General features: G+C 50.7%; 10 protein-coding genes across 11 annotated transcripts; 3 read left to right on the forward strand and 7 right to left on the reverse strand.

Annotated features, from left to right (window-relative positions):
- Positions 1-31,972: 31,972 nt before the first annotated feature.
- Positions 31,973-35,314, reverse strand: SOST (sclerostin; the record flags this gene model as incomplete). Its single annotated transcript, XM_079905284.1, has 2 exons — positions 35,083-35,314; positions 31,973-32,394 (listed from the first exon to the last, which is right to left on the reverse strand). The coding sequence occupies exons 1-2, from the start codon at positions 35,297-35,299 to the stop codon at positions 31,973-31,975; spliced, it is 639 nt and encodes a 212-aa protein (XP_079761410.1). The 5' UTR covers positions 35,300-35,314.
- A 7,821-nt stretch (positions 35,315-43,135) lies between these two features.
- DUSP3 (dual specificity phosphatase 3) lies at positions 43,136-56,252 on the reverse strand. Its single transcript, XM_079905828.1, has 3 exons — positions 55,991-56,252; positions 52,848-53,074; positions 43,136-47,051 (listed from the first exon to the last, which is right to left on the reverse strand). The coding sequence occupies exons 1-3, from the start codon at positions 56,113-56,115 to the stop codon at positions 46,846-46,848; spliced, it is 558 nt and encodes a 185-aa protein (XP_079761954.1). The 5' UTR covers positions 56,116-56,252; the 3' UTR covers positions 43,136-46,845.
- A 1,275-nt stretch (positions 56,253-57,527) lies between these two features.
- On the forward strand, positions 57,528-60,000 carry CFAP97D1 (CFAP97 domain containing 1). Its single transcript, XM_079904653.1, has 4 exons — positions 57,528-57,814; positions 58,314-58,384; positions 58,656-58,774; positions 59,768-60,000. Exons 1-4 carry the CDS (start codon positions 57,691-57,693, stop codon positions 59,943-59,945), a joined length of 492 nt encoding a protein of 163 aa, XP_079760779.1. The 5' UTR covers positions 57,528-57,690; the 3' UTR covers positions 59,946-60,000.
- Positions 60,001-70,035: 10,035 nt separating this feature from the next.
- MPP3 (MAGUK p55 scaffold protein 3) lies at positions 70,036-96,974 on the reverse strand (the record flags this gene model as incomplete). Its single annotated transcript, XM_079905226.1, has 19 exons — positions 70,036-70,386; positions 72,616-72,738; positions 74,107-74,215; positions 74,432-74,525; positions 77,849-77,929; positions 78,024-78,188; positions 79,341-79,382; positions 79,929-79,949; positions 81,362-81,426; positions 83,259-83,455; positions 86,701-86,775; positions 88,143-88,228; positions 89,952-90,033; positions 93,077-93,214; positions 93,451-93,531; positions 94,798-94,875; positions 95,013-95,131; positions 95,375-95,431; positions 96,626-96,974. The coding sequence occupies 19 exons, from the start codon at positions 96,972-96,974 to the stop codon at positions 70,210-70,212; spliced, it is 2,139 nt and encodes a 712-aa protein (XP_079761352.1). The 3' UTR covers positions 70,036-70,209.
- Positions 96,975-110,705: 13,731 nt separating this feature from the next.
- Positions 110,706-119,668, forward strand: CD300LG (CD300 molecule like family member g; the record flags this gene model as incomplete). 2 transcript variants are annotated; one of them, XM_079903715.1, is made up of 7 exons in its annotated part: positions 110,706-110,787; positions 111,743-112,069; positions 112,670-112,754; positions 113,445-113,557; positions 116,064-116,116; positions 118,963-119,064; positions 119,555-119,668. In XM_079903715.1, the coding sequence occupies exons 1-7, from the start codon at positions 110,742-110,744 to the stop codon at positions 119,666-119,668; spliced, it is 840 nt and encodes a 279-aa protein (XP_079759841.1). In that variant the 5' UTR covers positions 110,706-110,741. The 2 variants fall into 2 exon arrangements, with proteins under 2 accessions (XP_079759841.1, XP_079759842.1); XM_079903716.1 differs by lacking the exon at positions 118,963-119,064.
- Positions 119,669-131,808: 12,140 nt separating this feature from the next.
- MPP2 (MAGUK p55 scaffold protein 2) lies at positions 131,809-150,573 on the reverse strand. Its single transcript, XM_079905891.1, has 12 exons — positions 150,443-150,573; positions 148,770-148,888; positions 138,524-138,676; positions 138,265-138,414; positions 137,686-137,913; positions 136,772-136,903; positions 136,572-136,677; positions 136,422-136,490; positions 136,041-136,202; positions 135,219-135,421; positions 134,762-134,890; positions 131,809-133,484 (listed from the first exon to the last, which is right to left on the reverse strand). Exons 1-12 carry the CDS (start codon positions 150,522-150,524, stop codon positions 133,308-133,310), a joined length of 1,710 nt encoding a protein of 569 aa, XP_079762017.1. The 5' UTR covers positions 150,525-150,573; the 3' UTR covers positions 131,809-133,307.
- A 23,257-nt stretch (positions 150,574-173,830) lies between these two features.
- PPY (pancreatic polypeptide) lies at positions 173,831-174,463 on the reverse strand (the record flags this gene model as incomplete). Its single annotated transcript, XM_079905227.1, has 3 exons — positions 173,831-173,855; positions 174,015-174,086; positions 174,273-174,463. The coding sequence occupies 3 exons, from the start codon at positions 174,461-174,463 to the stop codon at positions 173,831-173,833; spliced, it is 288 nt and encodes a 95-aa protein (XP_079761353.1).
- Positions 174,464-182,358: 7,895 nt separating this feature from the next.
- Positions 182,359-182,894, reverse strand: PYY (peptide YY). Its single transcript, XM_079905045.1, has 2 exons — positions 182,663-182,894; positions 182,359-182,573 (listed from the first exon to the last, which is right to left on the reverse strand). The coding sequence occupies exons 1-2, from the start codon at positions 182,848-182,850 to the stop codon at positions 182,417-182,419; spliced, it is 345 nt and encodes a 114-aa protein (XP_079761171.1). The 5' UTR covers positions 182,851-182,894; the 3' UTR covers positions 182,359-182,416.
- A 37,725-nt stretch (positions 182,895-220,619) lies between these two features.
- NAGS (N-acetylglutamate synthase) lies at positions 220,620-225,373 on the forward strand. The gene is made up of 7 exons (XM_079905046.1): positions 220,620-221,116; positions 221,683-221,957; positions 222,072-222,285; positions 222,586-222,766; positions 223,320-223,491; positions 223,590-223,772; positions 224,976-225,373. Exons 1-7 carry the CDS (start codon positions 220,691-220,693, stop codon positions 225,127-225,129), a joined length of 1,605 nt encoding a protein of 534 aa, XP_079761172.1. The 5' UTR covers positions 220,620-220,690; the 3' UTR covers positions 225,130-225,373.
- Positions 225,374-225,386: 13 nt separating this feature from the next.
- TMEM101 (transmembrane protein 101) lies at positions 225,387-230,070 on the reverse strand. The gene is made up of 4 exons (XM_079905047.1): positions 229,850-230,070; positions 229,343-229,523; positions 228,310-228,456; positions 225,387-227,591 (listed from the first exon to the last, which is right to left on the reverse strand). Exons 1-4 carry the CDS (start codon positions 229,984-229,986, stop codon positions 227,283-227,285), a joined length of 774 nt encoding a protein of 257 aa, XP_079761173.1. The 5' UTR covers positions 229,987-230,070; the 3' UTR covers positions 225,387-227,282.
- Between the last annotated feature and the right edge of the window lie 9,624 nt (positions 230,071-239,694).

The raw sequence follows: 239,694 nt of genomic DNA on the forward strand, positions 1-239,694 counted from the left end.
TCCGGAAGCAGGCTCTGAAGACAGGAGCTGTGGACCTGAGGGGTCAGAGCAAAGTACAGTGTTACCTGGGTCTGGGCTCTCCTTGGCGGGTAGCAGTGTATCTCAGGAGTTTTCTGACTCTCTGTCCTGCCCTCTCCCTCCCCTGTCAGATGTTCAGATCTGTGTCACTCCCAAGCCTCCGCCTCACTGTGTACCCCTCAGAGTCCCTCCTGCCAGGGCCACCTTCTGTCCACTTCTCCATGGTGAACAGCCATGGGAGGAAGACGTGGGAGCATGAACAATACTTTGCCGAGGGCTTCTGGGTCTTAGGGACAGCAATGACGCGGCCGACCCACCCAGAACTTGGTCTTGTCAGCAAAGTTGGGACCCACATTCTCTGAGTGGCTTATCCCAAGAACACATGGGTTACTACAGAGGAGAAGAAATCAAGTCTGATTTCCCTTTGCCCGATTGTCCCCTACAAGTGCTTTCTTCTTACAGTGTTGCCGGGAAAGTAACAAAACAGACCAGGATGTCAGCTGGGGTGATACCAAAAACGACTGTGGGAGAAATGACTTCAGCAAATCAGAAAGTTGGGGTGCGGACAGCAGGTGCTTTGTCTTCAGCCCCCAGTCTTGGTCTTTATAAATAAGATTCCAACATCACCGAACCTGGCAAGGACCTGGATGGGCTGTGAGGTAGATGATTTCTCCTACCTGCAAACTCCAGCACCCCTCCCTTGCCTGTCACTGAGGGGTTAGCTCTGCAGCACAGAAAACGAAAGATGACAAGAAGCCAAAAGGTGTGAATAGCTCCTGTATCATAATAACACTGGCTCAGCCAATCGTGCTACTTCAGGGCCTAGGCTGGGCCAGTTCCCAGGTGGCCCTGGCAGGAGGAACCCTGAGCGTGGACACTGAGGCGGGGGCTTGGGAGTGACAGGTCTGAACATCTGACAGAGGGAACAGAAAGGCAGGAGAGGAGGTCCAAAATCCAGGAAGCCTGGCCTTCCAGAAATTACCAACACTGGGGTGAGGACTCTCCCAGCACCCACCCATCCGGGTCCCTTTTCACCTGTACCTCTACCCCACCCCCACCTGGAGCTGCCCCCAGGGACCTACTCACTGACCCCAACGTCACGGCCTTTGTGCGCGGATAGGAAAGCACCGGGTATGCATTTGGTGAGCTCCTACTTTTGAGACCGTAAGTCATCAGACACAACCCTTTTGGAAATCAATTTGGCAATAATACCAAGTGACATAAAAGGGTTCATAGCCTTTGGCCCAATAATCTTCCTCCTGGGAATTAAGCCTAAGGAAATAATTCATCCGGAAGAGAGAACAATTCTGTATCTATAGAGACATTTACTGCAGTGTTACTTATGACAGGGAAAATTGGAGCCAACATAGGGGGATGGTCCTGTACACGATGGCGTATCCATCCAATGAACTACTCTGCTACTAGTAAGGATGGTAAATTGGAAGATTGTGTAACATCAAGAAACTGTATTTAGAAACTAAAAGCGTGTGGAAAAAGGAACACAAACTTATATACATCCCATGATTATTACAACGCTGACAAGTGTACGTGTAGGGGTGAAGATTTACCCCAACCTAGAGAAATTAAAATAGTTGTTGTGTTGCATACAGTGGATGGGGAAGGTAGATGTAACGGTACTTCCGTTGTCCTCTTCCGTGGATGTAGAGTCCTACTGAGAAATCACTTTTGTAAAATCGTAATTTGTCACCGGGCTTTCTTCATTGCCTCGTGGGAGGTGGCCGAAGAAGCCCATCTCGGACCAAGTCTTGGTTCCCCGCCCTTCTTTCTTCACCCCCATCCCTACCCCTGCCCCCAAAGGAAAGTCCCCATCGTAGAGTCTCCCACTTTACTGTGAGCCTTCCATGGCAGACAGAGTCTCGGGCCACTTGTTCATGATCATAATTCAAATTACCTGTTTAAGTCGGTCAAATGAAAAAATAGCCGCTCCGCCTGCACGGGGGCCGGCGGGGGCGCGGGAGCGCCGGGGCGGCTGCAGCGCGCTCTCCGCGGCGGCCCGGCCCTGAGCTCATTTCCTGGGGCGCGCGCGCCGGGCTATTTCAGCCTGGCGCTGTGCAAACAGGACAATTTACTGCGGCCAAAAGGGGCCCAAATTACAATCGTATCACAGACAAATATCCGCCACGCCAGGCCTCCAGAGGGAGGGGCTTCTCTCCCAGCGCGGGGGCTGGGATTGGGGGCGGCGCGGGGTCAGGCGGGTCCGCGGGGCTCAGCCCGGCCGGGACCTCTGTCCCTGCTGCGCCCCTGTAGCGTTTGCCAGCGAGGCTGTTCCCAATCTCTGGCAGCAGGAAAGGACACCCCGGGAGATGGCCCCAGTGCAGAAAACCTTGCCTCTTCGGGGAGGGGGGGTGGGGGTGGGTTCTCCATGATTTAGGGCCGCCTTTTATTTGGTTGCTTCTCTGCACTTAGGATGAAAGCATCCCTCCATCCAGCCACCCCAGGGTTCAAAATCGTATCTCCTTGCTCAGTACCTCTCTATCAACCTTAGAGAAAAGTCCCGAAACCCTAGCCTGACGGTCAAAGGGCACCCCTGTCCTGGCCCAGTTCACCTGTGCAGTAAACTCCCCGCCCCCCAACCACACCAGTCTTTTTCACAATTCCATGCCTTGTCATTGCCCTTTCACTCTGCCTGTTTCCTGTTTTCTCTGTCTGGTGAACTCTTGCACATTCTTGAAGATGCAACTCATATGTCACCTCCTCCAGGAAGCTTTCCTTGCCCTCCAGGCAGAGTCAGCCCCTTTCCCTCGCTAGCACTCTACAGAAGTATATGCTACTTCTCCCAGTCTGTAATTATTTGCTTGCTGGCCTGGGCTCCACTGTCCGTTGTTCTCAGATATTCCGTCCTCCTCCCTGGAGAAGGAAACTACTTCCCTGACTCACTGGCCTCACTCAGGCTTGGCCACGTGACTTGTACTGGCCTGTTAAGTGGGACTCATGAGTCAGTGAGGACCAGAAGCTTCCAAAGCCAAGTATGGTTCACCGTGCTCTCTTTTCCCTCTGCTGCAAAGGATTGGCAATGCCCCGGCCAGAAACCATGCTGCCAGCCTGGCACTGGAGTAAAGTGTCCAGGGAGCTGGGAACTGACTCATGACACGCATGAAGTGTGAGAGAGAACTGAACTTGACTGTGATGCTTGAGGCCTCTGGGACCTTGGAATCATGTGTGACTGCAGCATAAACCAGCTGATCTTGACCCCTCCAACCTCTGCCTCTCTTCCCCCGCTTTACCAGTGCAAAATCAAGAATCTCATCTTACTCATATTACAGGGCAGACCCTCAACTCATGTTCTTTGAATGGCTAATAATATTAATAGGTAAGGTTTACTGAGCACTGATCGTGTGCTCGCCACTGTGCTGTTCCCCTTGCCAGGTGTCACCCCATTTCATCCTTTCAACAGCACTGTATGGTGGAAACTACTCTTATCAGTATATAGAATTTGCAGAAGAGAAAAGGGGCACAGTGGAGTCTAGGAGTCTAGTCTACAATCTGCTGGAAAACTTAAAGTCGAGAGAGGTAGAGCTGGTTCTTGAGTTCAAATCCCTCTGAAGCCAGAGACCTTGAACTTTCTGCCATTCCTCCAAATCTTCCTGAGGAGGACTCTGGAGTTTGGAAAACAATGCGCAGGTTGTAACTAGTGTTTCCACCTGTCTCTTCCACGGGGCTATGTCTGCTTGACAACAGGGGAGATCATAATCACCTCTGAGAACTCATTCATTCAGTCATTCGACAGGGGTTTATTGAGGGCCTACTATGTGCCAGCCACCATCTTACGTGCTAGGGACACAGAAATAAACAAAACAGATTAAAAATCTCTGCTATTAAACTAACCTCTAGTGACAAAAGGCAGATCAGTGGTTTCCTGGAGCAGCAGCGGGGTGGGAAATGGGGGGATGATTGCAACTTTTGAGGGTGATAAAAAATATTTAGTGTCTCGGTAGTGATGGTGGTTTCACAAGTATAGACGTCCAACAAGACTCAGAATTGTACACTTGAAATGGACGCCATTTATTACATGTAAATGATACCTCAATTAAGTTGATTTTTTAAAAATCCTTGCTCTTATGGAGAAACACTCTACTAGGGGAAGTAGACAATAAACACACAGATAAAACATATGTCAGAAGGAGGTAAGTGGTGCTGAGAAAAATAAGGCAGGGCAGGGGGATCAGGAATACTGGGGGTTGCAATTTAAAATAAGGGGTCCGGGACTTCCCCGGTGGCACAGTGGTTAAGAATCCGCCTGCCAATGCAGGGGACACTGGTTCGATCCCTGGTCCGGGACGATCCCACATGCCGCGGAGCAACTAAGTCCGTGCGCCACAACTACTGAGCCTGCACTATAGAGCCCACGAGCCATAACTACTGAGCCCAGGTGCCACAACTACTGAAGCCCGTGCGCCTAGAGCCCGTGCTCCGCAACAAGAGAAGCCACCGTAATGAGAGGCACGTGTACCACAACAAAGAGTAGCTCCCACTCGCCGCAACTAGAGAAAGCCCGTGTGCAGCAACAAAGACCCAACGTGGCCAAAAATTAAATAAATAAATAAAATAAAATAAAATAAGGGGTCCAGGGAGGCCACCCTGAGAAGGACGTGTAAGCTACACCCTGCCATGATGTTCTCCCGCACACAGGGGACTGCACCCCCAGCTTAAAGTCTTTCTGAGACCACCTTTAGGGAAAAGACATGGAGAGATTCTTCCCCAGATCCTGGAAGTTTCTAGAAAAATATGGTGTCCTTCCTTAATTACCCCAAAGCAAGCAGCTTTGAGCCCAAGATGCTGCACATTAAAACATTGTTGACAGACTTCCAGAAATCTGGTGCGGGGCTCTGATGAAGCTTTGTGACAAGTCTCTGTGCTGGGCCTGGTGCAGCTCCCTGCACACAGTGAGTCCACAGCAAATGTGTGTGGGATCAAACACTCCTCTTTATCACCCGCTTTCTCACCCAGGCCACGGACCACACATCTACACACCCAATTTAGCTGTTTCTGATGCCCCTAGTGGGTATTGCCTGCTCTTCCTATTTAAAATTGCAACTCAGAGGTCCCAGTGTCAGCTCCAGGTGGACGGGGCCTGATGTTCCTTTATCTCAATACGACTCAGACAGCCCCCCACCCCCAAGCCACCAGACTACAGGTGAAATCCTGAGCCAACTTTGGTTTTTTTTATAACTCAAGACTTTCCTTTCTGTGCCTCTTTCCTCCTCTTGGAGCTCCCTTCCAGCATTTGGTTCTGTCTTCTAGCTCTTTTTACCTTCTCACCAAACCAGCATTTAGGAAAGACTCTTCTATCAGTCATTTACACCCTAGTGGGAAAAAACTTAGATCACTCTGTCTCCTCTCTCAGAGCAGTTAACACCTTCAGCCCTCTCTCTGATTCCTCTCTCTGATTATTAGGAGGAAGTTTCACCTTTTGTTCTTAAAGACATTTCAGGCTGCAGCTAGTCTGAAGAGGGGATGTATTTTCAGTGATTTCAGGGCCCTGAAGTTGCTTTGCAGACAGAGGCAGCCGTCGCTCTCCCCTGCAGGCTCTGTTGGCCACACCATCTCTGCTGCTCCTTGACAGGTGGTCTTAGCAGAGGCTGGCTGGGCTCTTACCAGCTCCTTTCAACAGAATAAGCAAAATGTGAAAAAATCCCAGACACTCAGCATTTTAGTCAGAGGAACACCCCTTGCCCCAAATCAGCATGGCTCAAGATTTAAAGTGCTCTTCCAAAAGACAAGAGATAACAAGTGTTGGTGAGGATGTGGAGAGAAGGGTTTCTTCGTGAACTGTTGGTGGGAATGTAAATTGGCACAGCTGTGACAGAAAACAGTATGGAAGTTCCTCAAAAAATTAAACATAGGGCTTCCCTGGTGGCGCAGTGGTTGAGAGTCCGCCTGCCAATGCAGGGGACACGGGTTCGTGCCCCGGTCTGGGAAGATCCCACATGCCGCGGAGCGGCTGGGCCCCGGAGCCATGGCCGCTGAGCCTGCGCATCCGGAGCCTGTGCTCCGCAACGGGAGAGGCCACAACAGTGAGAGGCCCACGTACCGCAAAAAAAAAAAAAAAAAATTAAACATAGAGCTACCATATAATCCAGGAATCCTACTTCTGGGTATATATCTGAAGGAAATGAAGTCACTATCTTGAAGAGATATCTGTACCACCATGTTCATTGCAGAGTTATTCACAAGACATGGAAACAACCTAAGTGTCCATTGCCGGGTGAATAGGTAAAGAAAATGTGGTACATATGTACACAATGGAATACTATTTAGCAATAAAAAGAAAGAAATCCTGCCATTTGCAACAACACGGATGGACTTTGAAAGCACTATGCTAAGTGAAATAAGTCAGAAAAAGAATACTGTATGATCTCCTGCAGGCGGAATCTAAAAATGTCGAGCTCATAGAAACAGAGAAGAGAATGGTGGTTGTTAAGGGCTGGGGGTTGGGGGAAACGGGGAGATGATGGCCAAAGGGTACAAACTTCCAATTATAAGGTGAATAAGTTCTGGAGGTCCAAAGTAAAGCATGGTGACTACAGTTAACAATGCTGTATTTTATATATATATAAAATATATATATTATACACACACACACACACAATGGTAATTATGTGGGGTGATATAGGTGTTAACTAATTTTGTGTGGTGGCCTTTTTGTAATATGTCTGTGTATCAAATCATCATGTTGTTATATGCCAATTATATCTCAAAAATGCTGAGAAAAAAAGATTGAATACATATACGTATATGTATGTTTTTAAGATTTCAAATGCCCTATAGAGAATCCAAGGGACGGAATTAGGAGTCCAAGGTCATTTCAAAACCCCAAAGCTAAAATCGTTTACCTCTTCCTGACCTTCACGGCTTGGGAATTTGGGCAGCCTCTTGGGGGCCTCCCTTGCCTGATATAAATTTGGCCACTAGTCATCCACAAAGCCCTCACCAGTTAGGTGCTATGCCCCAGGCAGAGAGAAAGCAGAAATGAGTAGGGTCTGTCTTCAAGGGGCTCAAAATCTATGGGGAACAAAGACCTGTGAACAAATTAGAGCACAGGGCTGTGCTGAGCGCTGTAACAGCCACGTCCACAGGCTGTTGAGAAAATACAGAGGAGGGAACCACCAGTTCTCATGGGAAGTCCAGGAAGGCACCTGGAAGAAGTTAGAGTTGAATTGGGCCTTGAAGGATGAAGAGGAGTTCCTCCCAGAGAGAAGGCAGAACAGCGTCCTGAATATGCTGAGAATCAAAACATCTAGTGCTTACCAAGCTCAGGAGCAGGGCAGGTGGGAGTAAGGCAGCAGGGGTTGTTGGAGGTGGTGAGCTGGAAGGCCCACATCCTGCCTACACGGCCTCTGCTGGGCGGACAGCCTAGGCTGCTTTCAGCCTCCATTTGCCCCATCGGCTAGGTGCCTTTGTGCAGTTCACAACCCTCACAACCTCACATGGCTGCCCTAAACTGGCCATCAGCTGCATCTTCCCCTGCTGGGAAAGAGTTTGGTTTTGCCCCATCTTGCTATTTCAAAACAAGTCAGAAACCCAGATTTTCATGTGAAATTTTCCAATTTGTCAAACCCTACTGAGGCCAAACAATATCCAACATCAGACTAGATCCACTCTAGAGTTCCAGTTTGCAGCCCCAATGGGAACCAATCCCCAGGACACATCTACTCTCTCTCCTTCCCATGGGTATCACACAACACAGTCCTTCACTGAGATATGACAGGGAAAAACACAATCATTGATGCAAACCCCCTACGGGATGCTGCAAAGATGAGATTGGCCTCAGAACAGGAGGAGAACAACGTGGGGCTGCCCGGCAGCGGCCACCCCCTGAGATTGATGGTTATAACTTTAATTTATTGATGCACCTTCTTTTGAGAGAGCTTCCCCTGCCCTCGTGGCTACCCCCACCCTCAACCCCTCCTGTCTGGCTAATGATAAATGACAAGCAGTGGACGTTATTAATTAAACTGCCCCCAGTAGCCAGTAGTAAAACCCAAGGCTGCATGCAGAGGAGGCATTCAAAGTATTTCTGCTGCCCTGGCTCAGGGCGCAGGCTCGTTCCTGTCCTGGCTAGAGCGGGCCCAGCAGATGCAGCCTCTCACAACGGGCCTTTCTAGGAACTCTCCGGGCTCCCCTCTGTCAAATGGAAATCAGTGACACAGGCCACACAGTAATTAAACTCCTGGCATTCTTTTGACCAAAAAAAATGTTTCTCTTGGGATATTCCCACAGGCCACTGAAGGACTGTTTGAGGCCTGCAAGCTCCCAGCTGATCGCCAAGAGATTTTTGAAGTTGGCCTTGACTGGGGATCAAAAGGGGATGGGAGTTCAGGGCGTAAATATGGGCGGGGGGCGGGGAATGCCTTATAATTAAGTGTATCATTTGATCGTTCAGCTCGAAGCACCAATACCTGCTTCCCCAGGACCGAGATGGGCAGAGAGATAAAAAGAGACCTCCAAGGCCCGTTTATTTATATTTCTATTGTTTGTTCAGTGATGTATCCCTAGCACCTAAACAGAGCCTGGGATGTAGTAGGTGTTCAATAAATACTTGTTGACTGATCAGCCAGAGATGTGCTGATGCCAATTCTTCACAAAAGCAACGATCCGGAATCTGTGAGCCTAATAAAATGCCTGTTGTTTTATGCCACCAAGTGTGGGTGTTCTTTTATGTAGCTGTAGATAACCTGAACAGTGTGCCGTCTTGGTCTGCCAGCTTAGAATACTCAAAAGAACAGGGAAAAAAAAAAAAGAACAGGGAAAACTAGGACACTAAAAGGTGCAAACAGGTGATTAGGCGGATAAACCATTAGACAAATTGGTTTTCAGGCTAATGGTCCCCCTCCATCCATGATATTGGGCAAGTTCCTTGTCTATTCCAAACTCAGTTCCCCACCTGTACAATGAGGTGAATAAAACCGATTTCACGGTGTGGTTGTAAGGGCATTGTAAGACAAGGAGCCAGGAGCCGAGCCGGGTAGATGGTAAACATTCAATAAATTCAACTCCCCTCCCTTCCTGACCATTCGGACCACACAGAAGCCTCCCCTGCTTTTGGCTTTGGCTTTAAGGAGCCTGTGGTCACGGAGAGGACTTCGCACTGGAAGTACATGCATTCCAAATCGACAACTAACTGTATATTTTCTGGTGTAAACTATATGTCGACTCTAACTTTAGCCTGGGGGAGCGTTATTATTTGTTTCCCTTCCATGAAAGCTGTAATAGAGGGAGAGAAAACCCTGCCTCATACATTCCAATTCCTAAATACACAATTTGCTGGGATATTATTTAAGTTTATTTTAGTTCTGGAGTCTTGCCATCCTGGTAGGATGCTTATTTAAGTTCTGGGTGGGCTCCAGAAAGGCCTGGAATGTCTCAAAGGTGAGAAGGAGAATCTTGCCATTCATTAAATAGCATGGTCTGGGGGGGGGGCGGTCTCTGCAGGTTCTAGAAGGTTCTGGATGCTTCCCTGACATCAGATGAGGGATCCCAGCCGTGGGGCTGAGCTCACACCAAGCTCTACTTCTCATGACCTGAACCTTTGACATGACCTGGGCTTCTTTCTGGCTTTACCATCCTCTGCTTTGGCTGGAAGCTCTAGCTTCCTCCCTTTCTGGAGACGGTCATAGGACCCAGCTGGGCCCCCACGTGTGAGAAAAGACCTGTCACCCTTATCAGGTTCTCAGAGGGGCCCAGCCTCCAGAAGGATAAATGTCATCAGCCAGATGGTCAGTGTCTACCTCCCTCTACTTATTTCCTGCCCTCAAGTGCTGTTCTTGGGACAAGGCCATCCCTCACACTCAATGGCAGGTCCCCGAGAAGGTCCCAGACTTGCTAAACATCCTCCCCAGAGGACTTTTGCTCCTGGCCCTGTAGCCAGTGCTGTCCTTAGCAGTGGAGGGTGGAATGCGGCAGCATGCTGGGGTTCTCCCTGCTTGTTCTGATTACAAGTTGTAAACTCCTGTTCTGGAGTTCCACACTAGGGTTCTCCAACTTCAGAAGAATCAAGAATGCCAAAGAATCAAGTGTGTTTTTCTTTCCTTCTTTCTTCCTTCCTTCCTTCTTTCCTTCCTTCCTTCCTTCCTTCCTTCCTTCCTTCCTTCCTTCCTTTCTTTCTTTCTTTCTTTCTTTCTTTCTTTCTTTCTTTCTTTCTTTCTTTCTTTCTTTCTTTCTTTCTCTCTCTCTCTCTCTTTCTTTCTTTCTTGGCTGTGCCACGTGGCTTGTGGGATCTTAGTTCCCCGACTAAGGGGATTGAACCCAGGCCACGGCAGTGAAAGCGCTGAGTCCTAACCACTGGACCACCAGTGGAAGTGAGTTTTTCAAAGCATCCCAGGGGATTCTGATGCAAGAAGACATTTGGAGAAACACTGGTTGATAAAGTTGCTAGAAAGCTGTTCCAGGTTGCTGGGTGTCTTTGAATTATTCAAAGTCAAAAACAAGTAAGCATCCTTTAAGAAGGCAGACTGTGAGGTAGAGGACCCGTTCCCAAGGAGGACAGGCCTCTGAGCATGTTAAGAGCAGTAGCAGCTAACTCAGAGCAGCACTGAGCGCTGGGCACTGTTCTACGTGCTGATGAACCACAGCCCCAGGAGGGAGGTGCTCTTCATGTCCTCATTTTACATATGAGGAAACAGGCACAGAGAGGTTGAGTGGTATATATACAAAGGCCCACAGTTACCCTGTGGGAGAGACACCAGCAATCTGGCCCCAGAATCCCTGTTCTTTCCTACGCTCCAAAACAGACTCAGGAGTCAGTGCCTCTACTTCAGGAAAGGCCATTCGGACCCTGCAGGAGGGTGAGAGGGTGAGGGCTAACGGAGTCCGGGTAGATGAAGAGGAGGACTGTGAGGCTGGAGAGAAATTAGGAGCATCTCAAGATCAAGAGATGTGATCGGCAGAATAATGCCCCTCCCTCAAAGGTCCACAGCCTGATCCCTGGAACCTGTGACTATGTCACCTTACATAGCCAAAGGGACTTGCAGATGTGAGGAAGGATCTTGAAACAGGGAGGGTATCCTGGGTTATCCAGGTGGGTCCAATGTGATCACAAGGGCCCTTAAATGTGGAAGAGGGAAGCAGAAAGGGTAAGAGTCAAAGGAATCTCAGACAGTCGTTCCCAGCTTTGAAGAGGGAAGGGGCTACAAGTCAAGGAATGCAGGCTGCCTGTAGGAGCTGCAAGAGGCAAGAAAATGTATTCTCTGCAGATAGGAACACAGCCCTGCTGGCGTCTTAATATTAGCCCAGGGAGACCCATTTTGGACCTCTGACCTCCAGAACTCTAAGGTGTGTGTTGCTTTACGCCACTAACTTTGTTATAGCAGCTGTGGGAAACTAATAACAGAAAGAAAAGGAGCTGTTAAGAGAGATATTGCACTTTGCTTTGAACAGTGGGTGAAAATAGATGAGAAAACAGGGAGAAGATGCCCCAGAGTAGAAAGCGGGAGAGACAGTCTCCTCCAGGACTGAAAAAGAGTGGGGCTTCCAAACAGCTCTTAGGAGTTCATGTAATAATGCCTTTCAAGGGAGAGTAGAAATAAATCAATCTCTGTGCTGTGTCTTCATATAGAATATTTGTTGGGGAAGATTTATGATAAGTCATTTGTATTTTTTATGAATACTTGCTTCTCCTAGTCTTCCAAATACCTGTTGGAAGCCTGGAGTTCAAATCTCATTTAAAAACCGACATGATTTACTTGGCACACTCTCTAAAATGCACACAAAATTTCTAAGAAGACTTCATCATGACAGTTAATAGCAATCAATTGCTAACATGCAGTGAGTACTTGCTCTTTGCCAGACACTCTACTAGGCACATCACATGTTTTGTTTCATTTCATTTTGTTTTTTGGCCACACCTCAAGACTCATGGGATCCTAGTTCCCCACACAGGGATCAAACCCGGGCCCTTGGCAGTGAACGGGCAGAGTCCAAACCACTGGACCACCAGGGAATTCCCTCATTTCAGTTTTGAAGTGAGGGCAGTCTTGCGGGGGATGGTGCCCTTAACTTGTGGAGTCTGCACTAACTCCAGGTAGTGTCGAATTCATTGCAACATTAGAGCGCTAGATTCATGAATGCCTGATTCAAGACTTAGACTTTATTTGGTTGGTGGCTGGAAGTCGTAGAAGGTTTATGAGAAGATGAATGACAGGATTACTAACTGGGATTCTGGAAGAATAATCCAGCAGAGATGGAGGCTGGCCAGAGTTCTCCCTGAGTCCAAGGGCCCTGGGGTCATGCGGTTTCAACCTTGACCTGTAGTGCTAGGCACCAAAGATGATAAAGAGTAGCCGTCAAGCATCCCTTATATGTTCGTAGGATTGGAGCCATCCGAAAGGAAGCAGCTAAGGAGCTGCAGAAAATATTCACTCCCGGGAAAAGAAGTCAATTTGTTCTTCCTGGCTCACCCTCTGCAGACACTGGGGGGCCTGGAGCCCGATTTCTTAAACTCCTGTGCTCGGACTTCCCTGGTGGCTCAGTGGTTAAGAATCCGCCTGCCAATGCAGGGGACACGGGTTTGAGCCCCGGTCCGGGAAGATCCCACATGTCACGGAGCAACTGAGCCTGTACACCACAACTACTGAGCCTGCGCTCTAGAACCCACGAGCCACAACTACTGAGCCCACGTGCCACAACTACTGAAGCCCGCATGCCTAGAGCCCATGCTCTGCAACAGGAGAAGCTACTGCAATGAGAAGCCCGCGCACCGCAAGGAAGAGTAGCCCCCGCTCATCGCAACTAGAGAAAGCCCGCACACAGCAACGAAGACCCAACGCAGCCTAAATAAATAAGTAAAGTTTAAAAAAAAAAAACTTCCTGTTCTCTCCAGCTTGCTTCTTTCCAGCAATAGTTAAACACTGAGAAAGTGTATTTTGACATTTCTTGAACATCCCCTGCAGGCTCGGCACTGTGCTGCTTGCTCTCTCTCTCTCTGGATCTGATTTAGCCTTCACCAAAACCCTACCCGGGATGATGACTTAATCCCTGGGCCGAGTGACTGGAGCCATGAAGTTCAGATGGATTTTGCAAGACAAAGACCTAAATCTATTTTGTGGCTGCCGATACACATTCTGACTTCACCACATCCGCGGTCATTCCAACCACAAACACAAAAAGTGCTATAAATTCTTTTCCATGCGGTATTTGATTGTTTCTGGCATTATCCACTTCTTGATAAGTCAGCCAGTCAAAACAGCCAGCCCAGGTCTGTCACGGATCCCGAGAGCTCCAACGTGGTGTCCTTGACGGTGTCCTGATGCGTTTAGGTCTTAATTGTTAGCAACAGTTTGTTTTTTTTTTCATAAACTCTGTTTTCTCATTGACTTTGATGAGAAAAAAAGTTGAGAGAGATACGAATGAAAAAGTGTAATTGCACTCCACTCAGAGAAGCAGCAGTCTTTCTTCTTTTTTTATTTAATATTTTTATTAAATAATGGGCATTAGAGAAAAGAACACAAAGTACCCTTAATGTCATAACATTTTGGTGTGTTTTCTCCCAGTCTTTTTACTCTGCACCCACACAGGCTTGAACTTAACTGGGATTATCTATTATATGGTTTCACCAGCAAGTAGCAGAGGCAACACTTGGAGCTTGTCAAAATTTGTAGACATTCTTTTTTTTCTTTTACATAATTGAAGTTTAATAGAATATTGATACAAGGGCAGAAATTAACTAAAAGGTAAAGTATAGAAGCTTAGGAAGCTTTACAAACACTTCCACAGAAACACAAGGCTCACCTTACTGCTTGTCTAGTCACTAACTACACCGCTGTCATATCCAGTTGGTTGGATTATCATATTGGACAATCCATTATCATATCCAATGTATAATGTAGATCCGACATCGTCAATAACATTTTCTGAGAACTAGTTCTAGATTATGTCAGATGTCATGTGTTATGTATTTCATTTATTTATTTTACTGAGATGTAATTCATATACCATAAAATTTTTAAATGTACAATTCAGTGGTTTGTTTTGTTTTGTTTTGTTTTTTTGCGGTACCCGGGCCTCTCACTGTTGTGGCCTCTCCCGTTGCGGAGCACAGGCTCTGGACGCGCAGGCTCAGCGGCCATGGCTCACGGGCCCAGCCGCTCCGTGGCATGTGGGATCTTCCCGGACCGGGGCACGAACCCTGCATCGGCAGGCGGACTCTCAACCACTGCGCCACCAGGGAAGCCCCAATTCAGTGTTTTTTAGGACACTCACAAGTTTGTGCAACCATCACCATGATCTAATTCCAGAATATTTTCGTCACACCAAAATGACACCCCGTACTCATCAACAGCCACTCCCCACCCTCCTGTCCCAACTAGTTAGTGTCAATAACTAACCTACCTTTTGTCTCTATGGATTTGCCCCTTCGGGACCTTTCACATAAACGGAATCATACAATACGTGGCCTTTGGAGTCTGGCTTCTTTCACATAGTATAATGTTTTCAAGCTTCATCCACATTGTGGAATGCATCAGTCCTTCATTTCATGGCCGAGTAATTTTCCATTGTGGGGATATACCACATTTGTACATCCATTTATCGATGAATAGACACTGGGTTGTTTCTACTTTTTGGCTATTAAGTATAATGAGGTCATGAATATCTGTGCACAAGTGTTTGTATGAACATATGTTTTTAATTCTCTCGGGTGTATACTTAGGAGTGAAGTTGATGGGTCCTATGGTAGGGCTATGTTTAACTTTTTGAGGAGCTACCAAACTGCTTTCCACAGTGACTGCACACACCCTTTTACGTTCCAACCAGCAATGTATGAGAGTTTTAATTTCTCCACATCCTTGACAACATTTATTATTGTCCACTTTTTTGGATTATAGTCATCCTACTATGTGTGAAATGGCGTACCGTTGTGGTTTTGATTTATATTCCCTTAATGTCTAATGATGTTGATCATCGTTTCATGTGCTTATCGACCATTTGTGTATCTTCGGAAAAAATGTCTGTTCAAACCCCTGCTCATTTTTAAATTGGGTTATTTGTCTTTTTATTGTAGAATTTTAAGAGTTTCTTATATATTCTTGACACTAACCCTTATCAAATATATGACTTGCAGATATTTTTTGTGGTTTGTCTCTTCACTTTCTTGATTGTATTCTTTGATGCACAGAAGCTTTTAATTTTGGTGAAGTACATTTATCTATTTTTAAATTTTGTTGCTTGTGCTTTTGGTGTCATATCTAAGAAACTATTATTTAATCCAAGGTCACAGAGATATACACCCATGTTTTCTTCTAAGAATTTTATACTTTGAGCTCTCACATTTAGGTCTTTGATCCATTTTTTAGGTTAATTTTTGTATATGGTATGGGGTGCAGGTCCAAATTTATTCTTTTGCATGTGGCTATCTAGTTGTCCCAGCACGGTTTGTTGAAAAGACTATTGTTCCCCCATGAAATGGTCTTGACACCCTTCTCAATCAGTTAATGCAATAGCATTGAAAAGAATAAAATACTTAGGAATAAACTTAACCAAGGAGGTGAAAGACTTGTACACTGAAAGCTACAAAACGTTGCTGAAAGAAATTAAGGAAGACACCAATAAATAAAAAAAAAATCTCATGTTCATAGATGGAAAAGCTTAGAATTATTAAGATGTCAATACTACTGAAAGCAATCTACAGATTGAATGCAATCTCTATCAAAATCCCTATGGCTCTTTTTTTCAGAAATGGAAATACCCATCCTAAAATTCATATGGAATCTCAGTGGACCCTGATAAGCCAAAATAATTTTGAAAAAGAAGAACAAAGTTGGAGGTCTCACACTTCCGGATTTCAAAAGTTACTACAAAGCTACAGTAATCCAACAGTGGCATAAAGACATATAGCCTAGACATCTAGACCGATGGAATAGAATAGAGAGCCCAGAAATAAATTCTTACGTATATATGGTCAAATGAGTTTTAACAAGGGAGCCAGGACCATTCAGTGGCGAAGAACAATCTTTTCAACAAATGGTATTGGGAAAGTTGGATATCCATATGCAAAAGAATGAAGTTGGACCCTTACATTACACAATATACAAAAATTAACTCAGATCAAAGACTTAAACGTAAGAATTACAACTATAAAACTCTTAGAAGAAAACACAGGGGAAAAGCTTCATTACATTGGATTTGGCAATGATATATATTTTTTTTGGATATGACGCCAAAAGTACAGACAACAAAGAAAAATAGATAAATTGGACTACATCAAAATTTAAAACTTAAGTGAATCAAAGGACACAATCAGAGTAAAATGACAAGACAGAATGGGCAAAAAAAAAAAATGGATGAACAAAATGAACAACAGATGAATGGATAGACAAAATGCAGAATACAATGGAACATTATTCAGCCTTAAGAAGGAAGGAAGTTCTCACACATGCTACAACATGAATGAACCTTAAGGATATTACGTTAAGTGAGATAAACTAGTCACAGAAGAACAAATACTGTACGATTCCACTTATATGAGGTACCTAGAGTAGTCAAATTCATAGACTTAATGCCATAGAACTGGACACTTAAAAATGGTTAAGATGGTAAAGTTTATGTTATAGGTATTTTACTACAATTAAAACATTTAAAAAATCAAGTGGCCATACTTGCATGGGTTTATAATGCTTTCAAAAAATACTTTTAAGTACTTCTTTCAGATGCACAAAAGAAAATGCTATCCTTAGTTCAAAATGAGTCACAAGAACACATCTGAAGTGAAGGTCTAGAACTGTGGTGGTCCTTTCTAGAACTTCACTTTCAGGATTGCATTCTTGCCTCCTTCCCAAGGTGTGCCTGTTGGAGCCTCATTGCTTAAAGTGTCATTTCTGGACTGGCAGCCTCAGCCTTACCTGGGAGTTTGTTAGAAAACCTTGGCCCCAATCCTGACCCACTGAATCAGAATCTCTGGGGCTGGGGTCCAGGAACCTATTTCACCAACCCTCCAGGTGATTCTATGATCACCAGAATTTGAGAAGAACTGCCCTAGAGCAAGGAGCAGTAAATTTTTCCTGTAAAGAGTCAGAGTGATCATTGATTGAGTCAGAGTAAATACTTTGGGCCTTGTGGGCCAAGAAGCAAAAATCAAGAATGCTACGTACGCACTTTTGTAACAAGAGAGTGAACAGATTTCCACCAATTTTTACTGACAAAATTTTAAATATAATCATAATATTCAGGGAAATTTTTTTGTAATACAGGTTTACTGATGAGAAGAATGGATTTTTTGGGATAACGTCTCACTGAATTGGAATTCATCAAATCGATTCCAAATGTTCATCTGGAAAAACCATTCTTAGCTCGCAGGCTGTTAAAAAAAAACAACAAAAAACAGGCAAAGGCTCAGATCTGGCCTGTGACCATACTTTGCGAACCCATCCTAGCACATGGCAACCTCCAATGTTTTACTAGCTTGGCTAGTGGCAAGCTATTGTTTTGCTTTCATCCTCTTTTAATTTGAGCAGTTACCTCGCTCCCATTCCATGCAATCCTGATGTGACTTCAAGGGCACTGCTGCCCCAGCTAGAGCAATCAGACTTGTCCCCCAGGAATTTGAATCTGGAGGGAGTCATCAGTGGACTCTCACAGAAGACTTCTGATGCCAGGGCCCTGAATTAATCCCTGCCACGAGGATCACACTGCAGTGTCAAGGCCTTGTGGGATTTCTGAGAATTACACCCCATCTGCCCCTGCTCCAAGACCCGCAGAGAGTGAGCTATATCCATTTATCGATTTAGTTTAGCAACATCTACTAATGACCCTTAAATCCTGTGCAAATGTATTTGAAGCGGCCCCAGGGGTTACAGGTCTGGATGTTCTCTCTCCAGCAACAGCACCACTGCCCCACCACCTGCGGGATTTTCCGTTCCACTTGCTATTAAACATTTATTTATTGCATAGTAATATGCGCCAGAAAGGGGACCTTTTCTCCGCCTGTTTTGGTCGTGAGATTGTAAACTGGTACCTATCGACTGGAAAGCAATCAGGCAATATATGTCAGGAGCCACAGAAATGTCCCTTTTCTGGAAAAATAAATAATCCTAAATAGAGAAAAATCCATCTGGGCAAAGATGTTCGATGTCCAAGGTGGACACAACCACCTGCCTTGCATCCCCTCTGTCCTTTGAGTGGAGGACCCTCAACATAATCAGCCTCTCTGGTTACGGTGGATTCTCAAGGTATCACTCTAATGATTTATCATTTTAAAAGATTCCCTCTCCAGTAGGGATGAGGACAGAGAGGGGAAAGAGGCTGACAAGGCCAGAGAACCCCATCCATCATATCTACAATAATAAAAAGATTATAAATCATTAGTTGTTTCAAATGCCTGCTTGCACAGCCAAAGGCATGACCCGGGGGCTGGGCCTGGTGGAGGAGGTACTCCAAGCAGAAAGGCATCAGATCTGAGGATGGGTGCTATACTCAGCCTTAGGAGGTAGGACAAAGGCCAGTTCTAGAGAAGCATTTTGAATTATCTTGGGTTTTTTTTTTTTAACTGGGTGTGAGCTTGGAGGCCGTCTGGAGGGCCATTGTTGCGGGTCTAATATTCTCAGTGGATCTCAAACTTAGACTTCGACTGTTATTTTCAAATGAAGTTGCATGCTTAGTCCCAGAGAGCAACTGTGACAAGACCAAAAGAGGACATTTGTCACTTGGCCTTGATCTTATCTCCCACCCCTGGACAGTCAGTACCACCTGTGATGCCTTATGAATTTATACTTTTCTGGTGAGTTTCATGACAATGTTTCACCATATTATTGTCTGATAAGAGTATTAATCTGTTCAGTGTAAACATTAAAATAGCTGGCAATCTTTATAACCTCCTTTTGGCATAGCTGTATTTTATAATATACTAGCAGCCTCAAAAATTGATGGGAAATCAGGTTTTTCCAGTCTTTGAGATGGCATTCTCTGAGTTGTCAGTTCTGAGGGGTGTGTGTGACATACCAACTGGGAGACGAATTCAGGAAGAGGTCAGGGAGTAAGGGACTGGATTGAGAGGGCCAGGATTTGGGGCTTGAACAAGATAGGACATAGTGGATAATGGGTGGGTCAGAGGACAACGGCCAATCCTTAAAGGCTGCCTTCTCCGGGTGTCTCAGCATGGGTTCCCAAGAAAGCAAGGAGATTTTCTTGGGGCCAAGGCATTGCTGGGCCTCTGTGCCCAGGGCGGACTCCTGGCAGGGCTCCACACCTATACTCTACACTTTTCCCCATTGCCTTCTCCTTGGCGCCCCCCCCAACCCTTTAGGAAATGTGGGAAGTTTTATTTTTAATTAATTAATTAATTAATTAAATTAATTTATTTTTGGCTGCGTTGGGTCTTCATTGCTGTGCGTGGGCTTTCTCTAGTTGTGACGAGCGGGGGCTACTCTTCGTTGCAGTGCATGGGCTTCTCATTGCAGTGGCTTCTCTTGTTGCGGAGCACGGGCTCTAGGCGCGTGGGCTTCAGTAGTTGTGGCATGTGGGCTTCAGTAGTTGCGGCTGTCGGGCTCTATAGTGCAGACTCAGTAGTTGTGGCGCGCGGGCTTAGTTGCTCTGCGGCATATGGGATCTTCCCAGACCAGGGCTCGAACCCGTGTCCCCTGCATTGACAGGTGGATTCTTAACCACTGTGCCACCAGGGAAGCCCTGTGGGAACTTTTAAATCCCATAGTCTGGGCTTCAGGGATTTCAATGAAAGCAGAATATGACCTATAGGGACTTAGAAATATTTTGACAGTAAGTATTGTTAATAAACTATGTAAAAGTCATTTGTTTTTCTGTTAAAAGAAGCAGAACTTTCCTCTATAAAAGAATCAGACATAAACTGTTTAAAAAAAAAAAAAAGCTCAGCCCAGTCAGAGTCAACCTCCCATGGTGGGTCTGCCTGCATCAGAATCACTCAATGTGTTTGCTACAAAATGCAGGGTCCTGGGCCCAGCTCCAGAGCTACCCAGCCAGAACTCAAGGAGGTGAATACGGGGAACCTGAATTTTGAACAAGCTCCCCGGGTCACTCTGAAGCACAGCAAACCAAACCAGTGGTTGAGTGGCTTCCGTGCTGGGGAGGCCGGCTCCCCCCAGGAGCCCCCCACCCCGTGCTGGGCACTGGCTGGCACTGCAGGCTCCTTGTTCCTTAGATATTCCGTGACCTGGGGATGAGGAAGACATGGCAGGCGACGGCAGCTGCAAAGTAGGTTTGTACCAAGTCCTCTGGGAGCCCCAAGGGGAGCAGGGCTCTCAGAGAGGAAAGACTTCTCAGGGAACTTCAGATCCTGAAGTGGAAGTAGAGTTGACCGGCTAAAGAAGGGAGCAAGGGCATTGCAGATAAAGGGCAGAGCATGGGCGGGGCACAATGGGGAAGTGTAAATAGGGCCAGGGCCCGGGAGGAGGTGGAGGAGAGGGAGGTTGGGGAGATGAGGGGCAGGTCCTCGTGCTGGTTTTGTATTATGCCAACTTGGTTAGTCTGGGAATGACACTTCCCAGAATCCCTTTCTTCACATGGGTCTGGGGTAGAGTTGGTCAAAAGGGGAACTTCCGCGACATTCGGAGAAGTAAAGTGAAGCCGCGCTGACTCTCAGCACCGTGACTGTCAGATACCATGAGGGACAGGGGCAGCGGTGTCCTGCCTGCCCCAGCTTGTCCTCGCATCCTCTGCTCCCTGTCCTGCCTGCTGGCCTCGCGGAGCAACGGCTCCTACAGATGTTTCCACAAGCTCCCTTCACGGCCCCCCTTGGGCAGCTGGACACGCTTGGTTTCTCAAATTTCCTTGCAAGCTGGAACTTGTCACCCGTGGCAAGACTGGTGAGTGACACTTTCTCTGATGGTCCAAATCCCCTTTCAGGACGTCACTTCCCCAGCTCCTCCCACTGTGGGGTAAAGTCTATAATAAATCCCTTATTCCCATATACGCTGCTTCCCTGCCTGGATCCTGATCAATACAGTTTTTTTATCATGAGTCCCTTTTTAAGAGAAAAAAAACTCCATAAGCCTCCCCCCACCCCGCCTCCACCCCCGCCACACACACGGTGCATCTGGTAGACCTCTTAAGCGCCAGGGCTGGAGAGGAACAGGCACTCTTACACTCAAATGTTAGGAGAGCTGTGCCCTCTTTCAGGCCACCTGCCAGGAGGAGGGGGAGGTGTGTCCAGACTTCCGTCTAGAAGTCTCATAACTGCTGGAACGCAGTTATGCCTGCTTGAAGACAAGATCAGACCGCAGCATGCCTGGGGCTCCTCCTTTCCCACGGGTCTCCAAACTCCAATCCTGGGAGGTCAGATCCTCCTGGCTGGGCTCCTTTGCTGAGGCAAAGTTGGGTCAATTTATCTCCTTCAAGTTTGGCTACTCTTGCACATCCACGTTACAGAATTTTCAAACCAGGGTCTTCTCTGCAGCCCTGAGCAGGGCAGCCAGCCCCTGTCCTCATGAAGCTTCCAGTCTAACAGAGAATATAGACTGTAAATTGGTGATGAAACGGCACCATGCCAAGAGCAAAAGAAGGGAAGGTATGACCTGCCATGAGAGTACGGGGGGGGGGGTCCTAGCCCAGGCCGGGAAGCTCAGTGGGAGAAGTGATGTGAGCTGAGACAAGAGTAGCAGGTGACGCAGGAAAGGCTTTTAAGTGAGGGACCAGCTGCCTAAAGGCTGGAGGTGTGAGAGAGCGTGGGTCTTGGGGGAAGTGAGAGATGCCCAGCGAGGCACCTGGGAGTTTGCCAGGCACTGGGAGAAGAAGGAGCTGGAACTGGGAGATCTGATCAGGTCTGGCCCAGGGCCCGGTCGAGGTGAGGGCTCACCATCCTGAGGCCACAGTGCTAAGCAGAGGAGGGGCAGGATCCGGTTCCACTCCTTTGGGAAGACTGGCTTGGAGGAGGTAAGTCCAGATGCCTGGAGAACCTTGGAGGCAGGGACAGGGGAGAGGGTGGCTGAACCAGCGGGTGGCACTGGAGAGAAATGAATGGATTCAAGGGACATTAGGCAGATAGAAGAAGGTAGAAATCACATACATGGTGGTCAGTGGGTTGGAGGTAGGGAATGAGGGGACGCGGGAGTCATCGGGAATCCCAGGTGTCTGGCTGCAGCCCCCGAGGGGCTGGGGGCACGCAGCCGGTCAGCCAAGCAGAAGCTGCGGAGTGGATGAGCCCCACTGTGACTTCAGAGGTGCGCCTGGGTCTCCCCAGACAGCACGACAGGACCAGGAGAACATGAAATGGATTCTACAAACGGTATTGTTAGCAAAATGAAGTCTCTGATGAAGGTGTGAGTACTGGGGAGGGGCAGGGTGGGGGGTGACAGGGCAAAACAGTGATTAAGGAAAGGAAGGCTTCTTGTGCTAAAGAAACAAAGGATGAGAAATAGAAAAGCTCAAAACATTTTTCCAGGTCTGGAGTCTCTTATCCCCTCTCCAGGAGGAGGGCTGTGTGAGCTGACCGCAGCTCCGCTGTGTTTGTGATCCAGTGTTTAAATGACACCTGCAATGGTCCTATTAAAATCAATAGTAGAGGGCGTGGGCTGGTGGCCCCTTTGCTCCTTCGCAGTTCATTCATTTACAAACATTTCCTGAGCCCTGCTGTGTGCCAGGCTCCTGGGTCTCAGCACAGGGCACAGGGTGGAGAGGAGGCCAGCTCAGCCCCTGCCTAATAGAACTTACGATTGGGCAGCAGAAGCAGACACGACGTGACACTAATGCAAAATGACAAATTGTGACAAGCGTTGGGAAAGAGAATGGTAGAGCCCTGTTTCAGATGGGGAGGTCAGGGAAGGCCTTGGAGGAGGTGATATTTGAGCTGAGATTGGAGGGCAGAGAATTCAGGAAGAGCATTCCAGGCGGAGGGAACAGCATTGCCATAAGCTACAAACTGGTGCTTTCGAGGAACTCAGAGAGCAGCGTGGGTGGAGGGGGGAGCCAGGATCGGTTAGGGGTGAGGGACACCAACAGCAGACAGGGCTGGAGAGGAGGTGGGGACTGGCTGTGCAGTAATTGGAATACTTCCGCTAAGTCCAGAGCAAATGACTTCTCAGGACCTGTGTTACCCCAGGTTTCAGTGACATTTTAAAGAGCCATCCTGACCCGGTTGGTCATAAAAGGCTCGGGAGTCTGTTTCCATCTTCAACTCTCCTTTTAAGACAAGGGCACCCAGGCTCTCCTGGTAAAGGTGATCCGGAAGACGCCCTTGGTGCCCTACGAACTGTCCAGCAACATTTTTAGAAAATGCTCCCTTTTAGATCCAACTTCTCTTAGCCAAATTGACCAGGGAAAAATAAGTCCCTACAAATAGCGATCACCAGCCAGCAAAGAGAGTCATTATCTTAAATTGAGGCTGGTTTCTAAGAAAAAAGAGAAGGGGGGGGGAACCCAAATGCCACTAGGCTAAAACCTCACCCGCACCCACCCCCAGAGCATACGTGAGAACGGTGGCTCCAGCACCCTCCTTGCAAGGACAGGGCTCAACACCGACCTCTGTGTGAAGGGAAGGAAACGGGCAAAGGAAGGCAGGCCAGAGATTAGAGAAGCTGACAGATGTAAATAGCCTCAGAGGAGCCACGCTGTCCCGGCGCTTCTCCCCAGGGAGCCTTTTGTACCAAGGAATCTGGTTGCCTGAACGAAAAATGATATCATTTATTTCTTTAGTCAGAGCTGAGCTGTTTTCTTCAGACATAGAAATAACCTCACACCACAACACCAAATTGTTGGCCAAGTGATAGAGGTATCTGTAATTTGCACGCGTGATAATGTCCTGGGTAAACAACCACGGACTTGGTTTTCTTGGGAGGGGCCCCACTGCCCCCAGCAACACTGCAAAGCTATAGAAGGACTTGAATGAAAGAAATGCATTTGGAAAGGTAGTCCCAGAGCTCTTGCCTGCTGCTGAGCTAGAAGGAAGCCGGAGTTTTCATTGCTGCTCAAATCACGCCCTACTGTCCAAACATCCATTAATTCAATAAACAGTTATTAAGCACTGACTCTGACCAAGCCTGTGCAAAGGCACTGGGGTTACACATGTGCAAAGGCTGGGACTCTGCCCTCCCTAGGCTCACAATTGGTAGGGGACGTAGCCAAGTTCAGCCCGTGTGATGCCCTGTGATGCAGTAGGTACATGATAGCACAGTGGTCTGCTCCCACAGAGGAGGCAGCATTTGAGACTTGAAGACGAAGAAAACTTTCCAGGTCAGAGAAGTGGAAGGAGGGTGTCCTCGGCAGACTGAACAGCATGTGTGCAAGCGCAGAGGTTTAAAACTATCTGGACTTTTTGGAAATTAAAAGAAACATAATATTGCAGGGAATAGAGTGTTAAGGAGGCCAGTGGTCTAATGAGTGGCTGGAGAGGTAGGCAGAAACCAGAGGCTGAGGAGTTTAGAGTTTATCCTTTAGGTAATAGGGTGCCATGGAGGAATTTTGAGCAAGGAAGCAACATGATTAAATTTTTATATTAGAACACTCACTTCTTTCTGTCTTGAACAAACTCTGTTATATAGGAAAACAATGCAGGCAACTTCCTTATAGCATTGCTTGTGAAAACTCTGGAAACAAAATAAACGTCCACTATTTTCTTATCCATAGGAAAATGTAGATAAGCAAATAGTGACATAGTGAGAAAATGTTATAGAGTTCAGTAGTTAAAAATGATCCAACACGGCTAGATCTTTAAAACATAATTTTGAGTTAAAAAAAAAAAAGGTGAGTTTCAGAACATGTATAGTATGATAAAATGCATGTAAAATTTAAAACCACACATTTGTATATGGTTACAGATAATATATGTAGAAAAGCATGGGGAAGGGGAGAAATACAGAGAACTTTGTCTATAATGTTCTATTTGTTTTTATATATAAAAGAAGTAATGGAGCAAAGTTTTTTTTTTAATTTGAACTTCGTTTTTTAAAAAGCAGAGAAAGACCCATCTGGTAGTGGTGTAGAAGATGGAAGGAGGGAGATTGAGAGAAGGGACCCCAAGCTGGCCTCTTTGTCTCCACACAGCTTCTCCTGGATGGAGGAGGCAGATCTTGGGGGGCCCCCGAGGGCAACACATACAGAAAACACCCCACCTTCTTGGGTGGCTTTTGTCCTCTGGGCAGAGCTGTGGTGCAATCCTGGCCTCTTGTCTGGTGTCCCTGGAAGACAAGGGGCTCTGTCTTGTCCATAACTGGCCACGATTGTGATCTGATGTGACTTCTGGGTCTCAGCATCATTCGCAGCCCCCAGATGCCAGTACTGTTCTTGGACACCTGCTAACGAAGGGGCAGAAACAGGAGGCCTGTAGAATACCTGGGAACGTTTGACATTATATGTTCAGAGTAAAGACGGTGTGTGTGCACACGTGCACGCATGCACCCACGTGTGACCACATGTGCAAAAACCAAAGAGCAGACTGAAAGCCAGTCTTCTAGGAGGGGGTTTGCAGTGGATGCTGTCACATGAGTGTGCTCCTTGATGGGAACGTTCTTATCCAGTTCCGAGAAGTAAGAATGAATCTTTCCAGGAGAAATTCATTTCTAGACTCCTGCTTACCCTTCAGATCTCCATCCCTCGATTCAGGGTCTCATAATAAACATGTATACTTCTACATATATGTATATGTCCAGGCTAGAGCCACGGCAGGAAAAAACAGTCAACACATCCATGTTTGCATTTTCCCAAGCCGAGCTAATCCTTGCTTCCATCCCCAGCTGGATTTTGTGGGCATCCACTAGAGGAAAACTGCAGACTTTTCTGCTCTTATATATGAATTTCATAACATATGTGTGTCCTAGAAAGAGGACACCTGCCCGATGCCCATGACCTTATTTAAGCAAACCTATTATGTGCTTTAAGAATAAAGGCATGCGTTATATGCGGAATCTAGAAAAATGGTACAGATGAACCGGTTTGCAAGGCAGAAATAGAGACACAAGTGCAGAGAACAAATGTATGGAGTCCAAGGGGGGAAAGGGCGGGGGGATGGTGGTGATGGTGGGTTGAATTGGGAGATTGGAATTGACATATATACACTAATATGTATAAAATAGATAATTAATAAGAACCTGCTGTATAATAAAATAAAATTCAAAAGAAGAGAATAAAGGCATGTGTAGCTACCTAATTAATAATATGCAAATTATTCTTTTCCGGAGACCACTTGGTCTTTAACATACAGAGACAGAAGAACATACAAAGAGAGACTCTGTCTTTTACACACACACCCACACACACACACACACACACACACACACACACACACCGCGCGCGTGCGCACCTCTCCCCACTATAATTATAATTACCACTCTGGCTTCCAGATCAGGGGTTAGCAGCCTTGGCACAGAGACGCCTGAAAGCCACCCAAGGCAATTAGTGGTGTCGCTTCTCCACCCCCTCCTTACCTTCAGGGCCTTTGCACTTGTCGTTCCCCCTCCAGGCACACACATCCCCTGTCCTTGTGTGGCTCACGCCCTCCCTGCATTTAGGTTTCATCTCAAATACCACCTCCTCAGAGAGGCGGTATGGCTCTCTGTCTGCTCACCTGCTTTGTTTTTCCTTACAGAACTTTTCATTCCTGGGCATTATACTGTGCATTTCCTTGTTATCTAACAGCCATCCCCCTGCCAGCACTAGACCATGAGCTCTGAGAGGCTCCGTGATGGTGACCACGTGCCTGGAGCCTAGGGCATGCAGCTGGCTCTCGGTCAGTTTCAGTGGAATGAATGAATGATTATTCCTCTTCTTTCCATGTCCGTCTTCTCCTTGCTCCTACTTCTTCTCCTGCCTCCGCCTTCAAACTGCTGGCAGGAGGAGACCTCAGGAAGTTGTCGAGCAAGGGAGGTCTGTGGTCTGGGATCTTCGTTGTCCATCTCCCTTTCCCACTCTCTTTCATGGGTACCCATCTCCTACCTGCAGCTGTCCACTGCCAGCTCTGGCCTTCTCGGTGGGCAGGACCCAAGCTCAGACAGCCCAGGTGATTGGAGGGAAATTGGGAACTAGGGCCGAGGGAGGTTGTAAGAAAGACAGGACTTAGTCTCCAAGGCAGCCCTGCCAGGTTGGTGGAGAACGGAGCGTCGTTTGGGGCGCCCCTCGGCACCTGCAACCCAGCTCCTTGTCTTGCTCATGGGAGTCAATGCCACCCTTATGGGCCTCAGCCCTTCCCTCCTTGCCGGTTGATGCCCCCTCTCTCCTGCCGTGATTGACAGTCTCTCCCCCCACCCCACCCTTCTCTCCTTCCTGGCTTCTGCTTCCTTCTGTCATAATCAGAGAGAGAGAGAGCCTGTTGCATGCCGGGTCCCGTGCAGACATCACCCCACCCCACCCCACCCGATATGGGCCCCCCTTGCTCCCTTTCTTTCTGTTGCCTCTCCTCTCGCCCCTCTGAGTCCTGGCAGCCTTGAAAGCTCAGGACCCCACTCCTGCCTTGTTCCCTCAAGCTCCCACCCTCCCCTGACTATCACTCTGGTGACAAATGGTCACATACTCCACAGTTGTACCTAGTGCCCTCATTTTCCACTTGACCCTCAGCAAGATTATAAACTGCTTGAGGGTAGAAGCTGTGTCTTATCCTCAGAAACCTAACGTAAAACGATCCGGGCAAACAGCTTCTTTGCACAGAAATCAGATCTTCGCCTCCCCCCTCTCACCATCATCCGTACATCCCGGTCTATTCCACCCACCTGATCTCACGAGGGAAGAAATCCTAAATAAACTGAACAACAACTATGCGACCGCAATGCATATAAGTCGCCTACTGCATGCTGGGTACTTGGGGTGCCCTGGGGAGCAGCAACAGACAAGAGTCCCTGCACTAAGGAGCATCCCAGGCAGAGGACCAGCATTTGGAAATGGGTAACTGGGCTCCAGCCAGTCCAAAGAAAGTTGCATCTTTTAACAGCAAGGGAACCGTATAGTTTATTGCCCAAACCAGGACATTTTTGAGAGTAAAAGTGGGAGTTGTTAATAATTACGCTGCGCCAATAGGTGTCCTGGACAAACCAGGTGCGTGATTTCATTAAGAGCGACAGTCCCCCTGCCTCCTGCCCCTCTGGCCACAAAAGGAACTTCAGCTATTGGTCAAAGCTGCCAGATCTGCGCCTCTGCCTGCCCTTGGACAAGGGAGGAGACAGAGGATGCACTCCAGGAACGGGTGGGGGAGGGGAGGGCAGGAACGACTGCAGGACCCAGAGCTAGAATCAATGGTCAGGAATTAGGGCAGGCCTGCGTCTGGGATCAGGTACGAGGGGTGTGGGATATGGTACCAGCCTCCAGCTGCTGTGTTTCTGAGCTCGGCTCACAGGCAGGTGGCTTTTGCAGGCTCTCCACCCTCCCAAACTGCCCAAGTCCTGCCTGCTTCGAGGAGAATGGGGACGTTTGGTTGCCGTTTGGCTTCTTTGAGTTTCTTTCACTCTACCTCCTTGGGCAAAGGTGGTCGGGTTTGTACTTGCAGTCTAGGTGGAGCCCCTTGGAGTGTGTGTGTGTGTGTGTGTGAGAGAGAGAGAGAGACAGAGACAGACAGAGACAGAGAGACAGAGAGACCTATTTCCTTCTGTCCCTCTGTCTGTCTGACTCTGACTATTAATACAAGCCGCACGTCTGGCTGCACCCCCAGAGCATATGCTCCTGCAGCAGAACGCTGCCCCTCCCAGCTGAGCCTGTTGTCTGTTCCGTTTCTGATCGGCGCCAGGCTCAGAGACCCCATGTAGGTAGAATATAACTTTCCATAAATAATTCCCAGCCCGACCTACAATTTAGATTTGGGTTGTTTTCCCCTCGTGGTAATGGGAGTGTAGCCTGGGCTCATCCCTCCTGGATCTCCGGGTCCCAGAAGCCGACCCTAGGTGTATCTCGGGGTTGGGGCATTGGTTTGAATCCCACGCTACCTTACGCACGACGAGGACTCAGTACACGTTAAGGAATTGAGTCTCCTCTGCCCACGAACCTTCAGCCTCAGTGCCTCGGCTTGGGCCGTGCCCTCTACCTAGAACGTCCCTGCTCCCTTCTCCACCTGGCGAACCGCTAAGGAGCACACACCTCCGTGAAACCCTCCCTGAGCTTTATCCCTCATCCCCACCCACCACAGAGTAAATCACTGCCGTCCTTGGTCCTCGTAACACTTTGTACAGGACAATGTGACCTGATGATTTGCCCACGTGCCCACCCAACCAGGCTCTGAGCAGCTCGAGTGTCAGGGAGAGGAACTCAGCCCATGGCTCAGATTCAAACACAAACCTGGCTCCAGAGCCCGTGTCCCACCCACCTGTGCCACACTACAGCTGGGGGCTGGACGATGTATCCATTTCCTACCTGCTCTCGTGTTCTGGACCCTGGGACACTCCTGACGATGCGTGGATTCCCTGTAGGGTCTCACTAAGGTCTCCTTGGGCCCTGGAAGCGGCAACACCCACTGACACCTATCAAAGACTTGATGATGATAATGAATTTCGGAGCGCTCATCGGGAGTTAAAGGGAAAAGTTAGGGGGAGGACCTCAGCTTACTTTGGGGGTGGGGTTACCCCAAGATGGGCTGGACTTCATTCAAAGTTTTGCAGTTGATCATCCCTCCTTATGGCAATGGAAGAATATTTCTTGATTCTCAGCTAGCGTCCAGAACTATTAGGCGAGGTAAGAGTTTTGAGAGAAGCACAAGACATTGTCCCTGCTTGTGAAGGGGTTTACGAGTTCACCGGGGAGGCATAAAATTCACATTCGGGAAAAAGCTTGACTGAGCTCCTGTGAGCTGGTCCTAACATGTACTTGGCTTTGTGTCTATCCCAGTACTACTCACAGCTCCGCCAGGTGAAACAGGCGGTCCATGAGTGAATGTCCAATGGAAGACACAGAATCAGAAACCAAAGGAGTGGCACGGACGAAGGGGCTGGACATCTGAGGAGAGAGGGATCATCGGGGATTGGATTATCTCTGGAAGGTTCACGGTAGAGGTGACAAAGAACATGCACCCCAGAGAAAGAGCAGGAGTTGTTGGGGGTGGTAAGCAAGGGCGGTAAGCCGGGCGGGCAAGGATCAGGACAGTCTGCGGCCACTTGGGAGTAATTAAGGGAGTTTGGGAGAATGGGGGATGGGAATCAAACCGACTTCCGTGTCAGAGTGAGAAGCCTGAACTTGATCCTGGGCAAGGAGAAGCTATTGAGGGATTTTTGAGCAGGGGTAGGATGTGATGAGAACAGTGTTTTTGGAAGACAGTGTGAAGGGCAGGCTGCTAAAGGGACACCAGGCTGAGGTTAATACAATGGCCGAGGTGAAGGGATGAGGTCTCGGTTTGGAAAGGAAGGGATGAACATGACCTTTCAAAGGAAGGACATAATTGCCACAAGGGCCACCATAACACAATCAAAGGTGCCTCCCAGGTTTAAGCTCTAGTGACCAAGAGAAAGATGTTAACGTTGACAGAAATGACCACGTGTGGTTGACAAAACAAGACCACATCCTTTCCGTAACAATTCATTGTCTTTATTAACAATGTTTCTGGATTCTGAAAGAACAGACTGATATTTCATAAAGCAATATTAACGTTGTCATTCTCTACAAGAAAAACGTTTGCATAAATAACTTAAGTGAGAAAATAAATATGTAACTTAACTTTTTTTTAAAACTGCTACTTTCATTCTTGTGGACAAATTCCACATGAAAAGATTGCAGAAACGACCAGCTGGGCAGGCTTTCACATGGCATGTGCTTCTGTTTAAAAAAAAAAATTTTTTTTTTTAGCAATTAAAAACTGCACAGAAAGTAAGTGGTGTCTGGAAATGATTTTCCAAAAGATTTTTGGATGGCAGCATTAAGCTTTGCAGCTTCTCAGCATATATACAGCACTTGTAATTTCTTCCCCAATAATATTATTTTAACGTAAGCTATGCCATCACACATAACAGCAGTGAGAAGCTCTTTTCCAGACAGAAATGTGTCCGTGAGTGGTAGGCAGGCGGAAGTGCCTTGGAAGGGACCCATTGGCCTTTGAATGGGTGGTGGCTACTCTCTTGGGCCCGGAAGCCCAGGGTGCTGGGACCTTGAGCTTCTCTGCAGAGGGTGATATGGCCATGGTGGCGGGGGGGGGGTTGTTGCTCTTTGGGAATAGGGGGTGATTTCTGTGCCTCCCACCACCCTTGGGACCTTCTTCTCTACCCCAGGTGACGGTGCTGTTTCTGCATCCTTTGAGATGGAGGGGTGGAGGTGGCCAAACATCTGGGAGGCCAGGCTGGGACACACCACAGCTTCTTGCACGAGTTTGTCAGCCATAAATAGACTCGTTTCTCTTTCCCTGCTTGTTTTTCATCTTTGGCTGTCAGATCAGAGGATTACAACTCCGAATTCTGGAAGCGACCACGTCAGTGACTCAATCCAAACGCTCTCTCCTCTGCCCATTCAAAGGGCACCCGAGTCCTTGGAATTATATGACAGTAGATTCCTCCAGATGTTAATTCCTCCAGATGTTAATCCCACCCCCACTTCCATTTTACAAAGAGGAAATCAAGGTCCAGAAAGAGAAGAGTGTAATAATCCGAGGTCACCCGGCACGTTAGTGGCAGAGCCAGGACTAGAAACCCTATCTACGGACCCCAGTCACGTGTTCTGGGCACAACTTGCCAGGCAGAGAGGCGGGGGGAAGGGGAATCTTATCGAACTTTCTTAACCAGTCCCTGGACTTTTCTCCACTGCTCCCTTAAAACTCCAGGGCAGTAAATGCTTCCTTTTCTGCCTCCTCTGAAGTGGGACCAGCAAAGGTAGGCGGCCCGGAGGGCGGGGTTGCGTGGCTCAGTGTCTGTGACTCTCAGCTCCCTCCCATGCCCCTGGGGACCCCCTCTGCAGGCGGGGGTGGGGGGGAGCGCTTTGCTGACACCCGGATCCCCAGGGCCTGCAGCCGGGAAGGTTTCAGCTCCCGGCCCTGGGTTGCAGGTATTTAAAGTGAAACACAAACGATCAAACCGCGCGCGCAAGGGGCGGAAACCTGGGGCGCCTGGGTCGGGAGCGCCCGCTGGGGGCGCGGCACGGCGGGCGGGCTCTAATAGGCGTTCTCCAGCTCCGCCCGGTTGGCTTTGGCGTCCCGGGCGCGGGGCCGCGGCTTCCGGCCCTTCTGTGGCCGGGCGGCCTCGGGCCCGAAGTCCTTGAGCTCAGACTGGTTGTGGAAGCGGGTGAGGCGCTTGCATTTGCACGAGGCCACCAGGCGCACCTTGCGCGCGCGCGGTGCCGCGCCGCCGGGACACAGCAGCTGCACCCGCTGCGCGCGGTAGCGGTCGGGGATGCAGCGGAAGTCGGGCCCGCTCGGGCGCCACCACTTGCCGCGGCCGATGGCGTTGGGGAGCAGGCGCGCCGGGCCACACTGGCCCGAGCACACTAGCTCGGTGACCGGCTTGGCGCTGCGGCACTGCCCGTCCGTCACGTAGCGGGTGAAGTGCAGCTCGCGGCAGCTGTACTCGGAAGCGTCTGCGGAGAGAAGCGCGCGTGAGGGCGACCATCCGTCCCGCCTCCCTCCAAACCACTCCGCCTCTTCCAAACCTGCCTCTCCCTTGACGCTTTTGCCTCTGGGGATCTATTACGGGAGGGGCCCAGGTACTCTGGAGTTGGGGGAAAGATCTCCGATCCACCCTCTCCCCCTAAAACTTTGGAGCCAAGTGATTGCTTCAGTTCAAATATCAGCTCCATGACTGTGTGACCTTGGACTAGTTACTTAACCTCTCTGTGCTTCCTATCTGTAAAATGGGTTGTCTTGAAGATTCAGTGAGCTAATCCATTACATCTATAATGCAGAGGACACTGCCTGGAACATACTAAGAGCTGGAAGTGTTGACTGTTATTATGTTATTATTATTCCTCTCCAAGGGGGCCCTCTTTGCCAGACTTAAGTCACATCTGTGCCACAGGGCCTCAGTAGGGTAGGTATTAGCCACATTCTCTGAATGGCTCTGGCTTCTCCCAAATTCCTTTTCCAGCCTGTTGGGAGGGGAGACTGGGAGTCGGGGGATGGAAAAAGGAGTAGGGGTTAATTGAAGATAATGAAGCAGGGCAGCTACTGAGAAGAAGGATGGACGGGGAGGTGGAGAGGAGACTGAAGTCGTCAGACTTGAAAGGAGCCAATGGCAGCATGTCCAACCCCCTCATTATCACTGTGGACACTGAGGTCCAGAGAGGGAAAAGCTCTTTCCAGGAGCTCCTGACTCTGCTCCTCTGGGGTCCCAGAGCTTCTCAGCTCCCACAAGGGTGGAAGCTGTGTGCCCGAGCACCGAGGGATGCTGGGTGGGGGACAAAGGCCTGCTTTTTACTATTTTTACTATGGTTACTTCCCTACCAGAGGGAGACCAAGCTCTGACTGAAAACCTACAGCTTTGGCGGCCACAAACATTTATTAAGCACGTGCTGTGTACCAGGCACCGTGCCGGGCGAGTCTCTTCTGTGACATTTGATGGACAGCCAGTGGTGGCACAGGCTTGCTCCCTGGGCAGAGAAAGTTTGGGCTCTAAGGCCTGGCTTTGTCCCCGAAGACGCCTTGATCATATCTCCTAGTGTGGGCTTAGATGGGTGGGAGCTTTTTTAAACAGCTTGTCCTTGTGTGAGCACTTGCCCATCCCCAAGGGTCTCATAGGGACAGTTCCAATGTGACACAAAGGGATGAAAAATAGTCCTAAGTCCAAAACCAGAGAGGAGGCAAAGAAGGCCGACCCCACCCCCCCGCCACCCCCGTGAGAACAAGCACAGCAGCGGAGAGGTCAGGGTTCCCTCGCCCATGGCTGTGGCCTCCTGGCTTCTGGGTTGGTTTGGCATCCTCACCTCCGCTCCCAGGCCCCAGGGCTGGTGTGTGGGCGTGGCCTGTTTGCCCAGAAAAGGAGGCTTTGGGGCTTTCCAAGAATAGTACCCCTAGGTTAGGCGCTTCCTCTGCAAAGGGCGACTTTGTTTTGAGCACGTGGCTTCCTCCCAGCCTGTAGCTCTCATGGGAGCCCAGGGAGGACGTCTTGTGCTTGGGTCCCCTACAGTCCATTGCTTGAGCTTAGTTGACCTTCCCTGGGCAGGAGCAGGGGAGAGGCCACTTCGGGGGGGTGCCCTTTGCAGACCCCCATTCCCAGCTGGTTGTGAGGCAGGGCAGGATGGGATGCAGGGGCCTGGGCAGTGGACTCCTCTCCCACCCGGACCATAGCCAGAGGGCCTCACTCTGAAGCGTCATTCCAGCCCCCGCCCCCAGCCATTCCTGCCAGCTGCAGAGCCAGCTGTGCACACTGCCCCCCAGGCTTCTATGTGCAGGCCTGACCAGGAACCCAGGTGTGCCCTCCACTGGGACCACTGCCTTTCCGCTAGGGTCAGTGTCCCTCCCAGGAAGGAGGCAAGTCAGGGTCTGGGGTGGGGATTCAGGACAGATGGTGCCACCTGTGTCCACACCCTGCACAGAGGATGCTGCCTCCCCTCCAGGGCCTGGACCCAGGTACCACCCAGGTCAGAAGCTAAAACTGCCTGCAGCTCCTATTCCCTCGAGTGCCAGCTCACTGGGTAGACCATGGGTGGTGGGAGCTGAAGGGGTGCCTCTTTGGTGTCCCTTTCCCACTGCTTTGCAGGGATCTGCTCTGGCTTTCGGCCTCCGATGCCCCCCACACAGTCCCCCACCGGGGCTGTCTTGAAATTGGATCCAACTGGCTTCAAATCTCAGCTCTCTACTCACTAACAAGCTACTTGTTCTCTGAAGCCTCCGTTTCTTCACCTTCCACTTGGGAGCTCCCCAGGGTGTGGTTCACGCACAGCCCATGTAGTATCTGCACCCAGCAGGCGCTCGTCGACGTGAGGCCCCCTTGCCTTAGTTCCTCCCCAGTGGTGTCAGCAGCTGGACCCTGCTCCTCTCTTCTCAGGAGGGGATTCTTTGAAATCTCCTTTCTGAGCCCCTGAGGCTGTCCCTCTCCACCTCAGCCTCCTTCCTGCTCTGGGCTCTCGCTGCCAGCCCCCTACCAGCCCCACACCCTTGCACTTGAATTCCAGGGCTACGCTGGCATGCCATCCTCACCCTGTCTACAGGCAAGATGGTGCCTTCACCGGTGCTGGCAGCGGCTGACAGTCTACCCCAGTCTTCAAAACCTCCCCAAAGAGAACCCTCCCAGGACCCTTATGCTAAAAAGGCTCTCCTCCATCCCATACCTTTGGTCTCAAAGGGGTGGTGGGGAGGCCTCCCTCCGTTTTCTGCCCGGTTCATGGTCTTGTTGTTCAGCTCTGGCGGAGGCTCGGGGTACTCGCCCAGCTCGGGGATGATTTCCGTGGCATCATTCTTGAAGGCCTGCCACCCCTGGCCCTCCACCACACGGAAGGCTGCGTGTACCAGCAGGCAGACGAGACACAGGGCAAGAGAGAGCTGCATGGTGCCAGCTGGAGGGGGGCACCCGGCCTTCCAGCAGCACAGGCTCAGGTCCCCAGCTCAGACACGTTTGCCTTTTTAAAGCCCCCTCTGCCTCATGCCAGCCAATGAGGACAGGCTGGGGCAGGGCTGGTCCCATGCTTCCCTCAGCCCAGGGGGAGGGAACGGGGTGTGCTCCGAGCAAGCCCTCCCCAAAGACTCCTCCTTGAGCTCAGAAATCTCCCAAATTGCTGCTGGTGCTCCCAGGTGACCCACAGTGAGGGGGCGTGTGAGGCAAGCCTGCTCTCAGAGCCTCCCACGTGCAGGCGGCTGCGGTTTTCAGATATCAAAATGAGCTCCTAGTCTCTACCTCCCTGGGTCCCTCGGGCTTCCTCCAAGCAAACTTTGGACCAACTTAACAAAGAAAACAGCAGCTCTGAGTCCTCCACAGGTCTTAGCCCAGCCGATCCCATTTCTCAGGCCAAGTTCATTTGTCACCCCACCAAAATAAAACAGCCCTAGGGGTGTCTCTTTGGCCCTCACAGACCCAGGCAGAGGCAGAAGGCTACTTTTTTTTTTTTTTTTTTTTTTTTTTTTTTTGCGGTACGCCGGCCTCTCACTGTTGTGGCCTCTCCTGTTGCAGAGCACAGGCTCCGGACGCGCAGGCTCAGCGGCCGTGACTCACGGGCCCAGCCGCTCCGCGGCATGTGGGATCTTCCCGGACCGGGGCATGAACCCGCGTCCCCTGCATCGGCAGGCGGACTCTCAACCACTGCGCCACCAGAGAAGCCCAGAAGGCTACTTTTTAAGAAATCTCATTGGTCCCAACCCCATGCAGCTCAGCATCAATTATCCTGACCAAGAAAGCCCCTCTTGTCATCCCTCTGGAAGGCAAGAGGGAAAACTGGAGGATCACAGCTGGGGCTTCCACTTGGCTGAAGGGGCAGGGATTCCGGTTTCAAGGCCAGGATGAGACGTCAACAGGCTCTGGTGATGGAGACAAGGAGGAAACCTCAGCTCATGCTCCTCGGGGATCCTGTGCTTGGTGACAGGCACTTGTTGGCAGGCTGATGGGCCATAGTTATTTCCTGGACCAGGCTGTGGGTAGGAGTGGAGAGCACAAAACCCCTTTTCTTAGCAAAAGTGAAAGCCGGCATTTTTAGTGCTGATATATATATTTTTTTCTTGTCTCCCAGCCCATTACATTTTTCAGAACCAGCTTTGAGTCCTATATGGAAAACCTTATTGGTGCATAGCACAGGTGCCTTCTGTGAAGCCATCCCAGGTCCAGCTAGTCACAGAGAACCCAAAAGGAATTGCTACCTTGGCCCCAGAGAAGAAGGAGGGGCCCGGGCGGGAGGAATGTTCACACCTGAGATGCAGGACAAGGAAAGACGGCCAGCGGAAGCTTTCACTGCAGACAGATTGTTTGAGGAGGCGCACCCACTCCTGGCCCTGAAGGAGGCTGGGAAGCGGGCTGTGGCCCAGGGCCCTTGGTATTTTCAGTGGGCAATGAATCAGTGCACCCCACCTGCAGAGCCTCTGCAAAGCCTCTGCCACCTGCCTCAACTTGTAAGTCGCCGTGTCCATCTGCGGCCTTCTGTCCCTCCTTTCCATCATCCATCACTTGACACATGAATGCAGCTGCTCTGACAGTTTTACAAGCCAGACAGAAGCCCCTGCAGGAAGGGCCCTCTCTGATACCTGCTTCCTAAGTCAGTTTCCTTCAGGGCAGACGAAAACAGCTGTGGCCATTGTTGCGGGTGATCTATCTCTCCCAACAGAGCCGGTGATGTTGTGAGAAGGGGGCCCTCGGAACCCTCTCCCTTTGTCTGTGACCCTCCAGCCTCCTTTTCCCTTGCCCTGGAATGTGGACCGTTAACCCTGTTGTGGCCGGACAACTGCCTTCTTGCCCTCGATTTCGGAGAGGGCAGTTCTGATGCCTGGATTCCTTGAGCTGGCGGGACTGATGCTGGAGCCCCACCTGCTGTTGGGGTCTGCAGCTCATCCACAGGAAACGGAGACCGTGGGGACCATCCTTGGAATACTTCTGCCACCTGCTGGAGACGGAAGGAGAAGCCAACGATCGGAGGATGGCAAAGCTCAGGGTTTCGTTTCATTTTATTGTTGTCATTTTATTTGAAACTGAAGTAATGTTTAAAGAGAGAGCGAGAGGTAGAGAGAAGAAGAAGGAGAAGGAGGAGGAGAAAGAAAAGAAGGATCCAGTGGACTTGAACTTCTGAATTATCTCCATCCTTTTGAATTAACTCTCTGCCAAGGTATAGCCGTGCTTTTCACAAAATGGCTCAGAGAGAACCTGCTGTGATGCCATCTGCTTTTTCACTTAACACTAATTCGCTTTTGTATTTATTCAGTCCACAAACTTGTCATTGTTCAGAGCTAGACGACACTCCCCAGAGTTAAACCCTCAGGGCTTTAGCTGACTTCTGTTGTGGGTAGTTTAGGTCATTTCCAATGCTCCTCTATCCTCGGATAGGGATGCTGTGAACATCCTTGGACAAAGTCATTTTTTTGAATTAAACTTTTTATTTTGGGGTCCTTGTAAATTCACATGCACTTGTAAGAATTAATACAGAGAAAACTCCCTGTTCCCTTCGCCCAGTTTCTCTCAATGGTAACATCTTGCAAAAACCAGGATAGTAACATTGATACAATCCACCAGTCTTATGCAGATTTCCCCAGTGTTATTTGTACACGTGTGTGTGTGTGTTTCTATGCAACTTTATCACGTGTTGGTTCAAGTAACCACCATCACAGTCAAGACAAAGCACAACTCTGACTACAAAGATCCTCTCATTGCCCTTTTATAAGCATGCCCTTCCCCTTCACTCCTGACCTAGGGTACCACTAATCTGTTCTCTATTTCTACAGTTCTGTCACTTCAAATAAATATGTTATATAAATGGAATCAGTCATGATATAACCTTTTAGGACTGGCTTTTTTCACTCAGCGTCTTTCCCTGAAGATTCATCTGAGTTCTTGCCTGTATCAGCAATTTTTTCCTTTTTATTGCTGAGTAGTATTCCACAGTCTTTTATTTTAACTGTAGGGTTATTTCCGAAGTGAATTCTGGGTCTGAGAGGATAAACAGTCCCCAGGCCCGTGAGCAACATACAAGGCATGTGCCTTAGTTTGCTAGGGCTGCTGAAACAAAGTACCACAGATTGGGTAGCTTAAACAACAGAAATTTATTGTCTCATAGTTTCTGGAGGCTGAAGTCTGAGATCAAAGTGTTGGCAGGGTTGGTTCCTTCCGAGGGCTGCGAGGAAGAGTCTGTTCCGTGCCGCTCCCCTAGCTTCTAGGGGCTTGCTGGCAAGCTTTGGCATTCCTTGGTTTGCAGAAGTTTCGCCCCGATCTCTACCTTCATCTTCACATGCTGTCCTCCCTGTGTGCACATCTGTGTCCTAATTCTGCCTTCTTATGAGGACATCAGTCATATTGGATTAGCGCCCACACTCATGACCTCAACTAATTACATCTGCAACGACCCTACTTCCACATAAGCTCACATTCTGAAGTCCTTGGATTCAACATATGAATTTTGGAGGAACACAGTTCAATCCATAACAGCATGTTTCTCCACAAGGCTGCCAACCCTGGGTTTGGGCTGTTAAATTGTTTTTATTGAATTTATTTACATATTTGGCCATACCACGTGGCATGCAGGATCTTAGTTCCCCGACCAGGGATCAAACCCAGGCCCTCTGCAGTGGAAATGTGGAGTCTTAACCACTGGACCGCCAGGGAAGTCCCTTAAACTGAATTTATTTATTTATTTAAAAAATATTTATTAATTTGGTTGCACCGGGTCTTAGTTGCGGCAGGCAGGCTCCTTAGTTGTGGCTCCAGGGCTCCTTAGTTGCAGCTCACCAGCTCCTTAGTTATGGCATGTGAACTCTTAGTTGAAGCCTGCATGTGGGATCCAGTTCCCCGACCAGGGATCGAACCCAGGTCCCCTGCACTGGGAGCGTGGAGTCCTATCCAGTGTGGCACCAGGGAAGTCCCCCTATTGAATTTTTTTTTAAATAAATTTATTTATTTATTTACTTATGGCTGCATTGGGTGTTGGTTGCTGCACGTGGTCTTTCTCTAGTTGTGGTGAGCAGGGGCTACTCTTCATTGTGGTGTGCGGGCTCCTCATTGCAGTGGCTTCTCTTATTGTGGAGCATGGGCTCTAGGCACGTGGGCTTCAGTAGTTGTGGCACATGGGCTCAGTAGTTGTGGCTCACGGGCTCTAGAGCGCAGGCTCAGTAGTTGTGGTGCACAGGCTTAGTTGCTCAGGGGCATGTGGGATCTTCCTGGACCAGGGCCCGAACCTGTGTCCCCTGCATTGGCAGGTGGATTCTTAACCGCTGTGCCACCATGGAAGTCCCCCCGCCATATTGAATTTAATACTTTAGTAGTTGCACCTAAACTTCTAGCAAGGCTGTTTTTCTATGTGATGATTTACTGGGTTTTGTTTCTACCAAGCTGCCTGTTTATAAGTCCACCTGTCAAACATTTAATGAAGCAAGGCCTCCTATCAGGCACGATGAACTCATACACGCTCTCCACCAAGGAGCTCTGGTACCAGGGAAGGAATAAATTCTTCACCCAAATAACTCTAATGCCGGGTAGAAAGTGATTGGTGCCACTAGGAAATCTTCAGATACATTCTTTAAACAGGATAAAGTGTTATGGGCCTTTAGAGAAGAGAACAGTCTCTTCCCCCTGGGGTGGTTCTGGGAAGATGTGGCATTTGGACCAGACTCTGAAGGACAGGCCAAATTTGGAAAGTAAGTTATGCTTGTCTGACTCCTCGGGATTGTAGAATGTTTGATCTGAAAGGGACCTCAAAGGTAGGTTAGTTTCACTCTCTACTTGGTTCCCAAGCTCCCGGTCTCTAATTCATGGAAACTGAGGACTCTTATTAGCTGCATTTTTAAACAGATTTTGCTGCCACAGATGAGTGGTAAAAATGGAGGATCTGGATTTGGAGGGCAATCTCTTTTTGTAGGCAGTTGCCTACCCTGAGGGAAGTCCAAATCAGCCTGTCTTTATTCACAGTTGAGAACTTGCTCTCTGTAGAGGGCAGGGTCTCAGCACAGGTGGAAATCTACTTGTTGGTTCAGCAGCTTCTGAGGAACAGCCCCAAAGAGCTTGTGTCACTCAACCTCCCGCTTACAATGGGCTAATGGCTCCCCCAGCCCCAACATGATAAAACCTCTGCTTCCTTCTGCCTGGCAGACCAGGCCTTTTAGGTTGGGGGGCCCTGACCCATCCCCAGAATCTCGCCAACTGCTGTCCAAACTACCACCCTCTGCCTGCAGGAGGGCCCCTGTCTGCAAATCCTTGTTTAAAATGGTAAAGAAGACTTTATTCAAGGGGGTACCATCATGGCAGGGATAGGGACCACCGCAATGGGGTCGTGTAGTTGCGGGGAGAGAGATTGGGCTCAGCAGATGGAAAATTACTGAGGAAACATCAGGGGTGAGGAGGATTCTGGTGAAATGGACCTAACAGGATTCTTGCTAAAGGCAGGCCAGGGTGGTCAGACATCACCTGGGGGATGGTGGCGGGTGAGGAACCCGATTAGGTATTGAGGGTGATCAGATATGGAGGGAGGGGGATTCTGCCTAAACTGACTTGGCAGGATTCTTGCTAAAATTAGACAACACAGAGATGAACATGGAAGTCCAAAAGTCGAGGCCCAGTTGAAGAAGAGCTCAGAGGGGCTTAAGCTGACAAAGAAGACTGTCATCCTCTATGTTCAGAGGCAGATGCATACTACATTACCTAAATGTGGTATGCCTCTGCTTTTTTTTTTTTTTTTTTTTTTTTGCGGTACGTGGGCCTCTCACTGTTGTGGCCTCTCCCATTGCGGAACACAGGCTCCGAACGCACAGGCACAGTGGCCATGGCTCCCGGGCCCAGCCTCTCCGCGGCATGTGGGATCTTCCCGGACCGGGGCACGAACTCGTGTCCCCTGCCTCGGCAGGCGGACTCCCAACCACTGCACCACCAGGGAAGCCCTGTGCATCTGCTTTGAACGAACTGGAGATGACCCACTCATGTTGTTGCCTCCAAATTAACTCATTTTGGTGTAGACTTCAGAAATGGTATTTCCGTGCATTTGAACTTATTATACATGGTCATCAATACAGAAGGCCATAGCTCAGAGACTGTCGTTTTAAAAATTAGGCTTGGGCATATCCACGCCCATGAAATTACACAAGGGAGCACAGGCCATCCCTCCTTAGTTAGCTCTGAGTATCAGGATGTGCTTGACACTGTACCACCCCCGCAGATGACAGAAATTAACTGCATGCAAAGCAGATCAAATACTGTGATTATCATTCATGAGTCTCATTGTATATCTGATGCTCATTAAAGCAGACTGCACCTTTAAAATAAAAGTATACAGAAATCACAGTATGTCCATACACAATAGATGCTAGGCAGCTGGCAAAATGAATGGGACTATAAGAAACAAGAGGGTACAACCTAGCGAAGTGCCAAACATTCTCCACTTACGGGGAAAAGGCTATATCTCTCCATACACACGAGTATCCATATGTGTGCACTTACACATGAACATCACTTTTCTAGAGGGACATACTTAGTAGTGGCTTCCTCCGGAGTAGAGGCATTGAAGGTTTGGGGTAGGAGACTCACTTTTTGTTCTAAGCCTTTTGTATTGTTTGAATTTATTACTGTGTATATATACAGTATTGCCTTTTTAATTAAAATGTTTTTTAAGTGTAACTTACACTTAAAAAAACATGTTACCAGTTTTATATATCAGTGCCCTGCCTTAAGATTTTGTGTGAAAATGTAAAGATTATGTTGCCAAAGAAGCTTGACAAATGCTGAGCTAGTCTAATTGCCTCCTGCTGCAGATGGGGAGCTGGAGACCAGAGAGGCTCTTTTTCTGCCCAGGCTCTTTCTGTCTGGAGAAAAGGCACCCAATTTTCTCTAAGTTTTTTATTCAGGGGGAAAAAAGGCAATGCTTATCATAAAGGAGCTTACTGCTACGGGAGGAATTTATAAGACATCTGGAGGGAGGGGATGTTGGGGACTGCCTGCTTGCAGGATGACTCAAATCCTAAAATGTCACCCAGTCATCTTCATGTGAGGCCACCTTGAGACTGTCACCCCTGTCCCCTGCTTTCAGAACATAAATCTTACCTCCCTCATTTGCAGTGGACTACTCTAATCAAGAATATTCCAGTCAGGACTTCCCTGGTAGCGCAATGGTTAAGAATCTGCCTGCCAATGCAGGGGACATGGGTTCGAGCCCTGGTCCGGGAAGTTCCCATATGCCGTGGTGCAACTAAGCCCGTGCACCACAACTACTGAGTCCATGTGCCACAACTACTGAGTCCATATGCCATAACTACTGAAGCCCGCTTGCTTAGAGCCTGTGCTCCACAACAAGAGAAACCACTGCAGCGAGAAGCCCTCGCATTGCAACGAAGAGTAGCCCCCGCTCATCGCAACTAGAGAAAGCCAGCGCGCAGCAACGAAGACCCAACACAGCCAAAAATAAATAAACTAATTAAAAAAAAAGAATATTCCAGTCAATTACACCACAATAAAGCTGAAATTTTTTTAATTAAATTATTTTTAAGGATTATTCCTAACACAGGAAATTTCTGGTACTGGAGAGATGTTCAATAAATATTTACTGAACGAATGTAATCATCATGGAACCTGTAACTAATCAGGAGGGCTAATTTTTAGATGATTACTTTAAAACGTTAGAAAAAGCAAACAAAAGCTAAGCACAAAAGTATAAAAAAAATAAACTATGATAAGAAGGACAAAAAGACCATTTCTTTGTAATGTAAGACATTTATTTTGGTTACAGTTTTAGTGTTTTAACACTGATTTGTGATAGAACAGACATTAAACTTACTTTTTTTAAAACCAATTTAATACCTTCCCCTTTTCTGTCCAGAAAATTCACACTTTCACAATCAAATTACCCTAAAAGCTGACAGGAGGTAAGTAAAGCTTCCAAACAATCTGCTCTCCCAACCGGAGATGGCCTCTCTTTCCAATCAGGATAAAATCTTGACTTGGAAGGACCATCGTTGTTGGCTCTTCAGTGATTTTTGTGCAGGTTTTATGACAGAAAATTTCCTGCGAGAAAAGCTAATATGTTCACATTTTAAGATCAGTGCTTATTTCGATTAAAACATTAGCATCTTATCATTAACTTGTGACACAAAAGGCACCAACATTCCTTTTCCAAGCATCCATCACCACAGGTGGAACACAACGCCACCTGCTGGTCATCATATTGTTACACACCCTATAATTTCCAGATGGCGGTCAATATCAATGCGGATTCTTAAAGAACCCCACGGTGTCAGAGCCAAAAGGGACCTTAGAGGTCTTCAAGTTGAGTCCCCTTGCTTGACAGATGGTGATTGCTGCTCTCCAGCTCACTCAGAGTGGCAGGGAAACAGACCAGCCTGCGGAAGGTGTACTGCTTTAGAATCTAGAAGAAAACTGTTTGGTGCTCTCATCTGGCCTAGATGGGGGTTTGCTAGTCAAAGAAAGAGATCAGGTCAGAGGAGGGGGTAGAGGCGTCCTGAGTTCCTATCCCATCACTTCCCAGGGGTAGAAAGCTATCCAGAAACAGCTTTCCACTCACAGCTGGGCATGTGTTGGCTCAAACAATAGAATTTGATTTTGAGGAGCTATAGCTCGTGAAGTAAATACGGCGTTTCCGGGACTAAAAACTATCAAGAAAACCCAAGTTATCAGCAAAAAAGTAGCCCCAAAGTGAAGGCATTAATTCTCCCCATGGCCTTTTCTCCAACATACCCCTAACAAAGAGTCCTTCAAGAGATCCTGTCAGCCGGCCTAAGCAGCTGTGGCTGTCCTGTGCAGGGACCACTGCCTGGGTGTGGGACGGGGACCCCCGCCCCAGCTCCTGGGCCTCTTCCGGAAGTGGAGCAGAAAGCTCTGACTTAGGGATGCTACATGTTTCCTAGAAGAAGAGCCACACATTCTAACCCGGCTGGGGACCCACGCTTTTTACTTCCTTGTCCTGGAGCAGAGTCCCGCCGCCCCCAACACCACAGCTTAAACAGCTGTCCTCTGGCCACAAAGCTAACTGGCTCTTGTGCACACGAGCTGGGTCACGGACATGCCCAGGGGCTCATTTCTTGAGGAGGAGTGTAGTAGGGGAGAAAGAATTCAGCTTCAGAGAGCAGCCACCCTGAAATCTCGCCTCAGCTCTGCCTTAGAGCTGGGCAGCCCTGAGCACTACACCCCTACTCACTCTGAACCCCGGTTCCTTTCCTGAAAGGTAACAATACATGAATAAGTCCTACCAAGTTAATAGGTTATTGTGAGGATGAAGATAGATTAAGTGCGAGAGTTATCTGGGCACTGCGAGGGACGTGGTGGAGAGGGTGGCCGTGTCACTTAGGTCTATTGGGGCAGCCTCGTAGCTGAAAAAGAAGACAGATTCTAGTTTGTTCGGGGCTGCTGAGGTCACAAAGCAAAGGGGACATCCAGGCTGCGGAGGTACTGCTTCTGCCAAGACAGAGACCATGACACCTGGGTGTGAGGCCCAAGGCACGCCTGCTTCTCCTCAACCTAGCTGGAAGCTTCTGGTCAACTCTGGAAAAGGCACATTCCCCACCTCCATACAGTAATGACGCTGCCTGAATTGCAACTTAAAACTGAATTTTAAATATTCAACAAAAGTCCCTGATATTTCCTTTCAGGTAAGACTCCTTTGCAGATCCTTGCAAGTGATCCTACCACCAAGTCAGGCTTCTGGGAGCTTGATACACCCCCCAGAACAACACCCTGCATATATTTGGTGCTCAAAAAAAAAAAAAAAAGTTTAGGGCTTCCCTGGTAGCGCAGTGGTTGGGAGTCCGTCTGCTGATGCAGGGGACACGGGTTCATGCCCCGGTCCGGGAGGATCCCACGTGCCGCGGAGCGGCTGGGCCCGTGAGCCATGGCCGCTGAGCCTTCATGTCGGAGCCTGTGCTCCGCAACGGGAGAGGCCACGGCAGTGAGAGGCCCGCGTACCGCAAAAAAAAAAAGTTTAATTCCACAAACTTTTATCAGACATCTATGTGCTAAGCGCTGGGGGCAGAGCTGAGGACCACCTCTCTGCCGTTAGGGAACCTGAAGATGACAGCACTGCATCGGTTGCCCTGATGGCAATCACGTCAAGTGCTAAGAAGACTGTGTTCAAAACAAAACGCCTATATTCTGACAAATGTGCGCACACGCACACGTGTGTGAGTGCTTGTGCGTTCCGACGTCATCCTAAAAAAGTCCTTACAGAGGCTGTTTCTTTTTGTTTCCTCTACCACCAGTAAAGGCTGCATTTGGACGTTCCGCCATGTTTCCTTTCTGCCTGGTTGAGTCATTTTTTGCTGCCAAGGCTCCTGGACCTTTTCTGGCAGCAGAGAGCTGGAAGAACTACCTGTGAGTGGGCAGGATGTGAGCCTGGGCCCGTTCAACCCCTTGCTTGTCCAGCCACTGGCTGTGTTGCTCTCTCTCTCTCTCTCTCTCACACACACACACACACACACACACACACAGATACGCACACGCGCGCACGTGCACGCACGTGCTATAATTGGCCAACTTCCTCCTCCTGCTCTTGGAATAGTAACCGAGACAAAAAGCAGTGAGCACGAGTGGCTTGGGCTCGCCAACACTATAATTCAGGACAAAACCCTTGTAATTCTCCAAATGGTGGGGTTTTTAAATAGGCTGGACTTCAACACCCTGTTTTCTAAAAAAGAAAAATAAAACCCTGCCCAAGGCATCGCTCTTCTAACCGACCAAGTGACCTCTGAGAGCCGGGTACCCCGAAGAGGTGGATTCTGAACTCAAGCCTTCCAAGAAGTCACATTTTTTAAACAATTAATTTAGGAGAGCCCTCCAGGGACATGTATGTGCCCACTCAAAGGCTTCTTTGTTTCGGTATCTTTAATCCTAAGGAAATCATTAAAATGCAGTCTCTTCATGGGAATTTCCACCCACGGACAACTGACCCTGAGCCAACTTCAGACCTCACGACGTGCCTCTGCCTACGAGCAGGGTGTGGACAGCTGTGAGGGGACAGGGGAGACAGACACGGTGGGGGGAGAGGGGCCCGCGTTTGCATAGTTCCTTTACAGGGCTGGGGTCCCCACTCAGGAGAGGGCCCAGGGGTGAAGGGTGGGGAGGCGGGGAGGGGTCCCTGTGAGCATCTCAGGCCTTACACCTCCACACACCCCTTGCCCTGGGCCATCCAGGAGAAGCACGCCCGTCACAGGCCTGCGCCCCCTCTGCGCCCCCTCCTCAGGGTGAGGACATCATAAATTGTAGGCACCAGGGAGCAGGAATGCCCTCCTCAGCAAGCTTCTTCATATGCTCCCCAGGGGGAAAGTGGCCCAGGGCTGTGTTGGGACAGACTTGTGGGCAAGTGCCTGGTGATGCTGGGAGCAGGGTACACTGTGTTTCCTAAACATGGCAGCTTGGGACACCACAACCAGGGCGCCTCCCTCCATCCGACCTCTAGAGAAGAGGCAGTGAGGGCGCCCTAGAGTTTCAATTTCCCCTCCTTGACTAGTCTATCATTGAGCTGGCAGAGCTGGGCCAGGAAACCATCGTTGGGGCCGATCTCACGGTTCTGCCTGACGATGCTCAGGGCAGACTTGACATCCATCTTCTGACGCATCATGAGATACGCGATGACGAGAGTCGGGGAGCGGCTGTAACCCTCACGGCAGTGGACGAGCACTCGGCCTGTGAAAGATAGGGACACAGTGAGCTGGGGCCGTCCCGTCACACCTCGACTCCAGTCAAAACCCTTCCAGGGGGCTTCCCTGGTGGCGCAGTGGTTGAGAGTCCGCCTGCCGATGCAGGGGACACGGGTTCGTGCCCCGGTCCGGGAAGATCCCACGTGCCGTGGAGCGGCTGGGCCCGTGAGCCATGGCCGCTGAGCCTGCGCGTCCGGAGCCTGTGCTCCGCAACGGGAGAGGCCACAGCAGTGAGAGGCCCGCGTACCGCAAAAAAAAAAAAAAAAACCCTTCCAGGAAATATAAATGAAAATTATAACGCGAGGCCATTGTGTGCCCACCAGAATGGCTAAGATGAAAAAGATAAATACAAAACACACAGCATTAGTGAGAATGTGGAGCAGCTAGGACTTTGATCTGTGGCTCGGGGACGGGGTGTAAACTGGCGCACAGCTTCGGAAAGCCGTGTGGCGGGATCTGCTCAAGCTGAACACATGCATTCCCCAGGGCCTGGCAGTTCCATCCCAGACCCATGGCCGGCAGGAGTGCACGCACACGTCTGCTAAAAGACTGCAGGCAGCACTGTTCACGGTAGCCCCAAGCTGGACACTCCCAAAGGCCCGTCAACGGCAGAGTAGATAAATACTAAGGATGAGCAATCTCCAGCTTCCCAGATACAGCATGGAAGAAACACACAAACAGGATGTGTACGATCCCATAGGGTAGAAGAGCCAGGGGACTCCCCTGGTGGTCCAGTGGTTAGGACTCCACGCTGCCACTGCAGGGGAACTAAGATCCCGCGTGCCGCAAAGTGTGGCCAAGAACAGAAACAAAACTTTAACAACAACAAAAAAGAGCCAGCAACACTGAACTATGCTGTTAGAAGTCTGGATACTGGTATGCGAGGAGGGAGATGTGACACTGGGAGGGAATACGTCGGGGGGTTTCTGGGGTGCTGGTCGTGCTTTCTTTCTTGATCTGGGGGCTGGTACATGGGTGTGTGCAGCGCACTGATACACTGTGATATGGGTACTTCTCTATGTGAATCTTCTATTTCAAGCAAAAGCAAAAGATGACAACCACCCAAATGTCCATCAACAGGTAAATGGATAAACAAACTGTGGTACGTCCATCCAAGAGAAGGCTACTCAGCGTTAAAAGGGCATTCCTGATACGTGCAACAGCGCGGAAGAAACTGAAAGTAATGATGCTGAGTGAAAGAGGCCAGACCAAAAATGTGGACATACCGTGCAACTTCATTGATATGAAAGTCTACAAGATGTGCACTAACGTCTAGTGATAGAAAGCAGATGGGTGGTTGCTGAGGAACAGAGGGAAGAGAGGGGTGGAAGGGAGAGGTCACAAAGGGACATGAGGGAAATCTGCGGGGTGACGGAGAAGCTCACGATCTTGGTTGTGGTCACGGCTTCACAGATGCATACATGTGTCAAAACTTACCAAACTCAACTGTGTGTAGTTTACTGAACGTCAGTTATGCCGCAATAAAGCCATTTAAAAAATAAAAGGTACGTGCGTGTCAAATAAAAACACAAGAAATCAAAACAAACACACAAACAGGGCTTCCCTGGTGGCGCAGTGGTTGAGAGTCCACCTGCCGATGCAGGGGACGCGGGTTCGTGCCCCGGTCCGGGAAGATCCCACATGCCGCGGAGCGTCTGGGCCCGTGAGCCATGGCCGCTGAGCCTGCGTGTCCGGAGCCTGTGCTCCGCAACGGGAGAGGCCCGCGTACCGCAAAAACAAACAAACAAACAAAAACCACACAAACAAAAACACCCTCTCGTGGTCCCCCAAATGTCCCACGAGGCTCTACTAAATCTGCCCCTCCCCCCGCCACTGACGTCATCCCCTCCTCCCTCTCCTCCCTCCCTCCAGCCGTCTGGCAACACCAGCCCGCTACCCATACTCCTTCATCCCCTTCTCCCTGCTTTGGTCCACCCACCCCCTGACGGGCCACATATCTTTTTCACTTGTTTGCTGTCATCTTCCCCCAAAACATAAGCTCCACGAGGGCAGGGATGTCCGTCTGTTTTGCTCCCTGCTGCATCCCCAGCGTTGGGTGAAAGAAGGAAGGGATGGTCAGGAGAGGTCAGAACCTTGTCAACAAGGTTCTTGCAGCCTGAGCTACAAGCCTCGGCTTCTCTTATCCCCACCCCCTCCTCACACAGAGTGCTCAGTTCAGGTCCCTGTCACCTCCCACCTCTGCCCCGTCACCTCCAAACTGAGTTCTCACTCTATCTTCACCACCACCAACCCCCACTCCAGCTGGAGGGAGCTTTCTAAAATATAAAAACGTGACCTGCCACCATTAGCCGGGTAGTCTAGTCCCCAAGGTGTGACATACCAGGCCAACCGCCCACGGCCCCGACACCTTTCCAGGCTTTTTCTCAGCCTTTGCACATGTTTTTCCATCTACCTGGCACATCCTCTCCCTCTTGGCTACTTGGCAAACTCCTGCTCATACCTTAAGACCCCAGCTCAAGTATTTCTTTGTCAGCATCGGGACTTAGAACCCAAATCTTTGAAGTCATGTGAATCTGGGTTTAAATTTTAACTTGCTGGTTGTGATGGTTAAACTTGTCAACTTGGCTTGTCTATGATGCCCAGTTGCTTGGTGAAACACTAGTCTCGAAGAGATTTTGTAGATGTAATGAATATCTCCCATGACTTGACTTTAAATAAAGGACATCACCCTTGATAAGGTGGGTGGGCCTCATCCAATCAGTGAAAGAGCTTAAGAGCAAAAAACTGAGGCTTCCTGGAGAAGGAATTCTACCTCCAGAAGTCCTGCCCGCGTTTCCAGCTGCAGGTCTGCCTGACAGATTTAAGCTTTGCCAGCCCCTATGATTACGTGAACCAATTCTCTGAAATAAATAATAGCTATATTCTACTGGTTCTGTTTTTCTGGAGAACCCTGGCCAATACACTGGTTATTACTCTGTGACCCACCTAAGCCCACTGTGCCTCAGTTTCCTTGTCTGTTCTAATAGTACTCATGGCACAAGGTGGTTGGAAGATTAAAGGAAGTGACATAAAACCCTTAGGCTAGGGACTTACCTGGTGGCGCAGTGGTTAAGAATCCTCCTGCCAATGCAGGGGACACGGGTTCGATCCCTGGTCCGGGAAGATCCCACATGCCGCGGAGCAACTAAGCCCGTGCACCACAACTACTGAGCCTGCGCTCTAGAGCCCACGAGCCACAACTACTGAGCCCGCGTGCCACAGCTACTGAAGCCTGCGCACCTAGAGCCCATGCTCCACAACGAGAAGCCACCGCAATGAGAAGCTTGCGCACTGCAATGAAGAGTAGCCCCCCCCCCAGCCACAACTAGAGAAAGCCCGTGCGCAGCAAGGAAGACCCAACGCAGCCAAATAAATTAATTCAAAAAAGAAAGACTTAGGCTAGTGCCTGGCAGATGGGAACATTCAATAAATAAATATTAGCCAACACTACGAGTCCTCTGCTGGCACCTGGTACATCCTCTTCTACAGCAGCCTGGCTCTGTGTGAGCGTCGGCCACACAAAGACCGACCCTCCTCTGCCAGAGTGTGAGTTCCTTAAGGGTAAGGACTGTGGGGTACCGATTTTAGATGCCTTACAATCTCCAGCATACAGTAGGTGCTCAATAAATATTTGCTGACCAGCCGAGTGAATGAATACCCACCAACACCTCTACACGGGCATTATTCTGAAGGAAATCTGCTGGCCCAGAATCAAACAGAGTGTCTTCCGTTCCCGTTAACCTATCCCCAAAACACAACCCTATTTTCCCAATGCTGATGAGCAGGAATGGGGAGTCCTCCACTTTCCTGCCCATTCACTCTCTGGCCAGTGGACCCAAAGTATTCAGAGTGGGGCTTTCCCTGCCCCCGTCCTGGCAACGGGACCCTCTGCAGAGCAGCTGCCTCACCACCTGGAACCAGGAACAGACTCAGCATGCCCAGGGCTCATAGAGCCAGTGTGGAAGGGGAGGGTTCAAAGCCCATCCTTCCAGGCCCCGCCCAGATGCCACCTCCTCCACAAAGCCTCCCTTGATCTTCCCAGATGGAAGTGACTGCTTCCTTCTCTGAGTGCCCCTGGCCACTCCCCTCCTCTCCCCTCTCCAAAGTGATGGGACCCCAGCTCCCCCGAGCCCGGCACAGTGTTGGAGGCCAGCGCATTTCTGTTGACTCACTTGGCCAGTCAATCCTGGAGGCATTTACACTGGGCATTAGAACCCCTGGAATTCCTTTTTGTCACTGGTTCAGTAATCCAGTGTACCTGCTATGTGCCTGATCTATGTCAGGTGCTAGGGAGACCAGACAAGGGACACAGCAGACCCAGCCTGAGGGCAGGCTTCATGGAAGAGAGGACACTATGCCCAGTACTCGAGCACGAGGTGGAGTCTGCCAGAGGACAGGGCAGGGAGAGGCAGAGAGAGCCTTCCAGACTCATGACCCAACCCACGCGGGCTAAGGCAAGAGGTCACACAAAGTCAGGGTATGTTCCTAGTTGTCTGGAAAGAGGAAACCATCAGAGGGCTCTAAGTTCCCTGAATGGATGACCTGTCAACACACAGGAAGAGCGAAATCCATCCCCTTAACTGGGCCCCTCGGTCTCGTCTATACAGGAGCTCAGAACAGCTGCAGAGGAGGTGGGTAAGGTGTACAAGGCAGTGGAGGACCACGAAGGGCCTGATGATAAAGTCTGCAGATTCCCCAGGCAATAAATCTTCCCTTCTGGGCCCCAAACGTGCGCTAACCAGCAGCTAGTAAACTCTGTTCCCTGGAAATCATTCCAGTGGGGAGGCTGCTGGGACAAGAAGCATCAGGGTAGCAGAGACAGGCTAGAATCAGGAGAACAGGGCTGATGACGCCTCAGTGGGGGTCACTCCGCCTGGGAAGGTTTGGGGTGGGGAGGAAGGAAGAGGCTGGAGGAAGCGGCAGGAAGGTAAAGGCAGGTGCTGAGAGAAACAAGCTAAAAGCAGAAAGGGCAAGCGGCCCAGCCTGCTCAGCGGCTGTCCACCCTCTGGCCTTCTAGGATTTCTCTCTGGTACGCCTCGCCCCACTGCCAGCACCTCAGCAGTTCTGCTTCGGTCTCACCTTATATTTGGGAGTTGCAGGAAGCATTTAAAAACTGGGCCAAAGTTTGCTGACTTTGGGCCTGAGCCGATCATGACTGGCCCCCTCCCCTTGCCAGGTATTCATGTGACCCAACTGTAGCCAGTGAGATGTGAGGGGGGGCTCCACTGGGGGGTTTCCAGGGAATGTTTCACTTGCTCTTAAGAAAAGAGAGAAACATGAGGAAGAGAGGGCTGCCTCATTTTTGCTGCACTTGGTCCTGTCGGGAGGTGGTAACCAGATCGGCCGCAGCCATCTTGGGACCATCAGGGGAGTCCCCACCACGAAGGGTGGCAGAAGAGTCCTGAAGCCACCACAGAGCTGCTGAATCAGCAAGCCCTGGAGCCCCTTCGCCTCAGGATTTCTTATCACGGAAAAGAACAGATCTTCATTATTGCAGCTCTCTGAATGGGGGGAGGGGCTGGCAACTGACTCCCAGCCAAAGTCAGATCCAACACAGGGAGCCCAGGGCTGCCACTGTGTGATGGGTTCGTACATCTCGTGTCATGTGAAGCCACTTGACGGGCAGCCAGCTGAGCGGAGAGAGACCCAAAGCTCTCAGTCATTCAGCACAAGACACAGGAAACAACAGGTTTTCCAAGAAGAGGCCTGTCGTGGGCCTGTTTTCTAGAGAAAGTCCTGTCAAAGGTGCCTCCCATAGTTTCCTGGGTGGCAGGTCCCTTACCGTTCTTCTGAGCCAGGGCCTGGTCGATGAAGTCTGCCGCCTTTTCAAAGTAGGCGCTGAGGTTGAACTCCTGTGTGTCGTTGGCCTTGATGCCCAGGTAGGTGATGCCAGAGTCCTTGTAGAAGTTGGCACTGGTATTGACGTGCATGAAGGACCTGCCCTCGGCTGCATTCAGGACATGGGTGATGCCCAGTTTCTGCAGCTTGGGGATGTCTTGAGCCACAGACCTGGACAGGAGACAGCAGCAGGGGGGTGATCAACTGACCACCTGGCAGCCCTCGGGGGAGAAAGATGGAGAAGATCCCAAGCCTCCTGGCCCAGCAAGGACCCTCCATGCTCTGGCCCCTGACTACTTCTCCAGCCCCAGCTTATGACCCTCTGCCCTCACTCCAGCCAGATCTAATTACCTGCCCCAAATAGCCTGGGCACTTTCATGCCCAGGCTGTTCCCTCTACCTGGAATGCCCTTCTCCACCATCTTCATGGAAACGTACCCTCTCATTTCTCACCACCCTTGGCAGTATTTCCTGATCTCCCCTCCATTCAGCATTGTGCTCCCTATACTGTGGTGGTGGTATCACCACGGGGCTAAAATGGGCTCTGGAGCCAGACTGCCCGGGTCTGATTCCAGCCCTGCCACTTACCAGCCAGACAACCTTGAACAAGCCACTAAACCTTTCTGTGCCTCAGTTTCCCCATCTGTAAAATGGGGGTGATAACAGTACCTACCCCTGGAGTTGTTTTGAGTGTCAAATGAGCTGTTCTATAGACGGAACCTGACACCGTGGTCACTGCCACTATCCTAATGCTTGACTGTGCTTATTTGTTTAGCTGTCCAGGCTGTGAGCTCCTTGAGGGAGGAACCATGTCTACTTCATGTCTGTATGCCCGGCACGTCCTACGGAACCTGGCACACAGTAGGTGCTGAATGTGTGGTGAATCAGTGAAGAATGAACTCAGCGCATCCCAGGCAGCCTTCTTCCTTGGATTCTAAAGTGCAGCAGCCCCCTCCCATCCCCCAGAGGGATCCTTTCTGCCATAGTCCACTAGCCACGTCTCTGAAGCTCTCTTGGGTGAGTAAGCACTTGGGGAGCAAGTGGCCTCAACAGAACTCTGGGGGTTACAAAACATTCGATCTGAATAGTCAAAGGGCTCCTTTATTTCATCTCACAACAACGTCCCAGTTCAAACAGCAGTTTATACTTTACAGAACGCCTTCTCCTGCGTGATCTTGTTTGCCTGTCACAGCAGCCCGGGGAGGAAGGACAGAGCTTAAGCTCTGGCCCGACATGACAGCGGAAGGATGTGCATATGCTCACATGGGCTGCTGCGCAGCAGGGCTGGGAGAAGGCCTCCTTTCTCCTCATGCCAGCCCTGCTGTCTTCCTCCTCACCCTGCCTCTCATGCCCATATCAACTGCAAATCTCAAGAGGCAGAAAATGTGGCTCATCCAGGCTCCTCTCTGCCCTGTGAGCCCTGATCAGGAGCCCTGATTTTCTTAAGGCGCTCCCAACTGCGCGGGGGAGGGGGGGCTCGGTACTCAGTCCATCCTCCCTGCTGAGCGCCCCCCACACCCCTGGCTCTGTCAAGGGCAGAGTTACTTGTTCACAACCTTAGTTTTCACTTGGGAAGCGGTGACAGCCCAATGTGCCAAGCCGCCCAAGAGAGCGGGTTTCCGAGAAGGCCGAGGCCGCTTGCTGCTTGGGTGGCTGGAGAGGGGCTTATCCTCAGAACTTGGCAATTACCGAGGCCTTTGGCTGAGATTCTGGGACCCTGTTTTAGCTATCACGACACTGCACACAATTGTAAAGCAGTGGCTCATTAAAAAGGCACTAAAATAACTAACTTTGAAGAGTCACTACCATGCATCTTCCTTCTCTAAGTCAACATTCAACAACTTTACCATTATCATTGTCATCAATACTGTGAATACTTGTTCAACATCTGTCACATAGTGATGCTTCAAGTGGTGAATGAGTGATGGATGGATGAGACAAGCCCCCACGAGGCCCAGCCTGCCTGCCAGACCCCCTGGCTCCGTGATGGCCCCCATTTCTGTGGCAGTCCTATGCCAGGACCTGGGATACAGACATGAACAAGACATTGACCCTGTCTTCACAATCCCTACAGTGCTCTGGGCCATCATTTCTTCCTGTGTAAAAGGAGAGAACCGGATTAGACATGCAGTCCCTGGGCCCACGGAGCTTAGGGCCTTGGTAACTGGGTCTCAGAAAATCCAACCTACACCCTCCCAAGGCTGTACAGGCATGGGAATCTATTTTTTTTTTTTTGCTTTTGGCTGGTATTTCAGCAACTCTCTGAATGGTTAACACTGGTTTTCTCCTGCTGCTGAGAAATTCTTACTGGTAGTTTGACTATGAGAAAATCAATTTGGTAAGAACTCCTCAGTGATAAATAATAAATGCACTTCCTGGTGGTGAGAAGGTCGGCAGCCTTTTCTAAGTGATGGCTCAGGTCCTTAGGGGGGCGTTATTATTGGATCGTTCTAGAATTCTAGATAAATCAAACCCTAACTGGAAGGCAGGGGGAGGAGCGAGGAAGCCCGGGCCCATGTCTCTGGACCCCTAGTTTGCGATATTTCAATTCCCACATCTGGGCCTGCCCGGCCGGGAAAGTTCCACGCCCGAATTGTGACGTCATCCCGTTGCCATGGCAGCGAAGGCAGACATTCCGCGGTGACCTCACTGCAGAACCAGGCAGCTGTCACATGACGAGCGGGCCGGAGACCGGCCGGGGGACAGAGGGCCACCTGTTAAGTGAACCTGGTAGCCCCGACACGGCCCAAGGCCGAGCCCCTAGAGGGTTGTGGCTTCGGGCCTGACGCCCGGCTGCCCGAGCTGCGCCCGGGTCTCTGCCACCCAGCGAAAGGAAGAACAGAGCTGGGGCGGGGCGGGGCGGGGTTCAGCCCCTCCGCCCTAAGCGCGAGGGTGGGCGGTGACTCCAGCCCCCGCCCAGCCCCCGCCCAGCCCCCGCCCAGCCCCCGCCTCGGCTTCCGGAGGAACGACCCCGCCCTGGCTCCCCCCACCCGCGCCCGCCGACGCCCCCACCCCCAGCCCTCGGGTGGGCGGGGCAACCCGGGGAGGGGCCTTTGGGGTGTCTCGGGGCCCGGGAGCGGCGACTCACGCGTTGCCCACGTAGATCCTGGGGGTGACCTCGTTGCAGGGCTGGCTCGGGAGGCTGTAGCAGCCGCTGCCGTCCGACAGCAGGTCGTTGAGATCCTGCACCGAGAGCTCAAACGGGCCCGACATGGCGGCAGCCGGGCCCTGCACGCCCGGGCAGCAGCAAGCTAAGGGAGAGCGGCCGGGTCAGCTGGGCGGGCGCTCCGGAGCCGGGACCCGCCCCGTCCCGCCCCGGAGGCGGGCCCGCCGGGCACGGGAAGCGGCGGAGCGCCCGCGGCCAGGCGCGCTCCGCTCCCGGGAAGTATGCGCGTCGCCAGGCGCCAGGCGGACGCGGGGACAGACCTCTGGGCGTGAGTTAGGGGGCTGAGATGCCGCTACTCCGGAGTTTTGGGGGGGGGTCCTCTTCCCACCCCCCGTTAAGGCATGGAAGTGCAGTAACTTCACTGGACTAAATGCAGGGCGCAATAAAAGTTTCTCTTGACCGGGGTACACCCTAGTGTCGCTGAATTTTCTCAGGATTACAGGGACACCCGGGTTCCGTTTGTGAGCTCTGCCTGCTGCGGACCAGCAACGTTGGCATCACCCGGGAGCTGGTCAGAAATGCAGAATCTCCGCCCCAGCTCAGACCTGCTGAGTGAGAATGTGCCTTTTATACGCCCTGCTGGGGATCCCTACGAAGGTTTAAAGTTTGAGAAGCCCAACTCGGGGGCACATTTCTTCCAGCCTTCAGTGAGAGTTGGCATCGTGCTTAAAGCTTGGGCTCTATGCAAGCAAGCATGGCATTCTGGCCCTGGGCAATGACTTAACCTCTCTGAGCCCGTTTACTGCAAAAATGAGGGTAATAAGAGCACCTAACTCCTAGGGTGGTTTGAAAGATCAACATGCCAGGAAAGCGCCCAGCTCTACATAGTGAGCACTGGATAGGCGTTCTCCCTCTCTTGATCAGCAAACGCGTAGCGCACCCACTAGGTGCTACACCCTGTGCTACTGTGGACGCGAATCCCTCTCCTTTGCAGCCCTTCCTGGAGCAGCTGCCAGCCCACCGTGAGCCACACGATGTCAGCAACTCATCATTTACTGAGGTCCAGCTGCCAGCAAAAGACCGTCTCTGTTCTCCTCCACTGCCATGAAAATGGCAGCTACCACCTCTCCAAAAAGCACCTGTGGTCCTGGGAATTCAGGAAACCCACATCCTGAGCCCAGTTCTGCCGTTAACTTGTTCTACAGAAGTTTGGCTGTTGCTCTGGACTTCAGTTTCCTCATCTGCAAAATGAAGAAATCGGATCAAATTATCGTTAAGGTCTTTTACTTCTGCAAACAGCTGTAGTCTCACACCTTCAGGGAAACCATTGCAGTGGAGACTAAACTTAGAGCCCAAGGTGTGTAACCAAGGCTGGATGTCTCCCCATCCCACCCCGTGCCTTCCCACCCCTCCCAGACACCACACCTTTTCCTGCTGCTGTTGGTGGTACGTGCATTCCAGACAGCTGGGAAAGCTTCTGAGCCTCTGCCTTCATCTTGACTGGGTTAGCTCTCAAAAGAGAAGCCCAGGGACGGCCAGGCATGCTCTGGGGCTCCTCCTTCTTCCGGGGGACCTGTCCCTGATGTCATAACTGGGTAACTGACAACCCGTCATGGGGACAGCTAAGTACCTCACAGAGGAGCCTGGGTGCCTCATTTCTGAAGTGAGACTAGGAAGAGAAGATGAACAATTCCCCGGATTATCTAGCCTACCCTGTGATCGTCTCTAATCATAGACAGAGCACATCATTCAGGAGGAAACTGGACTTTGGCCACTACGTATTTCATCAGAATAGACTACAAATAGGTACGTGGGGCAATTTGAACGGGACACTGCGATTAGGGTTCTGGAAGGGCCCACCTTAGAGATATTGACGGTAAACCAGACCAGTACATGGCTTTGCAAATTTATCTTCCACCAGGGAGTTTATTTGATGGATATGCTCATTTAAACTCTTTAAAGCCAAAGTAAGGTAGACAGAGGATAGGGCTTTCAGCATCCAGTAGCCAGGCTAGTCGTACTGGGAAAGGGTGGGAGAGAGGTTTCTTTCATTAGATTCTAAGGATATTTATGTCTGTAAATTTTACTTTTCATAGCCCTCACCATTCTCTCGTGTCTGCTCAAAACTCTCCAAAAGATGTCAGTTTGGGAAACTCAACTAAACCAAAATTCCTGACCTGGATTAGTTCAGAATTCAAACTTGTAATGTTTTAATCAGGGCCGTTGTCTAGAATGTGAGCAGATTTTCTAAGGCTACTAAGAGGACACCTGTGATGTAACATTGCTCTCTTTCCCCCCTCTCTAGTGAAGCCTACTGTTGATACCAAGCTTCCAGTGGTGCACACACATCACATTTTAAAACTGAGCAAACTACAGGTACTTGTTCCTGCCATTATTGATTTTATCTATGTCCTAAAGAGGGCCAGTTTCCCAGAGCTTTCTAAATACCCCCCTCACCAAAGATTCGTTCACCCTTCTCCTCCCCATACACACCACCCCTGGATTCCTCAGCTTCTCTCCCAGTCTCCACTGTGGCCCCCAATATGCCCCTTTCGCACAATCCCAGAGGAGGGGGATGCTCAGCGATTGTGGGATGGAGGGCCATGTAGCAATGACGTCACCACGATGGGGTGGGGTTTCTCACCAGGGTGAACAGAAGAAATTCGACAAAATCGAATATGAAAACAAGCAACTGTGTCAGAAGATCGCCAACGCCCACCGCGGCCCCGCCAAGGTGGATTGCTGGAACGAATATTTCTCTAAGAGGTAGTGTTCTTTCTCTTCATTTCATTTTCCAAAAGTCAAAATTGACTTCACCCTTTTTGGGTTTTAGTGCCAGAGGAATTCTCAAGGAAAGTTATCTTGAGGGATAACCAAAGAGACCAAGTTAAGGAGAAAGAAAACCACCCCGAACAGGGACCTTTCTCTAGCGTTAAAGAGCTTTTTTTCCCTCTAAGAGACTCTTCAGGGTCCTATTTAGAGTTTGACACAAGAAAGCACTTTTGTAAAATGGTGACCATGGCTGGGACTACAGCACTCTTAAAATCATTTCCGCAAATATTTCCTGAACTACCACGTGCTAAGCACCAGGACTATAGAGGTGAAACGAGAAGTGTATTTCCTAACTCCAAAGAACCCAATGTCAGGTAAGGGGGACATTTATGTAAATAGTTATGCAGTGTGATCAGGGCTCCAAAGGAGTGTCTGCAGGGAAAGAAGAGCGGTGTGTGTGTGTGTGTGTGTGTGTGTGTGTGTGTGTGTGTGTGTGTGTGTGTGTGTGTGTGTGTGTGTAGGGGGGTGGGGAGTGTCAAGAAGTCTTTCCTAATCCTTGTATTCTGAAATCGAGTTGACAGCTGAGGGGAGTGAGGTGAACCAAAACTTGTCATCAGCCATTTGTGATGTATCTATAGGCAAGACCTTCATCCTCTAAGCCAGAGATTCTCAATCCTGGTTTCACATAGTAATGCCTGGGAAGCTTTTGCAAAATGCCAATGCCCAAGCTCCATCCCAGACCAATAAAGTAGAATTTTCTAGTAGGCAGCAGGGCTGAGAACCACTGATCTTAATCTGAAAAGGCTTTGCACGTTTCCCAGAGCGTGGTCTGGTTCAACAGGCATACGGGGCCTCAGGGCTCTGCGGGACAGCTGGTTCCCTGCACTTTGGCAGCCTGGATTTATGACATCACGACTTCATCTCCCCCACTCCCATCCAGGAGGAGAACTTTATTCTTCACGCATCTTGGGATTTTGTATTTTTCAGCTTAAACAGAGAAACAAGGAACCGGGAGCTAGTGAGAATCACCATGGAAAACCAGGGCATTCTGAAGAGGCTTGGTGATCGCAAACCCCACTATGACCGCAGGTCGTTGGAGTTAGACTGGCAGGCACGTGGGTACTCTGATATTCGTACGCACGCACAGAGTTTGCGTTCAGAGTAGAGCCAATCTCAGGAGAGACCCCTAAGCGGCTGAGGGTGAAATCATGAGAAATGCAACAATCGTTGAAAGAAAAACTACCCAGAGCCTACAAAGCTAACAACAGGAGCAAACCATCCAGCAGCTTGGTAGCAAAGCCATCATGTGTCAGCTTCAGAGAATATCTGGTAGCATCTTCCCTCATCCCTTAATTCATTCAGGCTGAATGGACAAGCAAAGGGGATGAGGGTATACAATTCAGTATGTGGTTGACTTGCTTCTTTTAGGAATGGCTCTTCAAGAAGGAAAACAAAAAGCCATCCGCAGTGCTTTTATAAACTTCCACTCCCTGTCTTTGGTCTGAAAGCCTTTTCTAAGCCACCCGTAGGACTTAGAACTTCAGCTTTCGCATCAGCACCCTGGCATTGACATAAATCTTTCTGATTCTTTTCCTTCAAGAATTCAAGGCGCTATATCAGAAATACAACCAAATATCTTCTCTCCTGAGATGAATAGGTATGTCTTCACACGGCTGCTCTTTATTAGAGAACACGGTGATCACAGTCGATGCCAAAGTCCTGAAAACCGTGTAGATGGAGAACGAGGGGCCCAACTAAGGGGTGGATTTTGCTCTTCTGTAATATTGATTGGCCATCCAGTCAGGGACTAGAGCTCTGTCTTTGTTTCCTCTCTGCATACAAGTAGGAAATGACTGCCTTTTGTCATCAGCTTTGAGGCTTTACGTGAGTCTAAGGGGAAGTGATTTGTTTCAATAAGACGTAAACAGGAGGTCTTGTGGCTTTAATATTATGCTAAACTTATATTACAGATCTCTGTCACTGTTCAAAAGTAATACTGTGTTGGCATTTTGTATTATTTCATATTTTTAGTAGTGACTAAGTTTCCCCGCTCTGCCGCTGCCCCTGGGGAGAAGGATAAATGGACGCTCAAGCTTTCCAAAGAACAGTTCTGTATAATTGATGGCTCTCCATTTCTCTCCCTGTCCTCTCCCTGAATACAAGGTTACTCACCATGGAAAAGACAAGAGAAGGCCCTAGGATTTCTTAGCTGCTTAGGATTTCAAGACACTGCTAAGTGGCTGAATGCTCAGTCTTAAGATGCTACAATAAAGCTTGGAACATAAAATGAGTAAGTTACATTTAAAGTACCCAAAGGCTTTAAGTCCCATCTCCAAATGGAGACAGAATGGGGCAGGCAGAAGGAAAGATGCAACAAGCATTTTTATGGGGGCTATGAAAAGTTTTAATGAGAGAGAAAGAGACAACTTTTTAAACCATACACCGTCACCACCACCCCGGGGGAAAGAATAGGTGGGGTGTGATGATCCAGCCACAAGTTCAGCTCTGTCAAAATGGAAAACAAAAGCATATGAACCCATGACAAGACAGTGCTGCATGTCTTCTGTAATTGGTCTAATTATTTTGAAAGAGAGTAGATCTTACATGTTCTTATCGCAAATAAATAAATGTTTTATTTTAAAACAATTAGATTTACAGGAAGTTGCAAATAAATGTACAGTGGGGCCTCCTGCGCCCTTCACCCAGTTTCCCCCAATGTTAACATCTTGTGTAAATACAGTACAGTATCAATCTAGGAAGTTGACATTGCTACAATCTATAGAGCATATATAAATTCACAATTATACATGCACTCATTTATATGTAGGTGTATAGCTAGTTTTATGTAACTAGCATGTCTAGTTTTGTATAAGTACAACCGCATTCGAGACAGTTAACTGTACCATTATGGAAATACTCTACTGTACTCCCCCTTTTGGCCACAGCCTCCCTCTTCCTCCAGCCCTAACCCCTGGCAATCACTAATCTGTTTTCCATCTCTGTAATTATGCTGTTTCATGAGTGTTACATAAATGGGGTCATGCTTTTCAGATTGGCTTTTTTCACTCCATATAATTTCCTTGAGGTTCATCCAGGTTGTGTATACCAATAATTCATTCCTTTTTATTGCTGAGTAGTATTCCATGGTAGGAATGTACCACAGTTTATGAATGTACCATTCACCTACTGCAGGACATTTGGGTAGTTTCCAGTTTTTTGACCGTTTTGAATAAAGCTGCTGTGAACTTTTGTGCACAAGTTTCTGCATGAAAGTAAGTTTGATTTCTCTTGGATAAATGCCCAAGAGTGTATTGGTGGGGTTGTATGATAAGTCCATTTTAAAAGAAACTGTAAAGCTATTTCCAGAGTGGCTGTACCATTTACATTCCCACCAGCAATGGATGAGTGAGCCAGTTTTTCCACATCCTCAGCAGCAATTTGATGTTACCACCATTTTTAATTTTAGGCATTATAACATGTGCGCAGTAGAGAAACTTGCATTTCTCTAATTAATGAAGTTGAACATCTGTCATATGCTTACTTGCTATCTGTATATCCTCTTTGGTAAAATATTGGTGCATTTGCCCGTTTTCTAATTGGATTTTTTTTTTAATTGAATTTTCAGAGATTTTTACATATTCTAGATCCAGGCCCTTTGCTGGATATGTGATCTGCAAAATATTTTCTCTGTAATTTATCTTTTCATCTTTCACAGAGTAAAGCATCTTAATTTTGATGACATTCAATTTATCAATGGTGAAACTGTTCTGTATCCTGGCTCTCTCATATCAATATCCTGGCTGTGATACTGTGTATAGTTTTGTAAGGTGCTACCACCTGGGGAAACTGGGTAAAGGGGACACAGGATCTCTCTGTATTATTTCTTTCACACATGTCAATCTACAATTATCTCAAAATAAAAAGTTTAAAGAAAAAATCAATATGTCCAAATGTAAATTCATTTTTAAACTGGTTCCAGTTCATCTCGGTTTGAGGAACTATTCTTCTAGACATCCAGGTGAGAAGTCTGGCAGTCATCCTTTACTCCCTCTCTTTCATCCCTTCCTCCTTCCTGCTTTTTTTTTTTTTTTTTTTTTTTTTGCAGTACGCGGGCCTCTCACTGTTGTGGCCTCTCCCGTTGTGGAGCACAGGCTCCGGACGCGCAGGCTCAGCGGCCATGGCTCACGGGCCCAGCCGCTCCGCAGCACGTGGGATCTTCCCGGACCGGGGCACGAACCCGTGTCCCCTGCATCGGCAGGGGGACTCTCAACAACTGCGCCACCAGGGAAGCCCCTTCCTGCATATTTTTAATCTACCAGTCCTGCTTCTCAGTCTTTGTATGTGCTACTGCCCATTTCAGGCGCTTGTGATTTACAACCGGTATTATTAATGCAAAAATATGCCCATATCACTTTCTAGCTTAATACACCTTCAATGATTTGCCATTCCTTCCAGAATGAGCCACACTTCTTAATATGGCCCCCCTCAATCCTGTTCCTCCTGTCTTGGAAGCCTCTATCAACAGGAATTCTTAGTTCAAGCAACAGAAATTGACTTTAAGTAGTGAAATAATTTATTGAAAGAATATGAAATCGTTAACAGTATTTGCTAGAAAACTGCGGAACCCAGCTTCAAGCGGCACATCAAGGGACAGCGCTCCAAGTCTTGCTGTAGAACTGGTCTGTGGCGCTGTGGCTAGCACAGCTGCCCTTGCTCTATCTAGAACTGGATCTTGCTGACCTGCTAGTGCCGCCTCTGAAAAGTCTTCACCGTCCCCGCCATTTTGTGTCACTATCTCCCAATTCCAAGTCAGTGAAGGTCTATCTGATTGGTGTAACTTAGATCATATATGCCCATTCCTTATCTGCAAGGGTTGGGAGAATGAGTATCTGCCTTTTTCCAAGTCTGGACATGAGTTCTGCTTCTCATTCTCACCAGAACAGGAAATTTCCCCCCAGTTAGAATGAGGCTCAGATACTAGAATTTCACAAAAATGACAAACGTCTGCAAACTTATATCTCATCATTCCTTGTCTTTTTCAACTAACAGAAGACATGTTTTCTTCTCATCCCATTCATCTGTTGTCCCCTCTAGCTGGAAAATCCATAGTTCTATGTCTTTACCTGGAAAACACCTATACATAATTTATACAAGCGAGTCCATTCTCTAGGAAGTTTCCATGAACTGCTCAGGTTATATTAGGTATTCTTTTAAATGTCTGCAGATTTTCCTGTTGTCCTTCTTTTATTGATTTCTAGTTTGAGTCCATTATGGTCAGAGAACATACTCTATATTTCCAATTCTTTTAAAATTTATTAATATGGCCTATCTAGGTGAATATTTCATGGACATTTGAAAAGAATGTATATTGTTCTGCTGTTGGGGGGAGTGTTTTAAAATGTCAATTAGATCCTGTTGGTTGATGGTGTTCAGTTCTTTTATACGCTGGATAACTTTCTGTTCTAGTTCTATCAATTGCTGAGAGTAGGGTGTTGAATTCCCCAATTATAACTGTAGATTTGTCTATTTCAACTTTTAGCTCTATCAGTTTTTGCTTCACATATCTTATTTATTTATTTTTAAAGCAACTGGTGCTCAAGCTGTTTTTTTTAATGAATTTATTTTTTATTTATTAATTTTGACTGTGTTGGGTCTTCATTGCTGAGCGTGGGCTTTCTCTAGTTGTGGCGAGCAGGCGCTACTCTTCATTGTGGTGTGCGGGCTTCTCATTGTGGTGGCTTCTCTTGTTGCAGAACATGGGCTCTAGGCGCACAGCCTTCAGTAGTTGTGGCTCGCGTGCTCTAGAGCGCAGGCTTAGTAGTTGTGGCACATGGGCTTAGTTGCTCCGCGGCATATGGGATCTTCCCGGACCAGGGATCGAACCCGTGTCCCCTGAAATGGCAGGCGGATCCTTAATCACTGCATCACTAGGGAAGTCCCTGCCTCATGTACTTTAAAGCTCTGGTGTTTGTTGCATACACGTTTAGGATTTGCTATACCTACTTGGGGGGGTGATCCTTTTTACCATTTTATAATGTCCCTCTTTGTCCCTAGTAATTTTCTTTCTCTGAAGTCTACTTTATCTGATAATAATATAGCCTTTTAAAATGATGTTTTTAAAAAAAATTGTTTGCATAATATTTAAGTTTCCATCATTACTTTCTGTCTACCTATGTACACTTGTATATGACGTATAGTTGGGTCAAGTTTTTTTAATCCACTCTACCAATATCTGTCTTTTAATTGGTCCCTTTATCCTCCTCACTTTTAGAATATAATTATCTTATGTATTTCCTCTGCATACACGGAGCATCACATCAGATGGGGTTATAACTTTTGTTTCAACCAGAAAATATGGATAAAGAAACTCAAGAGGTGAAGAACAATCTATTATGTTTACTTCTATTTTCACCTTTTCAGTTGTTTTCTTCCTTTCTGAAAGTCCCAGCCTTCTGCCATTTTGTTTGCAAAGTTTTCTTTAGCCATTCTTTAAGGGTCAGTCTCAACAAATTCTGTTAGTTTCCCTTCTTCTAAGAATGTCTTTATTTCCCCTTTGTTCCTGAAGGATAGTTTCCTCACATATAGGATTCAAAGTTGACAATCTTTGCTGTCAGCACTTGATAAATGTTGTGTCACTTTTTCTGGCCTCCACAGTCTGCTTGATAGTAATACTAAAATAGTATTAGTAACAGTAATAGTATTAGTAAAACAGTAAAATAGTAACACTTGCGTTAGTGTTCCTTCCCATTGTTTCTCCCTGTTCTTAATATTTTTTTTCCTTGGTCTTTAGTTTTCAGAAGATTAATTATGATGTATCTTGGTATGGATTTCTTTGGGCTTATCTTATTTTGAGTTTGTCACCTTCTTGAATATGTAGATTTATATCTTTCATCAAATTTGGGGAATTTTCAGCTATTATTTCTTTGAGTACTTTTTGGTCCCACACTTTCTCCTCTCCTTCTGGGACTCTGATGATACAAGTGTTAGCTCTTTTGTTATTGTCTCATGGGTCCTTGAGGCTCTCTCTTTTTTTTTTCCCAGTCTGTTGTTCAGATTGAGTAATTTTTATTGATCTGTCCTCAAGTACCCCGATTTGATCTTCTGTCATTTCTACTCTACTATTGAGTTCATCTGAGTTTTTAATTTTACAGTAACTTTTCATTTCTATAATTTCCACTTGGTTATTTTTCATAGCTTCTATTTCTTTGCTAAGATTTTCTGTTTAAACAATTTTTTTTCAAGGGAATTTGTTATTGATTGTTGAAGCATTTTTACTACAATTGCTTTAAAATCCTTGTTAGATAAATTCCAACATCTGAATCATATCATATTGGTATCGGTTGATTTTTTTTTTTTTTTTCTTATTTAGATTGGGGTTTTCCTGGTTTGGGATATGCTGAGTGATTTTCTATTGTATCCTAGATATTTGGGTAATTATGTTAGGAATCTCTTAATGCTATTTACATCTTCTATTATAGCAGGTAGGAGTCCTGTTTAGGTGTAGTGTATAAGTTTCTGCTTCTTTTATGGGTTTTATTTCCAATGACATTATAGTTTTCTGAGCTTTCACAATACTATTCTGGTCTGCTTGTTCTTTGGATGCTTCCAGGACTCCCACTCAATCCCTGCTGGTGTCTTCTGCAGTGTAGGAAGGTGCTTCCCTGGGCTGCACAGTGTTGCTGGACCACCTTCTGCAGAGGGGCAGGCAGACACTGCTGGGCCTGGGTCTCCTAATATCACTGGGTGGAGGACAGGGAGACATAGGGCTTCAATCCTGCTCTGAATGAACTGGGCCACCTGCTGGTACCCAGGTGTGGAGCTAGGGCTGAAGCTCCCCAGTAGGTCTCTACTAGGCTTCCCCTTCCCTGTCCTTTGGCAGAGAAAGCAAGCTTTTCTCCCTTCCTCTCTCCCTTTCTCCCTCCCTCCCTTTTTTCCTTCCTTCCTTTTTTCTTCCCTGTCTCTGTCTATTGGTGGTTCAGGGTTGCAGGCCTCTCCAGAGCCCAGTCGGGTGTAGGAGATGAAAAGAAAACCCAGGAAAGTCACCACATTGTTGTTCCTCAAGTCCTGAGATTTCCTAATCAATCCACCATCTTCTCTCCAGCTTTCAGAGTCCTTTTATCATTGTCTTTTTAATAAATTTCCAAGGTTTTAAGTTGTATTTAGAGTTGAGGAGGAGGGAAAAATGATTCTACATCATCTTGTTCTGAAACCACAAGCCTGACTTTTAAAGGAAGCAGTTTGAGACCGTATTCAAAGGGCAGGAAAAAAAAAAAATCCATGTCGACTCCACCAGTTAGAGAAATGCTGCTTATTAGTTCTAAACTATATGATTCAAGAATGGGTTTTGTGCATATGTTGCTCTGTAGTTATTAAATAAGTCACCAAATGCTTCCATATTTTTGGACACATGATCCTGTGATTGGTGGCATAAATGGTGTAACCCTGGGTAAGTGGATGTAAAACTCTGATGGGTCACATGTCTTAAAGCACGTATGTTTTCAAACATACAATGGTAAAAGCACAATTGGCTAATGTTTAACATAGCTAAGCATTGCCTGTGAAGGACAGATGGTTATAATTTTCTTAAACCCATTTCCTTCAGGGAGTGGAGTGGATGGTAGAGAAGATTACAAATTTATGGATCAAGGATGGCGAACAGGATAACTCACTTGCCAGTTGTGCTCAGTTGAGACTGGATACTGTATCCTGAAAGATCCAAAGCAGTGCCTACATTCAGCAAGAGAGTACTGTGATCAGTTAGTGCTGTCTGCCACGGATATAAGAATGGTTGGTGGCAGCACATATGCCCCACCCGTCTAACATCCTTGACCTAGAAGAGCCCTCCAGAGCTCACATTCTCTCTGGTTGTAGACACAGGCAGAGAGCTTACCGGCATTTGAGGGCCCAAGGGGGGAAAAAAAGGTACATTTTGAGAGGTATGAAATAAGCAGATTTCTTGGTGTGAGGCCCAGAGTGATGGACTTTTGCAAAAATTTTGCCCAGGGGGTCAGAACATGTGCTACTGGCTGGAATGGGACTGAGAACTGAATTTACACACATTCCACCAATATATATCTGTAAACAGGTGCTTTTTTTTTTTTTTTTTTAAATAAGACTTTTCTTTTTACGAACAGCAAAAACACTTTACAAATGACCTGTCTCTGGGGCCCTGTCCATTCTACTCACAGATTTTGTAGCAGCCAAACAGCTGTCAACACAGCTTGCCTTAGAGGGTGAGAAGGCTATTTTGACAGGAAATAAAGCAGGCATCACATTTTAATACCTTGCTTCACAATACACATGAAGGGAACGATTACTATTTCATCTGACAATTGTGCGAAAATATTAAGAAGCGGAAAATGTCTGTTGTAGTATGAAATATTAAAAAAAAATCATCTGTTATTCAACCACTGTGCTCCTACAATGGGAGAAAAACCACCCAGATGGGACTTCAGAGTTGGTGAGGATCTCCACCAAGGGGCCTCCCTAGGTGATTTTTCTGGAGTAATTTTAACTTATGTGTTTTTTGCCTGAGAGCTGAGTTTAGATCCTGGCTCTCCTGAATAATACACACAACTTGGCATATGCCATTCCACTTCAAAGGGCAGCTGCCCTCCCTGTGCTGGTTCTGTGTGGAACAGCTCAAGACTAATTTCACTTGATAAGAATCCAGTACTTTGGAAGTGCAAAGAGGTCCTCACCCTTTTGCTAGAAAGGTCTGAAGAATGTGATCCTGTTAGGTGGACCTACCAGGTTCATGAGCTAGAAGGTGGCATAGGTATCCTTGTGTAAGAAGGCAAAAATGGAAATTTCTAAATGGGCAACAGATCTTCTCCCTGGTGCTTCACCCTTCACCTGGCCTCCTTTTTTTTCTCATGAGGAAAAGAGCTTGAAAATTTACACATGTAAGCAGCCTATTTTCAGTCTTAGAAGCTGCAACCACACTGCATATTATTGTAAATTCTAGCTGAGAACACATTCCTCACTTCTAAGCCCATAATTTAACAGGTAGCCTCAATTATGGGACCACAAAAGAAACAGGCAGTATAGTGATTGATGACCATCTCTGGTATTAGGAAGACCTGGGCTCAAATACAATGGCTCTGCCATTTTATTAAAGCTGTGTGAGCTTGAACGCATTATTTAAACTTTTTAGCCTTGTTCTTCTCGTTTGTATAATAGGGATGATAAGAATCCTACATCAGGGAATTCCCTGGTGGTCCAGCGGTTAGGACTCGGCGCTTTCACTGCGGTGGCGAGGGTTCAATCCTGGTGAGGAAACTAAGATCTCACAAGCCATGTGGTGCGGCCAAAAAAAAAAAAAAAAAAGAATCCTACATCATAGGCTTGGTGCATCTGTCAAAATCACGTATGTAAAGGCCTTAGCATTGCTCCTGGCACAGAATAAAGCTTTACATGCATTGGCTATTAATAAGAAATACAATTCTCTGAAGCTGAGATATATCACAAATCCTGTGTGACACACTTTAAGCACTTTTGCTCAGAGACAACCCATCAGGCCCACACTCAGAGTCTATGTACTTTGATTTTGATGGTCAGGACTGATTTATTGTGAATTAGGCATAGTTATGACAGGGGGGAATCATCTGGTTTCCCATGATGTAGCAGGATAGGAGCCCCTATAATCTGAAGGTAGGGACAGGTGAGAACCAAGAGAGCTGTCAGTAACAAGAAAGACAAGTGATGGAATAAAATAAAAGCAAGCACGCATCCAGTTTCAGAGTCTGAGAATATTTAGAAAAGGCACAAGCAGCCTGACATTCCGCAAGTCCCTGAAAACACCACTGTGTCATGGAAGAGTACAGTAAATCATGGTGACAGGGAAGGGTGCCTTAGTCTGCCAAAAATGTTGATGAATGCTCACTATTTAGGAAGGCAGAGAACCACGTTTTCCATTGCCAGGCAAACACACACTACCGAAAAGGTTAAAATCAACATTTTAGTGCCTGAAGACAGGGGAACTTCAATTGCATGGAAAACCCTCTTGGGTAAAACAACTCAACTTCCAACGAAGCCGGATCAATGAAGTGTCACTCTGTTTATAAAGCTTAAACACCTCTGCAAATTGGTACTGTATACATTCACCACCACCAGCCCCCAAAAGACAGTGGCTACTCAACTTCGGTACAGAGAATCAAGGTCAACTTGCCTGTGATACTTTAATGAATGACATGTGTTATTTTGTGATATGCTCCCTTTCGACTTGTATGTTCGGCTCCAAAGGGGTGCAGTGAAAAGCCACAGACAAAAACCAGCAAAAAACAAGACTCCCCACATAGACTCTTCTTGATAATGGAGTTTATGGAAAATTCTGCCCTTCTCGCTCAAGATTCCTTGATGGTAACATGGGGGAGCCTGGACCAGGTGGTCTTCCGGGTCCCTTCCAACCTGGATGTTCTAGGATACAGTTACCTGACCCAACTAATAGGTACCCAGTGAGTTTCCTTGCTCAGCCTCTCTAAGAGCATTCTGAGCTGGCTGTACGCACTCTGGAGGTCCTCCTTCACCAGCACAGCATCTACCAGGTGCCCGTAATGCTGGTCTATGAAGGCAGCAGAGGCGGCCATCTCTCGCTGCTCCTCATCCTGCAAGGAAAAGGGGCAGTTAGGGAACAACTGTGTTGTTCTCCCCCCAAATAAGAAACCTACAGCCTTGGGCTTCCCTGGTGGTGCAGTGGTTGAGAGTCCACCCGCCAATGCAGGGGACACGGGTTCATGCCCTGGTCTGGGAGGATCCCACATGCCACGGAGCGGCTGGGCCCGTGAGCCATGGCCGCTGGGCCAGCGCGTCCGGAGCCTGTGCTCCGCAACGGGAGACGCCACAACAGTGAGAGGCCCGCGTACCGCAAAAAAAAAAAAAGAAACCTACAGCCTTTGTCTTGGGCAGTATCCAACCTCTCACTTTTAGGTGATGAGCGGATGACTATGGCCCTTGAATAACCAACTGGGTACACAAGAACAGAGCACAGTGATGCTAGCCTACCAAACTTCCAAGAAAGTTCATGGGCGGCAGCCATAATCATTGTTCAGTCATTCACAAGGTATCTACTGAGGACCTGTCAACTGCGAGCCATGCTTTGGGCAGATGCTGATTCTATATCTGTGTGTCTATATATGTCAGTATCACACTTCCTGTCCGAAGGTATTTCCAAACTAGCAGTACTATTGTGTTGCATGGCAATTTGGTTAAATAATTACAGGAAAGAACTAAAAATAGTAGTCACTATATAAAAGCAAAGCAAGCATTTCTGGAATCAACTAGGGGAAAAAGAAGAAGAAGAAGTAACTCAAATGCCCTCTGAGGACTCCTAAATTCATCATGTAGAACTCAGTTCTTCTTTTCATTTCCTCAAACCAGAGCCCAACATTAGCACAGCTGACAAAGCAGAGATATTTAAGAAAGTGCTGGGACAACCCTGACCCAATCCCTCATTTCCTTAGGACACCTGGCTTCTTTAATCAGACTGCTTTCCTGACACCTAACCCTAAGGTCTAGGCAGCCAATGATACCTCCTTTACCCAACTTACCCAGTGTTTTGCTTGCTGCTTCATTCAAATATACCTCTAGTAAGTAGAATTTCAAGCAGGTAGTTCACTGACTATTAGCTTGGGTTTTGGAAGAAAGGAAAGCGGCAGGATCCACTCTGAGTAAAACTGCAAAGTGAAATTTGTGGCTGGTATTCACCCACCTCCCCTTCTATCTCCTTCCAGTCCTCTGCTGCCTTCTCGCCTCTGCTTCTAGGGGCTCTGTTTTTATGCTGCCATGGAGGGGGTGAGCTGTCTTCCCCTAAAACGACCCATATTCCAAAATGTTCTCTGTCACCAATCAAAACCAGATTCCTACTTTCGTGAGAGCATCCACACTTTCAGAAAATATGTTCTAAAGGTCTAGGAAACAGTTTTTGCATGCTACCGCAAAGACAGAAGAGACCTTAGATAACTTCTTCTTACTTCTTTCCCCCGGGAGGGAAAAACCTAGATTAAATTGGGCAGAGCTTTCCAACTCTATATGGCATCTTGCAGGGCTCCTCTCCTACTCAAAACCACCCTGCAGTGTCCCACTGCTGCCCCTGGATCTTCCATCCCACTTCCCCCACCCCCTTACACACATATATCCTATAGACTGTCTGCCGCTACTGGAGTTTCCCCTCCTCCAGGTACCTTCATTGTTCATCCTGGAAGCGTTTATCTATTTAAGAAATTAGAGAAGGAACATTCTTTTGCCCCTAAATCCCTCCAGCTTCCTAATAAATATCTGCCTCTTGAAAGAACTCAAGTAATCTCTAATGGAGTAAAATGTGTGACATTTGTTTTGAAGCTGTCAGTCCCCTGAACCCTTTCCCTGCCCTGTAAAGGTGGAACTCAACCACCTGCAGCTTCAGCAAGAGAGTCACAGTCCTGAGCTGCACATAGGAAAGATTCCCCCATGATGCCCCTTGCCTCCATCTTGGACTAGCTTGCTGGGTCTGAAGTTGGTGTTTCAATTAAAAATTATTTGGGTTTGGCTTAGGAGTTCAACAAATTCTTGTGGTATGTCACACTCAGATCAGGTGCCTGATAGATGTCAGTCCCTTAACTTTCCAACGGGGTGCTTATGTGAGGGAGTGGAGGGTGGGGAACCCAGGCAAAGCCACTCCGGTGTGAACTGGGAGGCACTTCTGGCTGCCCCACCCTGAGTCTTCAGATCACATGACCATCTGAGTCTGGCCAACAGGCAAAATGGAAAGATGGTCTTGTGTAGAAGGTATGGGCACCCACATGCAGCTAACGGCCCTTTTAGGCCTTCGGAAGAGAAATGATCAACTTTAAACTTACAAGTGGGGCCGCTGCATCCTCACAAGCTGGGGACGTGGGTGGCGTCTTCCTCTTTTCCTGAATTGCAGGCTTTACAAATATAACGTAGGGTTTAAACTCTGAGGTCCTCAGTTGTTGCAGTGCCTGAGAAAGAAAGTTCAGGAATATTACATACTTTGAAAATATTTTATTGTGAAACACACTTCTTGAATTCTCAGTAATGGTGTGCTTCATCACATAACCCCGATGGCAAAGGTCCTGATGATATGGTCACGTGACAATGGCCTTCATCCGTGCAGACCACCTGTTCATTTTCCCGCTGGCCTCAGCTGGACCCTGAAGGCTCACTTGCCGAGAACAGAGGTTCCAAAGCCTCAGCTCCGAGAGTTGCCATCTTACTTAGCTCTGACTACCCTCCAGCAAGCTCTAATTAGCCTTCGCACACCCTCCTCTGCCTGCCTAGTCCTGATGGAAGAACCAGCAGGATTTAATGTGTGTATCTATTTAGTCAAACGTCATCAATTCGGACTAATGCAAAGTTTGTGCTGTCACACAGCCTCCGCACGATATTCAAAGAAGAAAAGGTTTGCCAAGCAAATGAAGAGACTAAGAGATTCCTTGAAGCAAATTGCAAAGACTTTCGAAGGTTTTCAGTATGCAACTCGTCCTGTTAATTAGTGCATTTTATTTATGATGTAAGGGCCTGTATTTGGAAACACTGGTATTAAACTGCTATGTGTACAGCTTGCATCCCCTCTAAACCAATAAAATCACTTTTCAAAACAATTTTTGAAATTCAGACTTTTAATTTCCACTACCAACTCCTCACTAAGTCCAAATTAGTGAGGGTTTTCCTTTCTGGACGTAAGGTGCTTTTTGGAATCCGTTTCAAGCCAACTTCTGTAACATAAAGCCTACAGTGTATGTCATAAAATCAGAGCTCAGCCCCTATTGAGTTCCAGGCTTACACATTTTTCTCAAAGACAAGGTTAAAAAGACGGTTAAGCCCCTGTGGGGTGTGCAGGACTGGAAATGTCTCTGAAGCACTACACAGGGTCAAGTCTGCCCTTTTTCCCTTTCAAACTGCTCTCCTGACCACCCCCCTCAGTGGTTCTCTAGGTGGTTCTCTGATTTCACTCGTCCTCGTCGGGGAAGGGATGGCCCAGCCTCCACTGGTGCATTTACATCTAAGTCCCTGACTGTCAGGTCACAGTGGACCAGTCGATGCCACTGTCTCCTGCATGATTTACTCCACGCAGAGGTTACTATCTTGGGCCTGTGGGCCACCAACAGGGTCCCTCCAATTCATGTCATTTTTGTGTACAGAGGTGCACGTTTTGGGGTACAAAAGCTTTCATTAGATTCTCAAAGGGAGACCCAAGGAAATATTAACCTCCAGTGCTCTGGAATAAAAAGTCCCTGGACTAAGGTCGAATGTTCTGTGAAATGTACAACCCCCTAGTTTATAAAAATTCCATTAACAGGAAATGCCAAACTGGCCCAGGAACTCACATCTGGCTCCACGTCCACCAAACACACTTTGTTTTTGGCCATCACAACCTGAATGGCTTCCAGGCTGGTTCCATAGAGGTTTTCCTTATATTCACCATGCTCCAGGAACCTAGAATAGCACCACAGGGGAAAAGGCCTTCAGCTGCTGAGTTTGCCTGAATTAACACAGAAGGTGAATGGCCCACCATGACTCCCCGCTCCTCCTCCCATCCTCTGCTTCCCCTGACTTTTCCAGAAGCCCTCCCAGGAGGTCAAGTGGAAGACTGGACAGATGCAAAGACACACAGCTGCACGGAGGCCCCACTGGTCCATCAAGGAAACGTACTTGTTGTGATGCAAGTCGGCCTCAAACGCTTGCTTAGAGACGAAGTGATATTCCACCCCATCCTCCTCATGGCTCTTCCTGGGCCTGGTGGTATCTGTGAAAGAGAGGAGGGTAGCTGGGCAGAGATGTCACAGCACAGCGAGCCTGTGCCCTCATTCCTGTCCGGAGCTGGTCACGGATTTGTGTACAAACCACCCACTTCCCTCCATCGAGAGTCCCTGTGTGCAGGCACGTCACTGACTTGCACAGCTCTGTGATGTAGGCAGAAGGAGCCTCTGGTTTTGCAGGTGAGGAAACAGAGGTGCAGAGGTTAAGCACCATGTGGATGTCCCACGGCTGGGAGCAGAGCTGGGTCGGAACGCTCTCTGTCTCAGGCCAAGCGTATGCCCTTAACCACTCTGCCAAACTGCCTCACTGATGCTGGGCTTTTAAAGAATCGCCTAAGGAATTCCTAGTCCTCTAGGTTTTATTTCCTAATTGTTTTTCTTTTTGAGAGCCAAGGGGGCAAAAACTCAGTTGACCCTGCTGTGTGTTTTAAATTTTTTATTCAATTATTTCTCATCTGGGGAGAAAAGGCATGAAGACAGACGGTCCCCTCGTGGACTAGATGTTTCCGCAAGGCTGGCTCTCACATAATTTTTTTTAATTAATTTATTTATTTATGGCTGTGTTGGGTCTTTGTTGCTGCACGCGTACTTTCTCTAGTTACGGCGAGCGGGGGCTACTCTTCGTTGTGATGCGCGGGTTTCTCACTGCGGTGGCTTCTCTTGTTGCATAGCACGGGCTCTAGGCGCGCGGGCTTCAGTAGTTGTGGTTCACGGGCTTAGTCGCTCCGCGGCATGTGGGATCTTCCTGGACCAGGGCTCAAACCCGCGTACCCTGCATTGGCAGGCGGATTCTTAACCACTGCGCCACCAGGGAAGACCCCCTCACACAATTTTTAAACACATAGTGTTTTCCCTCTGATTTCCATAATAGAATCAAGGCACGCACCTCTGGGGAAAATCAGATCCTCCACAGAACAAGAGCACACGCGAAGCAACACACAGCTTTTTCCAGAGCATTCCAAAAGAAAAGAGGGGGTCTCAGAGGACAGTGTTTTCTCCCTTGTGGGCCACCCAGGGGATGCTCTGTGCGCCATGTGACATCTGTGTCCAACCTCTGGCAGAGCTGCTAGGGTCACCTTTCCTGACCATGTCCTTGCTTTAAAACTTTTATTCACCCACTGATTACATTCTAAACACCTTAGATGAGTATATGAGACCCTCTTAATCAACCCAGCCTCCCACTCAGCTCATCTCCCCCCACATCACCCACACTAACTTCCCCAGTCCCTCCCATTGCTGTACTGGGTCATATTTTGTCCCTTTGCACATGTTGTTCCCTTGGTATAGAGAACTCTTCCTTCTCTGCCTGAAAAACTCCTACTTACTCTTCAAAACCCAGATAAAAGTCACTGTTGCTGGGAAGCCTTCCCTGACTCGCCTGGTTCCTTATAGCAGGGAGAAAGTCACCTATCTGTGGGATGTCTGGAAGCAGGTAGGTCTAGCCATCCAGGTACCCCACCCCCAGAGGATGGGTCTGGAAGTTTCTGAAGGATCCATGTGTGAACAACTTCCACACGCCCTGTTTCAGTCCATCCTTTCAGCCTGGAAGGCTGTGGGCCCCCCAAAGTTCTCCCAGGTCCATCACAGGTGCTTCCAGAATGGCCTCCCCAACTCCCCATGACCCCGCCACCACATCCCTACCACGTCAGGTAGGATTCTGGAAGACAGTTCTCATAACCCATAGACTGAGCTATGAGCCCTGAGGCCCAGGGGAGTGACACGGCAAAAGAAAGAATACGTAGGTGCGCTTCCTCAGAATCCTCCAGAAAGGTCCCATTACTGCCACCACAGCATCCCTTCTCAGTGGCCATCACGTGCCCACATTGTATCCCTCTGAGGAAGAGGACTGAGAGTCTCAGAAAGGAACAGCCAAGGACAGGAAGTGGCAAGCAGCAGGTGAGAGGCTGACGTGTGGCCTCAGTAAGAATGTGACTGTGGGGGGCTTCCCTGGTGGCGCAGTGCTTGGGAATCTGCCTGCCGGTGCGGGGGACGTGGGTTCGAGCCCTGGTCTGGGAAGATCCCACGTGCCGCGGAGCAACTGGGCCCGTGAGCCACAACTACTGAGCCTGCGTGTCTGGAGCCTGTGCTCTGCAACAAGAGAGGCCACGATAGTGAGAGGCCCGCGCACCGCGATGAAGAGTGGCCCCCGCTTGCCGCAAATAGAGAAAGCCCTCGCACAGAAATGGAGACCCAACACAGTCGAAAATAAATAAATAAATAAACTACAATGGTTTATTTTAAAAAAAAAAGAATGTGACTGTGGGGACTTCCCTGGTGGCGCAGGGGTTGAGAATCTGCCTGCCAATGCAGAGGACATGAGTTCGAGCACTGGTTCCAGAAGATCCCACATGCTGAGGAGCAACTAAGCCCGTGCGCCACAACTACTGAAGCCCACGCACCTAGAGCCTGTGCTCCACAACAAGAGAAGCCACCGCAGTTAGAAGCCTGCGCACCACAACGAAGAGTAGCCCCCACTCACCGCAGCTAGAGAAAGCCTGCGCGCATAGCAACGAAGACCCAACGCAGCCAAAAAATAAATTAAATTAAAAAAAAAAAAAAAGAATGAGACTGGAGCAGGTTGGCTGGGTTTGAATCTTGGCTCCACCACTTACCAACTGTGTGACACTGGACAAGTTACCTAACCTCTCTGAGCCTCAGTGTCTTCCTCTGTATGGGATGATGATGATCCTCTTCTCGGGGATACTGGGAAGGCTGGCCAAGCTACTGCACATAAAAGCTCTTGGTAGAGCTCCTAGCTACTGCATATCACATTCAGAACCAGGACTTCTGCCTACTGGATTTCAGCATCTCCAGCTGCCTCTGGACTCAGGAGTGTACATAGCCACCCTGCTGGACTGGATCCAGCTGCAGGCGGAGTGCCCGAGCAACACTGCTCAAGGGCTCTCTGGCTTCCCCAACCTACTCTCTTGCCCAAGCAGAGAGCAGGGGCCATAGGAGTCAGAGTCATTGGGAAGAGGAGGCTGAAATACACCCACTGCTGGGGGCCCCTTGGTGTTGGGCTGAAGTTGCCACTTTACCTGCAATGAGCTCTAGACTCACCTCCCATTCCAGGCAAGAACCAGGCAAGTGGTCCTCCAGTTACTGCCTCAGAGGGTCCTAGTGGACCACTGAGAGTGGGTCTCTTCCCATCATGCCTAGGTCCCCTGATGTGCCTATAGCAGGCAGTGCCTGGCAGCCCTTCAGACCCAAAGTAAGGATGAAGATGGATACATGGAGTCAAGTCCCCAAGAAATATTCATGTGCAGACATGCTTGCACACACACACACACACACACACAAGCCCTCTTACGTGGAACAGCAACACCAAAGTGCTGCGGGTTCTCTGCCACCACCTTCTGCTTCAGCTCGTGCAGTCGGGCTCCCAGAGACCCTGGGAAACAAAGGGAAGGCTGCAAGGTCCCTGCTGAGCTCCCTCCCCACCCCTCCAGGGAGAAACCAGCCCCTTCTCTGGAGACGTCACCTACCGATCAGAACCACCAGGCGGGGCTGCTCGCCGGGCTGGTGCTGGTACCTGGTCACCTCCTCGTAGGTCGGCAGCTTCGGAGACTCGGCCACTGCAGATGTCTTTCCTTCCTGCGGGCTTCCCAGTCTCTCCCTGCGGCCCAGCCGGAAGCTCCTCCGAAGACCAGCTTGGGGAGAAGGGCAGGGGGACACTGCGGCATTTGTCCCAGTATCTCCCTGTAGACTTTCTCTACCTGGTCAGACCTGGAGGTGGGACTGAGACCCACGGGCCTCTCCCAACCACCTCCTGCTACAGGAAGGGGTTGATCGGGACGTACAGTAATATGACGAAAGTGCGATTACCTGGCGTCCAAAATTTAGGGTTCAAGGCTACTGCTTTACTTGGTATGTGACTGACCTCAGGCAAGTCATCACCCCTCTGCGCCTCAGTTCCCTTATCCATGAAAGGGAATCCACATCTACAAAGGCAACGGGTGCTCCTAGATTGGATCCTGGATCGGGGGAAATGCTCTAAAGGACATTATTGGGACTACTGGCAAAATTTTGATATGAACACCATATTAAATAATGGAATTGTATGCCTGTTAAATTACCGGAATTTTTTTAAAAAAATAAATAAAATAAAAAATAAATTCCCAGAATTTGATAATAGCCCTGGGTTATATAAGAAAATGTCCTTGTCCTTAGGGGACACATGCTGAGCTATTTAGGGGTGAAGGGACATGACGTCCACAACTCTTACATGACTCGGGGGAAGAGGGTCAAATGTCTACGTGCAGAAAAAGGGAATGACAAAGCTAACACGGCAAAGTGTTAACATCCGGGGAATCTGCGTGTAGAGTATGTGGGAGTTCTTTGTGCAATTCTCACAACTTTTCAGTAAGTTTGAAATTGCTTCTGAACGAAAAGTTTAAAAACTCTTGGCCTGTCTCTAAAGCCTTTGAAAAGATTTACCAAAATAAAAGAAGTGAAGGTACTTTGGAGATTGATAAAAGGTTCCATTGTTGTATGGGGGTGGCAGAAACACTGAACAAACTACGATCGAGATTATGGTAATAATAAAATCAGTATTAATGTAGGGGTCCTGCCAGGGCACTGCTCCCAGTGGCTGGGTGAAAGTTGGGGTGGGGGACCCCAGGCCTGGGCAGGCTCAGCCCAGCCTCTGGCAGACACAGACTGAGGGAAAATGTGTGTCCCACAGACTCAGTTGCTCTTGAGGGGTTCCTGGGCTCGGATCACCTCTCCCTGACCCAGGAGCCCACGGTGGTCTGTGCATGGGCGGGGGGGGGGATCTCGGGGGGAGAGCCCCCATTACTTACCCACATAGTGTCCTTTGAAATATCCCTCACAGTCACAGGTCTCTGGGGACCAAACAGAGAAAGGTAGGCCAGTGAGCCATGCTGGACACATGCCCCAGCCCGGAGGTACCCAGGCCCCGGATGGCCAGGCAGTGCCCTCTGGGATGGAGTCTCGGGGGGCCCAGGACAAATGCCATGTCCCAGCCACCCCAGGTAAACAAGTTCCTCTGTTTCACCCAGTTCTCCATGCTTAGGCCACAAACAGCCTTTCCAGGCCTGGCTGGGGTTCTGGGCCAGCAGACCTCGTTCCAGCCCCTCAGAGTTAGGATCAGTGAGAATAAGGAGGGGAGATTCACTCGCCCTGCCCTACCGCTACCCAGCCGGGTCACGTGGTCATCCCAGCCAAAGTCCAGGGAGGGCCGGGCCCCACGTCCCCACCAGCTCTGCAGGCCTCAAGGAGCAGGTCGGTCCAGCTGGCAGAGCAGGGAGCCAGAGGGGCACAGCAACCCCAGAGCGGGGTGGCAGAAGGGAGAGCAAGACCCTGCAGCCCCAGACAGTCTACAGAAGAGGGGCCTGTCCGTGCGCACAGGGGACAGACACTGGGCCTACCTTCGTCACAAGGCTGATCATCTGCGGTTTGCACAAAAGACAGATGGAACAGCGTTAGCAGAGGGGAACCGCGAGGCCCTGTGGCCCAGAGGCAGCCGCAGCCTCGGGTGCCTCAGGACCCCTCCATCTGTCCCCTCTTTCTTTCCTCCAACAAACCCGAGATCTGAGCTGCGGTGCATTATTAAACCGATACTTGCTCTAATTAGTCCTCCTGTGTGTGTCTCATTAGCGGCCCAAAGAAAGCCAGATCTTCACTGGCATAAGCAGCCTCAGGGCCAATTTACTCAGCAGCCCCTCCGACCCGAGAGCAAGTCTGGAAAGGTGACTGTTGGCAGGGGCCACCCAGCCAAGGGAGCAGCTCGCCCTGGGATGCCTGCAGCGGGACCAGGACCTGCTCTCTCTCCTCTTGGGTTTGAGACTCTCCTGGGCAAATGCAGGTGCCAGACGACAGAGTGGCACAGCGCAGGGCTGCAGGCCAGCTGTGCTCCGTTCATCTGGCATTGTTCTGGCGCCCCACTTGGTTCCAAGCCCCCCGCTTCCCCCCTACCCCCTGACCCCCAGCTAGGGAGGCCATACCCTGGGGAAGCTTCCTCTCCATACGGGGCTCTAACCTGGGGGCTCTGACCACAGGCCCTCTGGAAACCTGACCCCAGCCCCACTCCCTTGACTTCATGAGCCTCTGTTTAACCATCTTGGCAAAAGGGATGCCCTGACTCCACTACTACCCAGGGCTGTTGTGATGATTAAAAGGCAAGAAGGTAGGTGAATGTGTTTTCTAAAAGGTGAGTGATGCAAAGAGTAGGGTTACTAGACAAAATACAAGATGCTCTGTTAAATGTGAATATCAGCTAAACAACAAATAATTCATTAGTATAAGTATGTCTCAAATATTGCATGGGATATACTTATACTAAAAGCCCATTCATTGTTTATCTGAAATTCGAATTTAACTGGGCAGCCTTTATTTCTATTTGCCAGATTTGACTGCTGACTCAGAGTCACGGGATCGCTCACAGCCATCTCCATTCCCTTCCAACATCAGTGGTTCTTAAACTGTCAGGGTCAGAGAGCCCCTTGGGGATCTAATGAAAGCTGTGGAGCCTCTCCCAGACACAGACACACAGATACGCAACACACACACAGTTTGCACAAAATTTCGGGAGCAGTGGTACCATGGCCCCCGCAGTGTCATCTATGGGCCCCAAATATAGTAGCTCCTCTCCAGGGAATGGCTCTCCGCAACCTACCCCCATTTCCCTTCTTCATCCCTCTCCCCGGCCCCTCCTCCCTCAGGAGACCTGAGAGCTCAGACAGGACCCTCGGTGCCCCCTCCAGCCCAGTGCTTGCTTCTTCCCCACACGAAGCCCCAGAGCCCTAACCCCAGCCCCTCCCTGAACTGCCTCCCTGAAGTACCATCCTGCCAGTCTACTCACACGGGGGCTTCTTGAGGCTCTGGGGGCTCGGCAGGGTGCCCGTGGCTCTCCGGTAGCTTAGTCGCCTGTGGGGACACAAGGGGATGGGCAGGCCCGTGAGCTGGACCAGAGAACCAGTCATAGGGAACCTTCTGGAAAACTCAGGGAAACCGAGGCCCGGAACCCACAGGTGGGGATAGCCTGGCACTCCAAGGGCCTCCTGCTTCACACTGAGTTCCAGTGAAGAGGGACGTTTTCACAGGTTCTCACTGGTTCATGAGGAAGAAACTGAGTTTCTTGCTCTGGGAGAAGCTTTTCCAGCCCAAGATGGTCACACACAGGGGTACAGCCCAGTGTCCATGGTCAGCAGTTGGTCGTTACTTTCCCATGGCTGATTCTCAAGGAAAGGAGGCACCTTCTCCAAACTCACCCGGCCTCCCCATCTCTGAGGAAGTTGGAAAACAGCAGAACGACTCCCAGGAGAAGCCGAGGGTGAAAGTGACCCTAATTTAATGCCCTTCCCCACCCACCCTAGCCCAACAGAGAGCTCAGCCTGGCACATTATTCAATGCGTCCCTGCGTGGAGAAGCAACCTCCAAGGCCTCTTTGAGCTGAGAAAACACCCAGGGCTCCTAGAGGTCTCTAGATTTCCACATTTAAACGCAGCTAAAGAGCCTTCCCCCAAGACCTGTGAAGCCAAAGATGCAGATGGGTCTGAGGCTCCCCTGAGGAAATAAAGCAGCAGTTCTCAAACTTCAGCTCCTCAATTCATCTGGAATATCTGTTAGAACACAGAGCTCAGAGTCTGCCCCTGGAGTCTCTGATTCAGCAGGTCTGGGGCAGGGCCCAGGCAGGGACTGGCATTCTAACAAGTTCCCAGGGGATGCTGATTGATGCACCTGGTCTGAGGACCACACCAGGAGGGCCCATGAAACAGATGAACCCTGAGGTCTGTTGCTACAGCATCATTCCACACCCCAAAAATGGAAGAGGGCTACAAACCCCAGGAGAGGCTCACAGGCGTAAGTGCCACACCCTCTGGCCCAGGATTTACACTTTGGGCAAGCTATCCTAAGGAAATGATTTGAAACATAAGGAACAGTCTATGTGCAACATAATTATCTGCACATAGACTGTAGCAGTGAAACATTAGAGACAGCGTCAAAGTACAGCCACACGGAGGAAGCAAAGTCACTTAGGTAGGACCCTTCCTCCATGAAGCCTTCCAAGCTTGCCAGGACGAGGGCCAACCCTCCTGCTAGGGCCTGGCGGGGCCCGGTGTCCTCCTCCCACACACCCATCACATTTATATATAAAGTGTTCGTCTGAACCATGTGTGACTTTTCAGCTGAACTGTAAGCTCCTCCAGGGAAGACACCATAGCTGCTGCCTGTGAATGAACAGTACATCTCCTGATGAAATATTATATTACCGTTAATTAATAGTACAGAATAATATTATTCTAGAGTAATATAGGAAACGCTCATGTCAAAATGTTAAGCTACCAAAAAAAAAAAAAAAAAAAGCAAGACCTCGAATTCTATGTGCACCACACACATAACAGGCACAGGAAGGAAATAAATCATGTTGTTTAGATAGTAGTGAGACTTTGGGTAATTTTATTTTCCTCGTCCTCCTCTTCTGTATTTTTATATTTTATTTCTCAACTTGCCCTAAGTATGCATTATAAAATATACATTAATTTAATAACATAGATTTCCATATTTATTGAAATCTCAAACAGCCATCACCACTGATGATGGGAGAAAAAGAGCCAACACAAGCACAATTGGTACTTAGCCCAGAGGACACCCAGTGGGCCCCTCTGGCTGTGCTGGCAGAGATCTGGGGCTTGGTCATGTACTTATGCCTCGGCCACTCCAGAACCACACCCCCTTACAACACACCCCAGACCTACCTTTCCTGGAACTGCTTGGAGGGGATGAGGCCAGCTCGAAGGTTGGTGTCCCCCATTCGCTTGGCCTGCCACCACGTGGGGTCGTCCTGGCTCACCACTTCCAGGACCTGCCTGCGCTGGAAGGGCAGGCCTGCCTCCTGGCAGGGGATGGCCCGGTCCTCCCGAGGGTTGTAGTGGAAGAGGGCCCGCATGAACACCTGCAGGGGAGGCACTCAGTGAGACAGCCCTTTGCCGTGTAAGCACAGATGTGTCTATGCCACACGGAAAACCAAAGGACAACCACCATTCATAATTAGGAAGAACAAGCAGCCTCAAGAATAGAAAGCTGGGACCTCCCTGGTGGTCCAGTGGTTAAGACTCCGTGCTCCCAATGCAGGGGGTCCAGGTTCAATCCCTGGCTGGGGAACTAGATCCCGCCTGCCACAACAGAGATCCCGCACGTGGCAATTAAGACGCGGCGCAAATAACTATTTATTTATTTACTTATTTTTGTTTAAAAAAAAAAAAAAAAGAATAGAAAGTTAATCAGAAACCCACCGCACCGATTTTCTTAGTGTTCTTCAACCATTTTCAATGTCCCAGTTGGGGAATCCCTCAAGAATCAGAAAAATGAATAGCTGGGCCCCATGAATTTCCCTTTCCAACCTAAACATCTCCTTATTGGCCTGATCTGCTATCCTTACAACAGCCTCTCAGCCTACACAAAGCAACCATTAGTCCCGGGAGCAAAAAGTAAAGTCAAGCACAATTTCTAACTCAAATGTTATTTCTGATACGCTAACTGCCCCTAAGGATGTCAGTAGCCACCTGTAAATAAGTCACCTAGATGTTTTGATAAGAACACAAACATCAATGAAACTACTGTTACCGATTCCTCATCATCACTTTTCAGTGGGGAACTGACAGCTACATCTTTGATAGCTCAATCCTGCCTCATCTGTCACGCACTTAGCCAACCCCCAACTCTCCCCTTTACCCTGAAATCATCCCTCTAGAGAAGAGGATGGGAAGACATAGCATTGTGTCACACTTCTTCGTTCTCTTCTATAATTCAGTGGCATGGATTTATTTATTTCTATTTCCAGATCATTACAGCCCAATAACTTTAACAGCAAATAGGAAAAAAAAAAAAAAAAGGCCAGAGGGTTTCCTTAGACAAATCCAAATCATATTCCTTTATGTGCCAAGCAGAAAAGATGCAGTTCGACAGTAGTAAGAAATTTCTGGCCATATATTATGAGGACAGATACCCTCATTTAGTCACAGATGTTACCAGGGTCCCAGGCACTCTGAAGAAAGTATAATCTCAAATGGCCAGCCGTGATCCAGGTCAAAGAAAAATATTTAGAAAGGATGGACTAAGAGACAGGCTACCCATTTTGTCCTATAGGAAAACCAAGTCCTCTCCCTGTATCAAGTTAGAACCTGCAAAAGCTGCCTATGGAGACCATATTAGCTGGTCCCAGGAAGAACCACTTCCATCAGGCATTACGTGTGCCCTGGGATTCAACTGCAGGTGCAAATAAGAAACAGTCATATAAAGATGATTTCTTCATTTGCCATAAAAAACTGTCAAATACATTGTCCACTATTAATCGAAATATTTATTGACGGGGCTTCCCTGGTGGCGCAGTGGTTGAGAGTCCGCCTGCCGATGCAGGGGACGCGGGTTCGTGCCCCGGTCCGGGAAGATCCCACATGCCGCGGAGCAGCTGGGCCCGTGAGCCGTGGCCGATGGGCCTGCGCGTCCGGAGCCTGTGCTCCGCAACGGGAGAGGCCACAACAGTGAGAGGCCCGCGTACCGCAAAAAAAAAAAAAATTATTGACATCTACTGTGTGCCAAGTGCTGTAATGTCCCATCTTTCATGCGGGCTGGGAATTAGCTTTCTTGAAAAATTGGCATGCTGCCTTCCATACTCTGATGAATTCCGTTCATTATTGTAATTCATTACGTTCTCCTTTTTGCCTTGGCTGCCAGAAAGTGCAGGTCCAAATTCACTGGGAAATAAAAGTAATGCCCTCTTGCATCGTCCCTCCCACCACTTCAGCTCGGAGCTTGACAATCTCTCACCTGGGCTTTCACAACAGACTCCTACCAGGTGCCCTAGCCCCGGTCTCCACCCTCCTCTACTCACTGCCCCAGGGAGCTTTCTAAAACACAAATGTGGTTGTATCACTTCCCTCTTAAAAAAAAAAAAAAAAAAAAAAAACCTTTAAGAGCTTCTCACCGCCTATGGGGTTGTAACTTGGGCTGTGGGGGCCCCCCATATCCCCCGGGGCCTTACTTTTTCAGGGCACCCAGGCTGACTGCCTAACGGCTTTCTCCAGCCACTGGGATCTGCTCTCCCCTAACCTGGCCGGCAGGAACCGCTGGGAATTAACCCCCAGGATGCAGCCTGGTGGGAGCTGGTGTACAGATCCCCCAGATCTCCCAGCTCTTGGGAGGGATGACGGAGGCACGGTCTACAAGGGATACCAAGCTCTGGAGCAGGATTAAGCTCTGGTTGCCCCCTGTGGTACCTTGCTGAGAACACACCCTTTGTTGCACTGGCTGCCTTCCTTTCCCCACTCCTGTACTAGTGTTTCCTGGGGTCACCTCCAAATAAACTATTTGTAGTGAATCCCTGTATCAGAGTCAGCTTCTGAGATCCTAAACTAAGCAGGGATTATGCCAAAACCCTTAACAAAGCATTCAAGGCCATTCAGAAGGTAGCCTTGACCCACCTCCCCAGCACACCCCCTCATCCTCCCCCTGGAGCCCCACCACCGTGCACTTTCTCACTGAGCCCCCCCTACTCCTCTCTGCCATATCTCTGAGCCCCCGCATATGCAGACCCCTCTGCCCGCCCTTCCCTCCACCTCCTCTTAACCAGAGAAGTCCCTCTCATCTCCATCTTCCTCAAGCCTCACTTCCAACACCCCTACTGCATGACACCTTCCAAAGTGCCTCTCACTCTGTACAGAATCTTTCCGAAGCGCTTAATCACACAGCAAGGAGAGAATGGCTCCCCAGCCTCCCCTTCTGACCCAGGAATCCTTGAAGCTACTAATCATCCCGGTCTCCAGCATCTGGCTGAGCGCCTGGGCACAGAGGAGGTGCCTACCAAAGGTAGGCTCCACAAGGAATTAAACAAAAGGCAGTTACTTAATTGGTCCCGAAGCCAGAACATTGGGTACCTTCTCCTCCTCTTCACCGGCCCTGCTTTTCGACTTCAATTAGAAGAACCTTGTCTTTTATTAGTAAGCTACGTCAAATCCTGTTTAGAAGAGGCCGGGTACAAACAAATAAATCACTCCGTGACTGAATTACAGGTCCCTACTGGGAGCTTGTTCCGAGGACCAGACGGATGATCTCTTCCCGGATGGCTGTTTCAAAGGCTGGGCTGGAGTCCGCCGCCCCCGCTTCCCCACCCCCGCGCCGCCGCCTCCAGCTCCCCCATACCTTGCTGTCCTTCAAGCGGTCCTCCTCCTGGGTGGCTGGGATGATTTTCAGGGTGATGGACCCCTGGGACTGCGCCTGAAAGGAAAGAGCACACAGCCGTATCATCTACCAGATCTGACCCTCCAGGACGTCACATCTTACTTCCCAGATCTGGAAGCTCACGTTCAGAAACAAAGGGGATGCTGCCTCCCCTATGACCCACCCTTCTATGGTGGGAGCCGGCTGACTTAACTAGAGCATTTTCATGCGACAAAGGGACAGAAGACTTAAAATGAGAACCCGAGGACAATGCATGCACCAAGTACAGCTCTCCATCCAAAGGGCTGCCCTTCTTTCTTTTCTCTCGGGTTATTTTAATAACCTAGTCCAGTTTCATTTTCCTCCTTCCTGCCTCATTTGGGGCTGGTTCCCAAACAGTACTCCCCTCTTTGCTTGCATCTTCCCCAATCTCAGGCCACTGCTACCTTCCCAGGGGTTCCCCTCCCCTCTACTGGAGAGAGGCCCTGCACCCCACGTGGGGGGCCCACGGGGAGCACACTGTCAGCCCATGAGAGCACATCTCACCCAATGCCATCCCTGGCTCCGCATCACTCTGGAACACAGGGAAGTAGGTGCCCAGAACCAGGGAAAGGGGAGTGGGGGCAGGAAGACTGAAGTGTCTGCCTGTAACCAGGACCCCCTACAGCAGGGGCCTTAAAGAGCGGGCCTCGGAGCTTCAGATCTCATCCCGTATCTGCCCCCCAAACCATCAGAAGTTAGCAAAGACGTTGTGTTGGGAGAGGATGCCTGAGGATAAAGAGGACAGAACTACGATGGGGGCTTTCTGTAATTTCAGTTTTGACTTGAACCCGCAGAATGGACTGAGAAGGTTGTTTCCATCCCAGCACGTGACCCCCTAGAATCCCCTTGCAGTTGTAAAGTGCTATATCCTCTTCCGGATACTCACATCCTAACGATAGCTATGCATTGGTTGAGAAACCATCCCTATCCCTGCTGGACAGGAAGGGAAATGGAAACTCAGACTGATTTGATGACTTGTTCAAGGTTACACAACTGGAAAGTGATGCAGGCAAGATTCGAACCCAGGACCAGTTGACCCCAAAGCCCTTGCTCTGCTGGGCTACAGCCTTTTACTCCATATTCCTCAGCCCTTTGGAAGAGGGGACCCTTTTGAGAGGGTCTTCCAGACGGGTCCTCAGGAAAGAAGGCTGGGGGTAGGGAGGATGGCTGTGCTGAAGAGGGGGTCTGAGAGAAGTGGGTGGTCTGGGCGCTCCTTTCCTCCTGTCCCCCACCCTCCATACAGGGCACTCTGTGAGGCCACTTGGCCTGCGGCCTCCCCGTGCAAACAGGGACGCTGGGCCAGATCAGCCCTGGCTCCAGGAAGCGCCCTGCTCTGGGTTTCTGAAGAACCACCGCGTCCCCAACATGCGCGCAGCACAGACCAGAATCTGGCTAATCTCGTCAGGCCGCTTGTGCAGGACCGTGATCCCGTTCACTTCCCGGAGCTCGTCTCCAACGTGGACCAGGCCTAGGAGACACAGGGGCTGACGGTCAGCACGGGAAGGGGGCTGAGGTCCCCAAAGCAGGGAGTTCTGGGAACCGCTGGCACCTGCCTGCGGAGCCCACTGCAGGGGAGACGCAATGTTTAAAGACAGTGGACGGGACTGGGATGAACCGAGTTGTCACAGGGTGCCGGGTGCCTCACCTGGCATCCCAGTCTCACAACCACGGGGTGAAACCCCCGGTTTACAAACTGGCAGCTGAGATCCAGAAAAAAGATGCAGCTTGCCCAAGGCCACACTGCTAAGAAAAAACGGAGCCAGTGCGCAGACGCAGTTACTTTGCTGTAGAAACCCTGTGTTCTTTCTGCTATAGCCTCTGCTTCTTTAAAAATATCATTAACTCTTCACCTTCCTGGATGTACAGACCTGATTCCAAGAATGTCTTTCTCAAATTTTACACGAAAACTTAAGGGCACCAGGGAAGATGGTGTCAAGAGTGTAGACACACCTGTCTGTTGGCCTCTGCTTTAATGACTAGCATCTCTGCATATCCGGCCCTATTTGCCATTCAGTGTGGACACTGGCCCAGAAGCAGCAGAAGGCAGTAAAAGGTACAGAGTCTTGGGCCCACCTGAGACTTGCTGAATCCGAATCTGCGTTTTAAAAAGACAACTCAGGCCATTTCCATGCTTGTTAATGTTTGGGAAGCACGGGTCTAGGGGTCCCACCACAATGAGTCCCAGACTTCTCGGGCAACACTCCCCTATGCCAGGAGATTTGCCCCCCAATTTACTTCCTCCATATACCAGTGATTCTTTTTTTTTTTAACTTTTAATTTTATATTGGACCATAGTTGATTAACAACGTTGTGTTAGTTTCAGGTGTACAGCAAAGTGATTCAGTTATACATATACATGTATCTATTCTTTTTCAAATTCTTTTCCCATTTGGGCTATTACAGAGTATTGAGTAGAGTTCCCTGTGCTATACAGTAGGTCCTTGTTGGTTATCCACTTTAAATATAGCAGTGTGTACATTTCAATCCCAAACTCTCTAACTATCCCTCCCCTCACCCTTCCCCTCTGGTAACCATAAGTTCATTCTCTAAGTCTGTGAGTCTCTTTCACACCAGTGATTCTTTTTTTTTTTTTTGCGGTACGCGGGCCTCTCACTGTTGTGGCCTCTCCCGTTGCGGAGCACAGGCTCTGGACGCGCAGGCTCAGCGGCCATGGCTCACGGGCCCAGCCGCTCCGCGGCATGTGGGATCCTCCCGAACCCGGGCACGAACCCGCGTCCCCTGCATCGGCAGGCGGACTCTCAACCACTGTGCCACCAGGGAAGCCCCACACCAGTGATTCTTAACCTGTGCTCCACCTAAACACATCTGGGACATGAACACCCTCCCTTCAGTAACTGTGGCTTGTTAAGGCAACTCTGGTGTCAGAGAAGGGTGTCCCTGCCACCCCAGTTAGGATTTACACCAAGCTTAACTGCCACAGTCCTCAGGTTAGGCCAATGCTCAAACCTTCCTGATCACCCTCAAAGTACTCCATGCCTGAGATATTTCCAAACAACTAAATTTTCTACAGAGCTTAGGAAGGAGAAGAGAATTCCAGCCCCACTCCCAGAAAGCAAAGCACATCCCTAACAGGTGAGTGGACAGGAGAGGAAAAGGAGAGCTGTGGCCAAAGGGGGCAGGCTGGGGGACCACGGCCAGCACCTCAGCTAGGCCGGCACTGATGTACTCACCGCTCCGGTCTGCTGCGCCCCCTCGCATGATCCTGGCCACCACGACAGCCCCTGAGTGCTCATCCCGCCGGATGGTGGCCCCCTGCATCAGAGACAGAGCAGGCAGGCTCCTGAGAAGCAGCCCCGAACCTCAGACCCCAACTCTCTGGACCCAGCAAAGCCTCCCCCCGGCCACCGCCCCATTCCTCCCCCTGCCACTCCAGGGGGCAGATCGGTGGACACCTTTCCAAGGCTGAGGATGAAATAAATCCCACATCTCAAATTAGTATAGCACAGCACTTTACAGTTTAAAGGCAGGAGAATGCTGTCACAATCTCGTCAGAGAGAGGAGGGACTGGGGCACAGAGAAGGAAAGCAACTTCAAGGTCACCCAGCTCTCTGTGGTGAGATGCCACACCCACTGCTTTCTCTATCGTACCGCAGCCCTTGCCTCTCTCAAAGACATTTACTAATGAGGAGAATACGTGTCAGCCAATTCCCAACCTGCCTCTAGCCAAGCACGGGGTTACCAGGCCTTCTGTTGTTGCCAAGGGGAACCAATTATGCCCCAGCCAGAGCTTCGGGACCAGGATGGGGCCCACGAAGCATGGCAGAGATGATATCTAGGATGAAAAAGGCACTAGCAAGCCCTCAGTTTCGTGCGCCACACAGACTGGACGGTGGCGGGGCAGGGCAGCGGTCGGGAGCCGGATGGCCCTGCCGTCTACTGAGAGCGTGTGCCCTTAGCGAGGAAGCTCCTTATCTTCTCTGCGACTGTTTCGTCTGGGGTGTGGGAAAGCGTTTAACTCACAGGGTTGTTGCGAGGTTGACATCAGGTAACGCATGCAAGGCACTTAGCACCCGGTAAGTGCTCAATAAATGCTAGCCACTTGTTCCTGGCTATACATGCAAACGCACTGGCACACTCATTATTAACTTCATTCAAAGTCCATAAGATAAATACTGCTGGAAAGAGAGACCAGCAGCTAAAAACCCTACGGCTTCTTGCCACCTAGGCTTTCAAGCTTGCCAGCATCTCTATCCATCCTTTCCTGTTTTTCCCCATCTCAGGGGAGGGGCTCCTCCTGGCTAGGCTGCCCTCTACCCCCTCCCTCCCTCTCCTGCCTTCTCAATGCCCCCTCCTCACTGGCTCCTTCCCCTGGTCCTAAAAATATTATCAAGTCTCTCCCATCATTAAAAAGCTGGCAACCCCATCCAGCAGCCACCGGTCTCCATTCCTTTGGAGCAAGCTTCTCAAAGAGGCAGCTCGCATCTGCTCTCTCTGCTGCCTGCCCTCTGACTCACTCCCCCCCTGCCTCGAATGCACCAGCAAAGGCACCGACGACCCTCCAGCTGCCAGCTCGACACCCTCAGTCTTCTCTCTCTCCTCTCCTGTCTGATTCACCCTCCCGCTGGGCCCTGGTGACACTTCTCTCCCGGTGCTTCTCAGTGACAATTCGTCTCCTTTGCCGAGTCCTCCTCTATACGCCTTTTAAATGTTGATTAAAGGGCCAGGATATACGCTTTACCCCGGTGGTCTCAACCTCTCGGGCGGGGTGCTAACCCCTCCCGGAAGATGGCAGCTGTCAAGTCTGTATCTCTGCACACGTAAGCCTTCACCTCCTGGATATTTCCACTTGCGGGCACACGGGCCTCTTGAATTCCACGGACCCTAAATTCCTCCTTATAATGGTCCCAGTGCCCACCCATCATCCTAGCTGGACCCCTGGGCCTTACCCAAGATGCCTCCCCAGACTCCTGCCCAAACTGGGGCAGGCACAAAGTGACATTAATTTTATTTCCAAAATATTTCTTGGATTTCTCTTTCCTCTTCGCACAAACCGAGGTCAAGCCCTGTTTCTGAACCTCACGTATTGCCTGCTACCCTCAAATTGGTCCACCGCTTCTGGTCTCACCCTCCAGGCCACTTTCTACTTCGTAGCCAGGGTGATACTTCTAACTGCAAATCTGGCCCTTTGGTTCCTCACTTACAGCCCTTCAATGGCTCCCCACTGCCTTCAGGATCCAGCCAAGCAACTGCGTGTTATAACCTGGATCTCTCCGCTCTCCCGCTGATCTGGCCTCGCCTCCGTCACACTTTACCTTCAACTCGGCAAGTTCCCTGAATATAGCAGCCCGTTTACCTTCCCATGGCTTTGCTCATGCAGTTCTATGGTGGAATGCCTTTCTTCTTCCTCTTCCTTCTGGAAAACTCCTGTTCCTTTTTTTTTTTTTTAGAATTCAGCGTGGGCATCACCTCTTCCAGGAAACCCCCCAGTCACTACCTCCTGTGAACTCCCAGAGGGCAAGGACTAAGTCTTAACCCTGTCCGCACCCAACACAGCGCCTGGCACACGGGGGGTGGGGGTCACGATACGTTTTCTGAGTGGATGGATGACTGGCCCATTTTGAAGGTAAGGAAACAGAGGCAGAGGAGAACCGTGGTCTGTTTGCAGAAGCGGCTCATCTGAGGTCACTTGGTGAAAGTGGACAATAAAGAGGGCCAGATGTGGTATTCTCTAGGGCAAGCCCTCAATTCTCCGGACTGCCATTACTTCCCTCCATCTCATAAACAACTCTGTCCCTTTGCTCAGTACATCATTGCTGAACCAGGACCAAAATGATAACAATCTGTCAGCTGGGGAGAAAAATGGCTGCTGCCCTGAGCTTCCTTGGAATTCAGAACAAGGTTGGCCAACTTTTTCTGGAAAGGGCCAAATGTAAATATTTTATACTTTGTGGGCAACACAGTTTCCATTGAGTCTGCCGTTGCCATGTAAAGGCGGGGCCCCAGACAATATATACATGAACGGGATGGCCGGGCACCAATAAAACTTTATTTACAAACACTGACAGTGGGCGGGGTTTGGCCCTTGGACCGTAGTCTGCCAACCTCTGGTTCAGAGCTGACGATCAGGGCTGCCCTGCACAGCTGTGCAGGTTCTCGACTGCACAGTGGAGGGAAGCTGTAATCACCCAGAGAAAGGGATACTCTGCACACAAAGATGTCACAGGGACTAGTGGCAGCCCTGACAAAACTGCCATCACTCACTCCGAAGACTTCAGGAGGGTCCTTTCCAGGGTTTCTGGGTGGGTGGAGGTGGGAAACAAGGAGAGGGTGGGGCAGAGAGGTGAGGGCCACATACCAGGGGTTCCTTGTTTTTCACCAGGCGGACAATCTTCACTGATTCTTCATCAAAATCCTCGTCAATATTATCGGGCAGAGGGGGGAGAACGGGGTCAAAATTCTTCTGGGCAACCGTGTCATGTACCATGAGCATGGCCTGTCAGGAAAGCAAGAGAAAAGAAGGGCTGGCCCTAGAGCTTACATGGGTCTGGGGGACCTGGCCGGGCAGTGGTTTGGGGGTCTCAAATCTCATGCCAGAGAGACGACCACCCTGGACGCTGGCGCTGAGGAGCGCTTGCTCAGAAATGTCCTGTCTCACAGCCAAGCGCTCCCTCCTGCCCTCATCCCAGGAGACACAGATGTGTGGGTGGCCAGGGACTGCGGCATGACTACCCTGAGGTGAGGGGTGGACAGCAGCTGGAGCAGTTCCCTCTCGTCACTGTGCATGGAGGCGGCCTGCAGCTCCTCCATCACCTGCGGGGAAAGGAGAGAGAAGGCCACAGATGGCTGTGGGCGCTGCGAGCCTGCTGGGAGTCACCCAGGGGAAACCCTGCTCCCTGGGCCTCAGACCCAAGGGCCCTCCCAGCCACTACTACAGCACCAGGGAGCATTGGACCCTCAGCCACCCCAGGACTGACACTCCCAGGGAAATCACACCAGAGATCAGAGACCCTGAGGAGCCTCTAATCCTAATGGGAGCTAACTTATTAAGCTCTTCCTGGGTGCTGTCTGCCTTATGTGGATTAACTCTCACAAGGAACTAGATGGAGCAGGTACTATTATATTGGCATTTCAGAAGTAAGAAGTAAATGAGACAGGTTACATATCTTGCCCAAGGTCGCAAAGCTGGTAAGTGGCACAGGCAGGACTTGAACCTGGGCTTATTTGGCTCTATTGTCTGTGCCCTTCACCACATTTTCCAGATGAGGAAATTGGGGCTCAGAGAGGTTGAGTCACTTGCTTACGGTCACAGAGCTGGTAGCAGAGGCAGAGCTAAGCCTGGGAGCCTGGCAACCTAACCTGCTCCTAATGGCATTCCACGGCCAAGAAAGGCAGGGGATCTGCTCTGACCCCTCACTAGGCCATCTCCTGAGGTTATGTGAGTTTATTCAGAAGCCAGCCTTAGTAATCAACCGGGACAGTTTTTCCAACCATGCAACACAGCAGACAGGTCCACAAGAAATGAGGAAGGATCCCTTTAAAAAACAAAGCCTGGAAATTCCCTGGCGGTCCAGTGGTTAGGACTCAGCATTTTCACTGCTGGAGGGCTGGGTTCTATCTGGGCCAGGGTTCAATCCCTAGTCGATCCCGCAAGCCACATGGGTACAGCAAACAAACAAACAACAACAAAAGTCCAAGAAGCTGCAAGTCCCTGGACGCAGGACTTCCCATTGGGCCTCCCCAAAGCAGATACACAACGTGCGTGTTTGACCTGTTCTTGTCGCCAGTTCTCAACCGTTTGGGAACTGTCCTCATCTCACAGCTGGGGAAACAGACTTTCTCAGGAACACAAAGTAAGTGGGCGTCACCATGTCACCATGTCCCCTGGCCCTGTCCAAGACTCATGAGTTCCTCCCTGCCTATTAGGAAGCCCAGGGAGGAGGGGAAGGGGAGAAGACGCTCTTCACCTTGGGGCTCCCGAGTCCCGACGTCCCCTCACTAAGCAATGGCATGCAGGCCAGATGAAGGAGCTACAGGTGGGAGGGGGGCTGAGGCCGTAAGGAGAAACCTGGGGCTTACATCCTCGGCAAGGGCCACAGCGCTGTGCAGAACAGGGGTTGGACTTTGCCTCTCGTAATAGCGAAGCTTCTCGTGAATCTGCAAAGACAGCTGATCTCAGGCTGCGGCCTCCCAAGCCAGCTGCCCAGGTTTACCCTGGACATCACACACCCCACCCACGGCTGTGGGGATGCCTGGGGCTGCAGACCGGGTCATCCACGGGGCAGCATATTTACCTTCATTAAATAATTGAGGCTTTTTTCACTGAAAACATCCCTCAGGAAGCCCATCTCTTCCTTCTGGTTGGAGTCAGGTCTGAGCTGAGAGGTCAGTAGTGCCAGGGTTTCATGCAAACCTGAGGAGAGAGTAAGAAAAACACTGTATAACCGATGCAGTGGGAACTTCCTGCCCTGTGGGACCCCCGAGCGGACCTTCCGACAACACTTCAGCCCTGCTATGTGCACATTTTCTCCCCCAGCTCTCATTCCCAGGGCTTGGAGCTGACACTGGATAGCAGCTGCTTTCTTTGCTGCCCCAGGTTGCTAGGCAGGGTCTTGTCTTCAAGACTGTGGCAGGTCCAGCCCCGGGAGACACTCACCAGAGTCCTCGGACAGCACTGGCATGTCTGTGCTGGTCAGATCTCTGCCTGTGGATTCTGGGAGAAAAAAGCGGGGTGAAACTCCATCAAGCATATTCATTCAACAAACAGTGATTACACATGTACTGTGCCTGTCCAGGATCAATTTCAGGACAGAAGGGTTGGAATAAATAATTCTCTGCTCAGTTTTTTCAGAGACGAAGGAAAGAAAACAAAGCCTTGCTGAGCGCTCCCAGTGTGTCAAGCATTGTCCTGCGTGATTTCATATGACATTTTTCTTAATCTGTTCAAAGCCCTGAGGAATTGACACTAATATTCCTATTTTACTGATGAAGAAACAGAGGCTTGGAGGATTCAGTAAATTGTAGGTCAGAATCCATACTCGACTGGCCCTTCCAGGCAGGTCTCAGAGATGAGAAGTGGCCCCTGCCTGACAGTGGGTGCTCTCCTCCACAGCGCACCCCTCCCCTGTTACCTTCTAAGGGGCCTCACTCAAGTCCCTTGACTGTCAACAAGTACCTGGCTGGGCCTACAACCCCTCCTCCCCCGCCATCCCCAAGCCCCAACCTAAAGGGAGCCTGCCGCCAAAACAGAGCGTATAGAGAGGAGGTGGAGAGATGAGAGTCAGTGTCTACTATGCCGGCGGGGGGAGCCCTATTTCGGCAGGCCCCCCGACGTGTTCTGCAGCACGTGGACCTCAAAAAGTCCTCCTTCAGAAGGAGATAAGGAGAGTAATGATTCATTCATTCCGCAAACATGGAGCCAGCCCCACAGCGCCCGCCCGAGCCCCGCTGACACCGAGATGCATAAGAATGGCCCCCGGCCCTCCAGCCAACGCCCCGCCCCCCTACGCCAGACTCATCCTCTGGCTCCTTCTAACTGTGCCCCCCACTCCCCCAGGCAGCCAAGCAGAGACTCCAGCTCGCTTTGGGAAGGAACCTGTGGGACCAACAAGGAGCGCGGCTGGGCGAAGGTGAAGGCGAGGCGAGACCTGGGGGGCGCTCGGGGCGGTCTCGGAGGATGCGGAGCGGCAGGAAAAGAGAGGGGCGCACGGAGGAGGGGGTGGGTGCGGAGAGAAGACCAGGGGCCGAGGGGCGGGGACTGAGCCCCCCCGCCCCACCATCACCAAGCTGGGGGCCCCGTGAGCCGCGTGGCTGCCTGGGCATGAGAGGCGGGTCTCAGCCCATCCTCCAGTCCCGCCCGGCCCCTGCGGCTCCGAGCCCTTGGTCCGTCCTCCGCGCGGGTTCCTACCTCGGCGCGCCGGGATCTCAGCTCCAGACCGGGAGCCGCGCGGGTGCCGGGAGCCTCGGCCGCCGCTGGCTCCGCCTCCCCGGCCCCTCCCTGCCACGGCCGCGCTGGCGGGGGCGGAGGAGCCGGAGGAGGCAAGGCACCGGGAGGAGGAGGGGGAAGGGGGCGCGCCGGGAGGAGGGGGAGGAGCGGAGGGGCCCCGTGGCGTCTGGCGCCGCCAGCCCTCTGCCGGCCCTGGCTCCGCTCTCCTGCGTCGTACCCCCTCCTCAGTGTCCTCCCACCCGAGCCACGAGGAGCTCCCTGCCTTGTGTCCCCCACCCGGGCACACAGCCAGCCTTCCCTCCCTCACCATAGCCCGCACTTACCACCCCCACCCCACCCCCACCTGCTGAAAGGTGGACGCTTGCTTAACGCCGAATTAGGTTTTGCAAACATTTATTGCGCGCCCTCCAAGTGCCAGGCACTGTGCCAGGGGCTGGGGGTTCCGAGACTACCAAGGCAGAGATCCTGGATTTGAGGAGTCCCCAGGCCGGGGCGGGGGACCAGTCAGATGCGAGGGCAACTCGTAACAATGCAACGGTGCTGGGAAAGATTTATCGGTGCACCGGGTCCTGGGGGAGCGGGGAAGGGAGAGAGGAGAAGTCGAGTCGGCCAGACTGCAAGGCTCAATTCTGCCCCGCTGTAGTAGGCGGGGGTGGATCTGCCAGGGAAACGGCGGCTTGTGGGCAGGGGCCTCTCCTGGGGGACCGGCTCGGAAACAGCCGTGACGATCACTGACTTTTATTGTGCGGTCTTTATGCCCGAGGCACTCTTCAGATCACTTCGCATCGCATTAACTCCTGTGATGGAGACCATTATTATCTCTGCTCTGTGATTGAGGAAACTGAGGCTCAGAGGGAAGGATGTGTACGGAGGAGAGGGCAGGAGCTGCCGGATGAGTGAGCAGGTGGTTGTGGGTATTCGAGGGTGAGGACTGGGCCGGTGAGTCCCCTCCCCTCGCCCCCAGCACGCAGCACGCAGCGGGAGCGTGGACCCAGGGATGAAGTATGGGAGTAAGTCCAGTGATTCAAGGAGAACAAATGGATCCATCGGCCCCCACAGCCTGCGGTGCATGGGGAGGCTGTCGGTGGCAGAATACGTCGTGATCACATTTCCCCTCCTTCCTCAAAAATTATCTACACCAGTGCTTCTGAAAATGTAATGTGATTATGAATCATCTGGGGGTTGTGTAGGGCTGGAGTGGTGCTAGGTTCTGCATTTCAGCTCCCAGGTGATGTGATGCCTCTTGTCTTAGGACCTCGCTTTGAGTAGGGAAAGCCTAAATGAGACCCATTTTGACCAGGGGTGCTTAGAGTTTGAGAGATATCAAGAGTCATCTGATATAGGGTCAGATGAATTTTGACGAGGGAACCAACCAACGTGCTGGAGAAAGTAGATATTCTGGGGTGGGGGCGGGAGGGGGGTCAATCCCTACCCTACACCACATACAAAGTTCAGTTTAAAAGGGACCATAGGGGCCGAAGAGTCTGGAATACAAGGGGGTGGGGGGAGGCGCAGCATCAGAACAATGAAATAAATTACAGAATCCAAAGAGCCCTCAGGAATCCAAACAGAGCAAAATTATTATGTTTAACGTAGAAATTGAACTTCAAATAATTCTGCTCTGTGGTTAATAACAACAGGTATGTTTCAGCTAAGCCAATCAGCTCGGTCCCCTCAGCCAGACCGCCTGGCTTCTCTTAGCAAAAAGATAAAGCAAATGAGAGCTCTTGAAGTTTCACAGAATTTCTCACCTCCCTAAGAATGCAAACTGTATACATATTCAGGTTTTAAAATAAAATCCCCCAAAGCCAGCTTTGCCAGATGAGGTCAGCTGGCTCCTCGTCCGGGCAGGGTGGCGGTGCATCCTGGAACCAGGACATCTGTGACATATCGACACAGTCTTTGCCTCTAGATTGTATATTAAAACCGTGAAAGCGGAACTCCCATGGTTCGAGTTTATAGAAATACGTGACAGTGTTTGAAGTAGCTGAGCTGAGACTAAAAGAGTCTGACATCACAGCCTTGGGGAAGATGATGGAAATTTCTTAATTTCTTTGGAAAATTGAAAAACAGATTCTTTTCAGGTGTTCGATTGGCCACCCAAGCACAGCTCTTGGGCTGCTGTTCTCTGGTTTTAGAAAATCATACAGAAATGCAGAGACTGTGCTGAGGACGTCAGCCACATCTTAGGATTATGGACAGCAGACCATGCTGAGTATTTTCCATGTACCTCGCTCCACACCCTGCCCCCAGTTCTTTCTCTATCCTACTCTGTTTTGCTCTGTATCCTTGGAGACTGACACTGATGGATTGTGTTACCTGGGCTCCCTTTACTTTGGACTTCCAGTTGGATTTGGCCAGTGGGAGCCACAGCAGGAAACTGGCAGGAGGGAGGAGAGAGAGGTCAGGGACTATTCCCCTCCTTTGCCACACCTCCAGCTGTCCAGGCTCGCCCACACAGTTCCCTCCCATTGGCCCTTTTTGGCCAAGGTAAAAGGCAAGAGTTTCCCACTGTCACAGACCCCTGGGTGACTCACCTCATTCCCTTAATCCTGACAACGGTCCTATGTGTCTCCTGTAGGGACCCTGGGTAATATGCAGACTTGCCCCTTCACCTTTAACTTCTGGTCAAGAGCTTCTGTGTCCTCATCTTAATTTGATATTGTAACACTATACTGACCGTGTGGAAGATGAATGAAGTACACTCATGTCATTAAGAACAAAGAAATGCGGGGGGGGGGGTGATGAATTGGGAGATTGGGATTGACATATATACACTAATATGTATAAAATGGATAACTAATAAGAACCTGCTGTATAAAAAATAAATTAAATAAAATTAAAAAATTAAAAAAAGAAGAAATATATGAGAATTTTTTTCCATCTCTCAAAAATAAATAAATGGGACCATGGGTCCAGATGGAGAGGTTTGAGGAGCAGGTGTATGGGGAAAAGACTGTATTTGGTTTGATGATCAAGTAGGTCATACACAAGAGTATCCATGAGGTGGGGAGACATGTAAGTATAATACACACTGTGCAATACTACAGCCACTAGCATGTTGAGCATTTAAACGCAGCTACTCTGTACTGAGGTGTGAGTAACTATAAAACACACACCAGCTTTAAAGACTTGATACAGAAAACAGAATGTAAAATACTTCATTAACAATTTGTATGACGATTCCATGTTGAAATGATAATATTTTGGACATAGTGGGCTGACTAAAATATTTTACTAAACTTTTTAAAAATTAAAAAATAAAAGGGACCATAAACATAAATTAAATTGAGAAAGCTTCTAGAAGAAAAACATAGAAGACTATCTTCTCAATCTTTTGGAAGCCAACGATTTCTAGAAAGGACATAAAAAGCATGGACTCTAAAAACAAAACAAAACTGACTTCATCAAAATTTAAAATTTCTGTTCATCAAAAAACACTGTCAAGAAAATAAACAGGCAAGCAGCAGACTGAGAGGAAATACTCACAACATATATATATGACAAAGGATTTGTATCCACAGTAAAGAATTCCTGCCACCCAATAATAAAAGAAATAATAAAAAGAAAAACAACCCAACCAAAAATCAGGCAAAACATGTAAACACACGCTTCACAAAAGATGATACATAAATAGCCAATAAGCGGCATATGAGAAAGTGCTCATCCAACATTATTTGTTAGGGAATTGCAAAGTAAATCCACAAGCAGGTGCATACACTAGAGTGTTAGACTGAATAACACGTAAGGACGGGGAGCATCTGAAACTGTCAGACTGCCATGTGAGTATTATTCATAATTGCCAAAAAAGGGAAACAATCCAGATTCCATCGACAAGTGAATGGATAAATAAATTGTGGTACGTCCATACAGTGGTATATTGACTCATAAGTGAAAAAAAACTAATATTCAAAGATTATCCCCACCGTGCAACAACATGGGTAGATGTCAAAACGTTATACTGAATGAAAGAAGGAAGACACGAAAAATACACACTGTATGATTCTTGGAAGGTTGTGATCTTGATGCTGTCACTGCACTCAGAGGCCTTGACCTGGCTGGTCCAGAAACCCAGTTTATTATTATTATACAAATTACCAAATTACTCCAGAAGAGAAATACTAACAGGCTGATTTTTAATAGAGTAGAGATGTCAAAGAATTTCTCCTTCAAGAAGCACCAGATAGTTCTGCAGAAGAATTCTACCAAACATTTAAGGAACAGTTACCTTGAACTCTTCTAGAACACAGAAATAAAAGGAAATCTTCAAAATTCTTTTTATGAAGTGAACATAACATTGATACCAAAACCTGTCAAAGAAAGCAGCACACACACACACACACTCCAACCCTACAAACCAGTCTCACTTATTAAAAAATTCTAAAAGCTATATTAGCTGACAGTGTCACCAGAATACCAGAAAAATAATACAAATGATCAAGTAGAGTGTATTCTAGAAATGGTTTAATATTTGGAAATTAAATGGTTTACTCTCTGGAAATCTGTTACTATAACTCCATATAAAATAATCTATTAATAGAATAAAAAGTGAAAATTTCATATTATTATGTCCACAGATGCTGGTTTTTCAAAAATGTCTTTCAAAAGTGAAGGTGAACAAAAGGTAAAACATAGAGTTTTCATATATATCCTCTCCTAGATATATACCCAAGAGAAATGAAAATGAAAACACAAAAACTTACACAAGAATATTGAAGCAATATTACTCATAACAGCCAAATGTGTAAAAAAATCCAAAGGTCCGTCAATTGATAAAGGGATAAATAAAATAGGGTATAACCATACAATGGAATATTATTTAGCAATAAAAAGAAATGAGATACTGATCTGTGCCACAACGTGGATAAACCTCAAAACATAATGCAAAGTGAAAGAAGCCAGTCACAAAAGACCACATATTGTATGATTTCATTAATGTGAAAAATCCAGAATGGGCAAATCTATAGCGGCAGAAAGTACATTAGTGGTTGCCTAGGCTGGGAGAGATGGAGGTTGGGAGTGATTGCAAGTGGGCGTGAGGTTTCTTACTAAGATGATGAAAATGTTCTAAAATTAGATTATAATGATGGTTTTACAACTCTGTGAATATCCTAAAAACTATTGTCTTGTACACTTTAAATGGATGAAATTTATGGTACGTAAATGATATCTCAAAGTTGTTTTTGTAAAAAGTAAATGGTCTAAATCCTCCAAATAAAAGACAGAGATTGTCAGGATAGATTTAAAAAGAAAGACTTAACTATGTGCTAGCTAGAAGAAACTCACTTTAAACACAAAGACACACATGTTAAAAGAAAATGAGTGAAAAAAGACTTACCATGGAAATACTAATTGAGAAAGCTGAAGCGACTACATTAATACAAGGCAAAGTAGACCTCAAGACTAGGACTATTGCCAGGCATAAAGATGAATATTTCATAATGATGAGGGAATCAGTTAATGAAGAAAACATAGCGGGCTTCCCTGGTGGGGCAGTGGTTGAGAGTCTGCCTGCCGATGCAGGGGATGTGGGTTCGTGCCCTGGTCTGGGAAGATCCCACATGCCGCGGAGCGGCTGGGCCCGTGAGCCATGGCCACTGAGCCTGCGCGTCCGGAGCCTGTGCTCCGCAACAGGAGAGGCCACAACAGTGAGAGGCCCACGTACCGCAAAAAAAAACCAAAAAAAAAAAGAGTAAAAAAAAGCATAATGTAAGAAAAAAATTCCAAACTAAAATATCAATCAAAAGATTAAATACCAAGTTATAAACTGAATAGGAAAAGTGAAGGACCTATTGATATGGGAGGGGGGACCTTTAAAACACTAGTAAAGGACATATACAACAAACTATAACTCAGGGAAAAGGACAATTGAATACTGTAAATATGTCAATTCATTCTAAAATAATCTCCAAACCCAATGCAATCTCAATTAAAATATAAAGAGGATTTGCAGAGGGAACTTATTAAATGGTACAGAAGTTCTTCATGAAAAATAAGCATTGGTGAATAGCAGGAAAATTCTGAAAAAGAAAAGTTATGGGACTAGATTGGGGGGTGGGGAGGCATTAGACCTATCAGATACAAAATATTTCTGATATGAAAACAATTTTTTTAAAGTTTTGTACAGAAGAAACCATCAACAACTAGACAAATAGAACAGAATAGAAAGTACAGAAATATTCCTCATGTATATGCTAATTTAACTTTTAAGAAAGATGACATTATAAATCAGTTGGGGGGGAGAAATTACTAAAAAAAATAGTGTAGATACATGCAAAAGAATCAAACTGGACTACTTTTTCACACCACATACAAAAATTAACTCAAAATGGATTAAAGACTTAAATGTTAGACCTGAATCCATAAAACTCCCAGGAGAAAACAAAGGCAGCATACTCTTTGACATTGGTCTTAGCAATATTTTTGAGGTATGTCTCCTCAGACAAGGGAAACAAAAGCAAAAATAAACAAGTGGGACTACATCAAACTAAAAAGATTTTGGGACTTCCCTGGTGGCACAGTGGATAAGACTCCGCACTCCCAATGCAGGGGTCCCGGGTTCGATCCCTGGTCAGGGAAGTAGATCCCACATGCATGCCGCAGCTAAGAGTTCGCATGCCGCAACTAAGAGTTCGCATGCCACAACTGAGGAGCCCGCCTGCCACAACTAAGAAGGCTGCCTGCCACAACTAAGGAGCCTGCCTGCCACAACTAAGGAGGCTGCCTGCCGCAACTAAGACCCGGTGCAACCAAATAAATAAAATTTTTTTTAATCTTAAAAAAAAAAACTAAAAAGATTTTGCACAGCAGAAGAAACTATCAATAAAACAAAAGGCCGCCTACTGCATGGGAGATGATATTTGCCAATGATACATCTGATAAGGGGTTACTATCCAAAATATACCAAAAAACTCATACAACTCAACATCAAAAAAACAAACAACCCAATTGAAAAATGGGCAGAGAACTGATATATACATTTTTTCAAAGAAGACATATAGATAACCGACAGGTGCAGGAAAACAGGTTCAGCATCACCAATCATCAGGGAAATGAAAATCAAAACTACAATAAGGGGGGCTTCCCTGGTGGCGCAGTGGTTGAGAGTCCACCTGCCGATGCAGAGGACACGGGTTCGTGTCCCGGTCCGGGAAGATCCCACATGCCGCGGAGCGGCTGGGCCCGTGAGCCATGGCGGCTGAGCCTGCGCGTCCGGAGCCTGTGCTCCACAACGGGAGAGGCCACAGCAGTGAGAGGCCCGCGTACTGCAAAAAACAAAACAAAACAAACAAACAAACAGAAAACTACAATGAGATATCACCTCACATCTGTGAGAATGGCTTCTATCAAAAAGACAACAAATAACAAGTGCTGGCAAGGATGGGGAGAAACGGGAAACTTCATGCACTGTTAGCGAGAATGAGAATTGGTGCAGCTGCTATGGAGAACAGTATGGAGGTTCCTCAAAAAAGTAAAAATAGAACTACCGTACAATCCAGCAGCTCTACTCCTGGGTATTTTTCTGAAGAAGAAAAAAAACACTAATTCCAAAAGATATATGCACCCCTATATTCAATGCAACATTATTTACAACAGTCAAGATATAGAAGCAATCTAAGTGTCCATCAATAGATGAAAGGATACAAGAAGATGTGGTATATATATATATACAATGGAATACTACTCAGCCATAAAAGAGAATGAAATCTTGCTATTTACAACAATATGGATGGACCTAGAGGGTATTATGCTAAGTTAAATAAGTCAGACAAAAACAAATACTATATTATTTCACTCGAATGTGGAATCTAACAAACAAAACATAAGAACAAACCTAAAACAGTAAAAGGCTCATAGATACAGAGAACAAACAGGTGATTGCCAGAGGGGAGAGGGTGGGGAAGTGAATGAAATAGGTGAAGGAGATTAATAGGTATAAACTTCCAGGTACAAAAATAAATGAGTCAGGGAGATGAAATGTACAGCATGGGGAATATAGTCAATGATATTGTAGTAACTTTCTATGGTGACAGATGGTAACTAGACTTATTGTGGTGATCATTTTGCAATGTATGGAAATACCAAATCCCTGTGTTGTGCACCTGAAACTAACATAGTGTTAGATGTTTGGATGAATGAGAGTTTAGAGCTGGAGAGCTGAGGAGAGGGCTGAACCCCAGGACAGAGCAGATCACTCAGGGCGGCGTTGGCCAAGATAGCTGGAAGCCCAGGCAGGGTCACCTCACCCACCCAAGCCTTGGTCAAGGTGCTCCAGCCAGGGCAGCCACAGATGGAACAGAAAGATGAGGCCAGAGGAATGAATGACTTGGGGGTCCATCTTTGCAGGGTGAGAAAGTAGAGGAGGCACGCTCTGGTAAAGATAGAATGTCAATGGTCCTTTATCCTCCTAGAGGTGACAGAATCTCTGCTTCAGGCGACAGGTCTGCATCGTTGGGTTTGGCACTCAGCCCAGACACCAAAGAGAAAGAAGAAGAATTCCAAGAGGAGAAATGGGCTCACTCCCAGACAAAGAGAGTGAGTCAGAGGGTCTGAAGAAAGGGCGGGCTCAGCCTGTTTACATCTCAGTGAGAACTAGGGAAAGTACTGTAACCTTGGGTTTTTGATTTTGTTTTGTTTTTTGAGATTTCTGATAACTTTTCCTATTTGTTGTTTCTGTTACTCCATCTCAAAAAGAAAGTTTAGATTTGTGATATAAAATATGCTCGCAGGAAAGGGCATAAACAAGACAACTTCACAAATTAATAAAAAACGAACACCTGGGTAGCCACCACCCCAATGAAGAAATAAACCCTTCCAGCCCCAGAAGCCCCCATGTGACCCCTGAGAGCACAACATCTTCCCACAAAGACATCCGCTACCCTGACTTTTATAGGAATCACTTCTGCTTTCTGGTTTTACCCTCTAAGTATATATATCACAATACAATGCCATTTCGTTGGATCTGTTTTTAAATTTCATCTAAATGAAATCAGTCTTTTATATGCCTGGCTTCTTTCACTCAACGTTATCTTTTTTTATGATTTATCCATGTTGCCTGTCATGTGCGTTGCTGACCTTTTCTCCCTCTCTGTGGGTGTGTCTCTTCGCTCTTCAAGGCATCTTTTTTAAATTTTTTTTGCGGTACGCGGGCCTCTCACTGTTGTGGCCTCTCCCGTTGCGGAGCACAGGCTCCGGACGCGCAGGCTCAGTGGCCATGGCTCATTGTAGTTTTGATTTGCATTTCTCTAATAATTAGGGATGCTGAGCATTTTTTCACGTGCCTACTGCCCATCTGTAGGTCTTCTTTGGAGAAATGTCTATTAAGGGCTTCTGCCCATTTTTTGATCAGGTTCTTTATTTTTTTTTTTGTTGAGTTGTATGAGCTGTTTGTATATTTTGGAGATTAAGCTCTTGTCGGACCAAGACCATTTAAAATTCAAGTTCAGAGTTTGAGGTTTCCTGGGACACCCAAAAGACAGGAAGCTGAGTGAAGTCCATGTGGCTTGGTTTCTTTGCAATTCAGTCTTCTCCCAAAGTGCAGCTCTTTGGGGTCCTAGCCTAAGGTGATAAAAAATTACATATATACCAGATTTCTCACCCTTGGAGGGCCCCGCACTCCTAGCTCATCCCGTTAGTTGCTTCCTCTGAATCAGTAAATGCTCCCAAGGACAAAGGGACCTTGCCTACTCGGTTCATCTTTCTGGGGTTTTACTTGCAGACCTCAGCCGGGTAATCCTTCCCACTCTTGTTAGCTCTTCACTGCTTTTTTTAAAAATAAACTTTATGTTAGGGAATAATTTTAGATTTACAGAAAAGTTTCAAAATTAGTACAGAAAGTCTCTGAATACCCTTCACTCTGTCTGTTTCCCCTAATGTTAACATCTTACATAACCATGTACATTGGTCACGTCTAAGAAATTAACATTGGTATATTACTATTAACTAAAATCCAGACTTTCTTAGTATTTCGCTAGTTTTCCTAATATCCTTTTTCTGTTCTGGGATCCAATCCAAGACACCACATTGCAGTTAGCCTTAAATGTTTTTGAGAATATTTTAAAATATATGTCTATTTCATCCAGTTTCTGAGGGAGGATGGCCCTATTTACTTCGTCTTACATTGCTGCCCTCCCCCATTGTTTCACTGGCATTCCTAGAAATTAAAAAAAAAAATCCTTTAAACAGTCAACATAAAAATCTCGAAAGCAGTTTTTAGACTTGTATAGTGGAGGAAGGTGAACAATTGAGTTTGCCACTGGCTGGGGATGGGGGAGCTGTAAGCGGAATAGAGGATGAAATGTATGTGAGAAAACAAAAAACTTCGTGTTGGCTCAGGCTATGCCCCAAAAACAAACCAACTGCAAAATCTCAGTGGCTAGGGACTTCCCAGTTGGTCCAGTGGTAAAGAATCCGCTTTACAATGCAGGGGACGCAGGTTTGATCCCTGGTCAGGGAACTAAGATCCCACATGCTGCGGGGCAACTAAGCCCACACGTCACAACTACCGAGCTCGCATGCCCTGGAGCCTGCGTGCCACAACTAGAGAAGAGAAAACCTGCACACCACAACTAGAGAGAAGCTCGCGCTCCGCAATGAAGGGCCCATGTGCCACAACTAAGACCCGAAGCAGCCAAAATTATAAATAAATAAATAAATCTTTTTAAAAAATCTCAGTGGCTAAACACATAAAAGCCTCTCTTGCTCATAAAAGCAAGTCTGCCGCTGGCATGGAAGAGAGTCAGCTCTCTTCCAAGTGGTGACTCAAGGATCCAGGTTCTTTCCAGCTTTTGGCTCACCCTTCTTTGCTGGGTGTAACACTCTTGCTCTCTCCCCACACCTTTACTTATTTGCTAGATGAATTGGAAGGAGGACAAGGCATGTGTCGCCCAGCCCTTTTTACTTCCCTTCCTCCTGGGAGCTGGCTTGCCTGCAGAGACTGTGTGTTCTGCACTGCCTGTGAATGCATAGTGTGCCTAACTCTGAGGTTCGGGAGTAGAAAGCTCACTCTCCTACATCCAAAACCTGGTTACTGTACCTATGTAAACACAACTTACACTGTTTTTTTCCCCAAAGTTTCATGCATCATCTAAGGCAGTGGTTCTCAACCCAGAGTAATTTTGCCTCCCAGGGAAATATTTGACAACATCTAGAGAGACTTTTTTTTTTTTTTTTTTTTTTTTGCGGTACACGGGCCTCTCACTGTTGTGGCGTCTCCCGTTGCGGAGCACAGGCTCCGGACGCGCAGGCTCAGCGGCCATGGCTCACGGGCCCAGCCGCTCCGCGGCATGTGGGATCTTCCCGGACCGGGGCACGAACCCGTGTCCCCTGCATCGGCAGGCGCACTCCCAACCACTGCACCACCAGGGAAGTCCCTGGAGGATCTATTTCTTACGGAGTCTTCAAACCTCACTCCTGGCTAGGTGTGGGGCTGGCGGGGGTGGAGGAAAAGGACCTCACAATACACATGAAGGCATCAGGGGTGTTGCACAGTACACCCCACACCCTCTTCATAAAAATAAAAATTGGAGTAACGCTTCCTTTACTCTCCCGAAATGGCAATCATCAATAATATGCCTTCTCACATACTCAGTTTTTAAAAATCACAATATAATGCCTGAGCTGTAATAGAGGGGGAAAAAAATCGAAGGAAAACGATTTGTAACCAAATAACACATACTCAAAGTGTCGCTGCTGAGGCCTCATGACACTAGAAAACACAATAAAGTGTCAGATGCTTGCCCCTGCTTATAACAAATAAGTTAGGATTTAAGAAAGCAAGAAGATCAGAAATTATTCTGTATAAGAACCAAAAAAATAAAAGAGCAGAGATATACTATTAAACACTAGAATAAACATTATTTTAATCTGTGTTTTTAAAACTGTGATTACCGGGACTTTCCTGGTGGTGCAGTGGTTAAGAATCCGCCTGCCAATGCAGGGAACACAGGTTCGAGCCCTCGTCCGGGAAGATCCCACGTGCCGTGGAGCAACTAAGCCCATGCGCCACAACTACTGAGCCTGCGCTCTAGAGCCAAAGAGCCACAACTACTGAGCCCATGTGCCACAACTACTGAAGCCCGCGTGCCTGGAGTCTGTGCTCCGCAACAAGAGAAGCCACTGCAAGGAGAAGCCCGTGGGCCACAACGAAGAGTAGCCCCTGCTCGCCACAACTAGAGAAAGCCCGCGCGCAGCAACGAAGACCAAATGCAGCCTAAATTAATTTAAAAAAAAAATGTGATTACCTTTTGTAGTCTGAGATAACAGAGTTTTCACCCATGTGAACCCCTGTCCCTGCCAATTGAATGCCAGCAGCGCCCCCCAAGCCGCCAACATTGTGAAATTCAAACATATCTCCCACATCACTCACACACACACACGCGCACACGCACACGCGTACACAGACAATCTCCCCTCCCAGAACCACTGAGTTAATGCTTCAAATATTAGCCCAGCAAGTGGGTAAAAATTCCACCTGTACATATGGAAGTATATGCCAAAATATTAACAGTGGTTTTCTAAGAGAGGAGGAGAATAACAGGAAACGTTACCTTTTTTTTTTTAACATATCTGCACCGTGTAAAATTTTGCTTGCAACCGGTGTGACCTTTGCAATCAGAAAAAACAAACAGAACTATTTTGGAAAAACGGTATGTCAGGGCTCCCTCTAGTGTGCGTGTTTGTTCTATTCCTTTCAGGAAGGATTCAGTTCCGCGGGGGGAAGCCGCTAATTAACTTTTTAAAAGGCAAGACACCTCAGCGCGGCTCCCCAGCCTTTGTGCTCGGCCTGCTGGTGGCTCCAGGTACCCGGCTCAGCCCAGCCGGACAGCTTCCCTCACCCTCCGCCTGCACCGCCGCCCTGTGGCCCAGGGCGGTACTGCGCCCTCCGGGAGGCGATGGGGAGGAGAAGCAGTGGCGGCTGGCTGCCTGTGGACCCCCTAACTTCTGTACCATAAACCACTTGGCAGTCTGGTGAAGCTTATGCGCCACGCCTCAGAATAACGGTCTTTTTAAACATATAAAATACTATACACATGCTTGAAAGAAAACCAATAATAAATGAAGTGGTTATCAAAATATAATTGTGTAATACTGTAATAAATGTGCTTTTTTTTTTTTTTTTTTTTTTTTTGCGGTACGCGGGCCCCTCACTGTTGCGGCCCCTCCCGCCGCGGAGCACAGGCCCCGGACGCGCAGAACCAGCGGCCACAGCTCACGGGCCCAGCCGCTCCCGGACCGGGACACGAACCTGTGTCCCTGCATCGGCAGGCGGACTCTCAACCACCGCGCCACCAGGGAAGCCCAAATGTGCTTTTTTTTTAATTAGCACTTTAAATAACAACTCCAGTGGCAGATCTAATAACTAATGATTTTCCAAGTAGTGAGGTGCGTACACAGTATTTCAAGCTATCGGTGACAATTTGAACTCCTAGTGTCTGTGATTTTTTTTTTTTTTTTGCGGTACGCGGGCCTCTCACTGTTGTGGCGTCTCCCGTTGCGGAGCACAGGCTCCGGACGCGCAGGCTCAGCGGCCATGGCTCACGGGCCCAGCCGCTCCGCGGCATGCGGGATCTTCCCGGACCGGGGCACGAACCCGTGTCCCCTGCATCGGCAGGCGGACTCTCAACCACTGCGCCACCCGGGAAGCCCCTAGTGTCTGTGATTTTTAATTGGTGACAGTCACGGCACTGCGAACACTACTCATCATACAAGGAAAAATAAGTATTACGTAAAGTTTAGTGAAAAGTCAAGATGTACTATTTCCCCACCCAGATTCACGGACTCCTTGAATTCTACACACAGGCCCTCTGGGGTGCGCGGCCGGGGGCATGGTTAAGACCCCCTGAAAGGGCATGGGTTTGGGAGAAGCGCTCGGTGGGTTTTCGGGTGCGGGTCGCTGTGAACCAAGGGTAAGTAATGAAGGGATCAGCAGAGGCGCCTCCCCCGGCTGGGGGAGCCACACGGCCCCTCCCCTCCCTTCCTTCTCTCGATTATGCCTCTGGAGGAAGTTAAAGTCCCGCGTGGCCCGGAGAGGAACCCCCAGCTCCCGGCGTACACTCCAGCTTGGCCAGCGCTCACCATGCGGCCCCTCGTCCTGCTGTGGGGCTGCTGCCTCGTGCTCCCAGGTGAGATGGGGGGCGGGGATGGTGAGATGCGGGGCGGGGATGGAGGGATGTGGGGCTTATCCCCAACGTCCTTATTGCTTATTCTTATTGCCCGTTGGGTCTGCAAGAGAGGGACCTACTGAACCTACATTTCCTTGTGGGGGTGACCCAGCCCAGCCGCCTGATCCTTCCAGGCTTCACCCCTCCCCATTCGTCCTCAGCCCTCAGAGGGTGCGGGCATTTGCTGTTTCTGGAACCCAGAGCCAGGTCTTCCCCCAGACCTGTGGGCTCCAGACCCTTCATGTCCAAGTGGCTGTGAGAGTACCTTTACCTCTTTTATCTTCATTTCCTGACTCTGTGCCAGCCTGGGGACAGACAAGACACCCCTTATTTAATGTTGCCACATTAAACTCAACAAATATTTCTTGAACCTCTGCTGTACCACTCACAACAGCCCCGAGAGATAAATTATCCTGTTTCATCAATTCACAAGCCTGCTTTTCTTTTTTTTCTTTCTTTCGTTTTTTAACCTTTTAACATAAAAAATTAGGATGCATCTTATAACTGATGTCAGTTGTTCAAATGACAGTGTTTTTTTCTTAATGTTTTATAAAATTATGGTGGCTCTTACATATGATAGCATCTTAATTCAATGAAATAGGACATTGTCATCATCTATAGGTGAGAAAACTCAGAGGGGTCAAGCAACTTCCCCAGGGTCACACAGCTACTAAGTAGCAGTGCTGGGATTCAAACTCTGGGCTGTATGAATCTAGATCTTCCCCATCACCAGCCTTCAATATGCCAGGTATAGGGAAACAGTAACAGTCCTGTCCCAAGACCCCTCGGTGGCAGAGTGGAGTACCAGCTCCTACCAGGGCTGCCCCAAGAAGGGAGTGACTGAGGAAAGCCTTCTGGTCTTGATCCTGGTACTTGAATCAGGGAATTCCAACCTTCATCCCTGCTGTGGTTTCAGGTTATGAAGCCCTGGAGGGCCCGAAGGAGGTCAGCGGCTTTGAAGGTGACACCGTGTCCCTGCAGTGCACCTACGGGGAAGAGCTGAAGAAGTACAAGAAATACTGGTGCAGGGAGAGCGGGTTCTTGATCTCCCGCTGCTCTGGGACTGTCTACTCTGGAGAATATGGCCAGGAAGGCAGGGTGTCCGTCCACGACAACCCCCAGAAGCTCAGGTTTGAGGTCACCCTGAGGAACCTCACCCTGAAGGACGTGGGGCAGTACTGGTGTGGGGCCAAAAGAATGGGCTTCCATAAGACTTTCTCGGTTTCTTTGCTCGTCTTTCCAGGTAACAGATGTCCCTCCTTCCCTGGGAGGGGTTCAGGGTCATGGAGGTGGGGGCTGGAGCACGGCACCTCCCCACAATAAAGGACAGGCTGCAGCTCAAACGGGGGGAGCTGAGAGCCACGCACAGGTTTGGGGTGTTCCTGAGATATGACCTGCTTGCTCAAAATGGCTTCCTCAAGGCCTCTGTTTGAGGCGTAGCTGGGGAAGTTCTGAGAAATTGTTCCTGGGGAGATTAGGGTTCAGGGGTCAAGGGTCAGAGGTCTGGGAATGCTGGGAATCAAGGATCAGGGAAGATGCTGAGGCATTGCTTTTGGACTTGTAGCTTCTGCTGGTCTCCACCTGACAGTCACCACAGCCAAGCTGGGGAAGACAGGGGCGGAGGTCTCTCCATTCACAGGGACCTCCCCATCCGAGCCTGCAGCAACCTCTCCGTATGCAGGGACCTCTCCTCACCCGGCAACCTCTCCATTTGCAAGGACCTCTTCTCACCCAGCAACCTCTCCGTACGCAGGGACCTCTCCGTATGCAGGGACCTCTCCGTATGCAGCAACCCTTCCAAATGCAGGGACCTCTCCTCACCCAGCAACCTCTCCTCCTGCAGGGATCTCCCGCCAAGCCACACGGCTAGACTCTACCTCCACAGAGGACACCAGTTTTGTCCCCATCAGAAGCAGCTCCAAGACCAGGTGAGCAGCTCCAACCAAGGCCACCTTTTCAGGTCATCCCTGAACCATAAGGTGCCCCTGAGCGAATAGGAATACAATACTCCTTCCTCTGGGGGAACACAGCTTCTTGACGTGGCCACAGACACGCAGAGAGGGCAGATTCAGCCCCCATCCCACCCCCTACCCAGCAGGGCCCTGGAGCAGTGAACGACCTACATTACGGGGGCCAGCAGCCCTTTTGCCTTGGACAGGCAGGCCCGCCCAAGGTGAAGGGTCCGCCATGGCCCCAGTCCCCACCTCGCTCCCCGCCCGGCTTCAGGGACAGCCACCCCAGTTCAGTAGTTCTTGTTTGTGCACTTTGCACTGGGCCCTGTGCTAAGCAGGAAACTGTAGACCAAACAATGTGATGTTTTCTTACCCAACTGGGATCCCAGCCGGAAGGACTGGCTCTTGGGTCTTTATATATAACTGCCCTCCATTGCTGGTGGCCAGGTAACTACTCACAGGTTCAGAGCCAGCTGAAAGTACCTCCTGGGGCTGGCGATGGGGGCTGAGGTCCCTTCCATTGGGACCAACAAGATGCTGTGGTCCCTGGTACCCTCTGACCCCCTTGGGAGGGATGAGGGATATGACTGGGACTCAGAATAAGAATGCCCAGTGTGCTGCCGACATCTGATGACAGCCACCAGTCTCCTTCCATCTCGTCCACAGGGTCTCCGTCCCGATGACCCGCATGTTGGCCCCAGTCCTGGTGCTGCTGGCCCTTCTGCTGGCCACAGGCCTGGCCGCCCTCGGCAGCTACATGCTCCAATGGAGGAAGAAAGGTGAGCAGTGTAGACGGGAGGGGTGAGAGGCTGTCAGCCAGGGGCCTCGCTGAGACCCGCAGTCCCCACCACCGCCCCAGAGAGACCTCGTGGGCCTCGGCGTATGCGTCCGAGACGTGGGCATCGGGAGCCCTGCTCCTCTTTTCTGAGGGACCCGCAGGGCCGTCCACACCAGGCACAAGCAATTCAAACGGGGGAGCAAGAAGCTGGGGGGCTCTCATCTTGCTCTGGTCTGTCCGACCAAGCTCATGAGCCACTTCTCTCCCTGTTGATCCCAGTGAATCCATGTCCAGTCTCTGTAGGTCCTGCTTCTTGTACGAGGACTGATTACAGGGGGAAGTGCAGGCCTGAGCACTTGAACTTGAGCAGGATGTGTGTATGGCCCCGCCCCTGCCACTGGGTCTCTAGAGGTGCTCAGCTCCTTTCAAGACTTGGCTTCAAATTCCAGCTCTGCCACTTTTTAGCTGTGAGACCTTGGGTAAGTCATCTAACTTCCCTGAGCCTCAGCTTCCTCAGATATATGCCCAACAGAAATAGAATAGAAGCCACACGTGTGATTTAAAATTCTCTGATAGTCACACGAGAAAAAGAAGAAACTAGTGAAGTTAATTCTAATGATACACTTTATTTAACATGATATATCCAAAACATTATCATTTCAACATGGAATCAATATAAAGATACTAATGAGGACTTCCCTGGTGGTGCAGTGGTTAAGAATCCGCCTGCCAATGCAGGGGACACGGGTTCGAGCCCTGGTCCAGGAAGATCCCACATGCCGCGGAGCAACTAAGCCCGTGTGCCACAACTACTGAGCCTGCGCTCTAGAGCCCGCAAGCCACAACTACTGAGCCCACGTGCCACAACTACTGAAGCCCACGTGCCTAGAGCCCGTGCTCCGCAACAAGAGAAGCCTCCGCAATGAGAAGCCCGCGCACCACAACCAAGAGTAGCCCCCGCTCACCACAACTAGAGAAAGCCCGCGCGCAGCAACGATGATCCAACGCAGCCAAAAGTAAATAAATAAATGAATAAATTTATTTTTTTAAAAAAAGATACTAATGACACACATTCTACGTTCATTTTTTCCAGTTGAGTCTTTCAACCCCAGCGTAATTCAGAGTAGTCACCTTTCTGGTGCTCAATGGCCGTGTGTAGCTCCTGTGGTGGATGGCACAGATTAAGAGGGTTTAACCGAAATAACGGTAATGGGAGCTGCCTTGTGCCCGGCACAGTGGTGTGGCTTATGTTCTTTTTATCTCCTTTAATCTCCTCAATACTGTCGAGTTAGGAACTACTTATTCAACACCTACAAATACCCCCAATTTACAGGGCAAGAAACTGAGGCACAGAGTGGTTAAGCAACTTGCCCTGGGTTTGCATAGCTGGAAAGTGGTAGAACCAGGAAGCCAACTTTGCAAATTGGCAGTGTTGTCCCAGCACTGGTGGCCATGGTGGGGAATGCTGGGCTTGCTACGTGACTCCCCTCTGTGTGGCCCCCAGGAAGAAATGTCAGCTTTGCCCACATCCCTAGGCCCCCTCAGAGGAGTCGGGAGGAACACACAGGGTGAGAACGTTCCCATCACAACCTCAGAGCCTCTTCGCACTTTGCCTCTCCAATTGTGGTCCCCAGCTGGCAGCAGCAACATCCCCGGGTAGCCTGTTAGCAACTCAGACTCTCAGGCCCCAACCTCAGCCTACTGAATTAGAATCTGCATTTGAGTAAAATTTCCCAAGGTCCTGTACACACACTGAGATTTAAGAAGCAATGACCTTGGCATACAGGATCACTTCCCTAGCCAGTTTCTGGCCCATGCGAGGGGATTTCCATGTACCAATCTCAAAAGTCCAGGTCATTGCCGAGGTGCTGGGATTCTCGGCCCAATCTGCTTGCCAGCTCCCTCTGGGAAGCCCCAGGTGCAAGGAACCCAGTCCACGTATGTGGGAGCAGCTGCAGACTACTCCCAGCTACTCCTGGCTTCAAGGTGCTCCTTCTGTTGCAGGAAGGGGGACCCCATCCAGGGCCCGAGAGTGGGCTCTTGTCTAACACTCAGAAATGAATTGTCTGAGGAGACACACTTGCTGACACAGCAAGAGACTTTATTGGGAAGGGGCGCCCGGGCAGAGGGCAGGAGGGTAAGGGAACCCAGGAGAACTGCTCTGCCACGTGGCTCGCAGTCTCGGGTTTTATGGGAATGGGGTTAGTTTCCGGGTTGTCTCTGGCCAATCATTCTGACTCAGGGTCCTTTCTGGTGGCCCACGCATCACTCACTCAAGATGGATTCCAGCAAGAAGGATTCTGGGAGGTTGGTAGGACATACGGACTGGAGTCTCCTCTCTCCTTTTGACCTTTCCCGAAGTCTTCCAGTTGGTGGTAGCTTGTTAGTTCCGCATTCCTTACCAGGACCTCCTGTTTAAGATACCTTGTGCGAGTGGTTACTAACAGGCCTGGCCAGGGTGGACGGTTTCAGTCAATGGTTCCCTTAACACTTCTGGTCTCTTTCAGCTCAACTGGCCACGGAGACACAGAGGAAGGAGAAGGTCCATCTCTCCCACTTGGTAAGGAAGGAGGCAAAGCCCACGCTCAGATCCCTCTGCGTCCGGCTCCCAGGCCCTGCCTCTCCGGCTCCCTGCCTGGTCCTCCACGGCTGACCTCAAGGCAGGACTTGCGTCCCACATCCAGGGAATCTGTGTGAGCCCCGAGATGAGCCCTTCGGGCTGCCCTCCTCACCCAGACTTCCCACCGGGTGCCAGTGGGGCTCTGCTCCAGGCCCAAGGCCCTCTTCCCATCCCCCCTTTTAGAATCAGAGAACATTGGAGCTGGTTCCACAGGGGGGGCTTTGATATCAGCTCGTCCAGCCTTTCTCTAAATTTGGTGCAAAATCCCTTACGAAACACCTTGGGGGGTGTGTGGGCGGCTATTAGAAATACACTCTCCTCGACATCGGTCCCAGCCAGAACCCCTTGGGGTGGGGGCCAGGAACCTGAAATTGAAACGCTGCCCTGGGGGATTCTGATAGCACCAATAGACTCTAGTCTGCTTTTGCAGAAGGGAGAACTGAGGCCCAGAAAGAGAAAGAGTCTTGCCCGAGGTCACACAGCAGGCGGTGGCCCAGATACAGAGCGGGTCCCAGAGCTCTCGACTCCCATCTCTCCTCTTTCCGGAACACCCTTCTCTGAGCTGTCGTTGGCTCTGAGACCAAGGTGGTGTAGCTACCTTGACACTCGGGCTGCGGGTGGTGCTCTGGAGACCGGGGGACAGAAAGAATGGGGGTCCCTGTGCCCATCACCCTGGAGAGAGGACGCTGCCCTGAGTCTACCTGCTGCTGGGCCCCTCCCTGACCCCTGCAGAGAGAGACCCTCTTCCCACACCAGCACTCCTACGGAGAGAGTCACTGCTTAGGAAACCGAAGCTTCATCTGCCTCGCCAACACCCCCGCCCCCAGCCTCTCCTTCCTCAGCTGTTTACTGAGAGGCCTCCACTCTGATTCCCTTAGACACTGGAGCAGGAAAGGGGGGCTGCCATTGCCTTCTTTCCTGGTGCCAGCAGGGACAAAACACTCAGGCCCGATCCCCCTAGGGAGGGGCTGCGGTGGGATGGGGTACTGGGCCTTCCTTCACTTAGGAAGCAGCTGTTGTTACCTCAGGAAGCTCAGCAGGACCAAAGGGGTGGACAGGAGTGAGGGAAAGGTCATGGAAACAGATGGAGGGGCTGCCAAGGCCACTGCCAGGGCCCTCCTCCTGGCTCGGTGTCCTGAGGCTAGCCCCGCCCCCAACTCCAGAAGAGGGGCTGGGCTCGGAGGGAGAACCGCCATGCCTTGCTGCCGTTTTTTCTAGTGCCTAGAAGTAGAGGCTCTCGTATAGATCTCATATAGTCAACAACCCAGAAGATGCCTCCACGCTCACTGGAACAGCCCAGGGTCCACTGCGTGGGCAGAGGGACCGTTGAGAGATGCAGACGCCCCCCTGGACAGAGGGTAGTGGTCCTGGCCACAGCCTACATGTGCGGTTTGCTCTCTGTCCCCTGAGGTTCTTTCCTCAAATTCTGTCACCCTTGAGAAGGGGACGCTTCTGCAGCTGTTGGTGGTCAGCGGTCAGCAGTGGCTGGGTTTCGACCAAATCAGAAAGCTGTCAGTATGGGATTCATGGGAAATGGACCTGATGTCAGGAGTTCTCTGGCCCAACCCCAGCTCTGCCATGTCCTCCCCACAGGCAGGGCTGGGACGCACGAGGGCCGTGAGTGACAGCATTTGTGAATTCTCCCTCCCCCTCCCCTATTCCTTCAGGCCCTCATCCCCCTAGTCACATCTCACCTGAGGGATTCTGTTCTGACTCTTACCTTGTCCCCGTAAAACTGAAGGTGTCACCAGAGGTGGCTCAAACATCTACCTCTGCCCCCATGTCCCACACCTAGGGTATTGATAGAAGCAGGGGCCCAGTTAGTAGACAAGGGACACTGCCACAAAGAGAAGTGTGCAGGACGCCCTACCAGGAAGGCAGCATGGTGTAGGAAAGAGTCTGAGACCAAAGAATTACGGAGACAAGGCCCAGCTCCACCACTCACCAGCTGTGTGACATCCGGCAAGTTACATCACCTCTCTGAGCCTCGGCTTCCCCATCTCACGGGACTGTGGTGAGGAATGAGTGAGATGAGACCCCTCGTAGTTATCCAGAAAATGGGAGCTTCTTTCCTTGGCTTCGGTGCCTATCAGGCCAGGGGTTTGCTGGCCGGGCCACCTCAGGGCAGCTGTGCTGTTAGGAGACATGGCTGGGGGCCTTGGCCAGCTCCAGCCTCCGCTCTGCTCAGCTGCTGGGCAAGGGAACAGGTGACAGAGGGGCCCGGCATTCTGACCTGAGGACCACGGGGGCAGCTGAGCCCAGGTCAGGAGACGGGCTTCCGCACTCGCTCTGGACTACCCACCTCTCTTCCCTGGGCCTCGGTTTTCTCATCTGATCAGGGAGGAATTGCTCAGACCCATGATCCCTAAAGAATTCTTCCTGTGCTGTTTGTTATTTGGTGAATCTTTGAGGTGTCCAACTTTGCTCTCTCTGGGCCTATTACAAAGAACCTGCAGCCTGCATGTTCTTCCTGCTTCAAGGATAGAAATAATCATCATGGAAACAAATTAATCATTCCAGGAGTTCCCAGTTGTTGAGTGATAACAACATTATCAGAAATATTTATTATAACCCTAAGGGAAAACTTTCTATCCCCATTTTATAGCTTGGGAAGCTGGGCCTCAGAGAAGTTGGGTGGCTCACCTGAGGTCACACTGAGACATAGTGAATGGACCGCAAGGACTCTGACTGCAAAATCCACCCCCTGCCTTTCCCTCCTCCTGCTCTGGCTTGCGGACTATCCCTGCTGCCAAGAACAGGCCGTTCTGACTGAGTCTGTGTTTCAGCCACTGGGGAACAGCGGGGTCCCAGAGTATGCTGTGATCGACCTTGCAGGGCCCACTGGGCCTCCTGCCAGCCCCAACGTGGAGATCCGGTGCCTGAGCCAGGTGTGGACAGAGGGCTCTGGGGGTCTGGAGCGACCTAGCCTGGCTCCACTCAGACAATGCAAGGAAGTGGGGGAGGTCTCTGCCCTCAGCGTCCACCTACCTTCCGCATCACAGCCAGAGCTTAGACCATGTCACCCAGGAAGCCAGGGCTCCTGACCTCACATCCTCATTTCTTGTGATCCAGAAAATTCTTGAATAGCGTGGTGAGAGGGACAGCTTAAAGAGTTCTGAGCTGGCAGGATCCCCACGTCTGCAGCCACAACTGGGCCCGAGGCCATGAGGTTGATCTCCCAGGGAGTGGGGCCTGGTGTGTGCCGGGGGGGGGAATGAATCAAAGCCTGGGGGTTCTGGGAAAAAGGAGTGGTTAGTCCTGTGACCCCCAGACGGACAGGCCCAGAATGTGCAGAAAAGGCTGGGCTGGACCCAGCAGCTACCTGGAGACCCCCCCAAGCCGGGCTCTGCTTTTCAACCCCTACTGTTGTCTTTACAGACTTCAAAGGAAGACGAAGCCTCGTGGCAGACCCCTGAGGGAGACATGACCCCAGGCCCTCCCCTCCCCGTGTCTGGGGACGAGCCAGACTTTTCTAAGTTCATCTCAGTCTAGCCGCCTAACGCCCTCCGTGAATCTCTGGAAGGGCTGAATTTGCGCTGACTCGGATAAGTTTTCTGCTACGGCTTCAGAGTCCTCCTGCCAGAGTCCAGGGCTCTCCTCCACCCTCCCCAAGCTTTCCTCCTGCATGCCCCAGCTGACCCGGAACGCTTCGTCAGCGCTGGAGCCTGGAGTGGTGGCTTCACGGTTCCAGCTGGAGACGGGGACCTCCCCAAGATGGTCACATTCCTGGGCAAAGCGTGCAGCCGCTGGACCCTCAAGGGGCCAGGCAGGGCTCAGGGGGTCTGGTCCGAGTTTGTATCTGCTACAGGAGCTCCTCTGGGCCTGGGTGCTGAGCCACGGGCCGCTCCTAACTCCCCCTCCAGACCCCACCTTCTCTTTCCTTCCTTCCATCCTCAGACGCAAGGTCAAGTTCTCCTACATAAGCTGGTGAGGAGGAGGGAGACTGCTGGGTTAGACGGGATTCTGATTTCTCAAAGCCGGGCTGGGAACCTCCTGCATCCCAGTCCTTCAGGAAGCTGGTTAAAAAGATAATTCCTGGGCCCCATCAAGAACTACTAAAACGGAACTTCCCTGGTGGTGCAGTGGTTAAGAATCTGCCTGCCAACACAGGGGACACAGGTTAGATCCCTGGTCCGGGAAGATCCCGCATGCCGTGGAGCAACTAAGCCCGTACGCCACAACTACTGAAGCCCATGCACGTAGAGCCCGTGCTCCACAACAAGAGAAGCCACCGCAATGAGAAGCCCATGCACCGCACCGAAGAGTAGGCCCCACTCACCGCAACTAGAGAAAGCCCGCGCACAGCAACGAAGCCAAAAATAATTTAAAAAAAAAAAAAAGAACTACGAAAACCATCTCTGAGGCTGGGCCTGGGACTCTGCATTTCTAAAAAGTGCACTGGTGATTCTAACTCTTGAGTTTGAGCACCAGTGGGCTGGTTGAGCTCTCAGGCCCCTCCAGTTTAGAGAGTCTACATTTGGTGTGTGGAGTCTCCCCCCTGCCCCCTATAGGGCCTGCTCTGCCCATGACACCATGACCCAGCTGGGGGCTTTCCTGGACCTGCCCGAGTCCAGTCCCAGGTCAAGTGCACATTGGAAGGGGTGAGCCCAGGACTGGCGGGGAGCGGTTGTCTTTCTGATCTCCCTACCTAGCCATGCATTCCAGGCTTTGGAAGGAGGATGGAAAAAAGCACGGCTCCTTCCTTGTCAAGAAAGGGTTGAGGGCTTCCCTGGTGGCACAGTGGTTGGGAGTCCGCCTGCCGATGCAGGCGACACGGGTTCGTGTCCCGGTCAGGGAAGATCCCACATGCCGCGGAGCGGCTGGGCCCATGAGCCATGGCCGCTGAGCCTGCACGTCCGGAGCCTGTGCTCCGCAACGGGAGAGGCCACAGCAGTGAGAGGCCCGTGTACCGCAAAAAAAAACAAAAAAAAGAAAAAGAAAGGGTTGACTACCTGTGGGTTCTGAGAGCTGGGGAGGGGGTAGGAAAACACAGGGTGCAGGTGGAGGTAGGTATCTAAAAGGGAGGAGGGAGGGGACAGGGCAGGACCCTAAGGGGAACCTGACGGTGACCTGGAGTTTGGTCCCCTGGAGTGGGCAGAGGGAAGGTAGAATAAAAGAACGACTGGGTTTTTGAAAAATGAACCGGGGGCTGCTCAATATACGAAACCTAGAAAGATGGGGGGATAAAAGGAAGAAAACACATCACCCATCATCTCACCGCTACCCGAAGACGAAATCACTGCAATTTGTTGTATTTCTTTCCAGTCTTTTTCCTCCACATCACTTGCTGATGTGCTTCTACAAATTATTTTGTACCTATAACTTTACATCCTGCTTTTCCCACTTAATTATTATATCATAAGCATGTTTTTGCATAATGTTTTTACAAACCTTTTATAAATTAAATGTTGACCAGCAGCATAACATTTCAGATTGGTATGCTTCAGTTTATTTCAGTTCTCTCTCACTAGATATTTAATTTGTTTCTATTTCTGTTATAAATAACAGCATGGTGAATCTAGGCACACAGCTTTGCCCGCATCTGGAGATTTCTTTCAGAAGGATGTGCATATGTGGAAGTGTCAGAGGGTGTGAACGGTTCTGAAGTTACTGATACCCATTGCTAAACAGCTTTGAGAAATGGCAGTACCAGTTTCACCCCCACCAGGTCCTAGCAGTCAGCATTTCTCAAAGTCCTCACCAGCCTCTGCACCCATCCCAGTGGGTGTGGGAGGAGAAACCACCCGTAAGGCCTATGGAATGAGGGCCTAGGGGGCTGGGCAAGGTGGAGCCAGTCTGAAGATGCAAGGGAAACTCACCAGAAGGTGGCAGCCAGTTCCCCGGGGGGTGAAGTAGTGAGCACTTTTTACCTTCTCTGAGTGGAAAGGGAGACCCGAGTCTGAGCTCTAGGGACTCTGCCCAGGATCTGGGCACAGTGTGTGCCCAGATGTTGGGGGAAGTAGGAATTAGCAAGTTTCAGGTGGTCTCAGCTCCAAAGCAGGCTTCGCCCATGAGAAATCCCTCAGCTGGAGGCTGGTGAGAACAGGGGCTTCTCAGAAGGGAAAGAAACTTCCTGTCCTCTCAGCCTGTCACCTACAGCAGCCAGAGCTTTTGGGGGACCAGGAATGCTCAGCTGGGTCATCCCAGTCCCACCCCTTGCCTGATTTCAGACCACGTGCCTGCTAAAGAGATCTATGTCTTTTGTGAAGCAGAGCTCTCTCCAAGGCAGCCTAGGATTGGCATCCACTGGATTCCAAGTTTCCGTGGATTTATTAGATACTCAAGCCTCCTTCATAGACCCTGGCACACTTGTCCTAGCTCCCAGTGCTGCCACAGTGCTGGCCCAGCGCCACCCTCCTGGGCAGGGGAAGAAGTCTACTCCCTCGCCAGCTGCCACTCTGCAGTCCCCCATCTTGATACACCTTGGTTTTGTATTTGTACACCCACACCTTCAGCTCTGTGATCTCGTGTACCTATGAGAGGCCCTTGAACAAAAGAATTGCAATAAGCCGCCGCTCGCCCATCCCAAGAGCATGGGTTTCCAGCCTGGGGACTTGCTGAGAGGTAAAAACTAGGGGAACATCAGCATTGCTAAAGTTCTGTTTTGCCAAATTGGGATATTAGCTATAATAAACTACCCTCTATCCTCCCATTAGTTTCTTTTAAAGAAATATTTTAACACCAAAGAGAGTGTCGATGGGAAAATGAATGTTTTAAGATAGTCCTTCCCTAATCGACCCCTAGACAAAGAATTGGATGTTATGATCCTAATCTACTGAGGCCTATTGAAGAGAGATTTTCTACAATCTTTTGGTTACAAAAGGGGAAGAGTGGGGAAGGGATAAATTAGGAGTTTGGGATTAACAGATATGCACTACTACATAGAAAAGAGTTAAACAAGGACCTACCATAGAGCACAAGGAACTATATTCAGTATCTTGAAATAACCTAGAATGGAAAAGAAACTGAAAAAGAATATATGTGTGTGTGTGTGTGTGTGTGTGTGTGTGTGTGTGTGTGTGTTTCATAGAGACCCTTTACCAGGTTGAGAAATTTCCCTTCTAGTCCTAGTTTACTGAGCTTTTTAAAATCAGAAATTGATGTTGATTTTATCAATGATTTTTCAACAACTATTGAGATGATTATATGTTTTTTCTTTTTTAGTCTGCAAATATGACTCTATTCTTTGATTTTCTAACATTAAGCCAACCAGGGATTAATTTGACTTGGTCAGTACTGGTATGTAGTTTTCTTTTCTTGTTAAGTTCTCTGCCTGGTTTTGGTACCAGGGTAAGCTGAGAAGTGATCCCTCCTCTTCAATTTTCTGGAAGAGTTTGTGTAGAATTGGTAATATTTCTTTTTCATATGTTTGGTAGACTTCGTCAGTGAAGGCATCTGGGCCTAGAATTTTCTTTGTAGGAAGGTACAAACTAAACATTATTGTTAATTGCTATTTTACACAGACAATGTTTACTTAGATCCTTACATTTCAGATTTTCTTTTTAAAAAGTCATGTTAGTGGTAAAGTCTGTCAGTTTTTATCTGAAAAGCTCTACTTCATAAAAATTCTTGAAAGAAAAAAAAATTCTTGAAAGAGTTTTGCTGGGTATACAATTCTAGGTTTACAGCCATTCTCTCTCAGCATTTTGGAAATACTATTATTTTGTCTTTTAGCTATAAGTGTTGTTGTTGAGAAGTCTGCTGACAGACTGAGTGATGTGATAGTTTTTCTCAGACTGCTTTCTACTTGTACTGGTGTTCTGCAGTTTTACTCCTGACCATGAGTAAATTTTTCTTGTTTGGTGTAAATCCTTACATCTGTGGATTCATGCCTTTCATCATTTCTGGAAAATTCTCTTCAAATATTTATCTATACTCCATTCTTTTTAATGTCTCCATTGACCAGGATAACATTTTTTTAGACCTTATCTTTATAACTGCCATATCTCTTACCCTCTCTTTCATATTTCCCTTCTCCTTATCTCTGTTCTTCAATCTATATAATTTCTTCAGCTCTATCTTCTAGTTTAGTACTTCTTAAACTTGAAAATGCCTATTAATTACCAAGGAATCTTGTTAAACTGCAAATCTGATGCAGTAGTTCTGGATGGGGCCTGAGTGCTGCGTTTCTAACAAGCTCCCAGGCTGATGATGCTGCGAATCCAAGGACCATACTTAGGGGAGCAACTTTCTGGTTCATTCATCTCTTTTCAGTTGTGTTTGATTTGCTGTTAACCCCCTCCAATTCGTTTTTGTTTTAAGCATTGTATTTTTATTTCTACAAGTTCTGGATGGTTCTCCTTCAAAACTAACTGTTCATTCTAATGTCTTCTTGCTTGTTAATTTTTGTAATGCCATCTTTTATTTCATTAAACATTTACACGCACATGGTTAGTTTACATGTTGTGCCTAATATCAGAAGTCCTTGGACATATAAATATGTTGTTGTTTATGTTGACTATTGCTCATGGTGGTCTGTTTCTCTGAATTTTGTGATCTCTTGTTGTGAGCTCATGTTTGGATGAATCTATGGAAAATCTGGGGGCTGAAATTGAGGATACCTTCCTCCAGAAACGAGTTGCATTTGCTTCTGTCAGGACGGGTCCAGGATAAAGATACCAACTTGGAACCAGGTCCCTAACTTACCAGAATCTCAGGTTATCTTACAGTGACCCTGGCTTTATGTTTAACTTACCAACTAAGATGCTAATATTGGCATTTTCCTTTAGGACAACTCCACCTTTCCTGTCCACTCACCATGCCTAAGAGGGCTGTTTTCTTTTGTTTTGTGACCTCTTTGAGATTTCCCTTCCCACAAGCCCAGCAATGCAATAAAAAAAAAATGTTTCACATAGGATCTCATTGTTTAAGAGCACAAGGTACCTTGTTCACTCTGTCTGCACTAAAACCCTGACTCCCATTTTCCAGGCACCATGTAAGGCCCTTAGATTTTTATGTAACTCTAGGGAAGGGAAGAAGCCTTCCAAAACAGGATTGTGATATCATTTCTTTCCACTCTGGTGAGCAGGCACTCAGGGAAAGATTTTATTCAAGTTAGAAAAATAATGGGGTGTTTCTTATACCGGCATGTGACGAAATAAAATTCACAGTCACCACATCAGAATAAAGGGTAATCCTTAAAATTAGATATATTCAGCTTAATTATAAACTATCCTCCTGTACTTAATTTTCTCACTTGATACAGATGAAATGGTCCACAGACCAACACTTGGGTACCAGTACTACACAGTATAAAGGCAGGTTTATGAGAAACTGCAGAGAGAGGAAGATCTGTTTCTGGAAGGAAAATCAAGCCCTGAAAAAAATGGGTGGAAACAGCCTTAAACACTTAGATAATTTCTGAAATTGTCAGGCACTGTGCCAAGACTTGCAAACACGAAATAAGAGAGTATACAAATAGAAACATCCGGATGCTGCACTTTCTCCTCCTTAGGTGGGGATTGTGGTCAGAGGTGCACACTCATGCCTCACACCTGGCACATCTGGTTCCCACAGTGCACTGTGGCTCCAGCATGGCCTTTTTCGAGGATATTTGGCTGCTCCCATGAGCTGGACTCCCACCAACTGAAAGATGTCCTTGGTTAAGTGGGTTCAATGAACGCTCTTAACCGTCAGCTCCATCTTCTGGCAACTCTCCATACACTCTTCCTCAGGCTCAGTCTCACTTCCCAATAGCTTTTCTCCTTGATTCCTCAGCCTAAAATAATTTTCTAACTCACTCACACCAAGAGTCCTGAAAATGTCTATCAATCTGTTATTCAGAACGATTACAGTCACTATTGAAATTAACAAGTGGATCGAACCATCCCTCTAGTTGACGGGACCCCTCCCAGGTGTGGGGCTGTAGCTGGGAGTGTTTGTCTGTGTGTGTTTAAAGTTTGTCTCATTTGGGCCAAATTTACCTTTATCCTTTTGTGTTGTCCCAGAAAGCTCATACTTTAAGTTCTTTCTAGATCCTTCATCATGAATTTATGCTGACGTTTGACTAAGCTAGTGGTGATACAGGGAATGAAGCCTCTGTTCCTAACCGGTTTCAGGGTTCAGAACTTACACACACAGGGTCCACTTCCTCCATGTAAAATGACATGACACTGCATCTTATAAATCCCTTTCCTGTTCAGAAATTCAGAGGCCGTTGCCCAACTCATAACTTTTTAAGGGAAGAAAAGGTCAACATGTCAGCTGATAGTATTCATTTGTTCGAAGAAATGGTTTTTGGTTGATATAATTGTACTAAGCCTTGTGCCAAAGGACAAGAAAGCTTGGCCTCTGCCCTCTAGGAACTCCTGGTTATGGAGGGCGGGAAGCCACGTACACAATGACCACAGTGTCCCGAGGGGGCCCATGGGGTTCTTGGAGAGTCACATGGAAAGTGAACAGCAGGCATGTGCGACTGTGGATTTGGGTCTTGGAAAATCTCTAAGAAGTCCATCCAGGTGGAGATATGTCTCATGAGCAGTTGAAAATAGGGTTTGGGAGTCTTAATGTGTACAAGGTAACAGACGCTGTGGACCCACTGGCCCAGGAGTCCGTGTAGCAGAGAAGAAACAAGAGCTAAAGGCAGCATAACATTTCAGAGGTTGGCTTATTATATTCTTGTTTCCTCCCAGTCTTGTGTCCCTCTTTAGAGAACACAGCTTTATTTTCTGCATTAAGTACAGTAGATGAGGACACACCTTAGCCCCCCAGTAGGCAAAAAAAGGGGGAGTATTCTAATCTGGAAAGTCTGAGTATCTTAAGTCTGGCCCTAAGCCAAGGTAGCACGACAGACTAAGGGGAGTGGGGGGATGCTCCCTTCCTAACTTGGAAATTTGTAAACGGAAGGTAGTGGGGAATTAGGTGATCTGTGCTTTAAGCAAAAACCCCACGACCACCACCTCCCCTCACACATGTGCACACACACTCATAGGCAGGATTCTAGAGTAGAAAAAGAAATTCAATATCAAAAATATTACCAAAATACCAATTCCTTTTCAGTGTGCAACAAGCATTTATTCATCCACTTAGCAAACATCCCCGTATGTTTGAGAATTCGTTCCGGCATCAGCACCTCTTGGAAATGCTTTTTGATGCTCCCACGGACTGACTGAGGAGCCATTTCTTGGTGCTGCCGTAACAGCTTCTCATGACAGAGTCCTGATCGGGACCCTCTTCCTATCTGCTCCCGTAAACTCTGGGCCTCTGGATGTAGGGACCCCGCCTTGTTCAAAGGTGCTCAGTAGATAATTGTTGAATGAATACAGTAGTCCCCACTTATCGGCGCTTTCAGTTACCCATGGGCAACGGCTGTCCAAAAATATTAAATGGAAAACTTCAGAAATAAACAACTTGTAAGTTTCAAATTGCGTGCCTTTTTTTTTTTTTTTTTTTTTTTTTGCGGTACGCGGGCCTCTCACTGTTGTGGCCTCTCGCGTTGCGGGGCACAGGCTCCGGACGCGCAGGCTCAGTGGCCATGGCTCACAGGCCCAGCCGCTCTGCGGCATGTGGTATCTTCCCGGACCTGGGCACGAACCCGTGTCCCCGGCATTGGCAGGCGGACTCTCAACCACTGCGCCACCAGGGAAGTCCCCAAATTGTGTGCCATTTTGAGTAGAGTGATGAAACCTCTCACTGTCCCACTCTGTCTTGCCCAGGACACGCATCATTCCTTTGTCCAGCGTATTTCACCTGATAGTCACTTAGTAGCCCTCTAAGTTAGATCGACTGTCTTGCTACCACAGCACTTTGCGTTCCAGTAACTTTTATTTTACTCAAAATCGCCCCAAAGCACCAGAGAAGTGATGCTGGCAATTCGGATCTGCCACAGAGAAGCCGTAACGTGCTTCCTTTAAGGGAAAAGGTGAAAGTGCTCAACTGCAAAAGGAAAGAAAGGGAATTCCCTGGTGGTCCAATGGTTAGAACTCCGAGCTTTCGCTGCTGAGGGCCCCGTTCCATCCCTGGTCAGGGAACTAAGATCCCACAAGCCACACGGCCAAAAAAAAAAAAAAAAAAAAAAGGAAAGAAAAACATCAAACGGTCTAAGAACAAATCTATCCAGGAGACTGTGAAGAAGGAAAAACATTTGTGCCAGCTTTGCTGTCACACTTCAAACTGCAAAAGTTACAGCCACAGGGACTTCCCTGGTGGTGCAGTGGTTGAGAATCCGCCTGCCAATGCAGGGGACACGGGTTCGAGCTCTGGTCTGATCCCACATGCCGCGGAGCAACTAAGCCAGTGCGCCACGACTACTGAGCCTGTTCTCTAGAGCCTGAGAGCCACAACTACTGAGCCCGCATGCCACAACTACTGAGGCCCTCGCTCCTGGAGCTGGTGCTCCGCAGCAAGAGAAGCCATGACAATGAGAAGCCCGCGCGCCGCAATGAACAGTAACCCCTGCTCACCGCAACTAGAGAAAGCCCGTGAGCAGCAACGAAGACCCAATGCAGCCAAAAATATAAATAAATTTATTTTAAAAATAATAAATAAAAAAAGAGAGTAATTGAAAACTTTCCTTACTAGATAGTAAAACAGAAGTTTCTAAAGAATTAAAACTCTGATCATGGCAATTAGGCTAGATAAACAGATCAATGGAACAAGCTAGACGGCCCTCCTTACCAGCTGGCATGGCCTGCACTTGTCTCTCCCAGAACTCTGTGGTCCCCACCAAACCCAGCCCAGAGGAAGCCGGGCCAGTGAGCTTGTCTAAAGGTGATGCTCTCAACCCCCTGGGTCTCTTGAGGAGCTGAGTCTGGGGATGGCAAGGGAGCCCACGCGATCCCTCGTGGTTCCCTTTCTTAGCCCATGTTTCTCCTCCAACAGTGCCTCCTTCCCCAAGCACAACCCTACCCCCATTTCTAATCAATCCCCCTCCATCTCTGGAAGGCAGCATGGCAGGGAAGCCCGGCTGGGAGCCGAGAGTCCAAGAGCCTGGTTCCAGCTCTGCCAACAATTTTCTGTGTGACATTAGGCAAAGCCCTTGCCCCTCCAGGCCAGTCTTCCCAGCTATAGTGTGATAAGAATCCTTTCTGCCCTACTAACCACATGCTACCGTGCCAAGAGGGAAAAAGGATTTAAAAAAAAAAACGGGCAGAGTTCCTTTTAGAAATGTAACTGCCTGTATTAGGAAAAACTGATGCCAGTTTGGGACTAAAAGGAAATTCCCCACACTACAAAGTGATGTCCAAAATAGAGAGGCAGTGGTTGGCACACTTGGCTACACGTTAGAATCATCTGGGGAGCTTTTATTTATTTAATGTGTTTTTTTTTGGCTGTGTTGGGTCTCCGTTGCTGCGCACGGGCTTCCTCTTGTTGCAGTGAGTTGGGCTGCTCCTGGTTGCCGTGCGTGGGCTTCTCTTTGCGGTGGCTTCTCTTATTGCGGAGCACGGGCATGGGCTTCGGTAGTTGTGGCACGTGGGCTCAGAAGTTGTGGCTCGTGGGCTCTAGAGTGCAGGCTCAGTAGTTGTGGTGCACAGGCTTAGTTGCTCCACGGTATGTGGGATCTTCCCGGACCAGGACTCAAACCCATGTCCTGGTTAGATCCTGTTTCCTCTTCTGGAGCACCAAGAAAGACTACATTTCCCAGCTTCACTTGCAGTAATCCAGGGTCCTGTGACTAGGAAGACTGGATCCCTGAATCACTTGCAAGGAGTGCCACCCAATCTCCATCAGTCGTGTTGTGAGAAAGAAATGAATAGTAAAGTTGTTCGGTTGCTGAGATGTTATTCGTTGTTCAGTGGCTAAGCTCTCAGCCTTTCCTGAACTTCGGATTTAATTGTGCTGGATTGGGGTCCAGGCAATTGTATTTTTTAACCCCACAGGCAATTTTAATGTGAGACCAGGGTTGAGAACCACTGGATTAGGACAGAATTACAAGTGTGGGGTTGCTAGGTATAGTAAAGAAATATTGAGTTTCCAGGGGTGCCCCAGGAGATGGGGAGAAAGTTGTCCAGAAATGAGAGAAAAAAGCAGGAGAGCGCCCAGAAACATGGAGGGAAGCAGGGGGACCCAAGAAGAAAAAGTTGGCCAGGAAAACATTCTATGTGCTGGGAATGGTCAAGGGACATTTCAGAATTGGGGTGTTTAATATTCGGGTCTAAATTCTCATCAGGGCTGTCAGGTGGGTGATATAAACCCCTATGCCTGCCTCCAAGTCACCAGTCAAATTAGCTCCACACTCGTCCCTGTGTGAACGGATGCTTGGGGGGAAGTCAAAGGAAAGGGGGCCCGTTCCACACCTGGTCATCACAGGGAGAAGGGAACAGCCAAAGCCCCCTCTTGAGAATCCTCAGTAAGCATTCTGGGCTCCCCTGAGGAACTCAGGTGGGAAGGAAGGCTGACCCCTCAACCACACACCCACAGTGACATCGGGGTGACATTTCAACCAGCTCTCTACGACCCTTGTTGTTAAGACCTAGAATCAATCCTAGCATTAGTCCTGGGAGAGGCCGTGACACTTTACAGAGGATGAACTTGAGGGCCAGAGAAGCAGAGGAACCTGCCTAAGGCCACACAGCAAGTTCCAGGTGAAGCTGAGTGGATCAGCCATGGGGCCCCTGAGTCCCCTGGCCCCCGTGGATGCTCAGACTCCTCGATACAAGCATTTACCAAGAGCATCTTCTGGGGGTGGGGAGCATGGAGTGGCGAGACGGGAAATTTCAGAAGACATCACAGAACGCAAGACATGTCATTCCAGCTTCCATTCCAGAATCATCTATGCTGTGCTCCCCACCCTCAACCTTTCCCAAAGCCATCCACCCGACCCCAGTGAAAGACAAACAGAGCCCAGAAGCTTTGCTTTCACATTTAATCAAAGGAAAAGAAAGCCAATCAGAGAGAAAGCTCAAGAACTGGATGGCTGAGAGAGGGGACAGGAGAAGCACAGCTGGGCTGGGACTGAGTGTGGACGGGGCGGCAGGGTCCCATAATCCTGAGGTTCCTCAATACAAGCGTCCACAGTGGGAAGAGGGAGGCTGGAGCCTGAGGGCTAACGCGGTGGGCACACACACCCATTCCAACCCAGTACGGGTCCCCGGAGTACGGCTAAGGCAGGGGAGGTAGAATGCTGTTCAGAGAGGAATAGAGACGGGAAGGGAGGGGCCCAACCCACAGGCATCACCAGAAGTGAAGGTGCCAGACAGTAACTGGAGCTTCACCCTCAAGGGCCATGTGCCAATCCTTCAGCAAGGTGCCCAGCCGCACCTCCCATCAGAGAATGGTCTTCTAATCAGAGTGCTTTGGAGGCTAACCAAGGGGGAGGGGGTAGCTGCCTCTATTCTCAAGTCTCCTGGGTGACGTGGGTATGAACAAAGAACCCCATGGCCCTGGGCCAGCGCGAGAACACCCCATTCTCCTCCCACTCCCAGTCCCCTTGGGTTGAGGGTGAGGGTGAAGCAAGAGAGAGCTGAATTGAGGATAAATTAAAAGAACGCTGACTAAAGGGAAAAGAGGAACATAAAGCTGACTGCATAGTGGAGGCAGAGCTATGCAAATGAGATGGAAGCAGACTTGACCTTTACATCTCATTTGCATATCCTAGGCAAATGCAAATGAGATCCCTAATATAATAAATATACTTCTGACTTTGTAATAAATATTCTGTTTCTTCTCCCTCCCCTTCCCTAGGAAATGGGCACACAGTGGTTCAGGGGCCAGCGTGGCTGACACTGCAGCAAAGACTGATTAGACAGAAGAACTGGGGAGCACAAAGGCTGGGGGTGGGGTCATGGGGGGGTCCCCTACAAGGACAGGTTCACCCCAGGAGGGGCCACAGGGACGTCTGGGGAAGTCAAGGACAGCAGACTTTTTAAAAAAGGGATTCTCCTATTTTACACAGCTGCCCTCCTCAAGGACTGGAGGGTGGCATTTAGGGTCGGGGGACAACAGGAGAGTGGAGGGAGACATCTGGGGAAGGCCGAGCCTCTGGAATCTGGGATAAGGGTCTCATAAGAAATGGGGGGCTGATGGGGAGCCCGGAAACGGGGCCCCAAAGAGTAACCTCCAAAGCTCAACAACCCTTTGCTTCCCCTCTCCAAAAACTCAGCCTGACACGCACGCCAGTGGCGGAAACACAGACCAGGCACTGCAGCCTGCGGAACCATAAGTTGTGGCGACTCCAGGGTGGATGACGCCCCGTGGAGGTGTGCGGGGAGTCTGCTGGGGTGCAAACATCCTCCAAGGCCATGCCCCGTGGCCCAGCCCTCCCCTTTCCCCAGCCCCCAGGCCGCCTTCATGTGAGTGGGCACCTGGACCCGGCCACAGAGACCAAAATGGACACTGACCACGGACAGGGAGCCCAGACACGTCCCCACCACGGGCCACGGAGGGCTGGGAGCTTCCCGTCAGGCTCCTCGTCACAGGGCTCGGCCTCCAGCCCACCCCTGCCTGGGCTGAGCCCACAGCCCCTGCCGCCCTTGCCCTGCGGGGAGCAGAGCTGGCCTGTCAGGGGCACATCGGAGAAGTCTGTGGAGAGACTTCGGCAGTGAAAAGCTGTGCGTGAGGGAAGGACGGGAGTCAGCCCCGTTCCGAGGAGGCAGAGAACCGCGCTGCTCCCTGGTGCGGCAACTGGCTGGTGCTTCGGCTCCTCCAGCCTTCGGGATGGTACCAGGCTGGCACCGCACCTGGGCTTGCCTAGCTGCCAGGGGGCCACGTAGCCCCCTGGCCACAGGGAACCAGCCTAAGGCCTGCCCCTAGGCTGCAGGGGCGAGAAGTAGGAGCAGCCCAGGAGTGGGGTCAGGGTGGCCAGTTCAGAGGAGAAAAACTGACTGGCGAGAGGGGTGGGGGCAGCGTACCTACTGACCACCTGGTCCCAAAGCAGCTTTTCTCTTCTCTGGACTGAGCATTATAGAGGCGACTCCGACACTCCGGGGCACGGCTCGGCCCTCAGCGAGGGACATCTGGTGGCCAATGAACGTCGGGAGTGGGTAGCACCTGGGCACAGACGTGCCCCACGAACACCCACCTCCTTGGCAGTGCACGCCTCCTGCGCTGAAGCCAGACTTAGGGCCATGACCCAGGGAGAGCCAGAGCGCCGGGAACGGGAGCTGAGGATCATGGCTGGGGCTCACGGTTGGGAAGGGGACGGATTCAGGGTTCTGGGTCCCAACCCAGAGGGCCGAGGTCCAGGAGAACAGGCTCAGTACACCCAGCTGACGGGCACCCACTGGGGCTCCGTGCGCAGCTTCTCCAGGGCGGCCTGGAGTTCACGGAAGGTCCTCTCCAGGTTCCTATTGACCAGACTGAGGTCGAAGTAATGCCCGTAGCCCCTCTGGATACGGCTGCTCTCCTCCACTGTCCGTCTCAGGTCCGCCTCCTGCCAGCACAAGGGGACCTCCCGCCCATCAGTATCCGCCTGGCACCCCCAGCATCAGGGGTCCCCCAGCCTGCCCCGTCTAGCCCCCTCCCCAAAGCCCAAAGTACCAACCATGGCAGGCACAGACCCCCTGGCTGGGGAGGCAGCAGCCCCTCCCTGCATGCCCCAAGGCAGCTCTCCTGTGACCGTGGACAGACAGATGGGTGGTGGGAAGGGAGGAAGGAAATAACCTTTAGGAAGCGCCAAGCACTGCACTAAACACTTGGCGACCAGCGTAATCTTCGCTACAGCTCTGCAAGCGGGACTAATTATTCTCATCTACAACAGAGAAAACTGACGTACAAAGAGGCCACACAGCCAGCCAATGGCTGAACGGGGTCTGCCTGACTCCAAAGCCAGCGCCCCCTTCAGTCTGACTAGGCCCCCGTACCTAGACAGCCTGAAGGCAATTGCCACGCCTGGTCCTAGGGCCGCCCACAAGGGCCCGAGGCAACCCCTCTCCAGACACAGCCCAAGCCGGACCGGCAAGGGTGGGAAGGGAACTTGAATACTGACTTACTGAAGCCGAGGCAGGAGCTCTAGGACTGACCCAGCTGTGTCCCGGGGGCTCCAGTAGGCTCTGTTTGTGGCCAGAGCCGGCTGCAGCAGTGGGGAGCCCAGCCCAGACCTTTCTCCTGGGTCTGAGCCCCTGACCGGGGCCTGAGAGCTGCAGTACCATAAGTGGCCAGCAGAGGGACCCCTGAGTTCAGAGCTCTGCAAACCCTACACCTGCTGGGGAAGGCTGTTCCAAGGGGTCCCTGGCGGGAGAAGGGTGCCCTGAAGTCCTGCAACAACTGCCTTGAAGCCTCTCCTCCCTGCACTGCCTCCTCCCTGATGCTAACTGGTCCCTCCAGGCAGCCTTCCAGCCTCTGGCCTCCTCCCTCCCTTCAGCCTTACCCCCAGCTGTAAACAGCCCACCTCTGCCCACAAATCGCCCACCGGCCCTCTGGGCTCCCCTGGAGCCCTGTTCCCACAGAATGGACCGAGCAGGGGGCTGGCAGAAGCTCCCGTGCCCCGGGCCAGCTGTGTCCCTGACTCTACACTTCACTTCCTCGCTCAGACCTCCATGCCCACACCTATAAAGTGGCATTCGCAAGTCTAACCTCGCAAGTGGTACCTCAGGTGGGCGCCTCTCCCCTTCCCAACACCACCTTCTTCTCTTCCTCGGCTCTGGCTGGCCCCCCACACCACCCCAGTCAGCCATTAGACCCCCCCCACCGCACCTCAGAGGCCCTCACCGTGAGCTGCTTGGTGGACACCCCACTCTCCAGCGCCGTCCGGTTCATGGCTCGCAGGGTCTCAAAGTCAGGGGCCTCAATGAACACCACATAAGGGACAAACTCAGCTGTTCTCAGGACCTTCACTGCCTGCAGAAGAGGAGGGTCAGGAGTTTATCCCCATGTACATCTGGGGCGATGGGGGTGAGAACCAGTACCTGGGAATAGATGAGAATGTGGACCTGGGGCTCTGGGACATGAGTCCTGGGAATGAATGGCAAAATAGCTGGCAGGTGGCTAGGGATGGGGTGACTGGGGGTCCAGGAGGCTGAGAAAGAGGTTCTAGGTGGGCTGGGTCCCTAGCAGTAGTTGAGGGGTTATAGGGGGGTACTTGGAAATATATGGGGTAATACTGGGGGGCAAGCAGAGTACCCAGAGAGGTATTGAGCAGGCTGGGAAGGAGCAGGCCAGGCAGTACCTGGGGGTTGACATCCAGCACACACACCCGGCCGGCAGCGACCACGCCCCGGATGGAGTCGATACGTGTGCCGTACAGGTTGCCCTCGTATTCACCATGTTCCAGGTATCGCCCAGCACGGATGTCAGCCTCCATCTCCGCACGGGACACAAAGCTGTAACCCTGGCCTTCCCGTTCTGAGTCCTTGGGCCTCCGGGACGTGTCTAGGGGGAAGGAGGGGCCGAATGGGCACAGGCAGGCCACACCACCTCAGACACACGTGCTCGTGCTCTACCTGCACCAAGCAGCCCTGCTGCCTTCCCGCACACCTTGCCCTCGCCCTCACCATTGGCGCCCACAGACTCGAGACGTCCATACTGAGGGGACCTTCAGAAATCACTGTTGTAACCCAGTGCTTACAGATGGAGGCTGAAGCCCAGAGAGGGCAATATGCAGCCCAAAGCCACACAGCAAGGCCAAGCAGACCTGGGGTCAGCACTCAGGTTCCTGCCTCTGGTTCTGTCACCAGAAGCCCTCTTTTCCACAAGGCCACACACAGCTCATAGCCCTGTTTCACATGGGTTCCCAGCTGGGCTTTTAGCAAGTGAAACATGAGAGAAGGAAAGGTAAGGCTAGCACCACCCACGTGGCCAATGGTTCCTCGCCCTCCCCAGCCTGCAGTTCCCACATCCACCCACAGAGGGCGCGCACCACACACCTCACACCCAAAGGTATCACTTAACCTGGGGCCTACGCAGATGCCCATTCAGTGGGCCCAGCCTTGGCCCCCAGGGCAGCCCCTGCTCCCTGCCTCCCACCCGGCAGGACCCAGCCCCCACTCACAGGGCACTGTGGTGCCATAGCGATCCGGATCCCACATGATGAGTCTGTTCTTCAGGCTGCGCCGGCCCACACCCTGAGCCCCGATGAGCACCAGGGTTTTCCGGCGGAAGGGGGGCATGCGGGCCACCTCCTCATAAATGAGCAACTCATGGCGGTCAAACTCTGGACAGGGAGATGTCACTGCTCATCAGGTGAAGGGCGTGGGGCTGGGCTCTCAGGGAGGCCAAGGATAAGAGGGCTGGGGCCGAGGGCAGGAGGGAAAGACAGGGCAGGGCTGAGGGCCAGGACTGGCAGCATCAGAACCAGGAGATGCACAAGTCATTGGTGGGGGACGGAGGGAGCACTGAAGGAGGATGGGGGAAGGGGGCCCCCAACACCCACCTGCATTCTTGGTGGTCAAATACATCATTCGCTTCTTTTTCTTTCCTGAAATGCTGCCGCACAGGGTCCCTGGCCATAAGGAGATGAGCAAGTGAGGCCAGGCAGGGCCACATCAGGTCCCAGATTAGAGGTCTGGGGGCAGGACTGTACCTGAGGTGGGTGTCAGCTCCAGGTCCCGCTTGACAAAGGCTTTCCGCTTCTCCTCCAGGAGCTGACTGGGGATGAGCCCAGCGCTGCCCCCTTCTACGTGGCATGCCTGAAATGACCGTGGGACAAAGATGTGCCCGAGTAAGCCCTCACTGCCCGCCGACACCATACCTGGAGAGACAGCATGGGTGCCCAGGGCTCACCTGCCACCAGTTGGCGTCGTCCTGGTTTACAATCTGAAGCAGGTCCCCAGCATTGAAGCGCAGGCCGGCTTCCTTGCAGGGGATAAGGCTGTCTCTGGCTGGGTCATAGTCAAAGTGGCATTTCACAAATACCTGGGCCAGGGATTTGGCAAAGGGTCAAGGGAAGAAGCAGGGCAAGGCTGGAGGGGGCGATGCCCATTCCTGATGCCACCCCTACCCCGAGGGTGGGGGGGGTAGGAGTGTCACACAGCTCACCTCCTGCCCCCTCCCCTCACAAAGATGAAAGAGACCCTGGCACTGCCCATCTAAAGGCATGATGCCACAGGCCTGCCTGGTCCACCTCCCTGGTACCAGCCTCCCTTTGCATCCACAACAAAAGGACTCAGAAGGATGGGGGGTCTGCTCAGGCCTGGGGCCCTGGCCCTACCCACCAGGAAGGTGGGATCACCTGGTAAGGAACACGATCCTGGCACCTAATGCAAGATCCCTCCATCCCCCACACCCTCCCTCGGAGGAGAGGGCTCTGGCAAAAGGCTAGACAGCCAGTAGGAGAGGTGAGCAGAGCAGCGAGACCTCCACAATCCACCAACCTGAAGGCATCTGTATAGAACACGTGGTGACCCAGTTCTGGGCACCCGTGCCTACGCGCAGGCACACGGAGGGCTGCGCACGATGCAGGGATTCATTTGTACACTCAGGTACTCCAGGCTTGAGATGCGCGCACACCCCTTACACGTGCGCATGAGTGCCCGAGACTAGGGCGAACGCGTGGCCGCCTTCGCCAGATGCCTCTTGCTTTGACTACACTGGCTGGCGAGGAGGGGCTCCCGTCAGGAGGCCCGTGACCCTGGCCGCCGGGAAGCTCCGCCTCCCTGGGCCTTGTGCTGGGCGAGGGGCTTGGTGGAGGGGCCCACCTGGCGGGGCAGATGGGGCTCCTGGTAGCTGGGCAGGATCTTGAGGATAACGCTGCCGCTGGCGTTGCGCAGGAGCTCCTGCAGCGCGCGGGGGTCGCTGCCCACCGGCTGCCCGTTCACCTCCTTGATGATGTCGCCCACGTGCAGTAGGCCTTGCTGAGCCACCATGCCCCCGTGCAGAATGCGTGCGATCACCAACTCGCCACCCTCCACGCGGAATGTCACGCCCTGGGGGACGGAGGGCGGGTATGATGAGGCGCCAACTGCTCCAAGTCAGAATCTTCAAATGGGTCTCTTAAGAGCCCCTCCATTCTACCCTTCTAGCCCCGCCCTCACAGCGACCTTCTCTGCCATCTTCTGCCCAAATTCTTTACCTACAGGGGCACCAGTGGACTGAAAGTGGGCAGAATGGAGAGAGTCACAATGTCTGCGGTCTCCTGGGTGTGCTGGCGCCCGACGCTGGGCAGAGCTGATCCCGTCTTCATCTTCAGCCCTCTCCTGACCAGACTTGATCCCCGCCGGTCACTCTCAACCCCCCCCTCCCAAGATTCCACCGCTGGCGCCGCCCAGCGCCCTCACCAGATGCTCTCCAGCCGTCTTGCGGACGCCCACCATGCGCACTGCGTCAGGAGGCACGGGCTGGTTGCTGAACGTGGGGTCCAGGCCAGGGCTGGGGGGCGGTGTCTCATAGGTCTTTGAGGCCACAGAGTCGTGCGTCTCCAGGAGGGACTGGGGAGGCGGGGGGAAGAGGAGGGACCATGGGGCAGAGGTCCCTTCCCACCCCAGTTCTAACTTCCTGCCGGCGCCAGCCCCCCAGCAGCCCGGGAGAGGACCAAACCTGGAAGTGGGGCTCCTGGAGGATGCGGACCAGCTCCGCCGCCGCGCTGCTCCGCTCGGCCAGCCGCGCCAGGTCCCGCAGGATCTCCCGCACCAGCTCCAGGTTGTTGTCCCGCACGGCCTCCAGCTTCGTCTCCTCCAGCCGCTCGTGGGCCTGGGGGCGGGGGCGGGACAGGTGAAACTCGACGCTTCCCCAAGAGCCCTGGGGTACCAAACAGTGCCCCCCCACCAGCTCCCAGGCATCTTCCCACCCCCAAATGCTGACTTTAGACCCCATCCACAGCACTGCTCCTGGTATCAGTCTCAGAGCCTCACTCACTCAGACACAAGCACACTCACACGTGCGCACAGGTGCCTTGCTTTCTCCTTTCTCCCCCAAGACAGTGACTGGGACTCAGTTTAGGGAAGAGAGAATCCAAAGGATAAAATTTCATTTCCATCTCTTGCCACAGAGGACCATTAACATCATCAAACTCCCCAGCCTCCAGAACCCTATAAGCATCTGAGTTCAAGGACAGCTTCTTCCAACCGACATCATGGCTGGGTGGGGTCTTGGACACCCTGTAGCCCAGATTAAGGAAGCCGGGGAAGTGGAGTAGCTTGCCCAAGGTCACAGGGACTCTAACTTGGGTCTCCAAGCCTTGAGCCCAGTGCTCCCAGTGAAGAACGGGACAAGATATCAGTACGTGGTACCAGGAGAAGGTCCTGCAGCTCCTTGTTGCTCTACTGACTCTGGGCTCCATGACAATGAGCATGGGCTCCATGACAAGGTGCTCTGAAAAGGGAAAAGGAAGCCTTTGCCAGTGACGAGCCCAGCGGGGAGAGTTATGTTACGTTAAGTGGGAAGAAAGGAGTCCCATTTCAGTGATATACATGCAGACTTCTTTTTCCCTCTGAATCATCTGAAAGATAGTTGCAGACAAAAAGTACTTCGCCGGGCTTCCCTGGTGGCGCGGTGGTTGAGAGTCCGCCTGCCGATTCAGGGGACATGGGTTCGTGCCCCGGTCCGGGAAGATCCCACATGCCGTGGAGCGGCTGGGCCCGTGAGCCATGGCCGCTGGGCCTGCGCGTCCGGAGCCTGTGCTCCGCAACGGGAGAGGCCACAACAGTGAGAGGCCCACATACCCCCCCCAAAAAAAGTACTTCGCCTCAAAGTACTTCGGCATGAATCTCCTAAGAACAAACAGGAGATCTGCTATATAAACTACAGCGCCATTATCACGCGCAAGAAATTCAGCACTGACACACAATATAGTATTATCTAGAAGACAGTCCATGCCCATGCTCACTATTGTCTCAAAAACATTCTTTATAGCTTTATTTTTCTGATCTACAATCTAACCAAGATCACGTGTTAAACTTGGTTGTCACATCTTTTTATTCTCCTTTAATCTAGAACAGACTCCAATCACTCTTAGTCTTTCAGGGCTTTTTTTTTTTTTTTTTTTTTCAGATCAAGCAGTAAAGACACATGTGGTTTTGTTAGATATTGACAAACTCCCCTCCGTGGGGCTTGTGCCACTTTGCCATCCCACCAGCATTAGCTGAGAAACTTTCCTGAAGCCTTGCCACCAGAGTGTGTGATCAAACCTTTGAATGTCTGCCAATCACATGGATAAGAAACCATCTCTCAGTGGGGTTTGATTTGCATTTTGCTTATTATGAGTGAAACTGAGCAGCTCTTCATATGTTTAAAGGCCATCTGTATATCTTTTTCTGTGAACTGTCTGTTCATGTCTTCTGCCAATTTTTCCATCAGATCTTGTTTCTTTCTTTTTCTCACTTTTTTAAACATTCTCTATATTAGGAAAATAAGCCCTTTATCTGTAATACGTCTTGCAAATATTTACCCCCAGTTTGTCATTTGTCGTTTGACTCAGCTTATGTTTTTTTGTCAATGCAAAAAATATATATTTAATGTAGTTAAATTTATTAACATTTTATGCATCTGAATTTTGAGGCATAGTTTTTTTAAAAGGCATTCCTTACACACAGATCCATGTTTCCTTCTAGAATGTGTATGGTTTGTTTTCTCAATCTCTGATCTTCTTGGAAGTTTATTTTCATGTACAGTATAAGGTATGGACTTACTTTGATATCTTTCCAAATGACTATCCAGATATCCCAATACCATTTAATAAAAATCCATAAGAAAATTATTCCTTAATTTTCTATGTGTGATAATGATAGTGTGGTTTTTTTTTAAGAATCTTTATCTTTGGGCTTCCCTGGTGGCGCAGTGGTCGAGAGTCCGCCTGCTGATGCAGGGGACACGGGCTCGTGCCCCGGTCCGGGAAGATCCCATATGCCACGAAGCCGCTGGGCCCATGAGCCATGGCCGCTGAGCCTGCGCGTCCGGAGCCTGTGCTCCGCAACGGGAGAGGCCACAACAGTGAGAGGCCCGCAAAAAAAAAAAAAAAATCTTTATCTTTTATCTATACAAATTGAAATACAGATAAAATTATGTCTGAGATTTCCTTCAAAATAATTCAGGAGAGAGAGGAGGAGGAGGTGGAGGTATGCATAAAACAAGATTGTTCATGAGTTGTTAAATGTTGAAGTAGGATAATGGATGATGGGGGTTCAAGAAACATTTTTGAAAATTTCCATAATAGAAAGTTGTTCAAGCCCATGAGATGGGGAGATTTTAATAACATCTCATAAGGATACTCTGAGGATTTGGTGAGATGGACACAGTGCCTGGCACACAGCAGGTGCTCAATAAAGGCTCGCTCCTTTCCTGTCTTCTCTTCCCCAAACGGGCCAGGGAAACAGCATCCCACACAGGGAGGCATACTGGCCCCACTGTCGCTAAATCATCCTCTGCTGGGGGAGCAGCATTTCAGCCTGACTCCTACAGTCTGGCTGGGCAGAGGGTTCCCTGCTGGGGAGACAGACAATTGAAGGGGCAAAGGAGTAGTACTCGGAGCCCCGTTATGCCTTGATGATCCTCAGAAGCCAGAGGGCAGAGACATGCCCCAGAAGGTTCCACCAAACCCTGTGTGATCTTCACTCATTAAGCTCAGCACAGCCCACAGAGCTTGACTCCGTTACCAGTGTCTAGACAATGCTGAGAGCCCAAGGCCCCAGGAAATGTTTCAAGAATAAAGAAAGGCACTCAGGCTTGCAACCGTCTCACCATGGTGACCCTGGCCAGGCTCCTTCGGGTTGACGGGAGCTAGCTCTGGCCCAGGTTACGTGAGAAGCATCGAGGTTGCCCATTTTAGCTTTAGCATCTTCTGCTCCATGGATGAAGAGGACAAGTTTCCCCGGAAGCCCTCACTTAACCAAGCAGGAAGCCAGTGTGTCTCCCACGCCTTTTACCTCCCACCTTTGACTTAATGACCCCTCCCCCTAGGCCGATCCATTCCTCCGCCTGTGGCCCCCCCGGATGTCTTACCCACAGATGGAAGATCACAGCCCTCCAAGCTCAACCTTCATGGGCCAGAGGAAACTTTAAACATTTAATCATTCAAATACAAAAGAAACACTAGCAGCAGGCTGACCCAAACAGCTGATTGACCAATACTGAGAACACCCAACATGTGTCACGATTTGCAACATACTTTTCAGGGACTTTGGGAACTCAGAATTGGATTAATCATACCTTTGGCTCATGACGTATTCTCATCATTGGTTTGTGCACGGCCTCCTTTTAGTTGGTTGGTATTAAATTAGGTACTTTTGTAATAATACAACAAGGATCTAAGTGGCCACCACTTAAATCATAAAGGAGGATCTTGACCATATCCTACATCTAATCACATGCCCCGCACACCCATCCACCCACCTCTCCCGCTCAGAAACCACCATCTTGATTCCCTGTGTTCATCACGCCCTGGCTTCTCATTTTACCTAGTTTTATTGTATCTATATGTATTCAGTATATTCCTAAAATAAATACTGTTTTTAGTTATTTTAACCTTTAAAAAAGGGAACTGTGCTATATATGATTCCTGGAGGCCTGATTTTTTTTTCACTTAGTATTAAGTGAAAAATTGTTTCACTTACTATTTTTTTTGCAAAGATTTACTCTTATTTTTCATATTAGGTGAACACATATTCACTTAATATTAATTTTCATTTAATGTTATTTTGCTAAGATTCATTCTTTTTTCCCATATCACATTAGTTCATTCTTTTTTTTTTTTTTGACCATGCCACACAGTATACAGGATCTTAGTTCCCTGACCAGGGATTGAACCTGCGCCCCCTGCAGTAAAAGCGTGCAGTCTTAACCACTGGACCGCCAGGGAAGTCCTAGTTCATTCATTTTAATGGCTGTATGATAGTCCATCGTGTGACTATGCCGTATCTGATTCATCTCCTCTCTCCTTGAAAGGCATCTGGGTCATTTCAGGTTTTTGCCATTCCAAACAGTACTACTATGACCGTTCCAGTCTATGTCTCCTGGTGCACATGTGAGTTTCTCCCAGGAGCAGAATTGCTGGGCCAGGGGGTATATACATGTTTGATGGTAAAATAACATACTTGACAGACATTCCACTTAAATGTCACAATGACCCTGTGAGAGTAATAGTATCAAGGCCATTTTCCCAATGAAGTGTCCGAGGCTCTAATGGGTAAAATGAATTCCTTTTCACAGCTCATGGGTGTACAGCAGGGACTCCTGTCGAAGTTTCCTGAGCGTCCCCACAGCTGTGATGTCACTATCTGGGCGCCTGTTTTTAGAAAGCGTGCTCTTGTACAACACACACTACAGTATTGGAGGCACAAGGCCCCACAGCCAGGAGAGTGGTTTTGAATTTCTGTGGTAACCATTTGCTTAATTCGGCTCTGAAAAATCACCCTCAGCACAGCAGGGGCTTAAGCTCCTTATAGACCAGAAACTTGGGCCAGGTTCACACTTGGCTAATGGTAGAGCCGGCCCTTAAACCCAGATCTTTCAGCTCCCGATCCAGAGCCGGATGTAAACTGCAGATGCAGAAATGCCACACAGCTTTTCTTTGAAAATCCTTTTCCCTCTGCCTTCCCACTCCAACCTCTCTGATCAGGAGACAGAATTCTCATTTGAAGCCCAGGCTCATAATTAAGTAGTTCAAAATCTGAAAGTCCAGAGTGTGGTGAGCCAGAAAGGAAAGGGACTCTTCAACCTGGATTTGGCCGTGTGACCTGCCTTGGACAATGGGACAATAGCAAATGTGATGCGAAACAGAGGCTTGGAAAGTGCCTGGGATTGGGGGCTGGTCTTCCACTGCTGCTGAGACCACCATGTGAAGCAGCCTGGGCCACCCTCCTAGAGGATGAGAGACCACACCATCCTAAACATTGCAGTCTTCCCAGCTGAGACACCAGACATGTGACTGAGGCTATCCTAGACTACCCCATCCCAACTGAGCAAGCTCAGACCAGAAAAACCACCCAACCAATCCACAAAATCATGAGACATAAATCAAAGTTGTTTTAAGCCACTGTGCTGTGGGGTGGTTTGTTACACAGCGAAAGCTAACTGATGCACTGGGCTCCCCACCACTGTAGCCTCTGTTTGTCATGTCCCCTGGTCAGAGTCTCCATCTTAGTGACCCTCCCGGCCCCTCATTCTTGTAAGGCCCTGCCTTGCTTTGCCAGCTCTCTCACCTCCCCCTTGCCACAGGACTGGAGTCTTCCCTATGAACTCTAGTCCAATGGCCAAGACTGCATTACAACAACTCTTTATGGTTTAAAAATGCTTCCACATCCATGACCTCCCCCTATCCCGACCACAACTCTGAGAGGTAAGCATCGTTATCCCCGTTTCTCAGAAGAAATGACTGAAGCTCAGAAAGGTTCTCAGACCTACTAAAGTCACACAGCTAGCCAGCGAATCTTCTGACTCCAAACTCTGTGCTTTTTCTTCTTCATCTCATGTGGATTAGTTCACAGGCCTCCCAGCTGGCAGATGTCCCCACTGGTAACAGTTTACCTAAATTTCTGACTGTCATCTGCCTTTGATTTCTCGCCGTGGCCTTGTCCGTTGTTGGAACACCTGTTACTGGGTCCATGTCAGAGCTCCCAGATGTCACCCACCTGCCAGGGCTGCCACCTGCTGTCTGTAGCCAACCCTCTGGATATGTGATCTGCCTGCCAAATTTGACTTCCTTCAGAACCTGTAACTCCCTGGGTTTGTCCCCTCAGGGACCTGCTCCTCCCTGGTCCCAGATCTACCCAGTGTAGCCCCTCCCACATCATCTGCCACATCCCTGGAGAGGAGAGTCATCAGGGTAAGGGAAGGAGGTGACTAGCTACCACATGGGGTTCCAACTGGACTCCGCTCCTGTGGGTTTCTGGGCCACCAAGCTTTTGCAGCTGGACCTTTGATCAAAGTACTTTGTCTAATAGGTTTGAAATTGATCTGTGTGTACATAAGAAGTAGGTTCTGTTGTCCAAAGCGAGTCACGCAGTCAAGCCCAGACTGAAGAGTAGAAACTCTCCCTTTTGATGGGAAGACTGGCAAAGTTGCATTGTAAAGGGTCGCGCATGAAGGGATCGGAAAGATTTCTACTGAGCTCAGATGGGCCTTTATGGAGATTCACTTCCTGTTTGTTTCACAGCTAGATGGAGAGAAGTCACTGGGTTGCCTTAGCCCCTGAGCCTCTTACGGGGGTCTCAGCATTGAAGACGTGCCCACACTCCCTTCTGTTGTGTTAATGCACAACTGGAACCATTCTAGGAATTTCTTGGGAGGCAATTCTGGCCGGCTTACCCCAAGGACACTTCTGGAGAAGGGAGTTTACTTACGGTCTGACACAGCACATTGGTAATTTCTCAATCAGGCAGGGGTCCCAGGACTGGGACATGGCAGGGCTCAGTGAGAAAATGACAGACTCGGGCTCCCTCAGGAGAAGGATAAACTTTCTGACAGTTCATTGCCATAGCCCTAGCTCTGTGCCTGGGACTTGGTGAGCACGCCATAGATATTTGTTGAATAGAGGATGGATGACAGTGACTAAGTGAAGGACAGGATCTTCTAACCCAGAGGTTCTGCATCCCGAGAGCCCCTCCTTATTTCACTGGCTGTCCCGCTGTAGAAGCAATAGCTAGAGTGACTCAGAGATGATGTGGTTTAATAAATCCAACCGTGAAGTCAGCTTTGGAAGGTTACAGATGTTGAGGTTCAGATGTGCACACTCAGCGACTCCACTACCCAGTGTCCACCCTAGAGAAACTCTCACCCACGTGCAGAAGCAGATGGATATGAGGATGTTCACGGCAGCTCTGCGCTTTACAGAGGCAAGTCAGCGACAGGGCGCCTGTCTCTCAGCAGGGGAACCAGTAAATGAATACACTGGGCTCTATTCACCTACTGGAATACCACACAGCAGTTCAGATGAATCTACATCTCTACGCATGTCAATAACTATATTACTTATATGAACTAGAAATCTCAAAACCACAGCTGCTTACGCTATCATTCCACTACGCAAAGCTTAAAACCACATATAACAGGGGCACGTTGTTTATATCTAAATATGTGTATAGGCAAGACAGGCACACATTCAGGGGAAGAGCTTCATCGACTCAAGCCAGGGGTCACCTGTGGGCAGGGGAAGCAGCGGAAATGAGGAAAAGGGGAGAGGCATTCACTGGATCATGCTTTTATTTCTTAAAAAGGAAGAGCAGGAACTAAAGCAAACATGGCCGGCATTCACATCCTGGAGGTGGGTACTCAGAGGTCTGTTATGTGCTTTTTCTACACACTCTCTTGTATTCACTCATTCAATAAATATTCAGTGAGCACCTACTATGTGCCAGGCACTGTTCCAGGCTCTGGGGATACAGTAGCAAATCAAGCAGACATCCCTGTCCTCAAGGAGCTCGTAATCTCTCTGTATGAAACATGCGTAATTCCTTGTTTTGATTTTTAACACATGAATCCAATCCTTGACCACCGAATGAGAAGTAGCTTGCCTTTCTCCAGTCCCCTACAATCTGCTCAGTTTTCTCTTCCCCAGAACCTCCCACTAGCGACCCTCTCACCCGTCTCATCTTCCATCGTTAACGACTGCCCTTGGTCTTCAGTCATTCCACAGATGATAACATACCGGGCTGTGTCCCCGGGACACAGCATCCCCTGTAGCAAGGGGGCCTAGTTCCCTTCCACGCCCCATGTCAGGGCCGACCACAGCTGTCCTGTGACAGAGTCCCCACCCTCACCCTGTGGAAGACCCATCACCTGATTGTACCGCCCTCCCCCTCCCCGCCATCACTGTCATTGCCAACTTCCTGGTTACGCTCACCACCATTCACTGGAGACCCTGGGACTGCCTCTAGTCTCCCCCCGCCACAACACCTGTGTAGACACCCCATCCCACGAGCCCTCCATTCCTAGATGTCTCTTTTTTAAAAAAATATTTATTTGGCTGTTCCGGGTCTTAGTTGCAGCATGCTGGATCTTTAGTTACGGCCTGGAGGCTCTTAGTTGCGGCATGCAGGATCTAGTTCCCTGACTAGGGACCGAACCCAGGCCCCCCGCATTGGGAGCACAGAGTCTTAGCCACTGGACCACCAGGGAAGTCCCAATTCCTAGACTTCTTTAACATCGATGACCTTCCCGTCCACTGCAGCCACATCCTAGATTGTCATGTCACCCCCAGAACTGTCCTCCTTGGAAATCTTTCACTTCCCAACCCTCTCTCTGACCTCGGCCTTCATTTCTTCCAGCTATACGCTCTATCCCCAAATCTGGAGAGCCCCCAGGCCTTCACCTCCGTTTTCTCCCTGCCCCTCTGTCTGCTCCTGGCCACTCTCCCCTCCCCTCCCAACCTCGGCCCCAGAGGTGATGCTCTGGACCATTCTCACCTCTCCCTGCATCTCAGCCTCCCACAGCCCCCATCCAGCACAAGCCCTGGACCAGAGCCACCCTCTGTGTCTCTGGCCTGAGTCACCCCCACCCTGAGATTGACAGTCTGGAGCCCTGTCGATCCCGCTCCCCGGCTTTGGTGAGTTCCCTCTCTCCCCTTCAGTTATTAATTAGTTGAACCTTCACTTCCAAATCCCCGTCTCCGCCCCGCTCCACTCAACCCCTGACCCCTGATGGCCAGCTGAAGACTGCCCGCCTCCCCGGAGAAATCTGAGCCATTAGCATGATTCCCTGCGGCTCCCAGCCTTGGGAGTCCTCCTCATCCTCCGCAGCGAAGGATCGCCCCCTCCCCAGTCTGTCCTTGCTTCTTATCTCACGTGAAGGCAGCACCAGCCTTACACTTGCCCTGTGCAGAACCCCAGGTGCGTGGCTACCCGCACCCCTCACCTTCCACACCCAAATATCAAGGACTGACAATTTACTTCCTAAATATTTCTTTCATCCTCCCCTCCCTCAAGCCCTGTTACCACAGGTCTAGTTCAGGGCCATCCCTGACGCTGGTCTCTCCAACTCCAGCCATGCCCCTCCAACCATCCTCCTTGTGGCTGCCAGAGCGATGCTCCTAAAACACCTGTGTGCCGTCACCACACCCATGCTTAAAACCCACAAAAGGCTCCAAGTTGCTCACAGGACATCACAGGACGATGCCCGAGCCCCAGGCATAGCCCCCAGGGCCCTGCACCAGCCGCCATCTCCACAGCTCACACTCCCTGTCTCACACCTAAAGCTCCGGCCTCACGCTGACACTTGCAGCTCCTGTACACCCCTGGCTCTTTCTCACCTCTGTTTCTGCTCAAGCAACATTCCATGGCATGGAATGCCCTGCCCCTCCTTCTCATACTTCAAGACTCAGCACAAATGGCCCTTCCTCCAGGAAGTCTTCCCTACCCGCCCTGGGCTGGTTCAGGCATCCGTCCCTTACACTCCCCAAACGCCTAGCGCATCTGTCTCTATCACTGCTGTTACCAAAGTGTTTTATAACTTTCTGTTTTAGTGAGTCTCTCCCCCACCTGATATGTGGCAGGTGACCTTAGATAGATGCCCGCACAAAATGCCCAAAGGCAGAAAGCTAAGCAGGATGAACTCTGGAGATTCCAAAGCACAGGCATGCTCACCCCTAACTAATCATACCCTCTACAAGTTGGCAGTCACCAAACACCCATCCATGTGGGCACATCTACACACTCACCAGTCAGGCGTGGGGGCAGCCTCCCTGCCTGCAGTGTCTCAGATTCATCACCTGGGCATGGATGTCCATGCTTACCCCCCTCTGGGGGTCTCCAGTGCCACGTGCCCCATTCCCAGCACCCCTGTGGCTGACATCCCCCCACACCCTATGCCTCCCCAGACACAGTGCCCTTGTGTCAGCCTCCCTGGAGCACTCTACCTTGGCCAGGGATCTCACTATAGGACTTTCCATAATGCCTCGAAGGAAGATCAGGTCCAGTTCGGCTGCCCCTGTGGCATTGGGGAGGGATCCCAGGTTGTCCAGGACTTGCTGCATGGCTGGAGGGAAGGAGCAGGCAGTGAGACACACCAGCTGAGCACAGGGGACCCAAACACACCATAGAAACCCTGCCCTTCTTACCCCACATCCCACAGAAGACAGCGCCTCCCCGGCAGCACATACTTCCCTGCCCGGCACTCCTGGGACTCCTTGAATGCCTGGGGCAGGGGCCCTAAGAAGGGAGGGGCAATTTCCTTGGCCCGTTCTCTAGGCCCTAGGTAATGTTAGCCTGGGCAGGTGGAAGGCTCCAGGCACCAGGAAGTGGACTCTGAGGTGGGGGGAGGGGAGAAAAGAAAGCAGGTGTCAGGTTCCAGGTTCTGCCCTAAACCAGAGAACCACATCATTCAACCTCTGGATGGGCTGAAGCCACAGGACTCACCCACCTGCACGTGGCGGGCTCAGGGATGAGAAACGGTGCTTAGAGCACGTCCCTGAGTGCAAGTCAAGCAGGCAGCCATGCAGGAGGTCAGGGCCTACCCAGTATCCAGTACCAGCTGCGCCACTAATTCAGAGTGATTTTGCACTAGTCACTGTCCCTCACAGGCCTCAGTCTTTCCATCCTGTAAAATGGGTGGATTAAACTGGTTGCTATCTACAGGCCCTTCAGCTCTGAAAGACAATGACCCAGAACTTAATACAGGTCATAGGAAGCCAGGGCTGAGGCCCGGAACACTGGTAGGAGCTGGGGAAACAGGCACCCTGGGGCTTGGGATGGTTGTGGACACCCAAGGGCAGAGGGCAGACCAAGTCATCCCAGGGATCAGCAAACCCTCAGCCTGGGATGGGACATAAGCAAGGGCATGAGAACACCTGAAGCTGGGCCACTGCTGAGGTCTGAGGTGGGGGCTGTCTTCCCTCACCAGCAGAGGTGGGAGCTCCTGGCTGTGGCAGGTTCTGGGGGAAGGAAGGGAGAAGCACAGTGTGCCCAGCTGGGGGCAGAGATGGGCAGGGGGTATCATTACTGTGCCACCCTGCTACCCACGCCTACGTCTGCATAACAGCACCCAAACCGGGGAGGAGGAGGGGTGGTGGGTACAGTCCCTGGCAACTCTCACGGCTCTCGGCCGTGCCCCCCTCCTCCAGGACGGAATGGGGGTGGGACGCAGGAGGCTTTGAGACTGGAGCTAGCAGCTACTGTCCAGGGACTCTCGGCCTCCCAACCTCTTCCCCCTCATCCTTCCCACCTTCTCCAGAAAAGACACCCACACCCGCCCTCCAGACCCCTTCTGCTCAGGCCTGGGCTTGGCATTGGTCAGACACCTGCAAGGCCCTTAGTGGGCTCAGAAAGAGGCCAGGGCAGGGACCCTTCCCGCTCTACCAGGATATCCTGGGACCCTCCCTCTCCAGTCATCCTCACACAGAGATTCCCCAGCCTGCCAGCCAACGGGAGGACTGAGCCAGGGTAGTTGGTGCCCTCAGCCCAGGCCAGCGCTCCCGGAGGGCCGCGCCCCCAGACCCTTAGGCTCCCAGAGAGCCCGCTCCTAGGGACTCTCTCCAGATGCCCCAAAGCCCGCAGGACCAGCCCCCAGCCTCCCCACCCCGCCTTTCCCTACCTTCCCTCCGGAGCTCGGCTTCCTCAGAGGAGCCCAGGGATATACCCTCCAAAGAGGCCCCGCAGCCCGGGCTGCCGGCCATGGCTGCCCCCGACCCGGCCCAGGGTTCCCGGAGTAGCCTCCACGCCGCCGCCGCCTTCCCAGTCAGGGGCTGGCAGCGCTGGAGGAGGCGGGACTCAGAGAGCGCCCGCTGCAGGGTCAGCCAATAGCAAGGCTCAGCTGGCTGACCGCCTTGCTGATTGGCCAAAGCCCCGACTGTAGCAGAGAGGCGGGGAAGGGGCGGTGGGAGGGTCCTTGTCCCACGGGTGGCAGGATCCCCCAGTTTTAGTACCTACCACTAAAAGGGAAGGAGGCGGCTAAGAGAAGGTTTGCAGGGGGAAGGGGTTAAGCGTGCAGCCCCTTCAGGACGGGAGCGGTGCTCAGAGACCCTCCCCTCCCAGCCCAGCCGTGAGAAACCCAAGGTGGGTGGGGACTTGGCCCCATCTTGTTCCCGCCCCGCCTCCTGCAAGTCCCTCCTCTATTACACCCCATGCCACCTCCTCTTGAGCCTTCCGACCTCACCTCTCAGTCCCCTCTCTAAGCCCAGTTTCCTTTACAATGACCCCCTCCGGATCTAAGGAAGCCACCAAGAACGACTCTCGGTCCTCCGCCAGGAGGCTGCGGCACCACTGTGGCATGGGACAAATACCTCAAGCCCCAAATGCCTCCCCCAGCTGCTAGCCATGAAGCGGTGAGGGGGAGAAGAAGGAAGGAAAGGGGTGACACCACTGTGGGCAGGGAAGGGCGCCCCAAGCCCTCTGACCCCACATCTCAGCAGCAGCTTCTCCCTCCCCATCTCCCAGTTGCGCTCCCCCTTGCTTAAGGGGGTGATGCCCGTGGGCAAGTCAGGCATCTTGGGGTTGGGGAAGGGAAAAGGTGAGGAAGCATTCACGCTGCAGAGACCAGGGGGTCCGGGGGGGAGGGGGTGGATGGGGATTTGAAAGTTACCCCAGCCCAGAGCCACCATTCATTCTTCTGAGACCCTGTACCCATGAAGCCACCACTAGGCGCTGCTGCTGCCACCAGACTGCCATTCCCTGAGGAGTGACACCAGGTCACAGCACACCCATGGTTGCCATGGCAGCAAGCAGGATTACACACTAGGACACTAACCCAGAGATTTAAAGGGACAGCTCCAACTGAAAGCCCCACATCCTAGCCTTGATTCAAAGAAAGGAGGGAACCAGCTGAAGGGGGAAGAGAGGGCAGAGCTGATGGACTGGAGCCCAGCGGTAAGCTGTCTAAACTCTCAGCCCATGCCAACACCCATGTATCTCCAACCCTCAGGAAAAGGACTCCTCCACCTTACTAGAAATAGAGTTGGGGTCCCTCTGCTAGAGGAATACACCCACACCATCTCCCTCTCTCCACAATGATAGTGGCCATATTGACACGTAGGTAAGGGTAGAAAGACCCTGCTAGCTTCACTCTCTGCAGAGCCCAAGGCAAGGACCTCTGGGGGAAGGCAGAGGGGCCGGGGAGGGTGAACCTGACCTTAGAGGCAGGGGCGCAGCTGTCTATCAGGCCCATGGGAAGTGTAATGACCACCAAATGAGGAGGGGCAGAACCCACCATTAGATTTTCGAGGCCAGGAGCCAAGTCCAGCCCCAGGGCAGGCACAGAGGGCCACCTGAGGGAAAGACAAGACTCCTATGCTTTGAGTCTCCCATCACCTCTTTACAGAGGAGGAAACACAGGCCCCAAGAGGTTAAGCAGCTTGCTCCTATCCTTCTTCCTTTGCATATGGAAAGGCAAAGCAGCCCATGGCACAAGACCCAAGGCAGCAGGTGCCCCAGGAGTCCGCAGAGGAAGCAGGCCCTCACCCCCCCACCGGGCTCCACTCCCTGCCCTGTCCCCCACCCCACCAGGGCTTATCAAGAGGCCTGCAGCAGGGAAACTAAATTGCTGGGCCTTCCCCTCCCTCTACACCCCTCCCAGGCACTATTAATGGGTTTACTGAACAGTCCCAGATTGGGAGGCCTTTAATCACAGGCTCAGGGATGGGCTTAATTAACCCCTAAGCAGCTTACACAGGGGCCCAGGGAGGCTGGAGCAGCAGGGGGAGGCACTGAGCCCTCCAAGACTGCAGAAGCTGGGGGACATTGGTACAGTCCCGCCACTGCATGGAGAACAGGCCCTTCCTGGGGGACAAGGGGGTCACAGATTAGGCTCTGGGCCACTCACAGCAGCCTTCACTTTCCTAGTTCAGTTTGTCAGAGGAGAGGAACAGGCGACTCAATCTAACCAAACTGGGGGGCCTGAAACATCTTGCAGAGGCAGCAGCAGAGCCTAGAGGGAGGGAAGGGGCTACATGGGTAGGAGGCATGCAGGCAGGGGAAAATTCAGAGAAATCAGAGCAATACAAGAGCAGTTTACAATTGTCAGGGCCCTTAGAAAGCCTCTAGCACAGGGCCCTTCACCTGGTGGGTCTCTGAATGCACTTAAGGGGGCATCCCTGAAGCCCTGGAGTAGAATGCAGATTCTGTGCATAGAAGACTTTGTCTATGATGAGGACCCTCAGCTTTCATCAGATTCTCAATGGGATTCAGGACCAATACAAGTTAAAAACACTGCTCTTCTCCCATCACTTCATCTTCCTGATGGGGAAACCTAGGTCCTAAAAGGGAGGTGACTGGCTCAGGGCCACAGGTTAACAACTCAGCAGCACAGCATAATAACTGAATATTCTTAATGGTAACGTGCTTTCTCTGTCATAGCCTTTACACCTCTTTACAGAAGAGACGCAGCCTCCAAGAATTTAAGCAGCTTGTTCCTGAGGCTTCCTAGCTTGTCTGGGTGACCCACACCCTTGCCCTAAAACATCCTATAGAACTAAGTCGAGGCTTCCTGACCTGGCATTCTCCACGCACAGCTTCCTGTGCCCCAGCACACACACACTCCCATCTTAGCACGTGACAGTCCACTCTACCCATCTGGTGGGCACTGCACCGTGGACTTCTCCAGAGCATGCATTCCCCTGGCCTCCCTGGAGGTGAGCTGTGCTGTGTCTCCAGCCCCACCCTGGGGCGGGTGCAGCAGGGTGATAGAAGTTGCCAAAGAGATGGCCGAGCAGCTGGGTGGAGCAGCTGCGGCAGGGGTAGTTTGTTCTTCCAGGGGAGCTGTGGGAGTGCCTGATTGCTGCTCCCCACCCTCTGAACCACTGATATACACTGACATCCCCACTCCCTTCTTACCAGACTCAGAGTTGGTGGCGGCAACTGGCATGGTGAAATCAGCAAGGGCTCTGAAATGGCTCTCCTGGAGGAGGGGAGACAGGAGGTTGAGAAGGCACGAGGGCAAAGCAAGGGAAGGAATCAGGAAGGGCCTCGCCTTCAGGATCAGCCAGCGAGGTAGGGGAGAGGGCATTGCCCTGACACTAAATGATCCCACAGTCCTGGGAGGCAGGAAGAGCAGACATTACATGCCCATTTCTCCAAGGAGGAGGAGACAGAGGATCAGAGAGGTTAGTTGATTTGCCCAAGGTCACAAAGCTAATAAAGAGAGCTACAATGAAAACCCAGGTTTTATGACTCAAAAAAAATTGTTTCTGCCTACCATCTGTCTTTTTTTTTTTTTGAGAGAGAGAGAAAGGGTGGGAAAAAGTCCAGTTTGAGTCAAAAGCAGGAAAGATGGGTGTTCCCTGACTTGCAGCTCCATGGGTCAAGAACCGCATCAGTTTTCTTTTGCCTCTGGATCCCAGACCTAGCGCGGTGTAAATGCTCCGCAAACGTTTGTCCATCTGTCTGACAGAAATGATGTCATTCATCCCCAAGGCCTCTCTTGCTTCCTCTTTCTCCCCCTGCCCCTTCTTAGCTGGAGCTGGGACAAGGAGAGCAGGGGCTCTGGGCAGAACCAGCCATGGAGTTTACAGACCCAGTTCCCATCCCAGGTCCTCCCCAAGCTGGGGTTGGATCCCTCATTCTCCAGGGGAGGGTGCAGGTGGGTAACCCACCATTCTTCCTCACTTTGCCTTCCTAGGCCTGTGCTGCTGGAGAAAACCCTAATTCCTGGTTGCCTTGACAACAGGAGGCGGTGGCTCACAGCATGGGTGGGGGAGTGCAGGGAAGCAGCTGGCAGTGCCCACTTTAGGACTGAATGCTACTGGGCCCTGGGGGTGGGGGAGCCACAACTTCACCTCCCCCACCAAAAGGTCCCTAGAGGGACCACTACCTGATTTTAATAAAATCTTCTCTCCTCCTATCACCTTCCCAGGCCTGAGCTGGTCATCTGAGCTCAAGTAGCAGAAATTACAAAAGTGGAAGGATGGCTCCCCTTCCTCCTGCATCTGCCCCTGAGAACAAGGAAGAAAGGAGCTTTCAGGGAGAGGAAGGGCACCCCCTGTCAGGCTAGCACCCAGGCTGGGAGCAATGCCCAGGATCCACTGTACCAGCTAGTGCGCCGGGCGCCAAACCCTGCTGTCCTATTCCTAGACAGTATCGAGGAGGGCTCCCTTCCTGCCCCCTCCCAGGTCCCAAGGACCTGGAACCTGCAGCCCTCTCCTGGCTGGAGCTAATCTCCCTGACGGTTGCTGGCAAAGAGAACTCCCGATGTCCTCCTTCCCCCGAGGGTGGAAGGTGGGAAGAGGCAGGGAGGATCCTGTCCCCAGAAGTCTTGCCTAGCCTGCCTGGGTTTTCCCTCTGGGGAGTCGGTTCCCACGGCATCGGCTAGCTCTGCCCTCCCCCCACCCAAGCCTCCGAGAGGGCGGGGCCCGGCTGTGCCCACAGGAGAACGCAGTGCCAGGCAAGCCAGCCTGGCTCTGAGCCAAGGTCCGGAGCCCAGGCATCTGGGAACCCGCACCTCAGCTTCCAAAACCTTGGGCCCAGGAGCCCTCTCACCCCTACGTCCAGGCTATCCACACTACCCAGGGTCGGTAGATGATGTGGGCCCACCGAGAAAGGGGGAGGTTTCCTCCAAGCTCCGTCAATACCCGTACAAAGAGATGGAGAGGAGAAAGGTCTGACAAAGGCACTTTGAAGACCGACAGGTCGTGGGGAGGGGTAGACAGACTGGGTCTCGGTGGCCGGGCGGGTCTGCAAGCACCGACTATCAGAGCGCCCCCGCCCCCCGCCCCACCCCGCTCCAAGAGCCCAGCCCGAAAACGCTGGGCGCTAGGACCTGGGAGGAGGGGGGTGTGTTGCGAGCCATCAAAGTAGGCTCTTTGCTTGCACGCCCGCTGGAGACTAGGGGATGAGGTCACTGAATGGCTGCGCCCCCACCCCCACCCCGTCCTCACTCTCCCCCCGCTCCCCCACCTTAGTTGACCTAACTTTCTGGCCCTGGCTCCTCGCTCCTGGCACCGATCCCTTCCCAGGTCTCCAGATCCTAGCCTTGGCCCCCGACCCAGACCCGCCCCCTCTACAACCTGGGAAGCGAAGAAGCATCACACCCCCTTCCCAGGACCCCCTCCCAGGAAAGATTAAGGTGTTGGCCTCCCAAGGTGGCAGGGGAGCCAAGGGGACCAACGCAACCTCTGTCTTGCGCCCCCAACCCCGGAAGAGCTAACAGCGCGGTTCTTACGTAATGCCTGGCTCCGAAGTCCCCGGAATCCGCACGGCCCCCAGAGAAGCCGCCCGGACGCCCGGGCCCCTCACAGCTCACCAGCTCTGTGCCTGACGTCACTTAGGAGCCCTCGCCGCGGGGGCGGGGGCCAGCGAAAATGGGCAGCGGGGTTTGGTCTCTCTCTAGGAGCACCCGAGAAAGGGGGGTGAGGGCGGGAGGGTGAGAGGGAGGGGACTGGCCTGAGGGAAGAGGCCAGGGGAGGTGGGACGCAGAGAAAGGGCCCCAAGTGCCGTGCCAGGACGAAGAGGGCCCTCGGGTGGGTGCTGGCTCGGGGGCTGGGGGGCGCCTACCTGCGCCCCGAGAGGCCCCTAGCTCGGGGTTGCTCCAGCGCAGCCCGGCGCTCCGCGTTTATTGCTTGTCAATCGCAACCCCCGGTCTTAAAGCGGCGAGGCCTTCTCTGCGCGAAGGGGCGGAGACCGAGAGAGGAGGGGAGGGGGATATAGATGCCGCGGGACCACTCCGAGGAAAGTAGCCTTTCCGAGCAGCTAGTGGGTAGGCCGGGAGGTGGTGGTCTGGGAGACACTGCACAGTCCAGGATCCACCCTCCTCCCCAACTTGCTTTCTACTCGGGGAAGCAAGGACTGGGACCTGTACCTACTCTCGGCGCCCAGCGATCCCTTAAAAGGGCGATGGTGAAAGATTACCCGCCCCCTTCTCTCAGCTTAGACCTGCGTTCCAGTTCCAAGCGTGCCTCACCTTTCCTCATTATCCTGCTTCCCAACTGGATAAGGGAGCAGGAGGAGTTTAGGGAAACCCCCAAAGAGCAAGAGACGCACCCCCGTAGGGCCTCGGGCTCAGGGGCAACTTTTAAGGATTCAGTGGTGGCTACCTGGATCCCAGATCCTCTCGGCGAATTTGCAAAAAAAAGGGGGAAACGTCGAGACCCTATTTCAAGCCTGGACCGGAGAGCTGGTCCACACCTCTGTCTACGGAGTACAGAACGAGGTAACCCTTGCTCAGAGTGCCATCTCAAGAAATAAAGAAAGACTTAAATCCAGTTGCTCGCCTTCGCCCGGCTTCTGGCTCCACCCTAGACCTGCACTTAGTTCTGGCCTTGGAATACAGGAGGCTCAGCCCCAAGACCACCCTTCGCTAAGTGCGTGGAGCATTCGGGGCCAGCCGCGGTACTACTCTGGCCGCAGTATCACCCAACCCCTCCAGCTGCCCTCTAGAACATGCAGGGCTCCTAAGATCAGAAATGAACTTCATCCTGGAAACTTGCTTGGAAATCTCAGAAATGGGTTTGACTTGGAAATCCATCCTGGAAGAATGGGACTGATCCCCGGGTCCAGGAGACTCAACTCGCCCCTGAGCTCCGGAGAGCATAGGTTTGGGTATCGGTAAAAGGAAGAGGCACAGAACCAGGCCAAACTCGACTGAAAACCCTGATGTTTTTTGGTGCTCTCTGCCCTTGTTACTGAGGAAGGAGAAGAACGTTGGTTAGCGACCCCAGATGGCGGGGACTGGAATTGCAGGCTTCTGTCTCCAACCAAAGAGCTTGCTGGAGCACTATGCTTCCAGCCCTCTCTTCTGCCTTCAAGCCAGAAGATCCTCCTAATTCAATTCAGGAAGAAGTCCCTTTCCCATTATGAAGGCTACTGTCCACTCTCACCTGTCCACCTCTGAGCAGTGAATCACTTGGCTATTTGCGTTTGGTTGGGAAGTGGAAGGATCTTGAATCTCTCCAAAATATTAATTACTTCTTCTCAGTCACGTGACTATTACCCCATAGCAACACACAGCAAACTTTCAGTTTCGCTCAAGGTCACCAGGACAAGGTGGGATCCCAGATTTTGGCCCTCTAGGAAGCTGGAGCCCAATTCGTTACCCTTACAAGCTGCCTCCCCCCATTAGTCAGTCAACAAGCATCTCCCTTATAAGGGCCTTATAGAATGCCAGCTCCTCACATCTGTTCAGAATCTTACAATTGATATATTGTTCGATTCTCACAACAGCCCCATGAGGTTACAGAGAAGGGAGAAACATTTCCTGCTACAGAGCAGGATGCTCTTATTCTGTTCTAGATAGGGTGCCAGCTTCAGTGATAGTGAGTCAGATACCAGCTTCAGCGCCAGCGTCAGTGATTCCTGAAGGTGGAGATCGGGGAGGGGTGGTGTCAGACACAAAAATCACTTTCTGGCGGTATAACTGAATGTCATAACAGAGGTGCAGTAAGTGTTCTAAGCAGGGCCCCAAAGGAATGAGGGTGCTACTAGTGGGAAATAGAATTGCTGGGACGGGAAGCAGGGTTGAGGGGTCCACAGTGCATCCCATGGCAGTTAGGGGCTGCCCCTCTGGCCGAGGGATGGGGGAGTGGGGGGAGTAAGGGGGAGTGGGGGAGTTGGGCGGGGGGCATGGGGGGAGTGAGGGGAAAGAGTCCTCTCCCTCTGGGGTCTGTATTTAGCTCTGTCTTCCTCCCTGCCCCCGCCCCAGAGGTCACAAGGGTGCAGGCAGTGTCTCTGCTTCCCCTAAAATCAAGGTTTTCCTCTGGTGGATATTCATTCCAAGGCTTTGGGATTCAAGGCACAGAAAGAAAGAAAACTCGGAGTGGGTGTTCTGAAGGATGCTGTATTGAGTGATGTTGCACTTCCGGTGGTGACCAGCAGGGGCCGCCAACAGCTATCCCCAGTCTCTGTTTCTACACCCACCCACTCCGATCTCTTTCCCCGACCCCTGCAACTCGCCAGTCTTGTTCTGGAAGCCTTTTCTATTGGCTGTAGCTCTCAGTAAAAAAATAAATAAATAAAGTTTGGAACCGTCACTGTATGTATATTTATGTTTATGTATTATATTTATGCTATTGAACTAATATGTATATTAAAAATCATTCACGCACCAAAAATTTTTCAGGATTATTTTTTAAACTATGAATAGAAGTTCCAATATTTTCTTACCACACCCTAAAGGATCATCTGATGCACCCCTAGGTGCATTCCCCACTTTGGAAACCAAATTTCTAAAGAAAAAGCTGCGCCCCTACCCTCTCTTCAATCCCAGTCTCAACAGGGCATCTAGACAGGTAGCTTTGCCTCCTCTCCAGGACCAAACCAAACCCTCCCTGGAGGACCAAGTGTCCTGACCACTTGCTCCCGTCGCAACCTCAAGACAGCCTGAAACGTCCTCCACCATCACCACCACCACCACCAGACACACAACAACCTGCCCTGCACCCACGTTAGACTGCTGGTCTGGAGGTGCAAAACCTCTCCCGAAAGCAGCCTCCTGGCCCTTCTCTCCACTCCCCACCCCTGGCCCAACAGTCACACTTTGCTCTGCCTTCTTGCTTTACTCTGCCACAACCCCATGGGGTGGGATGTTCTGGAACTAGACGGTTCTGTGCTGACATCCTGGCTCCGCCACGTGGTGTACGTGTCCTAGGCCGGTTACACAACATCTCTGAGCCTCAATTTCCTCATCTGCACAATAGGGATAACAGCCTCCACCTTGGGAGAGGACATAGAGTGGCTGCCACAGTGCCGGGCACACAGAAAGTGCCCCATAAATGTACTTCCTTTCTGGGAGTAGGTCTGAGTAGGCTCTCACTAGGTGCCAGCTGGGAAGTGGGTGGTTCGCCTCTGTCTCTGGCTGTCTGATGTACCCATAACTGGCCTCAGGTCCTCCTGGGGAAGGCGGTGGTTCACCCCAGGGCTTCTGAAGCCCCAGGTATCTGGTGCAGAAAGCATGTCCCCTTCCTGCTGCCCACACACCCATTAGTGGCATCCTGCCAAGCCCTATCTGTGCCACCCACCTCTCTTATCCTCTTCCTCCAGTGCCCAACCAAGGTGCCAAGGACTTTGCTGTGGGGACCATGTAAGGGGCCCAGGAATAAGTAGCTTATCACTAGAGTGAGGACGAGCTCGCAAAAGGCAGTGCAGACCCTGGGAGTGGGAGGAAGTCCTGCTAGCCAACCCCAAAACCCAGTGTCCATTGCTGGAGACGCCAACAGTGCCTTCGAGTGCCCCTATAGACCCTGGACAGGGCAGGAATGGGGGAGGGTCAAAGATGAAGGAGTGAAAGGAGGCTGGGGTTAGGATAAATGCAGGGCATCTTTTCTTTCCCCTGAGTCTAGAGCATCTGCTTAGTCACAGTTCACCCCACTGGTTAAATTTGCATTCTTCGATTTTCAGAGACCTTGCTCATAGTTTAAATTTTATCCTACAGTTGTGGGCTGATGCTCTGAGCTCTAAACATCATCCCCACCAGAGCCACCATTTGTAAGCACACTGCCAGGCACAGTTCCAGTCTCTTTACATGTATTAATTTGTTTGAGCCTCATAATTGCATGTTGAGGCGGGGAATACTATCACCCCATTTTACAGATGAAGAAACTGAGTGCAGAGAGGTTAAGCAATTTACCCAAAGGCATTACGCTAAGTGGTAGAGTTGGGATTTGACCCAAGGTCATCTGGCCTCGGGCTCTGCTATACATGCTGCACCTCACTTCATAGCTACTATTATTAGCTTCATTTTATAAATGAAGAAACTGAAAGCCAGAGAAGTTCAATGACTTGCCCAGGATCACCCAGCAAGCTAGTGGCAGAGCCAGGCTTAGTAGGTTTGGTTAGTAAAGAGATTTGCTTAGTTTTCCATCAATTATTCTTCAACTTACAAAAATATGATAGCTCACAAAAACAGCTGAACTTAAATAACATGTAAATTTGACTTAGATTAAGATTATACATATAATCATCAGCCTTAAAAGAAATAAATACCTAGAAACAATTTGTAACCTTTCTTGCTAATCTTTAGCTGTTATCCATCACAGCTTAATCTAATCTTGAATTTATCTAGACTTGATTAAAATACTTTTACTAATGCGTCCTAAATCTTTTATTCACTTGGCATCAGATACTGGATTGAGAACAGCTTAGCAGCTGTCAAGGGCACCTGGCGGGGGATGCCACAATGCAAGAGCCTTCTGGCTTTCGGAGACCGCTTTCCTCCTCCCACACAGAAAACTCAGCCTCTTGGCCTTGGTTTCCTCATCTGTAAAATGGGAGGTTGGGGCACAGGGACTAGTTAACTAAATTCCCTTCCAACTCCATCAATCTGTGTATCTCAGGAGACCACTTTCCGCTCTGCTCATAAAGGAGATAAAAACCTTCTTGCCAACAGGGATATCCAAGAGGTAACCTCTTGATAGATATTTCTTGAAATGTTCATTATTGCACTAAATAAATACCTATTTCCACACCTGTGAAGTTCTTTGAAGACGGTGAATGTATCTTATTAACCGCTGTAACTCCAGCACCTAGCGCAGCGCCTGTCATCAAGTGGGTACTGATTAACACGGGTGCAGGCTCTGGGTGCGGGGCCATGCAAAAGAAGTTTGAAAAGCTCCCCAGGGGATTCCAACGGACAGCCAAGGCTGGCAATAAGTGCATGTAAGGGATCGTCAGCAGGAGATGTGGCCTGAGGCCCTTGGTCATTAGACTGGGGCTGGGGCGTGGACAGGTGAGGACTGCCGGGCAGCTGGATGCAGAGACAACCCCCAAGGCCTCTTGCCTGAGAAGGTAGCTATGGACTCAGGGCAGCAGGAAGAGCTGAGGGAACCCAGAGGAGAGCAGATGAATGTGCCCTCACACCCAAGGGAAGAGAAGAGGCCGCCAAGAACTGATGGCCCCATCTGTGCTCTCTAGTGCCCACCCTGCAAAGGGGGCTTCCATTTGGTGTCTGAGGACGCGGAGGCCCAGAGAGGTCCATGACTGGCCCCTGGCCACGCCCAGCTGGGGGCTCCAGGGTCTCTGGTCCTCGCTGTCCCTGGCACAGCCTCTGAGAGCAGGGGCAGAGCTGATGCCCTCAAGAGGAGTCAGCTCCGTCCCCTCACTCAGGGGAGAGACGGTCCTCTCCTTACACAGGGACATGCAAAAACAGCTGATCCGCATGATGAAAGATGTTTCTTTTTATGAATTTTAAGTTATATATATGTATATAATGTTTCATCAGACATCTTTTTCTTTCTTTTCTTTAATCGAGGTACAGTTGATTTACAATGTTCTGTTAGTTTCTGGTGTACAGCAAAGTGATTCAGTTATATATATATATTCTTTTCCATTATAGGTTATTACAAGATATTGAACGTAGTTCCCTATAGAGTCGGTCCTTGTCATTTATCTATTCATCAGACACTTTTATTAAGTCAACGTCAAATTCCTTCCTGCTTCTCCTGGGTCTGATGTGAGGCTAACATCCCTCTTAGAGGCACCCCCATTTGGAGGGGGGAGCTGGGAAAGGGACACATTAGGCATTTGTTAGTTTGTGATACCACGATAAGGGAGCTGTCCTCCTCCTCCTGGGTCTGGGGATCACGGGACAGGAGGGAGTTCCCTGCCAGCAAAACTTCAGTCAAAACACCTCCTTTGGGCTTCCCTGGTGGCGCAGTGGTTGAGAGTCCGCCTGCCGTTGCAAGGGACACGGGTTCTTGCCCCGGTTCGGGAAGATCCCGCATGCCGCGGAGCGGCTGGTCCCGTGAGCCATGGCCGCTGAGCCTGCGCGTCCGGAGCCTGTGCTCCGCAATGGGAGAGGCCACAACAGTGAGAGGCCCGTGTACTGCAAAAAAAACAAAAAAAACAAAAAACACCTCCTTCCCGTTCCCCTCTCCCTGCACGAGTCTGCAGGAGTCTCGCACGACCGCATCTCGCCACTGCTCCGCTGATGACGCAGCATTATCTTGAGATAATTGCTCAAGTTTCTTCCTTGTTGAATGGTACAAAATAGCTCTGAAATTAACAGGAAGATATTTTTACATAACTGGTATAACTTGTTGCTTTAATTAAATATTACCTCACCTCATTTTATTTTAACTAGGAGTTTAAAAGTATTATTTAAAGAGTCTTCGAAATGCTTGTAACTAAGAACCAACAGAAAAAATTAAATTTAGAATACAAATGATCTCCTTAATTTCACCTTTTTGTTTTTTGTTTGCTCTAAAACATTATTGAACTTTTGGTAAATATTTTGATTTAAGGTATCTTGGATCTTGTTATTTGGTCATCTAAGACTCATTATTTCAATACAGGGGGAAAAAAGATTTAGCAATTTCTTTTTATCTTGCTAACATGTAAAGTTTGCCATCCAGTCATTTGAGTGTGATCCCTAGGTCCTCGGCAATATGTATTTGCATTCACGTTATTTCTGTTTTACTGCAGTTTTGAAAAGCATATAACGTGCCACCAATCGTCATGTAATTTTTAGATGATGTAACTATAGCTATCAAAATTGATATTAAGTAATTCCTAATACTGTGATAAGTAAACTTCATGAGATCTTCATTTTCACATTAAACGTGAAAAAATAAACTTAAAAAAAATTTATTATTATTTTTTAAATTCCCACCAACAGTGTATGAGGATTCCCTTTTCTCCACACCCTCTCCAGCACTCACCATCTGCAGCTTCCTCGACGATGCCCATTCCGACCGGTGCGAGATGACATCGTACTGTAGTTTTGATTCGCGCCTCTCTAATGATTAATGATGTTGAGCATTCCCCCATATGCTTGTTGGCAATCTGCATATCCTCCTTGGAGAAATGTCTATCTAGGTCCTCTGCCCATTCCTGGATTGGGTTGTTTGTTTCCTTGACATTGAGCTGCATGAGCTGCCTGTAAATTCTGGAGATCAACCCCTTGTCACTTGCTTCATCTGCAAATATTTTCTCCCACTCTGAGGGTTGTCTTTTCATCTTGTCCATGGTTTCCTTTGCTGTGCAAAATCTTCTAAGTTTCATTAGGTCCCATTTGTTTATTTTTGTTTTTATTTCCATTTCTCCAGGAGGTGGGTCAAAAAGGATCTTGCTGTGATTTATGTCATAGAGTGTTCTGCCTATGTTTTCCTCCAAGAGTTTGACAGTGTCTGGCCTTACATTTAGGTCTTTAATACATTCTGAGTTCACCTTTGTGTATGGTGTTAGGGAGTGTTCCAATTTCATTCTTCTACATGTAGCTGTCCAGTTTTCCCAGCACCACCCATTGAAGAGGCCGTCTTTTCTCCATTGTACATTCTTGCCTCCTTTATCAAAGATAAGGTGACCAGGGCTTCCCTGCTGGCGCAGTGGTTGAGAGTCCACGCCTGCCAATGCAGGGGACACGGGTTCGTGCCCTGGTCCGGGAAGATCCCACATGCCGCAGAGCGGCAGGGCCCGTGAGCCATGGCCGCTGAGCCTGTGCGTCTGGAGCCTGTGCTCCTCAATGGGAGAGGCCACAACAGTGCGAGGCCCGCGTACCGAAAAAAAAAAAAAAAAAAGCTAAGGTGACCATATGTGCGTGGGTTTATCTCTGGGCTCTCCATCCTGTTCCATTGATCTATACCTCTGTTTCTGTGCCAGTACCATACTGTCTTGACCACTGTAGCTTTGCAGTATAGTCTAAAGTCCAGGAGCCCGACTCCTCCAGCTCCATTTCTTTTTCTCGAGATTGCTCTGGCCATTTGGGGTACCCTGTGTTTCCATACAAATTGTGAAATTTTTTGTTCTAATTCTGTGAAAAATGCCAGTGGCAGTTTGATGCTGCTCTCTGATCTGATCTCCATTGATTAGTTTTGCCTATTTTATTTTAGTTTTGCCATTCATATAAATGGCATCAAACAGTGTGTTCTTTTTGTGTCTGACTTCTTTCACTCAGCATCACGTTTTTGACATTTCTCCATATTGTTAATGGAGTACCACTCAGCCATTTGTTCTCTTTTCTTGCTGAGTGGTACTCTTCCTTTGTGAGATGTATCACAGTTTGTTTATCTTTCCCCTGTTCTGGCCATTTGCATTTCAATCCACTTTTTTCAGCCACATTTCCTGCTGTTCCTGATCATTGTACCTGTCCGACCCTCTACCTGTTTGACTCCAGTGGCCTCCTGGATTGCACCCTCACATCCCGCCCCCCCCACACACACACCTTGCCTTTGCTTGTGCTGTTCCTTCTGTCTGGAATGAGCTGTTTTCTGCTCCTCTGCCCAGCAAAATCCCCCCTGAGGCCCAATTCTGGCAATTCCTCTTCTGTGAGGCCTCTCTGGTCCCATCCCTGCCCTGCCCTGGACTCCTGGGGCTCTTGCTCTGCTCAAGCGGCTGTGACGGCGTTTAGGGGTCTTCTGGCAGGTGATGCCCACGTCTGGCTCTTATGCTAGACTGAACTCCAGCAGAGGGAACAGTGCCTTACTCACTCCCTGTCCCGTGAACACTGCCCAATGCCTGGAGAAGAACAGATGCCTGATGTTAGTTGAGTGAACACATGATAACTATCTTGCCCGAGTAACAGAATATGAAGAATCAGGATGTGAATTTCACTTCCTTGCACATTCCCAGGGGGATGAGGGAGGGCAGGCCAGGCCACCCCCCAGATGGGGCCAAAGCATCTGGGGAGGGATCAGAGAGTCTCAGAGAGAAATGGTGGCAGTCAATTCTTGAGCCTGGCTCTTCCTGTCTGAGCTTGGTTGGAGCATTCAATACCCTTTCCTCCAAGCCTGAGACTCCTTCCAAAGGAGACAGGCCTGGCTCTCTCCTCACAGCCCATGGATCTGAGAGCCTCAGACTCAAATCTTTCGTCCCAAGGAATCTCTTTGATGATGTGGGTATTTGGGCTAACCCATGGGAGGCTGGAGGGGCTGATCCCATGCCTGGGACACAGTAGGTCAATCTTGTTGATGTCCCTCCCATCCTCTTTGTCTTGCCTTCACTCTTAGGCCACAGGCCTCAACGCAATCTGGCTAAGCCTTTTGGCTGGGTCCCAAAGCAGAGTGGAGGTACAGATGCTCTAAGAACAGCTCTTGTTTTTGCAAAGGGGAGTGGTCTGGAAAATTCCAGACTGGGAGTCCTCAGGGCCCTGCTTCAGTGCCAGGGGTCACTTGGCATATTTATTGCACAATATTTATTGAGCACCTGTCCTCCTGGAGGGGTTGCAGCCACTGGGACACACCAGTGAACACAGCAAAGTCCCCTTTCTAGGAGCTTCAATTCCACTCACACTATTTTTGGGGGGATAAAATTTTTACTGAGATATAATTCATATACCATAAAATTCACCCATTTACTCTGTACAATTCAGTAGTTTCTGGTACATTCACAGAGCTGTGCAACTGACAACCACGATCAATTTTAGAGTATTTTTATCATCCCCCCAAAAGAAACTTCATGCCCTTTAGCACTCACCTTCCATCCCCCGACACTGCCCCGCCCTAGACAACCAGCAATCGACTTTGCAAGGTTCAGTTCTCTACTACATAATTCCATTATAGCTGAATAACATTCCATTTCATGGCTGTACCACATTTTGTTTATCCATCCATCAGTTGATATATACTTGGGTTGTTTCCACTCTTTGGTTATAATGGATAATACTGCTACGTGTGGACATAGTTTTTCATTTCTTTTGAGTCCACACCTAGGAATGGAATTGCTGGTTCATATGGTAATTCTATGTTTAGCGTTTTGAGGAACAGCCAGACTGTTTCCCACAGGGGCTGCACCATCTGTTCTATGCACTCTTATTGAGGGAGGCCTCTCCTGGGCCAGACCAGAGTGGGAATTAGTAAGCTGACTGTCATTTTTCCTGCAAGGCAAAATACCAGTAATTTCCAGACCAGCATTTCTTTTACCAGCCTCAATTTAAGATGTTATTATTTGCATTCTTGTCATTTTAATAGTCTACTAATGAGGGCTCAATGTATAACCTACTTAATTTCTTAACACGATAGCTACATTTTCTCCTAAGTCACCACAGACAACTGTTTCCTCCAGAACCTTCCATCCTGGGCCACATTCTCAGCCTGAGGGGATGCCCGGTTCTGGCCAGACGAGCTGGAAAGCAGCAGGAGGGAACTTGCTGGGGTGATGAAAATGTTCTGTATCTTGACTGTGGGGTTGATTACGTACTTGTCAAAACGCATCCAATTGTACACTTAAAATGAGCGGAGTTTTGTGTTTAAACATGTCTATAAAGTTGTTTTTAAAGTTATTTTTTTTAAGTAGGCTGAGGTCAAATTGCGAAGGACTTTAGATGTCATGCTAAGAAGATTGGGCTTTATCCAGGAAGTAATGGGAGGCTTATTAATCAAAGATTTTTCAGTTTGCTTTGGTTTGGTAGCAAGTAAAAGTCCAACTCAAGACAGCTTAAGCAAAAGAGGGAATTTCTCTGAAGGGTCCAGGGGCAACTCACAGAATTCAAGGCAGATTTGGGGCTGAAAGCCTAAGGAGACTTCTCTCAGCTTTGCCTCCCAATAACCCTGTGGCCGCCATAGCTGAGGATACCGTGCTCAGAGAAGTAAAGTGACTTATCCAGGGATGCACAGCCAGCAGGCAGCACGGTAAGCTTGGAGCCCAGGTCAGTCTGATGCTGATGCCTGTGTCTTGACTGGAGCGGCGGAGAAGAGTTCACTCGCAAAGGTCCCTGGGAGAAACAGAGCCAAGCAGATGGAAGGAGACTGGGAGTGGGGGAGGGGCGCAGAGCACGGCCAGCAGTCTTGCTTGAGTTAAGAGCAGTTGATGGACCAAGGGACTGGGAGGTGATGGAGGGGGACTCAGGACTGCAGATGGCCCGAGGCCTGAAGGACAGAGAGGCATGTAACTGGCTGGGGGTAGCTTTCCAAGAAGATGGGCCTGTTTCTCCAGATCCAAGAGGGTAGGTCTCAGAACTTCTCTGAGGCTGTTTCTCAAATGAGGAGTTAACAATGCCTGCATGGGTCATCAATATTACAGATGCTGCAACAGAAAGCTTCTCCTGGTACCCAGCACTGAGCAACTGCGATGATTATCAGTTATCAACAATATATAACTCTATATTCACAGAGCTACTGTTATTGATAATAATATTGTGTCTTTTATGCCTCCTCCTGCAACCTGCTCACCCTATTGAGCATTTTCTCTTATTCTGGGCCAGGAAAGAGGGGAGCCGAGCACCATCCCTCAGAACTTGATGGTTCCTGGCATGAACTGAGCCCGGAAGAGTGAGGGACTGAGGGCCCTTGGGGCTGGAGGAAGAGCCCAGGGGTTTGTAAGGGCAGCCTGGGTTCTCACAGCCAAAGCTGCAAGAGGACACATATTCGAGCTCTTTCAGGGATGGGGGCATCAGCGCTGGGCTTGTGCCTAAGTAGGATAAATAATAGCCTATTTGTTGGAATTTGAGGTACACTGGCCCCTAGATCTCTCCTCCCGCCTTGTACTATGGAATTTTATCATAGGAATCTCATTGCTTTTTCTGGAGATTCTCGGCTCCATGGAAATGTAGTCCTGGTCTCACTTGGCTACTGAGCCATCCTATAAACTTCTGTGACATTGACATTGAGTTTCTCACCCCTTCCCCTGAGGGAGAAGCGTGAATGGGGGTGGGGGGAAAGAGCGCATCGGGGAGTAGAGGGGCTCACACACGCTAATCACTTATTTGTGCCGGGAGCTGTCCAAGGGCTTCAGCTACATCATCCGACTCAATCCTCACCACAGCTCTGTGCTCTAGGTGTAACCAGCTCCATGGCACAGACAAGGCTGCAGAGACTCAGGGGAGATAATGTCCCTTAATCAAGGTCACACAGCCAGGAAGTAGTGAAGTCAGGATTCCTACCCAGAAGCCCCTGCTCTTCCTACTGTGCCCCTTCTGGAAGTGGGATGGGCATGAAGAAGCATCAGCCTACATTTCACAACCTTACCCCAGAAAAGCAGTAATGTTGTGCAGTTACAGGGGCCCTGACAGGCCACACAGCCAAAACCCTGTGACCTGAGGCAGCCCAAGGCCTGAGTCCATCCCTCAAGCAGGCAGCCAACACCCACCACCCTTCAGAAGGCTCTGCAGGTCATCCATCAGGAGCTCCAGAGTGGCAGGGCAGGCCGGGAAAATACCCAGGACGAGCAGTGAGGTCTGCGGTCCTGAAGACAGAAACCTCACCTTCAACCCCCCACCCTCCCCACGCCAGAGGCCTAGAAGCCAGGAGCAGGAGCTCTGAGGTCTCACAGCAGCCCTGCAGGGAAAGGAGGCCCCCTGGAGCCAGCTGGATGGGAAGGAACGCCTGGTCTCTCAACATAGCTCCCCACCCAACCCTGAAAATAGCCTCTGGGAAAAGCACAGCTCCCTCTCAACCCCCGAGACAGTTCCTCTCTAGGATCTGTAGGCTTGGAGCAAAAAGTTCCCCAACTCCTCAGTGCCTCTGCCTCTGCCGCCCAGGCCTCTGGGCCTCTGGCAGGGACCGTGCCCTGGTCAGGACAGCTGGCAGCCCCTGTGCTTCCACCCCCACCCTCTCCCTGTTCCCAACTCCCAGGTTATGACACAGGGGCAGGAGAAGGAGGAGGTGGAGACTTAGAGGGAAAGGGGACATGGATGCCGAGGAATGTAAAGGGGCTGGGAGGTCCTGACCAGAAACCCTTCTGCCGTGCCGCTCTGCACCTGCCCAGCACCATGGGAATGTCTGGTGGTCGCTGTCAGCTGTGCTCTCCAGGAGCTTGGGACGGAGGCTGGCACCAAGCGCCCCTCCTCAGGCCATTAAGGTCATGAATGAGGCCAGGGCAGCCCCCTCTGCCCATCTGATGGCCAGGACAGCTGCCAGCGCTTCCTGTACTTGCTTTGGGGGGTGGGGAGGAGAGGCGTTCCTGATCAAGAGAGGGTTGAGGGTCTCAGGGGCTCCGGGGGTATGTAGCACGTGTATGGGCATCAAAGCATGTGAATCACTGGGTGTGCCTGTGTGTTGCCAGCACGAAATTCTCTGTGCACGGCTGGGTGTGCGTGGGGATCCTCGGGCTAGCATTCCTGTATGCAACTGTGTTAGCCTTTCATTTAACACGCAGTATTGAGCACCTACTAAATGTCAGGCACTGTTCTAGGTGCTTGTGATACATCAGTGAACAAAACAGGCAAAGAGCCCAGCTGTCATGGGGCTTACATTGGTGGAGCGGTGGAGGGGTTACTGCTGGGGATGAAGACAAGAAAACATAAGCATAGAATATAGTAAGTTAGAAGGTGCGGCGAGGGGGCGGGGGGAGTAGAACAAGATGAAGGGATGAGTTGCAGTGTTAAATAAGGGCGTCAGAGTAGGGTCCATTTGGAAGGTGAATTTTGAGCTGACTCCTGAAGGCGAGGCGAGGAAGTTGGTCATACGGATATCTGGAAGAAGGCTTCCAGGCAGAGTGAACGGCATGTCTGGCATTGTTGAGGAACAGCAAAGAGGCCAGAGTGGGGTGAGGAAGGAGTCACGGAAGTCAGTGAGATTAGGGAGCTGACCGATGGCTCTATGGCGTCCTGGTGCGTTCATCTCAGGGTGTGCCTCCCAGTCCATCGCCAGGGTCCCCGTTTACCTGGTGCTTTGTGCTCATCACTGTGCATGGCCAGGTGTGCACCATTCGGCCTGGGCACCTGGAAGTCCCTTGTGGCAGTAGTGTACCTGTCTATGTCCCAGAGTCTGAGGGTCCCTGGGTCTGAGCGTCTGGGCACCCCAGCTTGCCCACCCCGCCACGCGTCGGAGGGCCGGGCGTCACGTGACCGCCCCGCCCCTTTCTGCCCCGCCCGCTCCAGACTTCGGCTCTGCGCTGCGCCTGCGCATTCGCCCTGCTGTGCCTGCGCTGCTGCTGCTGAGACCTGACGGGGCCGTGGGGAAGTGCAAGTGCCGCAGCGTCTCAGGCCCAGGGCTGCCCGTTGGCTGCCCAACTTCGGCCAGTTCAACAAGTACATAGGGAAGCTCTTCAACAGCAGGTGGGCAGGGAGGAAGGGAGGGGGAGGGGAGGAAACAGACACCACCTGCCCCCGCTACGCAACCCTACCCCACCCCACTCCCTGCGCATCGCAGCCCGGAACCGGGCTCGCAGAGCAGCCGCATGGCCTCTGCAAAGACGTGTTCCCCAGCATGAAGTCCAAGAACGCTAAGAACTCTAATGACGCGAACAACCCTAAGAATACTCCACCAGCAAACGCTACGAAACCCCTAGCAGCGAACGCCACGAAACTCCCCCGACAGAACACCACGAACCCGCCACCCCGGAACGCCGCGAAACCCCGACCAGCAGCCTCCTCCCGGGGCCCCAGGTAGGAGAGGCTGGGCTCGGCTGGCACCAGTCAGGGGCCTCGGAACTGGGGGCAGGTTGGGCGGGAGCGAAAGGAAGCCCTGAGGGCTGGGGGGAATCCAGGGCCCCGGGGACTTCCTTCTCCAGGCTGGGCTTTGACTTCCAGAAGCCCAACTCGAGTCTCCCTGCCCACCGACCCTCTTTATATTCTGAGAGGGGCCCAACTCCTGCCCAGCCCGGCTCCGGTGAGAACAATAAAGAGAAACGGAATCTCTGTTGCTTCCTTGACTTCTGTGGGCCCTGGGCAAGAAGGGACCTGTCCTTGGAGAGGGGAGAGGGGTTCCTGGAGCTGCTACAGTAGAAGGAAAAAGACCTCAGCTGTGGGGTCTTCCCTGCTTCCTCCCTGCGACCCATCCACCTTCCCCCACCTAAGACACTTACACCACTCCGGGGGAGGGGGCGGCGGGGGGGCCCTAAACAAGAAGGAGAGCAGAGGTGAGAGAAGTGGGTCCCAGCAACCTCGGGGGAGGAGCTTCAGCCAGACCCCGCCCCCCAAGTTTCTGCCCCGAGCAAGGCAGCTTTGATGCCAGCCTGGGAGGTCAGGGTTGGCACAGGAACAAGCAGCCCCCCAGTGTGCAGAGCATTAAGGTCCTGGCTTTCCCTCCCCCCCCCCGGGGACCCTCTCAGCCCCTCTGGCTGTGAGCAGAGCAGGAAGAGGGCAGGAGCTCAACCAGGCCTGTCCCCAAGAAGCTGTCTCCCCTGGGGGCAGGGGCAGAGGCCCCTTCCTGATCCAACTGTCACATTCAGGTATGTCCTGAGCAGAGTCCCGATTCCTGCTCCTGGGAAGTAACTACACCTCTCCCAACCTAGAACCCATCCCCTTAGCTGCCAGGGAAAATTCTGGGACTTAAGGCTCCATCATCCAAACTCAAGCTCTATTCTCCTGCTGAAACCAGCCCCGCTCCCGGACACCCCCTTGGATGTAAGAATCAGCCTGAGCCATGCGCTTGCCCAGTGGCGGCATCCTCTCCAGCCTTTTGCCTTTCAGGGCCTAGTTCCACTTTCAAGTCGTTTGCACACACCAGACAGCCAAGACTTGAGGGGAACCACAGTGTGGTGTGTTGCCATGGGGTCAGTGTGAGGTGCTGAGCCCAGAAAAGTGGACCCCCTCGTCCACCGAACCCACAAGCCCCATCTCGTCAGGCAGGACGTGTAGGGGAGGCAGAAGGAGCCATTCCAGGAACCAAGAAGGTTTGAATTCTCTCACTTCTCCCCCCACCCCTGTCCACAGGTGCTCCCAGGCCAGGAAAAGAGGAGAGAGACAAGGTCACTCCCTCCCAGTCGCAGACACATCAGCCCATCCCCACCTATTCAGGATGCCTGAGAAGGGCGAGGGCTGGCAAGGGCCACTGGGACCCCTCGTCAGTGCAGGCCTCCCCGGGCAGGATCATGGTCCTCACCCTCCCAGAGCTGGAGTGTGCAATCCACTGACGGGACTCCTGGAGGTGGCCGGAGAGCTCAGCCAATGCAGCCTCCTCCCTGGAAGGCCGAATTCCTCCTGCGGCCTCCCCTCCTGCGACTACTTAAACAGATCTTACATCCAGGAGTTCACTGCCTCTCAGGGCAAGTCCTTTCCAGTTTTCTGGTTCTTCAAAGATGAAATTTATAGTCAAGGAAAGCCTGCCTTCCGGAGCCCATCCCTCTGCTCGTCTGTCCACCATGCTTTATGGAAGCATCTGGTTGGCTGCAAGTCTGCCCTGCAGAAGCTCCCGTCTGCTAGCACTTTTCTGGGTTAAGGGCCATGCTAAATGTTTTACATGCATTATTTCACGTCCTGCTCACTACAACCCTATCATTCAGGTTATGTCCTGGCCCCAAAGCGCACAGGGAACGTGGCACATCCTGGATTCTAACCCAGGTTCATCTGACTCTAAAGCCAATGTTGTATCCCTGTATTAGATTGCCATCTGCTGTCGGACCTCGGACAAGCTGCTGGACCTCTCTGAGCCTCGGTCTCCTCCTCTGTAGAGCGAGGATAACAGTTTCTCCCCCCTCACGGAGAGGGTTAAATGCCCCTGGCACACAGAGGCTCCTTTTCCCAACAACCTCACGTGACACCATCTCCAGACCCCTCCCCACCATGTCCCCCTCCTCTGGCCGTGCTTCTGCTGGGCACCGTGCCGTGAGGAGGCGCCCTTCGACCGAACACACACAGTGACACGCCTCTGACTGCCCAGAGGAGGGCAGCTCCGACGCCACAGGTGTAGCCGGTGACTGTCTTAACCCCAGTCATTCCTCTGGGCTGGGCTGTCGCGCCTGCCCCCATGCCAAGGACACTTTAGTATAAATGAGCACTTCACCTACTGCCTAGGCTATAGGAAAGCATTCATGGGGGTGCATTTGGGGGTAGGGCTGCCATGAAGCCAATGATCAGGAGGGTCTAGGGATGCTGAAACGGGATGATTCAAGCTTCACTGACTTGCTGAATGAACTTGGGGGAGTCCCTGCCGCCCCTTGGGCCGCAGTGTGCCCCTCTGTGAAGTGGAGAGGTTGAGCTGGATGGCTCTGATGACCCTACGGGCGTTCTGGATCATTCCTAACACCCTTGTTCCCTTCGCCTCCCCCTTGCCTCCCCCTTTCTTCCTGTGCATTTGGCCTGCCCCTGCCCCGACCTGGGGTCCCCAGAAACACAGAGAATGAGCCTATGACTTTGATGTGCTTTATTTAGCCTGCGTGGGAGCAGGGGGCAAGCTGCGGCCAGAGCAAAGGGTGCGGAAGGGCGAGCTGGGCCGGCACTGCCCTGGAGTCAGAGGGGCAGGAGGTGGCTTTACGAGTCCCTCGGGCTGAGCTGCCTGTGCGGAGAGGGCAGAGCGTGGCAGCATGAGTGGGGAGTCCTCGTGCCCTCGGAAGACCTCAGGCCAGCCCTAGGCCCCTGTTCTCCCCCACCCCCGACACACACCCCCGTTTCCGCCCCAGGCATCTGGACACACAGGGCAGGGAACCAAGCCCACCTGGGGGGAGCTGCGTGGGGGGAGCCACACTCCGAGAAGTCCAGCGCGCCTTCTTTGTCTCTTTTCCCATACCTGGGAGGGGAGAGGTAGCTGGGGCCAACGCTGTGCCGGGGTGCCAGCTCTCCGGCCTCGTGCCCACCCCTCGGCACCATCCCACCCGGGGCACAGGGGCCCAGGCCAGATCAGTAGAGATGCTCTGCTTTCCCAAGAGCGTGAAAGGGTCTAGGGCAGGGGTCTCTCGCCCTCTCTCGCACACACCTGGGCCTGGTCAGCATGTTGATGTATCTGCGGAGCTCCGCTGCGTACTGGGCCATCTGCTCCGGCGTGGCATTGTCCCCCGGGTATACTGGCTCCAGCGGGGCCCCCCGGGCACCCAGTGGTGGTCGCAGCAACAGAGCCACGCCCGTGGACAGAAGCAGCAGGAAGAGGCAGCGGTGAGAGGCGGCCATCTGAGGGGCAAGGAGCAGGGAGACAGAGGTAGCACGGAGCCCACCTGCCCAGCCCCAAGCCCGTCACCCGTTTCTCCAAGCCTGGGACGAAGAGCAAAGGGCTACTGGGACCTGACCACCCCTCCTCCTAGAGCCTGCCCTGGAGAGCACGACGGCCCCTCTCAGGAGCAGCGCAGCAGGCGGAGCTTAGCCAGGGCCCGGGCAGAGCAGAAAAGTGTAGCAGAGAAGGTGGGGCCGTGGGGCAAGAGACACAGGACTCATGACATCCAGGGCCTGACGGCTCTGAAGAGGCAGGTGCGGGGTGGGAGTTGGAGCAGAGGGGCTGCTGGGAAGTAGGGGCACGCCCGCTCCCCTGCAGTTTGGGGGCACACAGAATGAACTTGTGAACCAAAGGGCAGGAATCCATTGCCTGTTGGTGTGCTGCCCTCCCACCCTCCCCAGCCTCCCCACCAGGGGTAGACATGCTGATGCGGGTCCTGGAGAGAACACCACAGCCCCTGTCGCTGTGAGCAAGAGGCCAGCCACACGCAGACTTGTGTTCACAGCCACCGTCCCCTGCCCCCCGCACATTTGCAGTCTTCTAGTCAGCGGCAGGCTGCTCTTCCAGGGTGCTGGATTTGTCCAGATGTAGAGCCGGACCCACGTAGGACCTCAGGCCTCCGGAGGCCCCCAGCCCTGCAAGGCACCGGCTCCTTCCCCACGTCCCAGCCCGAGCCCCTCAGAGCCCCCCGACCCCGAGCTCAGGACAGGCTGAGCACACTTACCCTAAATCCTGAGGGAGCGGGTGCCGGACCAAGCGGGTGCCTGCCTCAGGCTGGATGGATCCCCCTGCCCTCGGCCATAGCCCTTATATAGTCCTCAGCCCCCCAGAGTCCCCGCCTCCTGTCAGCCTCTCTCACTCCCCAGCCCTCAGCCCCTCCTCCCACCGTCTCCCGGGTGCCCACAACGCCAGCGCTAGGGCCAGGTACAGGAGGGGAACAGGGAAGTGTTCTGGGTGCCACGCTAGCGCATAACGGGTAAAAGTTATGGACAACAGTCTCCTGTAGGCCCCCCTCTGCCTTCGGGCACCAGAGCAGGCTTCGTTCAAGAAGGACGGGGTTCTGGGACATCAGGATAACTGGCAGGTTCTGATTACAGGCCTGGGAACAGCTCCACCTGCCTCCCAAGGATTAACCCAAATCCTCAAACAGATTCCCTCAGGGCGGAAATGGAGGCTGTGGCTCAGAGACTCCAGGGACGAAGACTGGAGACTCAGGACTTCCTTTCCAGTTTGTGATTAGAACAAGATGGGAACGGGGGAGATGCTTCAGGTAACCAGGGAATGTGGAAAGGAGTGGGGACCCAGGCAGGGAGAAACCCTCTCCCTGGCTGGTGTATAGGATGCAGAATGAGAACTGATGTGCCCCGGGGGGAGGGGGGTGCCAATATCTAGTAGCCGTTTCCCAGCTCCCCCATTCCAGGGAAGTGATAAAAACCAGCATCATTTGGAAAGCCTTGAATTTTCCAAAGTGTTCCCAGCTCAGTCACCTCAGTGAGTTCCTTCAACAACCCATTTTACAGATTCAGAAACTAAGTCTCAGAGACATTAAGTAACTAGCCTCAGGCCACATAACTAGTCAGTGGGAGATACAGGGTTTGAAACAAAGTCTAACTCCAAAATCTGGACTCTTCTAAGTAGGGCTGTTAAAATATTGCTATAATTTCCTGATTTTTGGCTGAGAAACATGAGGCTCACAGAGGCGAAGACACTAGCCCAAGATCACACAGTTGTCCAGGACTCAAGTTCTGGCTTAGATTCCCAACCCCACCAGTACCAGCAGCCCCACCCCCACCCCACCCCCAGGAACCTCTGAGTCTCCCCTACTCAGCGTCCCTTCCCCAGCCCCCTGCCCCCTCCCCAGCTCAGGCCAAAGAGCACAAGTGACTGTCTGAATAACTCAAAGAAGCCTGAGTAGGGAGCAAAGGACTTTTCACCCCTGAGGTTCTGCTGTCCCAGATCAGGACACCAAAAGAGTGTGTCAGGAGAGGATTTGGTTGTGGGGTGGGGGGGGCGGGGGGGGTAAGGACTGGAGGTGATGCTGCAGGGACCTGAGCTTTGCTTTTCCTCAAGTTAATGAGGATTAAGGAAGCCTCAGGAAACACCCCTGTTCTGTCTTGTTCCTCTCAGTTCTGACTTCTGGCAACAAGAAGAACAATAATGCTTCACCCAACAACAACTTACATTCTGCAAAGCAAATATGGAGGTCGTTCGCTCTCCGCTAGCCCTGGCCCTTCTCTGGCCTCGGGATCCCACTTGGTAAAACAAGGGTGAATTAGTGGCTGGTCCCAGGAGGGCCTCTGGTGAAGCCAGCAGAGGCTGCAGGATGCCACCAGGGGGCGCCAGGCTCCACCCCTAGTTCAACAGGTCTGGTCTCCCACAGGACTGTAGTGCTGTGGGACGGTTCTGGCCACCACCCCGGTCAGCTCCCAACCCCTGCAGACAGATGGTAGACCTGGGGATTGACTCAAGTGCTGGGGCCATCTATAGTTTTGGCCTGTCACAGAGGGGACATAGCTTTGTCACAGCTTTGTCAGTGCCTAAGAAATGACAGTTACTCTACAATGTCAGCTGAACCTACGGCTTTCGTTTTTCGCCTTTGCAAACAAGTGATTCCTCTTCTGGGTCCTCTCAGGGATGTTGTGACAACTGAGGAGGAAGGGGTAGTGGATGTGCTTTCTAAGCCGTATGGCCGTGTCCAGACGGGCGATGCTTCTCACTCACCTTCGTATATTCCCAGGGCTTGCCATGGAGCCCTGCTTGGAGAAGCACTAAGGACTTACCTGCAGACAGAGTAAGTGCAGGCGGAAGTGATCTCTCTCCCCCTGCCAAACCTTATGTCTCCGGGACGGGGACGATGGCCATTGGGCAGCGTTGGGGATGGCGTAAGGGCTCAATGAGACGAGGAGAGGAAGACCCCAGAAACACCTGGGGTCACTAGGTGAAGATGAGTGGACAGTAGCAAGGGGCGAGGGGGTCCCCACATATGGGACTGCAAGAGCAGGAATTGGACCAGCATTGCACCCTCCATACCCACCCCCTACAACAAGAGCTCCTCCAGAGCAGCCTGGGCCAACTCTTAGGCCAATGTCTTATTCCCACACTGGATGACAGCAGGAGAGGTGGGGACAGCTAAGCTGTGGCCACCCCCAGATACCAGGAACCCAGGGGGTCCCCCATTCCCTGGGGAAACCCCTTGGGCTGAGGATTCTCACACACAGCTTGGGCCCCTATCCCACCCCCTTAGGACCAACTCAGGCCCAACTAAGGGCTCAGGTCACTAATTTGGAACCCGGGCTCTGTCCCCACTTCCCTCCGCCCTGGGGACTCCATCTGCCTCCAGGGTCCCCTGCAGGCTCAGGAGTGCTCAGTAGCTCTCCCTGCCCCCAGTGCCTGCGAAAGCAAATCCTATCATTGTCAGCTGGAATTTTTCCTGAAGAGGAAGGCTTCTCTCTTGCTAAGAGAAAGGCTAAACCAATCGATATAATACAGTGTTGGGGGAGAGGGATGGATGAATGGGGAGGAAAGAAAAACGTAGGGGCTGGCTGTGGAAGGAGGGGAGTTTTTCCTTTGGGGTGGAAGGGAGCGATGCCAGAGCAGTTTTGAGATGGGTTAGGAGTGAGTAGGAGAAGAAAGGAAAAGAAGGGGGATACTCAAGCATGTGCCAGGCTATGCCGAGCTGACCTGTAGATTCAGCTCTCCTACTCACCAGTTCTGCCATTCATTAGCTGTGTGACCTTTAGCAACTTACATCACCTCTCTGAGCCTTAAAGAAGGAACTATTATTATTATTTAAGGTGTAAGGATCCCTGTTTAACCAGTGAAGGAATAAATGCAGTGAAATGAAATGACTAGGCCAGTCTCACAGCCAATGAATGGCAGAGATGGGACTCAAATCCAGATCTTTTTTTTTTCACATCCAGATCTTTTGTCCCTGAGGCTATTGCACCAACCGTGGGGTCCCTGCCCTTGAAGAACTCCTGGTGTGAGAGCTCAGATTCGGGCTACAGATATACTCAGGGCAGACCAGGAAGGTTCCGAAGGAAATGAGGCTTGAGGTGGATGTGAGGAATGGTGAGGGGTGAGGGGATGCTATTTCACAGAAGCAGGGAGGTGGCAGCAGGACTGAGCGGCTCAGGGGCGCACATCAAGGAATCGTGGGAGATGCCACCAGAGGAGAAGGGGTGTGTATCGTATCGGGAGTTTTGCATTTCTGGCAGAAGCATTTAGATTTAACAGTTAGTGGAATCAGAACAGGCACAGGGTGGGCTCTCTTACCTCTGTCCCTAACTCTGTGGCCTCCTGTAAGTCTTTCCCCTTCTCTGGGCCTCGAAATTTCCATCTGCTCAATAAAGAGATAAGACCAAATGATTTCTAGATGATGTTCAAAGGAGATGGTGTTTGTAGCAGATTAGGCTAGCTGCCCCAATATCCACTCTCTCCTCCCTCCATCATAAAAGAGTTTAAAGCGGGTACATGGCCATTCAGCAGAAGACATCTCCTGGGCTGTTCTTGCAGTGAGGTAGGGCCATATGACTAAGTTTTAAGCAATGAGATGAGAATTTGAGTGACTTGTGCCATTCTGTTTTTACAAGTGGATGTACCCCCCTGTGGCAAACGGCACCAACAGTGACCACAAAAATACTTCCTATCCCACAAGTAGTTCTACGATGAGGTCTAAGTCCCCTCTTTTTGAATGCAGGTAAACCTGTGACCGCTTGGACCAGTAGAGTATAGTGGAAAATGCTATGTGACTTCTGAGGCCAGGTCATAAAAGGCAATTGTTACGAGTTAAATTGTGGTCTGCTACCCCCCTTCCAATTCATATGTTGAAATCCTAACTTCCACTACCTCAGAATGTGACCTTATTTGGAAATAGCGTCATTGCAGATGTAAGTAATTAAGATGAGGTCATACTGGAGTAGGGCAGGCCCCTAATCTAACATGACTATTGTTATTATAAAAAGGGAAAGGGGACACGGGTTGGTGCCCCGGTCTGGGAGGATCCCACATGCCCCGGAGCGGCTGGGCCTGTGAGCCATGGCCGCTGAGCCTGTGCGTCCGGAGCCTGTGCTCCGCAATGGGAGAGGCCACAGCAGTGAGAGGCCCACGTACAGCAGAAAAAAAAAAAGGGAAATTTAGACACAGAAGCGGACACACATAGAGGGAAAATGATGTGAAGAGGCACAGAGTGAAGACACCCATCTAGAAACCAAAGAGAGAGGCCTGGAACAGATCCTTCCCTCACAGCCCTCAGAAGGAACCAACCCTGCCAAACACCTTGATCTGGCCTCCAGAACTGTTGTTAAACCACCCAGTTTGTGGCACTTTGTTACAGCAGCCTTAGCAAACTAATACAGCCATGCAGCCGCCTTCTGGTTCTCTTGGAGCATTCATTCTGGGGGAAACCAGCTACCGTGTAAGTCCAGCTACCCCAAGACATGATGCTGGAGAGCCCACATGTAGGTGCCGGGCTGGGATCACAGACGACAGCCAGCAGCACCTGCCAGACCCAGCCAACCTCTGACAGCCACTGCATGAGAGGCTCCAAGGGACAACTGCCTAGTCAAGCCCTTCCCAGTCCTGACACACAAAATCATGAGTAAATACAGCGGTTATTTAAGCCCCTAAGTTATAGGATAACTTGTTACACAGCGTAGTAACGAGCGCACCTCCTCTTTCTCCTTCCCTCCCTTCCCAGTGGCTAGAACATGGATGTGGTGATGGTGGGCCATCGTCAGTCGTGTAGATGAGGGTGTGGGGAAGCCTCAGAATAGAAACCTGGGATGTTGGATGCCCCCATGGAGCAGAGATGCCGACTCCCCAGATGCCACTCGTATTTTATGTAGGAGAAAAATAAACTCCTTTCTTGTTTAAGCCATTTTTAATTCTGTCTCTATTTTAAAAGCCACATCAATACCCTGGCAATATAATGTATGTAAAACAAACAGCTCAGTGTCTAGCACATAAATAAGCGCTTTTTTTTTTTTTTTTGGCCACCTGCGCAGCTTGCGGGATCTTAGTTCCGTGACCAGGGATCGAACCTGGGCCCCTGCGGTGAAGGCACCGAGTCCTAACCACTGGACCACCAGGGAATTCCCAGTAAGCACTTAAAAAAAAAAAAAGTAGCTATTTATATTGTCGTCATTAATGTTACATCTAAGTTTCCCTCCAGCTCCAACACTGGTTGGGTTTGATGAGCAGTGGATTAACCACCTCTCAACACTCCCCCCAGTGGACGTGAGGCAAACCCACGTCACTGATGTTGAACCAGACACGTCAAACTGGGCAAAAATTGTCCGTGGTCATATAATTTATACCAGGGTTCTCTTCTATTAGCCTCAAACTGACCACAGCTCTCCCAAGCAGACCAACACACAGGGGACCATGGACACCAACACAGATTCACATCCTCCCACTTCTCCAACCACAAAATGAACCAAAGCTTGTGGCAGCCATTGCGTGCTCCCAGCCCACCTGTCCTGGGGCACGGGGTGGGAGGGGGAAGGGATAGAGTAGAGGAGAGAAGACGGGGGAATTGTGATGGGAAGTGGGTCTCAGATAATGACAATACTGTAGGGAGAGGAAACCAGAGAAATGAACTAACTCCACCCCCCAAGCAATCATGAAAGGCTTCTGGGATGAGGTGGCCACTACCCTGAAGCTGATCTCCAGACTGAAGAGAGGGAAAGGGATCTACAGGCAGGGGGAGTGGCCTGGGCAAGGGCTTAGAGCATTAGAGTCCACGCAGCCTGTGACCTGACCAGGCCCTGGACCCGCTTTCATCTCACCCTTCTGCCCTATCTTCAGGGAGGCCGGAGGGCAGCTCAGGGGAGGGTAGGTGTTAGAGCCCCAGGGACTCCAAGGCAGGTCGTGTCTGAGCAGGGGCCTCTTCATGGCCTTGTCACAAGGAGGGCATGCTTAGTGACTTATCTACTGGGTGTAAATTCAGAAAGGGGAGGGCGGCTGCTGAGAGAAAGGGCAGCGTCCACACTCCCATCGCTCCACCTGCCCAGGGAACGGAGGTGTTAGAAATGACCCCTTCCCCCAGCACACACGCCCACCTCACCCCCCAAATAACTCTCCCTCCACAGCCCCATCTTGGGTCCCATCTCCACCCCCAGCCACTACAGCGGGGGGGTTTAGTAATACACCTCCTCGGGGTAACCGGGGTGTTGGTGTCAAGCCCACGCTCCCAACCACCTTCATCTTTGGGGGATGGGGGCACCTTTGTCTCCACCTGCTCTGCTGGGCTGCCTAGCATGCTCCTTTCCACACTCTTCACCCTTCAGCAACAATTCTTGCTGCTCCTCTCTACCCCCTTTGAAGAACTTCCAACCTGTCCCCACCCCACCGGACTAGAGAGTTCCAGAGGACCCTAGTCTGGATGCTATCCACCCCCCGCGCCGAGTGGCAGCGTTTTCTCTAAGCTCGGATCAGAGAGAGCCCCACCACCACTCCACCCCAGCCCTGGCCTGGGGCACCTTTTGTCTCACGTGCCGTCTTCTATCCTCGCAGCTCTCTCGTCTCCACCCTCCACTCCCACCTGGATGCCACCTCCACGAAGGAGAAGGGAAAGGAAATAGAAACGCACGCTTTGCACGTCAGTGAAATTTGCTCTTTATTTAGGGACCAAGGAAGGACCACACACAGCCCTCCAGCCCAGGGGCGGGGGTACCGAGAAGTGGAATGAGGACCCCACCCCGAACCCTCCCCAGACGCAGCAAGCGGGAGAGGAATCCAGGTTCCGGGGTCAGGAGCAAACATGCAAATGAGGTTGGTGAATCAGCGTGTCTCTCAGGAGGCCTTGGGGGTCTTCACCACAGGTAGGCGCCTTCTGGCCTGTAGGAGGGAAAGGAAAAAGAATCACACGGAGCCCGGCGTCGGATCCGGGGAGGCGAGACTTGGGGAAAGTACTAGGTGGCGGTGCCAGGGTGGCAGGAGGACCAGGCCACGCTCCAGGAGACAGGGCGTGTGGTGGGGCGCTTGTACCGCGACTTGACGGGCCGGTCCTCGGGATCGGGGAAGAGCAGTTTGGAGAGGAGGGCTTCCGAGATGTCACGTTTCCCGTACCTGCGGGGCGGGGCCAGAGGTGGGCGGGGTCAGGCCCGGCCGCGCCCCTAGTGGCGACCCCGCCCCGCCCACCCCGCGCACGAGCTCACCTCTGCCGAGTGACCAGGTTGAGGAAGTGGCGCAGAGAGAGGTAGTAGCGCTTCAGCTCCTCTGGCGAGGCGTGTGCGCCGGGAGCCTCGGGTTTGGCGGGGTAGGCGTCGACCAGCGCCCCCAGGCAGAAGAGCAGGGCCAGCAGCACTGTGGCCATGGCGGGCCACGGCCTGCGCACCGTCACCATCTGGAGAAGGGGCACTGGAGTCAGCCCGAGCCTCTACCCCTGAGGCAGGAGGCTGAGGCTGCCGTGGGGCCCACGCTCCAGCGGCCTGTCTGGGGCTGGTACCCGACCAAGGGTCAGCCACCTGCTCGCTGTGTGTTCTCAGGCACTGCACCGTCTCTGGCCTCAGTCTCCTCATCTGTCAGAGGGGCATAAGCCCTGCCTGCCTCCACCCGTGTTACCCAGAAGAGTAGATGGAGGAAGAAGGCTATGCTGGCAATGGGGGCTTCCCCGCCTCTCTCCTTCCCACGTCGGCTGGCCCCCTTCCAATCCAGCTTCCCGCCACTCAGTCCCAGTTTCCCCCATCCTAGCCTCAGTTTCCCCACCAGATAGCCTGGGATCCCCAGCACCAGACCGTTCCTGGGTCCAAGGCCACTCACAGCGACAGCTCCAGAGGCGGAGATGATCAGGAGATGGAAGGCGAGAGGAGTCCCAAGGGCTGGGCTGCTGCAGGTCAGGCTGTGGCCTACTCAGCTCAGGGCTTTCCCTCCGGGGCTTATATCCAGGCCTGAAAAGGGAGGGGGAGCTGGAGGGGGGAGGGCTCTTCTTCCTTCCTCCCTCCACCCCAGGCCAGATCGCTGAGCTTACACCCAGACAGTGCGTGATGTCTCCACCTCCAAGGAACCGGGGAGGGGGGGAGCTCCCACACTCGGACTCAAGGTACCTCTGGATAGGGTGCCTAGCCGGAGCCCCATCTTCACCCTACAGCCCCCCAACAGCAGGTCTAGCCTTCGGAGGAAGTGAAGCATTTGGATCTAGGTTCCTGGGATGACCCCCTAGGATCAGGGCTGAGATTCCATCTTTCCTAGCCTGTCCACAGGTGGGGGTGGGGGCTCGGGGGGAAGGGGAGCAGGAAGCCAAACCCACTTTTTCCAGCCTGCGGGACCTGTGACCACTCCTTCCAAAAGCCAGCCTTTTCAACCCCTGCTCTGTAATATGTTGGAGGAGAGCCAAGGAGTGACAGGACCTGTGGGGAAAACTCTCTACTGGAGGCAGGGATGGGAGCTATGACCTTGGCTCTTGACCTCCTGTTTATGATGTTCTGGAGGAGAGGCCTCTCTGGACACCCCACTGTGTCTCCTCTCTGTTAAAGAGTTGGTGAGGGCTTCCCTGGTGGCGCAGTGGTTAAGAATCCGCCTGCCAGTTCAGGGGACACGGGTTCGAGCCCTGGTCCGGGAAGATCCCACATGCCGCAGAGCAACTAAGTCCGTGCACCACAACTACTGAGCCTGTGCTCTAGAGCCCGCGAGCCACAACTACTGAGCCCTAGTGCCACAACTACTGAAGCCCGTGCGCCTAGAGCCCGTGCTCTGCAACAAGAGAAGCCACCCAATGAGAAGCCCACGCACCACAATGAAGAGTAGCCCCCGCTCGCCGCAACTAGAGAAAAGCCCGCACGCGGCAGAGAGACCCAACGCAGCCAAAAATAAAAATAAATTAATTAAAATAAAAAAAAAGAGTTGGGGAGAGGGGCGGGAGGAGGCAAAAGGCAGTCCCCTCCCCAGAAGCAGCTGAGTCAGCCACCTGTGCACCCAGCCTGACACATACAGACTCAGGTCCAGCAGGCCTGGCATAGCGATCCCTTGCAAGACAGTGTGCCCCCGTCTCCATCCAGGTATCACTCAGGGCACTGGTGTCTTATGGGACTGAGTGATGCCAGGGCTGCCCAAGAACATGCCACCATCCCCAGCCCATTGCAATCTCCACTGGGCTCAGGGGCAAATATCTTCAGCCAGGGCCTTTGATGGAAACCGGAAAGGACTCCTGTTTATTAAGCACCTACTGTGTACTGGGCAGTACATGATTCAGGCCCCAAGACACAATGAGCTTAGTTTCTCCCCCATTTTACAGATGAGGAAACTAAGGCTCTAGGAGATAAGGAAACAAGAGCCAAGGTCACCCAGGATTCAACTAAGACAAAAGGGCTGAGGCAGACCCCAGGAAGAATCCCACTCAATCATGGTGGACAGAAAGGCTTACTACCTAGGATAACCATGGGGTTTAGGAGTCAGGCATGGGAGCCGGGGGAGGGAAGCTAAGTATAGGGTCTGCCAACCCCATCAGACCCCCCAGCAGGAAAAGAGAGGGCTACTGGGGAGTCTTCCCATAAAGCCATTTCCAGCTCCCTTTCCCTGGCCTGGCTGGATCCTCCAGTGCTTCCAGGCATCCCATCAGCCCACACAAGCGGGAGGGGGCTGTCCAGGCCCCTAGTTCAGGGCCAGCCCCGCCACCCTCCAGGACAGATGGCCGTGGGTGTTGTTTTTAGAGTTCTCTCTGGAGGTGGCGAGTCCAGGGCTCTCTCAATTACCTTTTTATGGGTTCAGTCACCTGCACTCTCCGGAAATGACTGCTTATCAGTCACTTGGGCCCTTTCTTGGTCCACATCCCAAGAAAGGCCAGGTCGGTGTGCCGAGCATGGAGATGGAATAAGACACCAGGACGAGGGGACGTGGACCCCATCCTCAGAGAACAGAGGGGCTCTCATCTGAGGGGCAAGGCACAACCCTGTTCTCCAGGAACCCCAGGCCACATCCCTGGGGACTCCCAGTCTGTGGTGAGAGGAGCCCCAATCTGAAAGAGGAGGCACCATCCTTGTAGAGCCCCTGTCTGAGGAGTTCCAAGAACATAGTGACAGAGAAATACAGGGGAACAAGCCTGGGTCAGTTTGGAGAGGAAACAACAGAAATAAAAGAACTCCACTCCTCCAGAGGCCTTGGGAAGACAAAAGACAGGTGATCACCCTAGGGATGGGGAGGGCGGCCGGGAGACTGGTGAGGACAGCTATACTCCCAGGGGTCAAAGCCTAGACAAGGAGCCTGCAGGCTAAGGGGGCAGGGACATCTGAGCGAGGGACTGTTTACCAACACTGCAGCACCAGCTGGGGTTTCTAGCATGCTGATCCCAGGCAGAGAGAGAGGACAGGTGTTATGAGATGCCCACAGGGAATTTGTGGCATTCCTGGAACCCCCTCACACCTTGGGGAGTGGGTGTCTGAGGATAGATGGGAGGAGAAGTTAGAAGGCACGGGGGAAGGCCCGGATTCAGGGTTCAACCTCTCAAGAAGTGGCTTCCCCGTTTACCTTTAGAGTGAAAGCAAAGGGGACCGGAAGAGGTCCCTCAGGGTGGGCCAGGAGCCAGGCTCTCACTTCACAATGACAGGGCCAGCTGATCGGTTCATCAGTCACCACCGCCTCACTGAAGAGTTTATCAATTTGCTGAGGATGCCTCAGCGCTCGATCAGTGGGCTCAGCTACCCCCCCGACCCACACACCCATCACCATTATTGATCCATGACTCAGTCGCTTTGAGACATGTCTGGAGGGTGGGGGGCTGACATCTGTGAGGGGAGAAACTTCAAAATAGTTGTTATTGTAGACTTGGGACTAGCACCTGCCTCCAACTTGTCCTCAAAGGGAAGTGGGGACAGAATCACTGGGGTTCCCTTGATCCCCATTCTCAAAACACCTAGCAAGGCCACCCCAGGGGTCAAGGAGGCCATGGGCTTGGACCCCAGTTCACCATTGCCCTTGCCCAGTGGGCTCAAAGCCTAGTCATCGAGAGAGTAGCCCTTGGGGCTCCCCTGGTGGCGCAGTGGTTGAGAGTCCGCCTGCCGATGCAGGGGACACGGGTTCGTGCCCCGGTCTGGGAAGATCCTACGTGCCGCGGAGCGGCTGGGCCCGTGGGCCATGGCCGCTGAGCCTGCGCGTCTGGAGCCTGTGCCCCGCAACGGAAGAGGCCACAGCAGTGAGAGGCCCGCGTACCGCAAAAAAAAAAAAAAAAAAAAAAAAAAGAGAGAGAGAGAGTAGCCCAGAGGGTTAATTTCATCCCCCCCCCACCCTCCCCCACCTCCGCTGTACAAGGCCCCTCTCTGATATACCATCCACTGGGCAGCGCTAGTCAGGCAAGGCCTCGTACCCAAGGGTCTATACACAGCAGGTGGCCATGCAACAAGAGTGATTCAATCCTTACTCAACAAGCACTTATTAGGCCCCTACTCTGTGCCGGACACTGTTCTAAGCACCAGGGACAGAGCAGTGAACAAACAGGCAAAATCCTTGCCCTCGTGGAGTTTACATTCTAGTGTCAGGTGTCATCTACAAATTGGGACTTGCCAGTGGCACTTTGCCATCTACCTCTGCAAGGATTGAATCATGCGCTGCTCCACCTGCTGACTTTCAACACCCCCTGAAAGGAGCTCAGGGTGGAGAGCAGAAATGAGGCACTCTGTGCTCTGGGAAAAACTGGCAGAACAGGTCTTCAGAGAGTTAGATATTTTCAGGAGCCCATTTTATGAGTCCAATTCTTGTATCTCCTCATACTTAGAAAAACACTAAAATCCTTCATGGGGACATCTGCTCCTCGTGACTAGCAGAAACCTTCCGCAAAAAAAAATGTGTTTGATTGCATGTACTCCCCCTTCACCACAATCACATATATACTGACCTTCCCCCCTACCTCTTTGGAGCAGTTTCTCAGAGCTATCTGAAAGGCTGCCTCCCAGGCTATAGTCCTCATTTTGCCCCAAAGAAAACTTAACTTGCAACTCTCACATTATGCATTTTTTTAAGTCAGCACAGGAAATAGAAAATAAATGAATAAACAAGGAATCGTCTATTATGGTGAGTACCATAGAAAAAACTCAAGGTAAGGAGGATAAAGGGTGCTGGGGTGCGGGGGACTTGTTTTATGTTGGATGGTCAGGGAAGAGCTCACCTATAAGATGACATTTGGAGGAACTGAAGAAGCAAACCACGAGGCTACCTTGGGAGGAATATTCCAGGTGGGGGAAAGAGCAAGGGCAAAGGCCCTGAAGTGGGAGTACACTGGCAGTTTGAGGAATGGCAAGGAGGCCTGTATGGCTGGAGTGGAGGAGCAATGGGAAGAGTCAGAAGGAGCTGAGATCAGGGAGGCAGCAGGGGATCAGATCATGTAGGACCTTGTAGGCTGCCGGGAGGAATAAGATGGCTTTGGCTCAGAATGAGATGAGAGCTTTGCTTGGAGGAGTGACATGAGCTGACTTATTATACTTTTTTTACATAAGTCTGTGCATTTAAAGATAGCTTTATTGAGATACAATTTTAATTGAGATATAATTCATATACCATGTTATTCACCCATTTAAGAGAACAATTCAGTGACTTTTGGAATATTCAGAGTGGTACAATCATCACCGCAATCTAATTTTTTTTAATTTTATTGGAGTATAGTAGATTTACAACGTTGTGTTAGTTTCCGGCGTACAGTAAAGAGATTCAGTTATACATATACATACATATATTTATTCTTTTTCAGATTCTTTTCTCATATAGGTTATCAGAATATTGAGTTGAGTTCCCTGTGCTATAAAATAGGTCCTTGTTGGTTATCTGTCTTATATATAGTAGTGTGTGTATCTTAATCACAATGACTTACATTTTTGTTTTGTTTTGTTTTGCTTTTGCGGTACGCGGGCCTCTCGCTGTTGTGGCCTCTCCCGTTGCGGAGCACAGGCTCCAGACGCGCAGGCTCAGCGGCCATGGCTCACGGGCCCAGCCACTCCGCAGCATGTGGGATCTTCCCGGACCAGGGCACGAACCCGTGTCCCCTGCATCGGCAGGCGGACTCTCAACCACTGCGCCACCAGGGAAGTCCATGACTTACATTTTTAAGAAGCATTCTGGCTGCTGTGTTGGGAACAGACTGAAGAGGGGCAAAATCAGAAGCAGGAGTCCAATTAGGAACCTGTTGTTATGATCCCGCCAAGAGATGTTGGTCAAGTGCGCACACGAGAGCACGCATGCACACGCACACACACTCCTCACAGCTGCAAACGTCCCACACGTTTCACCCAAGAACAACTTCCATTTATGTCCGTACAGTACTGACAGCCTTTCATCTAGCTGACAAAATCCGCTGGAGAAGATAGAGGAAAAATCAGAGGATATCTACAGTAGGGGCTGGATGTCAGTTCTCTGATTGTTAAGGCTACTCGTTTATTCGCCCATGTGAAACTCTCTTTGCCACTGTGATTAGTGGCTGCAGCCCAGGAAAATATTGGCTCCTGTGATGGTGCTTACAGAAGTGCAAGTTTGTTCATTTTGTCATGAGTATAAATGTCCTCTTACTTAAAAACACTCTGGCTCTTTGCACAGAATGAAGCAGAGAGTGAAAGTGGCCAGTTGACACCACTGAAAAATGGCCATTTCTCTCCAAAGCGGTATTACCCACAGTCCAGGAAGCTTTGTCATCTCCTGGGACAAACGGTAGGGAAGTGGGAAGAGGCACTCTCGATTTCCCATGATCCTCCATCCTGGACGAATCACTGTTGGAGGACAAGTGGGACCATGGTGAGTGAGTGGGGTGAACGGGAGTTGTCCAAACTATCCCACTATGGTTGCTGGTTATATCTTGGGAGTAGGTTTGCGAGGCAGTAATGCCAAGAAAGAAAGAAAGGATTTTCACTTTTTATGCTAGTAGTTCTCCTGTGAGATCTCCCCTTACCCAAACTTGCAGGTCCTTCTGTAAAACACAGTGGCCAGACACCTGTGGCATGGTACATACCCAAGGCTCAGGCTCCTCCCTAGAACAGATATCAGCAAAGTCTTTGGCAAAGGACAAAATATTAAATATTTTAGTCTCTGTTGCAGCTGTTCAACTTGGCTATTATAGTGCAACAGCAGCTATAGAACTATGCAAAACAGGAATAGATGTGACGGGGCTCCAATAAAACTTTGTGGACATAGAACGTTGAATGTCATATAATTTGTGGGCATAGAACGTTGAATGTCATATAATTTTCACATGTCATGAAATATTATTCTTCTTTTGACTTTTTCAAACATTTAAAAATGTAAAGCCAAGGACCTACTGTATAGCACAGGGAACTATACTCAATATCTTTTTTTCTTAATAGACATTTATTTATTTAAAAGTTTACTTATTTATTTTTGGCTGCATTGGGTTTTCGTTGTTGTGCACGGGCTTTCTCTAGTCGTGGTGAGCGGGGGCTACTCTTTGCTGTGGTGCGCGGGCTTCTCATTGCGGTGGCTTCTCTTGTTGCGGAGCACGGGCTCTAGGCACACGGGCTTCAGTAGTTGTGGCATGCGGGCTCAGTAGTTGTGGCGCACAGGATTAGTTGCTCCGCAGCATGTGGGATCTTCCTGGACCAGGGATCGAACCCGTGTCCCCTGCATTGGCAGGCGGATTCTTAACCACTGTGACACCAGGGAAGTCTCTGTACTCAATATCTTGTAATAACTTATAAGGGAAAAGAATCTGAAAAAGAATACACACACACACACACACACACACACACACACACACATATGTATAACTGAATCACTTTGCTGTACACCTGAAGCTAACACAACATTGTAAATCAGCTATACTTCAATTTTAAGAAGAAAAGAAAAATGTAGGGACTTCCCTGGTGGTCCAGTGGGTAAGACTCCACGCTCCCAATGCAGGGGGCCCGGGTTTGATCCCTCGTTGGGGAACTAGATCCCGCATGCATGCCACAACTAAGAAGTCCGCGTGCCACAGCTACGACCCGGCACGGTCAAAATAAATAATAAATAAATTTTAAAAATATATATTTTTTAATGAAAAGCCATTTTTGACTTACAGGATGTACCAAAACAGGTCCACAGGCCATAGTTTGCTAACCCCATGGTCTGAAAACACAAGGGCTTCCCCTCCCTCCGGGTTGAGCTTTCTGTTTACCAAGAGTGAGTTGAGTATGTTCTCTTGATATTTATGCCAGTTATACTTTCACTGTTATCACATAATTATATAATCCAATTAAATATTACACACACTGATGAAATATGAGTGCATAAAGAGTCGTTTCCTTGAAAGCTAAGTTGAATGCTTTGGAAAGACTCGACAAAGGGAAAGGCTGAAATGTGAGATTAAATGTGAAGGAAAACTGTAAAATATTCTGGGAAAATCCTAAAAAATCAAGGCAGATCCTGCATAGGAGAGTTTTACACGTGTCTTTTTTTTTTTTTTTTTTTTTGCAGTGGGCCTCTCACTGTTGTGGCCTCTCCCGTTGCGGAGCACAGGCTCGGACGCGCAGGCTCAGTGGCCATGGCTCACGGGCCCAGCCGCTCTGCGGCATGTGGGATCTTCCCGGACCGGGGCACGAACCCGTGTCCCCTGCATCGGCAGGCGGACTCTCAACCACTGCACCACCTACACGCGTCTTTAAGTTCTTGGCCCATTTAGTGAAACCGGAAAGAGTAGGTGATAGATTGTGGGATAGTGGTTGTGATTTATGCAGGAAAGGCAAGGCGAGCTGGACTCAGAAGACCCAAAGAGAGGAGGGTGCCTGAATGTGCATTTTTCTGTTTCAAGTCCAGACAAAACGACTAAGGCATATATGTGTCTATTTTCATTATTGCCCAACTTTAACTCATTTTTTCAAAAGACTGGGCAATGAACCAGTCCTGCTTATCTCCAAATAAGAACTTCTCCAATACTTTATCCATTTCCTATATAGTTTGAATGTTTTTATAGAGTATATATACGTTATTTTAATAAGTTAAAGCACTATTAAAAGAAATTTTTAGGGGACTTCCCTGGTGGCATGGTGGATAGGACTCTGCGATCCCAATGCAGGGGGCCCTGATTCGATCCCTGGTAGGGGAGCTAGATCCCGCATTCATGCCGCAGCTAGGAGTCCGCATGCCATAACTGAGGAGTCGGCAAGCCGCAACTAAGGAGCCTGCCTACTGCAACTAATACCGAGCACAACCAAATAAATAAATAATATTTTTAAAAATAATTCTTTTTATTAAAATAACTTTTAGTTAAAAAAATTTTTAATGCTGGTGTTTGCTGTGAATCCAGGAATGAGATACTGTGAGGGGGCCCTGGGCTCCACTCCCCCCGCCCCAGAGGTCCAGGCACATCCCCACCCTGTAAGCACTCCTATTCTTAGGAGGTTATTACAAGATATTGAATATAGCTCCCTGTGCTATACAGTAAGTCCCTTTGTTTATTTTATATACGGTAGTGTGTACCTTGTATAACACATTTTTATCCCTGACTATAAGATGGGCTAAAGTATATACTGTGTTTGCCTTACTCCAGGTAAGAGGGCGTAAGCCCACGCCACCCTGTCTCTCCTACTGAATGAAGCTAATAAAACTTGGACAGAAGCGCACGGAGCAGTCATCTGAAGAGTCTAAAAAGTAACAAAAAGCAGGCAAACTGGGGAAGAGAGCCAGAATTTGAAGTCCCACTGGACTGGCAGTGAGCGTCTCATTTTTCACTTTGGTATCTCCAGCATGGACACAAGACAGCCCCAGATCCAGAATGGGCACTGGGGAGAAGAGAAAGATCTCCAGCAGAAACTCTCTAGTTCTGCCTCAAGGAGTGGAAGAGGGAAGTCTAACATCAGAGAGGGTGGAGGAAACCTGGTTTTCCTCTTCTGCCTTCTCTCGTGCCCCAGACCCCAGGCAATTCCACGGCAGTGGCAGTGGTGACAGTTACATCAGTGGCTGCAGGGGCCCCCAGGCACCTAAAACTCTGAGGGAGGGGAGTCTCCCCGCTCTGATCAAAAGAGCTGTGGTCTCAAGTGGGTGGGGTGAACCTCACTGCTTTTTTCTTTGTCTTCCTGCCATGTGGCCCTGAACATGGGCACAGTCACAGGAAGCGTGCCGCAGAGGAGGGTAACTCAAGCCCCAGTTTTCTCACTGGAGAACAAAAAAGCCCCAGAGAATCAGAAAGTATGAAGAAAATCGCAGAGAGGTACAAGCAGCCCCTGAGAGCTCACCCCTCAGCTGCACCTGAGTGGATCTGGTCCTAAGCAGTAGACCTAAGGCTTTGAGAAATGGACTGGGGTAAGGTCACTCCCCAGGTCCCAGACTGACCACTGGATGCTACACACATGGCACAGATCTGAATAGCACTGCAAAAACTTTGACCTTGAACTGACATGGAAATTATAACCCACAGAAGTCTGGGTAGTACTTGCAGCCTGGACCCACCTGGGTCAGTCACCTGCTAAAACAAAACTACCAGCATCCTCTGAAGAATTTGAACAGTAGTCAGATTCTTACAATAGTATTAACTATCCAGGATAAAACTAGCATTATTTAGCCTATTAGTACCAGGAAAATCATCACCTCACACAGAGAGATGCAAATGCTGAGGTGACACAGACTTTGGATACATCTGACAAACATTTCAAAGCAGTTATTTAAAATGCCCCAAGGAGTAACGGCAAATACTCTTAACATGGATGAAAGGATAGAAAGTCTCAGCTACTAACTAAAAGATATTAAAAAGAATCAAATAGAAATTTTAGCACTGAAAGAATAAACTAACCAAAACAGAAATTCACTGGATGGGCTCAAATAGCAGAATGGAGATAACTGAGGAAAGAACCAGTGAGCTCGAAGCTAGATCAATAAGTTCCGGAGAAAAAAACTAGTGAAAAAAAACTCGAACAGTCTCAGGGATATGAAAGGATAATACCAAATGGTTTAATAGTCAAGACATCAGAGTTCTGGAAGGAAAGGAGAAAGGGTGCAGTACAGAAAAAAAAAGGTGTTTGAAGAAATAATGGCGGACTTCCCTGGCGGCGCAATGGTTGGGAGTCCGCCTGCCAACGCAGGGGATACGGGTTCGAGCCCTGGTCCAGCAAGATCCCACATGCCATGGAGCAACTAAGCCTTTGTGCCGCAACTACTGAGCATACGCTCTGGAGCCCGGGAGCCATAACTACTGAGGCCCGTGTGCCTAGAGCCTGTGCTCTGCAACGGGGGAGGCTACCGCAATGAGAAGCCTGCGCACCACAGCAAAGTGTAGCCCCCTTTTGCTGCAACTGGAGAGAGCCCGCGCGCAGCAACGAAGACCCAACACAGCGCAAAATAAAATTAATTTTTTAAAAAAGAAAGAAAGAATGGCTGAAAACTTCCCGCATTTGGCAAAAAGACATAAGTTTACCAATTCAAGAAACTCAGCAAACCCAAGCAGGACAGATCACGATCATGATCGTACTGCTGTTTCCTTGGGACTCAGCCAAGGAAGAATAATGGGTTGCTTGTAAGAAAAAAACTATGTCACTGACCTCAGATTTCTCCCCAGAACCCGTGAGACCAGAAAGAAGTGGAACAACCTTTTTTTTTTTTGCGGTACACGGGCCTCTCACTGTTGCGGCCTCTCCCGTTGCGGAGCACAGGCTCCGGACGCGCAGGCTCAGCGGCCATGGCTCACGGGCCCAGCGGCTCCGCGGCATGTGGGATCTTCCCGGATCGGGGCACAAACCCGCGTCCCCTGCATCGGCAGGCGGACTCCCAACCACTGCACCACCAGGGAAGCCCGGAACAACCTTTTTTAAGGGCTATAAGAAAATACCTGTCAACCCAGAATCCTCTATCCAGTGAAAATATCTTTCAAGTATGAAAGCGAAATAAAATTCTCAGTGAAGGAAAACTACAAGAATTCGTCGCCAGCAAATCTGTGCTAAAAGAAGTGCTGAAGGAAGCGCTTCAGACAAATGTCTAAAGACATTGGCATTTTCTCCTAAAGTTAAACATACAGTTACATAGGACTCGGAAATCCCACTCCAAGGCATTCATCCCAGAGGAATGAATACAGATGTCCGTACAAAAATCTGTCCACGAATGTGTACAGCAGCTCTATTCATAATTATCCCAAACTGGAAACAACTCGAATTCCCTTCAATGAGTGACTGAATAAACAATGGTACATCCGTATATTGGGATATTTACTACTCGGTAATTAAAAGGAATGAACTATAGATACATGGAACAAATTGGATTAATGTCAATGAGCATTAGGCTGAGAGAACAAAGCCAGTCTCCAAAGGTTACAGACTGTATAATTCCATTTATATGACATCCTTACAAAGATAAAACTATAGTGATGGAGAACAGATCAGTAGTTGCCAAAGATGAGGGCTTGGAGGAGGCGTGACTACAAAGGGACAGCCTTAGGGAGTCCTTCAGAGTGATGTAATTATCCTGTATCCTGATTACAGGAATCCATGCAGGCGTTAAAACTCAGGACTGGGGCTTCCCTGGTGGCGCAGTGGTTGAGAGTCTGACTGCAGATGCAGGGGACGTGGGTTCGTGCCCCGGTCCGCGAAGATCCCACGTGCTGTGGAGCGGCTGGGCCCGTGAGCCATGGCCGCTGAGCCTGCGCGTCCGGAGCCTGTGCTCCGCACAGTGAGAGGCCCGCGTACCGCAAAAAAAAAACAAAAAAACAACTCAGGACTGTACAACAACCAAAAAAGTCAATTTTACTGCATGTTAATTCTTTTAATCTTTTTTTTTTAAAGTTACTATCTCTAAAGTGCTTAAAACAGCAACAGTGCTTAAAACAAACCTTAAAAACAATTTTCTAAAACTGTTTGTTACTTCAAAAGAAAATAAATTCCTGGCTTTTCCAAGCCGAGGAAACTGCCTGTATGAGAAACATACGAGAAACACCCACTGGGAGGCTGCTTAAAGACCAGGAGAATCTCCAGCTTCACTGGGGTCCTTGGCTTCTACCAGGTCACATCCCAGGTGGTGTCTCCACCTAGGACACCCCCTGTGTAAGCTAAAGGGAAGCAACATGAGGATTCATGATCATCCTGCACAAACAGCCCGCAGGAGGGGTGAGGTGGTAAGGGGTGGACTGTGGGGGGCGGGTCCTGACGCACTCATGGAGCACGCGGTCCCGCAGAAGCTCAGAGTTCAGCTCCGGAGTCTGACAAATCCCAGTTCAAGCCCTGCTCCAGCTGCTCGCTCGCCTCCGCGACCAAAGCGACTTATTTCATCTCTAAGCGTCGGCTTTGTCATCTGTGAAAAGTAGATCACAAAAGTGCCTGAAAAAGATTATGAGGACATAATGATATGAGGCCTGCAAGTTGCTCTGTACCATCGCCAACTCATTGTAAGTGCCCGATAAAATGCTACTTTTTATGGCTATCATTTGCAAAAGAGAGTGGCAGGATGCACCCTAAATGTGAACAGCAGGTAAGCTTTTGTTGTGGGTTTTTAATCCCCCGCATCTTATTATGAAAATTTTCAAACTTACAGCAGGTTGAAAAGACTGTTCAGTGAGTGTTGTTAGTGAGATTTAGGATGCTTTTTCTTTCTTTTGACTTATCTATAGTGTATCTTTTTCTTTTATTTATTTTTTAAAATCAATTTATTTTTTTTTTAAATAAATTTATTCATTTGGGGCTGCTTTGGCTCTTCGTTGCTGTGCACGGCTTTCTCTAGTTGCAGGGAGCCGGGTCTACTCTTCGGTGTGGTGCGCAGGCTATCTCATTGTGGTGGCTTCTCTTGTTGCGGAGCACGGGCTCTAGGCACACGGGCTCAGTAGTTGTGGTGCCCCGGCTTAGTTGCTCCGCAGCATGTGGGATCTTCCCCGGCCAGGGCTCGAACCCATGTCCCCTGCATTGGCAGGTGGATTCTTAACCACTGCGCCACCAGAGAAGCCCCTAGTGTATCTTTTTCTACAGCAAATATAAACTACTTGGGTAATAAGTGTTAAATACAGGGGAGGGGAAAAGGAAAAAAATGTTAAGCACAACAGGATGAAGGACAGAACCCCATGGTCCAAAGTCACTGCCTCCAACTGATAGGTCAGCTCTGCCGGCAACTGTCTTTAGAACTGGCCCACATCTAATTAGAAATTCTTCCAGCCACTGAGCCATTTTGCCCACACGTCACCCTTGTGTCCACAGGATGTCAGGAGAGATTTTTTGGGAGCTTTGCCGAAGTCCAGGCACAAGGAGCCTGCAGCACCTCCACCCCGGAGCAAGTAAAATCCCATCAATGGGGCAAATCAGATCAACCCAGAGTAATCTGCTCTTAGTGGTTTCTGATCCCGCCTTCTGCTTCCACATACTTGCAAATCAGGGGTAGTGGAAAGGGCCTGGACTCTGGAGTCACCCTGCTCCGGGCTTGAATTTCACTTGCATTTCTCAGCTGTGTGACTTTGAGAAAGTTGCCTGACCTCTCTGAGCCTCACTGTAAAAAAGGAATAATAAAGCCAGTGTCACCAGCTTCTTCTTTTTTTTTTTTTTTTTTTTTGCGGTACGCGGGCCTCTCACTGTTGCGGCCTCTCCCGTTGCAGAGCACAGGCTCCGGACGCGCAGGCTCAGCGGCCATGGCTCACGGGCCCAGCCGCTCCGCAGCACTTGGGATCTTCCCGGACCGGGGCACGAACCCATGTCCCCCGCATCGGCAGGCGGACTCTCAACCACTGCGCCACCAGGGAAGCCCCACCAGCTTCTTTTGATAACTACAATGATGGCTATACACGTCTCCCTCCCCATCTCAACTGTGATCTCCTCAAGGCCAAGGCCTGGGGCTTCCAATCTTTGTACCCCAGTGCCTGGTAGGATGGAGGACCCTCACTCCACCTACCCCACATATCCCTTCCCCTCCCCCTCTTCATCCCTGCCACCTGCATCTCCTCATCTCTCCCCACAATTCTCACCAACTCCCTTTCTACCTATTTTCCTCTCCTCCTTCACCCAGCATCTCTCCCATCTCTCCCCCCGACTCCACCTCCTTGCCCAGCCCAAGTAACAGGTTCCATCCACCACCCTATCCTATGTCCTCAGTATCCATGAGCCACTGTGCAGCCCGTGACCTGCTCCTCAGCCCGCCCCCTCCAACCCCAACGTGGGGAGAGCTGTTGCAGGGGGAGTGATAAAGCAGTGTGAGCCACTGTGCAGCCTGTGACCTGCTCCTCAGCCCGCGCCCTCCAACCCCAACATGGGGAGAGCTGTTGCAGGGGGAGTGAAAAAGCGCTGAGAGCTGTTGCAGGGGGAGGGATAAAGCGCTGAGAGCTGTTGCAGGGGGAGTGACAAAGCGCTGTCGACTCATTTACTCCACCACTTGTTAGCAGCTTCATTAGTTCTGAGGGCTCTGTGTGTGGAAAGAAAACCATTAGTGTGACTCAGTCTGGGCCATCCATCGGGGTGGGGGGTGGAGGGTGACAGCAGAGAGAAGAGAAAACAAGAAAACAACCCACCGCCCGCCCTCGTGGCACCTCCCAGGAAGACCGAGGCCCGGGCAGCTGCGAGAAAATTAGGGTCCCCAGGACCTTTCCTTGACAACCCCTCCACCAGGATTTTTCACCTCTTACGGAATACAGGGGGGTGCTGCCCCCAGCCAGAGGATGGTGGCCTGAAGTCTGTTCTGATGCCCACCCACCCCCGCTGCAAGCACCACAGGCCTGCCTGTTCCCCTGCGGGGTGCATTCATGGTCCTCCGCTTCTGCCCTCCTCCATCCTCTGTCCACTTTCTCCTGCTCCCCTCTGCCCTGCTCTGTTCTGTCTCTTCTGCCCAGCTCTGATCCTCTGTCCACTTTCTCCTGCTCCCCTCTGCCCTGCTCTGTTCTGTCTCCTCTGCCCAGCTCTGGGATCCCTTGCAAGTGCAGCCCGGTCTCAGAGCCACCTCTGCCACCGCCACAGCGGTCTTCCTGCTTCAAGTCCTGGCTCCAGAATTGGGGCTATTCAGGAAAACCTCTTGAAACTGCTGTCCCAGAGCCCGGGGCTCCTAAAAACCACCACTAGCCAAAAGATGAAGATATTCTCTATGATCAGAGTTCTTAAATGGGGCCCTTCAATAAGTTTCAGGGGTCTCTGAACGCCTTGACGTTGTGTGGCGAAATGTGTGTGAAAGTACATCTTTCTGGGGGAAGAGAGTTCCCAGTTTCCACCCACTCTTAAAGCTTCCACCACCCTCTCCCAGATCACCTCTCCTACTGGCAAGGCTTGGCGGCACTGGGAATTCCACCCCGTATACCCAGTTTGGGTCCATGTCTCAGAGAGAAGAGCAACAAGCCATGCTCACATCCATTGTTTTCATTTGATCCTACAACAAAACTAAAGGTAGGAGGAAGCTGTTTGTAAGGGTCAACCCCACTCCCACTCCACAGCTGGGTCAGGGCCCCTCCCTGCATTCCACACAGCATAACCCTCAATGCCCTGCATCGGGAGGACAGAGATATTTGTCCATCTGGACCCTCCACTGTGGCCACCTTGCTTACAGTGCCCTGGACTTATTCCTCTCCATCCTGGCCCCCAGCCCAGTACCAGGCCAGGGAAGAGCGTCAATAAATGTGTGTCAGATGAGGACGTGAATGAGTCCCCGTTTCAGAGGCACATGAAGGTAAGGTGACTTGCCTTACCTGAGGTCACCTAATCTTAACCTGATGACCCTGGGTTCCCTAGCCCTGGGCAAATGGGGTGGGGTGTGCTCTTTGTGCTCTTTGTTGCCCCCAGTATCTATTCTTCCCTTCTTCATTAGTCAGAGAACTCCTATCTTAGCTGGCACCTGGCCATCCAGAATAAAAAAGCGCTGTCCAACCTCCCTTGCAATTAGTTTTGTATATGTGACTAAGTTCTGGCCAATGAATTGCAAATGGAAGTGCTGTTTATAATGTCCAGGAAGTGTCTTTAAAGGCACTCTAAGGCACCATAACACTATGGGTTTGTTTTCCTGCTTCTTCCTCCTTCCTGTTTGCTGGAGGAAGACCTAATGGCTGGAGCTCAAGCAGCCATATTGGACCATGAGGCAAATGACACATGCGGCAGCCAGAATGAAAAGCTTGAAGGACCCTGGGTCCCTGACAATTCATTGCCACCCCAACCCTTGCCTGCCAACCTCTGGGCTTTTCACATGAGAAAATAAAACCCTGTGTGTTTATGGAAGTCATTCTCAAAGTGAGGTCTCCAGATCAATAGCAACATTATCACCTGACAACTTGTTAAAACTACACAGTCTCAAGCCCCATCTTAGTCCTACTGAACTAGAATCTGGGAATGGGGCCCAGCAATATGGTTGCTTGTTTTTTTAAGTTCATACTGTTTATTTTATTGTTTTAACTTTTTTTTTTTTTAGATATAGTTGATTTACGATAGGTTATCTGTGTTTTAACAAATCCTCTGTGTGGTTCTGATGCATGCGCAAGTTTAAGGACCACTGGTTTAAGGCCTTGTTGATTTGAGTTTATCTTCACTCAAAGCTGAACCTAGGGCTTTCCTGGTGGCACAGTCGTTAAGAATCCGCCTGCCGGGCTTCCCTGGTGGCACAGTGGTTGAGAGTCTGCCTGCTGATGCAGGGGGCACGGGTTCTTGCCGCGGTCCGGGAAGATCCCACATGCCGCGAAGTGGCTGGGCCCGTGAGCCATGGCCGCTGAGCCTGCGCGTCCGGAGCCTGTGCTCCACAACGGGAGAGGCCACAACAGTGAGAGGCCCGCGTACCGCAAAAAAAAAAAAAAAAAAAAATCCGCCTGCTAAGGCAGGGGACACGGGTTCGAGCCCTGGTCCGGGAAGATTCCACATGCCACAGAGCAGCTAACCCTGTGTGCCACAACTACTGAGCCTGCGCTCTAGAGACCATGAGCCACAACTACTGAAGCCCGCACACCTAAAGCCCATGCTCCGCAACAAGAGAAGCCACTGCAGTGAGAAGCCCGCCCACCACAACGAAGAGTAGCCCCCACTCGACACAACTAGAGAAAGCCCATGCACAGCAACGAAGACCCAACGCAGCCAAAAATAAATAAATTATTTTTTTTAATTATTTTTTTAAAAAAACAGTTGAACCTAATTCCAACTGATAAAACATCAAATGAGAAACAAGGCTTCCAGGCAAGGACTGCACTTGTCTATACAGCATCTTTGTGAAAAACAAATTTATAGCATTCCTTCCTCTAACAAAAATTTCTTTAAATATATTTGAATATAACTACATGACCTGAGCAATCAGAAGCAGGCCAGCCCTGGGAAAATGAGAATGTTGGCATCTAGATGAGGACCAGGAATAGAAGAGGGGGGAGAGAAGAGGGGGGAGAGGAGAGGGGGGAGGAACAGGACAGAGAGAGTTTAACCAGTGGCATAGAGCTTAAATTCATCCCAATGGGCGCCCCATAAATGTTAAAAAAATTTTTTTCATCTTTTTATTTGAGAATAGCACCTGTACATTAATATGCACATTGTAAACGTTCAGTTCGATGGGTTTTCGCAAACTAAACACACCAGTGTAACTAGCACGCAGCCCAAGAAACAGAGCACGTTATCAACCCTCACCCAGAGGTCCTACTAGCTGCCCCCTTTGCATCACTTCCCTGCCTAATCACTTATCTTTACTTCTAACGTATCAATGGAATCACATGATAAGTATTCTTTTGTGTCCAGCTTTCACTCAACATTATGCTTGTGAAATTTGTCCTTGTGTGTAGTTATAGTTTGTTCATTCTCATTTCTGTATAATATTCTGTGAATATTGTGTGGATATGTCACAATTTATTTCTTTTCTTAAAAAAATAAATTTATTTATTTATTTATGACTGTGTTGGGTCTTCGTTGCTGCTCATGGGCTTTTTCTAGTTGCGGTGAGCGGGGGCTACTCTTCATTGCGGTGCACGGGCTTCTCATTGCAGTGGCTTCTCTTGTTGCGGAGCACAGACTCTAGGCCCGCGGGCTCAGTAGTTGTGGCTCGCAGGCTCTAGAGCGCAGGGTCAGTAGTTGCGGTGCACGGGCTTAATTGCTCTGCGGCATGTAGGATCTTCCCGGACCAGGGATCGAACCCGTGTCCCCTGCATTGGCAGGCAGATTTTTAACCACTGCGTCACCAGAGAAGTCCCTATTTCTTCATTCTACTGTTGATGGACATTTGGGTAGTTTCAGGTTTGGGGATATTATGAATACTGAGGCTATGAACATCCTTGGAAGTGTCTTTTGGTGACTACGTGTACACATTTCTGTTGAGTATATATCCTTGAGTGGAACTGCTGGGTTATAGGGTGTATATGTTAAGCTTTATTAGATAGAGACAGTTTCCCAAAGTGTTTGTACCAGTTTACACTCCCACCAGCAGGATAAGAGCTCTGGTTGCTCCACATCCTTGTCAACACACGGCATTATCTCTCTGTTGCATTTTAGCTATTCTGATGGATGTGTAGTGGTAGCTCATTGTGGATTTGTTTGGGTTTTTAAAAAAAATTTTTGGCCATGTTACGCGACATGTGGGACCTTAGTTCCCCAACCGGGAATCAAACCCATGACTTCTGCATTGGAAGCATGGAGTCTTAACCATTAGACTGCCAGGGGAGTCCCTTATTGTGGTTTTAATTTGCATTTGCCTGATGACAAATAAAGTTGGGCATCTTTTCATATGTTTATTGACTTCTTTTGTGAATTTCCTTTTCAAGCCTTCTATCCAATTGTTTATCAAATTGTCTACCTTTTTCTTATTGATTTGTACAAGTTCTTTATGTACTTTGGATATGAGTCCTAGACAAATCTCTCCTTCCACTCTGTGGCTTGCCTTTCCAATCTCTTAGTGGTATGATCACTACAGTCCAATGTATCAACTTGCATAAACATTTTAAATTGGCAGCCAGAGAACATATGCATTCTTTCAGGTACTGGATGAAATTATCACTGTGCAGACACACCTCCAGCTCTGTCCAGCTCTGCCTGGACAGGGACAGGGGACTCCAGAACCCCAGACAATGGAAGCCCTAGCCACATTCACACTTGAACCCACATTCTCACCCACACACATCTCCCCAACCCTGAATCTGAATGGCAGGTCCACGCTAATTGGCAAGCATCCCCACTTCAGAGTGAATGGGCTGGGAAGCACATCCCACGTGGCAGGCTGTCAGGAAAAGCCGGAGGACTCTGGAGCACAGATTGGATGGGGTCAAACCACTTGCACATGTGGGAGCCAGTGAGTGTGTTTTCCCATACATGGCCCTGGGTGCCTTGTAGGCTCGCCTCTCAATCAAGGACTTGACGAGGAAGCCACCGCATGCTCAAATGTATTACTCTGTGTCTACGATGTGAACGGTACCTCTGAGAGTCAATGCTCTAGTGCAGTGCACAGCCTGGATCCTGGTACTTGGCAGCCTTGCTTTCAAGCGGGAATCAGTCAAAATCAGAGAAAGTTTAGCCAAGGTTCTGGCCAAAGTAGGAAAAAAATGTAGATTTAAGCATGTGGCAGGAACAGGCATGACTGCACAGGACTGGACAGTCTTTCAAGCTAATCAGATGTCAGTAAGGTTTACCCTTGAACTTGGGCCAGGCTGGATTCTGCTCTCAACTGGGAGTCTGGGCCATACGCCTATGACCAGTCTATGTTCGGCAGGATTTCCGGGTCTGGGCAGTTGCTCATTTTTTCCTAGATAAGACAGTTTCTCCCTCAGGCTACCTTGGGCATGGGGTATCCTAAGGAGGAGGAGAAGGGTGGTGGCCCCAAGTCTGCAGCCTCCAGCAGTATGTTGAGGTCCTGAAGGCGCTAGGAGTGGAAGATGGGGGCCAAAGGAGGGACGTGGGGACAGAGCTGACAGCCCTGGGATAGAGCAGGCAGTGGGGCGGGGGGTGTTGCCCTCCAGGGGCTCTCTGGCCCTGACCCCTGCCTGGTGCAGTCCCCAGCTCTGGGGTTTGCTCAGTGTCCCACAGTCCCAGCCCTGCTGGGACACAGGCAGCCTGAGTCTCCCACTTCTGGGACCCCAGGGGTGTGGGTGCCTGTCCCCAAGGGGAGGAAGGGGAGGCTTGTTAGGGAGCTGTGGACGAGTAGGTCCCTGAGGCCTGGCTGGAGGGGACGCTGCAGGACGTAAGGGCTGTGCCCTGGAGACTCACACATCACAGGATGGCACAGTCCCTCTGATACCTACTAGCGCCCACTGCCAGCACCCCACAAGCTCAGGCACCCAACTGTCACCTTCAGGGATGTAGACACTTCACACATGCTTCCATTCAGACCCACACGGACTCCCACCGGCTCAGGGGCGCACCCTCCTGAAACTGACAATGCCCCGCGGCTCATCAGCACCCCACACCCCCCACGTGCCCACTCCCCACGCTCTCCCACCCGTCACCCCATACTTCGCAGCTCTGGCCAGGAAGTCGCCGTCGCACCCTCCCCGCCCGGGGGTCCCGAGCATCCCGAGGCAAGCGGCGCCTGTTTGCGCAGCTAAGTGGCATCTGTGTACAGAGCTGCGCGCTTATCTCAGCAAACACGGCGCCCGCCGCCCGCCTGCATTAGCCCCGGCCCGGAACCCTTCCCCACTGCGCGCTCATCCGGCCACCGCTGATAAGGAGCGGAGGGGACCGCCACTCCCCGGCACCCCACCACCTCCGATCGCTCCGCGGAGCCAGGAAAAGTGACCGGATCCCTGTCAGTGGAGCTCCAACCCAGGCGAGGCCAGAGCCCCTCCAGCGCCTCTCCCGTTGCTGCCCACTGCTGCTCGGTCAGCCCTGCTTCCTTCCTCTCCCCACCGCCCGGACCGTGGCCATCAGCCTGGCTGCCGCAAGAACACCTGGCTGTCCCGGCCTCCTTCCCCTTGTGGGATCCACCTCTTGACCTGGATTCCCAATGGATGTAAGCAAGAGACTCAACAGGAATTCCTAAATATTACCGCTGCTGCTGCGGCTACTACTAGTAGTAATAATAATAATCAAAATAATATCAACTTGACCAAGGCTTAGTGGGGGCACAGGGCTGCCTGAGAAGCATCCTTATCATCTGATTTCATTTTCCCAGCAACTGAGTGAGGGAGGCAGTGTTATTAGCCCCGGTTTACAGAGGTGGAAACTGCTGACTTAGAGAAGTTGAAAACCTTAGCACATGGATTTGAACCTGGTGCTGCCTGAACCCAGAGCCTGCACCGGCCTCCTCAGAGGACACCAGCTGGTTAGTCCAGCCTCCTCGGTTTACCGATGGAGAAACTGAGGCACAGCCAGGAAGGCAGCTCCCAGACCGGCCTCGGCACTGCCACATCTGTCAGGCACCAAGTCGGCTCTGAGGTTACCGATACTGATTATCTAAGTCTAGTCTCAACTGGCGAGGTCGTTAAATCTCGATTTTGCTCTTAATTAAATCCAGTCGGGTTACATAAGTCGGTGAGAATCACAGAGACGCCTATTTTAAAAAGTAAGGAAGGGCAATGCACAAATGACTCACAAACGTGAATTGATTCAATTCCACTATTAATCAAAGAAATGCAAATTAAAACAGATACTTTTTTTTTCTATTAAAAAATGTTGGCAGGGCTCCCCTGGTGGCGCAGTGGTTGAGAATCCGCCTGCCAATGCAGGGGATCCGGGTTCGAGCCCTGGTCTGGGAGGATCCCACATGCCGCGGAGCAACTAAGCCCGTGCGCCACAACTACTGAGCCTGTGCGTCTGGAGCCTCTGCTCCGCAACAAGAGAAGCCACGACAGTGAGAGGCCCGCACACCGTGATGAAGAGTGGCCCCCGCTCGCCGCAACTGGAGAAAGCCCTCGCACAGAAACGAAGACCCAACACAGCAAAAATAAATATAAAATAAATTAATTAATTAAAAAAAATTTTTTGGCAAAGATTTTTTTAATGATAATGCCCAGTGCTGCCCCGGCCCCTTTGCAAACACCAGAGATAAGACTATAAAAGAGGGACTTCCCTGATGGCACAGTGGTTAAGAATCCACCTGCCAATGCAGGGGATGTGGGCTCGAGCCCTGGTCAGGGAAGATCCCACATGCCACGGGAGCAACTAAGCCTGTGAGCCACAACTACTGAGCCCACGCACCACAACTACTGAAGCCCGCTCGCCTAGAGCCCATGCTCCACAACAAAAGCCACCACAATGAGAAGCACACACACCGCAACGAAGAGTAGCCCCCACTCGCTGCAGCTAGAGAGGGCCCGTGCACAGCAACGAAGACCCAACACAGCCAAAAATAAATAAATAAATTTATCACAAAAAAAAAGGCTGTAAGAGAACTTTCAGAAGGCTGATAATGTGTATAACCTTTCAACCAGAGTTTCCATTTCTATGAATGTAACCAATGGACACATCCAGAGATAAGCACCAGGATATTCATCATAGCTGCAATTAACAATAGCACACACACAATAAGGGAAACAACCCAAACCCCCAAATGGTAAATATAGTATATAGAAAAGATGTACTATTTTAATGGAACCATTAAAATCACGTTTTAGAAAAATGTTAAATGATATGGAAATGTTTATGACATATGCTTACATGGGGGGAAGCAGAGTACAAAAATAATTCATATAGAATGATTCTGAGTCTGTAAATATATATATATATTTATAGGAAGAAATATTTCTCTATATATTTCTAGGAAGAAATCCAGTAGGGATATTCTATACATTAAAATGTCGATATATGTCAACTGATACACTTTGCTGTATACCTGAAACTAACACAGCATCATAAATCAACTATACTCCAATAAAAAAATTGTTTTTAATTAAAATTAAAACAAATGTTAAGAGCATTATCTCTTGGGATGGGATTACAGGTGGTTCTTTTCTTTGTGCTTCTCTGTAATTTTTCTAGTTTAGAATGAATATGTATTTATAATCAGAAAAGTTCTAATTGAAAAAATCAAGAACAAACAAAAGAAATGAGAATAAAAGATGTATAATCGATCACCACCTCCCTGGCCCAGTGTCAAAGTCCAGCCCGCCTCTCCCACCCCTTCCAGCCTCTGGCCACGAGTGAGGGCCCAGGTTAGGACCAGAGCCCAGTGGGGCTGTGGTCTCAGCAGGGAAAAAGCAGAGGCCAGACTCAGGACCTGAGAGGAGCAGAGACCCACGATTCACCAGGATTAGGTAACGAGGTGGAGACACCCCCTTGGCCCATAAAGAGAGAGGTGAGTGTCCAGCAATTTCTCCCCTGAAGACACATGCCCAAGTGTATGTCCAGGGAGGATGGCCTGTGGGGTGTCTGAGGAGGAGGTTGGGTGCCCCATCGCTCCCATGGTTCACCCCAGGATGGGGTCACTTGGTTTCCTGTGACTTGTGTACCCCAAGTTTCTGTAGCCTTGCAGCCTAAAGGAAAGGGTCATCTGAGGACTGTGGCACCAGGCAGGCTTAAACTAGAATCCCAGCTCTACAACCCACTGTTTTTCAGCAAGCCACTTTGCCTCTCTGAGCCTCAGTTTCCTCATCTGTGAATGGGCATAAGAACACCCTTACAAGGGTCATTGTAAGGACCACAAGTAATGGAAAAAATGGACAGAGTGTCTGTTAAACGATACCCGAGGCTGTTTTGCCTGCCCCAGGACTCAGAACCACGGGACCCCGTCAGGAAAGCCTGCGTGTTCTGGACTCCCCACCCAGTCGTCTGCTCCCATGTGGATTCTCACACCCAGCTGCCACAAACTACTTTTTGAATCCCGACTCTACATGTGTTTGCTGCACGCTAGACGCACTGCTAAGCATTTTACATTTAATCCCCAGAGCAATCCTGTGAGATCCGTGTTATTAGTGCCATTCTACTGATAAGGAAACTAAGGCTCAGAGAGGTTAAGCAACTTGCCCCAGGCCCCACAGCAGGTAAATGGCAATACCGGGGCTGTGGGTCGGGCCAGTCTAGCCCTGGCCTGAGCTCTTTCTTCTGTCTCAGGCTGCCTCATGGAACCAAATGCCATCACATTCCTTGGGCCCCTGCTGTTCTGGTGGTCAGCACCGATGTGGGTGACTGAGGCTGTGAAGCCACGTTTCTATTATCGATATTCCCAGACTGTGCAGAGCTCTGCCTTCCTCTGCCCTGATTAATTACACCAAGAGCCTACTGAGAAAATCAGGTCCCTCTCCCCCAACCCCTGCTGTTCTCTGGCTTAATTACTTCTCCTCCTGGCTGTAATGAATGTCTCAGGAAGCTTCATCAGGAGCTGCGGTCTCCATGACTCAGCCCATGCCTCCCATAGCCCTGTCCCTTTGGGCTCAGACACAGGCCCAGCCTCTGCCCCTGTCTCCTACCCCTGCCTCTGTGCCCCGGCTTCAGCTACAGAGAACATCTGTGGGAGGGAGACTCCCAGCCCCTCAGCCTCCCTGCCCCCCATGGAATGCAGACCAGAAAACCAGACACAACAGGTCTGCCCCAGACTGGGGGCAGTCCCTCGCCCAGCAATCTGCCCGCAGGCTTTGGAGCAGATGCTCGGAATGGCAGTTCCTCCTGGATCCCTACCTGCTTACAGCCCCACGGGGCCAGCTCAAAGAGGCCATTCTTTCCTTTCCTTCATTCACCCAATATTCCCTGAGCACCTACTCTGTGCCAGTCCCTGTTCCCGGCACTGGGAATACAACAGAGAGCAAGAGAGACAAGGCGTGCGTCCTCCAGCAGCTTACGGTCTAGCAGGAGCACAGATGCAAACAAGCAAACAAACAGATACATACAACTATTTATAAGAAGGGGGAGAGTGGGAGCAGAGAGTGACAGCTTGCGGGGCAGGGGATGGGCAGGGAGAGATGGCACATACTCCTCCATCCCATGCTGTCTAATCCCTGTGCTGGAAGTCCTTACAGCAGTCTGCTCTGCAACCCTCATACTTCAAGGCCAACGTGGTCTTACTGGATCATCACCTCCCATGACCCAGGGCTTCGGTCACACACACACACACCAGCCGTCACCCAAAAGAACCACAGGGAGGAGAGAGGGTGATGAGCAATGAAGGCAGGGTTCCTGGTAGCCACCAGCCTCCCCTTCTGCCTCTTTGCCTTTCCATTGGGGGTCCTTTATCCCCCCATCAATCACCAAAATAATTTCCAGGTAGATCAAAGAGTTAAATGTAAAAATAGACTGAACCACTGGAAACCAGGAAGAAACAGAACGATCAGACCTCTTGAGGGAAAAGCTCTTTATGAGCATAAAAACACTAGAAGAAATCACAGAGAGAAAGGTCAACAACAGCCTTGCCCACGGAAGCGTTAAGCGTGTGGCGTGTCATAAAAGCACAGCCGAAATTACGACTCAGACCTCCTCCCTCTGCTAGACTAACGCCTAAGCTCTTCCAGCTTTACTTACACAAGGAACTTGGCCCCCACCCCACCGCTCACCCACTCTGGGTCAGCTGTCACCCCTGACTGCTGCCTGAACCCCGGCTGCTCGACCCTCTATCAAAGCAGACATGAAACTGCATTGGGACGGAGCTTTCTACTTCGATCCTCATGGTGCTTGGGTACCTTGATGTCTTCCTGTTTTCATAATCTCCGTGCCCAGCATACAAAAATACTTCACACAGAACTCAATAACCTTTTTAGTGTTATATGTTCTGCTTCCCCAGGTTTTGTGTTTTTTATAATTATAGTAATATACACATAACATAAAATTTCCCGTCTTAAATTTTTTGAGGAACTGCCATATTGTTTCCATAGTGGCTACACCATTTTGCATTCCCACCAACAGGGCACAAAGATTCCAATTTCTCCACACCCTCACCAACACCTGCTACTTTCTTGGGGTTTTGATAGTAGCCATCCTGTTGGGTGTAAGGTGGCATCTCACTCTTGTTTTGATTTGCATTTCTCGGTAACTATTTTTTTTTCAAATGAAAGTCAACAGACTAAAAAAGAAATCATCCTTATGGTCGTTATGACAAAAGGTTAGTATATTTTATGTGTAAAATGAATGTATAAATCTCTAAGTAAAACAGTAGAATCTTTTGATAAATGGCCGTGAACAGACAACTCCAAAAGAGGAAAAGCAACATTAGAACAAATAGTTTAGCATCATCGGTTACAAAAAAGACAAAATGGGACAATATTTTACCTGGTAAGATTTCAAAACTTAAAAAAAAAGATAAAACTCACTGCTGACAAAGAGACACTCCTTCATGGCTGATGAGAGTGTATATTGGTACAACCCTTTCGAAAAGCAACTTCCAGGGACTTCCCTGGTGGTCCAGTCGTAAAGAATCCGCCTTGCAATGCAGGGGATGCCGGTTCGATCCCTAGTCGGGCAACTAAGTCCAAGCGCAGTAACTACGGAGCCCGCGCCTCCTAGAGCCCCTGCCCCACACCTCACAACTAGAGAGAGAAAACCGGAATGCCACAACTAGAGAGGAGCCTGCACGCTGCGAGGAAAGATCCCGCATGCGGCAACTAAGACCCGACTCAGCCAAAAATAAATAAATAAATATATTTTTTAAATGTTAATCACTGTATTGTACAACTGTAACTTATATGATATTGTACATCAATTATATTTTCATTGGAAATAAAAAGAAAAGCAACTTCCAAAGACTCAAGAGCATTAAAATTATTCATGTACTTGAACCCAGAAATTCCGTTTCTGGCCACTTACTGAAATAAACTCAATTTAAAAATCTAAGCACAGGGACTTCCCTCGTGGTCCAGTGGTTAAGAATCCGCCTGCCAGTGCAGGGGACACGGGTTCAATCACTGGTCCAGGAAGATCCCACATGCCTCGGAGCCCGTGCACCACAGCTACTGAGGCCACGTGCTGCAACTACTGATGCTCGCGCACCTAGAGCCCGTGCTCTGCAACAAGGGAAGCCACCGCAATGAGAAGCCGGCGCACCACAACGAAGAGTAGCCCCCGCTCGTGGCAACTAGAGAAAGCCCACGCGCACCAACGAAGACGCAACGCAGCCAAAATAAATACAGAAATAAATAAAAGAAATCTAAGCACAAAAAATGTGCACCACAGTTTATTTATAATAACAAAAGCTTGGAGGCATTATAAATATCTAATAATAGCATATTCAATATTAATTTTAAAATATTCCTATTGCATAACACCATGTAGTCACCCAAAACATGGTTATGAAGTCTATGGGATGAAGCTGTCTAGGATCTAATGTTATGCGGGAAAAGCAGGATCCAAAATGTTACCTGCAATAACGTCTAAACTAGGGAAAAAATTAAGGGTAGTAAGTGTATATGAAAATATACGGCAGGCTGGTGGAAACTATCTCTGGCTGATGGACCTATGCGTAATTCTTCTTTTCTTCATTTTGCTTCTCTGTGCTTCCTCTCTCCACACCAGACCTCTCCCCAAACCGATAACATAATTAAAACATTTCCCAAACTTTTCTGAATATTGATCCTTAAAAAACGTCATTCAACAATATGAGGGAATTTTAATGCATAAAGTGCTAATTAGGACGTTGTTTATAATCATACAGAAACTGGATGCAAATCAAGTTTTAATAATAGAAAATTAATTAAGTAAGTGAGGGAATTTTACCCTTGTTGAAATCTTAGGCAGTCACTACAAGGCCGAGTTAGGAAGTGCTATCGGTTGAATTGTGTCCCCAAAAAGATACGTTGAAATTCTAACCCCTGTACCCCAGAATGTGACCTTATTGGGAAATAGGATCGTTGTAGATGTAATTAGTTAAGATGAGGTCATACTGGAGTAGGGTGGCACTTAATCCAGTATGACTGGGACTTCCCCAGTGGTCCAGTGGGTAAGACTCCACGCTCTCAATGCAGGGGGCCTGGGTTCAATCCCTGGTTGGGGAACTAGATCCCGCATGCATGCCGCAACTAAGAGCCCACATGCTACAACTAAAGATCCAGCATGCTGCAAGGAAGATCCCGTGTGCCACAACTAAGACCCAGTGCAGCTTAAATAAATAAACAATTTTAAAAAAATCCAGTAGGACTGGTGTCCTTATAAGAAGAGGAGACACTCAGGGAGAAGATTGTCAGGTGACGGTGGAAGCAGAGATTGGAGGGATGCATCTATTGATACAAGGCAAAGAATGCCAAGGATTGCCAGCAAACACCAAAAGTTAGAAGAGGCAAGGAAGGCTTCTTCCCTACCAATTTCAGAGAGAGCATGGCCTGCTGACACCTTGATCGATTTCTAGCCTTCAGAACTGTGAGACAATAAGTTTTTGCAGTTTTAAGCCACCCAGTTTGTGTCCTTTGTTAAGGCAACCCTAGGAAATGAATGCAGGAAGTAATATGAAAAATGTTCGTGACATCCTGATAAATGAAAACTCAGGAAAATTAATATGTACACAATAACACAGCCATGTTTTAGAAATATATAAAAAAAGCCTGGAAGGAGACAGACCAAATGCAAACAGCAGCTGTATTACTAGACTAGGTGGGTTTTGTTTATCCAGTTTTTCAGTTGTTTCCCTAAATTACTTTTATAATGAAAAAAAGTTTTATTTTTTTAAAAAAGTATATCCTAATTATAACCACCAGCTCCTCTTTCCATTCCCACTGTCAGGACCCTGGCCTCTCTGCCTGGGATCCACCACTCCCACTCCTCCCACCCCATCCCACATCCCTTCCTTCTTCCAAGAACCCGGCTGGGATCTGGCCACTCTCCTCCTCAATATCCCTCAGTGGCTCCCCAGGTCTGTTTAATCCTCACCCACGGCACTGGCCTCAACCCACCCTGGGCTGTGCCCTTCCCTCCCCTTCGCCTGCCCACCACACTAACAGTCCAGTCGAGGAACATTTGTACTTTCCCTGAGGTTTCTCAGTCGGAGGTAAAACAACCGGTAAGGTAGTGAGGGAAGCGAGTTTTCTCCCTGCTGGGAAGACGGAAACAGAGGATCCATCCCTGCGTAGGAGGGAGCGAAAATCCTATTCAAAGCCAGCCCGAGGCCAGTCTCTGAGGCTGGGACCCGAACCTGCGCGTCTGAGGCCAGATCAAGGCAAGGACCGTGCCCGATCCCCGTCTCTACTCGCCCAGCGCCCTACCGGGTACCCAGTGGGAGCTCCATTAATGCGTCCCGTCCCGACTGAGGATGCCTGAGACCCCTCCTCCCATCTTTGCCCCAAATAATACCCCCACTCCTTTCAATGCCTTGGCCCCTGCCTCCCCTCTTTGACTGTACCCTCACTCCCTGACCTGCGGGCTGGGTTTTCAGGGAAGAGGGTTGGAGTAAGGGATCCGAGAGAGGCACGCGAAGATGGGGTGGCTCTGGGAGGGTGCTGGCTGGGGGTGGGGGTGGCCAGAGCTCGGGGTGAGGGGCGTAAGTCTTGGCACGAGAGAGCCGGGAGTACCCCGCCCCCAGACCCACCGCCCAGGGTGCGTTCCCACCGGCCCCTCGCGCGGATCTCTTTACTTCGAGGATGTGGGCACTGCGGGCGGACTGGACGCGGCCAGTCCGGGACTCACCAGGATCTCGTACCGCGTGGCCGGGCCGGCGTTGCCCTCTCGTGGCACTAGTGTGTAATTACAGCCTGCGGGCACACAGCGGAATCCGTCTCCGCCAGCCACTGACGACCAGAAAAGTATTTTGGGGTGTGGACCTACGCCCTGAGTTCCCTGAGCCCCGGAGGCTGACTATTCAACCTTAGGACAGTTTCCTGAGCCCTGAGGCCCCACAATCCCCTACCTACACATTAACCTCACCTCTGGACATGCACATCTTAGGATGAACTGTATGAAATTTCCATTAGTTGACCTTTCTGATGTATAAAAAACACACATACTGTCCCACATCTCACCTTCACACATGCCACCCCACACATACACACACACACACACACACACACACACTCCTCTCTCCTCTGGAGAACACACAGAGCTTTCAGCCGCGCGACATGGAAATACTGTTCCACTTAGCCCCACACTACCTTAGCCATGAGTCCCACACAACACCTAACCCCTGCCCAGCCATAAACGCACCCACAACCACCCTCAATCCTCACCCCAGTGTCTTCACCTCTCCCTCTTCACCTCCTCAAACTCACTAGGGACATCCCCATATAGAAAGCCACCTTTCCTGACCTCTAGGGACCAGCCCACATCTCTGCTCCACTACTTTTCAGACTTGAATGCCCATAATATCCCCTGGGGGTCTCATTAAAATGCAGATTCTCACTCAGTAGGCCTAGAGTGGGCCCCAGATAGGGCATCTCTAACCATCTCCCAGGTGACGCCACAGACCATGCTTTGAGTACTGTAGCCCTGCTTCTTTCTCCAGCCTCAATTTCCCCAGGAGTTCCACGCTATGGTCTCATCCCACGCCTCTCCCCAACCCTCTGCCACCTGGTTCCCCCACCCTGCCTCCCCACCACCCCACTGAAACAGAAAACTCACTAATGAGTGAAGCCAATGGCCTTTTTTTTTTTTTTTTTTTTTTTTTTTTTTGGTGTACGCGGGCATCTCACTGCTGTGACCTCTCCCGTTGCGGAGCACAGGCTCCGGACGCGCAGGCTCAGCGGCCATGGCTCACGGGCCCAGCCGCTCCACGGCATGTGGGATCTTCCCGGACCGGGGCACGAACCCGTGTCCCCTGCATCGGCAGGTGGACTCTCAACCACTGCGCCACCAGGGAAGCCCAAAGCCAATGGCCTTTTCTCAGGCTTTGGGGCATCTACAGTGTGAGCTGCCCTTTCCTTCTTCAAACATCACCACCTGTGGATTCTTGGTGACTCCTGACTGGCCTCCTACTCTGGACCCCCTCCAACCTCTCCCCTTTCTACAGCCCTCCCTGGCAGCTCATGCCCAGGATCAGGGGTCTCGTCCACTACCCTCTCCACACCTCTCCCGCCCAGACCCCTCTCCTGAGCTCCAGGCCCCTTTTCCAGTTGTCTGCTAGGAAGCCCTGCCTATACCCTGAAAGCACCTTACCTCCACTTGTCTGAAACCAGCCTCCTAGGATCTCTGTAATAATGGTGGGAATTCTGTGGTGGCCTAGTGGTTAGGACTCCACTTTTACTTCCGAGGGCGCAGGTTCGATCCCTGGTTGGGGAAATAAGATCTGTAAGCTGCGTGGGGCAGCCAAAAACAAAAAAAGGTAAAGCCTAACTTCAGGGCATTATGTGAGAATTAAGTAAGTTAATATATGTCACGTGCTTATGGCAATGAAAGCACTGAGTCCTAACCACTGCACCACCAGGGAATTCCCAGAATTTGCTATTGTTACAGTAGCCCTTCCTAAATACACCCAATACCTAGAGATTATAAACTGAAGGAAGACCCTTCCTATCATAGAGTTATGGACAAATCCTGCTTTTTCTCTCCCTCTGTTTCCTTCTATCATCTCAGAGAAAACGTCCCCATCAGATGCTAACACGCCTGCCTGTGTGCATCAGGGCATCATCTTTCTTACACTGCTGATAATCTATTCCTTTTTTTTTTTAAATTTATTTTGGCTGTGTTGGGTCTTCATTGCTGTACGGGGGCTTTCTCTGTTTGTGGCGAGCAGGGACTACTCTTCATTGCTGTGCGCAGGCTTCTCATTGCAGTGGTTTCTCTTGTTGCAGAGCACGGGCTCTAGGCACGCGGGTTTCAGTAGTTGCAGCACGTGGGCTCAGTAGTTGTGACTCGCGGGCTCTAGAGCGCAGGCTCAGTAGTTGTGGCGCCAGCTTAGTTGCTCCGTGGCATGTGGGATCTTCCCGGACCAGGGCTCGAACCCGTGTCCTCTGCATTGGCAGGCGGATTCTTAACCACTGTGCCAGCAGGGAAGTCTCTCTTTATTGGCTTTTGAGCGGCAAGCAGCCAGACCCCGTTGTCAGTTACAGATCCCTGTATAGCACAGGGAACCATACTCAATATCTTGTAATAACCTATAATGGAAGAGAATCTGAAAAAGAATATGTACATAAAACTGAATGATATAAGAATATATAATATATACAACTGAATCACTCTGTTGTACACCTGAAACCAACACAACATTGTAAATCAACTATACTTCAATAACAAAATAAAAATTAAAATTTTTTTTTAAAAAGCACATTTCAATTCAAACCAGCCACATTTCAAGTAATGAACAGATACATGTGGTTAATGGCTGTTGTACCGAACCCCTCAGAGTCAGAGAATTAAAAATAAAGGGGAACAATAATCGAAGGACAGCAGTGTTCAGAAAAGAGGCTGCCTGCCTGTTGCAATAGGGGAAGAGGGGCGGTGGTTCTCTGGGAAGAAGCCACCACAAGTATTGATGGAAACATTGTCATCATCTTCATGGTCTCCACAGAGCTTGTTCCATCTTCACCCTGACCTTGTGAACTAAGGATTACTCTCTCCTGATTAACAATAAGGAAACAGGTTCAGTAGTCTAAGGGCTGGTCCAAGGTCACACCGTGAAGGAGAATTGGGTGTGGGATTCAAGCCCAGGGCTCGTGACTCCTCGTCTTGGCCATACCGTGCTCTGGAAGAACGCGGAACGATTCCTGAAACTCCAAGGGACTCTCGTGGCTTCGTTCTGTCCCCAGACCTCTCTCAGCTCCGTAGTACACTGCGAGCACTGCTCTCCGCTTAAATGATGGGGTGTGCTAACGTGCTGGACTCGGGGACACCACTGAGGGCACGACAGGGGCCTCCGGGAGGGACACCTAGACCTTACATAACAAAGGAAGAAGGAACGGAGACCCAGGACAGCACAGTGGGCAGGAGAGATGAAGATGAATGTAAAAGGGAGGCTTGGCGCTATCTTCCAAGCAGATCAGACTAAAGACCGGAGAATGGGTCGGATACCACCTCTGAGTTCTCATATTTGTTCCCGGTAACATCAACGTAACTTGATGAATGGTGATTCCTGATAAGGAGAGTGTGCCCAAGCAAAGCAGGTCCGTTGGCCAACGCACAGCAAACCAAACGCTGAGATGCCATGGTTCGCAGCCGAGAAAGAGTTTACTCACAAGGCAGCCAAGTAAAGAGATGGGAGAACAAGTCTCAGATTACCTCCCTGAAGTCCGGTTGTCTATTCCTTTTAACAAACCCCCGGGGCAGCAGCGAGAGAGAGGCAGAGAGTAGGGAGCCCCCTGCTGGACAAGAGGTTCATGGCACATTTGGAACTGAAAATCTTATAGCCATAAATCTGTGGGTTTCCTCCTCCACGTTGTACTATGTATTTGTGGAGTATTTAGCATTTCACATATTTATGCCTTGGAGGGAAACTATGCCTGGAAGGAGAAAACTAGCTTTTACTAAGTGTTTACATTATGTCAGACTGGGAACATGCACGTATGGGAATTCACTGAATCTTTAATTTTGCAAACGTCCAAGCATTCATAAAAGTTGGGAGATTGTATAGTGAATCCCCTGTATCCATCATCCAGCTTCAACAAGTAGCAACTCCTAATTCATTGTGGCTCTGTTCCCCCACCCCGCTTTCCCTTCTCCTGGGTTATTTTGAAGAAAATTCGAGGCATCTTATCTTTTCATGTATAAATATTCAGTATGTATACTAAAAGATATGGAATCATTTTTAAAACATTAACAATCATATCACAACTAAAAAATTAATATGTCAAGTATTTTTGTGCTCAAATGTTCCTGATCGTCTAATATTTTATGGTTTGTTTTTATCAGAATCCAAATAAGGATGAAAAGAGGCTTTTAAAATGCTTCTTTTGATCTATAGGTTCATCCTTCCCCTCCTACTCTTTCCTTGCAACTTATTTGTTGAAGAAACCAGGTTGTTTGTCCTATAATGTTTGCGAGGATTTGGCTGACTGCATGCCCACAGAGAACTTTACATCCTCACCACGATTCAAGGAGATTAAGTTTTCTTCCCCCATTTTACAGGTGAGAAAACTGAGGCTCATAGAAGTTAAAAGCCTTGCCCAAACCTTTGCATCCTAGTAAGTGGCAGAGCCCAGGCCTCCTGACTTCCAGCCAAAAAAAAAAAAAAAAGGGACAGCTTCCTCAGAGCACCTAGTTCAGTACCTGGCACATACTGTGTGCTCCTCACTGGTGGAGAGGGCCACCTTGGGGCTGCCTGGGCAATCCTAGGGCCAAGTCCACGAACACAGATTCCACAGACCCCACAAACCATGAAGCCAGACTTTTCTTTCCACAGGCTCTGCTTCTTTCTCTCTGTCCTCTCTTCATTAATTTATCCAATAAATAACTACTGGGCACCTCTCACATGCCAGATGCCATCCGGGCATATGAATGAGTATGGCTGTGTGCCTCTGTACATGGGTAGATGGGTATGGTCTCAGGGAGAAGTGGGTTCTACTTCTAACTCTGCATGTAGTGTGTGTGTGTACACAAGTCTGTGTACATTTGTATCTCCAGATCTAAATATCCCTGTGGTTGTCAATGACTACAATTGGCTATATAGTTGTGTGTTCTCAGTATCCTTCCATGTAAACGTGCGTGTGTTTCTATGTGTGACACGGTCACTGAGAAAACCTCCACAAATGTACACAATTCTGTACGCATATGTGTGTCTGAGTGGACCTGTGTCTCTCTGTATGGCCGTGTGTCTACACACGTGTATCTCTCTATGTGCACATATGTATCTGTGTGACTACGGATGCTGGAGCTCTCCATGTTATATATATACACTCTGTGTATCTCTGTACGTTTGTGTGTCTACACACCTGTGTATCCGTGTGCATCTCAAAGGGTGGCGTGGGTCTCTACTTTTGTGTACTCTGTGTATCTGTGTGTATGTCCCCTCTGGTGCTGTGATGGGGACGGTCACCTATCAACCCTCACCTGCCCAGATTCCTGTCACCTCCATGCCCACCTATACTAAGTGGCGGTCAAGGAGGACTCCCATGGGAGGGAAAACCTTGGCCCTTCAAACCAGCCCCTGTGCCCAGGGCCGAGGCCCCTGCTGAGGGGAGCGTGTAGAGGGGTTGGAAGGTTGTGTCTGCTCCCAGCATCTCGAGGACCCGAGGGCTGATTAGAAGATAGGAGCCTGACTCTGGGACCATTGACAATAGGCTTTGCTCTGAAAGACGAAACATCAGCCAGCTTCAGAGGGGAAAACATAAAATTCAAGCGGGAACCGTAGGCCCACAATGATCCTGTAGGCCTTCAGTTCAGACGGGTGGGTCAGGTAGGGATGTGGACCCCATACCCACAGCCATCTCCTCCAGAAAGCAGGGCCAATTCCCCAACCACGGGCTGGCCTTCTCCAGGGAGAGTGACCCCAGGGTCACCCGGCCTGGAGTTAATCATCTACTCGGGGTATCCCTGGGCCCCATTGGCTGCCTGGGGACACGGCCCTCTGGGCTGAAACCCAAAGGAGAGGACAGGAGTTCCCCAGCCAATATCTGCCCCACCGGCCCAGGGGAGATGGGGAGGATGCTGTTGGCTACTGGACCTGGTGGGCCCTCAGGAAGCCCACAGTCTGGGAAGGAGACAGCAGCCCCCCACTCAGGAAGCCCCAGTCTGAAGGGAGAGGCCATCCTTGCCCTCACGGGGGCCCCAACCTGGCAAGAAGCAGGACTCAGCCGCAGCTGGGGAGAAAGGACCTAAAAGGGGTGTACGCTTTAGTTGGAAGAAGCGAAGAGGGGCCAGGGTAGGGGCAGAGACCCAGAGCAGCAAAAGCGGGAGAGACCCAGAAAGAGGAAGTCTGAGTAAAGCGTGGCCCGGAGGGTGGGCGCTCTGACGACGGGTTTGGATGGAGAGACCAGGAAGGGGAAGCACATTTGAGGTTGAGGGTCTCTGAGAGCAGAAACAAGGAAAATGATTTGGGCTCCAAGGGTTAAGACCACCTCCTCTAGTGGATTCTGGGAAGTGTGGGGATCGGAGGGGCAGCAGTAAAGAGAGAAGAGAACGAAGGCCCTGGAGGTGGCCCCTCAGAGCAAGGGGTACACACCCTCCCTACCATTGCTTCACTCTGTTGGAACTCAGGATTTCTAAGTAGGAAAACGGAAAAGTCAATGGAGGAGATCACAGAGGTCAGCTCCCGTCTCCCCCTGCCAGGAGTCTCCTGCCCAGGACGGTGCGTGCATGTGCTGTGCTGTGTGTGTGTATGTGCCTGCTCGTGTACGTGTGCACGTGTTCACGCGAACGTGTGTTTTGGTGGGGGATCCTTGGCAGGGTCAGTGCACTCACGCAGCATCCTCTGGGACACCCAGGAGAGAAGAGCCCAGACCGCTGCTCCCCATTCAGGCAGAGCCTGACACCCAGCACAGGGAACACAGAGCTGTACAAAAGGAAGGAAAGAGCAGGGGGTAGGAACTCAGGATGTCAAGGGTCCAGCCATGACACTAACAAGCTGTGTGACCTCGGCCAAGTCACCTCCCCTCTACAGTTGATTTCACCGCCCTCTGTAAAGACAGAGGGTGGGACCCCACCGGGATAGAGTGTACCCGAGGGCAGGGTATGTACAGCTGTTAGCACACCAGGTGTTTTTAGGCAGCGCAGGGGATACAGTATTAAGCAACAATGAATCACATCCTGTGAAAGTTTTCAAGTCCTTTTCAAATCTTGCTTAAGAGCATGGATCGGGAGCAAAACTGCTTTGCTTCAAAGACCAGCTCCACTGCTTATGAACTCAATGACCTTGTCCCTCACATATTTTTGTGCCTCAACTTCCTCGTCTATAAAATGGATGTAATAATAATACCGATTCTGGAGTCGCTGTAAGGATTAAATGAGTTACTATGTGTGAAGTGCTCTGCACAGTGCCTGGCGTTCTGCACGTGTCAGCAGCTATTATTCTATCTTGGAGAAAGCCTCACAGTGTGCTAGGGGACCTCTCCCACCTGGTGCCTGCTAACATTCTTTGTTCCCAAGAGAAGCAAACGACACTAACCAGCTGGAATTTATAACATTTTGTTCTCTCTTTATTTGTAAGACTTTCTTTCGAGTGATAATGGCCTTCTAGTTACACTCCTGATGTGGATAAATTTTAAAATTAAGAAGTTCATTTTTAACAGGACAGAGGCATCCCCGCCCTCCACGCTCTCACTCTTCCCCCACCTCTCCCCCCAGTCTCCTCCCTCAGCCAGGCGTCAACTGCAACCTGCTCTCCCCTCTTGCCCTAATCAGACTCCCCCTTAATCATTCAAGACCCCGCAGAGCGCCAAATCCACCTGTGGGTCCCCTGAGCCCTTCCTGGAACCGGCCTTGGCAGCAAATTAAAGACACCCAGCCACCGTTTATCTCTGCCTCGTGACTCTCCCTAGTGGGTTCCATCCCCCCACCCCAGGGGCGGGGATCCTGTCGGCGCCGCCTTCTGACCCATGGCCTGACCCTCCTCAAACGCACCCGGAGGCGACTCCGCGGCCCCCGTCGGCGCCCCGCCCCGGCAGTCCCAGCCCCGCCCCGCCGTAGGTTAAGAGGCCCCCAGAGCCAGGAGCTCTGGACAGACGGTCACTTTTGGGGGGGCGAGCCGGTTTGGTTGTCATGGCGACGGCGCGGTTGGCCTGGGCCCTGCGGGCCGCCCCTGCGGGCGGGAGGCTGCGCGGCCCCCAAGGCACTGGGGGCGCCCGGAGGCTCAGCGGCAGCACGTGGCGGCGGGCGGCCAGGGGCACCAGCCCGGGACGCCGGCTCAGCACCGCCTGGGCGCCGGCCCAGCCCGCCCAAGAGGAGGCCGAGGGCGCCGTGTACGACATCCACTCGCCTGCAGCGGAGGAGCCGTCGTGGACACTGCCCCCCGCGCCCCCGGTGTCCCCCGACTCCCCCGGGCCCCCGGCCGGCCGCTCGCTGGTGCAGCGGGACATCCAGACCTTCCTGAACCAGTGTGGGGCCAGCCCCGGGGAGGCGCGCCACTGGCTCACGCAGTTCCAGACCTGCCACCACTCCGCGGACAGGCCCTTTGCCGTCATCGAGGTGAGAGAGCCCGGCGTCGGCCGGGTCACAGACAGGGGACGGGGGTTGTGTAGCGACGTTTTGCCAGGCATGGCAGGAATACGGACTCTGGGCAGCGGAGCCAGGAAGGGGCTCGACGGAGCCCAGACGAGCGCCTGGGACTGCGCGAGGCTGTGCGCTCCTCGAAAAGTCTCGCGCCCAGCCCGGGTGAGGAGCCTCGGGTCCCCAGCCCGTCAAACGTGATGCACCAGAGAAGTCCTCCCAACCTGGGCGCAGTTAGGGGTTCAGTTGGCAGTTAGGGAACCTGGATAGAAGCCGCCTGCGTCACCCCTCCCCCTATGGTGTCCTACAGTCCAAGGTCGCAGGGAGGAGCGGAGGGAGGAACACTAGTGTGAGATAAGAGGATGGCAAGACCCAACGGGGCAAAGGGCGAAGCAGGTGGGCGCAGGTGGCCAGAAATGGAGCCTGACAGCTCCTGGGCAGGGTGGGGGCCCCGAGAGGGCCCTGAGGACCCGGCTGTAGGAGCAAGCGGGTGCAGCAGGAGTCAGGGCCGGTGTCGTGCCCGTTGAACGCCCACTCCTCCGCAGGTGGACGAGGAGGTGCTCAAGTGCCCTAAGGCCGTATCCAGCCTGGCCTTCGCCCTGGCCTTCCTGCAGCGCATGGACATGAAGCCCCTGGTGGTCCTGGGGCTGCCCGCTCCCACGGCACCCTCGGGCTGTCTTTCCTTCTGGGAGGCCAAGGCACAGCTTGCCCAGAGATGCAAGGTGCTGGTGGACGCCCTGCGGCATAATGCCGCCACTGCCGTGCCTTTTTTTGGCGGCGGGTCGGTGCTGGGCGCTGCTGAGCCAGCCCCTCATGCCAGGTTAGTGCTGACCCTGCGTGCCCCTGCGTCCTCAGATCACGCTACTCCACCAGCCCAGCCCCAGACCCGCGGGTCCTGAGGGCAACCTCCTTGAGCACCACGTCTGGCCCCCAGCTATGGCGGCATCGTCTCGGTGGAGACCGACCTACTACAGTGGTGCCTGGAGTCGAGCAGCATCCCCATCCTGTGCCCCATCGGGGAGACGGCCGCCCGCCGCTCCGTGCTCCTGGACTCACTGGAGGTGACCGCGTCCCTGGCCAAGGCGCTGCGGCCCACCAAAATCATCTTCCTCAATACCACGGGCGGTCTGCACGACAGCAGTAACAAGGTGTGTCTCCTCCTTTTGGACCCCACTCCCCGCGACTCTGCGCCAGGCTGAGCCCCTCTCTTAGGTCCCCTGCACGCCTCCCAGACGGGCCCCAGAGTCACTCTCTCTCCAGCCGCATGAGTCGGAAATGGAGTGTCAGGGAAGGACTCAGCCTATGGTGCTCAGATCTGAGTCCCTTACTGGCCAAGGACTTCGGGAGGAAGTAAGGGAAAAGGGGTCAGTGAGGAGAGGTCCGTGGGGCGGGGGCACAGTCCTTGTCCGGCTGCAGGTCGGAGGCTCACCCCCTCGTCCTGGACACAGGTCCTGAGTAACGTGAACTTGCCCGCCGACCTGGACCTAGTGAACAACGCCGAGTGGGTGAGCACCAAAGAACGGCAGCAGATTCGGCTCATCGTAGACGTGCTCAGCCGCCTGCCTCACCACTCCTCGGCCGTCATCACCGACGCCAGCACGCTGCTCACCGAGCTCTTCAGCAACAAGGGTGAGGGCCGGGGCGGGGGGTGCGCCGGGGTTTGGGGAGCCAGGAGAAGCGGCTTCCTCTCCAGACAGTAAAGGCTTCCTGCTCTTGCCAAACCTAGGGGAGGTGAGCAAGGAGGTGGACGGCCCTGGGCTAGAACTTGGGTGGAACTAGACAGATGGGAGGGACTTGGGTGGGTGGGAGGAACCACAGACCCAGCGGAACCAAGTGGAATGGACAGAGCTAGGAAACGTGGGCGGGGTTTGGACGGGTGGGCGGGACCAGGGGCGGGGGAGGGCAAGGGTAGGCGGGACTAGGAGAGGTAGGTGGGACTACAGGCGATAGGCGGAACTTGAGGGACAAACTGCCTGGGGAAAAAGCAAATCCCTGAATGAAAATCGCGCATAAATCTATGCAGATCTTAGGAAGCGTCTCACTATGGAGAGCTCCCAAAGAGAGTAATTGCCCCACTAGCCCCTGTCCTATCTGGAATCCCCATCAGGCTGCGCAAACGGAGGAGCGAAGGGTACCTGGATCTCCGGCCGAACTCACCCCTCCTCCTCCATCCCACCCCCAGGGTCCGGGACGCTGTTCAAGAACGCCGAGCGGATGCTGCGAGTGCGCAGCCTGGACAACCTGGACCAGGGCCTCCTAGTGAACCTGGTCAACGTCAGCTTCGGCAAAAAGCTCCGGGACGACTACTTGGCCTCGCTGCGCCCGAGGTTGCACTCTGTCTACGTCTCTGAGGGGTGAGCCTGCGGGCCCCAGAGGGCAGGGACCAAGGGACAGAGCCGGGGAGCTTTGGACCAAGGAGAGGTCCCAGCCTGCCTCTCCCCCGCTGCGCCAGGTACAACGCGGCTGCCATTCTGACCACGGAGCCTGTACTTGGGGGCACCCCGTATCTAGACAAGTTTGTGGTGAGCTCCAGCCGCCAGGGCCAAGGCTCCGGCCAGATGCTGTGGGAGCGCCTGCGGCGGGACCTGCAGACGCTTTTCTGGCGCTCCCGGGTCACCAACCCCATCAATCCCTGGTAGGTCCCGCCCCTCCCGGCTCTGGGCTGGGCCCCGCCCCCACTCTCCTCTCCAGCTCCGGCCAGCTACGCCCCGGGGACCACCAGCCAGGAAGGCTGGGCCTCCCCTTCTTTCATTAGCCATTCTTCCCCAAGGGAAATGGCCCGCTCAGTGTGGCCCCACATTCCCCAGGGAGTGGACCACACACGGAGCTTGAGATTTCCCTAGAGGCAGAGCACACTTAACCCGGCTCTGCCCGGCTAGGGTAGATTCCTTGAAGACAGTCTCCACCCGGGAAGCAGCCTGCCTCTCCCAGGGTCTGCAGAAATCCAGCACCTCAGGGCTCTATTCCAGGCCGAGTTGCCAAGCTCCGACCCCAGGCCCACTGCATCTCCAGTGGAACACTCCCTCCTCTCTTTCCTTCTGCAGTTATCACCTCATCCCCCACTACTCTGCTCTGTGGGCACCAAGAAGTGAACAGGAACCCCTCCCCGGGCTGCACAGCCAAGGCAGTGTGCAGAGAGCAAAAGAGGGCCTCACTCTAACCCTCCTAGCTGTGTGACTCTGGCTAGTTAGCTAACTTCTCTGAGCCTTAGCTGCTTCTCCGTGAAAAAAGCATACCACCACCAGGCTATTGGCTAATGCTATAAGGATAAAATCAGATTACACACCACAGGTCCTAGCAGAGTGTCCAGCATGTACAGGCATACCCCAGAGATATTGCCAGTTTGGTTCCAGACCTCCACAATAAAGTGAATATTGCAATAAAGTCAATCACATGAATTTTTTGGTTTCCGAATATATATAAAAGTTATGTTTACACTATACTGTAGTCTATTAAGTGTGCAATAGCATTATGTCTTAAAAAAAAGTGTATATACCTTAATTTTAAAATACTTTTATTGCTAAAAACTGCTAACCATCACTTGAGCCTTCAGTGAATAATCACCTATTTGCTGGTGAAGGGTTTGAAATATTGCAAGAATTACCAAAATGCAACACAGAGATACGAAGTGAGCAAGTGCTGTTGGAAAAATTACCCTGACAGACTTGCTCCACACAGGGTTTCCACAAACCTTTAATTTGTAAAAAACGTAGTACCTGCAAAGCACAATAAAGTGAAGCGCCATAAAACGAGGTATGCCTGTAGTAGGTCCTCAGAAAATGAACCAGTGAGCAGTGAGCGCTGGCCTTGCCTAAAACCTGTCTCCCACCTCCACCAGGTACTTCAAGCACAGCGATGGCAGCTTCTCCAACAAGCAGTGGATCTTCTTCTGGTTTGGCCTAGCCGACATCCGGGACTCTTACGAGCTGGTCAACCACGCCAAGGGGCTGCCAGACTCCTTCTGCAAGCCAGCTTCTGACCCAGGCAGCTGACCCTCTCTACCAGCCCTGCAGGCCCTGGGACAGCCAGGGTGGACCAAAAGCCATGCCTGCTGAAGGTGACCCGAGGCAGCCACAGGCCGGACCAGGCTTGTTGGCTGAGTGAGCTGCAGAGAAGGCAGCAGCCCCTACTCTACCCTGCCCAGAGGGGGGCACCCAAGTGAGGACAAGTGCAGGAAGGAGAAGGGCCTGCCCAAGACCCCCTCCTTGCTCCAAAGCCACAACCAGATGGCCTTGAATTTTCAGTGTAGGGATTTGGGGGGAGGAGGGCTTGCCTTTGAGGGCTCTACTCAAGGCTTGAGGGTGGGCCAGTGTCTGTGGTCTCTGTGCTGTTTTGAGGCTCCCTTGCCCAAAATATCACCCACATCTGCCTGATATTCTACCATTCGTTTTAGTTCCTTCGGGTCTTGCAACTTTTCAGGAGACCTTGATTAAAATGCAAATACTTGTCTGAAAGTCAGCTCACACTTGAAAGGAAATTAGCAGTGACCCTCTGGAAACAAGATGTTGAGGGCTGGGGAACCTCTTCCTAGAGGGAAGAGAGGAGCTAAATGAGGCCGAGGCCCCCAGATGAATGCTGCCACCACCTCCCTCCCCCAGCTGTCAGCAGTCCCGAGAGACTCCCCTACCCCTTAGTTAGGAAACATCTTCCATGCCACAGACCAGACTGACAGCAGCCCCAGCTCCCTTTCCAGGCAGGGCTCAGGGCCAAGCCCAGACTTGGATGTTTTCCCCTGGGCCCCCCTGGAGGTTGTGTCTCCATCTTTGCAGGAAGAGAACATCTCAGACGGGTAGGAGTCCAAAGCCTGAGGTTTCATTTCACATTTCTGTCCCCCACCGTGTGCCAGGAACCATACTGGCTGCTGGGGCTACTTTCTGTCAGGAGGTGTGCGGACGAGTAGGGAGAGGGTCACCATGGCGCACACACGGGGCTGCTGTGACACAACCCACCCCCAAGAGAGGGCTGGTGTCCCGTACATATCTGGGCGTGGGCATCAGACAGACCTGACCTGGAACCCAGCTCTGTGGCCTGAGGCAAGCTGCTCACCTTCTCTGAGCCTCCATTTCCTCACCTGTGAAATGAAAACTCCTCAGCCTCATAGTGACACTTATCAGTTCTCTCCCTCCAGCTGCCCTCACCAAAGGTTTCTTCGAAAAGACCTGGCACCAAATGGGGAGGAAAAGCTAAGCCACGAGAGGGACTGAAGTGAAAGGTCAAAGCATATACCACAGGGAGCATTCGGAGACTTGAAAAGAGAGCCAAAGGACTGTGGGAACTCTCAGAACAGGGGGAAGATCATGGGCGGATCAAGGTGGGGCTTAACCAGATATGGTATTTCAAGAAACCCGAGATCAATCCCAGCCAATGGCTAAGTGCCCCGTGGGGAGAACAGAGAAGCAAAGCCAAATGTCTATATAAAATGTTTATTTTCGGAGGACTGTGTGGTCTGGTGTTTGGGCGGGCACTCACCCCCACCAGGCCAACCACGGAGCTGGAAACAAGGCCAGAGGCAGGAAGCTGGCTGCTGCCCGTCCCACCCTGCAAACCCCAGCGTAAACTGGGGCCTGCTCTACCCTCAAGGTGGGTGACAGCTAGTGCTGTTTCTGCCCCAGCACACCCTGAGAGCCCACATGACTTCCGTGGTGCCCGGCCCCTCTGCTCCTCCTGGGCCTGAGCCACGTGTCAACGTGCACACTCACTCGCTCTCAGTCTCAGAAAAGCACTGCGGAGCCTAGCTACATCTGCCAGGTTCAAAAAGGGCTGTTTCACATTGGCTCTCTTCCGGTTCTCCTCTGTCTCCCACTCTCAGTACCCCACCCTAGCCCTGCCTTACTCCCTTCCCTGGGACAGGAGACCCAAGGGAGCAGCTGGCCTCAGCTCTCCTCATAACAAACAGGAAAAAGAAACCTGTAAGGCAGAGTCATCAGGGCTCCCACCTCACCAAGGCCCAAGCCCAGGAACTGGGGAAGAGACCTGCCTCTTACCAACACACGCACACACATGCGTACGCACACACATGCACACAACGCAAGTGATCAAACAAACAGACCAAAAAGCATAAGTAAACATAACTGGGCCAGCAAGGAGGAAGGTAGGGTAGCCCTCACTGGCTCCCTGCACCCATCTCAGACTCCCGCTGTGCAACTCAGCCGTCGGTGGCCAGGATGACAGCGGCCCCAAAGATGCCCACGCTCTCTCCAAGGAGCTTCATCTGGTTCCAGAACTCCACACGCCGCGTGTTATGCCAGTAGGCAACGTTGCCATCAATGAGCAGCATAACCGGGGGCAGCAGAACAGCCAAGATCTGGGCAGCCAGGGTCACGTAGTAGCCTGACAGGAAAGCCAGGGCCAGGACGCCATACAGCACGAAGAAGAGCTGGATCATCAGCTCCCCGCCCGGGAGATGGTTCAGGTACGCCAGCCGGTCCTCCTTGCTGTGCTGCAGCGAGTAGGCCTAGAGACACACCATCCTCTAAGGCTCTCCAACAGGCTGAGGAGCCTGTCTGGGTAAGGCCACCCCTGGCATGCAAGCAGCCCCTACAAGGTGGGCTTCTGACTCCCCTCTCAGACTTGGGGCTTTCGGAAAGTAAAGCCTGTGTCTCCCCATCTGACTAGGGAGCTCCATGGGGTTAGGACCTCTGTCTCTCCTCACTCTGGGGTCTCAGAAGGGAGGAGGTTCCACGGTCAGACCGGGGCTCTCACCTCTGAATACAGAGCTCTGCACATGGGAGATGGTGCCCAGCAACTAAGATGAAGCCAAGTGACTTGGGGCCTGTTCACGTCCCCATCCACACTGGCCTCCCCGAGCACCAGGGAGGACATAACTGGCTACACTAGGCAGCCCCATCAGCTCCAAGTGGCAGAGTCCCATCTGGGACCTGAACTCTACCCAACCTCTCCTTTGTCCCCTCTCCCAGTCCTCTGGGGGCTGAAGCCATGAGAGGACCCGTCCCGCTTGCTCTTCTGGCTCTCAGGCTTGGGACTGAAGGGTCAACCCATCCTCTTCTCTCCCCAGTGGCAATAATGCCGGAAGAAGGGCCTCTCGGCCAGGTCTCAGGCACTTGAAGGGCCCCCGAGGCCCAGAATTTGGCAGGGGCCACTGCCGGGAGCCAGGCACGGGCTCACTTCTCACTCCCAGTCAGGCACCTCCAGCCCACAGTCCCCCAACCTACCACGCAGATGAGGTAGATGCCCAGGAAGACCTGGCCGGTGGACTGGAGGGAACGGCTGCGGGGTTTCCGACGGTACAGCTCCCCAGCACCGCTGGCCAGCACAAGAAAGCCACCGATGATGGCAACTGTGCGAGAGTACATACGGACCTAGGCCGAGGTGAGGGGACCCCAGTCAGGACCTGAAGCCACCACACTCCTCCTGGCTTCCCGGAGCGCAGAACTGCCCATCTCTATACATCCCATTCCACCTGATGCACCCTCTTACCATTTCCAAGTGTGGTGGGCAGGTAGAGCAGAGATAGGTAATTTTTTTTTACCAGAAGTAGGAACGGAGGCCCAGAGGGGTTAATAAAATTGTCCAAGGTCCTACAGAAAGTAAGTGGCAGAACCCAGATACCAAGCGTTGCCCCCCTCCCCACCCCCAGGTCTGCACACTCGAAACCCAATGTTCTTTTTGCTATATAGTATACGCTGTTCCATAACTAACCATTGATCTCACTGTCCTATAGCTATTCACACATCTGCCTCCCCTGTTGGACTGACAGTCCACTCCTTGCGGGTAATGCCTTGGTTCAGGCTTATCTCCAAGCCTGTAGTGCCTGGCACAGGTCCTGGCATCTACAGGCTTAAATGCTGCCCTAGGATTAGATAAATTTCATAAAATCGGTTGGGTGGACCAGGTACTCTCTAAGGTCCCTTTTGCCCTAAGAGTCTGAGATAACTAATGGTTTAAAGGGTTCTGGGAACCAGGTGACCTGGGTTCTGGTCACACCTGTAATGCTAACTGTGGTATAACTTTGGGAAAGTCTGTTTTGCATCTCTGGACCTCAGTTTCCACACTCTGAAGGGGAGGTTTGCGTGGTGTCTAAGGTCCTTCCATTCTCGCCGTCTGTAATAACCTCTACGCGCCTGGGGGTTCAGCCTTTCCAGGCTTCGCACTGTGCTCCTGGATAGCACCAGGCATCGCCCAACTGTCCCGGGCATTGGCTCCCCAACACCCCAGCGAAGTCCCACTTAGGGCCGAGGCGCTCACCTTCAGCCAGTCCCCGTAGTGGACGTAGCCCCCGATGTAGGCGGCGTAGGTACTAATGGCCAGCTGGAGTGCGGCCCCCAGAGCGAACCAGCGCCGCTTCACTCCAAAGGACATGAAGCTAGCGCACAGCACGGCCGCCCCCATGTCGAAGTACAGGTAGGGCACTGGGATGTCGGGCTTCCTGCGAGCCGGGAGGGGGGAAGGAACGAGGACAGCATGAAGCACAGAAGGAAGCGGGGAAAAGAGCCTTGAGACCCCTTAGGTTCCCGCAAGCTCCACTGCTTCCCCAAACCGGCGGCCCCTGTCATAGCTAGGACCCCCCCACACTCCGCTCCACGCCCACCTTGCTCCGGACCAGAGTCCCCAACAAGTCCAAGGTCCCAATTCCTCCCAGTCCAAGGGTCCCAACTTGTGGGCCGCAACTTCTTCCCCACCTCACCGCACCCTCGTTGCTGGGACAGGCCGGACCGCCCCCACCGCGTTCGGCGGCCGCGCGGGCCTGCTCACCGGCGCGCCTCGGCCCTCTCAGCGTACAGCATGAGCTGGCTGAAGCAGCCCCAGAACGGGCAGCGTGTGAGCAACACCGAACCCAACTGCATGATCAGCTGCAGCATCCACCGTCGCGAACCTATCTTCGACGCCATCTTGAGGAAGGGCAGTCCGCCGCGGCCTCACCCCGCGGCCCAGGAGGCCGGCGCGAGGACGCGACGCACAACTTCCGGCTCTCGCGGGGTTTTTTTCCCCCACTTCCGTCAGGAAACAAAGCTCTCGCTCTCTAGTTCTGGACCGAAGGAAGTGTTCTAGCTGCAGGGTTGTCTTTCCTTCTGCCCATGGAGGCTCAAGGGTCCCTTCTTGTAGCTGCAAAGTTGAAAACTAGAGTAGAGGAAGGAACAGTAAGCGAACTAGCCTTTGAATGCAGCTAAACTTAGGCTCCAACCCCTAATGCAACCCTGTGACTTTGGGCATGTCGCTACACTTTCCAAGATTCATCTGGGAAACGGAGATGACGCCTATCTCACAGGGTTGTTGTGAGGTTTAAATGTGACAGTGTTGGTTCGAGCACATAGTAGGGGTTCAATAAATGGTACACAACACACACCCCAGAGGAAATCCCTCTGCTTCTGTTAAAGCTGAAAGTAGAAGGTTTTCCCCATAATTCAGAAAGACACATGCACCCCAATGTTCATTGCAGCACTACTTACAGTAGCCAGGACATGGAAGCAACCTAGCCAGGACATGTCCATCAACAGAGGAATGGATAAAGAAGATGCGGTACATATATACAATGGAATATTACTCAGCCATAAAAAGGAACAAAATCGGGTCATTTGTAGAGACATGGATGGACTGAGAAACTGTTAAGAGTCTTTACAGAATGAAGTAAGTCAGAAAAACAAATATCATATATTAACGCATATATGTGGAATCTGAAAAAATTGGTATAGATGAACTTATTTACAAAGCAGAAATAGACACACAGATGTACAGAACAAACATATGGATACCAAGGGGGAAAGGAGGGGGTATGATGAATTGGAAGACTGAGATTGACATATATACACTATTGATACTACGTATAAAACAGATAACTAATGAGAACCTACTGTATAGCACAGGGAACTCTACTCAATGCTCTGTGGTGACCTAAATGAGAAGGAAAACCAAAAAAGGGGGATGTATGTATACATATAGCTGATTCACTTTGCTGTACAGTAGAAACTAACACAATGTTGTAAAGCAACTATACTCCAATAAAAGTTAAAAAAAAAAAAAAAGAGGTTTTCCTAAGAGCCACTTGTAGAGAAGTGTGATCTTGGTCTGGCTTCCTTCTGTCCCCTGAGAGAAGAGAGATCTGATGTGGACATATGGGACAACTCAGGCAGTCCATTTCTCCAGCTCCGACGCTCCCACTCTAGCCCAAACTACCACCTTTTGTCAGTTTAGCTGCACCAGGTTTCCAACTGGTCTTCCCCACTTCTCCTTTGGTGCTGTCTGTTCTTAGTTCCTCTATTTTATGTTCTCATAACCAAAAGGCACCCTTCCTTTGAATCAGCACGGTGGCAATTATATATTTGTGGTTTTTTTGTTGTCATTGATGACAAGATTAACACTAGACTGTGAGCTCCATGAGGGCACGGACAGTGTCTGGTTTCTGTTTACAATTATATCCTCCGGGCCTAGTAGACAGGATGCATTCAGGAAATGTGTGCCGAACAGATAAATAAATGAAAAGGTGTTACTGCTATTTCTTGCCTGAGGAATCATTTGCTGAATAAGTAAATGAGCAAAAGTTCTGGACACTCTGGGATTGCCACCACAAAGCCACCCCCACCTATCTTCCTGCACACCCCACCACCACCCTGCAACATACAAATTCATCTTCTGATATTCAAGTTAAGACTCTACAAGCACTTCCACAAGGCCATTTAATTCAGTTTTCATTCCCTGGGAAAGGGGCCTCCTGCCCAAGAAACATTTCTGACAATATGAATTTAAAATTCCCAATCAGCCAGTGAAAGCTTGGGACAACAAAACACCTTTTCACATCTAATTTCTTACAAAGTCACTAGGATAAAGCCTGGGTATGTGAGAAGGGATGTATCCAGGCAGAAAACTAGGGAATGAGATTGTGTGATTGCGGGGTGGGAAGACGCCAGTCAAGGGGAATGAGAAAAAAGACTGGGTTAAAGGTCATTTTGCCTTCCCCTCCCACCCCTCCCACCCCCTACCACATGAGGCAAGTTTTCTTCACCAAAATGCAGGCACATACTACAGAATCAACTTTCCAACTGATTTTCTTTTTCCAATCTCCTCACCCAACCCCGATTCAAACGGGACAAGACGGACAGCCATCGGGAAGGAGCTAAGGTGTTGAGAACTGGGATAGTGTACATCCACAAGATAGTTCTAGGAGCCTGCCTGGGTTGTGCCCACGGGAACAGTACCCTTACCCCACCTCCATCATAACTTTAGCAACCAGTTTCTGATCAAGTCCCCAACAGCAGAGGCCAGGGACATGTGTGAGGAAGGGGAAGGAGATGAGGATTAATGCTTTCCTTGTACCCATCCCACCCCAGTTCCCTCTGGTCTTCAGTTTCTACCTTTTAGTGTCCTCTTCCCCAAAGAAGTGTTGAGGACTAGGGGCCAGATCCCTCTTTTTCTAGGGCTGGAAAAGATGGCATTGTGCTAGATCGGGGGAAATACGTGAGGAGGGTGGTTGGCCCTCGGCCCTGAGAGATGAACACAGCCATTTCTCTCCCCTCCCACCATTCCTCCCACCCTGCCTGGGCAGACAACTGAGCCCCGAAGACTTCTAAGGACCATCCCTTTTCCTCTCTCACAGCTTCATCTTCTCCCCCTCCTCCAGCTGCCTCTCTAGAGGGCTCCCCTGCTCTCCAGTTCTCCTGGGGCCCCACCTGCACTTGCACTCAACCATGACCACAGCCACATTGACTAGAATGGTGCCCGATACCTAGCCAAGGCAGAGCTGGGGCTCCGCACTGCTTAGCACCGCCCCGCCAGCCGCCCAGGGCCACCACAAGTCATGCTACCCAGGTCAGCCACACACAAGCGCCACAGGTGGTCCAGCTTCCCAAAGGCCCACCGCAGGTCAGTCGCAGACCCAGGGGTTGCTGGTCAGCAGCAGCAGCATGCCTGCTGTCCGGATGCCCGCCACATCTTGAACTTGACATGCTGCAGCAGGCTGCCTACAATAGAGAGCTGGCCCAGCGCCTGCAGGGCTGCAAAGGCCTCAGCCTCCTGCTTGCTGACGTCGGTCCCAGCCAGAGAGCACCTCCAGGCTGGCGCCCCTGACTCGCTGTGCCGGTTCCCAGCCAGCCCTGCCCGCACAGGTGGAAGAGGCCCCTGGCTCCAGCAGTGCCCAGCTCAGCCCGGCTGTGTGGCTCAGGTCCAGCTGCCCCAAGTTTCCCAGGCCCCACAGGCTGCAGGGCTCCAGGGTAGCAAGCAGGTTGTGATAGGTCTAGACAGAGCAGAGAGCACAGGGTGATGGAAAAGTCTGGGCACAGGTGAGCCAGCTGGTATGGCTGAGGGCCAGATGCTCCAGGAAACCCAGGCCCCTCAGCCAGGGCTCCACCAGCCAGATCCCACGGGACACTGTGAGAAAGCAGCGGCACCACAGTCCCCACAGGCCCTGGAAGGAGCCACCTGCCAGGTGGCTGAGACTACTGTGGCTCAGCTCCAGGAGCTAAACAGTCAGGGAGCCTGGGAGGGGGCTGAGCAAGTGGAGGCCCCCACAGTCCACACAGTGCCCAAGGCTGGGCAGGTACATGGTGCTGGCCACGCTGCCACCAGACTCCCAGCAAGGCCAATGCCACCATTGTGGCCACGGTCACCGTAAGGAAGGAGTGGCCACACCTGCCCCATCCTTGCCCCGTGAGGGGCTGGAGTGAGGGTGGCACCGGGCCGTCATGGATGCTGAGAGCCCACGCCACCCTCCTCCACCCAGGAGCCCAGGGAAGCACGGTGATGCCAGGAAAGAAAAAGACACGCAAACACCATTCAGAGGTCGCGCCATGTTGCCAGGTCCCCCAACATGGTCTCAAGGTCACCTTCCCTCCATCTCCCAAGATTTTACCTGCTACCTAGGCTTCTGGCAAAAGCCAAAATTTCAGCCTGAGACCCCAGCAACCAGATCCCCCAGCCCCAGACACCCGCCCCCCCATTCCATTATTCCTACTAGGATGACAGACAATCGAGGAAGGCGGCCTTTTTAATCCTCTCGACCTTTTTTACTCACACTCCACACCCCACCTCACTTATTTCCCACACGATCGCAGGAGAAACGCTGCCTTCTCCTACAAGAAGAGCTTCAGCTAGATCCTGGCCTAATTTGGCCACTGAGGTCAGGGACTCAGGCGGAAGCCCTGGGCACTCACATATATTCCTGGCACTACTTGCTGAGTGCAATCCCAGCCCAGGAATGGCAGAGGAAGCTCAGCTCTAGTTACCTGCCTTGCTGGCCTCCTGCCAGAGCCCCACCCCCCAAAGCAGGAGCAATCAGCTCTCAGGAAGCCATAATCCTGAGGGTGGGGATGGAGGACAGGTTGAGGAAATCTCCAAGGCCTTTTGGCCTTATATCCAGGGGAGCAGGACCCTGCCCTGCTTTTCTAAGAGCAGGTGTTCCCCCCTCCACCTCTTTCTCCCTTCTGGAGACCCAGGCCCTCCTCTACTTCTTGTCAGGATGGCAGCTGGAGGCCCCTTGGAGCCCTCCCTCAAGTGAGGAAGCAGCCAGGTGTCTCTTCTTTCATTCTTACTTCCTGCCTAAGACATCTGGACGCAAAGGAAGGGAATGCTCACTCTTGTTCTCACTAGGCCAAAGGTCAAAGTACTCCACTCTGGCCTTCCAGGAGTACCCAGCATCTCCTTCTGAAACAGAGGGGTCTGGGGCCAGGGTACCCCGTGCTTCTGCCTTGCCCTGGGAGGCTAAACAAGTTACTTTCTCTCTAGGTTCCTGAGTGTGCTCACGAGCCCCACCCAGCAAACTCTTAAAGAGAATAATAATAATGGCCGTATGGAAGAGATGGTTACCAAGGGCCAGGCATCTCATTAAAGGCTTCATTTAATTCTCAACTAAGACACTCATTTCACAGATGCGGGAACTGATGCTTGGCAGGGCAAGGTAAGTTGCCAAGTCATACTGCTAACTAGTGGCAGAGGTGAAATCTGACATGACTCAGGCTTCTTTGAATCCAGGCAAGCGCCTAACCACTAAGCTACAAGGCCCCAAAGAGTGGGCCACTGTTTCCCATGCCAGCCAAACATCCCCTAAGAAGTCAAGGTCCCAGGTGAATAATACAGATGATGCCCAGAATGGTAAGAGCAGCTGAGCCACCACCAACGTGGGAAATTAGTCTCGGCTTGTGGTTGATCAGACTTGAGCCCCTTTGAATTAATTCAAGTGTGATCTCGTTCAAGCAAATTATACCGGAAAAACTTGAGGAATCAGTCAATAATCTTTGAGAAAACATTACACACAGAGGGTTGCCAGAGACGAGAACTCAGCACAAGTTCCAGTTTTCAAAAGTCGATAAATGTAACAACAGTTAACAAAATTTAAAAAGAGCTCATGAAACAGGTAGTCTCATCAGTTACCGAAAGCATGATGGCCACTAGGTGCCCACATGAGTCTACCCAAACAAGTTTATTTCCCTTTTTGGTAAGAGTTGTCATGTGGCTATCACAGACAAACATCTGGATCTTATTAAAGTCTCTCATGATATCCCTTTAGATAATATGAAAAGACAGTTTATAAAAACTGGAACACAACGTTGGGATGGATAACTAGTATATTAGATTATAGCACCAAAATTTTTTAAAAGCTCTTAAGAGGCTGGAATAGTTGGCTAAAAATAAGCCATTTCACTGGAGAAGACAAGACAGCTCCCAGTCATATCTGCCTGTTTAGCTACTTCAGTGACCCTCACTCAAGGACATAAAGAGCAAGGACTAGAGTGCAGGAGACCGGAGCTCTAGCCTCAGTTCTAGAGCTGCTGCGTGGAGGACCAAACAGCGAGGTACAGCTATCACACGTTGCTTTTCAAAGTAATGAGCTCCCCATCAATGGAAGTGTTCGAGTAGGGGCAGCCTGTCAAGGATGCTATAAGAGTGGATATTTAAACTGGGAGGCAGTTTAAATATCCATACAAGCTCCAAAATCGTTGGCATTTCTCAGTGCTAGGATACCTGTGCTGAGCTTCGGACACCACACCTGGGCCACCCCTGGAACTAGAAGCATCCTGTCTAGAAGCACACTGTTCACACACTGCCTTCTGGAGTTACATGGCTGCATATCCTTCCATTAGCCAGTGCATGTGAATGACGGCACGACACTTTCATAAAGGTTAATCTGAGCAAGAACTGAACTGTATTTGACAGGAGCATGCATTGTAGGGGTCAAGGGACCACGGCTATAATCACTCCCCCTTGCAAACATCCTCAGCTGAATTCCCTTCTCCCACCACAGTACAGACCTGATAAACCTCCCATCCTGCTTACACCTAACCATCCACTCTCTGTGTCTACACCAAGTCACTCAATATGACTCACACAGTGGCCACGCGGTTACACCCTGATGCTTGAGCAAGCACCTCTGAAGAGCACTCAGCAATCTTAAGGTAGTTCCCTCACGTGTTCACTGAACCACTGGCCACATACTCCTTCACCCCCAGCTCCCTGCCAAATCTACAAACTCACCTGCAACGGTACTATCTTCTCCTTCCTTCCTCTTTATTATGGAGGAAGAGCCCCCTTCAATCAGAGGCCAAAACCCCTACTGTGGCCATGGATCCTCATCCGCTTCTCGGCATTCAGGACGAGGTCACAACTCCTAAAAGTCTAGCTCCAGCCCACTCCTCTCCTCTGAACTCCAAGCTCGTTATCCAGCTGCCCATTTGCCATCTGCTCTCCAGCTTTTCATGGGTGAGACAAAATAACAGAACTCCACTTTCCCACAAACCTCTTCCCCTCCCACTGTTGGCCATCCACTCAGATGTCATTCTTAGTTCCTCTTTCTCTGACCACCTTGCCCTCACATCCAATCTATTAGCCAGTCCAATCAGTCCTGCAATGTTTCTGCCACCACCATCTCTTCTCTGAACCACTGCAACAGGCTCTTAATGCCAACAGTCTTTCTGCTTCCACTGCTGCCATCTAACATCAGCCTACATCCCCTGACAGCTTAAAACCCTCTAACACCTTCCCACTGCGTCTGAGAGCAGAGATTCCAGTCCCTGCTACAATGGCTACAAGGCCCTGCGTGATCTGGCTGCTGCCAAGTTCTCCATCTTGCTCACCAGGCTTCAGCCTCCTACATTCTAGCAGTTCCTAAACATCCCTAAGCTCCTGTCAACCTCAACTTTACCTCCTGCTGGTCCCTCTAACCAAGCACCCTTTGCTGGCGCCTTGTTCTTCAGATTTCAGCTTCAATTACATCTCAGGAGCCATCCCAGAATACTCTCTTTAGAGCAGTACACGTACCTCCCTACAGTAAGCATAAGCAACTACTTTAAGACTAACTGCTGCAGTCAGCATCAGGATTAGCTGGGGGAAAGGGAAGAGAGGTTGGTTGAGAAGTCACTAGAGAACTGCCTTACCTTGCCAGTTCAGGAACTTAGTTTTTTAGTCTTTTCAACAAAACTGGAAATTTGGGAGGCCACAATCTGACCTACCTTGGTCCTAGCTGCCGAAGTCCGCTCTGGAGAAACCTGGGGGAGGGCCCCGGTGCTGTTCAAGCTGGAACCCGGTAAACCCTCCTCCCCAGCTCCTCCCATGTTCTTTACTGGTCCCTCATCCTTTTTCCAAATTTGACTTCAAGCTTTCCTCAAAACTCAGTCAGCCTGGACCACTTTTCATCTTGGCTCAGGCAACTCATCCGGTTATTAAACTGATGACTTTCAAAACTCTACCTTCAGTCTTACCTTGATGGCTGGATGCTAGGGAATAATACATTATCCTCACCTTAGGGCCTCAAAATTCCTCATCAGACCATTTAAGATAAACCCAAATAACTATAATGCAGGTTATACATGCCACACGGTACGAGTGATATAAACACATTGTAGGAGCCCCTTTCCATTTTCACTGTCAAAGATGGCTTCACAGGTGGCACTGAAGCAAGATATTGCAGGAGAAGACAGAGAAGATAAAATAAAATAGAACAGATTATTGAGCTTGGAAGTAATCTTAGAGATCACCTAGCCCCCATACCTTTTACATGTATCAGTTCTAAGGTGCCAACTGATTAAAGAGTGCACTCTGTGGGCTGGGGATGAGGGAACTGGTGGGCAAGTTTCTTTTGACATGGTGAAGCACGCTGCATTTTCAGAAATGCAAGGGTCAGGGAGAAGGGTGTTAACATCTAGAGGATATGAAAGATGTCAATAATGTTTTGGGGGGTGGTAGATGGAACATATTTGCCTTGCTTTCTCATTTTCCCGTAACAAGCCATGTCAGGTTTTTATAATAAAGAAGAACAAACCCATTCTGAAACTTCATTGCCCAGCAGCAGTCTATCACCAGTGGATGGCAGCCCAACAGCACCCCTTTTTCACCTGTAAAGTACTTCACGCCGTTATGTTAAACCCCTGAAGTCTAGGCAGTACATGACGATTTCACGTTTCTTAAAGGGGAACGTTCTGGCACCGGCGGCCTCCAGCAGGGATGGGAAAGCAAATCTGCCACGTAAACAATGACTATCCTCCAACCCAGATGACCAATCCCAGTTCCCAAACTCTTGTCCCCAGCCTGTCCCCACAACACATCCCGTACAATGCAGCTTCTAAGCTTCTAGTATTACACATTCTCAGTATCCTCCACATCAGCAGGACAGTAGATTCTATTTCTGTGCATGACTGAACGCCCTCTACATCTTCCTTTACCAGTATGTCTTATGGGAAAACAGATTTTTGACACACACACTCTTACCTTCAAAAATGTCAAGGAGGGCTTCCCTGGTGGCACAGTGGTTGGGAATCTGCCTGCCAATGCAGGGGACGCGGGTTCGAGCCCTGGTCCAGGAGGATCCCACATGCCGCAGAGCAACTAAGCCCGTGCACCACAGCTGCTGAACCTGCGCTCTGGAGCCCGCGAGCCACAACTACTGAAGCCCGCACGCCTAGAGCCCGTGCTCTGCAACGGGAGGCCACCGCAATGAGAAGCCCGTACACCGCAATGAGGAGTGGCCCCCGCTCGCCGCAGCTGGAGAGGGCCCACGCCCAGCAACAAGGACCCAATTCAGCCAAAAATAAATAAAATTATTTTTTAAAAAATGTCAAGGAGCCTTTACCATGAATCAGTGGTTCCTAGGCTGCAGCCCCTTAACTAATATTGAAGTGCTTGAGCAATATTCAATACACGAAACATAAATCAGCAATGAGCTGTTCAGACTTACAACAGCACAGATTCAGTATCAACTCACCGTGGTAAGGCTGTTTTACCATACTGACCAGACGCTCTAATTAGCAGTAAACCCAAAGGCATGTATGTGGTAGTGCGGTGGTGACCGGGTGCTGGGGTGTAAAGGTATGTGTGTTTCAGGAGAAAGGAGAATGCCTCAAAACTAAGGAAACACTGCAAAACCCCCTGTACGTGTTCCACCATAGATGCAAGCCCTCTGCACCACATTCAATAGTTCAATGTTCTTTCCATCCAGGGCACAACTCCTGCCCCTCTCACCAAGCTCCTCTGTGTTCCACCCCAAACCTGGCTAACAAAGTGAACAATACACATACCATCAGTTCGTAAAGTCACAGGGAAGCACTAGGAGCCCACAAGTGCATAAAGCCTGGGGTTTGTCCCAGCGCTGCCACTGTGGGCAGCGGCAGTTTCTAAACAAG

The sequence above is a fragment of the Stenella coeruleoalba genome (assembly GCF_951394435.1).
Source record: "Stenella coeruleoalba genome assembly, chromosome: 19".
Lineage (NCBI taxonomy): Eukaryota > Metazoa > Chordata > Mammalia > Artiodactyla > Delphinidae > Stenella > Stenella coeruleoalba.

What these genes read in the sequence shown, in the direction of transcription:
- PYY (XM_079905045.1), bottom strand. Translation starts at nt 182,850, where the DNA reads ATGGTGACGGTGCGCAGGCCGTGGCCCGCCATGGCCACAGTGCTGCTG. An exon ending in AACCTGGTCACTCGGCAGAG is followed by an intron (nt 182,574 to 182,662) that starts GTGAGCTCGTGC and finishes CCCGCCCCGCAG; the next exon opens with GTACGGGAAACGTGACATCT.
- DUSP3 (XM_079905828.1), bottom strand. Translation starts at nt 56,115, where the DNA reads ATGTCGGGCCCGTTTGAGCTCTCGGTGCAGGATCTCAACGACCTGCTG. An exon ending in AGGATCTACGTGGGCAACGC is followed by an intron (nt 53,075 to 55,990) that starts GTGAGTCGCCGC and finishes TCTCCTGTCCAG; the next exon opens with GTCTGTGGCTCAAGACATCC. An exon ending in GGCCCTGGCTCAGAAGAACG is followed by an intron (nt 47,052 to 52,847) that starts GTAAGGGACCTG and finishes TATCTTTCACAG; the next exon opens with GCCGAGTGCTCGTCCACTGC.
- MPP2 (XM_079905891.1), bottom strand. Translation starts at nt 150,524, where the DNA reads ATGGCCGGCAGCCCGGGCTGCGGGGCCTCTTTGGAGGGTATATCCCTG. An exon ending in ACGACGCCAACTGGTGGCAG is followed by an intron (nt 136,678 to 136,771) that starts GTGAGCCCTGGG and finishes CGGTCATTTCAG; the next exon opens with GCATGCCACGTAGAAGGGGG. An exon ending in TGTCCACCAAGCAGCTCACG is followed by an intron (nt 133,485 to 134,761) that starts GTGAGGGCCTCT and finishes TTGTGCTGGCAG; the next exon opens with GAGGCGGACCTGAGACGGAC.
- CFAP97D1 (XM_079904653.1), top strand. Translation starts at nt 57,691, where the DNA reads ATGAACAATTCCCCGGATTATCTAGCCTACCCTGTGATCGTCTCTAAT. An exon ending in TCAGAATAGACTACAAATAG is followed by an intron (nt 57,815 to 58,313) that starts GTACGTGGGGCA and finishes CCCCCTCTCTAG; the next exon opens with TGAAGCCTACTGTTGATACC. An exon ending in TAAAACTGAGCAAACTACAG is followed by an intron (nt 58,385 to 58,655) that starts GTACTTGTTCCT and finishes GTTTCTCACCAG; the next exon opens with GGTGAACAGAAGAAATTCGA.
- NAGS (XM_079905046.1), top strand. Translation starts at nt 220,691, where the DNA reads ATGGCGACGGCGCGGTTGGCCTGGGCCCTGCGGGCCGCCCCTGCGGGC. An exon ending in GAGCCAGCCCCTCATGCCAG is followed by an intron (nt 221,958 to 222,071) that starts GTTAGTGCTGAC and finishes TCTGGCCCCCAG; the next exon opens with CTATGGCGGCATCGTCTCGG. An exon ending in CGAGCTCTTCAGCAACAAGG is followed by an intron (nt 222,767 to 223,319) that starts GTGAGGGCCGGG and finishes TCCCACCCCCAG; the next exon opens with GGTCCGGGACGCTGTTCAAG.
- TMEM101 (XM_079905047.1), bottom strand. Translation starts at nt 229,986, where the DNA reads ATGGCGTCGAAGATAGGTTCGCGACGGTGGATGCTGCAGCTGATCATG. An exon ending in GAGAGGGCCGAGGCGCGCCG is followed by an intron (nt 229,524 to 229,849) that starts GTGAGCAGGCCC and finishes CCCGGCTCGCAG; the next exon opens with GAAGCCCGACATCCCAGTGC. An exon ending in ACTACGGGGACTGGCTGAAG is followed by an intron (nt 228,457 to 229,342) that starts GTGAGCGCCTCG and finishes ACCTCGGCCTAG; the next exon opens with GTCCGTATGTACTCTCGCAC.